This window comes from Poecilia mexicana, unplaced genomic scaffold, assembly GCF_051168715.1.
Source record: "Poecilia mexicana isolate PSO_F unplaced genomic scaffold, ASM5116871v1 scaffold_7, whole genome shotgun sequence".
Taxonomy (NCBI): Eukaryota; Metazoa; Chordata; class Actinopteri; order Cyprinodontiformes; family Poeciliidae; genus Poecilia; species Poecilia mexicana.
This window is the reverse complement of record NW_028263376.1, coordinates 18,686,158-18,974,515: the sequence shown is the minus strand read 5'-3', so window position 1 is coordinate 18,974,515 and position 288,358 is coordinate 18,686,158. Positions and strand designations below refer to the sequence as shown.

General features: G+C 40.2%; 1 protein-coding gene across 1 annotated transcript; it reads left to right on the top strand.

The window, feature by feature from the left end:
- Positions 1–131,830: 131,830 nt before the first annotated feature.
- Positions 131,831–287,752, top strand: camta1a (calmodulin binding transcription activator 1a). The gene is made up of 12 exons (XM_088007524.1): positions 131,831–131,856; positions 132,288–132,423; positions 226,348–226,419; positions 233,986–234,100; positions 234,552–234,633; positions 235,285–235,369; positions 258,758–258,911; positions 266,053–266,193; positions 269,317–271,613; positions 272,667–272,793; positions 273,234–273,368; positions 287,643–287,752. Exons 1-12 carry the CDS (start codon positions 131,831–131,833, stop codon positions 287,750–287,752), a joined length of 3,480 nt encoding a protein of 1,159 aa, XP_087863650.1.
- Positions 287,753–288,358: the final 606 nt, after the last annotated feature.

Genomic DNA, 288,358 nt, shown 5'->3' with positions numbered 1-288,358 from the left:
AGCTCATTTAACCCAAACTGTTGTACTCTACTCTACTGTGATTACATATTCTTTAAAATAGTTTGATTTTTAAAAAATATTTTCTAAAAATGAAATGGGGATTGCTACATTTGTCTAATCTTTATTCAAGATCCAATATTGTGGATCTTCTGTCTAGAGCTTTATTACCCTAGAAGTTAGACGACTTTATATTTTTTAAAGTCAAGGTCAACATGAAAAAAGTCAAGTCAACTGTGACTAGTCATTGAAACGTCACAGAAACGCAGCAGAGAAGACTTCACAGAAGCTTCCAAGCTTTATTAGGTATTTTCACAGCGACAAAAGACGGCTTGGACAGCAGTATGTTATGCAGAATAAAAAGAACGTTATTCCTGACTTCTTCAGCACCAGCTCTGGTGAACTTCTGTTCCTGTGGCCTGAAAAGTTGCACAAAGTCGAGTTTTAGTATTTTTTCCCAAACACCAGCTGGTACTAGTGATTTGGCATATGCATATCTTAGACAGCTGTATACATTGGAACATTATATGTTAAACTTATCATAAGCTATCACGGTTGATTTAGGGCACAGATAAACTCAATGCGCCTACCTGCTGCTCCAGGTGGCTCTCCCTCCATGCGCAGCAGGCTGCTCCAGAGACTCCAGGCAGCGGCTCTCTGACTTTGCGAGATGAACCGACATGCCAACGACAACAGGGGTAGAGATTTTTCTGCTGTCATACAGTGTTTTTATAAACACTAATACTGCCATGATAGGACCTTCAACACACAGGATGACACTGATCATGTTGAAAATCAGTTAAACGGATGAGAAAGAGCCAAACATGTAACAAGTTGCACGATATTCCGGTTGTCTTCGCCAGAGCTTTCGGTACCCCTTTGATAATTTACAATTTACATTGTTTATACAGTTGAAACTATCTGATATTTAATTTCCCACTCAGTTCCTGTCATGTGATTGCAACTAATAGATGTGAAACAAAAAGTCATCGGCTAGTCTAAAAGTCGACCAGTGGGTACGACTTCTCCATTACACACTTAAGGAATGTGAGGTCTGTGTTGGATGAAATCTGTGGGGGATTTAAAATTCAATTGCACAAAATAGTGCAATGTTAATCATTAACTTTACACCAGAATTAAATATGCAACTGAAAATCTTTCTTTTAAGTCATTTCCATGTTGCTACACTCTAAATAGTGTATTTGGGCTGCAGTTCATCTTGTGGACTTATTTACATTAATTTTACTAAAAATTCTTTTGCTTTTGCTTTGACAACATTTTTTGTGTGTTCAATTAACTCAAAGCTAACAAATCTTTAACCTAACGGAACTTTTCACTTTGACTTTACTTAAAACAATTGAGTTCAATGCCAGTTTCGCATCCTACGTCTGACCAACTCAATTTATTATGATCATCCAACTCTATTCACTAAGTCCTTCCATCTCAATTAAGTTTTTATAACTTAATTCATAAGGGGGTTTAACATGACAAATTTAAGTCACTCTTACTCAAATCATTTATTTAGTTCTAATAAACATTTAAAATCTCTTTGACTTAATTCTACAAAAAGTCAACTTTTAAGTCGTTCTAAACTAAATATTTTATAACCTCTTAGTTTGCAGCCTAATACTCTTTTTACAGTGTCCTCTAAATTCACTCTAACTTAAAAGTTACAAATCTTTTCCTTAAAGGATTTTTTACTTTGACTTGAAAGAATTAAGTTCAATACCATATTTGTATCCCATGTCTGACACCATGACTCAAGCTTACCAGGGACAGATTCTGTACCAACCAGGGTGCTGTGGTGACGCAGGGGTAGAGCACAATCCAATCCTTCGCAGGTTTGATGCCCAACCTGATGACCTGAGCTGCAGGTCTTCCTCTCTGTCATTAACCACTTTCCTGAATAACTACACTCAAATAAAGGCTGCCTCAGCCAAAAACCCTGTGAAAAAAGAGATCCTTTATTAATTTACTTCTTTATTTGAAGTAAACTAAATGATTTGAGTAAGACTGACTTAGATTTGTCATCTTAAACATACTTAATAAATTTGTTAAAAAAGAAAATTAACAAATTGAGTTGGATGGTTATAATATATTGAATTGGTTAAACTTAATAAATTAAGTTGTATAAACTTAATTGAATTGCTTGTTACCAACTGAAGCAATTCAATTAAGTTGGTTCAACTAATTTCTTTTTAGAGTGTAACAGAGCATTCAAAATGTGAAAATGTATTTAAAAGGTCTGTATTTTAAGTCATTCTTTTCATGTATTTTCTTATTTCAGCTTCTTTCCAGTGTTCTATCTAAATCCCTTTGGTTTGGCACAAAGACTTTTTGTGAAAATTAACTTACTTTCATCACTGTAAACACAGATGCTCTTTTCTATGCGCCTCCCCCCTGACTGTACCCTGGGCTCTTTAATCTACTCAAACAAAACATTATAGCCTTTGTTAATCACGCAGATAGGGCTAAAAGGATCTGACTAGCCCAGACTGGCACAGTCTGAAATACGCAGATCTTATTTACCCTGATTTGTTGTTGTTGTTGTTGATTTTCTTTGCATTTCAGAGTTGTGTAATGCATCCAAATCAGGGTTCAACAAGCCAAAGTCACAGCAAGTTGCTGAGGGAATGAGTCAAGCATTGTAGCAGTGTTTTTATTCCTGTCTCCGTGCCTCTTCACTGCTCACTCCGCCATCAATAGGTCTCATTCAGCTGAGGCTTTTCTTTCAGTCTGTGTTGGATTGTGGCAACAATTGCCTCTTGACGGAGCAGAGAGGATGGCTTGTCAAGGTCAGAACTGTGCGCTAATTAGCGTTCACCACCGAACTGCCGGGTTGACTCCTGTGCCCTTCACCCCCGAGGCCTCCTGGCATTACGTGTGGGTGTGTGTTGTGTTCTCTATCAAGTTTTTCCCTGCCCTTTCTCTTCCACTGCAAAGGCCAGACATCTGAGACTGTCTGTACAATAACGTGCAAACTCTGTCACGCATCTCTCTGCCTCATATGGGACGGTCATTCACTTTCTGGCAAGGAGACAGAGGGAGAAGGAAGAGGGAAATCAGGAGTTTGGAGTGGAAGTCGGTACCTAACATGAGTATCCCATTAGGGTTTATGTGTTTGCTATAGCATGTGAGCAGAGTGACAGGAAAGGGCTTAAGGGAGAATGCAAAAGAGAAAACAATTCCACAACGGCCATAGCAAACAAGGTACATCCAGCTGATGCCCATGCAGAGAAAAAAGTAAGTAAATAATAACCAAAAAAAGTTTACAGAATAATGACGACAACCACAAATACAATGGCAAAAGTTCACCCATATCTTCGGGGGTAATTTTAAGCCCTTCACATGGGAACAGCAATTTCCTGCAGCTCCGTGTCCGAGCAATATTACTGTGAAATCATTAGACTAATTCATCATCCTTGACTTCCCTGTGTTTTCTACCGGACTATTGGGAGAAAATGGCGGTTTAATTGCATGCCATAGAATTCAGATGTAAGCTCAGAGTCATTCTCTTTGCCTCTCCAGCACTCCAGCCACTTACTGAATTAGCTTTAAGCTGCTGAACAATACACGTGTCTTTACAGACACCGGATTGTCAAACGACTGGAATGCCTCGGCTGCGTTTCCTTCTTCATCACTGTTCTAATGTGAGACGCTGTATTCTGTATCTAGCCTGTAGCCTGTACATTACAGTAATTGCTTTGCACTACATAGTAACAGTGGTTCAGAGATATTGATCCAATTTGGCTTAAACATCATGTCTGACAGAAACATTTTTCCTTGTATCATTTCTTGTTATTTATTAATTCCTCCTACATAAACTTTAATTGTTTTTTTTATTATTAAATGTGGGTGAAATGTATTCCGTCCGTGTACGTCTTTGCGAGGCAGAGATATGTTAACGAGTCTGTACTCTAAGCAGCATCCACATGGATGCTTCTGCTCCAGTCACTGTTGTGGCAACTTACAGGCTGATGAAACACATGCACGGAGCTTGCCTCTATTAATTTTTGTTTATTATGTATTTATGCTCTGAGCCTGAGATTTGCTGTGATCAAATGCATCTGTTTCGGGATGGATCAGCGCTTAACTTTGGCACAACGCTGTCTCCATCACTTCCTGCTTTCCGTCTACACCTCTCTGTTGTTTCCCTGCAAGCTACGTCTTTTTCTCTCTCTAGCCTTTTATACATTTAAGCCTACAATCTCTGTGAGCCTCCAGTCTTAAAAGAAAAAAAATTAGTTCATTTAATGGTCAGACAGCATTCTACAGACTTATCAAAAGAGATTTAAATAACCAGGTCAAGTTAAGGACAGGATATGCTATTCTTTGACTATTTCAATCTTGAATTATGAATGCTTTAAGATCTTCTATTTCTGTTTTAAAAATCTGAACTCATATCTGCTCATTAAGCAAACACAATAAAGTGATTATAATCATACGTTAACAAAAAAAACAACAAAAATATGCTGAAATTTAGCAAACTCCTCTTGACTTGAAAGCAAATTAGATTCAGAAAAGAAACTGAGTGGACAGTCACGCACTGTGCTTTCTGTAATTTGTTTATCATTCTTTAAACAAATACTTGAATATGTTTTTCCCCCTCAAGATAATGTATCCTTCTGCTAGAAAAAAAAAAAGAATCTTGTCAAAATTCATTACATTTTCTCTATTTTAAAGCACGGTAGCATCTATTAGCTATCCGCTACATTAGTAACAAACAAATATGTTCTGAGCAGTTGTTGCCTGCAGAATGCATCAGAGGTTCAGTCTAGCATAAAAATCCCATCAGCTCCTTGTCCCAATATAAGAGAGACATTTTTTTTATTCATCATGTCCTAATGCCATCTCTTTAATACTCTCGGTGCTTTCTAGTAAAAGAAAGGTTTGCTCTCTCAGCATTTCCTCTGTGACATACCAGCCCAGTGTGGAAAATTGCAGGTGCTTTTAGTTAGACTCAGTAATGAGTAAGCTGTAGACATGGAATCCAAGCTGAATAACCAATGAGTACTAAAAAGACATGTAGTGTCATAGCAGTGGAGACATGTGGAAACACTATTTCTAAGAGCAGAGGCTTTACAAGAGCGAGGAATTACTACTGTCAAGAACTAGGCCATAGAGTAGGTTGGGTCCGTATGCTTACATTAGTGGGTCAGTAATGCATGCAGTATTCAAAAACTAAAATAATAAAATAATGATCTTGCAAAAGTTTTTCAACTGTGAAAAAAAGCTATTTTTTGGTTTCAACTCTGTTTATTCATAATGTACCAATTCACAGCAAACACGCCCAAAAGACATTTTTACGAGACACATTTACTTTATATCAAGTTCATTTAATCACTAATCATACACAAGGCAATCCTTTACAAGGTAAGGGAAGGTCATTTTATTTATGTAGCACATTTTCAGCAGCAATACAAAGTGCAAAGACATCTAAGTATTAGCGATGAGATTAAAACAGAGCTCGGTATGTCAAACACCTAAAAGGATTGTTTAAGAAGAAACGCGTTAAAATGAACATTTTGGTGTAGATCCAATTCTAATCTTTTTTTTCACGCTTCAGCGATCAAACAAACAGTTCATTAGACTCTTTGGCCAAAAGGTGCAACAAATTAAAATATTTTCAGTACAGATTTAAAGGAGCCAACAGCCTCAACGTATCTCAGGTTTTCAGGGAGTTTGTTGCCGGGTTGAGGAGGATAAAAGTTAAATGTTATCTCTCCTTGTTTATTTCTGATCACGAGAACAAAGTAAGAAAGTCTCTAATTATATGAGTCTATTTGATTCATAGTTGATAAAAAACTCAGAATGTATTTTAGCCTAAGAAGATTTAGTGTTGCTTAGATGAATAACAGGTTATTTAAAAGTATTATTTAACAAACAGGAAGCCAGTGGATCCATTTAAGAACTGGTGTGATATAATCCATGTTCCTGGTGTTGGTCAGGACTCTGGCAGCAGCTTTTTGAATGAGCTGCAGCTGCAATTAACAACGCAATGATCTAGCCTGGATGAGAACTTGCTCGATTCTCATCTGACTTCAGTGCTCCGTTTGGACTTTCTCCAAAAACCAGCACCACACAGATCACCACTGTTTTTGTTTAGTTATATCCTCCTGCCTACCAGGAAAAAAAATATTGTCCAATCACCATTTTTTTTAAATCCCACATTCTTTGTAAGGTAATAAAAGGTTTTATGCACTTACTTTGTCTTTTCCCATAAAATGTGTTATTATTGATGAACGCCATTTTTATGAATTAGAAAAAGGTACGTATAAAAGTCCCACCTCTTCATATGTGGTATCATTGAAAAGCCCTAAATGTCCTCTCCAGATACCAAAAGGAATTAATTCAGTAGAATGCAGGGGGTGGGAGATATTCAAGTTTAGAAATGTCCTCTACAGAGGACAAAAATGAACTACTGGTAGTCAGGAGGATAAGGGTAAAACATTTTTGAACAGTTGTTATTTTCTGAATGAGCCTGAAGGACGTGTGTGCTGGTGTGTTCACCCACTGGGTTCAGTCAAAGTCAGCTGTAGAAGATTTATCCAAGGAATGCCAAATGCATCGAGTTGACTTTCCGGCACTCCTTCCTCTTGAGGAAGCATGTGGTGTTGGTGAAAGGAAATATGCAAAAATACCCTTTCCCATTGTTGCTGTATTACTTTGAATTTGATCTTAATTGCGGCGTATGCTGCATGCAAAATGAACCTTTTCCTCTATTGTTTCTTGAGGAGAAGAATGACAGATTCAAGACACCAGTCAAAAAAACGCTGGCCATAAAAGCGCTTACAGTTTCTGATTAATCTGACTCATCAATAAACACATGCCAGTTAACAGGTAGTGTGGAAATCAAGATTTAGAAGGTGAAGCTTCAGATAAAACATTATTCTGCTGTGTTGCTTCTACACAAAGGCACCACATGGGAGAATCAACACCTCATCACAAATGTGTCAAGTATGCAAAGCAACATCTGGATAAGCCAGAGTCATTTTGGAAACAACTGCTGCGGTTACATAAAGTCACTGCCAACTGAGCTCTTGGCTCATAAAAAACACAGAGAATCAACCTCGGGGCAGGAGTTATGGGAGTTACTACACTCGGAGTGCAATCATTCAGCTTCTTTACTTGTGGAAAAAAAAAATTACAAATCTTACATATGCAGCAAAATGACTATTTTACAATTTAGTAGTCTGGAATCGGACCTGAAGAAGTTGGACAAAGTTGTTGAGATTTATGTTGAAGGTTTGCAAAAATTAGAAGAAAGAACAGACAATTTTCTGTACTTAAAGCTTGCCGACACTAACAAGCTTTTGCACCAACCTGATTGACAAAAAACAAGCGTCGACAAGAAAGCTGTCAGTTAAAACACTGGAAAGGATTATTAGATTCCTTTGAGAACTTACTTAACAAGAAGTGTGGCGGTTCCCAGTCAGCTGAGTGTTAAATTTAGAGAGAGTACAAACAAAACGGGAACTTGTTAAAAGAAAACATACAGGTAGACCAAGGAAGATGTCAAATTGACAGGACAGAAAACTAAAAGCGGTATGCCTAGAAAGGAAACACACAACAAAGGAAATATACAACAAAAGGGCAGAAAGAGGAGCCAATGTTTGTGTAAGAAATATTAGAAATCTGTCAAAGGAAATGTGCTTTGAACCTAAAACAGCCAAACATAAGCCATATTTCCAACTCAACAGAAGAAAACAAGCTTACAATGGAGCGAAGAAGAGCAGCCATGGACTGTGGATAATTGGATGAGGCTGATATTCAATCATAAATACCAAATCTACATTTGAAAAGGAGAGGGTCCATTACTTTGTTTTGTACAGGTCCAGTACAAGACAGAAATGAATGCCTCAGAAAAACAAGCTTATTATATGACAGCAAATGTCTGGTAAAGTGCAAAGTTAATGGCCATGATTGCATCTGCAGCAAATGTAAAGATGGAAATTTACCTTTTCTTATTCAAGTATTTTACAAAGAGTTATGTGTCAGATAATATTATGTTTTTCTTTTTTATTTAAAGTTAAAACAATCCAACAGTTAGAGAGGTAATTCTACTTTTGGCTGCTTTTATGTGGGAAAGAAATAATGCAACAGAGTTTTGGTTGCTACTTATGTGTGAAAACTTTATTTTTGAGTATGAAAAGGTTACATAAAATAATTTAGTCTTTCAAGAAACCTAAAGTTTAAATAGTGATTAAATATTTCATGCATCTCCTTATTGCCACTAAGTTCATTGTCACAACATGAATTCACATTCATTCATCATATTTTATAGAGATTACTTGTTTTCAAACATACAGATGTTCAAATGCATGTATATGTGGACATTTGGACCTGAACATGTTTAGTTCTCCCCTGTTGTATTTTAAAATGGCTTAATTTTCAATAAAGCTTCTCTCATTAGCATAATTTCCAATTTTACATGACCGGTTTGTAATGTAAAAACATGTTCAAGTATTATATCTCCAGAAAATGAATGCCTGTCATGGATTTATTTGAAACAACTTTGCATTTGATTCAATTTGAAAGCTTTAAAATGGAAACATTGGTTAATATATCTTATGATTGCATTGTCCTGTTAACTAGAAGAAATCGGTGGCATTCCCTCAGACCCATAAAGCATCTTAATGGATTTGGTTTAGGAGGAAAACACAAAGTTTGCCGCTGCTTACGGAAGCAACAACTTAACTAAACTCTGGCTGCACAGTCAGCAGATGCGGGGCACTTGAGCTCCACATTTCTTTCTAATCTCTTTGTTAGGTGAGGATGAAGCTCAGATTACTTTAGGCCTGCTCATTATTTTAAACAGCTGCTTTGTGGTCTTTTTGGGTTCAGATCTGTTTCTGTAAAGCATACTGTGCTCTAAAGTAATCTCATCTCATTGTTAGCAAGGAATTAATTTGTCACAACGAGCTAAAACAGTCAAACTTCTTAGGAAACGGTGCGATAATTTTTGCCAAAACTTTTAAAAAGGAAATTTGTGTAAGTGGAATTTTTTTGTTTCAATCTAAAAGACTTCCAACTGTACATCAATTTTCCTAAGCTCTCTTCTGCTTTCCATAATTATCTGTCTCTCAAGGCTCCAGTACATGGCATGCATTTGTTTTATACCGCTAGCATATGACATCATTAATTGACTGTGGATAGTGAAAAGAATAGCTAAAAAATTGAACTCCGGGAGAAGACATTTGCTTAAAATGGATGATGACTGCCTGGCCGGCTGTTTAAACAGCCTTGCAGGCTTTGAGCAGGTGGAGGAAGAAAGCTCTTATCAGTCTTCATCGTAATATCAAGGTCATGGATGGGTAGCTGAGCTAATCTCCTTCTTCTCATATCTCTTACAGAGCGATAGAGCTGGCAGGCCTGCGATGTATTAAGCCTTCTCCAGCCAAAGACAGAATACAATGTCTGTTCCACACAAGGAAATATGGAAAACTACACTGAAACAAAATTCTCGAAGCATAGATCCTGGTCTACGTCAGGGATGTGCTGCACAGCTTCATACTGAGACAACAGCTGCTTAATCAAATAGGAGTTAATCTATGCATGTGCAGCTTCTGTGCCAAACTATAAAATGTTCTGCATCTGCTTTATTTTGCAGAAAAACCACGATTACGAACGATGAGATCGAAAAGAAAAAAAGAACACCCTGTTTTAGATTTTCACTATTCATGACATAAAAAGTGTAACAAACTTAAAAGGGATGTAATCTGGAAAACTACAAATAGATTCTAGTATTTAATAAACAACATGAATCAAACAGCTTTTTGTGAATACTAAGCTTACAATTTCTGCTTCTGTAGGATTTAACAGGAAAAGTAGCACCCATCAAATACTACAGTATACCTCAAATTCACTTGATTACTTCATCAGCAAGTCTTACCATCTTTGTAAAAGTAGCAGTTTGGCTGATTGCTGCTCTGGGGAATTCAGGGTTTTTCTTAACACATTTCCAAGGCGGAACAATATCAAAGATTTCTTCAGAGAGGGAACTGCTGCTGCCTGTAATCCTGAAAAGGATTGGAAGATAATTTCCAAAACAGTTTGAACAACAATGCAATGAAAAGACGTATTCACCATTTGCAATTATTCAAGAGCAAAGGATAGACTGTTCAATGTTCAGAGAAGTTACAAAAACCCAAGGACTCCATCTCAGAATCTACAGGCCTTATTTAGCCTTGTGGAAGTTAAAATCCATGTTGGTAAGATAAAAAATAAAAAATACTGGATAAGTGTGATTTGACTTAAAATGGATACATTCCCTTCTAAAAAAATAATACCCAGCACTCTGTAGGTTTAGGAAGTTGCATTCGAACAAGGTGGCTCAGTCAAAGTCCTGACGTCAACACATTTGGATCCCTGTGCAAAAATTAATATCTACAAGTCTTGTTATGCAAAAACAATGTTGAGTAAAGAAAGATTACAAAATTTAAGAGTGAGAGAGGTTAATTAAGTTACCCATCAACCAGCTTCTTCAGGTTATTGCTGCTAAATGTGGCTCTACAAGCTACTCAACAACCAGATGTACATAATTTCTCACACAGCTTCTTCATTTTGCTTCATCTTTATTTAGAGATGAAAGTGTTGTATACGTTTTCTTTCACCTCGGGTGAGATTTAAATATTTTTACAAACTGACAATGACCGGATTATTTTCATTATCTTCAAAAAGTTAAAAACCTCAGAGCTGAAGGAGGGGCTATTTAGTTTTTTTTAAATGGCTTGATCTTCATCTGAACTTCTTATCTGAGAGAACGTCCAACTAACGATCAAACCTGTCAGCTATGTTTCAGAGATCAAAGCAGGGAGCCTGTATGTACAAATCTAATAATGATGCTGATGCTGACAGAGGTAAAATCTCTGACTGCATCAGAAATCAAGCAGGCTCCTCCTCTTACACAAATAGATTTGCCCCACACACGGTTTTATCCCCATTGTTCATTAGACTTCTGAAAGAATAATTAACAAGGCTTTAAAACACAGATTTTATGGATCACCTGCTGTCCCCACAATATCATTTTTGTGATTGCGCAGCAGAATACAGCTAGAAGCATTGGCGCTAACGTCTGGCACCCAAATGCCTTGCAGGATCAGTAACTCTCCAATTAAAGCAATATCTCTTAGTCTTTTGCCTGGCGCAAGAGCCCTGAGCTCTCCACAGGACTTGCCGATGCGCTCAGACCCAACTTCTTCATTATAAGACCGCGGCCCCAAGATGAGAATAAACTGCCCAAATGCACCAGTGCAATGTGCACATGTATTGTATTTTATGGAGCCGAACTGCACTGCATGGTGGTAAGCCAGGAGCATGATAGAATAATAGCAGACCAGTACCCTGTTCATTTAAAAGTGCGTAAAGAGAAACAAGAACATTCTTAGTTGCAGATTAGGCAAAGAACATTACCTTCTATCAAAGACCGCAGCTGCAGAGAGCGCTGCCTCCGTTTCACCTGAGTCACATTGGCTCCTCAAAATGCACAAATATATTTGTCATGTCTGCAGCCGCCAAATCACGAGGTAAATATTATCATCAGACAAGCAAACAAACAGTCTTTTGTGTGGTAGATAAAGGTGAAGCGTGTGGTGAGGTTAATGGGACCTGGCTATTAGCATTGTCACTCAGTCTGCCAGGTCTGACAGTGCTGCTCAGTCTGAGGGCCTCCCCCCCCCTTCTTGTCCACCTGCTTATCACCCAGATAAATTAACTTCGGCAGACTGGAGAGGCAGGTGGAGCGAAGTGGTGGGGGTACAGATCCTTGCCCAACGCAAGACAGGAACACCAGCAACAGATCATTGCTCTGTTGACTCTTGTTAATAGCATGCGTTCCCACTGTGTCAGGTTGTTGGGGGTCTGTGCGATTGACGTGTGGGGCAGCAAAGTAAACACTTGATAATTAAACACAACTGCATGTTTGTCAGAGGTGATGACATTGCCCACACACCCCTCCCCTCTGCTTCTCCTCACTAACTTCTCCCGAGTTTTTTTTTTTTTTTTTGATGCATCAAGTCACTTATCAAAAGTTCACACAACCTTAATGAAAAGCAATGCATTAATGTTGAGACTTATCAGCTCTAAGAAATCAAATGCGTAATGTATCTAGAATTATGACACTTGATAAAATGACTTGAACGGCATTAATCAGCCAATGAGACAAATAAACTGATTAACACCAACACCAACATATCGTATCTGCTTTGCGTGTCTATTGGGAATGAAGACACGTAGTTTTGAGTTAATACTGCGTCATTATTGCATACTTATTTAATATAATATATAATAGCTAACCAAGGGTGTCATGGATTCTTTGGATCAGACACCTACTGTGACTGGAGATTGGTCAGCTGATCTAAAAAAATTCAAAAATGATACTGCAGCAAAAACTACACAGAAATGGTCATTTTTAAACTCTTCATCCCAAAACAAACACGATATCTGTGACCATTAGAAACAATAAAAACGCTTCATGTACTGGGACCAACCATATAAGCCGTGAAGTATTTTAGTCCAATATGTAGCCCCACATTTGCCATTTTATCCCAAGACCAACCAGTAGTATTTCTTTATAGTTTAGTATTTCATGATTAATGAAGAAAAATTGTCATGAAAATGTTAAGCTAACCGATATATGTCAGTTCACACATGTGTTGTTTTCCTGAAACCTTGTCCTTTTCCTTTCACTTTCTAGCTAATCTCTATTCGGGTCAGACTAACAAAATATGACAGATTATGTCTCCTGATTAGAGCCAAAATAACCCTAAAGAGTCTTTCTAATGAGTCTTTCTGCTGTTGGAAATCATTTATTTGAGTCGTATAGCAACATTCTCTTACAGCGTGGAATACAGATAACCACTTTAAGTCTCAAGTTGTCAAAGTATGAGACGTCAAATGAGGTACAATTACATGTTTGGTACAAAATGTCCTGTGGCTGACTGCTCCCTTTTGCACAACAAAACCACAAAAGGTAGGGATGTCAAATGAAATGACCAGCACCCGCAGTGTTTTAGTTGCACTAGAATAACAACTGCAGTTTTATTTTTGGCTGTTACTACAGGTTTGAGATTTCTTAAGGATGGTTTTATTTCCCCCCATGATGTCGTCTCATTCCAGACATGAATTGTCAGTTAATTACTTTTTGCTGGCCTTCATGAAGAGACTGTAAATTTAAAATATTGCAGCTTACCTTTTTTGGGCCCTCTATGCCTCGTGGTGTTCTCTGTTTAATTGAACAGTCATTAGAGAGTACACTGTTATACCTCCACAGTTTATGGAGGCATTCCCCCTAATGTAATGTAATTAGGTTTAGGCAAATGGCAGGCTGAATGGATCCAGATCTGTTCTATAACTGGCAACGTTTTTTCTCTCAGTGGCTGGTAATAAAAGAAATCCTTTTGGGAAAAGTGTGTGACACTGGCTGGCACCCAAAGCATATGACCGGAACAGGAAGATTACAGGCACGGCTAAAAAGGATCAATAATTGAATTCCAGGGATCTTGACGCACATTACACAAGACCATGAGACAAGAGAAAGCTTTTTTGCTCGATGAGCGAAACTGGAGGGTAGAGAGAGGTGAGTCCTCGCTCTACGCGGCCCCTCCCTGCGTTTGTGCCACTCAGCAATGCCGAAGCCATTGCTGTGTTAACAGTTTCTGCTCTCATGGGAAGGGAGAGCCCTATCTGTCGCCCACCTCCAGTTGGCTGAGAATGGTGAAACCACTCCACTGTGTCCACTTTATAGTGGTTGTTAGACGACAGACTGCTGCCAAGGATTGTCTTTTCTGCTGCTGAACATTTAATAGAACCAAACTATCCATGAAAGGCAAGCCAAAAGCCTTCATCGAACTACTAGCAAATCTGTTAGAAGGAAAATCCATCACAATGTCCAAGGGTAGCAATTTTACACAAACTATAACGGCAGCAAAATACAATAACATTGGCATTCACAAAACAAACTATTTTGCCATAAAAAAAAAAAATAAAAAAAAATCCTGTAAACATGCCACTGAGCTCTAAAGTAATCACATGAAATAGTGACAAAAGAGACAATGAATCTGTTCGTACTGGAACAAATGCAAAATATGAGACATTTAGCTGTAAATAAAAAGAGCATCCCTGCTTAGTCCCCGCAAAAAAAAAACATTCATATAACAAGCATTTCCCAAAAAGTCTCAAAGCTTTTTGTTAGTTTGTTCTTTCTGACTGTTTCCCTTTTTATTGAAATGACTCCCACACTTCTTAAAAAATGTATCTCACAGCCACAGGAAGGGAGTTTGAAGTGAAGAGTGACTAAATAATTATATCCAAATAAACAGAAGAGTTGAAACATGTCATGTGTGCAAAATCTGCATTCTTACTCCTCAGAACGTTTTCTGAACTTTCTGGCAGCAGAATATAATCAACTCCTCTGAAACTAAACTTTTTATACTACACATTTTCAAAATCAATTATATTATTTAAGCTGTTCCAAACAAACATCAGCACTGCTACAATTAACCACCTTAGCATAAACATCCATCCACTCTTCAGTTTGCTCCTTCTATTCAACATAGATTGGGTTGCAGCTCAACTGCAAGCTCAAAAACAAACAGATGTTTATATACTGTATACTGTTTTTTCTCACTTCACTGCCTGACTTTAAATGCTTTACCAAAAGTATTAATGTTCACTAATATAAGTGAGCATCTCTGGGTATGATGGCTGGGCATCCCATAGTGTTTGGAACGATGAGCCAAATGGCTCGCACTTCTCTTTTTGATTTTTTAAAAATTATTTCTCCATCATGTCATGCAAGGAATTAATATATCTGAAATGTGGTAAATAAATTTAAAGAGGCTAAGATGTCATCAATTCCTTCCCAAATTATTTCAATAGTAGAAATGTTGGTGTATGCATTGAAGAAAGAAAAACATCAGACTTAACAAGGCTTAAGTCTGATTTTATATCAGTGTCTGTACATACACTTATGTAAACATCTGGTTTTTCTGCACATTTTAAAGCTTAATGAACATATTGTCCATCAGGACAAAGTGAGATGGGTAGGGAAAACAAAAATCCAACTTCATTCTTCTTAACATTTGTAACCCTGAAAACTGTAGTGGTAACACACAAATTGGGCATCTCTGTCAGTTTGTAAGGATCTTTGGGTTATCCAGTCTGCATGGAAGCTTTTTTTGTGTCAGTTTTAGCCAGTAAAAACGTAGCTTACATGTGGATGGGGAAGAGAGAGCAAACACAGCAGAAGATTAGTGCAGACAGGGTGGATGATATAAAAATATCTCTTTAGGAGTAAAAATCTTATTAAACCAGCTCTGAGTGACTATCATAATAAATGTGCTGGGAAACTTAAAAACACCCCAAAAGCTGAGTGAAGGCACATACAAGTCTGTATGCTTAGGTTCTTGTTTATCAAGCAAACTTAAATGAAAAAAAGAAAAAGTAAAGATTAAGAATATGACAGGGAATAATTTGTTTCGAAGCCTAAGAGAAACTGGATTTGTTAGTAGGGATATCTACTGGGTCACATTGGTGTCTTGAGTCTCTGCTGCTGTACCTCTGTTACTTGGCCAAAGCCAAAGGAGGTACGCTAAACGCCAGCCATGCCTCCTCTTCACCCTACAAACCAGGACAGAAACTTAAAATCAATACAAAGGAATGAAAGTCGGTAAAGGGTAGAAAAGCGGTAATTTAGTCAGTAAACGGTACCATAAAGTCACCAACATACTTATTTGCTAACTCACATTATTCCAGCCATCTTACAGCCCAATACCTTGTTTAAAATGGCTGCTACCCAGGAAAAGTTGTTCTGCCCTTTTTCCAAAGTTTACCTAGAGAAGCAGACATTGCAGAAACTAAGCTGGGTGAAAATGGTGGAGGTTGTGGGGTGCTTGAACTCTCAGTGGTGCAGGCAGTAACAATCTCTACATTGAAGAGGGAGAGGATCAAAGAGTGCAAGTTTAAAGGGAGGAGAGGCGGTTTTAAAGTCTCTCCTCTGTTTGGGAGGCATCCAGGTACCTGTGGTGTGTATTGATGTGGAGCACCTTAGCAAGACACGCTTTCCCATCCTTATTTCCTCTTGTCCTGTTGAAGTTAAACGGGCTGTGCTTCAAAAACACTGCTTTATCAAAGACACCACTTAAATTGTCTCTCCCTTTTTTCTGTGCAGCCCCTCTGTTCTTCTGATAAATATTATTGTCTTTCTGGCTGAAGCACTGCAGAGGAACCTACAGGGAGTGACTGGTTAGAAGTAATCCCAGAGAGAGGTCGACGAAGGAAAGATGCTGGTTAGCAATTTCTTCGGAGATGCAGCTCAGATCCAAGAGTCAGATGCTATATCAAGAGTCAGATGCTATATCAAGAGTCAGATGCTATATCAAGAGTCAGATGCTATATCAAGAGTCAGATGCTATATCAGCTTTTCCCACAGTATTTCTTTGTCTGACCCACAAAGTTCATTATGAGATGAAGTTCCTTCTATGTGCTTTACAAACAGCTTTTCTATGTAGTTCCTCTTGTGTTGTTATTATCCCCTTCCCCCCAGAATCTAAAAAAAATCAGATCAATGAATGGGTAGTCAGTCAGACTTACTGAATAGGATAATGGGAAAAATAAGTAAAAAACGCCTGAAATTCAAAGTGCCTTGCAAAAGTATTTATATTTCTTGAAGTTCTTCACATTTTGTTGCAATACAATTACAAATGTCAATGTTTTTAATGGGATTTTGTGTGGTGTATTTGGCCCCGACAGTCAATACTTTGTAGAACCAACATTTTACTGCAATTTTAGCTACAGATCTTTTGGCTTATGTAACTACCAGATTTGCACACTTAGAGAAGGAAATATTTGTCCATTATTTTTTGCAATATTGCCCAAACTTAGTCAGAATAAATGGATATTTGTACATCCATTTATAAGTCTTGCCACAAAATCTAATTGGATATATGGCGCAGACTTAATTCATTTAAAAATTTGAGTATACTTTGACCTAAACCAGTTCGTTGTGGCTCTGGTTGTATGATTAGGAACATTTTCCTGGTTTTCTTCTGTGATTGCACCATGTTTAGTTCCACTGACAAGTATAACAGCCCTAACTAAAACATAATCATCCCCATAGCATAATACTGCCACCACCATGTTACAAAAACATGTTACAAAAAAACGAATTATTCTATACTTGCTGTGTCTCCTACTTGTTAAACTACTGACATGACTTCTCTTTGCTTTTTTTTGTTTTTGTTTTTTTTAATCAATAACAGATCTCTAATTGTAATAATTTTGGACATCTACAGCTCCTCCAGAATCATCATCGTCCCTACAATCCAATCCAACTCATCTGTATTGTTCTTTAAAGTAACACAGTTGAACTAAGCGCTACAATTTGTCTGACACTGATGGGCATGGGTATATGCCAAAAGGCATGACACTGTTTGCGTCTTTGTTAAAAACCTACAAGGATTAGTGTCTCTGTGCTATGCAGACTGGCACAGTGTCAAAAGAAAAGAGACCAAACTAGAGCAGGGATAAATAGGGTCTGGAAGAGATTATAATAGAGGATATAATAATACTGGGTTCCACTCTAATTGTGGCACCAAGAAAAAGCTTTGCAATTACGGTGCAACGAGCAGCACTCTGAAGTCTACGCACCAGTGGGGGTATCACAAATCCTCAACAACTTTAAGCTATAGTATCAGATTATGTCACGATTAATTAGACACTGTAGGAGAACAACCCTGTACTGTGTCCTCCTCTCCCCACATGTAGCCAAGCAGGCAAGTAAACTTAGATCAATAATTACACAAGGACTGTCCCATCTCCTCCACAGTTCTGTCACTAAATTTCACACTAATTGGCCACACCAGCTGAGAAACCAAGAAACAGATTTTTATTGAGTCAGGTTATGAGTGTGCATAGTCTGGAGGGATGCTTGCATTACCTAAAGTAGCAACACCTTTAAGAACCAAAGGCAAGCATGTAGCTATGCAGATACAACAGTGTGCAAACTGCAGTACATTGTCCATTTAAAAGAAAAAGGCTTGACTATGGAAGCATAGAGTGCATCGATCTGCTTATGCATGTGCACTGGCTAGCATAATTATTTGATATACTTCTGAACTAACCATATATATTTGCAGCCAACCGTAGCTACTTGGAGGTACCTTTGCAATAACGCTTGCAACTTTTGTTTATTGCTTCGTTCCCATTTGCCTCTTGATGTTGGCTGGTCTTATCCTGCATATTGATCAAATGGAGTAAGAGGCCTAAGAGGCCCAAGAGTCTTTCGTTTTCGTCAGTGTAACAGCCTTTGCCTAATTCCCATCTGTGAGTGTGATTCTGAACACACCGGCCTCTTTTGACAAAAGCCTGATCGAGTGAGATGTTGGGCTATCGAAAGGTAAGAGATGAGGAACAACACCACCTGTAAACAAAGGAGCGCTGAGACAGGGAATGAAAGGCTCTTGGCTTCCAGCTGTCATGGATTGACTGGAGATTGCCATCCCAGCACTTACTGATCCTTGTATTAAACGACATGATGAGACAGAGCTACAAGGGCGTTGTGTTTGTAATTGCTTATGTTTGTGGACATGTATTCCATATGCCCTTGTGCTGCGTTTGTGACCATAAAAACTGTAGGAGTCTTACCAGAACAACCTGTCTTTGTACCACCAAGAGGCAGAAAGGGTCCTGTTTAGACAGTTCAGGGATTCAGGACCCACAACCCCCCAGATTTTAGCTTTTTTTTGCAGTTGAAAGGTTCGTGCTTTTTACTCCGGTAAACGAAGAGATTGGAATCAGAGTCTGGAGGTTGCAGTACTTCCATCTGTGATTTAAGACCTCCCCTTTTTAGATCCAGGGCATTTTTTTTCTCTCTCTTTCTCATCGTATTTGACATATCTCTGAAACTGAATTGTTATCTTGCACCCCAAAGATCTCCCACCAACACACATACACGCTTTCGTCTTACCATAAATTCCTGGGTGTATCCCCTCTCCCTTGAAAAGTTTCCCATTTGGAGAACTATCTCTTGTGACATATTCTGTGAGGCGCTGCATTTCTGTTTTCAGGCCTGTTTTTGATTAGTGGCAAGCAGCACTGACACCTTTAATAGTGGGAAAAAGTTGACTCCGGATCTATGGTGCTAAGTGTTTTTTTAAGGTTGGGTGAAGCGCCGTTAAAACCACCATCTTCTCCCCGAGGGGACACACCCAATCAGTGAGGGTGTGAGAAAGAGTCGGAGTGTGATGGTCAGAGAGGCAGACAGCTCCGGTGCTGAAATTGAATGTGTTCCCAAGTTTGTAGTGGAAAGGCCAAAATGACAGAAAAGTAGATAATAGGTTTGCTGTAACGTCATGCCTCAGTGTGTGTCCACACTTGGGCATTATTGGAATAGTCCAGCTTTTTGATATCCTTATGACAGCCACCGTTTCTTCTCCGGCTACACATTTACTCCTACGCTTCCAGCTGGCTCCGTGGATTGCTCCACTGCCTATTACTTTGAATGCTGAGCTATCAAAAAATGTCTTATTTGTTATTGATAAAGTAATGTTAAAGTAATCATAAAAGTGAAACATGGCCCATTTATTTATTTGCACTGGCTAGTCCCCACCAGTTTTATTCTTGCTGTGTTGTTTTATAGCTATAGAGTCCATGTTATCCTCGGCACTTAAAAAGATAACTGAACTGTGAAAATATTAGGGAATTATTTAGACTTCTGCAGCCCTTGTCAGGCCAAATCATTACAGAATCTTTCAAATGTATACATACTCGTAGAATATTAAATTTTCTCTGTTACAGCCACAAATGTTGAAAAATATTGCACGTAAAATGTTACTTGTTTTTTTTTTTTTTAAATCTAAAGCGCACTCGTGCATGTACACACTCAAAACCAGAAGTTTATACAGTGAATAAAAAGATACATAGTTTTTTTTCTCTCTCTCTCTGTCAGACCAAACTGCTCATATTTGTTGGTCACCATATAAATTCTTGATAACAAACATTCAGTTTTGTTGCAATAGGAAAAAGTGTCAAAAAGTTTTGGTAGAAAAAGACTTTTTGCAAAGTACTGTATGTACAGCAAAAAAGTTTCCTTATTTTTTCTCTTTGGCTGCAATTTTCTTGTCTCATCGTCACTTCACTCATCTCGTCTCTCAACATCTAACTCACCCCTCCTCTTTTTTTTCTTTGGAAATGACCTTGAAGGTATCCCTACTGTGCTTGTTCAGACAGAGCTCTCCATCTCTTTTCCTCTCCCTTCCTTTCCTCTGTTTTCATTAGCGGGCTCAGTCAGCCTGCCTAGGGACAGCCCGGTGCTGTGCTCACGTTACAGGCCTATTGACTACGGAAGGGAGAGAAAATACTGTGGACATGATTCATCATCCATGAACCTCATGATACCGGTTTTATCTGTAACTTCTTTTCAACAGAGAGCACGGCAGATAAACCGCACACCATTTTTATCACCCTCACTTTAGGCGGGTCGGTAATCAGATACACAGACTAGACTAATTAATATTTTGAGATACAGCATGTTATCACACACCGAGCCCTGTTTAAAAAAAAAAAAACAACTTGCAGTTGCCACCAATTGAGGACATTTAAGATATGACGGGCTTCGATGCTGGGTTTTGTTTTTGTAACTGATGTTCTACAAGCTTTAACACTGCGGAAATAAAAACATTTTTCAAGGTGATATTCATTATTCCTCCTCAAAGCTGAAAAATTGCCATAACTGATGAGGCGGCTCAGTAATGAAACATATTTTGGCTGCAAATTAATTTCAGTTTGATTCATAATGCATTCTGACTTGTCATAATAATGACAAAGCTTTTTGACTAAAACAACTGAGGATGGACTAATCTCCCACTGTACTGTGGATTAGCCTACAGCAACCCTGAAATATGAACGGTAAACTCAAATTGTTGCTTCCGGGAGTAATGCATGTTCATATTATTTGGCGACTTGAAAACAAAGGTGGAAGTATTGGTAGAAAGTAATAGTCCTCAGATGTGGATGAGTGTTTTATCACACTTTTACCCCAGTAATTAACAAGGACTGCCCTGGAATTCGCTGTCTGTTCTCCTCTCTCTCTCTCTCTTACTCCCTTTATTCCTCTCCTATAATAGAAGGGTGGGAGTTGTCTCTGTTCATATCTGCAGCTGTACAATCCATGCTTTGAACTCTGCCATTGTGGCATTATGATAATCAAAACTGGAATACATTTGGAGAAACTGTTTAATGCAGCAGCACACTGTGCTCCGTACACACTCAGCTTTTTGACCCCCGTGTTTCTGGAAGGAGCCGGGGATAAATTTTGTGGCGTGCTTTCGCAGGCCCGCATCTCAGTGATGATGCACCTGATAGGTTGGCAGTCATGCAGCAATCAGTTAAATGACAGACAGACAGGCTTGGAGCACAGCTGCACAGTGCAGTCTAAGCCAATTGTGTGACAATCAGAGGGTGCTATTTTAGGTTTCCCTCTCCCCACAGAGAGCAGATTTCAGTGAATCGGTTGGCCCTCAGGCATCATCATTATGCAAAAGGCTCAGCAGCGAAAAGTTGTTTGTTCCACTATTGTTTTGAATTCCATTCTTATCACTTAATCATCTGAGGAAAGTGGTTGTGGAAATATAAAGGAAGAGGTGGGGGCTTTTTGTCAACTATAAACATCAGTCATGAATGCAAACTAAAAGTTAATTTAGAAATGCATTTTTTTTATTTAGTAAATACAGAGGCATGCAAATACAATCCAGTTCTATTCTTCTGGGTCTCTACTTCGAGGCTTATAGTAAGTATTTTAACACAATCAAATATTGTCCTATGCACATATACCGTAGATGTAGCATTTCAGATGCACTTCAAGGTAAGAGCTGACTGCTGACTGTAGCAACAGCAATGTCAAGAAATATTTCATGAGGTATTGCATAAAGCTGGCGCAATTTTTCCTCACATATTGCTCCTACTCGAGCATGAGTTTGAAGGGCAGTTTAGCTTAAGGTTTGCCCACTTGTAAGAGACCTCTGAGAGGAAAGGGTACAAGCTGCCAGTCCTTTTACCAGCTCTCCCCTGTGGTGGAAATTGTGAAACAATTACAGGCCGCTGCAGGGTCTTTCACGTAGCTATGTCTGAAAATGTTAGAGTCGCATAAATACCCAGGCTTATGCAGCGAAACCTAAGTTATTAAAACTAATTAACTTGAATTACCATCTCAAAAACTTCCGTGTGCCCTTTGGAGATTTAGGCTGACTGCTGTTAGTAACATAAATCCATCTCGACCTCCAGGATGTGTGAGTTAAGCCTCTGGTCAGTCTATCAATGCAAAGTGAGAAAAGCTGTTTCACTCCCTGGGCTGCTCTCCGCCTCCAGCTGCATGGAGCACTACAAGTGCTCTTCGCACCCATGAAGGTGGAAGACTTATGTGTTAATCCTGAAGCCCCCACCTAAGCCTCTGTAATAAAGCACGCTCTCAATCAGGACTTGTCCCCGCCCTCAAGGCAAGGCAGCTTAGGCCTCTGCAATCACTAGCTGGTGAGCCACAGGAAAGCTAATGAGGGCCTCGTCTGGACGGCCAGCACCTGCATTCATATGGCTTCTGTGTTGGGAGCTCTCTGGGGTGTAGGTAGACTGCAGGTGGATATGATGGGGGTCTGCAAAAGGCCAGCAGTGAGCCTGTCCACGGGGATCACGTGGTGACCAGCAGTTTGCCGGTCTGAATACATAGTAGCTAAACATACTGTTTTCACATCCCCAGTGGACAGCTTGAACCTTTGGCTTACTTCAAGCTGAGCACTCACTCAAAGCTTCTGGTCTTCAGTATAAATTAGTGATGTCTTATTCCATGTGAAAGTCCAGTTGCCCAGCTTGTGCTCTCCATACAAAGTGTGCAGACGTTATGCCGAGTGTTTCATCAACCCAGTGGCCAGTTACAGAAAAAACAAATATGATTTATTTAAAGTTTAAAGTACAAAGTGCGGATATTTTCCTTAGGGTTTGTACTTTTTCATGCATCAGTGAAGAGTGAAGTTTAAAAAAAATCTACTCTCATTTATCTGGACGGTCTCAGAGATGCACTGATCTTTTACTCTATGATGCAAACTGCTAATTGTCCTTTGTTCCTAAGTATAACACTCCAGTGTGTGGACTTAGTTTTTTTCTTCAACGATTATTGTAACTAAAGTAAAAGCATGCTTCAGGTGCCTTGAAAGAAGAATACAATAATTTCATCATATTCTTCTGTTTTGGTCGATCAGGTTTTTCTTGACTTGTACTGATTTCTTTTTCTTTGAGGTGTGACTTTCTGATTTTGAAAAGTTTTTTTTTTTTACAAAGGCTTTTACACATTAGAGAACATTTTAAAAGATTGAAGCTGGTTTTTGGTAGGTAGTGTTTTCAAACCAAAACATAAGATTATCCCCATTTATAAGTCAAAGCAAATGTCCCTAACTTCTTTCTAACTTTACTAAACTCATCACAAAGTTCAAAGGTCATTTGTAGAAATAATGTACAGCTCCATGGAGGAGCTTTGTGGAAACAGGCGGTGTGTTGTGTTAGCAAGCGTTTAGACATGACTGCCATCTCAAACATGCACGAAAGAATCCAAGCAACACTCCGGGTATGTGTTTGACATTATTACATGATAAAAAAAAATAACTCATAAAAGTCAATTTTGCATAATAGCCCCCCTTGAAAAGAAAATATTGAATCTGAAATGATTCAGTTCAACATCTTCTCTGAAAGATTAGCAGCGATCCAAATTTTATCCATGGACTTATTTTTTAAGCTCCACAAACTGCCATTCTGAATCACTGACCAACTAAAGTACCTCTGAGTTGGTGTCCTGAATGTTTTCTGGATCTTGTTCAGGAGAGCAGAACACTTGTCTAAGTGTTTTGTTATTCAGGTTTAATTATGTCCACGGGGCCTGGGAGTATAGGCCAATCTACACAGCGCCTCTTTAGCCCAAGCCACTGTGGACTAGCTTGATGTCTTCCTCTTCTCTCTGCTGCACTGGATGAGCAATTAAAGGTCATATCAATTAGGGCATGTTGTGGTCTCCAAACTCATTTTTGAAACAGCTTGCTTCTGTAATGCTGTCAAAAAAGCATAAGTATACAAATGTGCACCTCAGTCTTCTACATTTAAATGCTGTTTTTTTTTATGTATATTCAGTGTTAATAAATTCCTTGGCTTTGGATAAGTAAACCGCAGTGCAATTTGTTTCTTCTAAAATTAACCTTAATTAATTTAAACAAAACAGTGTTGTGAAACAGCTAAACCTGCAGCTATTTCGTGATCAGATGAATTCAGTCATTTCTACAAAAGAAGAAAAATCTAGATTATTTAGCTTAGAGGAAAAAAAAGGATTTATATTTTTATCTTGTGTTGGTGTAAAAAACAATTATTCATATGGTGCCAAATGAGAGACAAAGAATTGTTTTCTTTGCCGATCTATGAATCCTAATGAAGAAGCATGCACAAAGAGACAGATTGGAGGAAGGTGTTACGTGCTGTTACCATAGTGAACCCAGCTCCATTTGTTCAGCAAGATTAAATTTGTTTGTGGAACTACGTACTGACGGAGCTTCCTCTGAAGTCTAACAGTGTGGGGGTGTTTGCTAAGGGGATTCCTGAGGTATGATTCCTGAGGTATGATTAGATGAATTTCAATTCATTCATTTATTCATGAAATTCAATGGGTCTCCTGTCTTCCAAGAGGCAAAAAAAACCCCCCACAAATGCTCATCCCAGTTTCATCATCATTCATTTTATTATGTGTAAAGAGAGGTAAATTGGTTCTATTTGTTAGAAACAAGGGAAGGAGGAACTAACAGAAGCATTACAGTACAAACGTGGTTGAGGCAAGACGAGCACTTTTGCATAAGTAGCCTATGTTAATGGTGAGACACAGTTTTTAGTTTGTGTTTGTTGATGGCATGCTGTTTGTGTTGACAGGTGGTGTTCGGTCTGCAGACCCATTTCACACTGCATATAAACATCTTGGCTGCTGGAACGTAGTGATAGGTCGTAAGCAAGTACTAAACGTCTCAGGGATAAGAGGCAGATTGGCAGGAGCATCAATATGATCTAGAAAAATTGCATTTCCTGTGAAAACACAGTGTGAGATAAACGTAAATCAACTGGAATATCTGTGAAGCAGAAATCCCCACATAGGTAAATTGTAAAAACAAACATTACAAAAAACAATGAATTGCTTAAAGTTCTATGTTTAACCTGTTTAAATCTAAACAGAAGGAACATTTCCAGCTGCTGTGTTACATGGTCAGCAGGCAAAGTTAAGAGTGATGATGGAAGACTTCTCAGCTAAATGCATCTATGGAGAGGTGTCTTCAGACACTTGGTTGTCACAAATTTTGAGGAGAGCTTTTCATACAGTTTGATCTTATTATTAAGAGATTTTGCAGCATGAAAAATTTGCTTTCAAATGTAGGTAATTCATTGAGCACAGCACAGACAGAAATTTTAAGTGCTTTTATGAAGATGTTAAAACATTTAGCAATATTGTTTATGTTTTTGGATAGTTTATCTCAGAGAAAATTGGAAGGAAGTAGATCATCTTTAGAAAACAGAGAGACTGAATGGTTTGAAAGTGGGGTAATTAATTATCTATGGGAAAAACATTTTTATAAGACAGTGCTTGTTTTAGAAGGTATAAAGGTTATAAACATCAACTGAATAAGAAGAATATTGTAAAAATGTAATATTTGAAAGTAGAAATGCACCATAGCTTTTTCTTGAAACTGATAACTGATAAATGTTTCATTCTAAAGGCCGATAACAGATAATAACTGGTAGCTGATAACATAACTGGAAGTACGTTTGATAGTGAGCAAAAATATAAGGTCGACAGCAATACTCTAAACAAGACCAAACAGAGTTGACTCTTTAAAAGATTAGCTATTTTGAAATAAAAAACTAGTATTAAGACAACATTTGCCAAAATATATCAACATAAATCATATACCAAATGAACATCCATTTAAATAAGGTTTATTATTTATTCATGTAAAACATAAATACAAACTTAGGCCAATAAAATTTATCGGGGATTTAAAATAAATGCTAAGTGGGGAAAAAAATGGAAAATAGAAAATGCTCTTGCACAAGTTAGATTCAAAGTATATTAATTTATATTATGGAATTTTATAACCCCGGTTCCATGGTGAAGCTTATGTAAATGCTACCAGTGGGGGGCAGCATTACGCTAAGTCAGCCTACAGCCCACCGGAAATTATTAGTAGAAGAAGACATGAGTAAAGTATCGACGGCTAGGCTTGATAAAACGCGGCTCCAACTAGTTAATGAGCCAAAAACAGCCTCCGTCTTACAAGTACACCTGTTATTCCCACTATGAGATATTTAATCGTTTCAGCCCTTGTTTAGTCAAAAGCTACGCCAGTGGATTTGAACCCTGATTGCTTCTTGAAGGCTTGGTGTTATCGTCGTTAGCTTCGCAGGCGTCGTCTTTAATGCTCCTTCAAAGCCATGGCTATGTTAGGTGACTGATAAAATTTGACTTGTTAAATCTTGTGCTGATTTTCTCCTGGCGGGGCTTTCCTTTAACATTTGGTACAAAAAGCAAAGACAGTGTATAGTCTTCCTCCGTAACTCCCAACCTACAGTAGTTCGTATATGTTGCATTCACATGGTGTTGGAAGTTCCCATTTTGGGAAAAATTCTGGCCTGCAATGTTTATATTTTTGTTATTTGTGTGTAACCACCGCGGTAAATAATTTATTGCTTTTTGACTATTATTAAAATTATGACCAAAATGTTTTCTGACATGAGTAAATTCTAAATTAATTTATTTCCAGTCAGAAAGTTGTTTTCTTCAATTATGCTGATGGCACTTGAACTCTTTGCAGGTGTCATGCAGGAGTGAAAGCGCTTGATTAAAAAAAAAAAAAACACTCACCGAAGGTGCAATTTTTATATCTGGTAGATATAGAAAATAACGTCATAATTTCTTGTTACAGCACAAAATATGCAGAATGAGTTACAGCAACAGAATCAAAATAGCGTGAATACTTTATATAATTCACACATTTTAAAAAATGCCATAACTGCAAATACCGAATGAACCGTTTTTTTCCTTTTGCCCATAGGGAAAGTCATTTGGGACACCCAGCTCATCAGTGACTCTTGCTATGATTATCGTAATCAGACTTGACCTGCAGGAGTGGAGTTAGTCAGAGACAACAACCTTCCACTTACAATCACACACAGGCCATTTAACTCAGGCCATTTTCTGCTTATACACATTGATAGATAATAATAAAGCACCCAGAAGTTTTGAGATTAACATCATAGTTTATTTTTTAATCCATATAGTTAAAGTTTGCATGTGCTTTTTTTACTTCTCACCTTAAGCTTGAGAAAGGAGCTGCTCTGACCTTCTGATTTATAGAGTGACTAAAGGTGCAGCTATGGGAAGTGCATGCATATATCATTACATGTCAGCAGTCTCATACAGTAAATTGGATGCCTTTCTTACTGTGCTTTGCATTGTCAGTGGCCAGTTCAAACCAAGGTCACTGTTATGTTTTTTACTCTAAAATACATAACTGTATTAAATACTGTTTTTTAAAGGTGAAAATATCTAGTCCAGACATGTACAACTTCAGTCCAACTCAAAATACTAGACTTTATACCAATCTTGTTTTGTTCACATTTAGTTTTATTCAGAAAAAGTGACACATTTCAACAGTCTGAAGTGCAAGGAAACTGCTTCTCGCTCATCTCCACATCAAACACCTTGGTACGCAGGGACTTAAAAAGAAAACAAAAACTCACAGAGCTGCTTCAAAGAATGAAGCTTCACAGCTTTTCTTTCATCAAAATGTCTCTTAATCCAACAGAAAATATTCACTTTAAGTCTTTTGTGTTATTACAGTCAAGCGTTGCATGTATTTCTTCAAAAATACACAAAGCAAACAAAGTAATGGTCTCCTTTCTTCTTTTTTTTTTTTTTTTTTTTTTTCTTCCTATGTCTGGATCCTCCGGGCCTCTTCTGGTCATCAACAGGTAAAGCATTTTTATTCCCCTCTCAGTTATGTGGTGTGTTGTACACAAGGGATATAATTCTCTAGGGGCCTGGATCAGTCAGATTAGTTTCCCGTCAAGCTCTCTTTCGCCTCTCTTGACCAATCATAGTTGATGTTTGCCACTGTGTGCCGCCGGGGTCCCCTGCTGTCTAAACAAGCCCCAACCCTCTGACAGTGCAGCCCTTTCCCGCACGCTGTAGTGGAGAGAAAAGGGCAAGAGAGCAGCACTCAGGCGAAACAATAGCACCGTGAGGAGGTGTCAGGCCCTCAGAGTTCTGAGGCGGATGATGATATGAGCCCACTGGTGTTGTTTTCTTCCCTCTGTTGAATGCTAACACATGGACCCCTGTGGCTGGGCGTCGACCCACTGTGCGGTCAGGACCCTAGTGGTAGTATTTGGAAGGGTGGGTCGGATGTAATGAGCCCAGTCTGGACTGCTGGGCTGGGTTCTTTTGGGGCAGCTTTTATCTCTGAGGGAGCGTAAACTAGCATACATGCTCATGCCACTTTCAAAGCAGAGCACTGCTTTTCTGTCTTCTGTGTTCAAGGAGCTAAAAGTTTGACAAAGCTTAATTTCTGATTATGAAACCGATTATGCCGCCAAAATTTTTACTCATCAATTCTACAATGATTTAGTATATTTTAGTAGGACAACGTAGAAAAGGAATTACTTTCTTCATTACGGTACATATTTTGGTTGACTGTCTGGTTAAATGTTGTGAAAATGTTAAGAATGTCACAGTTATAAATAATCTGTCCTGGCAAAATTAATTGATCTGCTGTTTGAGATTGTATCTGGGTGTTTTCTTCACATTTCCAGTGCTTTCCAAAAGTGTTAATGCCCCATTAAATTTTTCACATTTTGTCAAGTTTCAACAAAGAACTTATAATTCACTGAGAATTATTCATGCATACAACAGATCTATCCTTATGGTCAGAGGTGCACCAATTGCAGTTTTCTGACCTATTGCCGATTACCAATCTTTAAAAAGCCTGACCTGCTGATTCCGGTTTTAGCCCATCCCAATTTTTTTGTCTGAAATATTGATAAATATAGCAAGATAGTTGCTGAGTTGGCAACAGTGTGGTGACTGTTGTTAACTGCAAATGTGTAGACATGACCCAGTGGGCCAAGTCTATCAGTCCAACCTGTTTCATGGGAGAACAGAAGAGGACAGTCGTTGATTTTTAGACCTTTGGCGAGGTAGATAACATCAGTGGATAAGATTGTTTTCAAATGTATTGGCCGATCACCGATCTCCCAAAATGAAGGAAATCGGAACCGATAAATCGGCCGGCGGATAAATTGGTGCACCCCTACTTACTGAAGATTGGCAAGGAGAAAGCTATTGAATATAGAAAGTGTTAATTGTTCTTGTTTGCAGTTTGTCACTAGATATGCAGAGGATGCAGTAAAGATGGAAGAAAATGAGCCGGTTAAATAAAACCAAAATCAAGCTTTTCTACATACATTGCATTCTGTGTATGTTTTATAAAGTCTATTTTGTTAGACTAGGCTGCAGTTTGGGAGAGTACGTGCATACAAGTACTGGACAGATATTTTACATTTTGTAATCCATTTGGTATAAGTTTCAAAAAGGTTTCACAATGCCACTGAAAGTTTGTTTTACAGAGATGAATATCAGCTGTGACATTGACATGAGTGGATCTTCATGCTGTCTTTACATTGTACTTTGAGCACGCTTTTCCACTTTTTTTTTTTAGCCTTTTTCATTCTTTTTAAACTGAGTCTGGAGGACAGGCTGCAGGCAGGATAGGGTTGCAGAGAGGTTTTGTCTAGCAGTACATGAGTGAGGGAGACAGATGGAGCAAGCTAGACAGTGGTTTGTGGATTTATCCAGATTTATGATGAGAGGAAGTAAGGCTGGATGTGAAACGGCAGGGTTGGATGCAGGCAGGACAGCTTTCAGGGTGGAGTTCTGAAAGGCCGGACGGTCCTGCATGGATTGGGGTTGAAGGGTTGGGGGGGCTCCCAGTGCCGCGCTGATGTTGTTCGAATTGATTTTGTTTTATTTGAGCACGCTGATCTGTGTATTACAGTTCTGACGTCTACTGAGGAAAGCGTCCTTGTCTTCACATTGAACTCCATTACACCCCTCCCAGGACTCAGAGCTGCCTCTCAGAGTGTTTGATTGACACCTGCTCAGGCTTCTTCCATCACAAAGGCATCTTGTTTTATTCCCGGCCAATTTAGCTTCCCTCATCTCCCCGCTTACATTACCAGTGGAATATTTTTAATGCCTGCTGCTGTTGTCATGTGATTTAAAGGGTTGAAAATTGTGAGTAACCTCATGTAATCTGCAAAAGCAATGATACTCTTTTCGAAGCTAGCAGCACAATGACTGTTGTCACAAAGTAAAAAAATATATAAATAAAACCCTCTGTATCAATTTATCGAGAGATGTGAATGTGACAAGCTAAACATAAAAAAATGTTTTTGTCATAGAAAATATCCCTTTGATAAAATACTTTTTCTTTAGTGTTGAACTGATGTTTACAAAGCTTCAAGGTCGATAAAACAGAGAGAAACATAACAGCCACCCTGGGAAACAAGATGAAAGAAAACAGAGCTGTTCATATCGTTTTCCTTTGAGGTTGAACATTTTCCTTTCTAACATCTTAACTCTTAGGGATACAACGCTGCGTATTTATCGTGATTCACGGCACACCCCGATATTTTGAGTTTGATACAGGTGAGGAACAGCAAAAAAGAAACAAACGCTAGGCTTCATTTCACTCACTTTGAATGGGAAATACGACACAAAAATATTGAGCTGATTGTGCTTTCTAGTAATATAAGAAAAATGAGATCGTTTTAATATTTTTGGTCATATTCCCATGCAAAAAAGACGATACAGACCTGAATAACTTGTGTCTTCTGTGACCTTGACCACTCCCATCAATTCAATTGGATATTTATTCACTCATTTATAGCAAACATTTACAAAAAACGACACAATTATTTTACTTGGAGTTTCTTTGAATGAGTAGTGTGTATGATTTACTCAATGCAGAACAGACAGGCAGAATCAGGGGATTTGAGGAATAAAATAGAATTCAAAACGGTAGATTTTGTAGAGTTCTTGAATTTGATCTGTGTTTTTCCTAGGAATATATGTGTTTTTGCCCCTTATGCTTAAATTAAAATACAAGTCTTGATGTGCAGGTTTTTGTCTGTTTCATGTAACCCTTTCTGCCAGAGCTCATCTCTCGCTCAAGCTCACAGCCACGCGGTAGAGGCCTGAGTTCTTACACAAGACATTAATATTTATGGTATTTGCTCAAAGCAAGGAGCTTAGTTTATGAAGCACGGGAGCTTCTGTTTGTCTAAGTTGCATCTGCACATGATTAACTGAAACTGTAAAGAGAATATGCTACAAGCCAAATTATCAACAAGTCATATCAAAACATTAGACGGCAGTTAGCAGTAGCATACGATTTGCACTGTTCCTCTCAGCAAAGCGTCTTACTAAATGCAAGATGTCCATTTATTTTGTGTGATGTGTTGGATCAAATAGTACTTTACAAATAAATGGTAATAAATAACTGATAAAGCTCTCTGGTTTTTAGGTCAAGTGATGTCAGAAGATTATATAATCGTTTTCAAGCATTTGTTGAAACATTTTTGGGCTCTTTAGCAAAAACTCATGTGGGAATAAGCTGTCAGATATTTTACTCTCATGAAATGTGTAACTTTTTCTTTTTCCAAAATATGATTAAAAAAATTAAACAGGTGAAGTTTAAAGAAGTGGATAAACTCATATGTTTTTTACATACTATTATAATACTATTTCTGTATATTTGAGTGTTTACTTTGTAAAACATTAAGAAAGATAAAAAAAACGATCAAAATCTGAACCTTACAAATAAACAAAAATAGAATTTCAAAATGTAAGAAATAATAAAACAAAGTTTCTTTGGTCCCTAGATGGTCCCTTTGTGCGAACATCTGCAAAATTGGTGTTAATTTACCCTTGATGCATAATGTTTACATCTGCATGCTTAGAGCCTACAAACATTTTCTTTTTGTTGGTTGCTTTATTATGCTTTTCTAGCTTAGAGATCCTGGTTATGCTTAATGCACGACTCAGGATGGAAAAAAGTTATTGTTGATCTCATAAAGAGGGATTGTGTTCACAGGAAAGCTGATTTAATCAAAAAAAGCTTCTGTCTGAGGTTCATAAAAAGTAGTTACATTAATTAGATTTTTTTCAGAACTTCATAATACTTCTCTAAACAAGCCAACCAGCGATATTCTTCCCCTGAATTGTTCAAAAACATAAACTCTTGAGTGTTGAGAACTTCATTAATTTTTATTACTTGAGGTTTTATGACTCGAAGTATATTTTAAATGTCTAAAATGAGATTTTGGGAATTTACAGAATTGTAACAGATCTACAGGAGCAGCTTGAAGTGTTTTCAAAATCCCTTTGGCATAGCATCCTTCAAATAGACAACTCTGTGTTTAAGGAGAAAACCTCTGAAACACATTAAATGCATAATTAAAATGTACTGTAAATGTTATTGTTTTGAGGAAATTTAATAAATCTTAGTTCAGCAACAACTGTGTGCCTCAGTTTAATGCAAAAATAAGACAAAAAATTATTTCAATATAAAATCCATGAAACTTTAACAAAAACTGCAGGTCTAGTGAAAATGTGCATGTTGTTCTTCGTATATTCTTTATTCAGTGAAGTTACTTGCATATCGAGTAGCGATACTTCATAATAATCTTACTCAAATAAAAGGTATAACTATTTCTAAAAGTTTTTTTTTTTTTTCAAAAAATTACTCAAATAAATGTAACTAATTTCTATTTAATAAAAAGCAGACACCAGAATGGTCACTGCTTTTGACTAATATATTTGACTTCTGTTTGTGTAAATCAGATGTTGGTGTCCATACAGTCACTAATCTGAATGTCAGCATAGAATAAAAATATTGTTTGCTGAAATGGGGACATTTCTGAACATACAACATAAGTTTGCTTTTCTTGCAGTATTATCCAGTCTACATCAGCTTGTTATTCTATAAACAAAATGTTAAAACTGTAATATTCTGTTCAAAGGGATTTTTTAGGTCCAGAATTTTAGTATCCTCTTTACTTTTAATTATAGTAATATGTTATATTATTTAAAATGTCTAAATACTGTCATACAATGAGGTACATACGTATTTATACCTTGAGAATCTCCTACTGGCCCATGCCTAGTACAGTTTGATTTAAAGAGTATTGAAGGGAACATAGAAGCACAATCATACATCTTGCCCTCAAAAAACTTTACCCAATTTGTCAATGTAAGAGTTGGAGAGTTGAAGTAAAAAAGCAACTGAGATGACACATAACTGTGCGCGTATACACAGGATTTTTATCCATGTTCACAAACAATTCCTGCTCTCCTGAGTGGACCAGTGGGTTTCTGACAAATGATACCTTTCATCCTTCATCCATTGCTTGAGAATACATGGGGTCTGTTGGATCGGTAAGAATAAATCAATTTTCAAAGGGCTAAAAAACATTGGGTAAGGCTCTCTCTCTAAGCCCACCATTATTCCACTTCCTTGAATCTTCTTCTATCTTTGGTAACAGTTTTCATTGCGGTATCCGGGCTTTTAGCCAATCACGGGAAGCTTCTTTTTGAGTAAACCAAGGTATAATGGAGCGTCTCTCTGTAGAGGAGTCACGTACCAATGGTTTTCATTCATTTCATTTGTAAATGTCAGGGGGGAATGGTCCTCACAAAAAGCCTTGAACAAGAGAGTGGTTGGGAGAGAGTAAGAAAAAGAAAAATTCAGCATAGCAAACAACAAAAAAGGGTCACAGTCAGAGAGAGGAAGTGGGAAGGAGAAAGAGGGAGAGCAGGAAGAAATGATAAAGGAAGACAGTTTCAGCGGAACTTGTCAGCTACAGAGAAAAAATGGAGAACAAAGAGTTTAGAGAACAGTTAAGAAGGAATAGTTTGATTCATTTTTGCTTAGTATTTACACCTGAGTTTTGCTTGACTTGTGAAACATACTCTCTAGCTGTCTGCAGACCAGAATGAGTTCAGCTGAAGTCCAAAACTGCCCATAAGGCATGTTTAAGAACTGTGTTTCCAAATCATTCTATGTGCAGCACATTTAAGTTACACCCAGAGCTTTAACTGCACTTGCAAATGTTGTTGCTGGGTGAGAGTCAAAGTCAAGGACATGATTTGGGAAGTGAGTGTTTGTGACAGTGGTGTCCTTTGGAAGCAGCGCAAGTCGTCATGTATGATACGGCTAAAAAAGGAACCAGTGCTTTACATTTGCGTAGAAAAGGGTGACCTCGGTGGCGTTGTGAATTTTGGGATGAGAAGTGATGCAGACCATTGGGATTTGGCAGTATGTTGGTTGCTTTATTTTGTCAACATCTTGATTAATATACTGACTTCCATCTTACAGGCTCTGTATGGCCCAAACCTTTGGGGACCGCAGAGGCAGCACACCAATGAAAGAGAGAAGGAAACAAATCACCTCATTCGTTATTACAACACAGACACCCCAGAGAGTGCCAGCTAAAGAAATTAGCCTGCAAGTAAAGAAGTGGCACCCATCATAGCCTGAATTAGGGAGAAATTTCCAAATGTGCATGTATATATATCAGTCGCCATGTAATTAAGTGCACCTACTTAACTGGTGGTTAACACAAGTAATAAATCAATCAGTCACACGACAGGAACACAATGCATTTAGACATCTAGATGTGATGAAGACAACTTGTTTAAGTTCAAGGAGAGCCTTATTATTGGTGAAAGGAAATTAAAGCATTTTTTTTTTAGATGAGAGAGGGCAGCAGTATCTCAAATAGCCACTCAACAACAACCAAGGCATGTAGAATCCAATGCACAGAAGTAGATGGGCTACAGCAGCAGAATACCACACCATCTACCATTGCGGTCAGCTAAGAACATGAATCACCCCAGAGTTTTTTCCTATGCTAGATAATGAGAAATTGGAAAAAAAAATATTGTGGTGTGATAAATCACAAATTGAGCATCAACTTTCAAATGGAAGGGTGAGGGGGAAAAAAGCATGAATTCATCCCACATTGTGGCAATGAGTCAGACAATTGATGGTGGTCTGAACCATTGGCGTAATGGCAGATGATGTTTCTTTGACACACGTTGGGCCCCCAACCAACTGAACATTGCTTAAATGTCATATCCTGCCAGAGTATTGTTGCTGATCACGTATAGCCAGCTTACAAATGTTCTGATGGTTACCTTACCACCATGTCAGAAAAGCGCAAATCATCTCAAACTGGTCTCTTAAAAATACAATGAGATTAAAGCACTTCAGTGGCCTCAACAGTTACCTATTAATCCAGTAGGGTATCTATCTCAGTGATATAATGAAACTGGAGATTTGCATCATGGATGTACAGATCCAGATTTACAGTTAGTGTGTGACAGTATCTTATCAATATGAATTGCAATCTCTGCTATGAATAATTTGGCTGTCCTGAAGAAAAGAGACACTAACTGGCACTAGCAAGCTGTACCTTATATAGCAGTCAGTATGAGTAGTTTCCTATTTAGCGTACCTCAAAATATGTGCGCATACTATTGACTGTTTTCTTCTAATTTCTTTCGTGGAGCACAATTAGAACAATTACAGCCCAGAAGATTGGCAAACAAGAGCGTATTGTGAAACCGTAAATGAAAAAACAAAGCAGCTTGATGAGAGACAGGACATCTTAATTACAAATCTGCTTCTGGATGGTTAGATCCTTGCTGCCTTTAGGTAAGAAATATCAAAAAGCTGCGATAAAGCAAGGACTGTTTGAAAATCTCGACTGCTATCCATTCTTGTTAGGTGAGCAAAAAGTTTTTATAGGACCTGCATGCATAGTTACAGTTCTATCGCAGTGGAAAAACAGCCTGTCCTCTAGAGCGGCACACTGCTTGATGAGCAGAACTGCTGGTGAGAGGGGCTTCCTTGTCAAAGCATCCTCTGCTACAGCACCTCCTTGTGGCCCTCGTGCGCACTGCACAAGCCTTTGGTCTTAAACTGACAGAGATGGTACCCTGGATAAGGATTTTTGTAACAAATTTGAAACTATATCTTGTCACTTACTCTTAATTCCCTTCCCTTAAAAACAAACGGGCTCCAAAAGACTTTCCCTCTCCCTCTAAAATTACTTTTATCCCTCGTCTTCCTAACTTGTTCTCCCACTTCTTTGCCCTCATAGGCAGATTGGCTTTCTTCATCTCGCCTCCCTCATAACACTGGCCATTTTCAATTCTCCTCGACCTTCTTCAAAGGAGCCCCCCCTCCGTCTCCTGCCTACGCGCCCGCCTCCCCAAGTCCCCCCACTTCACGCTTGTCTCTCTGGGGAGTTTGGATTGGGAGAAGGGGGCAGTCATAAAAGATAAAGATGAAAGCGAACAGGGAGAAACAAACAGGCAAACAAATAAGACCTCTAAGTGAAGTAGCTTTTTCCATCTCGGTCGCGGTGGGAAAGACGCTGACAAGGAAACTCTGCTGGCATGGGAGGGAATCAAAGCTTGTTATGGGAGGGGGATAGTGCTGGAGTGTGTTTCTGTGTGCTTAGTATACCCATTAGGGGACTAATCACCTGGATGCAGTATGCATGAATCACTACTATAACACCTGCCGGTGAGAAGTAATTTTATGACTAATACGCCTTGGATGAGATGTGTATTTGTAAGATGTTTCCTTATGTCTGGCTGAGCCTTCCTGCTTATGTATTAGTTTTCAATGGTGCTGAGTGATGTTTGCATGTTGCCTCAGTTAGAGGGGCTTTAATGAGACTAGGAGCACCGTGGCCTTACTTACTAGAGTGTGCTGGATGGACACTGGGCCAGGGCAGGGAGGTAATTAAGCAGGAAGTGGTGCTCAATGATAGGCTGCTGTGCACCCTAAGCATCCAACCTCCAGCTGCTCTGTGCGTTGTGTGGCCCTCACAAAAGGGCTGATGAGGAGGCAGGCTGACCTTCAGACTCTTCCAAATGTGTGTAAAAAGAAAAGGGGAAAAAAAACTGCTGAGGCATTGGAGGTGTTGCCTCGCTTGACTCTTCCCATGGATTCATTTGCAGCTATATGTAATGTGCAACTTTGCTTCATAAAGTTTCAAAATTTGCCAACCACAAAGCTGCTCCGAGGGATTTTTTGGACTGAGGGTTGAATATAAATCAGGCATCACCTTTTTTTTTTTTTTTTTTTTTTTCAGCTACTTCTTCTGCTACTTTTTCTCTTGCCGATTTAAACCCAATATGTATCCCAAGCAATCTCTCCAGAGCAAGCTGTGTTAGTAAATGGTTGTGTCATCTTTTTGTCCCCGTGTCTTACCTCCAGGACTGTGCAAACCGAGAGTAATCTAATAGCAGAGGGGCAACGGATTTATTACGCTGCTATTTCTATTGTTGTTACTTAAAAGTAAATTTTCATGCACAATTGCAGAATGAATCATTTGATCTTTAGCATCAAATACGTCGTTATTGGCTCTGGCTGTGACATTGGAAAAATTTATTCTCTCAAAGGCCATAAAGCTTACCATGGGTGGACAAGCATCTCTCTTAGATGGGCCACATAAAGGCACAAGACCCTATAAAAGGAATGTCACAGGAAGTGCACTGAATGTCATTAATAATAAATCACAATTGTCTGAAACTGACCTGGCAGTTTAGTATGGATGTAGAGGAAAACCTCGACATGGAGGGAAAGAACCTCTATCTGTGTCAATCACAGCCAGGAATCTGGCCTTTTATTACTACAAGAAGCAATTAACCTTTCAGAAAACAGTGTCACTCAAGCTGAGACAAAAGAGCATTCTGGAGATGTTCAACAAATCCTGAGACAAATGACTTAGATAAGATTGATTTTAATGGTCAACCTTGAAAAGATAAAACTAAAGTTTTTTTTTTCCTGTTCCTAAAAATATGATCTGCAGAATTTACTTACAACTACCAAAGTTTACCTTAAAACGGAACAAATTTAACCTTTAAAATTGAATTTCTATTCATATCAAAGTACTCTTTTACAATCCATTTATTTTGGCTTTATTTTAACTCTGTTTATGTAGTTCTGTTAAAGTTTGCATTGAGTTTGATCTTGTATATAACAATATATTTAGCAATAGACATGTGATATACATGAATGGCTAATACATCTGATAAAATACTCAATATATAGAATATTCATTGAACTCTGATCCAGAATCGCACAGCATTCTGGGAGATGCTGCTCAATCTCTCATGGCGAGCTAAACAAGGTTGGTGGCATCAACTAACTCAGTCTCTTTAGTTACCTAGCAACAACCTGTTGAGTAACTTATGCAACAGGAGTATACAGTTTTGTCACCGTGCCTCACGACTGCGGCAAAAAATTATGTCACCAGTCTGGAAGGATTTCAGATATTTAAAACAAACATCAGTGAGTCTTTCTGCCATATTGTTCAGCCCCGTTTTTGCTATTTGCAGTAGTAAATAACTCATTAATCTCTTCTGGCTTGATATCAATCATGCAGTGAACAGTATCTCAGCTTAGCAAGCACTTAACTTTCCCCCTTTCAGTCATAAGCATGAAGCGAGATGATGGCAGCCGGTACAATCTCGGAGAGTGATTGTAACAATTGCATTTGATGAACATGTGCAAATGCAAATCCCACACACAGAGACAGCAAAAGTAGCACGATGTAAACATTACAATCATACTGGAACTTTTAATCAGAAACAATATACAGCGTGCGTTGCGCCTCCAAAACAGCTGGATGCATATTAAATTGGGTTTATTATACAAGTCGGGTAAATAGATCTGCTAGGTGGAGCAGTAGGAGGGATGGCTCAGAGAGACAGGTGGTCAGTGTGTGTCTGAAGTGAATGAAATTCATGTTTGCAGGCGAGGTCAGTGTGGAAGAGTGTTTTTTGCCTCTATGTGTCTTAATTGGAAGGCATCCGGACCCCCGGGTTAGCACACCTGCTCATCTATCTGTGGCTGCTGTGGTAGTCTCCTTCATAAAAATCCAAAACGAGCCTATAGGGTACAAACGCTTTTTAAGTGTGTGTTTGTGCAAGTACACCGAATTATTCAAAATAACACATGCAATTTGGAGATGACTGTTGGGTTTTGCTGATTGCACATTTTCTGTTGGCAAACTAAATGAAATATAATAATTATGAGCAAAAGCAAAACACTGGCTAACCAAATTATCCCCTTGCAATCAGGAGCAGATAAAACTTAAAATAAATTATTGGAAACCATTATTACATATATGCAATTGGAGGGAGAAAAAAAACCAAATTAACAAAAAATTGCTTTGGTGATTTGATAAAGCATTAGGAATTACTTTAGGGACTATAAAAATTAACAAAACAAACAGTTTAGCATATACCTATTTGGTTTGTAGCTGTGTATAATATGCACTTAATGTTCTGATTTTATAGATATATTAGTAACAAATGTATTTGATTAAAAAAAAAAAAAAATCTTTTATTTCCGAGAGTTTGCAAATGAGCTTCGGTATTTTTTTTTTAAATGAAATGCGTCGTCTCCTGTCAATGATTTGTTCTGTTGTTTTACAGATATTTCTCATGTAACTTCGAATGGTTATACTTTATATTGGCCCATTCAAGCTATTTTTTTCCATCACAGATCAAACCATTTCATTACACTTGTGTACATTTTATATGACAATATTTGTGACATGCAAGTTTACACTGCTTTAAATAATTGGCAGCCCTGACAGCCTTATTTTTATGTTTCATAACCCGCTGTGTGTTTGTGGGCCACACAGGCTTATATTGCAGGAGCCTAAGCAAACCAAATGAGCCTTGTCATCATTTTTTTTTTTTTTTTTTTTTTTTTTTTTTAGCTTTACCACATCACTTTTTTTTCCCCCTGGTATTTGGAGAATGTGTTGACATTCAATTGACGGGTTTATATTAATGTTCGTTTGATGGCTCGTCTTTGCCATGTTTGTAAATATGAAACGACACAACCTATCAAAGGCCCATCTGTAATAGTGGCAGCAAACAGCTAAAGTTTATGACATTGATCCTCTACTCGGGTTCTTGGGAGTAACTCCAGGTGTCGACTTACCATCTCAGCTGCCATTTTATAGCACATTCAAGTAACTATGTTACCTTAATTTGCTATAATAATTCTGTATATATAAAACATAGCTGAAAAGAGATTTGACGCCTTGAAATTGGTCTCCGTCTCTCATATCATCTAAAAAATGTATTAATTTAAATTTATTAACAATTTATTTCCATTGTGTTGTTTACAGCTGTTCTTAGGAGTGTTAGACTGATGAGCTCAATAGATGTGCATTTTTGCTGCCACTAGTCTGGAGGAACTGAGTGAACACATTGGGAATACATTTTCATTAAGCTGGGTTTGTCTAAAACCCGAGATTGTAATATTTTACTAAACTTTCAGCATGTTATCCAGCAGTGTTGACAGTGTTGCTAAAGCAGGCAATAACGTGGCATTCATTTGACATTAAAGTTGCATTCTCCAACTATAACCAAGTAGAAATACTGCTGAAAATAGCTTTGAATTACACCCATATGTTGTATATAATGGTATGAACCATCAAGCCACAGGGATCTGAAAACTGCATGAGCTGCTGCACCAATTATACTTTTCCAGTCATTATTTCTGACTGGCAAAAGCAGCTGCAGTAATAAAAAAGTAAAAAAAAAAGTTGCGTTGAAAAGCTTTGGTGCTTTCATCTGCCCTTACTTAATTGTGTGCATCTCTTAACGTGATGGTACAAGCCATAAATGGGTAATTTTGTTTTGTCCATAACTTTTTGAACATCCATATATTTTCTTGTTGTCTTCTGGCTATCAGGTTAAACCACAGATTGTTTCAGGATGACTGTTTCCTGTCCTCACTAGGTTCTTGGACTTTACCACATTAGATAAAGAATGCATGTTGCAAAACATCAAAACAAAAATCGTTTTTATAAACAATTTTAAAAGTTCACTGTTTTCTCGCTGATTCCTGTACACTGCTAACTTTACAGTTCTGGTTTTATCGTAACCTGCCTCTGCTTTTTGGTACTCCTCTCATGCTCCATCCTCCAGAAATTTGTTTTTGGGTCGCATTAATTTCATCTTGGAAACCTTTTGAATAAATTCGGCAACTCTTACTATGCCTAATTAAATAAGATCGAGTTATTTTGTTCCTTTAGGGAATCCAAGTTAGATAAACTGTCAGAGTTAATCATTTGTATGACAGTCATTAAACAATGGCTGAGTGATAATTCTCATCAAATAATCTCTAATTAGACACAGCATCTGATCATTCCCCCTGTCATCACGTTTCCTCAAATTTTACAACATATTATGAAATTAACAACAATTCATATTCTAACGGTTTAAGTAACTATGTATTGAAATTACGGTTTAAATGTGTTCCATCCGATTTTTAAACTCGATAATTTATTTCAACCAGCTGCACTTCCACCGTGGAATGTCATAGACAATGATTCCTTTAAAAAGTGTCTGAATAAATCCTTCATCAAGCTTAGAACTTATGTTTTGTTTGTTTAATTGTAAGTAGTTCAGCTGTGATGTCTTAATCTGTAAAATTATCTGCATTAAACTTTCTTACTTGCTTTTTGATCCACTCCTAATAGAGGCATGTCTGGAAAGGGCCTCAAAGTAAAATATATTTCTCACATTTTTGGAAATACTTTATGAGTATTTTTAGGAGCTGGGTGCCATGTTAAGTCTTGGACCAAAATGGTCTGATGTGCTGGTAGTTCCCTGAAGGTTTATGGGTGTTTTTCGCCTTACAGCCACTACTCTCTTAAAGAGGCTCTACTCTGAGAGATTAAGACTGCCAAACCTTCACCTCTCCCTCTCCTTTTAGTGTAATTACGCAATTCTGCCTTCGTGAGCGACGAGAGGAAAGAGGCACTCAGATTCATTGAATGCTAATTCAAGCAGGAAATTCAAAAGGGATCTTCATATTTTCACATTATGTGTACAAGGACAGGATGAAGTGAAATATTAGCTAAACATTGTCAAGCAAGGAAGTGTTTGGCACTCAGAGAGACTCGTCCGCTGTAGAACAGGCAGTGCAAACACAGCGGGTCTTTGAGGTTAGCGGGGGGACATCATGTCACAATGCCTGCTTTTATTCTGCCGTATTTATAATGAATGAGATGGAGAGGAGGGGAAAAAAAAGTGTTCCACTGTCTGTCGGCGTCCCAGCAAATATCTTTGCATCTGGATGCTTAATATTTTAGAAGAAAAGATGATGAAAGCCAGACAGGTGCAGCGTGTCAGTGTCGAATATTTAAGGCGCCATAAATATATATAATCCATTTCCTCACTTTCTTGATTTTAAATCAGACTAAAACATGATTTGTATCAGTTTGGATTAACAAAACCATTTTATCTATAATATCAGAATGAAGAGAATGTTTTTAGTTCATTATTATGAACTTTGCAAGCCAAAAAAAAGTTTTTTTCTTGCTATCATCTTTTGGGAAAACCCAGAGATGCGGTCATGGATTTATAACCTTCCACATTAATTCAAAACATTCGAGTTTAATGTAGGCACACCTGGAGAGATCCATTATAAGGCAACAAACCGCTTAAACTGCTTCGTTCTGTGACATCACTGAGATATAATGAAGTCAGGATTAGTTATGGGCCGGTAAAATCTCAGGTACAAATTTCCAGACTTTCATCTGTTCAAAGAATTATTTGCAAGTATAAACACGACAAGAACATCCAAGAATCAAACTGTTCAGGAAGAAAACTGGTTTTGCATCCCAGGGATGAACACATTTTGGTGCTAAATCTGTGTACTAACACCAGAACAAAGCGAAAGGCCTTGGGAAGATGCTGGCTGAAGCTGATAGAAGACTCTCATTTTCCACAGTGAAAGAAACTATGGGCAAAAGGCCAATAAGCAAGGAAGAAGCCATTACTCAAAAAAAAAAAGCAGCATAAAAAGCCATATTACAGTTCGACAATGCAGTCAAGGATAAAATCCTATTTTTTTGGCATGATGAAACTAACATTGAAGTGTTTGGCCATGATAACAATCTTTACATCTGGAGGAAAATGCAAGCCTTGGAAGAACAAACGGACTGTGAAGTAAAGGGGCGACAGCATCGTGTTGCTTGGGTATTGGGTGCTGCACAAGGGAAGGATGTACTTCATAAAAACGATGCTATCATGGAGAAAGAATATTATATGAATGTAAGTGAAAGCTTGGGCATAAATGGGCCTTACAGATGCACAAATGACATTCAGCATCCCACTAAATTAGTTACAAAGTCTTTTAAGGAAAACAAAGAGAGCTCATCATGAAGACCACAATTATTTGTGGTCAAAACTAAAATGTTGTGCACTTAGTCTCTTCTGGCCAGTCTGGAGGAATGAGACAAAATATCAGCAAATTATCGTAAAAAGCTTAAGGAGGAATATTGAGAACATCTAGGCAAACTTCTGAATATGAAGAATGTCTTCTCTTGTTCTCATATTTAGCAAATATTATGTTTTTCTAATCTTAACTGGCCTAAAACAGGAACTGTTTTATCTGATTCAATTTGAGAAAAAGTTGTGTCTCTTGACCTGGTTTCAAGGAAACATGCTAACATGCTGCTGGTTCTGTAGCAGGAGCTTGTCATGAGACGGTCCCCTTCTCCTTTTTGAGATGCACAGAGAGGAAGAGAAAGCTAGTGGGCTGACTGAGGCAATTAGGTCTATTATTAGTACGACAGGAGAAGGATTGATGCGCACAATAGTCAGTGTGTAAGCAGAAAGCCTGGCTACGTGAAGGAAATTCTAATAGTGAGAATTTCCTAGATTATATGGGCCTTCATTAACATTTTCACACATGGCTGCCTAACAAATGAGAAAAGAGCCCTGGCATACCAGCAGATTTATCACGTGCACACAACAGTCAAGCTACTTCCTTCTCCCTCTCTACAGTGCAGAATGAGCTCTTCCTGCTCTCACACTAAGTTTAGCTTTGTGCACTTTTGCTTCCTTTGGCTTTTGAATAATTGGGACTATAAAGCTACACAGTGTATACATGGCTATTAGTTCTGTATTGGAGCCCCAGATAAACAAGGTCTGTTCATCTTACTGCTTGGTGCTCTGACTTAGGTTTACATTAGATGTTTCCCAAATGAAGCAAACAGACCCTTCAACACTTGTTCCTAAATATTCTGCTTCCCTCCCTAATTTGGCATGAGTTGTCCCCTTTTAAGAACGGATACAGCAGCAGCGGCCTCTTCCCCGCAGGGCAGGCCCACTTGAATTAACTGTGTTGCACACTTTACATTCTCTACTCCCTGACATCTTGAGGAATGTTCCCTGGGAACTTTTTTTCCCACAGAGAGGTTCATTAGAATGACAAATAGCATCCTGCCATAAAGTAGAAAACATCAACACGCACAACAGAAACTGCGATCTTGCGATCTGAGAGAAGTGACATGCAGGGAGGGAAATGAATTAGACTCCATTAGATTGTATGTGATACCAGTAGCCACGGCTTTACCATCACATCATTTTAAAGATTCTGCTGACTCACTTCTCTCTCTCTCTTTTTTTTTTTTATTGTATTTTTAGTCACTGAGCTTTTCATGGATTGGAATCGAGGTGCTTTGTGTTCTTTCAAGTTGGAAAGCCAAGGGGGCTTTTTCTTTTAGCTTAGAACTAACGTGTTTGATTTAAGTTGATCTTCTGGATGATAGCGAGAGGTTCTGTTTGAAGGGTTGAGCCCAGCTCACTCAGAGTGGTCTAATCTTCTCAATCTTGCAGTAGGTGCTGTCTCAGCAGAAGCTCGGGATGGTCGTTGAGTGGAAAGGTCAAAGCTTTTGTCTTCACGAAACTTGTTTTGAGGATATTCCTCCATGAATGACCTGTTGCTGCAGAAAAAAAAAAAAGTCAGCAGTTCGCATAACTCCTTAAGGATCCATTCTCTCCGCGGTCGCCCTGGCAGTCTGCCACCCCAGCCTCCGTATCAATAATGAACGTTTTAAAGAACAGCTTAGGCAAGTGCAAACCAACCTAATGTCCTTAAGACAAAAAAGATATTGCCGTGGACAGGGAGGGGGGCTAGAAATCAATTTCCCATTTGCCGCTTTAATTTCAGCAAGATGGGCGGTTAGATTAGGGCTGAAGGCACCTGTAAGCCCCCTCACTGATGAGCTTTACCTGGGCCTGCTGCAGTGGCTGCCCTGACCCGTTGGCTAATTAAAGTTCTCAATTGATCCACAAACACAGTGATACAGATCTGTCCTCTGCCACCCTCCGCATCGCATCTTGCTGTGGAAATTGCCCTTTGATGGTCTCATAAAACAACAGCTGTCCTTGTTTCCTGATATGTTGTATGCTGCCATCAATTAGATTGACATTTTATTTTCTCTCACAGTGCCTGTCACTCATTTGACTTGTTTGTTTGTAATATCTTTTTTTAAAGAGAGAAAACCATAGAATTTGTTTGGGTTTTTTTTGTATGAGTTTCAGTTTTAATTGGTTTATCCGAGACAAGACATGATATGAAAAACCCAAGAATGAGCCAAGAAGAGGTTGTAATATTTTTTAAGAACGCTAAACAAATAAAGGTTCCACAAATCACAAAGTGTATTATGTGCATCAAAACCATTGTGCACCATTATTATTTTCTGTTTAACAAGCTCACAGCAGCAGCTTTTAGTTAGTAGGGGATGACACACAACCTAAAGATCCCTTCTGATCAAAAGCATCAACACTTCTGATAATACAATACAAGGCTGAAGCTGCTATGTGTCAACGTTCTGCAGTGAGATAAGTCTAATGTGTGTTAAATTGACATGCACTGCAGGTGCTACTGATCTGCATTCCCCTTCCAGTTCCTATCTGCATGTTTGCTGTTGCTTTGAGCCCTTGACATGAAGGTTATTTTTAAGCTTGATTTCCTGTTGTATCTACTGTACGTTTAGGACTTTTTCTTGTTGAAGTAATAAAGGAAATACACGGTGTGCCTTGTTGTGTTTACTGAAACAACTGATCCACCTAATTGTAAACAGAAAACATGATGACTGGCTAACCATCAAGCGCTAAAAGCACAACTGGTGCTAATATCAAGTTCTGGACTGATTAGCCTTGTTATTCTGGACTGGAGTAATCTACACTGCAGATGTCAAGCTCAAGGCTCGAGGTGCAAATCTGGCCCACCATACATTTTTTTATGTAGCTCTCTAGATTTTATAACAGATAGCAGTTGTGTGCTAATATTATTTTATCAGTCAAATCAGTTTCATCTGTTTGCTGCCAAATTTGATCAGTATGAAAAGATATTCAACATAATTTGATTTCAAGAAGTAGTCAACGAATGCAGAGGCGACGTTTTATTAATAGTCTAACCGTTTATCAGGTTTTATCAATACATTCTGGCACAACCAAAACTTTGATGACACAAAATAGGACGGGGCTTCTTGCCAATTGCAATAATATGTGTTTTCTTCTTTTGATTCAACTAAATGTTTCTCAAAAGGTAAAAGAAAAATAGATTGTATACAAACCACAAATGAGGTCTTATTAGATTCAACATCTTCCCTTTCCCTATATATGTGTTTTTTGCAAGCAGCCTCTGCTCTTAGTCCTCTCCACAGGATGTTAGCCTTGTCCTGACGTTACACTACGCTTCATGTCACCCTGGCTTAGCATGCTCCAGTCTGCATCTACTTTTTATTCTAAAGAAATTCTCTTGGATGTAGAGGAGCCTTGTAACTCTTTTTGCCTTACATGCAGTCAAACACAAGGAATATTTTATGTTGTTTTGATACTAGTGGCCTATAAATGGAGGTAATGTTCATGTTGACACAAATTTAACATGGCCCTGAAATTACATAATGGCCTATCTCTCCAGTCATGCGCTGGGCTTTGAGGAGTTATTTTTAGCAAGCTGCATGTTGCCCCTTTCCTCTCGTACAATGGTTGTCAGCTCCATTGTGGTGAATTTTTAACAAGGGCCTTTTTCTGAGCCCCTCGGAGGAGTTAATTAAAGTGATAGAGGCTAGAACTGATGAGCCACACCACCCTGACCTTGAGACTCCACTTTCCCCACCTCCACGCAATTATACCTGCATAATCAGGACACACACGCACACATACTTACATATGTACGCATACATGTATGCAATCAAGAGCAACCCCGAGGCCCGTCCTACACGGTCCTGCGAGTCCTGGAGACGCTGAATCAAGGGGCGGTTACGTTGTCTGGATAGATTCTGTCGTCCAGCATGATCACAACCATAATCGTAGCGGTTTGTTTGGAAAAGAGGGACTTTTTTCTGAGTTTCGACTCTGATTGTCCTCCCTCTGTTTTCTTTTTCCCTAATCGCATTTTTCCCCCCTTATCCACCCTTCTTATGTGTCTCTGGGTCTCGCTGTCTCCACTCTGATGGCATGGCCTCTGTGGAAAACACGAGACAGTTTGGTATTTGGTGATGGGGTGCATGCAAATGATCTCTCTGTCAAGGCTGCTTATTTTAATATGACAGCGTAGTGAGTTATCTGGTCTGCTCTATATTGGCAAACAGATCTGCAGCTGCCAGCTAGAGGGTAGAGGAGATGTTTCAGTGTGTGTGTGTGTGTGCGTCTGTGTGTGCGCATGTGGCGTCAAGCTAGACAGTCTGAGACAGAGAATAGATGAAGACATGCAAGAGAGAGAAGCCAGCCAAGACAGGCATCATATAAGCAAAAGATGAGAAGATGAGCGAGAGACAGAGTGTCTCTGCAGCCCTGTCCTCCTCCCACCCATCCTACCCCTCAGTGTTTGAGCTGTTTAGTAGAGCTGTCTCTTTCAGGAGCGCCATCGAGACATGAATAAAGAGAAAATGAGGGGAAAAAATGTTTTGGCGAGAATGGGATGTCACAGCAGATGAGCATCATGAGCTGCTCCATATTTATTATGTGCAACAATTTGACTAACCAGAGAATTTAGATTAATAACACTGGGCCCCGGGAAGTAATTTCCTTTTTGTGAAAGTGATTTACATGGCGCATCGCTAAGAGAACAGCTCTTGCAGGCCTTTTTGTTGTGTCAGCTCAAAATAATGACATTTAAAGTACCAACCAAGGTTAATAGGCTTCCTCTATGGTTATGAACTTTTTTGTGCAAGCCCCTCCCTTTATTCTCCCTGTGAATCGACCCACTGCTTTTATAGTTTTAACATTCACTTTTACACCGAGGTACCTTTATTCTCTTCCCCAAAGCTATACCTGGACACACTCCTACCCAACGAGGCTATCCCCGTCTAGTATTGATGTTTCTATTGACTTTTAAGGAGCAGCTAATACTTTGCAGTTATTCTCAGTCTTTGCCATGGAAATCTGAAGGATTCGTCAACTATTACCTGATTTATCACTATGACCGCAATGTTACGCTACAGTAAGGCAAATAATTCTGCATCACTTTAAGTAAAACCTTCAAATCAAATGGAGGCAGTTACAGTCTCTTGCAAACTTATTATTACCAATTCTACTTTTTTTCACTTTTTTGTTATATTACTACCACAATTTCTTTTTTGTTTGCAACAGCAGCAAAGTGACAGGCAATAACAGAAAATAGACTTCCACAAAGATAGAATATAAAAAAGAATGTATAAAAGCAGAAGGATAAAAATACTGTACAGTAAAGGCAACATTTCAACATAATTACTGTGGAGTTATAAACAAAAATACTCCAGTCCAGAGGACTGGTTAAAAAATGTGCAAAATGTGCAAAATGTAAAGTTATGGGGACGTTTAAAGCAAGAAAAAGTTATTAACAATATTCCAAGATGTTTATATCTAGAAAACTAACAATCCTGTGAATCCTGGTGGTGACGGCTTCATGCTGTGGCGACGGTGTACTTCAGTAGGGTCAGAGCAGCTGCTCATATTTGATGGGAAGCTGGGAAATTTTGCAAAAGACGAGGGAAGAACTTCTCCCTCCAGCAGAACAATAACAACACTAAACCAGAGCTAATATAAAGTATGATTTAGGTCATATCATTCATATGTTAAAAAGGCCTTTATGTCGTATTTATGTCCAGACATAATTACGAATATGAAACAGTGGGAAAACTAGAATCGGTTTACTGACACTCTTCTTCCAAACCTGACTGAGTTTGAGCTACTTTGCAAAAACAACAATAATTTCAGTCTATGCTGGCAGAGTCGTACACCGATGTACAGGCAGTAAAATAACAATGAAGGGTGTAGTGAGTTGGCCCAACAAAACCAAAACATGTTAAATAAATACAACCGACGTCTGATTGTAAAACCCAGTTTTACGGAGTTGTGCAGATATTCGTTGTTGGGATGTAAAAACTGTTCTTTACCTCACCAAGGCTCACCAGCTCAGTTCTGACTCAAATCCCCAAAGAAGTGCATGGAGTGTACTTTACAGGTGAAAATACGCAACGTGCTCAGTGGCTGCAACTCCTACATCACTGTGGGCTATGTTTTGCAGTTGGAATGGGGTAGTGGGTGGTTAGGGGCAGAGGGGGCTGCTAAACCTCTCTATCTCCGCCTGTAAAGCTTCTGCTCGGGCCGGACCTGCCCACTCGCGGCCGCTCTTATATTTAGTATAGATCTATTTTTGATGTGGAGTCCCTCCCCATTTCGGGCAGGTGTTTTTAATGAGGTGCACCCAAAAAAAAAAAAAAAAATCGCAGGCAAGTCTGCGGGAGGGTAGAGTTATTGATAAATCATTAACGCTGGTGGAGGAAGTGTGGAGGAGTTGTAGCTCAGGCTCCTCTCGAGAGCTGTCTTACTCCTGAATATTTCATCGGCACACAGATGTGCTGCTGTCTGTGTAACTGCTCATGAGTCCATAGCTCTCTTCCATTACATTGCAGCGTATAGCAGATCTCTCTCATTCCTCGCACAATGGACGAATCAGATGAAAGTTTGATAAAGGAAATGCTGCAACCGCCTCATCCTGAGACCAACCTCTGCCAGGCTGAGGACCCCTCCCACGCTGATCTGTAAGGAAGGGCAGCAGCCTCCAACACAGGCCCCTTGGTAGGCAGAAAGGCAAACAAATCTGTGTCATAACAGAAAGAGGCGTATTGTGAGTTTTACCAAACCTGGCTATGCAGCACTTCTAATGCTGCGATTCCATTAGACTTATCTCCTGTGGGGGAGACAGAGAAATGACTGCTGAGTCAGACCAGAAATGGCTGGGGATTACTTATTCCTCATGTCATCTGTACAAGAAATGTGTTGTTCATGTGCTGTCCCAATTCCCGTGCCTCTCTCTCTCCGATGTACACTCTCCACCCCTCCGTACGCCCATTTGTCTCGACTATGTTACACTGCCACCTCCTGTCTGGGAGCTCCGGGGTGCCAGTGGGCATAGCCAAAGAAACGGTGGATGGGGGGGAGAAAGGAGAGCAAGACAAGGGAAAAAGGAAGGCACAATGAGGAATGAGAAAAGAGAGAGTAAAATTATATATATATATATAAAAAAAGAAGAAGAAAAAAACGTCTCAGAGCTCACCCAGCTCTGATCAAAGAGTCGTCTCCCTAATCCTCCAGATTCAGCAGTCAGCCTGTTTTTGAGCATTTGCAGTTGCAGACTAGAAGTAGAGGGAAAACACTTGCGGCTAAATTGCCCTGAAGTGGTGCTATTTTTAAGTTTCTCCAAAAGTAAAAGTGAGACCCCCTGCTGAGAGTGCACACAGCACCACTAGAGCAGATGAGAACGATATTCTTATAGGCACAAAACAGCTTCTGTGAGCAGCTGCATGTTTAGGCTGCAACACTATGTTGATAAGCAATATCAGTTCCCAATGAAGCTGTGGTGATGCTTATAGATTCGACTGTGGTGTGAAGTTTTTCACCGTAATAAAGTGACACTCTGCAATAAATCCCCACCTCACAAAGGTTATATTGTTTAAACAGTTTTAGAAAAGTGTTGATTCAATTGTAGGATATTCTTTTGCAGTTTCTGGTTGGGCACTGCATTGAATTAAATGAGGAGGAGAAAATATTACAATCTATTTTGTGGAAGAATTGGTTGTATTTCAACCACAACAAAAACAGCAGTTTCTCCTCACAAAGAAAAAAAAACTCCACCTGACTAACAAAATCCATGCATTGATATCAACTCATCTCTGAAGTAAAATCAAAACACAAGGTTATAAGCGTTTGAGATAGTACAATTTATTGACTAATCCTACAATATTACCGTCCATTTACCTGATGGAGCTTTAAAAGCCAGATTTCAGTTTCAGCAACTTACATTTTCATATTGCAACATCTCATGCCAACGAGATCTAGTTGCATCCTGATCTTCAAACGTCCCGTAATAGCGCTTGAACAGCTGGTGGCCCAGTATGCAATACTTAGATTGTAATGACATTAATGGAAGGAAGACGACATGCGTTCTCGTATGGGTAAGAAGAAAGCAAGAACTCGGTGAGAGAGGGGGAAATGAATGAACTGACGAAGAGATGCAAGGAAAAGTGAGCAATGAGGTGAACAGGAGGCTGTAAATCAAAACTGGGACTGAGAGGGAGAGAGGTGAGGTCAGTCAGATGGAGACGGAGAGGGAGCAAAGCTGGCCAGCAGCACCGGAGGAGGAAGGGATAAAAATGTGTGGTGAGGTAATAGCGGTGATGAATAGCCTGTGGCTGATCAGTGGAAGCCGGGTTGGTGTTTGAAGATTAGATTTTAATACAACGCTTTGACTCCGCATGCAAAACAATCACAGGGAAGAAGCAAATTAGAAATTAGTTCACGCAACAAAAACAGATGATTTCACACCAACCTGTGCGCCAGTTTGCCCTTGATAAGCCTTCGCAGCCTAGCATGTTCAGCTTCCTGAGTTCTGTTGTGTAGCAGGAGATAAGTCAATATTTCAAAGTAATTTGAACTCCTGTAGGTTTATTCCTGGAATCATGGCAGTATTTGTGCATGATTTGCATCAAATATGAGTCAAAGTAATACAATGTAATGTCTGACATCAAACACTTCTCACTCCCAGCGTGAGGTCGTGGTTTACTGAGCACCTGCATTGCGATTCACGCGATTCCTTTGGCGTTAGAAGTCGGAAAGTTGCTGTTGTTCAAAAAGACAAGTTTGAAGTGCATGACTGACATCTGTTCAGCGAATTTCAACAACAGATTTGTGGAGTTCATTTTGGTTGATTCTTGTCTTTTAGTGTGATTGCTGACAACTCTTTGACTCATTGCATAAGAAAACAGTGAGCTGCCGATTTCAACTTGTGTCTTAAAGGTTTCTCATGGGGCATTCAAAAGATACAATTCTAGCAAGAAACTTGTGCACCCTCATTACTTGTAATAATCTCATTCTAATGTTTCTCATTGCAATTTAGTTTTAATGATTTTTTTTTTTTTAATTGTGTGCAGAAATCTTTTTCCCCTGCCTGAATCCACTCAACGTCAAACATTTGGGTTCAAATATTAGAATACCTACTCAGTGTCAATTTGGGTAAATGTTCCTTAGCAAGTTGCAGAGAAAACACTGTTTTAGTAATTATTCCACCCGCACTGTGCACTGTACCAGTACCAGAAAACTAGTGTTGTGATACTCGAGGCTTGTCTTGAGGCCACATTTTGAAAAATGTGGTCTTGTCTTGCAAAAAAAAATCCTCTTTTATTTTAGAACTTTGTGTGTCGAAACGCAACCGACAGTCCTTGAGCTTTTTCAGGGTTGCTGCTTGTGCCCCTATGTGCTGTAAGTGAGAAGATGAGAGGGATTAGAAAGGAAGAGGGAAACATTTTTCAGCTAAAATATGAGGGTGTTTTTTTTTTTTTTGTCTGAACAACACAGAGACGAAACGCTAAGTGAGTCAAGTCCTCCACCTCCACTTGTTGCCTCCACTCACTCTGCCTGCAGCTAATGCTAAATAGGTTAACGTTTGACTGGATGTGTGTGATCTTAGGAGTCGTCTGGTTTTCTTTTTAACTTGTTACCAGCTTGTTGCATCAGTGACACAAGTTAGTCTAGAGCGCTGTTATATGTTAACTTCCTGTCGAGCTGCTGCAGGGAGATTTTCTCTGTTTGTAGCAACAACTACATAATGATGATTACAATAATGGTCTTTAAAATGTTCTCTCATTGATTTTCTCTTGATCTGGTCTTGGGGTTGAAATGAACTTGCTAAGTATATATTGGTGAACATGTAATTTTCCAGATTTTATGTTGTTTTTGGATTTGAGAGAATCCACATTGAATTCAAACTCTTACAACTAAATTGCCTTTTTTAAATTCGTTTTTGTGTTTTATTTCTGATCATTCCAACCTAGGAAAAATTCAAGTAATATTTAATATTTAGAACAACAGTGATCTCGGAGGAAACAAAATTGGTTTCCGTTTATAATTCTCAGTACCTTCCACGCTGGGCAGCACTTTATTTCCTCATCAAAATATCCCATTACTTTCTGTGAGCTTTACCATTTTGGGCACTAAAACTAACTAAATCCATTATTGGCCTCCAGGGAGTGAATACATGGGACATGAAATATGTCAATCCACCATTTTTGCAGTCATAATTTTGTACACAATCATATTGCAATGACAAATACGAGTCAGTATATTGTGCAGTTCTATTTCTAATCAGGTAAGGGGTCTTTTCATTTTACTGCTCCATTTAAATGAATGTAAAAGAGTGGTACCTCTAGTGAAAATATCATCAATAGTCTTCCTTACAATGTGCCTATGAGCAATCCTGACAATACCCACAGATGATTCGGTATCTCCTGCCCAACCATCCTGGTGGCCAGTGATGGTGACGAAAATAGTACTCCCTCCCGTCTGTTGCCAAGGTTACAACATTGACAACATGATGTGGCCATTCATTCTTAATACTGTATCTCCCTGGCCTTCTGTGAGAAAGTGGCTGCTAATCTTAGCCCTCAATCTCACCGCCTGTCAGTGTGAAGAGAGAAGCAGCAGAGGTTTGGGATGAAGGGAATTGGGTCCGAGCCGTCCCCTCACACAGCGTCCAACTCGTCTGCTGTCCTCCCTTCCCTATCTGCCGCCACCCCACAGCGTCTCTCCCGGTGGTGCCTTTTCCCTCGGCTTGCAGATAAAACAGCCACTGGTACCCCTTCTCCTTCTAGTGTGTGTGCGATGGGTGAAAATGAGAGCCGTTTCTATGCAGACCCATCGCTTTTCCCCTTTAGCGGCTACACTGATGCTTGAGGTCGGTAGCAAGAGTTGAATGACAACCAGGTGGTAGTCACAATAAAACTGTAATTGAAAGATATGTTATCATAACTATTTCAAAGCTCTGAAAAAAAAATGGTATCAAAGCAACATTCCTGTAAGAAAGAGAAGGTGTGGAGAAAGTGAGAATGGGGGTTCCTTTAATTAAAAAACAGTGCTCAAAGGGGCAACCAAAAGTGGAACTGGAGGCATGTTTGGCATGAATAAGTTTCCCCTTTCCTTTGTGTGGTGACACTGACAAATAGAGCTCCGTGTGTGAAAAGGAGACTTATCTTTGATGGGTAATGAATTCAAAGTCATGAAGATGAACGTGCTCTTTGAGGTTCAGAAGGCTTTAGCTGAAGTCATATTATCTCACTCCAACAAATGGAAGCGGCTCTGTCACATGGTGCCATGCCCACGGCTTGATTCGTCAAAAGGAGAGAGTGCGATGTCTCTCTGGGCGCAGCTGTTCTGCGGGTGGTTCTGAGGTATTGTTGTTGTGATAGCAGTACATTTGTACATGCTGGTCAGCCTAGCTTGCTGTCTGAATGGGCAGACTGTGGTAATAGAATGTGTAGCACAAATAGCAGTCCCAGACAGACAAGGAATTGATTTTTTTTGCAGTATACACATTGCTAAAGCAAAGCTACAGTACAATGGGTGGGCTGCTCTGATGTCGTTCCAAGTCAACAGTTTCCCTAGCTGGGGACACCGGAGGGGGTACCAGCGGCCAGACACGTGGATATTTAACCACTTCTTTGTGCCGAACCTTTGTATTTTTATGACAGACGTTGTTTTCAAAATGTGCACAAACCCATTTCTGGTCAATTGCTCCCAGCGGCAGCTCCAAATAGATTTAGCAATGATACTGCGAGAGGGGAGGCGGTGAGATGGAGCGGGAGTGGGGAGAGACGTGTGGAGAGCCGTTGGAAAGCAGGAGGGGAGAGGTGGGTCAAAAAAATGAGAGAATGGGATTTCTGCAGTTCACTTAAGAAAGGCTTTGAATGTATTTGAATCACAGACTTGATCTGCCACCAGCCTATTTTTATTAGCTGCTTGACAGTGCAGCACAGCGTAGTGTTGGGATTACAACCAGCCCCTGTGTTATTCAGAGTTGCTCACAGATAAATTTGTATCTGAGCATTCCTAGCACGTCTCCGCCTCCTCCTGGAGCACACTTTAATGCTTTTTCAGCTGTTTCTTTTTGTTTGTTTGCTTTTGAACCTAATTTTACTGTCATGGGTCACATAAAGGGAAACAAACATGCCAGCAATTAAAAGAGCCTTGCTTCTTACTGTGCTCCTTCTCCGTTTTTTAACGGGTTATTCCTCATCCTAATATCTGGAGAGAATGGAGCAAATATTCAAATGAGTTCTTTTATTACAGCCTATTTTAAAGCCAAGCTTTGACATTGTTCAAACTCTTAATTGAAAAGACATGTATCATATCCTCTTGAGTGGTGTACATCATATCCCTTCTCCATCCCCTGTGCGCTAGTTTATGTTATCTATGGCTAATTTATGCCACACTTAATTTGGCCTTGATTGTAAATGTCCTGGGTGAGATGAGTCCTGTCGCCATTGTGCCTTTGTCTTAGTCGTACGCAGTCTCCCAGGATTACACTATTTGGATTTTTCAGCAGTGCTTCTAAAATGAGCATGTCTCTCATCTCATATGAAGACCTCTTTATTGTTGCGACAGTCTGTTCCCATCAGTCTCTTCTCCGTCTGAGTAATATCTGACGCTAGACATTTACAGGTTATACCCAAGTATAACTTAGAGTATTACTCTGGAGGAAATGGACGGGTCCGTAACTAAATTGTAATTCTGTCTACGTGGTTTGAAGCAAACTTTAAAACGGACTTGGTTTGACTTTCTATTTGCCTGCGGAAGAAGGTGCTTGTCATTTCAGGCCACATAGCCATGTGGTGTTGTGGGAAAACTAATGCTACACATCATCCTGAACACATCACTCCTATGGTGAAGCATGGTGGTAGCTGTATGATGCTGTGGAGGTACTTTTTCTGCAGGGACAATAAAATTAATTGCATCTGGCTGGACTTTTTTTTTTTTTTGTTATTTTTTGTTTGGAGGTATCATACCTTCTTTTGTCAGATTTAGGTATCAATTTATTTTAATGTTACTAACATTTCTCATGGTTTCCCCCAGAAAACTTGCTAAGCCAGGTGCTCTGGGAGCTAGGGCAGTCATTCATCCAGCCGGCCGCCATGTTTTTGAGTTAAAAAATGTTTAAAGTTGAGAGCTAATTTGAAAATATCACCTGATAGTTATGCATTATTAGAAAACTGGAAGATTAATACCTAAACACCAACTATGAAGCCTTAAAAAAAGGCAATCATAAAGAAAAATAAACATAAGAAACAATGAACAATACTTAGCCTGGTGGGGGCACAAGTAAAGCATGGTGGCCCGCCAGGCTTATAATACACTGGGGTAAACCTTGTTCGTTATTACTAGCAGTAATTTAAATGTTTTTGAGTGACCCAGCCAGAGGAACAACTTGAATCTGATAGAGAATATGTGGAATGTGCGAAAGATTAGGGTGATGGCAAGGAAGCCTTCCAACTTCAAAGATTTGGATAAATTGTAAGGATGCATAACTGACAATAATGCATTGTGTGGTTAGCAATTATAAAAGGTTTGATTCCTGCAAAAAAAACGTAGGCAGAGGAATAATTCTTGCTTAAGTGTGTGCACTACTTTGTGCATGCTAATTAAATCCCAGTAGAATACATTGCAGTTTGTGGTTGTACCTTCTTGCGAGGTGCAGTAAGAAATTCTGCCACAGTTGATTTCATTCCTTTGAGCGGTAGTTTTGCAAGCATTCCTTGTCGCCGGTGAACACACGGCGCGTATATGTCGTAATTAAACAGCGCCCCATCTTGGACTCGCTGAAAGATGCATCACAGACGTCCACTTGTGTAAGATAAACTCCTTAGCTCATAAGAACTTCACAGAAGGAACCTCCACACTTTAAATCCAGTTGCACGAACATGCGAGGGGATAAAGTGGCTCTATTAAATTTGTTGACTCCTCAGATCGCCTCTGAAGCTGCAGCGTATTGCATTTGTTGGCTCTCTCATCCCTGCTAGCCTTCTCCACGGCTTCTGGGATTGAATCAGACAGACCCCAGATCCTCACCATTGCATGAGATGAACACTATTGAATTGCTTGGCTTGTAGATCCACAATTCTAACTTCTTTAGACTATATTGAATTTACCATCCGGGGCAATCAATAATACTAAGTTTTGCAGGCAGTATTGAACTTTATCCTCACACATCTACTTGGTGGTTGGTTTCTCTCCAGTAGCTTTTGGAATTTGCAGGCTGCCGCGACAAAAGCGCTGTTTCTTGGCTGGCTCTTCTTTTTTTTTTTTAAAAAAAAAAACAAGGTTCACAAAAGGATGAACTGTTTGCAATAATTCAAAGTAAAAAGAAGGGGATATGCCAGACAGTGACTAGTGTTTTTGTTTTGCTTTGTTTTGTTTTTTTAACATAATATAATACTCTGAAGGTTTGTTTTATTACAGATGAGTAAAAATCTGCATAATTGAACTTTTGTGGCAATGTTTTAGGCTCCGAATTACTCATATAAGTGAGTATTATGAGTAATTTCCGGTGTCTAATGAGTCACAGTGCTGAAGATTAGTCCGTCCTCTGAAAGCCTGTCCGCGGTAGCTGAAGGCCTAGAGGGCAGCTGCATAGCTGTGCAAAGCTGCGGCATTTAGTGCATTGCGATTCACCATTGGCCCTCTGGGTAATGAAAGGCCTAATAAATGAATCCATCAGAGTGTCTGTGTTTTGCTCTCTGTGTGTATCTGGGAACCAGTCAGGCCCAGACGTGCCCACTGTCCGGGCACAGAGAGGAAAGGGATGCCATTGCTGGCAGGCCTGATGAATGGGTGGCATGCTGCACTGTGACAAAGACGAATGTGACAGCCCCCATCTCCCAAAAGGGGGGTGGTGCTCAACTACCAAGGGGGGATCATGTGACGCTGACCACCTCCCCTTCCTAGCTTCAGCCTCGACCGAGAGCGCGCCTGATAGCAGAAGAACCGAGAGGGGAAAATATTAGGAAAAGAAAACATGAGTGCCTGCTTCTCCATCTTTCCTCACATTTTTACTTGGGCGACGACGATATGGTCTGCTCATCAGAGCGAGGCAAGATTTTAGAAATGTTTTCTGAAGGCAGAATCTCTTGTTTTTCCACAAAAATATGGTTTTGCAGAGGCACTAATAATTCAGTTCAGGTTTAGTCAATACATGGCCTTTAACGTCTGTTTTTCCGATTATTTGGATAGTCCCAGTACCAAATACGCATTGAAAATGCACCTTTTTGTGTTTTTACAAAGAAATTGATGATTTCCTTAGCCGCAAAATGTTTTTCACCCTGAGAAGAGATTCTGAAAACCTATTGCACTAAAATCATTGTTGAATTTTGAACTAGATTGGCACAGATACTGTTCAGATATCTTAAAAAATGTGAAATTACTCTTTAGTTTATCATCAATAGGAAGCTTAATGCAGGTACTCACTTCAGCATTGTTGGTCGCTGATGGTAAGCAAGTGGCAGTATTCTCACAGTGCTTACAAATTGTTAATATTCTGCCACTCACTGTGCAAACTTCTGTTTTTTGCATCGAGGAGGTACCAAAGGTTTGAAATGTTGCAGTACATCCTGTACATCTTCACCGCTGCCAGAAGAACTTTACTTGCAAAACTGCCAGCAACCAGGTCAGATTCTGTACACCATTGTCAGCTGTGTAACTATATTCTCCTTCCTTACTCTATTACCCCAAAATAAAACCTCACAGAGATCAAGCCATCATCCAAAGAGGAGAAGAGTGTACCATAACTGCAAATGTAACATAATATGGCCGTCTACCCAAAATGACAGCTTTGGCGAGGCAAATATTAGTCAAAGAAACCATGGTAACCCTGGAGGAACTGCAGAGATCCTGATAGGAGAACATCAAGATCCCATTAGACGCCCATTCCTTACCAAAAAAAAACAGCACATACAGACTTAAATATGATTCGCAATTTGGAGGCTGCCACGGGAATTTGACACCATATTTATTTTAGGTCAAGTCAATGAGTAAAAATAATTGATTTCAAATTTAAGTATATCTTTTGATGAACGCTCTAAAAAAAAAACAAAAAAACACACAAGTCATAAGCAAACAGAGAATTGAATCGATAAAAAACTTCAATTTGATGCTGTAATCTCTTCAAGAAGGTAAACAACGCTCTGTTTGTTGTTTTCTACATTATCAGAGGTGGGAGGAAATTAAACGTGGTGGATCAATATCAATATTTGTTTTATATTGCTCAGGTGTCCTTTGATTGCCTGCACGACTGAGCGACTGGAGTGCTATTTTGGTGTCTCTGTCACATAACTTCAACGGTCTATTAGGCGGATCACTTATACTTAGAGTGAAGATGTACTTGCACTTGTCCAAGTACCCATGAGCTGCCTGTTATAGCTTATTATCATTATAACTGAATGAGGGTGGTGGTCAGTGTGTAATAAATGTGTTTTATTCCTTGTTTTTTGTAATCATTGCGATTCCGTATGATACTGATGCAGGAGCCCTTGCGTTTTTTTGGTTTTTTTTTCTTTAGCAATTACACAAATGTATCAGTCTAAAATGGAATTATGTGACAGTGGAACTTAGGAAAACCTCATTGACCTCTCCTCCAAGCTTCTCAATAGGCAGAGTCATCTTCTTTGTGGCGAGGAGGGGATAAGGGAGGGTCGGTTAAGTATCCCTCTAAGACGGGCCTTCAACGAGAGGGAGAGAAGCGGTAAGTCAATGGGAAACTGAGATGATTAAGAGGCTTTCGCTGCTAACAGAGGAGCGAGGATTGGTTTCTATTGCACCGTCTTCTTTTCACGGCCCGCTCTAGTGGACAGGCTGGTCTGAACAGAGCCAGGACTTGCCTATTAATAGACTATTGAGTGCTATTGATCCTTGGCTCGTGTGACACATAAGATACAATGAGCCATAGATCCCAGTAAAGAGGCATGTCTGTTTTTTTTTTTTTTTTTTTGCTTTACCACAATTGCATATGATTATAGGAGTTGGAAGAAGTCGGAGAGGTTTATCTCTCTACGATGGCCAGAAGTACAGAAGTGAAAACCCTCACTAAAAGCCCACTGCAATTTGGAAACTTTTGTGAACACATTACAAAAGCTTCAGACTGAGATCTGGATTTTTCTGCGACAGTTCTTCTATAAAATGATTTTTATTTTTTCCCCCACCCCAAAGTTTCAGAAAGTGATGATACGTTCTCTTTGCATCCAAGGTGAGAATAACTCCAAAAAGCTGCTATACAATTACGGATAAATTAGAGGGATAATGACGAGAGGGAATGGTGGTTATATCAATAACCCCACTAATGGTCAATTCCAGAATGCTGTCTGCTCTGCGCTAGATTTAGTGTAATGGATAAGGTGCCTGTTTAGCAGAGGCTTACTTGTCGCCAAACGAGGGAACAAACCTCAAATAGCCAAATTAAAAACTGAATAATAGATGAGCGATGCCAGGATGAGAGAAAGGAGAGGAGACAGAGGTAATTTCTACTCTTGGAAGAAAAAAAAAAAACCTTGGCATGTAATTGTTGAGAATTTATAAGAGCTCAGGGGAGAAGTAGAGATAAGAGAAGATACACAACCCACTGTAAAAATCACCTTTACTGAAGGGCACTTAATGATGCTTATAACAGGTGAAAGTCTACAAAATCTCACAAACATTGTAAATGCTGTTGTGATTAGCATTGATTGCCAGAGTGAGCGAGTGCCTCTCTATTTCATGGGTTTTATCCCCGTTTTTGCAGAGAACAGAGGCAGTAATCCTCAAATGATACAAAGTTTTGATGGAATTACAAGCAGGCAGATTATTCTGGGAGGAAATTGTGCCAAAATGTTATTGAACTATTATAAAAATGCATCCACTGTGTGCAGTTCATGAGGCATCATTTTCAGTCTGCATAAGAACGGGATCTCTGAGGAGCCTCTGAGTGCTTTCCAGACAGCCATGCCTGAATGATATTCTGACCTCTGTTCAACAGCACTCCCATTACCTATTGAGGGGGCTGAAATCTATATGAAATTATTTGAAGCATGTAAGAGGGATAAATTCGCCTCAAACAGCATTAACTTCCAGTAATAAAAGCATTATTTTCATAAACACAGAATTGCCTATACCTTTTTTTTTTTTTTTTTACTGCAGAATTGTGAGTTAAAGAGGTGCAAATTGGTTTCTTTCATAGTAAAAAGAAAAGGATGACCTTTGAGAATTGAAGTCAAGTTTTGGTATTTACTAGCTTCTAAATGACAGTGCTTTAAATCTTATCTCAAGTGTAAAATATATTTTTTTTTATAAAAAAAAAAAAAAACATATATCCTAAAAAGATTATAGTCATAAAACAAATACCGGTACCTAAATCCTTTGTCAAAAAATGTGAACTATATCATCAGTAGACTCTCCCCTTTACTTTATTATTAACTGTTTTGGGTTGTAAAATTTAATTAAAAATATCTGCTTGTGCTTCATTGTTTACAGCTCAGACAAGTTTATATATAGTAAAACTGTATTTCAACCCTTTACTGTGATTTTTAGTTAAATATCACTTTGTCAAAGCACTTTAGTACTTAGCTAGTAGGTAAGTACTAAGTAGTAATATGCTTTCAGAGCTATAAGTTTGTTATTTTGGTACTAAGCTGTAAAAATGTAACAAAGTTTTTCAAGAGTTGCAACGTAATCTGAGGTATAACCAGTGACTTTGTGCTTTAAAAAGATCTCAGAAAGTACAACCTTCTCAGTTCTTAATTATGCTTGTGCTACAGTATCGTCCACATGGCATTGTAAGGATGTACAGAAAGTCTTAAAATATATTTCAATTATTTATGTGCTGCTTTGTTGTCGTAACACAATCTCTCATAGGAAACTACATAAGAAAAACTACATTTAATGAGACATTATTTGAGCCTTAATTGGAACCATTAGTTTTGACTTGATGGGGTTGAAATTAAACTGAAGGTTTTCAAACAGACAAAGGATGAGCTTCTGAAACAGACATAATATGCTCAGTGTTAAGTATGGTGGAGGATCCATGCTGATGTGGGCCTTTTTCCCTGACAAAGGCCAAAGAACTTTTTTTTTAACCAAGGATTGTGATATGGAGTCTGGTCTCCAGTAAAAGTTAACTTAATGTCAGCTTTTCTTTTTTTGAGCAGGATTATCTTAAACATCTTGCTAATGTAGCATAAAAATTGTTCAACATACTGTAAATCATCCTTATACATTGACCTAAATGCTGCAGAAAACATTTGAGAAGACATTATATTTGATTTATTTACCTATATTTAGTTCTACTTTCTCTCAGAAGAGAAAGTAGAACGGCTATTTTATTCTCTCTATATTTTCCATTTTGGCTTGAGATGGCAGAAAATAGAAAATAAATTGCATTTTTGAAGGTAAGAATTGTAAGTAGCTTGCGTTTGTACAGCACTTCATCAAGTCGAAGGACTCCAAAGTTTTTTTTTAGCCCAAGTTTTTGACGCGTTCTTGTTGAGAATCATAATTTTCTTCAGGGTCATCTGCTTTCCCACCTTTAAAAATGAACTATCCTGTTCTACACAACTCTTCTCCACCACAACCTTTGCCTCAGTGTATACTGCAAACCACAGTGGGGCAGCGAAATGTGGAAATATGAGCTTCGTTCTTGACCATGTTTACATCAGTCCCAAGAAAATTAATATTATTGGGTTAGTATAGCCCAAACATCTCGGCTTTACCCTGCGTAGCATCATGTGATTCTAAATACGGCACATCTTATCAAAGTTTTAGTTCTATTCTGAGGGGCTGAGAGGAAAGGTTTTGTAATGGAGAGGCACTGAGATGGCATCTCAGCAGAATGCTGGTGAAGAAGGCATGCTGGCTTGCCATCTCATATTCACAGATGGACGGTGTGTCAAGGGAATCTCACACACACTGATCAGAGGCTCCCCTCCCTTCTCACAGTGGGAGGAAATGGGACTGAACGAGAGGAGGAAGAGCAAGGAAAGGAGTTAATCACCGCACTAATGCTGCACTTCATCATCGTTTCCTGAGCCCGCCTGCTCACCCTCACTTCCAGTACTTGGCCATCTACACAGCGCCCCCTGCTTTTAGTTTTATCTCTCGCCACACTTAACCCGCAAATTTGCTTATGTCTTTCTTTCTTATCGCCAGTTGCGTATCTATAGAAGCGACGTGTCACCAAATAGTAGCCGGTAATCTGTGAAGGTGACTTTATTGGCTGTTGGTGGAGGAAGATTTGAGGACACTTTGGCTCTCCTGCATCAGATATGTATGCAGGGGCAAAGTGCTTTTTTCTGCTTTTCCATGCATGCCTATTTGACACAGGTCCTTTGAGGAAAACTGTTCATTTCTGCAAAGGCCTCCATGTGATGTGCTGACCCTGTGCTGTGTTTGCACACCGCCTGTGTGACAAGTCTGTGTATGCTAGAATATATATATATTTTTTCTAAAACATGCACGCTTGTCTTGTGTGCTTGAGTGCGTGTAGGAAGCCTGCTGTGCACAGAGATGCATCTGATGCCAGCGGTGAAGGTGAGTGAGTTTAAGCAGGCTCCTCCCTCGGGCTCTTGTTCCAGAGACAGTTACAAACAGGATCTTAGGAAGTGCTGGGCTGTGCGGCCATGCATGGCCAGCCATCAAGTTGGCCTCAAAAATATGTGAGTAAGTCATGTCTGTACTGTTACACCAGTCTTGGAAGGTACTCCTTCAGGCTATATCTGTCACTACAAGCTCATCAAGCCCATTTTAGAGTGTTGGAATGAAAACAGTAAACAAAGTAGTAATTCATTAGAGCTTGTCAACTAAACATGCCTGGATAGACAGTCATTTATTTCCACTCTGGTAAATCTTTTCATGCAGCATCATAATCTCACTCTGGAAATTAAAAAGAAATCAGACCTTTAGGCTTAGGCCTTCTGATGACACCTTATACATTTCGCCTTGGCCAACAGGACAGTCAATTAGCAATCATTGAGCATAGAGGGTCTTTGAGCAGCCTGTTGTCTAGATTGTCCAGAATCCTGGTTCCTCTCTTCTGCTGTTCTTTTCAGCTCATCCCACATGCTTTCTCTTTGACTTTGAGACTCCAGAGAATGAGATGGTCATGGGGAAAAAGTGGGAAAAGTTTCTGTTTCTCTGCTTATATGGCTCAGTATGGTTTGGGTAATTATTCCACAGCGACCAGGTGTGCTCAACTCTAGTCCTCAAGGGCCGATGTCCTGCAACTTTTAGATGTGTCCCTGGTTCAACGGACCTGAATCAAAGGGCTGAATCACCTCCTCGGTTGGGAGCCAAGTTCTCCAGAGCCCCGCTAATGAGCTGATTATTTGACTCTGCTGTGCTGAAGCAAAGGCACATCTAAAAGTTGTAGCCCTTGAGACCTGGAGTTGAAAACCCCTGACAAAGACACTCAGTGATGATCTGTTTTTGTCTTACTAACAGAATTTATCTAATTTTCACAGAAAATATTTGATATTTTAAAAAAGGTTTTGATGTTGTGCACTCTGATGAGGTTCTGTGGCACATTTGGAAGACAAACCACCCCTCAGCATCACAGATCCTCCACCATGCATGACCCTTTATTGTCAGTATTCATTTACAGATAAAGTCTACTTGTGTCCTATCAAGCTAACTCTAAATTGAGCAGAAATTGTTACTTTGCTACTTAAAATGTAAATTAGCTAAATGAAGCATAATTTGGCTAAACTCTGACCACAAACTACAAAGAGCCTTGATATGTTTTTTAAATGTCTTAACTGATGTTCGTGGTATACATGCACCACCCTCTACATGCTCCGTGGTGGATTAAGCAAACATGTAATAGTATACAAGGGGTTAACTGGGCACAAGATGCAGCTTCTCATCGTCATTTTTTCCTTCCCTCTCCAGACCCTCTTGGAGTAATTATTACCAAAATGCTCAGTCTCATCTGATCAAATCCCCTGTTTACAGTTACATGTTGCAATCACATTTAGCAAACTCCACATACTTGGATTTGTGATTACAGAAAATCTTTTCTGCTGCATCCCTCCCAAGCCACCAGTTGAATACAGATGGTGCATAATGGTTATTTTGGAGACTTGGTGAATCCAGGGATCCACTCCTTGCTTTGAATGTCAAACTGGGAGTTTGTGCAGGGTGTTATAAATCTCCTTACCATCCTACCGCCTGTGCTTAGTGGGTTGTCATTCAGCCCTGTGACCAGTGACTTAAAGATTTGGACTTTTGTACCACGTGAAATTTATACCACACTAAATTAGAAAGTTATTGAAATTGTTTGACAACTGAAAGAAGTAAAGAATTAATTAAAAAAATATTCAGTTGGATTTATTCTAAAGGAATTGCTTAAATTAAAAGACATATATATATATATATATATATATATATATATATATATATATATATATATATATATATATATATATATTAGTTTTATTTTCCCTTGTGCAATAATGGTATATTAATAAAATAATTTAAGGGTTTTTACATATTGCTACCAGGAACTCCTACAAGTTGTCCTCATATGTATAATATGTATGAATACCATGGCACTTTTTTAAGTAATCTTATTGAGGTATGAAATTTAATTGTAAAATGTTTTGCTGATGCAACTTTTATTAATTTCAGTTGCTTGTCTGATGCACTACTCTTAAAATTATTTTCCTCTTGTTTTGTGCGAACATCAGACAACTGGGTTTATGACTCCTGGGATAAACTAGGGAAGTCAACATGTAAGGAAGGGCACAGTTACCGCTTGTTTTTCAAGTTCCCATCCCAAATGCACCGCAAGCGACTGTTCTATAAAGAACAAAGGGGGCCTTTCAAGACAGGGCCATGGTAGGTGTTTGCACGGCTGCAGAGTGGTGAGGTGTGATTGTATGGTGTTTGTATGACTGTGAATGATGGAGTGACAGCCACATGACAGGACTGAGCTGCGATCACAGCTCTGTTGAGGAGACAGCGATGGCAGAGTTTGGCCTGATGCCTGTCACTTTGTCTACACGTCTGCCTTTCTGGTCATAGAGTAGGTACACATACACACAGACACACTCAAACTTACCTGGATCACTTCTTAATGGGATCCTGTCTTTCAAGAGCACACACATACACACACACACACGCATGCACACACACAAACGCGCGCACATGCGGACAACAAATTGGTGGTGGAGATACCACGGTGCAGTGATTTCAGCTTTGGTTCCACATCACCTCCTACTAATGGTGGTAATTAATTGATGAATGAGGTCAAATCGGAGATATCCAGGCACGTCTCAATTCGGTTACAACCCCATCTCATCCCAGCGCTCACCTCCCTGCCACCCCCCGAGTTGTTTTCTTAATGCGCAGTGCACCACATTCCCTCTGTGCTCATCTGCATAAGACCTTGGGATGAATGTTAACGATGTTTAATTAGACAAGACGTGGGATGGATGAGTGCATGGAGCCACTGAGGCCAGGGCAGTGCTGCCCCCAACTGGAGGAGACAACTCATAAAACACACGTAGGGACCTGCGGGCTCTCACCCACACGCACACTTGATGAACAATAAATGACCATTAAAAGGCCAAAAGGTACAGCTGAGCGTGCCCTTACACGTGATTGGTACGATCTGAGCTCCCCTCTCCATATTTCACCAACATCAAGGACATGGAGCCCTCATTGTTAATGCAGTATAAATGAAGCGTTTGTTAAAGCAATACATTTGTTGGATATTATGTAGTGTTGGTGTGACTGCCCTTGATAGGAAATCTAATTAGCCAAACTTTTATTTCTCTCAGGCTTTCTGTCCGGAGTCAACTACATCGTGTAAAATTAATTGGCCCAAACTGTGACCATTCAACATTTATTGAAATTAAATTCATCTTCCTTACTTAGACCCCTGACTGTATTTAAAGAGCATTGTGCTTCCACCTTAAAACTGGCTCAATGCTTTAATTGTAGCGATACCGTTCGGCATTATATGTCTCAAAATTACTCTCTTGGACTAATTAAACCTTAGCTTGTTAAAATTTCTCAAGCACGACTGGCTCACTGAAAATTGTAGCTGGAATCAATGCTAGGTAAGTGCAGTTGAAGCCATGCCTCGGGCCACCATGCCAGTCCCTCGTTCTTATCTAAGACGAGACAACTTTTTTTTTTTTTTTTGCCCCAGTTCGCTTGGTGTAAACATTTCCACCAGACTAATCTGTGAGTGAACATTAGACAGCAGCTTACTGCGGAGTAATCCAGTAAATGATCAGCTTGCCGCTTTGACTGTGAAGCCATTGTGGAGATAAGGGGATGCAGATGTTTCTCGCTGGGTGCTCCCAGATGAGGTGTCATTATTCGGGCCCGGTCTCAGACCTGCTGTTTTCAGCCCGTCTCCTCTGCTGGCCGACTGGCTGTGGATTGGTGCGAAGGCACAATCGCCTGTGCGCTTCGTGTCTATTGGCCTTCGCTGTCTCCTTCAGGCTTGTGCTTATCTTGTGTTCGCGGCCAGACAGAGACACCTGCGAATGCAGCGGATTAGCAGGCTGCCTGGGGTAAGACATTCAATGCATTGCCCCAAGGATTCTGGGCTGAAAGCAGGTGGACTTATGCAGCTGAAGCAGACTCGACAGAGGTGTCTCAGAGCCTAGACAGAGATCAATGACTTCTCAAAGCTGCCACATAAAACATTCAATGAAGCAGTCATTTAGGAGACATGGGTAAACATGCTGTGATTACCACAGTGAAAAGAGGAGCGTTGTTCTTTTAGAAGTCCTGCTTTAACAATAACACGGCTGCTTGTTCTCCTTTGTGAGAGAGATGCTACGTTAAATCTCCGGTCTTAATTAATTTGGGGAGCGCATGGAGGGAGCGTTTGTCACCCCTGCTCCTGCCTGTTAGTGCTATTTGTCTCTGGGTGACCTTTGATTTCACACCGCATTGGTTTTTGCCTCTTATGGACAAGAAGTGTTTCTTTTTTCTTTTTTTTCTTTTTTTTTTTTTTTTTTGCTGACAACAGAGGAAACCTTATCTTTTAAATAAGTAATTCCTCAAATGCTCTGTGAATTTCACCAGCAGCAAAAATATTGGGATTGCTGAAGAGGCAAGCACAGAAGCCCACTAGGGAAAACATCTCCTCTCTCCGTATGCTACAGCACCTTCGTCAAACTCTCATTAAAAATTCTACAACATGGTGTTTGAACAAGGCCTGCCACACAATGGAATGTAGGTCTCAGTGTGAGTTTATATGAGCTTTTTGATTTGGGTTTTGCTCTGCGTGTGACTCAGAGGGCTCAGAACGGGTTGGTTTCTGCCTTTATGTGACACGGTAACCCAAGCCAGACCTTTTTGGCACCAGCCTGGGCCCTGTAGCTTTTGGACTTTGGAAAGGGAGCACTGATTGGGGTGATGGCTGGGGTGACTGAGAGGTGGGACAGCTGATGGAATTGCAAAGGGAATGGATATTTTGGCTCCGTGGGCTCTGGCTCAATGCTGGAGCAGCCTCCAGTTACGTTGATGCATGGCTATAAATTGTATTGTTCATTGGCTTCTGCTTGCTCCTTTCAGCAACCCAAGGGTTATTTATTTGTATGATTCCAAATAGATTTGGGCTGGTATGAGATTCTCTTGCTATGATAACCTTGAGTAAAAATATCACAGTATTGACACATACATTGAAAACTAAAGGGTATGAAAGGATTTATCTGTTTCCGTTCGAACTGAGCAGAGACAATTAACCATACTGCTGCTAAAACAACACAACATAGTAATAATAATAATAATATTGGCATCCCACGTAATGGCTATTTTGATTTTAAAAAAATTATTCTGTCAAAACAAAACCCCATCAATCTAATGAAGTTTACCAGAATAAAACTTGTTCAGTTTGGAAGTAGTTTCAAATGCTTGTTGAGCCAGAAATTGTGCCCTTTTGCCATTGTCCTATTAAGAGGAACACAATAATTGGAGGCTGATAATTGTTGACTGGGTTTAGCTTCATGGTAGAAATGCTCCTGGTGCCTGCAGACTTTTTTTAAACTGTTTTACTGGTGCCCTTTAGGTTTCTACACAATAACCCTCTATTCTGATTCTGAAACAACCAAAGTTGTCTTTGTGCAAAAAAAAAAAAAACTAGAAGTATGGTAAGCTGCTTTTTAACAAAGCTGGCCAGCAGTGCGCAGCAACACAGCATAGTGATACAAGGAGTACATACATTCTGTGATTTAATCAGCACATCAGATATTCTGGTCACTTCAGCATTTTCTCTGGAAACTAATTTTAAGGATATTAAACGTGGAATCTTTAGTTCTAAAATACGTTTTGAAATCAGGATATACATCTTCACAAAAATGTTGTTCCCTTCTATCCTTCATAGCTGCCTCAGGTTTTATGGATTCGTCAAAGTGTAGCAACCATTCCTCTGAGATTTTGCTCCACATTAACATCACATCACAAAGTTTTGTTCCCTGTATGTCCATGACACAGATGTCTCGTTCTAGTACATCAGGAGCTCTATTGTATTGAGATCTACTGACTGTGGACCCCTTTGGAGTACTGTGAATTCATTACCATGTTATTGAAGACAGCTTGAAATGATTTGACCTTTAATAAAATGCTGCTGGAAATAACCACCTGAAGAGGGCTACGGTGTGGTCATTAAGGGATGGACATGACCAGCAGCAACAGTAAGGTAGGCTGAGTTGGTGCTAAAGGCAAAGCAAGTTTATTTGTACAGCAGCAAAATCGTTCAAATTGCTATACATGATGAGTACATAAAATTGAGAACACCACAGTGTGCAATAAAGGAAAGTTTAGCCATTTTAGTTTTCTTTTATATAGCACTTTGTGATCAATGCTTTTTATAAAGCACCTTTTATCAGAAAAAGTTAGCTTACTAAAAGGTTCAATGTGTGCCACGAAAATACCCTTATACAAGTACATCACCATCACCTGAATCCCTGCAGTTTGAGTTTTATGTTCCATACTTAACAGGAGCGGTATCTGGTTCGGGCCTGTGCTTTTGCAGACCATCTGCTTCAAGGTTGAGCTTTCAAGAATGGTTCCATATTCCTTGGCTGTAATGACTGGTTACTTTCTGTCATCTTGAATTCAGTCTGCCCACTCTCTCCTCACCTCTTGACACCTACAAGGCAGGTTTGTCCACTCAATGGCCAGTCACTGGATATATTCTCTTTTTTTTGGGACCATTCTCTATAAACGGTTGTATGTGAACATCCCAGTGGATCAGCAGTTCTTGGAAAACTCAGACCAGCAAGTCTGACACCAACAATCACGGCATGTTCAATGATCACTTAAAAAAAGTCCTTTCTTTCCTAGTCTGATGCTCCGTTTGTGCTTCAGCAAAACGTTTTCACTAAATCCAGTTGTCATTGTGTTGTTGCCATGTGATCGGCTGACTCGCCATTTGTGTTAACAAGCAATTCAACCTGTGTAAAATAGAAAGTAAGTGACTATTCTTTTGTACCTTTACACTGGTAACCAGCCCATGCCAACTTCTAAGATATCTCTGAAGGGTTTGCAAAAGAAAGAAAATATATCTATAAGAGAATTAAGCTCATTTGAAAAAGTATATCGGCTAAACTGTGATAAAATTCCTCCATTTTTGTCTAAATGTCACTGAGCACCTTTTCTTGGGAACCTGCGTGGATAACACCTCGCTCAATGGCTGCCTGCTGCTTGGTAGCAGCTCCGCTTGTTTGAGATAGAAGTGATGCCGTGGGCCTTTTGTCCAACTCTGACACGGTTGTTCGGACACCTTTGTTCTGGGAGGAGAGGCCCATTCATGGCGTGCCCGGGGAACAAATTGAATCTGGTTGACAATTAATAGCCATGCGGCATGTTTAATTAAGAGCATGCAGCCAGCGAGAGACGTGTGGGAGATAAACAGAGGAGAGGTGCTGAGAGCCAGATTGGGCTCACAAAAGGAGCAGGACATCGGAGTGTCTGGTTGATCGATCTCTGACCGTCTGCGAGTGCAGCCTTCACAAAGAGCAGCCCCTCTCAACGGGCCGAACTTTCAGAGGGGAGAGATGTGAGAGAGACTGAAAGTGTGTAAGAGGCAGATGGCAGTATGCAGATAGAAGGAGAAAAGTTAAGGGAAGTTTGCTTTGTCGGGGGGGGGGGAAGAGCAATGGGGAAATCTATGGAGCTGCGCTCTGGAGATCCACTTCAGCTTTTTCTAATGTCAGTTTAGTAAAAATGTCATTGAATGTGATTATTGCTCGTGTTGAGTGCCCATTGACTGCATCTTAGGTGGATTGTTAGCGTAATGTATGTGTCTGGCGTGAGGAAATGTGAACGCTGGCTTTTGCCGGTCGGTTCGGCTTCAGGCATCCGTGACCTTCACAGTCCCATATTTCCGTTATTGTAATGTCAACACAAAGCGGCAGAGAGTCGAGAGGGAGGGAGGGAGGCAGAGTACTTGACAGCTTGTCTGATAGGCCAAACAATACAGCCATGGTCAGGCGATGCTTTGGACAGATCGCTACACACACGCAACACGCTCATCTGCTCACGCTCACTTCAATTAAAGAAAAGTCCTCTCTCTGAACTAACAATCACATAAGTCGGAGCGATGGCAGCAGCTGAGGGGAGATAAAATGAAAGCTGTTCATGCGAGGATTTGACTGGTATTCTATCGTGTGAGCGTCTGCGCTTGCGGTTACTGGTCATACGTGAATATGTTTGCTCTGCTGAGGTGCGTGCGCTGCCAGGCAAACCGAGAGATGACAGGAACAGAGCAGGGAGCCGCAGGAATGTAAGTTGTTCATTGGCTGAATTAAAGGGTTACACGCCTGTGCGCGTGTTTTCCTGCTGGACTAACTGTGTGCAGGACGTAGGAGAAGAGGATAAAAGCACGAGTCTGACAGACAAAGGGTGATCCTTTCATGCTGACAAGTTGTTCGGGAAATGAAAGAGTTTCTGCTGGCTAATTGGCCTGAGCGGGGATGTGGTCATCTCTCTGGTGAAAATTTCAGACTTCTCCTGTATTCATGTCTTTTTTTCCCCTTCCTGCAAGAGCTCAGCGTGTCACTCTTTGTGGATGGACAGGACAGAGTTATAATTATGCTGTGCCTGGTGGAAGTACATTTATGTAACATACTAGCTCAAACGGCAATGTGTATTTAGGTGTTCACACAAAGTAGTACATTGTTGGGAAGTGAAAGAAAAATTAAACAAGGTTTCATTTGATCTTTTCCTGCAAATTTGAAAAGTGTGTTGCACTCTTGTATTTAACCTTCCTGATGCAGTATTTTGTTGAACCTCATTTTGCCGCAATTGTCTCACAGGTAAAAGCTAAAAGTCTCAGTTTCTGATTTTTTCCCCCCCTGGATTTGGCTTCATTCATCTTCCTAAAACATCTGATCAGTTTCTCTGTCCCTGTTGAAGGGAAGCATCAGCATGATTCGCCTTGTCTTACGGTTCGAGTGGTTTGCTCAGTACAATGTAACGTTGGTTTTCCACTAGGCATCATAGGCATGGGCAATAATAATACCGTTTTTTTATTTTATTTTATTTATTTTTTATTGTTTTTATCGTCATAACAGCCTTGCTTTATTTTGATGATGATAAATTTAACATAATTATGTTTAGAAACTCCAAAACTTGAAATACTGTCAGTATCATAACTTTTACTGTATTTATACTCCACAACTTTCCCACTGTGGGACAATAAAGGATATTTATATTTCCCATTGTTGCTGAAGTCAGCAATAAATATCAATAAAATTAAAAAATATGGTTGAATGCAGTTATTGTTTGGCATTTAGCAATAAAATATACCTACTTAATTGTACTGGTGTTCTGGTGTAGATTATTCAGTAAGTTGTTCTGTGTTGATTTTTTTTTTGTTTATGTTTACAAGAAATTTATTTTTGATTGTGTGGTTGTGACTGCATTGGGATGCCGTCACAGCCACACAATCTGTTGCCAGAACATAACTTACTACTTTCATTATTTTTGCCATAACTACTTATAGATGTTGTGATAAACTTTCTGGTTCATACATAAAAAAGGTAACTTTTTCCCCAGGTTTTCTGTTTTACCCCTCAAGACTTGTGACAAACGAGTCTCGGCAAGGCCCAATTTGTCAAACATATGACTCATAGTCGTCCTGCCAAAATACATCTACTTTAGAGTTTAGAGTTATCAAAGTCCTCTTAGCGTTTTCTCTGTCTACTGCTTATCTTGCTTGACCTGCCAGGTAGACGTCCAGATTTTACAAGGCTTGCAGTTTCATCATATTCTCTTTATTTTTGAATGATAGATTGATTGATTTTCTGTGAGATACTCAGCGTTGGATCGAATGTTTTGGCTTTGCCTTTCTTTAAGCTGCTCCACAACTCTATCCTTGGCCTGTGTGTTAGCATGGTAACTTGTGACTGTGTTTTATGTAAGGATATTAGAGCAAAAATGGAGGCGAATGAAGTTTGAGGACAGAGGTGGAGGGTTCATGCATCAGAACAAAGCAATTATGCAACACTTTCCATATTTGTTCAGCTAAAATGAAAAGAGAGAAAAACAAAACATGTATTATTTTCTCTTGTTTTCTCAAATAACCTGCCGATTAAAATACATTGAAGTTTGTAGTTTTAATGTAACAAAATGACAAGCAGTTCAACAGGTATGAATACTTTTGCAAATCAGTGTTTCGTCTCCCATAGCTAAGATATTAATGCTGATTAGGCAAATCTTATTTAGCACTTTTATGCATAAAATACCTCAGTGGGATTTTATTTCTTGGATTTCCTCTTATCTACCTCTTTTGTCTTCCCCAGCTCTCTATTCTCCCTACCTATCACCATTTTTCCAAGACCTACTTCATCATTTTTGCATTTATCTGTGATTTCTTCATGTGATGCCAGCGAGAGACTGGAGAGAATTGAGGATTTTTGTCTGCACATCGTCCAAACGCCACGCAGCGCGCTTCAAACTCATAAGCGCATTCTTGTCACAGAAGCCAAGAGCTTGCACATGTACTCGTGCTCTTGTGCATAGTAACAGATATCTGCAGTTCTGGAGATTGACCTGTAGGTGGTTCCGGTTGGGGAGGGTTCTTGGATTAAAAGTCAAAATTGCTTTCATGCAAGGGTGCCCTGCTCATTTGGCTGCAGTGAATAGTACAATTCAAAGGATAATGCCAGCATTAATTGATTTTAGAGCCTGAAATAAATAGGCTTTCAGAACCACACAAGGCTGAATCCTGTGTGTTGAATGTGGGAAAATCTGAGCTCCACTCTTCTGCCTTTGCATCAGTCTAGAATGAGCATTAAAATGAAAGCTGACATCAGGTGATTGATAAGCGATGTGTTGACCTTCTGAAACCCACTATCACTTGATTCATGCATAAATGTGCCTCTCCATGACTTTTGGGAACATTTTGGCTATATTTGACTTTAGATTCCCACAATGTCTCTTTCTCTGAAAAGAATAATACATTAATCATATTTTGTGACATTTAATGCTTCTCTTTGGATTTTAGCTGCAAGACCGTTTTCAAAGGGAGAATAAGAAAGGCAAAAATGTACCGTTTATAGCCGCGCTCCTTCAAACACTGAAATTGTAATAGGAATCAAACAGACCATCTAGCTGTTGGCTGTTCAATCAGACATGGCACTTCCAATATCGGCTGTCTACCAAAATAAAAGCACACGTCAGATAAAAAGACATATAGGAAAGAATTGGAAATCGAGGAGACGCATGTTGTAATTTTGACTCCTCCCGCGGCGCTTCTGTCCTCTGGCGAACAGTTTAGACCGGAAGAAAAGTTGGGAAACGGAGGCGGCGAAACAGCCCGGAGTCTTGGTAGCGAGGTTGTAGGGAGTTCATGATCACACAGACTTGGCCACCCTCTGTTCTCCTTGGTTTGGCTGTCAACAGAGCGAAACACCCATCCAGCTGCATAGCTGATGAAAAGGACGTGCAGCGCAGGCACAAGAGGTCAGGCAGCCCTGGGCCATCAGGAGCAAGGCTGGACACCGTGTGCTAACGCAATATAGTAAAGCCCTTTATGGGATTTTTCTCCTTTTTGAGGAACGCCGTACTTTATATTCCTGTCGATACTACAGCACGTCTCAGAGACGTGTTAGAGGTTAGAGACCTTCGAAAATAGAGGGAGAGAAAGAAGAGTAAAAAAAATGATAGTGCAATCATCACTGTACATACGGCTGTCACGGATACAATGGGTGGTCCCATATGGGTCCTGTGCATAGTAACAAACACTGAGTTACAACACGCCTTAATCATGGCTGACAAGAAGATGGATGTATTTCATCTTAGTCAACTTTATGATGACTCCTCACTCAGTGTACATGGCTGCTGCTGATTTATTCTTATTCACACTTATGAGTTTTCAAAGTTGATGTTGTACTCAAAGTTTTTGAAAAAAAAAAAAAACATCATAGACAGAAGCCATGGCATTAAAGTCGGCTCTTTTGGCTGATCTGTGTCTTATTCTCTAATCTTTCCCAACAGCATGACGTGGCAACTTTCTCATTTAGTGAAATAAAAGAAACGTACATTAAATCCAAGTATCAGGAGCACTAAAATGCATTGATTCGTTATTTTTTTATTTGTTTGTGTTTCTAAGACACTTAATCATAGTGATGTTCACCCTAGAATATTTTTTATGTATAAAAACAGTTAGTGAATCCTGAATCATCTCATCCTAGTACATGTCCCTGCACCTCAACTAATAGGTTGGGGAATATTTAAAAAGACATAATTTTTAAGAGCATTATTCAAAAAAACAGTGAACAAGTCCATGGTAACTCTGTAGGAGCTGCAGAGGTCCACAGCTCAGGTATTACTGTTGTAATACTGACAGATTCTCAGTATTAATTAAAATAGATTATAAATGAACTGAACTTATATAGAGCTCTTCTAGTCATTTTTGTACACTCTAATTCACCCGGCCACACTCACAATGCTCTTGTACACCAATATGTGAATCAGTTGGGACTTTCGGTTAAGTGACCAACATATTCTCATACTATGGTAGGAAAATCTGGGATCAAACCCACATTTTAATACTCCGCCCACTCCGTCCCAGCAGCCTCACATTAGCAAGAAGAAGACCGATGTTGACAGAAAGCCATGATAAATCCCAAACACGTGAAAGAAAGTGCTCTGGTCAGATAAAACCATGATTGAAATTTGTGGCCTAATGCAGAACTTCAGCTACGGTTGAGTGGGTCATCTTGCGATTCAAATGAATTGCTATTTTTTCTCAACGATGTTCTTTCTTTTTGACTTCTCTCACAAATGACAGAAAATGCCTGCAGTCAATATAACAGGCTGATGTTGATCTACCTCCCGCAAACAAAACACATTTATTTCCAACAACAACCTTCCCAAATTAAACCGCTCCCTGCTATTGCTGTCACTGCTGCAAATACTTGTTCTAGCATATATAGCATAAAGAAGCAGTACAGTAAACACAGCAGAGCAGCTGCTGTAGCTAACATTGATTGTGGGAGCAGGGAGGTGTTGAGAAGTGAGATGAGTCCTCCACCCATGAGAATGCCTTGTTTTTTTTTTTTGTTTGTTTTTTTTATCAGACCAGTCTTATGACCAGCATGCCAAGCAGAAAGGTGAAGATAAGCATTGACCAGCTACTGGAAGGCATCACTATCCAGAATCGATGCCAGATTGATCCCAAAACTATGTATAATGTAGGCCAGAGGATGGTTTGTTTTGCGCCTTCCATGTTTTGTAATGCTAGAGAAAGCAGGACTGCAGGCGATCAAAGGGCACACAGCAAGTCGGACAAACAGAGCCATGTTGCTTCATACTGCTCCCACCATATGGCCAAGACTTCAGGATAAAGATGTGGATGTACAGTGGAGAGCTGCAGCGCTGGCCATGTTTATTGGCACACCATTAAGGATATGTAAAACGTCTTACAAGTAATTCATCTTTTATTGCAGTGGCATAATCGCACACACATTTTGTTTTCTTTTAGTCCAGCCTTTATAGTCAATAAATTTATTCCAATACAGTGTTATAAATTAATAAATCAATATTGTCTGATGAAAAAAAATAAGATTGTCCGACATCTTGACCTCTAACCCTGCAAATGTGTGAAAACCGCAGGGATGTATGGTGTGACAAATGCTGCATTAGAGATGAACAGGGGTTTGAACTCGCAACCCTCTGAGCCGCTGCCACCCGAGGGTTTGACCAGATTTATATCGAACGTTTTTTCAATAAGAGCAGCCCACGTCCACTGTTCAGTACAGCAAAGGAACTGTGTTACTGTGGGACATCAGTTGTGAATCATACTATGAACACGTTAGAAAATACCACGAGGTGTTTAAAAAAAAAATCTGGTGTGCTCTGCCAGAAAACTGAAAAAGAGTCATCACTGGGTATCAGCAGGATATTAATTCAAAACATATGGCCAGTCGACACAGATTATTCCCCAGGCAGAAAATAAACCTTCATCCATGGACACCTTACTCCTAAAACCTAAGTCCTATTAGGATGATCTAGGGGCAGGCATTTGTCATATTGTTTATTAATTAATGATAAGAATTTAATTTATAATTGTCATGATAAATTCCGATTTAGTGATGTTTAAAAAAAACATCAAACCTATCCGAAATGTCAGTTTTACCATTTCCTCCACTGTTCACTGACAGCATCATTACATAGCAATATATTTGAAAGTATGACTAAATGCATTTTCTGTGAGCAATTTATTGATACAAATCATGTTTCTTTATGTGAAAGTTTTAAAACTGGCCATTCATTGAAGGTGTGCCTCATAGTGCAGAAAATACGGTAACTTAAACCACCCACCATTTGGAGGGTCTAGGAAAATTGTGCAAAGAAAGGTCAAAGCTCTTTCTGTCTCAATGCTCCAATATTATGTTATTATTGGAGAAAACTAAATGCTGTCTTTCTATGTTGCACAAACTATTTGAAACAGGGGTACAAATAATTGTAAAAGTGGTGATTTTTGTTAAAAAAAAAATTTTTTTTTACTATTTTTCCCCACTAAAATGTTCTTATACTATCACATAATTTACTGAGAAATTATATCAAAACCTTTTCACACATCCATACTTAAGGTCCAGATAAATGTGAACGGTGTTGTCCAATGAATGCAAATATAATTTTTATCTTGATATCAATGCCCTTATAGATTTATCCAATCATCATTATCCCCCCCCCAACTCATCAGCTGTCACAATGCAGGATGGCCTACCGGTTATATGGAAGACGGTGCACAACAACTCTTTCTCTCTTCACAGTGGAGTAACAGAGTGGACACAGTGTGACTTCCACTCCTCCCTGTCAGGAGGGAGGCCCCATGCAGATCCTTATGAGCAGCATGGTGTAGAGGGCATATTTTTAACCCAGCACAGGGACTCGTAGAATAGCCTCATTCCTCTCCACCAGATGCCAAGTGCATCTGTCAACAGGAAACTCTATTGTAGCTTACTTTCACTTTCCAAACTTTCTCACTTTGACTCTCCCTCTCTCCTGCCTCATCTCCATTAAGTTGCCTCTTTTCGCCTACCCTGACCATTTGTCCTCATAGTGAATCCTCTGCATCCCCTATAACACGTATTCAGACTGTCTTTAAGGCTAGCTGCAGGTTACAGGTGGCTGGAATTTCCGCCCGTCTATCTGGATGCTTTCTCGGTCGTAAAAAAAAAAAAAAAAAAAAAAGGGAATATGACCATAGGAGATTGCGAAGATATGGTGTGTGATACATCATTGCTTGTGCATTAAGAATTCATGAAGTATAAACAAAAAAAAAACGAGTGATAATATTCAACCTAGGTGCTTTTGCTTGCAGAATCGAACCAAAGCACACTTTCTCTAATCACCGTGCCGTCACACTTCTACTGTTTTAAATCCATTTTTATTGTCATGGGGAAAAAAAAAATTTTTCAAACTTTCTTCCTCTTCTCTCCTTTTTGATTATCTTCTCCATTTTCAGTAACTCCCCAACCCTCCTCCTTCATCCTCTTCTCCTCTGCTCATCTCCATCTGTGTCTAATTGCATTAGTTTTTTTGTGTGTGTGTGTGTGTGTGTGTGTGTGTGTGGGACTGTAATCTCGTGATTGCCTGGTGCTTCAGCAAACCCCTCTGCCCTCCCCAAACACATCACAAGTCCATTTGTGCCTGGCCCTGGTAAGGTTGGTTTCCTGGGCTGCCCTGGAGGAAATATCAGATGACCTGGCACTCGACAGTAAAAACCCAGGTCATAAGGGAGGGCTCCTCTCACTGTATCCCTCCTTTGCTCGCCTCCCCCCGTCCTCCCTACAACCCCTCCCTTTCTCCTCCACTTCCTGCTTTCAAGTGCAGGGCAAGGTCAAAGCTTTGAGGATGCATTCCCCAGACTTCACCACAAGGCAGGCTGGAGGCGCTGTGCTCTGCTCCGACTTCCCCTCCATCTATTCCTTCACATTACTCTGCTCTCTCATATTCATTTCATTAGCTCGAGCTTTTACTGCAATCAATACTGTTTCTAAACTTAGTTCTTCTAATATGGCTATTTATTAAGTGCGTTTTCATTAGTGTCACTGGAGGACCAATATAACTGGAACAATACTGTAATGGGCAAACATATGTTTTTAGAGTTAAATTATTTTCTTCCTCTGGTTTGTGGTGGAGTGATGAAGACTGACTGCAGCCGACTTTGTAAGGAATGATTCATTGTGCTTTGTTAGTTTTTTTTTATTGTTCCCTTAAATTGTAAAGTTAGGAAACGGGTACATCTCAATTAATCGGAATACAAAAGTGAAAATAACTTACACTGTTGTGTAAATACTTTAAATCCAGAGTATTACATTTAAATTATGTTTTTTTTTATATATTCTAACTTTTTTTCTTCTTGTAAAATTAGAATATAACAAGGACCAATACATTTTTAATACATGCCAACCTACTGAAAACTGTGTTCTGTACTTTACAGTATGTGTTCAATAAAGGGTTGGGGTTCCTTTAGCCTAAATCACAGCGTCCTGCATGGAGGCCATCAGCCTGCTGAGGCCTTATGTAACCTGGGTTCCTTTAATAGCTGCTTTTACCTCGTCTCCATTGTCCCTTCTGGTGTCTCTCGTCTTCCTCGTGACAATACTGCTTTGATTCTCTGTGGGGTTTAGGTCAGGAAAGTTCACTGGCCAATCAAGCAGAATGATACCACGGTCATTAAAACCAGTATTGGTACTTTTGCCAGTGTGGACAGAGGCAGAGTCCTGCTGGAAACTCTGCTGTCAGCAGAGAGAAGCAAGTGGTACCCTACAATTTCCAGATAGACCACTGTGTTGACTTTGGTCTTGATGAAACAAAGTGGAATAGATGACTCGACTCCCCAAGTCGTCACTGACCGGAAACTTCAGACTGGACATCAACCAAACTCTGGGACCTTGGTTTGCAAATGCAAAACTTAAAAGAAGGCTTTGAAGCACTGAGGAAAATCCATTGCTTTTTTCTTCTTAGTCCAGGTGAGACCCTTCTGATGTCTTTGCCAAAATCTTGAATGGATATTGCCTCACTACCTTCTCCCATGTTTTCCTCTCAGTTAATTTTCCATTAGAGCACTTTATGAACAGCCAGCTTCTTTAGCAATGACCTTTTGTGACTTGCCTTCCTTAGATGGATGACGTCAGCAACTTCCTGCTGGACAATGGCCAAGTCATAATAGTTTTTGGCTAATTATGCTGGTTTTATTTATATTCAAATTATTATTATTACCTTTAAGATCAAATAATCAAAATTAACAGAAGAAAACTTGAAATATTTATCACTATGTTTTTAAATGGAATTACTATTCAGTGTTATTCTAAATTACTGACAGACAGCTGTAAGTGCGTCACGTTTAAAACAAGGTTGAAAATGTCCTTTCAAATTCCGAGTTGCTTTCACTTTGTTGTTTTGCTCGACTCCAAGGCCCAACTTGCAGAAGGAAAGCAGAAACATTATGGATGGTGTTTAGAGACAGGTGTCTGATCTGTCCAGATAATGCCAAAAGACTCATCTCTCGCCATCTAATGGCATAGTGACGGTTGTTTCTTGGGATCAGGCTTGTCATCCAATTGCTGAGGCGTTGCTCCTCTCAGCACCTCTCTTTGTTGTTACATAAATCAAAGTTGGTGCTGATAGAACTAGAGAACACTCTGGTCATCCAGGGACTGTAAATCTGCATCGGAATGTATCCATCAAACCAGAACCGCATTTTTTCCCCTCACTGACGTTTTTTGAGGTCTGAAGTGCACAGACTTTGGAAAATTCATCGGATCAGACTCAGGAGCAGTTTCTGCTGAAGTCATCGTGAAACCTAATAATATTAGGATATGGAATGAACTGAAACATGCATGTTTTCCTGAAAGTTTATTGGCCTCCGCTCCTAGCATCCTGACTTGATGCAAAGACATAAAATGGGGATGAATATTTCAGTGTCATTTCTGATTTCAAATAGGTAGACGCTTCAAAGATGATTTTCTCTGGAGGAAATGTTGTACCTTCAGAGTGGAAATATCATTTGAAAAGCAAGACAGTAAAAGCCAGTCATCTCGGAACGGAAATTTTCTCACGGTGGCTTTCCTTTTCACCTCTGCGTTTATGGGAAAGAGACACTTCCTCGAGTGGAGTTGTGTGTGTGTGTGCGTGTAGCATATGAGAACAGAGAACATGTTGATGAGCGCAGGAGTGACAGCTCCTGAAAGCATGTTAATGAAGTGCCATGCACAGACAGGTAACCAGTAATCAGACCTTGTGGTTCTGGCATGGCAGACAGAAGAACAAACACGCGCACCTCCACGTCTCCATCAGCTCTGAAACTGCTCCGTCATGTTCAGACGCGGCCGCCGCTGCTAACAGAGTGTCGCAGCTTTTGCCGAGACAAAAGAAACAAATGAGACGGCTCACTTACAACAAACAGTTTCGGGTTGTCGTCTCCCCGGGAAAATGAAAGGCCCCCGTTTCTTGCAAACCCCCTTGTCAATTGGACCAGCTAGTGTTTCTGCTTTGCATGGGAGTTTGCCTTAATTTGCGTTGTGGAGAACAACACCTGGAGATAAAGCTTTAGTGAGGATCATGTCAGAGGGGAGGACTGAGGCGTAACGAGACGAAGTTCAAACAATCTTACATGAGGTGGATTCTAACTTTAAGGGCCAAGTGAGGTAGGAGGTGTGTGTTCAGAGAGCCTTCGCTGAATATCTCCCCAGCGACGGAGAGCAGACTAGAGGCAGCGAGGTCAGCAGATAGAGTTCAGAGCCCACTGACGGCAGTTGCTTTGACTTTGATGCACCATCAGTGTTCGGCGTGCTGCTTACGCATTTCCCCCCGCCTCCCCACCTTCTGCGCTAACCCTCAAGCGTGTTTGCTCAACCTGAACGCGCGCTAGCCTCTCATAACGCCGCCCCATGCAAACTTTGTCTCCTTGCAGCTGTTTAATGGCTGCACGTCTGTTTTTGTTTGTTTCCTCGCCATAAGATTATTGCACCTTTATGGCTGGTCGGGGGCTTGGAATAATCCCTGGCATCTGTTCAGATAGGGAGGGGGGGAGCAGAAAGCCGGAGGTAGAGGTGTACTTTTTTTGTAGTTTGTAGTTGTTTTGTTTGGACTCTTCCTAATACGAGGCCATGTGGCCCTGTATATTATCGTTGTCCACTGAGACAGAAGCTCTGGCTCAATTTTAAAGACGAGAGTGATGAAAAGGCTGGGTGCTCAGAGGCGCAGAGGTCACTGAACGAGTTTCTTGTTGCCATTTATCCCTCCCAAAATGAGCGCAGGGGAAGAAAAGGAATTCATTTGATCGCCGATGTAATTTAGTTAAAAACACAAGGAGGAAAGTGGTGTTACTATTAGTTAATTAGCAGTACTCGCTTATCCTTACCAAATTCACACATTCCCCATGCATTTTTATACTTTCTCTGTCAGTAAAGTAGTCGTGCTTTTCTTTTTTTTTGTTTTTTAATTTCCAGTGTCTCATTGCTTTTTTCACTGTTAAATTACAGAAGTTACAAAGCGGAAGAGCAGCCCCTTCCCCTTCCTATCTTTTCTCTTAAGTCTCTTTATTCTTGTCATGGCCTGGGTGCCTCTGGTCGTTAGGCCAGGAGAACAGGAAGTTAATCAGCGCTGCATTATCTCACAGCCTGCTCCTGGAGGCAACAGTACCAGTCATGCTACCACCCCCTCTTCATCTGGGACGTCTGCCAGCCTGGGAACCCCTCACACCGCAACATCCTGCAGGATCCCCACGGGCTATCGCGAGCCGGCTGAGTCTGTGCCAGGTCACACTTGTGGCACGCCATCGATGAGCCAATAACAACCCTTTGCAGTGGTGCATACCTAAGTATTTTGGAAAATGGAGGTCTTAGAGAGTCTCAGGGATTCCATAAAGCAATTTGGATTTTGTGTGTTTCACTGAAGTTGATTTTTCTGCTTTTTTCCAAATAGTACTTAATTTTTTTTTATTATTATTTGCTAATAAATATGGACATATGTTTTGTGACATAAGTCAATTATCTTGAAGATTTAGATTAATCATCTGCTATCATTATACATATACAGTAGATAAATACAATTAATTTAATTTTGTGGCACACTCCCTACAAAGAATATTTTCTTACACTCCCTGTAAGAAAATATTCCCTTACACTCAAAGTGACTTATGACGCTGAAGTTGGTGAATATTATTTGGTCCAAAAAATTATTTTTTTAAGGGATGTGGATTGCATTTCTTCATCTTTTGTCAAAATCTAGAATATTTAACCAACTGCATTTTCTACACTGCAAAACACAGTTCAACATTTATGAAGCATTTTTTCTGTTCATCAAAGCAGAAAAATATTTATTTCAATAATGTTTTTTTGTTTTTTGTTTTTTTTATGAGGAACCACTTAAATTGATTGCTCTAAATCTGCTCTAAATTATTTTCATGTTTGATTTTTGAAAGTAAAACATATATATAATCATCACAGCACTTATCTATGACTCAGTTCTAAATATGATGTCCTATTCATCTTAGGTTGCATAACCAAGCGTTTTCCTGTTTTGAAGTTGGAGAAAACGTGACCACATGGCAAACAATTTAAAGCCTAATATGGCCAAAAAGGGAAATATACTTTTGTTTCTGTCAGTCAACCATAAATCCAAGCATTTATGAAGCTTCTTACTTCTGCTCCGGCCTTAAACCAGCAATTTCTGATACATCAATTTAAAAAAAATAATAAAATCTTTCAATCATGCATTCATAAATTCACATTCCAATTACTGCTCTATTCAGAGAACAGGGTTAGATGCAAAGTTGACACATTAAGGCCCAAACTTAAATTTGAAAGAGTTACCGTCTACTTGTGAGGTTTGACTAATCCAGCCTCATTAGTAAACACTTAGGATCCTATTACTCAGTGAAGTGTAAATGTTCTTTATTGTTTGTGTGGACAACTTTGCCTCAGATGTGGAGCTCATTCAAGCAAAAATATACATTCTTAATAAATTAGAAAACAATGTTTTTGTGCAAGAGGGCATCGAGTCTGCTGTTGTATCTTACTTTCTGTAAGAGTCAGTCAAACGTTCCAGTGCAGATTGAATTGCTGGCTGTCACTAGTAACCATTAGGTTGTCAACCATTATTTAAAGTTCCCTTATTTCTGCCTATTAGTTTTGGTGGGAAAATGGCTGGGTATGGCCTTGCGTGTTCTTTCCTTGCACTCAGATGGATGCAGTGGGCAGGATGAGGTTGGAATCATGAAAGTGTTTATATATATATATATATATATATATATATATATATATATATATATATATATATATATATATATATATATATATATATTAATTTCAGTGTCTATAGCATCTCTTTGTACACAAAAAACTCCAAAGGATCTACAGCCTTTTCTGAAGTAGCAGTACGCACGCATGTCAATATTGTGAGACTTGCTTGTAATTATTATTCAAAGGTTAAAGAGTGGATTGATCCATAGAGGAGTGTCAAGGGCAGATCAAAGGGATTTGGGGGAGGATCGGACCTAAAATGTTAAAAGCTCTTCGCTCTTAAACACAGAGATGTCAATCTCTCTGAGAGCACCTTGATGTCCTCAGAGGAGAACTTGATCAAAGCTTTCATAACAAAGATGGTCTCAAAAGATGATCTGACCTCAGCTGCATCCTACTTCTGTCTTTCATTTTACTTCTATCCGGGTGCGCTTACCTGCCTGAACTCCCCGACGCTGCCCCTGTTTCCATCTTTTCCCGTGTTTGTTCTGCTGGTTAGTCTGTCTGAATATCAATGAAGCAGTCTCACAAATGTATTGCAAACACAAGAGAACAGTGATTAAAGATGACATATTCAAGCCTCACTCCTTTTCTCTCCTCTCTGTTTCACAGGAGATTGCAGCTTACTTGATAACATTTGAAAAGCATGAAGAGTGGCTAACGACATCCCCTAAAACAAGGTAAGACAATTACACTGCTGCCCTCTTACATACATTTCTTTTTTTTTTTTTTTTTAATTCACAGCCTCAAAACTATTACATTCAAGGAACAAAAATTACCATAATTCATTTTACCTATCTTTTTAAGACAGTTGCACGAGCCCTCAAGTTCAGGATGGGGATGTTTAATTTTACATGCTGCTGATTGCTGTTTTGAAAAGTTCACAGTTTCCAAATACATCATAGAATATTAATACTGACTAATAACTGCCTTTTTGCATGCCAATTAACATAACAGGCATTAGCACAACATCTACTTTTGAGTGGTATGTTAATACATTTCGATCTGTCGGCACGTTCAGCACTCAGGAGTCGAGGTCACAAGTTACACCCACATGTGGAATAAAATGCCAAGAGTAACTATGATATTTGGAAATGTGTAGGGGTTTCTGAAATTGCACTTCACGCGGCTCGTTAATGTATTCACATAGATGAAAAAATAAATAAATAAATAACCCCCTTGGCTTTTTAGTTAACTTCAACCCATAAAACTTAATGTTAGGCAGTGTGTTTGTGGCAGGAAAGCGTGTAATGTATTTATTTATCATATTCAGGATGAATATTAATAATGCATATGACTTTGACACTTGACAGCACTAGGTTGCTCTTTGTTTGAGTTGCTTTGACTAATCTACTAAGATCAGATGGCGGGAGGGTTCACATCCTTGGCCCTGTCATGACTACTGTCAAGCTGTCAGACAAACCAATCATTTCATTGCCATAGCCAACGCGTCCTGTTTCACACAGCTCTCTGAAAACTTGCACCTTCATGCATTTGGAATAAGAATCTTTGCTTGCATTTACTTAGAGAGCCAGGATTGCTATTTTGGCATTACAGACAATTCTCACCAATGTTTAAATGTTCATGTGCCCATTGGCATAAGACCCATTGCTCACTCTGTCCTTCCTCCTTCTGCGTTTGAGAGCCATTGATTAGAGTTCTGCATAAAGACACTGGCAATTAGAAAATGTTCGCTTGTGTAATTACCCACTGAAAGAGCTGTGCACCTCTTACTTTTTTTTTTTGTTTTGTTTTGGGGGGGGTTTCTAATCAAGGAGAACTGCCTGCTTTCTGAATCAATTAATTGGAGTTCAGCGCAAATCTTCAGATGTGGGCCTGCATACAGTGCTTTGCAAAAGTAATCATATTTCTTGAGCTTTTTTTCACATTATGTGGCATTACATAATGCCACATATGGCATTATGTAATGCCATATGTGGCATTACAGTGTATTTTATTGGATTTTATGTGATAGACCAAAACAAAGTCAGCCATAATTGTGAGGAGGAAGGAAAAGCATATTATGGTTTTTGACGTTCAATAATTGGTAAATGGCTTGTACTTGTATAACACTTTATCAAGTCTGGAGGAACCCGAAACGCTTTACACTACATTCAGTCATTCACCCATTCACACACACATTCACACCGAGCGCACCAGACCACAACCAGCCTCTGGTGGTGGTCATTATGAATACCAAATATTCATAAAAAAAACAATTACAAATACAGCATTTTAAAGCAGGGTTAGGCCATAAAACTACATCTCAAACTTTAAGCATCCTATAGAAAATTATTCAATCCTTTAAATCCACCACAACATGGCCTCTATACCTAAACTGACAGGTAACACAAGAACTGATCAACTATAAGATCCAAAGCTACGGTGGGGAAATCTCTCCATACAATTTATAGAGCACTTCACAACTCCTGCATTACACAACAGGGACAGGAAGAACACAAAACACCAGCTTTTTTCAACTTTTCGACCCACAAGAAAGGTGTACAGTGGAAAACAGCAAATGCACTGTCCTCACAGTGAAACATTGCAGTGGCAGTATTATGCTTTGGTATGTTTTTTTCTGTGAAAGAGTCAGACAAACTGGTCTTTTTAAAAATCCTGCAAAATTAGAAAAAAGAAAAAAGATTCACCTTTCACTGGCCAATAGCTACATATACCCTGAGCTGCAATAAAATAATTTAGATCAAATTATTTTTGTCTTGTAAAATTGCCTAGTTTGTTTTTTGTTTTTTTGATCTATCAATTTAATTCTTATTAAAATAGGATGAAGTTTGTTGTTGTGACGTACCAAAATGATGAAAAACGCTCCTTGAGTGTGGATATTGAAAGGCTTCGCGGTGGGTAACATTTCATCTTTGGTATTCTCTTTGCATTGCAAAAAGCTGAAAAGCAGCTCATATTGTCAGAGCATCGAAAACGTCAGAGATCCTGGCACTTGGAAGCTCAGGACGAGGCAGGCTGAAAATGGGCGAGGTTTGATGCTGTGACTTTTTAGACAAACTCTTCACAAGTTGCTCCTGGCTACAGTCTGTCACCACTGAGGGTCTCCTGGTCAATTCCCAGGTGGCTCATGCTGGCCGTGTCTTGGTCCAGGTGTTGTGGTAGCTCGGATGTGTCACCAGGGAGTATGTCCAAGAGTGCACTTACAGAGATAACAAAAGACCTGACAACACATCCCGTGCCTTATCACAGCCATCAATCCATGATGTGGTGTGTACGTTTATGTGTGTGTGCGTTTCCCAGTGTGAAAGACGGGAACAAATGTTTTCGGATGTTTTTTATTTTTGTTGCTGTAGTGACGGATGGTAGAGCGTGACAGAACGTTATCTTCCGTGTGATTGATTGGATCTGATTGATTGCCAGCCTTTTACATGAAAAGCTTTATGTTCAAGGTCACGTGTGAGAGGTCACACCCAGGACACCCCGCGGTGAGGTGCGGCTGCATTATTTCTCATTGCAAATAATGCAATGACAAATAATGCATGCGTGCATGCGTCTCGCTGCGGCTGTGAAGACTGCAAGAAGACTGCGTGTCTGTTTGTGGGTTGACCCCTGTGGGGAATAGGCTAAGAAGGCTAATTCTTCCCCAGCTTGCATCTCTAGACTGGGTCAGCGGGGTATGATGGAAAGCAGAGATAAGCAGCGGGGTCATACACAGAGCGGCACAGCGCTGCACCGCTTGCGCTGCACGCATGCTACTGCTCTGACACATGCAGGTCATAAACAGAGGAGTGAGCCGCAGCCTGAGCTCAAGGAGCTGACGCCAGCTGTTTGACCAAGGTGACACACAATGCAGGACATGCCCTGAATAGAGATGGCATCCTGTCAACACGAGGAAGATTAAATGAAGTGGACCGGCGGCATGCACGCACAGATGTCTGTTGTGAGATTTATTCTGATGCGTGCGAGCATCATCCATACAGGACCGATGCGGCCAGCTCCACTCTTTTGTTTTGGTCTGTTTCTGTTTGTTTATCATTTCAAATCCGAAGCATGCCAGGGGACAGTGGTCGAATACTGAGTGATTGATGTCCTTAGCTCTAGTAATACACATTCCCTTTTAGATAGGAAGTGCAACAGTGCTTAAAATCAATACCAGTGTTCTCCCACTGACTGCTCGAACAGCACTACAGCTAATTCAGGCTGCACCTGTCAGAGCCGGGGAAATCTTTCCCTACTCGGGCCTTACACTTTAATTTACACCAACAGCCTCTCTGCCTTCCATTTCCATTAAAGGGAGAGCCTGGCATTATGGCTTTAATGAAGGCCACAGCCAGGCTGTGATTTAAGATGGCCGTTACCTTGCACCTTCACTCCACAGGAGGGAACACACTTATAGGCGCAATTAGGATTTTCCTCTACTGCTGGTTTCTGGATAGCCTTACTCATTCTTTCCTCTTGCCTCTTTAAAGATGTGACCATGTTGCTTCTGCTGATGGCGTCTGAAGGTGCCTGTGGGAGCAGAGGCAAAACGGGAGGATTGCAAAGAATTGTGGTTCCAAATCCAGACATTAACATTTGATTTGACCTCATCATGGGCGAAACATTGCGCTCCTGTTGAGAGCAGGCTGTTATTGTCCATCATGAATGACACAAATGTCCCCTTGAGGGTCTTGTTCCAAGGTGTTTGAATGCTGACAGATGGAGTAACTGTTGACTGAATGGTGTCACAGACTGGTCAGCCCAAAGACCTAATGGACACCTGTGTGTCGTAGAGAGATAACTCATTATACTGAGCGCAGTTTCATGGTAGAACAGTGGAGCATTAATAGTTCTTGTTGGTTTTATGGGTATGGTTAAATGCAACTCTCTTCAAACCAAAAGAGTTTGCTTTGTATCACTTCTTTGTGTGTGTGTGTGTGTGTGTGTGTGTGTGTGTGTGCGTGTGTGTGTGTGTGTGTGTGTGTGTGTGTGTGTGTGTGCGCGTGTGTGTGTGTGTGTGTGTGTGGGTGTGTGTGTGTGTGTGTGTGTGTGGATACACATACACAACGCACAGTGTGTGTTTTATCAATATGACTTCTTGTTGCGACATAACAAATGCAGTGAATCTATTAGAAAGCTGATGCAGTGGTTTGTGTCAGCTGTGTGCTTTGAGTTTTATACAAGTTTGGATCGGCCAAATTTATACGTTGTATGAATGGAGGAAGTACGCACACTTTCTCCCTTTCACTCTCTCTCTCTCTCGCACACACACCAACAGATTGTATATTGAAACTATCAAACAATAAGATTCGGTCCTTCGAGGGTCCCACAATGACACTGAACCTCATAGCCCCCGCGTCCCAGCGCAATAGCCCTCTCTCCTCTTGCATCTACGGCAAGTGCAGCAGCGGCAGCAGCCCTCCAAAATGAAACCAAGTCCCTTCAGACAACTTCCAAAGACAATGCTTTTATTAAAACCTACAGCTGCGGCGCCACCCCAGAGGCGCGGGTACACCAACAGCGGCGAGAAGCCGACCTAAAAGGGAGCCTGAAATCTACTAATGACTGTTTTGTTTGCTACTGTGTATAGAGGCCATGACTTTATTCAGAATCTGATGTGTGTGTAAGAGAAGAAAGGGGATTGTATTTTTTTCTTGCGTACGTATACAAAGCCTTGCAGAAGTATTTATGTCCCTTAAATTTTTTCACAGTTTAAGTTACAATGACAAACCTCAATCAGTGGGATTTTCTGTGAGAAACCAACACAAAGTCATACAAAAGTGTTTGAATGATGAATAGTTCTTTACATTTTTGATACATAAAACATCTCACCATATTTATACCTGACCTGGTGTGTTTACTGATAATTATAATGTTTGTTCACTGATGTTCTCTGTGAGGCCTTTACTAAACATCTGGATTTACGATGAGATCAAAGTGCATACTGATAGTAGGGATCTTCTCGAGGCAGTCGGTTCCCCTAGATTTAATTAGATGCATCAGAATAAATAGGGGCTGAATACAAAAAGAAAAATACAACTTTGACTCTTCTCCTTTCATGCATTGTTTTGTGTTGGTCTATCACATAAAATCCCTAAAATTACATTGACATCTTGTGGCAAAATATAAAAAGTTTAGGTGGTATGACCACTTTTGTATCTCCCTTTTTTATTGTCATATCTTTAGGGAAAACATGAATTTCACGAGAAGTGAAGATTTGTGCATCCTGACAAGAAAAAAGTTCTTTGTTTGAAGTCATGTAACTTTGTTTTGATAAGAGAGGTAGTGCCGGGGTGAGTCTGCCACTGTGAATAAGACCTCCCTCAAGCCTTCTGTGTAAACTGCATCTTTGTCACCCGGCCTGGCAGATGGTGTGAAGAAGTGCTGGAGTTTCTGACGGTGTATGCAAGTGTATGCATAGGAGGGTGGAGAGACTGATGTGTAAGATGTGCCTGAGAAGCACGTCGGATAGTGTTTGGTCCTAATGCATTGTGGCACTGGCTGGCTCACTGGCAGAGTTTCAGAGGAGAGAGGAGAAAGGACAGGAGCAGCAGGGCTGAGATGCAGTGATGGAATGGCACAAAGGAGGAGCAATGCAAAGAGGAACAAAGGCACGATAGATGAAGAGGTATTTCATAAAATTACAGTGGATTCAGGACAGGAGGGCTAGTGGCACTGACCCAAGCCGCAGTTATGAAATAAATCCATCATGTCAAGTTAACGTGAAGAGACAGTTCAGTAACGTGACCTGGTGTCAATGCCTTCATCTCTCCCCTCTGCTTGTCCTTCACATGTTCTCTTGTTTCCACTCTAAACTCTTTCAGCAAAACTTTAGCTAGCGGAGTGCTGACACTTTGCTGCTCCAACGTGCCGAGCCCTGAAGGACGCTGTACCCCGCTGCTTCCGTCCAGTCAACAGCCGTGACAAGGACAGCAAAGCCCACCTGGTGTCTTTGCGGGCTGTGTGGAATAAAGCCCACCGGGGAGAGCGGACTGGACAGGAGTGAGGCAAACCCGGGCAGCGTGAAGCTAAGAGTGAATGAAAGAGAAAATGAAAAATGGTCTACGGAGGAAGAGTGAATTTGATTGAGCGAGAGCAGTTTAGAAAATGGAAACATGTCGATAAGAGAAGCGAATAGGCGAGATGAAGATGGGAGGGATGGTGATGGATGGGGCGGAGGGGTAAAGGAGTGAGGGAACAACGGTTTTTACGCAAATAGGCGAAAGAACAGGGAAGAGATGGAATGGAGAAGGATTGAGGTGACATATAGGGGGGGGAGAAAAAGGAGCAAACCAGAGTGAGTAAACAGCAGATAGAGGTGGTTGGAGGTGAGCAATGGATTTAGGTGACAGATAGAGAAAAGCCCTGTGGTTTGGGGGCACTGGAGAAGAGAATGCAAGCGGTCAATAGATTACAGCTAGTGTTGTGCCAAGTTCATGAGCCTCAGACTGCTAGCCAACGTGATAGAGCCTCATGTTTGTCTGTCCTCTAAAGTAATGCCCAATCTGAGCCCTGGGAAGCAGCCTAAGCCTGAGGCTAGTGGAAATGGACAGGAGACTAGATATATGTTAGTTCACATCCCAGCTGCTGTTTTCGACACTGGCTAGCTTGCCGACTGGAGGCCATTCAACAGAACAAAGAAAATCATCCAGTTTTATCGCTTTTGTTCCCTTCGTGCTCAAAACGGCTTCCAATAAATCCCAGGATCAGGAATTACTGCTTTTAAGTGTGGGCCGTTTTTGGGTAGGAACTAATACAGAACTGTGGAGCTGTGACAAAGTTATCTAAGGCAGGTCCTCTAAGTTGAGAAGCCTTGCGAAGTACAGATAACAAATGTAGCATAAAAAATAACGATAGCCCTGTTTTTGTTTAGCATGCCAACTCGGAGAAAGGCGTGGATGGGAGTGAGGAATGTAGCCAGTAACTGGCCACAGGAGAGAGGGGATAAATAAATAGAAGAGGAAGTTGATGTCAAGCAGGTGTTCAAGGAGAAAGTGTCAGCCAAGCGGGCAGAGATGGGGAGAAGTGCTGCCTCTGCAGCCTGATAATAAAGACTTAATTCAATTAGCGCTTCTGCACCGGTGAGCAGCGTGCAGGCTGGCTGTCGTGGAGCCGGCCATAGGCACAGCTGATCTGCCTCCTAGAGACATACATACCAACCACCCGTGCTCTATATACCATCCAAATCCTCTTCTCCTGGCTCCCTTTTACTCATACAAGGTAGACCCAGCGTATTATTCACACCTGAGTCACTGAGCTGTCCAGACTTTAAACTCTGCCTACACCTCTCCTACACACACCCTGACACAACACTCCGATACCTTTCCCGGATTCTTCTTCATCGAGTTGATATGTTTCACTAAAGTTTTCTGCTGTCCCTCTTTCTTGTCCCCTTGATTTTCTATTTCCACCACCCTCTGTTCTCCACCCTGTTATGTACCGTTCTATACCACGTCATCACGGTGCTCTCTTGGGGCCGAATGGCAGTATGTTGGCCAGCTCAGTAAGGATTTTGCCTTTGAATCCCTATTTTCAGCCCATCATGCCCTGGTGCCCAGCTGGTTACTGTCCTGTAGGCATATGGTGTAACGGATAGTGCGTTCTAGGCCTTTAGGAAGTCCCCAGGGGGCATTTCGGTTAAACAAACAGGTTCGCATCCTACGCACTTTTCTGTGCCATTCCATCGAGTCTGCTGTACCGTACCACTCTCTTTGGGTGTGGTCAGATAGCACCTGTTCCTCACCCGTCACATCACGATCCCATGGGTGTTACTGTGGTGTTGCTGCAGAGAGCAAAAATATAGTGAGGTCTCATAAGGTCCCACACAGACAGGAAGGTGGGGTAAGGAAGACCGGGAAGCATCAGGGGAACAAAAACAGAAGGAGGAGGTGGAGGAGGGAGAGAAAGGAAAGGACACACAGTTTCAATGATATTGTTTGCTGTTATGTAAAGACGAGAAAATAGGTCCTGGCTTCCTGCCAGAGAGCTGGGTGAATCACCAGTGAAGAACAGGCACGACATGAGTGTACAAACACAAAGCGCATGCACGCTCTGGCACACATTCTGTCCCATTTCTTCGCCCTAACTGAGCTTCTCAGAACAGGAAGTACATTGGATGATAAGTTGCCATGTGGCATCCCATTAATAGTGCAAAAATGTGAAATGGCAGGAAAGAACCTTTGCACTCATCATCAGTAAGCGGCAGCAGAGGCAAGTGCAGAAACCTGGCTCGGGTTCATCTTCTTCATCAAGGCCTCATGTAGTGAGAAGCTTTACGGTTCACAGATCTTTCCTGCAGCTGCACTTTACTGTTCATCAATCTAGCTCACTTTTATCATTTGTTGTCATTTAACGCTAAGCCTGGCCTTTATTTAGTGATGCACTGGAAATAGAGCAAATTGTCTATTCATTGGTTGAGTTCTTGTTTAGAAAACTAGGATTACTTAGTTTTTACTTGGTAATAAATCTGAGGATTACATGTGGGGTTCCCCAAGGCTCATTTCTCGATCTGTTTTTATTCAATATCTCTTGCTCTTATGACTTTTCATAAAATATTTGCTTTTACAGTTGCATTTATCGTTTCTTTCATTTATTGTGATTACATTTGACCATTATTCTTGCAGCATAGTCTTTCTTTTAAACTATTTAGTTATTATGTTCATTTTTTTCACTGTAAAGAAATGTAAATTTCTTGATATATGAATGGTGGTGTATAAATAAAATAAGCTTGCCCTAGTTACTTTACTTTTTCTTTTCTTTTTTAAAATTTCTTTGTGATTAAGTTCCCAGAAACAGCTTAGAGCTGTTTCAGTTGAACTTCTTACCTTAATCTCTTAAGATAGACAGTTGTTTCTGATGAAACATCATCATTATAAATGTATCAGATTGATACTTGGGGCTAGCACACCTCCGCCCTCTTCCTCACCGAGTTCTTTACTCAAGGCAAGGCCCATACTACTTTAACTGCTTCATTAAAGATGGGAGAGGATGGTGCTGGTGAGATATGCAAGATAGCCATGTATTAATTTTGCATAAGTGAATTAATCAATTCAAATATAAGACAATTGATGAATTATTCACATCTTTTTTGTCATGCACATTTGAGAGGAGTGCACAGTTGGAAAGGTGAGAACCATTGCTGATTGGATTAATTAATATTTATGTCTTTTTCAGAATGAGGTAGGCATAAGAAAAACATATATCTCAGTTCAATATCTTTTTAAAAGAAATAGCATAATTAAGATTGACAGAATTCTCTTCATTAAAGGTTTTTTTTTAATGACTTCTACAAATGGAAAATTGTTGCTTTATTCTCAGGTGAGGGTAACAAAGGGTGATGGAGTTTTTGTTTTATGTTTTATAACTTTAAACTATGAAAGACATACTGTGTTCAATATTCTATTTCATTCTGAATACCTTCTTCACTGTGTGGTCATAGTTGTTTTTCTGCTAAATACGTTTATTCCTGACGCTAAGTAGGAAGTGAAATGTAAAATAATTTAATATCTTATTGGATAAATGAAAATAATTTAAGCCTAACAGTACCTTAACAGTACCTCCATATAAATCTGTCTAATTATTTCTATACCTAACTCTGTAGCCAGACTTTAAAGTGGTCAGGAATATTCCTTTAAATTAGCCCTCTCAAAGTGGAATGAGCTTTCTCTGTGGGGTTCCTGTTTTATGTACTTTCAGAGTAGAAGTGTCTTCAAATAGGAGGCCAGTGACACAGTCCTGTTGACATTCGTTAATGGGCAAAATAAAAGTGTTCCAGTGAGCAGAATCTATTGGTCTGGGCTTTACTGTTTTTAATGTCATCAGAGTATAAAGCTTTGACACCTGAGGATTTCAAATAAACTGAATAATCGCCTATAATATGCACCTTATTTTTTCATTCCTGAAAAAGACAACGCAGGAATGAGAAACACCAAGGGAAAAAGAGACGGAAAGGAAAACAGAAGGATGTCGTGATGGTTTGCATCCCTCTATTTCCCACAGAGTCTCTCGACAGAGGCTGCGATGTTCAGACAAAACACAGACTCCAGTCAAAGACGGCTTTCTAGGAATTCCTTCTGATGTCTTAAATGAGCTCAGGCACACAAAAAAAACAGCAGTAATGAAACTCTTCTTTCTTTGAATAGATGAGTTTAAGGTGATTGCGAATCTGGGGATTTCAGAAAGTTAAAAATGAGCAGTAATAGTAAAATGATCCCAGCAGCAAGCCAGCTGACCACATCCTCTTTTTTCATTACATCACCACATCGGTCGCAGCGTAGTTTTGTTGTACCGCCGAGTTAATGCTGAACGTGTAACACAGGTTCTCAGTACTCGGTAGTATAATGTTAAACCTATTTTAAAGAAACAAAGAATGGGGTTCGCCTTTTCCACCCACCGCCATCACAATCCATAATCACCGTAGGCGATTTACAGTTGGAGAAGAAGAGGGAAAAAAAAAACAGTGCTTGAAATGACAAGAAGATGGAGAGGCAAAGGGGAAGTGAGATAAAAGTGAAATGAAATGGAGAGAGAGTACCACCTACTGTTCTGGTGTCCTCTGGCGAGGAATCATATTGAAAGAGAGACAGGGAGGTCTGTTTTCGGCTGGAGCTTTGACTCTTTTTCTTTTTCCCTCCCCAAAGAAGTGAATCAGGGGTGACTGCACCCACAATTAGGGCATGAGAGGATTAGTGGCGAGTGGGAAGGTGGTTGGGGGCTGTTTTTTGTTTGTGCACTTCATATTGTGGCAGCAGATCTGCATTTTTTTTTCTTCCAGATTCCATGTTTTGAAAAAATAAGAAAACATCATAAACAACATAAGCGGCAAATGTGCAAGGCGATGGGAGGGCAGAAAAATAAGCCCAGTGTGTGCTGTACTCCACTATGTGACTGCAGCCTTACACTTCCCCCCCTTTATTTTTATTTTGCTTTTTTTTTGCTTTTCCATGTCATCATGTAACACATCCTTGGAGCCTCTTTGCTCTCGGTTGCCTCGTTAATGCCTTTATAGATGTCAAATCCCCAGCAACCAAAATGTCGGAAAGTCCCCCATCTTTGCTTTTATTTCTGTGGATTTCATTTTTTTTATGACAAACACGGGGCTCACAGGAGGGAGACCAAGCATTTGGGTTATCAGGGGTTTAAAGCACTTAAAAGCTTTTGGCCATCCTGACATTAGGCAATGCGTGGGTCCAGGGGAGCAGGGAGGCATTATGTTCCAGTTTTTAGAAACAACAAAGTCTCAGATGTATTTGCCTTAATGTACGAAAAAAAAAGGAAAATAGCTCTCTGCAGTGATTTTGTTCATTGTGTCTTAATTTTTTTGATTTTTGTCATGCCTTTTTTTATATGCATCAATTGTTTTGAGTGGATGATGAGGGGAACTCTATCAAGCAGGCGGTTGTTTATCAGCTTAAGCTGGCTAAGTTTAGGTTTATGCTGTTTGATGTCAGAGATGCACACGGCTTCTCTCTCCCTCCTCGACCTGGAAAAGACAGCAAGACTGCAAAGTCATTCTTCCACCTCATCTTACACTCCTGGCCTTCAAAAGGCAACCCGGGCCCAAAAGAACCCTGAGGGGGGAGGTCACAGTAAGCTGAGAAAACTGAAGGTGCGCTTTGAAGGAATGGAGGGGGTTGCACTCTGTGTGCCACACAGAGTTTGCATCAGTGCTGCGCCTGCGTGTGTGACAGACAAGGATGTCTTCTGAGTGGGGAACAGCATCTTCTCCAGGACAGTGTGCTGCTTTCCTCAGAAGCAAGTCCTACTTCATAAAAAAGACGGTCCTCTGAGAAGGAGACAGGATCTTACTGGAGAGACTTTAAAGTGAAGCAAGAAGGAACACAAACAGAGAAAACCCCAGAAAGTAAGCTTCAGCAGAGAAAGCTGTGGTGTTCAGTGCCTTGCAAAAGTATTTATACCCCTTAAAGTTTTGCATATTTTATCAGTTTACAAGTACAAACTTGAATGTCTTTTGTTATTTCATGAAATAGGACAATACAATCGATTGCATTATTCTGAAAAATGGAAGGAAACTAATTTACATTCTTTGGTAAAAATCTAAAAGGTATGGATTTGTATTCAGTTTCTCTGTGTCAATACTTTGTTGGAACACCTTTTCCAGAAATTACAGTGGAAATGGTTTTTCTTTAGCTGCTTTGTACATCTAGAGACTTTGATTTGTGCACATTCCTCCTTGCAGCAACATTGAGGTAACATCTGGATCGACTCTTTCTACAATTCTCATTTCCACTGAGGTCTGAACTTTGACTGGGTCATTCTAACACATCACTCCACTGGAGTGATTTAATTCACTCCATTGCTGTATGTTTAGGTCTCAAATCTTTCCCAGCCTTTTTTATTTCCATCATTAACATCATCTTACCATCAACTCCGAGTCATTTTCCTGTCCATTCTGAGGAACAGCATCTCCACAGCATGATGCTGCTACCACCATGTTTCACTGTGGATATATTCAGGGAGTCAATTTTCTGACACATAAAGCATTTTATATGTAGACTAAAAAGTTGAATTTCAGCCTCATCTAACCATAGCGCACTCTTGTCATGTTCCCTGCATGGCTGGTCCCAAACCGTAGACATGACTTTGCTTTTTGAAGTGCAAAATTAATATCTTCTGATCAACTTTTACCTGATCAACATTGTGTTGTCATGGGAATCTTGTCACCTTTCTCTTCCTGAAGCAGCCCCTAGAACTGATTTAGCAGAAATCAGAGAAACGTTATTTCTACTAACCTCACATCATCATCACAGATGCTCCTTCAAGACTCAGCGCAGTTACGTGTGTTTTATGTATTAATATGTGTTTTGCATGCACACAAGATTTAAGCATGCACTGGGTTTTTCCTTCACCCCTGGATATTTGTGCCACACCTTTAGCAGTACTTTTAGTTAGGCTTATGGAGACTGTATTAGCTCACAGCAACAGTCAGATTCTGTATCACAGCGTCTTAGGCTGTCTCTTTAGAGCTCTCTCCCCCAGGTCACACATAGAATTTAAGAGCTTTTCTGAGGCAAAGAGGTGTGACTCGCTCTGAGACTCCCCTCTCGCTCTTTCTCTGCATTTGCGTCTCTCCCCTTTCTCTCTCTTTCTCTCTTACTTATTTTTTCTCACTTTATTTCCCCCTGCTTTGCAGCCCCACTCAAGAGTCATGGGGTGCAGGCTCAGCGGTAAACCAATTTCATTTAGTATGTTTTCACATTTTTATCCAATCACGGCATGCTCAGAGGTTTCAAAAGCCACATGACACTTTTATTGGGGCCTAATTAAGGATCTCTGATTCAATCCGTGTAATTTAATAGAGATCAGTCATAATTGTGAAGCTCCGGCTTTGTGTGTAGGGTAGGTAATTCATTGCCACCCCTGCTTTCTACTGCAGCGAGGTTAAAGGATATTCCATTAGCTTTGATATTAATCTGTAGCATCCACCCTTCTATCTTTGGGGAACGGGGTTAATGTACAGAACATGTCTGCGACTTTCAACCTTAGCCATAGAACCTGTGTATTAAGTAGGAATCTGTTTGATAATCTGCTAATTTAAAATATTCTGGTATACAGTAATTTATGCTAAAATAAATGCTTTCTTAGATTTCCACTTGCCTTTATTTGTTAGAAAGTGCATGCCACACACTTTTAGCCAAGGCTTGAGACTGCGTGCTAGTTTTTCCTAAGACTTGCGTTGAGATAATCGAGTCGCTGTTGGAGAAGGACCGAAACAAATGCTGAGCAGCCTTTTCTAAATCTTCCAGTGAAAGCCTGGAATGAAAGAGAGGGACACAACTCCCTGGCATTGTTCTGTACTTTTCCGATGGCTTTTGTGACGCTGTGTTGAGTAGAAAGAGGCCAGAAAAGCTGAGAGAGAGACCCCAGTTGGCTGCGTTAGAGCAGTGCATGCTGGGAGGTGTCTAGACATTGTGGGATAATGGAGCAGATAGAGAAGGGGGAATGAAGCTGGCAGTGGAATCTGGGCCAGAGGGAGTCCATGTCGGGGGCATGGCTCAATGGGCGCCTTATCTAAAATCACGTCTAGTCGCTGTAGACCTCAGCTTCTAGAGGCTAACAGCTCTGACACTTGACAGGAAGAACAGCCACTTTCTAACCAAACAAACTGTCTCTCATTCCTCTGTGGACCGCAATTTCTCCATGACTGTTTTTAACCTGACTGTCTATCACTTGACTTCATTCTGGAGTTGCGGTGATTGGATTGGCCAACAGCCATTTGTTTCATGTAATTAACTGTGTCCAAAAAAAGTACCTGGGAGCGTTGTATGACAGTCTGCCAAATGAAGTGAATACCATCTACTTTAAATTACTTTATCATCTATAAACGCCTCCATCTCATGGGTTATCAAAAACTAAATCAGTTTCATAACTTATCAACACTTTGTTATTTTTATCTGAGGCACTTCTTACACCTTTCCATTGCCTTAACAAGATGAAAAAGATAGTTCTAAATATTTTATGTTTTTGCAAATGGCCTTTTTTTGTTCCAGTAGGGGTTCTGTGTGCCACAGGCTACTTTGAGCCGACACGCTGTTCTGGTCCCTTTTGGACATTTAGATGTCCTGGAGGTTCATCACTTTGGATTTTGAATCAAGCTGTCAGTGCAAAGAGGGCATGCTTGAAAAGTGATTAAAGGCTTAAACACGTGTTTGAAATGTGTCAAGTCAAATGGAATCATAAGAGCTTCAAAAATAGTCAAAACTAATATAAATATAGTTAACAAGGGCTGTTCAGTTAATCAGAAGAGGACTTTGAGCAACACAAGAGCTGCTTCTTACTAGCCAGCTATTGAGGTAAAAGGACTAAAAAGCTTTTTAACTTTTTAACTCTGTATTTTCTGCAAGTTTAGGTTAAATGCATTTATTCCGCTGAAAATCAAGCAGGTTATTGTTGATATTGTTGCCCTGGCAAGTTGTGTCAACATCATAGTGTGATGTTCACTCAAGTTATTCTACAAAACACAAGACATGTTACTTATACAGCAGACAAGAGAAAGTACACTTGTAATCTATTTAACCTTTTTTTTTTTTTTTTTGCATGACTTACATCAAATTTGCATCAGTTGTGAATAACGCAGTACCTCTGCTATACTGGGATACTACAGTAAATCCTGTTACCACCCAATGCATATCAGCAAGCTCACCAACTAAATTGGTCAGACATTAGATTTTAGTCTTAAATTTAAAATGTATCTGAAAACCTCATTTTGTCCAATCAAGTCTTTGTAAATTGAAAGTTCACTTTCTTTGAGACTTGTTGTTTTTGTGTGTATGAAGTCACAAACTTATGCCATCTCTCCGCTCTTACACGAGGTAAGGGTTATTTTCTTTTTTTCTCACTGATTTGTGGCATGTGTGGAAAAATGCGATGACTAATGTCGTCCATGCGTAGGACCTGGTCCCATCTTTCTAGCGCTCATTATGCTTGAGCCCTACGACAGTTTGGAGGACGTAGGGGGGCATCGTCACGTTGGCCATATGCTTTCCACGGCTCCTATCTGTCAGAATGTCAGGGCATGGCGGGGGTGTGCTTTTCTGCACCAACAGAGGAGCGGAGCGCAACACTACAGGAGGGCCTCATTACTGACACACCCCGCTAAAACTGACTCAAAGATGGGTGTGAAGACACACTGAGCACTTTGTTTAGAAGCAGAGGGTGAGCCATTTAAAAAGCACTCAACCCAAGCAAGCCCCCCTCCCTGCCTGCACGGCTCCATTATCACAGCTGAAACTATGACGCAGGAATTTTTGAAGTTGATGCTTCAACAAATTAACAAAGTAATTAAGGCAAACAAATTGATTCCCATTACGGTTTAATTGAAGTTTTGCCTTTGTGCCTTCGTCTCCCTTCTCACCTAAAAGCCAACATCTCACGTTTGTCTGGGCAGGCTTTGAGAGTTTGTGTTGTGATTCAAACTTCACAGTGGGACATTTATATGAAGCCATTTATTTTTTTCTTGATGCGTTTGATCGTACTACATTATTCCAAGAAGCACAGAAGGTTTAAAGCACTAAAATGTTGATCTGAGTCCAGTATAGATCTTTCTTCTCTTGTATGACTGCACACGGCTCTCTAATCCCAGTTGTTCATGGTAATTCACTATTGAAAGTCTTACGGTCCCCCAGAATCCTTCATTGCCATTGATCCATTAAATTTATATTGGGAATTAGCTCTTAGGTGGTCAGGGTAAAAATCAAACTTTTCCCCCCAGACAATTTGTAATCCATACTGTTCTGAATTAGGGTGCGATAATGATTTCTTTTCTCTCTCTCTCAGGTAGTTGTAATGCTCAGTGGAGGGAGACTCCATTAGACATCAGGCAAACCTTAAAAGAGATGGTGTTTTTCCTGACTTTTTAAGAGAAAGCCCGTTGTTCAACGTCCACTCTGCAGACTAATCACATTTCACTCAAAAGTCAAACTGTACTTTTGATCTCCACAGACATTTCTTAAAAATTGCACCTTGTCATTAAGGTTCAGTTTAATTTTAATGTTCAGTGCAGGCTGGACAGCCGGATCTAAGATTTTGTAGTATTTTGCATGTAGTGCTAAAGTACATATTCATGTCTTTGGAAATCATGGCTGTTTAGAATTTACTTAAATTATGCATATTGTTCAGGGACATTTGAACAGCATCAGCAAAATAATTCTCATCCTTCATTGCATTTTGTAGGCCAACACATTACTAATCATAATTATTTAGTGGAAGACAATTTGAAAAGGGTGTTGTGTATATGTATTTAGCCCTTTAAGTCCAATAACTCATCACTGCCCAATCCATCATCTAAAAAGAGTACGGCTCAACTGGCAGACCATTCAATAATTAATAAAATAAACAGCCAAGAGGCTCTACTCTGGAGGAATTGCTGAGATCCACAGCTTAAGTAGGAGATTCTGTCACAATGACAGTTACCAGTTATGCAGTCCTTCACAAATATCGCTTTTATGGAGGAGTGGCAAGAACAAAGTCATTCTTGACGGGCTTAATGAAGAATGCCATAAAGTTACGAGGCAACTTCTCTAAAAATGCTGACAAAACCACAGTGGAATAGTTTAAAACAGACCCATCCTTGTGACCATGACCAAGTCCAGACCTATATTCAGTTCAGAATTTGTCCCGAGACTTGAAAATTGTTCACTTTCCATCCAATCTGCCTGAACCTGAACTACTGTAATTTAAGAGAAATGGATAGAACATTCAGTCACTAGATGTGCAGAACAGGTAAAGACATATCTCAGTAGATTTGCAGTTGTAAATTGCAGCAAAATGGTTCTAAAAAAAAGGTGCTCAGCACATTCTACACTTTTTTTATATTTAAAAAGTGCAGAATGTAAATATTCACTGAAAGGGAGTAGAAATAATTTTGCAAAGCACTTTGCATCTACGCAAGAACTGTGTGTCGTGGTTATGATCTGCAAAAGTTTAAATTATACATATTTTACAAACATTACCACTGTTTTCACTGGATAAAATAATTCAGTGTTCACTGCAGAAAAGATCTCAAGTTCCTGAGAGTTTGGGTCCAAATAGAGAGGGTGGGCCTTCGCCTAATCCCACTTAATGCTATCCCATGTCCCCTAATTAAATTGCCCAGTCCCATGTAGTGTGAAAGCTAGCGGTTCGGCAGATGTAGCGCCATGTTAAACTTTATGTTGCTTGAAAATGGCTTCCGCTCCAAGTGCATTGGAGACCGAGATGGTTTGACTGTAAAATTATGTGTTTTATGGCACCGTTACCTGGGCGATATTTCTTAAAGATGCAGCACTGCATGCTGCATTCTCTGTCTTCAGGAGGGAGCAAATTGATATGAACAGATCAACAGAGCTTTGTCCTTCTGCACGACCTTGGTACCATACTTGGCCCTGAAATTGATTTCACTCCCTATCTCTTATGCCAAAAAAACTCTTATTTGCTGAATTTTTAGTCCTGCTGCTGACGCATTTCATATAGGTGTGGAGAGCATGTGCTTTTGGAATGTCATTCATTTCCACCACACTTTAAGCTTCGCCATGTTTGCCACTTATCTGTATAGATATGTATGCACGTATCTATTTCTATATTTGGCTGTTTTTTTTCTTTCTCCAGCCTACACTGTAGCAGCCCAACATAGCAGCATTAAATAGCACATACATGCACTTACACACAAGTTAAAAAAAAAGAAAAGAAAACAGATGCCGTGCCTTGGCTGTGCTCCATTAAGTGCCTTGTGTCTTAAACAGGAGTCTGACGTAAATGCAGGGCTCAGAAATTTAGGACAGGTTGGGTATATGTGTTGCGTGTGCCGACTGCTTGTGTGTTTCTGGTCTCAGCTTTATTCTGTGTCCTTATTGTCCATCCCAGGAGATGCCCTCCAAACACACCATCTTCTCTATTTTGGAGACCAGCTGAATATTATTGATCATGTGGTAAAAAGCTTTAATTTTTGTAGAAGAGAACAGAAAGAAAGAAGCAAAGTGGTATTTTCGTTGTTCAGTCTGTGTTTCTGATTGTGATTGTGAACGTAAATGGGAGTCAAATAAAGCACAGATGGAGATTCATTAAGCAGCTTTTGATGCTTCTTGCATATTCCTATGATCAGCTTAAGTAATATTTATCAATAAGCATTCATAATGGTTTCATTGCATGCTGAAACCTGTATACCAAACTTTCCAGTTAACTAATGCTGTCTCAAAACGTAAGATTAGATGAGCACAATAAACAGGGATATTAAAAATGTCACCTCAGTCAGTACCGACGCAGGTGGAAACCCATTTCCTTAAGGTTTCAGTAGATACGTGGGTTTTTTAAGGTTGAAACGCTGGTGAAAATGTAAATTTGAGATTTTATGTTTTGAATGGAGGGATGTCGTGTCAGTGAAGGTTGCCTCCCACAGAGACGGGCTGCCGGCGTTCAGGCCCCCCCACAGGGGCCACACCACCGTCATTTCCAAAACTAAACAAACACAATGCAACTGCAGGAATTATCAAAATAGTTGGAGTGGTTTGTCGGTGCTGTGAGAATTTGAAATTCATGGATTCAAATTTTACTTTGACTTTACCCCGATCCTTGGGGGATGTTTCTTGTTTTGGAAAAAATATGTAAAAAAATAAATAAATAAAAAATAGAAATTGATTCCAACAATAAACACTACCCACTGAATTCTTTCAGTGGGTAGTGGTGATTTGTTTTAATAATTCATTTTGGAGAGAGCTCTTATGTGAAACGTGTTGATATCATCCAGATATTTCCCAGAGACATAAAAACATTTTTTAAAAATACTTGAAGAGCTTAAAAGTTAAAACTGACCTCATGTTAAAAAGTCAATAATATTCCACTTAACATTTAAAAATTGAATTCGCTTCTAAACATCCACCTGCACACTTCCTTACAATGTGCAAGACTTACCTACAGCCATTTTAAGAACAACCATTTCTCGTGCCTTTTGTACTTTTCCTCATTTTGTCACATTACAACCACAGACCTGATTGTGCTTTATCTGGATTTAACAAAGCCTGTCCAACAAACAGAAAATGAAAGGAAAGATTTCAATGCTTTTTATGAATAAAATGTGAAAAGGGTTGTGTCTGTTTGTAAATAGTCCTGTCTAAGTACAACCTCGTAGCAACCGATTCTTTTTGGACATCAGATAATCAACACAGTCCATTGTATTTATTCTAATCATTGCAGCTGTTTGTCGGAGGCCTTCGAGGGTTATCAGAAAATATTGTTAATCAAAGAGCATCGTGAGGACCAAGGAGCATGTTGTGGAAAAGTCTGAAGCAAACTAATGTCTAATTCATCATCTGAAAAGACTAGAAAGACTACAATCAGAAATCTGCATAACATAAACTGCCAGGTCTCATTCAGAGAAGCTGGAAAAAGTTCTAGTGTGAGATTGTATCAACAATTGTGCACTTACACTTGGAATTAAACTTGAAATGAAACTTTTTAGTTTCTACGCTGTAACAATTTTTTTTTCCTGCATTAAAAGCAGGAAAACATCCATCTGCCTCCATCTCTGGTGAACAATGTTTTGGATTTGGTTGACAGTTCCTGATAGTCTTTTGACAAATCCCATATGTTCCTGAAATTGTGGACGCATCTTACTGTTACCCCTGATATTCTCAAGCTGCTGGATGCTACACAAATCTAAGTGCACACTACATTCTGTACTGGGGATTTATTGTCATTATTTAAAACTATCCACCTCCTAGAGGGCAAGGTCAGTGCTAATCAGTGCTTACATAATGAATTTGCATGATCATATGGGCATTCTATGTTAATGACACCAATGGAAAATGCCATCTCAAAGTAGCTACAGAATATCCCATCAATGCACAAATGGCATCCATTATAGTGATTAAGAAATGCTTGACACATGGCTAATGTTGTTATCACACTGTTCAAACCACTAGGTGACCATTTGAGTTTTGATGATGGGGACATTACCATCCTGGAAGCCATTTTTCCCAGCAAGGAAGGGATAGGGCACTTACAGGAAATGCATCTGTTATCAGCACAGAAAATGCCCGGCTAAAAAAAGAAACCTGGAACCTTAAATGTGTCTATTAAGTTGTTTTGAACATGCTTAAATTTAGTCATGTTTTTCACAGATGACACTCCAAGAAAGAAAAAAAAATCATTCCCGTTTTCTTTAAGGCTTTACAGTTTGATAATGAGGCACCAAACAAAACCATCTTTGAGGCATAAAGTAAGCCTGAAACCAGTATCATCCGCTTGCGACAGTCCAGTTGCCTAGGTTGCATCCTTTCAAGACAGGGGACAAAAAAAACATCCCTAACAACAAAATGATATAAATTACCACTGTTATGGTCTATACGGTTCAATTTAATGTGCTTGTAATGATAAATTATTTTGGTTATGAATCTAAAGTGGACCTGAGTGCAGTCGGAGCAGTAGGACTGTTAGAACAATTGCAGCTGTCTCCCAGGGCTGTGGCCATTAGTCAATAAATTAGAAAGTAATTAGTTTCTGCTTCTGTGGCTCTATTTGAAGCGCTTCACACAGGTGTAATGAAAATTTATTGGAGCTGTTGATCCAGAGGAAAAAAGAAAAGTTGAGGGTTTTCTTTCTTTTTCACTGTGAACGACTGTAGCGGAAGATTTTCATCTGACTGCCGTTTTTAAGGTTCCATCTGACAACAAGGAACTTCAGGTAGTTTTGAGTTAAGATTTAAAAGCTAGTCAGAAACAACAATAAGCAGAGTAGGTCTTGTACTAAAATCTACTTCCTAAAGATTTTAGCATTAGGCTAAAATGCAAACATCTGGGCAGGTAACATGCATAAAACTTAAAAATTAACCAATAAAATAAGTGTAACACACATATTTTACATTTACATTTATAAACTAGTCTGCTTGATTTGGAATTAAATAATTTTACTGGGTTACATCTATTCCCTCCAAAAATCATTTTTATATTGTAGTAGCAACAGTTTTTAATCTAAAAGTATGTTCTCTACTCGCAGAGAAAACCTAAAACAAGACGTTTAGATCCCAGGTCTCGATTCTTTGTACCTATTTGCCAACAGGCATCTCATCTCCTCGTACTTTGTTGCTCATGGTACTCTCTCATTTATTTTCCACCGTCATCTGTCGTGTCTGTTCGCTCCCTCATAAAAGGAAAGTAGGACTTCCGCCCTCAGCTTTACCTAATTGAACAGCTTCACTTTTCTTTCATGCCATTGTGTGCGGATCAAGGCAGTCACACTAAGCTTTTTGTTGGCAGACAACATCAAGGCTATTTGTTTTGTCTGGCGGAATGTAAGGTCAACGGCAGAGGAAGAGAGAAAGAGAGAGAGAGAGAGAGAGAGAAAGAAAGAAATAATAGAAATTGGAAAACTGCTGCACAACTGCGATGTCAGTAAGCGACATTAAAGACAGATGGGGGGGTGTAGCGGCAGCATATGGCTAAGAAGAAAAATTAGAGGTGAAATGAAAGAAGAGGCAGAGAGAGGAAGGCAGGGAGGAGATGGAGAAACAAGCACAGGTGTGAAGATGTGATGGCAGCAGGAGAGAAGAGGACAGACAGGAAGAACAGAGAAGACAATCGGAGGAACATGATGTATGGATGGACGAGTGGATGGATGGGGACAGTCAGCAGAGTAGACCTGTTCCCGGCTACGCAGCCAATTAGAATAAAATTAGCTGGACCTTGGCAAAGGCTAGGGCGCAGAGTAGGACATGGAGGGAAGAAGGGGAGAAAGGGGTAGGGACAAAGGGGGACAATATCCTGGTGATTAAAACCTAATGATTAGTGGTGTGAAAAGGCAGAGGGGTAAAGAACTGAGGTCACCTAGGCCTGGAGGGAGAGAAAAGGTCTTCTAGTAATGAGACCAACCTTCCCACTTTCCTCTTCATCCCCCTCTTTCTCTCTCTTCCTCATCCTCTCTCGGCATCATATCTTCCTTCTATTTAGTCTCCATTTTCCTCCCTGTGTTCTCCGTCTTCTTCTGCTCTTTATTTACACATTATTTTATTTTCATTTAGTCAGTGTCCCTTTTCCCGCCCATGCTCCCCTGCCTTCCTATTGCAAACCCTGTTACTATCTATTGCCGTCTCTTGCCTTTGGCCAAAACACGCACTAATGCAATTTCTGCGGGAGACAATTTAGCTTTTGTGATAAGCAAAGATTAATGAGAAGTGTATTTTTAAATCACCAGTGAAGATCAGCAGATGATTATAGGAGAATTGAGCTGCAGCATAAACTCATCACGGGAGTGGCAACTGTTTCAGATTCCCCATGAGGTCCTGCATAAGTTTGCAGCAACATTTTGATCAAAGTGCACAGCAGTAATCATTTGTTGCACTATAAAGAAGTCTTTTGGGTCTCTAACAGCGCTTGGATTTGAAATACAATTCTCCATGTGTTATCCTAGGAATCCCCAGAAATGTGTCCCTGTTCACTTGGATTTGTGATAGCTCACAGGAATGGGCCTGCAGTGAGACACAGATCTATTCTAATAGCCATCGTCTATACAGGGTTATATGCATTTTGATGTTTTGTTCTAGTAAGTGCTTGTGCATCTGCAAGAATGTAAATGTGTGTACTTGTATATCAGTATAGAAGTCTATCTCTTGGCAGGTTTAATGGCAGAGACATGCTAATTACCTGAAGCATAATGCAGAAAGATGATGGGTTTTTGCGTGATTATCTGTTTTTCTGCTCTCTGTTGATGCCTCATGCACCCATTCAAGCAACTTAATTGTCACCACAAGCAATGGAAACGTTGGAGAGCCATATATATTGTTCTGCTTCTTCTGTCAGTTTCAGGCTACTAATATTGGCTGTAATGACAACACATAAACCCACAGAGACGACTTGGTCATTGGTGTACTGCAAAAAGAAAAAAGCATTTTCATATCCTTTCCTCCTGTCTCATTTAAATTAACAATAACTTTGACCTATTGTTAAGTAGGACTAGATCCTTGATCCTTTTGCACCCCAATATGTTTGTGGATCAGATCTACATCACATGTGAATCAAATAAAAATCATGTTGTGGCTCTAAAAAAACAAAATCACTACATCAGGTTTATACATAATCCTGAATTTTGTGGTTGATTTTCCATCTAAGTTATGACATGCAGACACAAATTTTGGCTAATTCAGTATAAGACAAAATTATATGACAACAGCAGGTAATATGATTTTTCTATTTTTTTTCTGTGTGGCTTTTAATTATATCAAATTAAGGGAATAGAAAAAGAGGACCAGTCACATAAAAAAGGGTTTTACTTTAAGTCAAAACATAACGTTAAATATGCAGGTGTTTACTAACAAATGTTCACACTTTTCTGTTACTTTAAGCTTGTATTACCAAAAGTAATTATCCTGGTTGGCGAATGAACACATTTTCAAATCTTACTGGTTTTCCAAATTACAAGTAGAACAAAGTTGAGGTGGATTTGATGTTATTTTCTAAGTTCTGGCTTCAGAGGTAAACAGAATGCTGATTTCATTGGTATTTCTCTGTTAATTATTGTCTATCTCAGTTTGTACCTTGAAATATTCTTGAATACACTTTTGAGTAGCGACTGTGTGAAGCCGAGATCCTGCTGCTTCCACTACACATCTGCTGTTTTGGCTTATTTGTTTTACATTACAGCCTTTTTGTTTGCTATTCATTTTGGATATAGTGAATTTATTTTGCGTAATGCAGAAGGTATTCCAAGTACCAGCTGAGGTCCCTGCATCAAGTGAGTTTAAAACTCATTGCTTTATAAAGAATTCAGATTTCTAAATTATAAACTACTTTTTGTTGCTCTGCAACAAAGGTTCATACCAGGTTTCCCACCCAGTCACCACTGGTCACAGCTAATTAAGCTGAAAATCAACAGATTGTTTTCAACAACTGATTTGTTGGCGTATCTATAAACAGACTGATGATCTATATCTATTGAGTGAAAAAGGAGATTCTGCAACACAACACCTTGCTGCCAAAAGAGTTTCTGTTCCAACTTCTGACGTCCACCAAGAATATGTGTTATAATGCATTGTTTTCTGACGAAGCGGCCAAGACGATCTAAGATTGTGTAACACATAAATCATTACCCGCCCAAGCAGAACATGCAAAAAGATCTAACGGCCTGAGATGAGAGAGAAAGAGATATCAGAATTATAAACCTTTGCAACCTTCTCAAAATTACATCTTCCTTGCAATGGCTGTCTTATTTTGCACCATAGCATTCATTGTGTATTTAATATTTTTCTTGGCTGACATGAATTTTCCCGACTGCATTTAATATATGCTCTAAATTCTTTTTCTCTTCATCTGTCAAGTCCCTCCTTTTCTCCATTTCTGTGCATTCTGTCATTCAGAGTTCGTTTTCATGAACAGATTTTTCTCAGCCAAGAGAAGAAAAAGTATAGCAGGATTTTTTTTTAGCCCTTAGGGACTGGGGGAGATCATAAGACATGTCAGAAGTCTGCTGGGTCTTTTCCACATAGACCCTACTCGGTTATGTGGTTGAAACCTATTGAGAAAGTGCAAACACAGCCCCCGGTCCAGACCATGAGTCAGAAGCCCTGGGAGTCGCACAATGGCCCCTGACTTCAGTCAGACAGTCATCCTCGAAGAAAGCGATTCATCCGCAGGGTGGATTAGCCCCTGAAGGAATCTGATTGTGTGTGTTTTTCCACACTCCAATGCAAGAAACATAGGCACCTGCATGCACAGAGGGAGCGAGAGCAGAAAGAAAAGAGAAAAATAGACAGTGGTCTATATGTGGCCGTTGTTTGACTTGCCAAATTGCTCTGCTGTTAGCCAACTATTATCTGTGCTACAGAACACAATGATGAGTTTTCAGTTTGGAAGGAAAAAGAGAACAAATAAAAGCCTTCCCTGTTGGCCATGTGTGATGACTTAGTCAAGCCAGACGACTTATTGCCCATTCTTACAAGTAAGGTCTGCGGGCTATGTCACTTTGAAAGAAGAAGAGGAGAAGCAGAATAAAAATACCCAAAGCCACAGTTGTGCAATGCTGTGTTACAGCAAACCGGGATGGCTTCTGATCAGGTGAGCGGTTGCCGTTTTCTTCAAGTTCAGGGGCAGTGAACAGGAGGCCGAATGAGTGGAAACACAGCGAGGGTCATGAGTACCCCTTGGGAGGAGGTATCCCATAGGGGCGTGGGCAGATGGGGTCTGAAATGAGAGTATTCTTAGACAGGTGGATGGCTGTCACCCTCATTTTGCTATCGCTAGCAAGCAGGTGGCCTCTCCTTCTTCCTTTTTCACTCGACGGTCACCTTGACGTGGCACCGCTTCCCCCCTGGGTCCCATCCCATCATATACACAATGTCTATACACACACACTTGTTCTCACTCACAGGCCCACTGACGGTTTTTCCACAACTCTCAGTCACTTCCAGCACCTGGGGACTGGGAGTGTAAACAGTCGCTCTCAAGGTTGAACCCAGGTGTTTCATTTCCATTCAGGCCCTCATCACACACGCCGCCTTCTCCCTCCGTCTCTGCTTATAACACAGATGGAATAGTCATTAATTTTTAGATTACCTTTTCTTTGTCTTTGTCGATGTTGAGATGCATAAAGTCTACTTTATATGTCCATGAAATAATTATCTCTCAACTCTGTGCACCCGACGTCTTCAAAACAGGATGTTCCATTGATGATTTTTGCCCTACATCATAGCTTTGCTCTTGCCACGACTCTAAAACCCAATATAGCCTAATTAAACTAACAAAGTGACATCAATAAAGACAGAAGTGCTCTGTAATTATAGTCTGTGCTAGGACATCATAAGCAGGCAGTGTCATCAACCTAACGAAGGAAATAAATCAATGCCAGACAGACAAAGCCCCGCTTTACGATCCCCTTCTCCTCTGACACACAAAGCCGACCATAAACACGAGTAAGGCAAGAGTTTAATGACAATCTTAAAGTTGCAGAGGCCACTAGCTTGTCTTTACTGCTCCTGGCCTGTGATACAATGGGTGTCTTGACACTTTCACCACTCCCTTCCTCTCCTTCATTAGCTGTGCTGCTCTGTGCTTCTCCCGTTAGTCTGCCTTTTCCCTTATCCTTTATATATGGTGTCTGGTCTCCTCACACTCTGGAGACACATGAGTGGCAGGCCTCCCCCTTAATAACTGTGTATTCCAATTCTGACACAGATGCACAAACACACACGCACACACACACATAAAAAATGTGATATGTTGCAGGATTCAAGATTGTCATTCCCCGGTTGCCTCTTCCTGCCGAGAGCCATGTGGACGGAAAGGGTAAATGTCAGGAATAGATATTTAATTACGCATACTCTGACTCTCACACACTCTCTTACGCAGGCATGCTAAAAAAAAAACGGCATCGAAAGAGCACCCCGCGCTGATGGTGTGTGGAGTGTGTAGCTAAATGTCAGAAGATGATGCAAATTCTCATGATTTCTTCCAGATGTAGTTCATCACAACATCAGCGTTAGCCAGATTGCTATCTATTTGCCCCCCCATAAACTTGACAGAGAAGGAGGAACATCTGGGCTTATGTGTAGGCAATTGAATCCTACAACTTTATATATCCTATTATTCTCTTTTAAAGAACATGAGTGGCTGATTGGTTATAAGTGACTGTCACACTTCAGATAGGTGTTTTATTCACACCACAAACTCAGCCCTAATTCAAGATTGTATCCTATCGTTGCTAGACACTGAAAGGTGGAAAAAGTCAGAAGCTAACTTTTGCCTTGCTGTTTCCCTGACTCCCAGCAGCAGCTCCTAGGATCCCCTTGCTAAGGTGACAGATAAGTAGTCTCACCGGTATCTCAAATATGTGGGAAATAGTTAATCAGCCAGGTTGGTGCAACAAGCCTGGATACTGGTGTGGGTTGAAAATGCCTCTGCAGAAAGGGTGTCAAAGTCATTCACTGTGCCACTCTATAGATAAACTTTTTTACGGTTTTAGAAATGGATGATTACAAATCTACTTTTCCCTAAAGGAGAAACAAATGTTTATTAGTTGTGTGTTTAGTCCACTCCAAACTGTGTGGAGTTGTTTGAGTCCAACCAGAATAAGATTTAAAGGTCAATATGAATTATTTGTATACACTCATGTAAAACATTTAGGACACCTTATGAAAGTCTGTCTGCAACCATATTTGTACATATGGCAATTAAATATAAACATTACCATTGTGGGCTGCACAGTGGCACAGTAGGTAGCACTGTTGCCTTGCAGCAAGAAGGTCGTGGGTTTGATTCCCGGCCTGGGTTCTTTCTGTTCTCCCTGTGCATGCATGGGTTCTCTCTGGGTACTCTGGCTTCCTCCCACAGTCCAAAAACATGACTGTCAGGTCAATTGGGTTCTCTAAATTCTCCTTAGATATGGAAGTGTGCATTCATGGTTGTTTGTCTTGTCTGTCTCTGTTACCCTGCGACGGACTGGCGACTTGTCAACCCCGCCTCTACCTGAAATGTCTTGCTGGAGACTAGTGACAAGGATGTAAAGAAAATGGATGGATGGATGCTAACATTGTAGAAATATTCAAGTAATATAAACCCTTAAAATGAAAGAAAACACATTTTAAAGCTTTGCATAACAATATAATTTTGCACACAGTTTATATCATAGTAGGTCCATATAACTACACAACTGCTACTCAGCCTTCTGAAGGAGGTTTTCTCTATTTAAACCTCAAACATCTAATCTGGATTGCTTTTACTGTTGAGGGCAAAGCGAGAACCATGAAGGGATCCAATGCGCTATCTGAGGACTTCAGGAAGAAAAATGTAGCAGCTTTAAAGTCTGGCAAGGAATTTAAAAAGAATTTTCAGGTCAGCTTTGAAAAACCGATATGCCCAATCCAAGTCAGTTCACCCACAGAGCAGAATTCAACGAAATCTCCAAAACCCCTAAAATACAATCAAATGACCTACTGGAGCCTCTTGCTACAGCTGATATGAAAAAGCATGTTTAATGAGAGAGCAAGTACAAGTTTAACTGTCATGGGATATTTTTAGGAAACACCATGAAGGCCAGATACGTTTTTTGGACAGATGAGCCCAACACTAATATTCCGACAACAAAACAGAAGACATGCGTTACATAAACCAAATACAGTGGTACATATGTCTTTTCCGTCTTTTTAGTGTAGCTAAAATCTTAGTCTTAGCCTTTGTGTGTAATTGAAGGAGAAGGCAGATCCTTAGCTTGCCTCCAAGATTTCCTCACTGTGGCCAGTATTTCAGTTTCTATGTTTTCCATGATGGAGTGCGGTTAAAGCTCTAACTAAAACTGATGTACCTGGAAGTATGTTGACCCTGCCTGGTTTCTATTGAAGCTGTGCTTTCCCTCACTTTCTCGCAGCCTACACAAACTACAGCTATGTCTCAACATGTCCTAGAAAATAATTTTCTTTCAAACAGCTTCCTTCCTCTGTCGTTTATAAATCTGAAATCCCTTAGTTGCTTTTTAGCTTAGCTTTGCCACATTTACTGATCAGAAAAAAAATTGTCTGTGATACTCAACCTTTAATATAACATTTCTGTGCGGATCATTTCATATGGACAGACTGTTTATGTTTTTCACTTTGCACTTCATGGACCAGTGAATTTAGAAAATGAGAAGGCAGCGGCGTTCATGATTAGAGGTGAGGCCCGTTGACTACTTTATGAATGTATTCATACATTCAAACACAGAAGGATAGAAAAAGATAAATTCAGTGGATGCCCTGTTGTATCGTGTTTAGTGTCTGGGTACCAAGAACCTGAGAATAAAGAAAGTGAAACAGAGTTGGCTTCACCTGTGATTCACTTGTTCCTGCTTTGTGTGTTTGGGAGTGTGTGTAAGGTCCTGGCCCCCGGCTGTGGCATCAGAAACACAGCAGAGGGATCGCAGACATGTGTCAAGTCCGAGGTCAGGGGTCATCATATACAAACATACCCAGAGAAATAGAGTGTTAGACACCATTAAGACCTGTGGGACCACATGACTAACAGAGTTGCAAACACACACAAACCTATGTACATCCTGGCCTACCGTTTTTTTTTTCTTCCTATCTCTGTTTGCTTCCATTTTTCTGATGAATCAGTGTGAAGAGGCTACAGCATAGCAGAAGCAGCCAGACAGAAATAAAACGCAAGGGTTCAATATAACAAGTCACAAAACAATTTAATCAATTTCCTCAACTTATCGATTTTTATTGCGAATCCCAATATTTCACTCTGCAAGCCATGAGTTATGCTTTATATTTATGACTTTTCTACATGGTGCTACAGGTTTATGAAGCTCTGCTTGGACAGACATCAGTCTTCCCAGCTGGAACAAGTCATTTAATGGCAGCTTACTGTTTTTTTTTTTTGTTGTTTTTTTGTTTTAGCAAATGTTTTAGTTAATCTGTCTGTGGAATATGTACATCTAACGGCAAGGTATTTCTACTTTTAATCTTCAAAAAACACAAAGGATATTAAAAGTGTTTCACTTTTTTTAGAGTTGTTTTTTTTTGTCTTTATAGTGAATTATTTGCTCCACATTGACACTGTTGCACACATTCCCAACTGGAAACGTCCCAGTACAACCATACTCTGATCATTTTACCAGCCAGTGCTTTAATTAGTTTTTTTTAAAGCTGGATCATACTGTTTTGTCCCACACAATGCTCTTCTGCAGCCGTTTGATTTCACTCTTAGTTCAGTTTGCAACTCTGTGTGAGCGCTACCACTAATTACCAACAGCAAAGCTGGCTTGATCTATGTATTATTTTATGAAGATGAAAGAACTCATGCTGGCATGATATTGTTGTTGGCATACATTATGTCAGAGGTTCCCAAACTGTGGGGCGTGCCCACTAGGGGCGGCGCTGTGCCATTGCAGGGGGGGCGCTGGAAGCCGTCTGGATGAAAAAAAAAAAAACATGAACGCTGTATGCGCTGGGTTTTTACCTTAGAATGGCCAACTCTGTTATTCCTCTGTCAATTTGATACAGTAGGGGCTACACTTCCCATATCTGTGTCCTCTATCACTTTTATCAGCAGTTAAAACTGTTTAATCCGTTAACAAGTTGTAACCTGTTTTTCCGAGCCGCCTTTAAACGCAACATGAGCGCTACTACGCTCACGCTGGGTTTACACCTGTGCAGCAGTGAAGGAGACCTGCTGCTCCTGTGCAGAGCTACACAGGTGTGTTAGAATCATGGCAGCAAACCAGCAAAAACGCACAGAACTTTTCACAGTTTCCCCCCCAAACTAACCGACTGAGTTGAGTAAAGCTGTTGGATGCAGGTAATGTTAGCTAAAAGATGACTAGCTAGCTAATATCAATACAGCACCTTAAGCTTGTTAACAAGTAGCCTGTAGGCTACTGGTGTTGTTGTCTATCTTCAGCTACGATTCATTTTGCCCCCAAAAAAGTTGATTCCCCCCTTGTTCGTCTGGAGCCGGGGCTGAATATAACAGGGAGTCTCTAAGAATCCACCCCCTTCGCTCACACACATCGTTCAACCAGACAGCTATTTGTAAGCCACAAGGGGGGCAGAAATAGTTTGGAAACCACTGAGGGGTCCCAGGAGAAAACGTTTGGGAACCACTGCATTATGTTAACTGCTTGCGTTTAATGCCGAAGGTCAAAGATTTTACTCAGTGACATTTACTTTTTTTAAGATTATGTTTACATTTGTTTTTCTTTCTTCTAGACAAATGTCAGTTATCAATTGCCGTCCTGCTCACTCAAAGCGCTCAATAGTTTGGTTCTTAATTTATTCTAGCTGTATAAACAACTAATTTACATTTACCTACTGTGCCTTGCAAAAGTATGCACCTCAAACTTTTCCATATTTTATCATGTTATGACCAATTACCTTTATCTTTATATATTTTATTTACAAGTAAAAATCTGAAATATGTGGTATTAATTTGTCAACACCTGCCTTCACCATGAAATCCCCAAATAAAATCCAGTGCAGCCAAATTCCTTCATAAAACAAACGAGTAGTCTGCATGTGTACAATTTAATTTAGGTAAACTTCTGTTATGTGAAGGCCTCTGAGGATTGCTGGGAATAAATACACCAGAGAAGTGTGAAAATTGATGACAATAAAAAAGTTGTTGAAAGAAAAGCATAAAAAGACATATTTGCATTTTGGAAACCGAAAACTGCATTTAGCATTCCTCCTCAACAAAGTTATGGAAGAAGGTACCAGAAGTCCACTAAGGTTTTAAAAGACGTTTAATGCCGTCTATTCATGGATTAAACTACTTTGTTTTTGTCTAGCCCATAAAATCTCGATAAGACAACAGACGTTGTTGTTGTATCTTCTTGCACCTATCTGTTCCTGTTGCTCCAGACTCCTGAGGTGTTGGGATGCATCAGAAAAGAAGCTGCAGTGGGTGTGGTTAAGATGCCGCCGGGGAAAGTCTCTACTGCTTTTCTCTTTGTCCTGATTAACTTTTTTTGTTATCTTAGAACAGGGGTGTCAAACGTACGGCCCGCGGGCCGGAACCGGCCCGCCGAACGATTTAGTCCGGCCCGGGGTCTAAATGCATTATCATTATTCATGAAAAAACATACACTTCGTTTAATTGAAAATCTGCAGTTCCTAAACTGTCCACGAGGGGCGTTGTGTTTTATTCAGAACATACAATATGATGCAACACTGCAGCGGAACTAACAGCAGATGGCAGCACTGAGCTTCAGGTTCTGTAAACAAGTTCGATTCTATGCTTTACCAGCTTTTTATTTTGGCCCTGGCAACCTCATATTTCTCGTGCATGCTAACATACATACATGTTATGTATGCAACTTTTTCTATATGTATGCATTTTATGCATCAACAAATGTACTTAATCAAATGCCTGTTTAAAACAGCTGACACTTAAGATTTCAAATGTGTGAAGCCAGATAATTTGTTCAAATTGCTTTCCAGATGTTGAAAATTGATTTTAAATCTTTTCTTAATTTTTGTCTGTTGTATTTTGTGATGCAGGACAGTGTTTTTAAGTTCCAAAAACTGTGAATAAATGTTTTGCAACATTGTACAATCACTGAGATCAGTTCTTATGCATAATGCACTTAAATAAATGCTTAACTGAGTAAAAGTATTGTTGAAATTGCAGATACCTTTCTTAAAAACTGAGATTATTCATAATATATTTTGTAAAAGTGAAATTTGTTTAATATAAGAATCAACAACAACTCCACTTTTATTGGTTCTATTTAATCTTGCAATGAGTTTACTTGTGTGGCCCCCTGCAGATCAGATTAAGCTGTATGCAGCCCCTAAACCAAAATGAGTTTGACACCCCTGTCTTAGAATATGTATTTTTTCAGGGGGTAGTTTTTAAATTTGTCTGTCAAAATGTGAGAGAGTTCAAAAGCTATGAGTAGTGTTGAAAGGCACTATGCATCTTTTATGTTCTGATTTGACTCATATCATCACCACCTTTAATTATTCAGTAGTCTTGCTGGTCCGTATACCGTAACGTTTGGCACCTTTTGTGTTTACAAAGGTGAATCACAGTGTGATGGTGCTTATGCATACTCTGTGTGTGGTATCAGGATTTTACTGACAGAGAAAAAAAAAAGGCAGCTTCACTCCAAGGTGGAATCCAAAGCAAGCATTTCAGCAAGGCAACTCCAATACATTTAGTGCTACCTTAAGACCGTATCAGCTTTGCAATGCAAGCAAAGCCTGAAATTCGATTTGATCTGCATGGCCACCATCATTTAGCTACGGCTAATGTCTGTCCTTCTTCCTGCCTTCTATCTGCGCCTGAGCTGCCGCGAGCCCTTGGCTCCAATTAAAGCCATGATGCCTGGCTTTGGTTGGTATGGTGACCAGACAGGGCACAGACAGAGCTGTGATTCCCAGGTGAAAGGTGGGATAGACTTTCTGATTCGCTCCAGCACCCAGATAGAGTTACAGCTCAATTTTAGCGTTTCATCGTCATCGGTCTATCCTCCAGACTAATATGGGACCTAGGAGAAGAAGAGAGAGGAAAAATAGCTTCATCTTTTGCTCCTCTGTTTTCCTATCCATCTCTCTATTTTTATTCCCTCCATTTTTATTACTCTCTATTTTGAAATACTCAACACCAACCTTGGTAGAGTTATATTGGGGTTGTTTTGTTACAGAGGGGACTTTGAGATGAGCTTTATAACTTGGTAGGCTGAAAAGCATCACTTCTACCTCAGCGGCTCTGTCGCTTGGAGAAAGTTGAGTTTTTTGACCTTTATCCTGCTTTCTTTCAGCTTGTTCTTACAGTGTGTGTTTTGTTCCCTCACTTTTTTGTGGACAAGGCAGGATTTGTGAATTAATAATAAGTGGTTCAATAGCTGGCCTTCGCTGTGCTCCGTCACTGGAATCAATAGTGGAAGTTCAGTGGCACTGAGTGCTCTGGAGGAGCGATAAGGAGGGGCTTTATCCAGGTGATCCATATGCTCGGTTTGGCATGTGCCACGATGCGTGGGAAGGAGTGTGTCCTCGACCCATCCTGTTGCTGTGCTGATCTCTGGGGACACACAGTTTGCGTCTTCACATGTCGGTTCCATCAACTGCTGCGATCAAAATAATATTATTTAACAAATTAGCTATTTGTTTGAACAAATGATAAGAAATGTGTACATATCACTCAGAATGAGCCATTTCTGTTCAAAGTTTTATACTAATTTTGACTTTAGCTCCATAATTTAGTGTATTACTTTCTGCCTTTTCCACTTAATAACCTATAATTTCCATTTAGGCATCAGAGCTTATGCTTCTAAACGTCTTGACTGATGTTTATCTTAGGTATTAAACTATATAAAACCCATGACCTTATTTTGAACTTTGCGGTTAAATTCCCCTGCTTTGCATTTTAGTAGAAAGCAACACCATTTTTGCTAATAATGAACAGCTGACCTTTTGTTACTGCAGGCTAGTTCATCTTCCATTTAATTGCATTAGTATTTTTGTACTGTAGAGGAGCACAAGCTGCTAAAACAGCAACTCTGCGGCATGACACAAAATGAGGTTGAGCGTGATTCCCTGCTGGCCATGCATTATTGAAAATACAAAAACATCCTCTTTACATAGTGTCATAATAAGGCAGTTGTGCAGAGGTTTGGTTTGCAGTTGCACAGGAGAGGCCATGCTGTAGAAAAGGTACAATCTGATGGCACCTTTATTTACAATGTGCTGAGAGCCACCATGGATGATTTGTGGAGATTAGCAACGAGGATGTGAGGCATAAATCAACATCTCCACAGTCACTTTTTTCCCTTTTAATACATGAAAAGTAAAGAAAATGAAAAAGCATTCAGAACACACACGATAGAAAAACCTATTTAGGTACAAAGCTACAAATCCTCAACAATTCAATTCAGCGTTTTGTAATCAAAGTGTGCCATGCAATTGCCTTAAGAAGACACCTTATTAGATTATAGATTGAACATAATTTAATTTCAGTATAAATTCTGCTTTTCTCTGAAGGCTTCAAAGGTTTGTTGAAACATCAGAGAATAGATAATAAACAAAATGCTGTATCTCAAGGAAAACTCCAGACCGGTCAGGAAGAAAGTTGTGGAAAAGTGTAAAACAAAGTTAGCTTATAAAATACTGTCTCAAGCATTGAACATCTCCACTTTCAATCCGTCAATAATCAGAGCAGCGGCCAAACAGAACTATGCAAACTCCGGAGGAGCTGAAACTTTGGAAAGCTCGGAAGAAATAATCTGCAAACAGGATAAGTAAAAGTTGTGAGATCCGCAAATCTGACTTGAACAAAGTCACAAGAAGAAAGCAGAACAAAAAAAAAAAAGTCCTGGGTGTTTTTAAGGTACGCAGCTGTTACACATCAAACATGTGGGAGCAGGTGGACTAGTCAGGCGACAATAAGTCAAACAAACAGATAAATAATTTGGGGATGAGATCCTGCTGTGTGGACAATTCTTCAGCAGGAATTAGAAAAAGTGTTGGGGGGGAAAAAGCATGTCTGGGGTTTAATACAGGACAATTCTTAATAAAAGCCTGTCAGAGTATGCAAATGATTTGAGACTGCAGATAGAAGATCACTACCCTCAGACGGTTTAGTCCAAACATCATTCATGCGTTACACTGGCCCAGTCAGATTCTCAGAGGCAATCATTTTCCCTCCACTGACATTTCTGACTCATTGTATTGGTCATAAAATCCCATTAAAATACAGTAAAATCTGTAGTTGACAAAATGTGGAAAAAATAAAAAATTCAAGGGCTTTACTTTGCGTTTCTGAGGCACCGCATGATGAACCGTATCAACATTTCAACCCAGCACATTCTATGTCCTCATCCCACATAGTCCCACCTGCAAACAGACAATGACAGTGTGCATTTCAAGTGAATAACAAATGACCTGGAGGCCACAACTTTTACAAACTGTGAAATTCAAATTTGCTGTCACAGAAGTTGTACATCATGACTGCACATAGTCCTTACTGCTCCGTGTGTGATAGTATGCATTGACACAGAGAATGGAGAGCTGTAACCAGTGTATGACATGGGCTATTTATAAATAGCATCCCAGCCTCATCCACTGGCAGCAGCTGAGAGCTTCAAGTCTGAGTAGTGATGGCAGCCTCCCTGAAATGTGCATGAAACCAGCTTAGTGCTATCAGCGCGGCATCACCGCCAGTCACCAGCCGCCCTCTCGTTCTGCCTGGCTGCTGGGGACCAGATAAGAGCCCCCGCCGCCCTCCCCCCTGCCGCTTTCATTCGCTTTATGTTGCCCCCCCCCAACAATTCACCCACCCTACACACACCAATTCACCCTTATCCTCTTTACAAGGTCTTCTAGGGACAGAGACACTGATGTGTAGCTACAACCGTAATTTATATTCTTTGTAAATTGTCTGTGATTTTTTCATTGAGATAAGTGTGGAGGGAACATCTGTTTCCTGCTGGAAGGCAGGGGGCTGGAGCCGGAGTTCTGTGGCAATTGCAGGCAGTATAGATAGAGAGAAAAGGGAGGAGTGTGATCTGTCTTCCTACTCTGAATTACAACTCCAATGGCTCCGCTACCCTCTCATCATTACTATGGTATTTAGTTCAACACGCTGGGTAAACAAACATTGAGCTCCATCTGCACAGCCTTGGAAATCAGTATGTTTCAAAATGTTTGGCAAACTTAACTTGATGATTCACTGGACTAATTTGTGTCAGTTGGTGTTTTCTTTCCTAATTCTTTCAAATACCATGTACATAATTAGTAGTGTTTCTGTTAAACTAAACAGTTCACACCGGGCAATCTAACTTTTTTTAGGTGAAAGAGTCTATGTGATGAGAGTTTTAAAGATGGCGCAAAAACCTATTCCAGCTGAGCCCGACTTGCGTACCACATTTCCCCTTACAGCCTTAATTATCATATACCATTAGGCATTCACGACTGAGAGTTGAGGCCACTCTAGACCAAAGTACTAGGAACTGTGGGCATTGCAGTGACCAGGTGCTGAGGCCTCATTTGCAGTCAAAAAGGAAGCCGACCGGCAGCGTCTCGACGTACGAGCTCTGGCAGGGAGGGAGTTGGCGAGCTCCGGAGCAGTGCAGACGATGAATCTCAATCTCGAGGCCGTGGCAGATTTACATTTAAAGTAGTTTTAGCGAACGCCCCACTTCCTGATGCATGCTTTGGCAGGGCTGAAAGGAGCAGCTTATCTGCGAGTCATCAATTGCACGTGATACGTTCGGATAGGCGCTCCCAATGTGAAGCCGGCACCTCTCTACTCGCACGTCTACAACTCACAGATGATGTGCCGTCTAATAGAGCACCATTGCTTGCGATGTAATTACATTAGGTGTGAAATATCGCTGGTCGGTTTTGACAGCCGGAGATGCGCACATTTATTTTCACATGGGTGATCTATATTTCACCCGTGATTGACAGAAACAGAAATGATCAACATCACTGCTTTATTTATGTTTTCTCATTTTACTTGTTACTACGTTGAGCAGGGTGACTGGAAACTTTGTGCATTTCTCTAAAAGGCTCTGTCGGGAGTTTTCAAGAGCATATTTGTCACTCAGAATAACACTTAGTGGCACTGGGGTGGAGCTTCCTATATATATATATAAAAAAAATAAAAATTCCCTTCTCACCCTCCGCGGGTGGTCTCTTTCATCCTCTGAGCTCGGGTCCTCTACCAGAGGCCTGGGAGCTTGAGGGTTCTGCGCAGTATCTTGGCTGTGCCTAGAACTGCACATTTCTGGACTGAGATGTCTGATGTTGTTCCTGGGATCTGTTTGAGCCACTGCTCCAGTTTGGGGGTGACTGCCCCGAGGGCCCCTATGACCACAGGCACCACTGTGGTCTTCACCTTCCAGGCCTTCTCCAGTTCCTCTCTGAGGCCCTGGTATTTCTCCAGTTTCTCATGCTCCTTTTTCCTGATGTTGTGGTCACTTGGTATTGCTACATCCACCACAACGGCTTTCCTCTGTTCTTTATCCACCACCACAATGTCCGGTTGGTTCGCCATTACCATCTTGTCTGTCTGGATCTGGAAGTCCCACAGGATCTTAGCTCGGTCATTCTCCACCACCTTTGCGGGTGTTCCCCACTTTGACCTCGGGGCTTCCAGTCCATATTCGGCACAGATGTTCCTGTACACTATGCCCGCCACTTGGTTATGTCGTTCCATGTATGCTTTCCCTGCCAGCATCTTGCACCCTGCTGTTATGTGCTGGACTGTCTCAGAGGCCTCCTTGCACAACCTACACCTTGGGTCTTGTCTGGTGTGGTAGATCTGAGCCTCTATTGCTCTGGTGTTTAGTGCCTGTTCCTGGGCGGCCAGGAACAGGCCGCCCAGGAACAGGGCGGCCTGTTCCTATATATATATATATATATATATATATATATATATATATATATATATATATATATATATATATATATATATATCAAACATAATTGAAGTAATAAAAAAAAAAATCTAAAGAAGATGTGGCGATCTGAACTTTGGCACTCTGCAAACAAAATTAGTGAGAAAACAGGCCTGAAAATTTCTGAAGAATTATCCCCGATGCAATATTATGCATGCATGTGGCACATCACTCACATACCAACTGATTTATTTTTTATTTTTTTACTTTGCAGGTTTTGGATCAAATTCTGAGATAAGACCATGTTCTTTTATAATAACTTCCTGATCACGATCAGTTTCTTGCGAGAGGCGAGAAACTAGAGGAGACGATTGATTGAATACTCCTTTTAAACTCAAACCGGTTGTTAATCATCACATAAAAAAGTTTAAGATCGATAGCCTCATACTTGAAAATCCTCTCAAAAATCTGCCTTTCATGCCATATTCTGCATGAAAGGAAGCTACCAACGGGTTGCTTCTGCTACCCGTTGGTAGCAGAAGCAAGGCTTATAATGTTTTAACATGACAGGATTGTTGAGATCCAGAAGGCGTCTTGCAAAGCACCTTCACTTCTAGGGTTGAATGCTGCCAGGCAGTCATTTTTAATTTCTTAAAAATTGAGTGGTGAACCCCAAACAACCTTTACCTGTGGTGTGCCTGAGGATCTGTCTGTGAAGACAGAGAAAAAATTTAAATCTGTCAAAATAAGCCCTTTATTGGTGCAGACTGAGCTCAAGAACCATGAGACAGCATCTGTAATCAAAGGACAGACAAAAAAAAAAAAAGAAAACATGATTAAAGGCTATTTTTCCTTTTATACCATAAACTTGCTCCTTTTGACTTAAAAAGTGAGTAACCAAGAAGGGACACTGAATTCTCTGCTTAGAAAAAAGTTTATTCTGGACTTTGCCGATGGCTTCCAACGCGACTGGCATGATGAGGAGATCCCTCTGGAGATCATTTCCTTGCATCATAGTCGAGGTGGCTCCAATATTATCTGTGAGCTTTTTGCATCAGTGGAACAATGCAGCTTCAAGTTGCATCACACCGCAGCTGGGTATGTGGAGATGACATTTCTCTGGACTGATGGTCCTCATCTGTGGCGGGATCCTACGGCGCGATGCTGCAGTTCTGACAAATTACTTCTTCCAGGAAAATAACACCTCTCTGATAATAAATCATTAGAGGTAGACATGTTATGTCTTATGTCATTCACATGCCTAAAGGGGTGTTAGAAGGACTCAACAAAAATAGTGGGTCAGCCTACTTCTTGAACGTTTTTGGACACTTAGTTTGGATTTTTCATGGTTATTCTTTAAAACCTTTGATCAGGTGATTAACAGCTTGTTACCAGATGTTACCACTGATTTTCAATAAATCACTTTGTGTGATGTCTCTTACAGTTCATCCTTTACCATTTTGATGCCCAGCTTATAATTTGGTTCAAATCCAGCATGTTAAAAGGGAAATTATAATCTTTTAATCAGGGGTTTATGCACTGATAAAATTATGACCATTTAGGTAAAGTAAAAATATTGCAATACATATGGTAGGGAGTAAATTTTCTTTCCGAAGAGGTTGATGTGCTAGAAACTGAAAAACTGTGCAAGTGTAGGTGGGATGATGTTACCTTTTACAAAGCAAAAATGGTTCATGAATGATTTGTAGAGCCCAACAGGTTTAATTGTTGACTTGGCCTTTAAATTTCACAGACCTCTATCCAATCTGAGCAACTGTGCAATGTGCCTCAATGGGTCAGGGCTGTCTTGGCAGCAAAATGCGACGCAGCATACTGCCGTGTGGTTGATCGTAATTTCATGTTATTTATTTGTTCCCACAATTTCCTCCCACTTTATAATGTGCTTAGTTGGTTTTTACAGGGGAAACGTGTACCATTAAAAAAAAGACTGACTTTTGGACTTGCTTCATTAAACCAATCTGGATAATTTTTTGTCTGTGCCATCCACCTCTTCCAGAGAGATAGATGTGACAACATAGCATGTTTTATACTGTGTGATTATCCATCACAAACATATATGTGTGCAGACTGCTTCTAAAGCATGATTGTACAGAAGAAGCTTTAGAGTTAAGTCTTAAAAGTCATTTGTGAATGTGGAGCTTAAAAACGTTTTTGAAAGTAATCCACCAGTTTTTATTTTATTTATTTATTTTTTATCTTACAGCAATTGTTCATACAATTTATGTGAGTTTAGAGCTTGCCCATTTTGCCCCATTTTTGTTTTTATCCTTCACAAATTAATCATTCTAGGTCTATTTCATATTGCCAATGATTTTACAACATGTCAAAAACATCTGCATTCCCACACACACTACATAATGTATGAACAAAAGTGTTGTGAAAAGCTTCTTGAGACTTTTTACATGCAGCCTAGTCTTGATACAAAGCTTCCTATATGGTGTTTACTCACCCTTTGCAGCCACAACAGCTTAATCCTTCTGAGAAGGCTGTCTTCAATGAGTGTCTTGTGAATACATTTTCACCATTCTTCCAATGGAGCACCTTTGAGGTCAGACACTGATGCTGGATGAGAAAGTCTGGCTAGCAGTCTCCACATTTATTTATCTCAAAGGTTTTTGCTGGAACTTAACCCAATTTCAGAAAACGACAACAAACAATAATGGCATCTGCACCAAACTTTACAATAATATTAATGTCATAAACCTAGCAACTGGAAAACCCAGACTCATCAATTGGGTTACCAGAAAATGAGCTGGGATTCATCACCATCTTCACTTCTCTGAATACTTGGCCATAAAAACCAAATCATTGAAGTTATCTATGTGCCGTTCTTGAGGTAATTTGAAGACTGTATCAAGATTGGAGTCCGTAGCTGTTCACTGCAGGAACTTGGTAAAGTATGTGCTTCGGCATCTCTGTGATTTTACATGATCTGCACCCACACTGGAATTCAGAGAGTTATTTTTCACAAATGTTTGTAGAGACAGTCTGTATGACTTAGAGCTTTATTTTATGCTCTTGTTTCTATGGAAGTTGTGGAATATCCATATTCAATTATTCAATTATTTGGAGAGTTAAACCAACACTTTTTGCTAGACAGTACATGCTGCTGCTATGGAACTGACTGAAGTGTTGCTCAGATGTCCCAATGACCTACAGATAATGTTACTTAAACTCATGCGACACCGTGCAGATGCTTTATCTACGCTGATGAAAATTCATCCACTTCCACATGTTGGATGCTTAGAAAAAGGACAAGCTGACCTACATGTTGATTAAATTCAGTTATTTGATTTTTCAGTCAATTAATTCAAATATGTAGATACTTTAGGGAATTCTTTAGCTCCACATAACGTTTTTGGGTTTTCTTTTTGTGATTGTTAAACATGGAGAAAAGCAGAGTGATGTCATTGCCACATACACACCACACAAAAGAGAGAAGCATCAAAAACAAGGCATACTTCATAGACATAACAGGATTTGATGTCTCACAAAATATACTTTATTTCTTCACACTTAGACCCACATAAAATGCATTTTTAGATACGCCAACCACATGGCAAAATAGGAACCAGCATGACAGCAGCTGTAAATGAATAAATCCACATTGAATTTTCTTTTTCTTTTTTCTTCCATAATTCTGGCATGAATCACCAGTGTTTTTCCACCAACCGTTTTCTTTAACAGATTTGTTTTCCTGTCTCTGTTTATGATTTTCTTCATCTTATATTCTCTCTTTGTGCCTCAAGACTGTAAAGCTGGGATTCTATATGGTTTTTTTGTGGGGGTTTTTGCAATCGCTCCCTTGGTTTTACTGTGCTACTCATTCTAAGCACGTCAACTGCCTCATAAAAAACCTGTACCCTCCTTTGACTTTTTTTTTTTTTTTTCAAATGAACAAATCTGATTGAGCGAATGTCATTACCTGAGTAAATGAATGTTTCCTAAAGGAGTGGACAAGGCCTAACACCGTCCTGAGGGTAAATCTTATTATCGCAGAAAAGTTCAAAGGAGGAAAAGGAAAGGCGGCTGTGGAGCACTTTGACAGAAGCCTGCATTTCCATATTAATCTGCTACATTTCAGTATCTGAAACAAAGGGGCCACCTGTCAAGCTTTTCATACGAGAACACAGTTTTTAGCTTTCCTCTCATGTATAAATATGTGTAATTCTGATAAAATTAATTGAAACGCCTAAGTAAACAGTAGTGGGAGAGAAAAAGAGCAAGACAGCAAGAGGGAGAAGAGATGCATTATGTTGACAAAGCAAGACTTTTTAACCGGTCTACCATCCTGTCCAGAATGGACGCCTAGGCTCTCTCTAAGTTCAAAGTGCCTTGAATTGTAAATAGGGTCTACCAAATGCTCCCTCCAAAATAGCTGAGCGAATAAGTTTTTGCACCGAGCCGATAAATGCGGCATTGAGCCTTTGACACCGAAGCCTCACCCCAATTTCCAGTGCTCTGGAGGAGATCAGATACCCCTCTGTCATTTGATTTTCTACCTTATCTCATCTGAGCCCATCTTTTTGTCTCCTGCTGGGCTACATTTTAAGAAGCTCGCACTTCTCATATCTTTTTGAAGGACAAAAACGCAGAATGACAATGTAATAAATAATACCATCAAACTTTTCAGACGGGTCACTTTCAGGTTCGATTGGTCCCAAGCAGAGATGTTGGGAGTCTGAACTGGGTAGCTTTTATGGTAACTCGAGCAATCTGGGATGCAAATCCTTAGGAGAACATGTGCTGATTGTAACAGTCTGCAAAAATCCCTGCTGCTATTTATGATCACTGCCCCACTACGGATGACATTAGGGATCCTGCAAAGTAGAACATGATTTATATTTTGTGTACATCCCAGCCTTTGAGTGGTGGAGTACAACTTCTCAAGCATGACCAATAAAAATGTCTTCCTAATAGCTGTTTTCTGCAAAGTATTCAAAGCTCAAAGCAAGAGGCGAGGGGAAGATGGCAGGGAAAGAGGGGAGGTGTGGGTGAGTTGAGGTGAGGGATCCTGAGACAGATGAAACAAAAGGGAGGGGTGAGAGAACAGAAAAGGAGTCGGCGCGAGGGAAAAGACGGAGACGTTCCCCGGTGCACCGCCTGAGCTGACTGACGAAAAGGAGAGAGAGGCATGGAGATCAGCACAGAGCGAGCGCATCAGTGTATGAGTGGCGTCTCTCATTAGAAGGTGCTGTCAGGGGCCACAGAGCGGGGGCCATGGGGATCCCACCTCCTCCTTCTCCTTCCCCCCCTCTTCCCACCGGACCCCAAGATCCAGCAAGAAAAAAAAATTTAAAAAAAGATTGATGAGTGATTCTAAGATAAACACACGCCACGGCCCCCAAAGGCAGCCCTGCAAAATGATGCATGCAGGGTTATAAATAAACGTTGTGAAAAAGGAAAATGTTACAGTAAACAACAAAACAATGCAAAACAACGGCTCTTCTTTTTTTTATTTATTTTTGTTTATTGCTACAGAAAGCACAAATCAACCCTTTTTTTGTTCTTTTTCTCTCTACTTTGATGTGTTTTTCTAGCTGTTTGAGTTTGTGGGGTTTGTGTATTTCTGAAGGAGAGGAGGGGTTGTTGTGTACACGCACATTGTCTATACGTGGGAGAAATAAGCGGGAGGCTAACAGGGCTTACCAGCTGCCTGAACGCTTAAGCCTCCCTCAGTTACCCAGCATTCTCAGCAGCTCGGGCAGGTGTCTTTCCCTCTCACTCACTTCGCAGGAGCAACAGTGACATAAATCTTTCTTTCTGAGTAAGATCCAAACTGTAAACAGTTGTGTGTGGTGAGTCTACGTTTGCCATAGTTGTTTTTGCACAAACTTTTGCAGTTGCTTTCGGAGACAAAATCAGGTCTTGCCACAATCAAGCTTTTTTTTTTCAGTAGACATGCTGATAGTTCACAGCCATTTTTTGGCATTCAGCCCTTCAGTAGATAAGTTAGTTTTTCTTTCTCTCTTCAAATCATATATAGCAACAAATTATTAATTAAATAAGTTTTTACAAAGGGACCTGTGTTGATTTTCCTGAAATTCAGGTCAACCCAATACCAAACATTGAAGAACATCATGTAACTTTTTGCATGCTTTATTTTAAAAAAAGTTTAAAATGTATCCATAAATAAACATCATTTTGTAAAATATCAAGCTCTATCACATCAGTAACGTCTCTATGATGTGCTCTTGTTTTGTATGGTGCATGTGCATGGCGCAGGTAAACATTAATGTGATGAAAGGGTCCATTTTTATGCACACTGTGAGGACCCTCAGTAGTCCGATAATTATTACCTGAATTATTCAGACAATAGATGGACTACCTTGCTGCTGGAGCTACAGGAGGCATTCAACAAGCTAATATGTGGGTCAGATAAAGGTTTCCTAGCATAGCGTGAGTTAAGATAATGATTTTTAGTCAGGTCATTGCCGTGACTTTTGATTGGCACTTGCAAAACGTTGGCATCAGGAGAGGTAAATGTTGGATATGCATAACAACATATAACACTTATGCCACAGAGCTTTTCAACATACCTAAAAAAATCCAGCAGTTTGGATTAGCTGTAAATCAAATCATTGTGGCAAGAATTATGAGTGCTGCAGAAAAAAACATCTGAAACTGATAGAAGGTAAAGTGTTATTTATTTAAAGCTGTAGTAGCTCCAAGAGTTATGCAACACAATAACCATTTGCAATCGGGGATCTTTTAGAAAATTCACTCAGCTTTTAAACTCCTTTTTAAAAATTCTCTGTTCTTGAAGTTTTGAATCCAGGAATTTTGTACTTTTCTGTGGCAGCAGCACTCTTCTGCCATGCTAACCAAATCATCCCAATGGCTAAACTGGTGACCATCTCCAGCGGTAATTGGGTAATAGGCATTCTGCATTTGCAATGATAGGTCACCAGTCCATCTCAAGGCTCAACCAAATGATCCTTTTGTTAACTTTATTTTCCATTTCCAGAGCCTGGATGTATTTCTCACCAGCAATACTTTTATCTGTGCTAATGAAATAAAAAAAGGTCTTCTTGCAGATTAGTCATAGCAAAAAGAGAACATTAAAGGTTTCTGTTCTGTATCACACACTGCTAAATTATTTGCAGAACATGTTTCTGTGTATTTGTCTTTCTGACAGTGTACGTCTCATGCACATCCAATTGTTGATGCTGAAAGGATGTTGTATAAGTCTGTCCCCGCAGAAAGATTATATTTCTTCTCTCAAGTCAATGCATGCATTTGTTTTGAATGATGGGGGAGCCTGAAAATATGCAATATGAATTGATTCGAAGTGATAACACAAAGCGTTTCTGCAAAACAGGCAAATACCAATACACACAACCGTATCCACCATGGCTGCGTGCTACTTGTTGAAAAAGGCCATACATATTTTATGTTACACTTTCTGTTAATGTTGAGCACAGAATGCCAAATGTTTCTATTACAAAACTAAGTGGAAAGGCAAATTATCAACAAACAGTTGCATTATATCATGGTGAAGCAACAGGCTGTGGTCTGGTGGAGGGAGGATGAATTATGAATGGACTGTGGGAGAGAGTCTTCTCTTTTCCCTGTGGATATCCAGCACCACAACTCATTCAGGTTGGATGAATGAGAGATAATGATGGAACCTTACTCCTCCACACTGTTCTGCCACTCGCCTTACACTAGCCTTTATATAATTTACCCTGCATGGAATTGCACTGTAACTTCTGGCAGGGCACACACTCTAAAAATGCAGAGGAACGCTTTGTTCGTTGTCAGACCGTGAATACCAATGCCGAGAATCTCCATGAAGAATTCTTGTCATCTCGGTTACTGGTTACATTTTCTGCAGGGTGGAAACTTGTGTCGGGTCTCGTTGCTCGTCTCTGAAGTGAGTTCCTTGTGTTGTGCTGTACTTTGCCTATCCTCTTATCCTATTTAATCTCGCTCCTTTGTGGTTCCAGGCCGCAGAATGGGTCGATGATACTGTACAACAGGAAGAAGGTGAAGTACAGAAAGGACGGCTACTGCTGGAAGAAGAGGAAAGATGGGAAGACCACGCGAGAAGATCACATGAAGCTGAAAGTGCAGGGAGTTGAGGTGAGTGGGGGTAGTTTGAGGAGGGGTGGGGGAAACAAAATGTGAAAGGAGAGGATGGGGGAAAGAGTTGGGGTGGAGAGCCGACGTTCATTCTGACACAGACAAACGAAGGCCCACGCTGACTTCTCCCCTGGCTGTAACGGAGACAGTCGCACGGTGCAGTAGACACATGTCTCCAAGGAACCACACCAAGAAACAATGCGGCACAACAATAGTTTTCCCTGGGAAGCCAGTGGAGTGGAACCGATTGTTTGTACCTTATTAAAGCTGTGGTTGTTGCCTTTGCTCCAGAGAGCCTACATTAATCTTGCTGGCTCAAAGCAGCGCTGTAGAGCAAGTGTTCCCTCACCTCAGACCAAGTCGCTGCCCATACCAGCTCCTGCCATAAAACGGCCATTTGTATCATTCTCCACTCACCTGTAGGACCTGCGGTGGCATTTATGCAGCGTTTAACCACGGGTTGATGTAGGAGCTGTTAATCAGGCACAAAGACTCATTGTTGTACCTTTAAAGCGTTCAGCAGAACAAAAGTCTGGAATCAGGTTTGTTGTTACTGACAGATTAAGTAACAAGCAATGAAACCACAAGAACAAGAGTTGAGGGATCGAGATAAGAGAGGTTTGGGATTTTTGATTCCCATTCAGAAAAAACCCAAACACAAAGTATACAGCCGTGGTGCACACATCGGGGAGTCATGTTGTGTGTCTTTGTCACACAGTGTGACAAAGACAAAGCTTGGGCTTTCTACCTTCAGGGGCTTTGCTCTCCGTTTTGTCTCTGTCTCCTCTGCATATTTGTCACTTCAAGAAAATGGCCTCTTTATTCGTGTAGCCAGTTCAGTGTCATCTGTGGTGTTCTGATAACCTGCTCAGGCTGCAGTCATCTATCCTGTTGGACTATGACGAATAATTTTAGCTAGTGAAGATTCTGGTTAGACGGGTCATTTTATAATACTATCATTAATATACAAAGGTTGATGGTTCGGATATTCCTTAGCCAGTCAGTTTCGATGGATTACAAAAGTGTTCTTATGTAGTGATTGTTTTTCTTGAGTGGATCTCCAGATCACTGACTGCATTGAGCCGCCCAACTCTCATGTTTGCTCTTGAGCAGCTAGATGCGTAGCTCATGATGTTCAGAGGCAATGCGTTCTGTCTCTTTTTTGTTAATATCCACAAGTTTTGATTTCAAACAAAAATACACTTATTGAGCAAATGTCATTTCCATTGTGTTACTCTAAATCTTAACTCCTGGTTAACTGATGCCTTGGAAAGTTTTTCAGATTTTTTATTTATTTATTTGCTTTACTCAACTTGCTCATTACTAATAGTACGGTGAGTTTCAGTGTCATGCAAGCACAAGGTTCTGCCCTGTACCATAGATAGTTTTTGTTTTTGGCAACTGTAATTACTGTTAAAATCTGTTTAACATTTTTCACCTTTAGTAAAAAGGTACTTCAGGCTGTCACTGTTTTACTTCTATCAATTACTGGTCATTTTTTCTGCCTCATCTTACAGTTATTTTAATATTTTTTGTGTTCTCAAAATGTGTCTCCCCAAGAAAAGCTTCGGACATGTGCTGTGTTGCATCCAAACAAGTTGAATTAGGCAGGTTAATTAACTTTTTTTAGGAACTTTGGCCATAAAGATGCCATGTTTTTACATGTCAAATTTAAACTTGAGCACAACTCTTCCTGGAGATACTAGATGCTGCTGCATAGAGGGTTGGGGGGAAAAAACAAACTTATAGGGCAAATTCTAAGATTTTCCTTCAATGGGAAGGTAAATGTGACTGCTGTGGGGCCCTTTTAGGATGTTAGATGCACTTTTACCTTTGCTTCTGGGAAACAGTTATTGATAGTGAATGCATCTCCCCTCACTTTAAACTTGACGGTAAAAACAGTTTTGTCACCCATCCCTTAGTACTTTTACCCCCCAATCCTGGTGCTGCAAGCAATTAGTTTATGTTAGCAGATAAGAGAAAGGACCTGCTACATTCTGCCAGTCCTAACTTAAACTGTTGTACAGCTAAGTATAGCTGAAATAGCAGCACAAATGTTCTCTTTAATTACTGTGAGTGACAATTTTGTCAGCTGATGTGCTTAAATAGGATCAGGATTTTATCAAAGAGGAACACCAGGCTTGTAGCGCTGTAATTAAAACTGCAGTCTTATCCGGGCTCTCTTCACTCCAAATTTCAGTCTCATTTTTCTTTTTGACAACTAAAGCAGGGTGTATTTTGATTGAGAGCAACTTCACTAGAAATCCAACCACATTAAAATGCAGTTTATGTGAAAACAGAACAAGAACAGATGTAAATAGGCTGACGAGAGCCAGCTTACGAAATAAACAATTGATATGTAGTTTACACACTACCTATGTAATTTATTAAATTAAATATGTTGGTGATGACAATTTCAAGAGGTCTTCTGTTAGGATAATTGAGCCATCCTTCTCTGCTCCAGCGTTCTGGAGTTGTGCTTTCTTTTCATAAAACACAACTCTACACATGGAAATCTGATAGTATTCAAGTAATTTCTTATTTGGAAAAATCCTAGCATTTCGATATGTAACATTAGGTAATGTCGTTTAAATTTTGAAATGATTGGTTTCTTCCTTCCAGTTCTTGCTAAGATGTTTTTCTGTCTAGTCATGGCTTTGCATTCTTCACACTTCTTATTTGTTCCAGCAAATAATCAGCTTAGCTGTAGGCTCACGAACTGTGCCATGTCTGGCAGTCGTATTTGCAGTGACCCAAATAATTCCTAACAGGCAACATGGTAAATTTGTCAAACAAATATACACTTGACGGTTTGCCAGCATTGTGTGAGTTTTGATGCACCCTTACCAAATGTGGGAAAGGCAGATGTTCAATATTTAATTTAAAAAAACAAAAAACAAACACAGTAGCTCATCACATTGTCCCTTTGATGAATCTTTTTCTAATGAGAGTGCTCCTATAAAACCCTATTGCTTTTCTACAAGAATGTTAGGTGGATCCAGATCTGTGTGTTTTTATTATTGCATAGTTGGGATTCATTTATTCGTTTGCTGACCAGTATTGAGGATATCTACGAGGCCGTCAGGACTTGTAAACCGTCCTGACGATTTCTGTTCCATGATGCAGTTCTGCACACTGGTGGCTGTCTGCTCTTAATGTAGAACGGATCTGAAAGAAAACAAACAAAAGGGTGGGAAAAAGTCAGAGATGAAAGTTGTTTTAAAAGCTGAATAATTTGTGTTCTTCCAATTATGCTGAAGTGAGAAATGCTGTGGCTCTATATGACAAAAACCACTTACTTAAAAATATTTTTGTTATATTAAATATTTAATAGCTTATGTTAAATGATGTTTCTTTTGACGTTTAGCTTTTTCAGAGGCTCATGTTTGTTAATGTAAAGTATGATATGATGTTTATATTATATACAAAATATAATAAAATATATTTCTATAATATTCTTCAAATACGTTATTCTTGCATAAAAAAGGCTTATAGTTTAATTCTGAAATTAAGATTAATATTGTTTTTGATGGAAACCACACCATTCTCAGGTTAATTAGACGTGCTCTCTTTTCAAATCAGCTGATAATTGAATTATTGGTATCATCATTATTATTATTATTATTATTATTGCTATTATTATAATTGGCTTTGTTGGACAAAAAACCTGAATAATAACCAGGGGCTCTGGCACTCATCAGAACCAATAAAACAAAACAAAACAAAACAAAAAGAGAAATTAATAATATCTTGGCCCTTTATGTTGCCAGTATGAACTCTCCAACCTCCAAATTATAGCAGCAAATTAAAAATTTGTTTTTGAGGTTTTGCCTGTAGCATAATCACCATATTGGAGCGAAAACAGGAGCCGCAGATTCACTTATTGATCCAGAATTCACTTATTATATGAGTTTTGTCTGTTGCCATGGAAACCCAGCATGCTCCTGACAGTGACTCTGATATAAGCAACTCTGAAGGTTCAATAACAGTGCAGTTAGTCATGTGGTCGGTTTGAAGAAGGCAACAGGCTCGTTGTCACGCTGTGTTTCCCAGTAACCACTTTTCCATACGGTTAGCAGATTGGAGTAGCTTCAGTGGTGAAATGATTAATCTGGCTGAATCAGTTTGTCAATTAATTTAGCAGTCAATTAATCATTAACTGGAGTAGACAAACTCAAAAGCAGGAAAGAACAACACAGTCAGAGCAGTAATTGAGCCAAAATATTACAAAGAATGTAAAATTTTGCATTAAGATAAAAAAAATAAAAAAATAAAATAAAATGTCTGTAAATATGTTCTACCCAGACACCCGGGCGTAGTTTTAGCTTCACCTGGAATAAATTTTGTAGGAAAAGAAAAATCTCCTAGTAAGCGACTTTTGCTATCTATTTATTAATCATTTAATCCTGAAATCGATCAACGGATTAGTCCTTCATTGTATTGATGTTAGGTCCAACAGAAAGGCCTGAGCTTTTTACGTGTTGATAGAAGTATTTATTTATTTTATTTATCATGTATATACTGAAGGAATGTTGTTGCATTTTGGGTAATAAAATGTTTTTTTTTCTGATTTTAGAAAAGGAATTTAACTGTTTGTTTATTTGCATATTTAAATTTATTTCTAATATTGCATTTAAGAAAAGCTTATGTGGTTAAATGAAAAATCTGCAGCATGTGGCACTTTTTCATCTGATTAACCCTTGATTACTAAAATAATCTTTATGAAACTAGGTAACTTCTCCCACATACTCCCTCTTGAAGACAAACGGTCTGTCTCATTTAAGAGCCACATCTGGAGAAACAAGCTTTAAAGAAGAAAACAAACACATCACTAATTAATTGGGTTTAGTTTTTTGGCCTCTATGTTTCTCTGTGTGTGTGTCTGCATGTGTGTGTGTGAACATTCACCTTTTGGAGCCTGTGAAGATCTGACTCATGTCCTTAAACATCTCGGGCCTCAGACTGACAGAGCACGGCGATAAGAGAGGTGATCCATCACTGCTGAAAACTGGCCTCTGATAGAATCTGTGACGCATCATGCTTAGTCATGTTCACTGTCAACAAATACAAATGACTGGACCTTTACCCTCTGCTTTGTGAATATGATGGCGGATGATTTAGAGCTATCAATTTCCACACTAGACTTCATTTTGAAAACCGGCCTTTTGTTTTTGTGTTTTTTTGCACAAGACGAATGTCACGTATTCTGAAAGCAGAGGAAAAAAAGAACTGTTCTACCTTCCCCTGCCTTCCTGTTCAGGGTGTTCATTCATGCTCTGCTGTTGCTGCTCTGATTCCCCAGCCACCCAGTGCTTAATAGAGGCTCTGTGGTTATTACATGGGCCAGATTTAGTGCACATTAGGGACAAGTGTTGTGGATGGGTCAGGCTAGTGATGTTCAGTAGCTCTGGCGGGGGAGAGGCTGTGAGTATAGGGGCATGGGCCTTCTGAGGACCGCCAGATGCATTCTTGCATAGCAGGAGTAGATGTCAGTGTGTGCTGCTGTCCTCTCTGCTATGCAGTGCTGGCTCAGCAGTCCATGTAAACTGCGAAGCCCCACTCTTTCTCCACACTCTCCAAGGTGTCCACCTTTTACTGTTCTGTGTGTTCTTCGTCCCCCTTTCTCTGTTTCGTTTAATTCATCTGCTGGACTTCTCGGTGCCTTTATTACCCCCATGTACATCTCCCTCTTTGATATCCCCTGCGCCCTGCGTCTGAGTTTGTCCGAGTCCACTGTCCACGCAGACAGAACCTTGAGTTGGGGCGGTAATGCTCCCTGTTCCCTAAAATTGGAGCGCGGGGCATGTTGCGGCATTAGCGCTTAACAGGCCGTGAAATAGCAGCCTGCCTTCCCGACGTCTCCCCCATCACTCCAGGTGAGTTGGCCAGACGGCTGGATAAATGAGCAAGCAGAACTCACATTAACCAGCATGCATTTGGGGAACCAGAGAAGAAATGTCCATCAGTGGTTATCTCGCCACCCTGCTTCTGATGTTCAAGTCGTTCACCAGTTCCTGGCAAAGGTCCAACTTGCAGACTTGTCGCTCCAGTGTAGGTCCAGTTATCACTTGGTGTTATTAATTGACTGTTGTCTCTTAGAGTGACATCACACCTACAGTGCCTTTCAAAAATATTTGTACTTTTTACATTTTTCCAGTTTTTTTCACAGCCAGTATATTTTATCTGGATTTTAAGTTAATTTTAAATCTTTTATGTGTAGAAATCTGCTTGTTAAATAGTATCAAGTGGTTTAGACTATGCCCTGTTGAATTAACTTTCACACCACATTCAAAGGCTAAAATCTTTGCTCATATTCTACCCCAAATATCTCCTGCTCAGTTAGACTGAACGGAATGTGAGCAGTATTTTTAAAACTTGTAAGGCATTCTCATTTTAATTGACAGCTTCATTCTAATACATAAATATATTTTAGTCTAAACCATTTCGTTGTAACTGAGTCGTTTTAAACTGCTGTGTTTGTGAACAGTAAACCTTCATCCCGGCCTTAAGACTCCTACAGGTTTGATTGTGTTGTAATTGGTTTAATTCATTATCTCATCAATTATTACCCAAAACCATAACACAGCATTATTCTGACACGTGCTGAGTGTTGGCTTTAAAACAAACTGCATTTTCTTCTGTTTGCTTTGTCTCAAACATGGTTTGTGGGAAACTTCAAACAGGACTTTTTGACATTAGTGTGTCATCCTTTTTTCCTTTTGGATGATTAATTGAACTTGTTCTCCATGAGATATTAAAAGCTTGAGATAATATTCTAGAAAATGTCCCCACTTTAAATCTATCTGCTGTCTTCATAGGTCTTGATTATTTCTCTTTGTTCGCTAATGTTTTGTAATGAACGTCTGGGTCCTTCACAGAATAACTCTATTTTTACTGACATTAGCAATACTCAGGACTCTAATTAGGCAACTTGGTTGACTGGAATTTTATTGAGGGGCATTTAGGGGCAGATAAAAAAAACACAAGTATATTTTTCACATTTTTATTTATGCAAATTTGGGAAAACCTAATTAAATTTTCTTCCACTTCACAATTATCTCTCACAAAATCCTAATTAAATACTTCATTTAGACATTTGTTCTTGAAATACGAAAAACACCAAAGTCCAGGAATTCATCTTCAAGGCACCGTAATTTCAAGTTGTGCAGAGTTTTAAATGACCCCCATTTCATTACAGCCAGTCGTTCCTCTAATCTTTTAAAGGGTTCATGACTGTGGGAGTTTCAAAACTTTCAGTTTTCATTTTGACTTCATTTTTTTTTTCCATTGCTTTTTAATTGAGCTCTTTTACTTGACCATGACCGCATATTTTGCAGTGGCACTTAAAAAGAGTGAATGAGTAAAGAATAAAACAAGAATGATTAGTTTGAAAGAAAAAGGTATCCACTGAATTTGAAGAGTAATCTGAAAATCACATCTTTGAAAAAATATATTCGAAGACATAGGAGATGCATCATCCTTTAGTTGATCATGTAGTGTAAGATTTCTGATAACTCAGTCTTTAGGAACCCCCTTGTTGGAGCTAACAGAATAGTTTTCATTTGTCTGTGTCAGACTATCTTTGGTATTTATTTACAAATTCCAAAAATAAAGAACTTTCGTCTTTTTTCCAGTAACAAAGCGCCTAACGGCCTAATCTGAAATTTCTTTTTTCTTATTTTATTGTCGACAAAGCACTTGTTCATCTCTTGAGCTGAGGAAACTTTTTATGCATTCTTTTCTTTTTAACTTTTCATGCCTGTAGGATTTAAGTCGTTATTAAATGTCTGAGAAAGCATTTAAGAGTTCCCCAGTATTCTAAAGTTCAGAAAGCCTACTTCTCAAAATCACTTTAAATGATTGCCAAAAGTTTGACTCAAAGGAGATAGATGTAAAAACAAAATGTAAGAAGACACATAATGACAGAATATTTCAGCATATTACCATAATCCTCCCTGTGTTTATACTGTAGTTCAAAATACCTAAGATTAGACAGACTATGCATTTACCCTCTCCTACAGATCTATACTCCGCCTCTTGTTAAGCTTCCACCCGTACTTAGCTGATTATCTGTTAATGTACACTCAACCACCATCTCCTCCAATCCTCCACCCCTTCTATCCTTTCTCCCCATTATTCCGAAGGTTTAATAAACTTCCTCAAACACGGATCGATTTTCTCTTAAGTGAAGGTGGCAGTGCCTCTGACTTATTTCATTACCACGGGCTAATTATACCGATAGAAATGAGCTTCTCTTCTTAAGGTGTGCTGTGTTGCTCTGTGCCTCCATGTTCCTCAGATCTTAATGCCAGTACAGAGATTTGCCAATTCCCTAACTCCCCTTCCTGCCTCTGCTTCACCCTGCTATCCTTTCGCCCAACTCCTCGCTCCCCCTCCGCCACGTAAATAATCAGCTGGTGCATCCTTAGGCCCAATAACTTGTCATTTTATGTTGGATCCACCCTAATGTGTGATTTCAACTGTGCAACTGTGCAATGAAGGAAGCTAATGGAGCATGCTGGTGGCTCAATCGGCTCTGTTCATTGATAATAATGAAGACAAATGTCAAAACATTAGTTGCTAATGTTATAATGGAGTGGATGCTATTGGATGCTCCACCGCATTGGCTTTCAATATCACATGACCTTCAACTCTGGGTTCCTTTGTGTTTATGCCGCCCGGCCTTTTGTTTTGCAGAAAATCAAACACTTACAGATCTTTCCTATTTAGGGAAACATGTTGGTCTAGATTCAAAGGATTGACTTGATAATTTCACACCATTTTTGTCTGCTAGCTTAAAGTTTTGATGGGGAAATATAACATTTTGCCATTTCAAACCCGCATGGGTGAGTGGTGTCTGTAACTTATAATTAAACTGGACGCGCATGTGTGAAATAGATTTGCCCCGGGTGTATGTATGTGCATTCAGTTAGTAGCTCTGTTATAGAGATGCAGTGGCTGATAAAACCAGATTGTGAGTGTATGTGAGAGTTATGCCACTACACACACCCGAGTTTCTGTAAGTGCGGTGACACCTTCTGCCCCTGATCCAAGTGAGCTGTGAAATTAAGATCAAATCACTAATACGGGCAATGATCAAAGCAACAAAACTTCAGATTCTACATTTTTATTCAGCCTTACATGCTGTCTGCTGGAGCGCAGGCGGCTGAATGCCTGCAAAGACGGCAAATTGATTCCTGTTCCATCATTTCATCTCCTCTCTAAGAGCCTTTTTTCATTCTCTTTTCTGGAAATGTGCAACTAGCTCATTTTGAATTACCTGATTCTGGGAGAAGTAAAGCCAACCTGGAGGTGGTATTATCAACACAGATACCATGGTTATAACCCTAACCTTAAGCTCTCAAGGCCAGGGGTTGCTAGTCAGTGATTTTTTATTTTTATTTTTTTCCAGTTAATATGAAGTAAACACAATCTTGCCTAAATAAACTCTACCATAAAAATGACCTGATGAAGTACTCAACTACAAGCCAAAAGGTCTTCTTTGAGTCCTATTCAAAGTTTTTGGAAGAAAATTCCACAGCAGCTAATAGAAATCTGCTACTACTTGCATCCGTTACAGTTTGGTTTTACATAACATAAACATTCAACAGAATCTATTACCTCTCTGATTTAAGAAAAACAGATAAATGTTTGCTTATTAAAGAGATATAAAAAGTGCTGTTTTGAGTCTGCTTAGCTTACAGAAACCTAAAAACAACATTATTCCCCACTTTTTTTTCAGATATACTTGTTCAATTCACACAGGAAGGCAACTCTAAAGTGGTGACAATAACTTGCTGAATTTCAAACGAATGGTCAGAATGAATTTGGTATGTTATTAGTGAGAGATGGTATATATATTACAGAAACTGTTTGACTACTGGGATTTTCTGCCTCTCAGGTTTGCAGAGATTGGTCAAAAAAAAAAAATCAAAAATGTCCAGTTAGGCTGAGTTATGCGGACAAATCTTTTCTGTTAATGAGAATGGACACAATTCAGCTTAAATAACATAAAAACGTCAATTAATCTATTCATGTTTTGACGGCCTTGGTTGCTGGTGGTGCAGTGTGTATGTGAGGGATATTTTTGCCCCCTTGGTACTACATAAGCTATGTTTAGATGCCACAAGCTAACAAATCCCTCTTGGGATGTAGCGGAGGGAGGGATTTACATCAGGGATGTTCAGCCGACAAATCTGCAGCAACTTTGTGAAGCTATCATGTCAATATAAAATCTGAGGAACATTTCAGACACCTTGTTGAATGCTACCAAGCAGATTTGAAGGTAAAAATGGGGTTCCACCTGGTACCTAATGAAGTGGCTGACTAATGTAAATGAGAAGATTAACAGGTGCATTTTGTGTTATTTTGAGATATTTATTAGGAGCATTTTTTAAAAATCTACGTTTCTGAGTGTGTGTGTGTGTGTGTGCGTGTGTGTGTGTGTGTGTGTGTGTTTGTTTTTCCTGGAAAGTTGATGAAAGCAGTGATCTTGCCCTGCCTGGCCTTAATGAGGGCTGTTATGTAGTTATTAGCAACTGAACTAAAGCCGTCCCACATGAACAGCTTACTTTCATCCTCAGGAGCGTCCACTTTACTTGTGCTTTTTCTTTAAGCCCATAGTAATTAGTTTTTGTCTCTTACATCTTACAATTGCCAAATCACTCAGCAGCAGTTAAACCCGTGGTTTGCCTTTTTTACTGACCTGGCTATCACCCTTTCAAGCCAGCAGCCAACTTTGAGAGGCTAATTTTAGAACGGTTGCTGTAGCGACAGAGTATAAAGCATATAGAGCCTGTCAAGAAACTGTGCATTAAAGGCAACTGAGGTAATTTAATTTACCACTTGTTGCCTCATGGAGTGTTGTCATGCTGAGGCATTTCTCCAGGGGTCCGTGTGTACTGTGAAGGGGAGGGAAAAGATGTCCTCTAGGAAACGGACAGGAAGATATTTTAATTTGTTCCAGAACTTGAGGACTTTGCCTCTCATTTATAAGCTGTGCTTAATTGAGGCTTTCCATAGCAGCGTCTATGCGTGCACCCCTTCTGGGTGTATAGAAATATTGAAGTTTAAAAGAATAATGGGTCACAGGATGGCATATAATGACTCGAAGAAACAGAGATTCTTCTCATCATCTTTAATGTTTTGCGCACCGAATCAACAAAGTTTAATATATGAAACCCCCTCTGGGGATATCAAAGCAGAGCTAAAGCCCGATGCGCAAAAAGTCAGGGCAAGGGGTTTGAAGGAAGAGTGAACAAAACAAAACTGTTGTGGGCTGCAAGCAGACTTTTCGTGAGTCGATGGTTTGCTCCCGAGTGCGAATTCGGCTTTTGTTTGGTCTCATTAGCTAAACACAAACCCCTGGGCAAAACGGGGCCTGAGTTTTATGGTAATGATCACCTTTCACCAAGTCTTTTGCCCTTTGCTATTTCACAGAGCGAGGCCAGAGCGCTCCTCAGATATTCATATTCCACTAGAAATAGCCGTGCCAAATCTGACAGCATTCAGTGTTATGCACCGAAAGCCCGCTCTGGTGTAGTCTTCAGCTCATTCCTGGGCGCTGTTGATCCACATGAATTTGGAGGTAGGAGTTCAAAGAAAGTCAGGTTGGTTCAGCATCGCTCAAGCTCTCACCCCTCTTACAGTTCTTTGTAAAATGTGTGTTTAATGATCTAAAGCCAGCTTTTGGCTGCTGCATACATTTCTGGGGTTTCCCGCCTAGAGGCCAGTACCATGGGGTCAGCTGATATCGGACTCCCGGCTGAAATCAAAGCAAGGCTTACAAAATTGCATAAAATGGCTCACGCTTACATCTTCTGGGCACATCTTCACTAAAACTCCATCTGTTTTTATCTGGCTTCTTTATCTTTTTTTTTCTTAATGCATATCTTACCTCTGTCTGATTTTTATTATTTTTTTCCTTATTTCCTTTGAAGCAGCGGTGCCTCCTGAAAGTTTTGTACGGGGTCACCAGATAGGAGACACTTATAATTTTCAACCAAAAGCCATAACAGAATTTCCAAAATGTTATCTAGGCAAGACGGTGTTATTTATGTATATCACCATTTATACACAAGCCAATCCAAAGTGCTGTACAGGACATCAAAGCACAGACAGAAAATAACCAAGAATTGAATGAAATAAGCAGACAATAAAGGCATAAAAGAAACACATGATTCAAACAGCTAATTGGTTAGATTCTTTGACCAAAAGCTGTTTTTACTCGAATGTTTTCAATCCTGATTTTAAGGAGTCGACAGTTTCTGCACATCTCAGGCATCCAGGGAGTTTGTTCCATAGCACAGGAGCATAAAAACTAAATGCTGCCTCACCTGGTTCAGTTCTTACCTTGGTAACCATGAGCAAGAGCTCTATACGGTTCACACTTGACAAGCTACATTTATTTCAGACCAAGGTCATTTAGTGTTTTATAGACTTGTAGCAGAATTTTTATATCAATTCTTTGGCAAACAGGAAGCTAGTTCAGTGATTTAGTAACTTCAGGATGTTGCTATGGCAAGAAGAACAGTTTAGATTGATAACAACAATTATGCTCAATATTTTTTTTATTAGTGTTTGAGTTCTGTATCCTGTATATTTATGAACAAGATTTGTTTTCCCTCTGAAAATGTATGGGACCTTTCTCCCACCTGACACCAGCAGGCTAAAATTATGTGAAAGCTCTAAATTTATAGGGTATCTTTAGCATAATTTGAGACCTTTTTCATTTCAAAAACCTAGCCTTAATTTCGAGAGTACTTTTATTCAGGGTGGAGAAAGTCTCAGAAAGCCAATAAAAAAAAAGTTGATTTTGTGCTTGTTGCCTAATTTCTCAGGTCCAAAACCTTAGGTCATGGTCTTGTTGAAAGATAAAGTGCTGACCGGATCTCAGTGTTCTGCCAGTTCCACCAGATTTGTATCCACAATATCCTGTTATTTCACAGAGTTCATTCTTTCACCCACTTCAACAAATTTCCCAAGGCTTTTGGGAGAGAAAAAAGTCTCCAGCATCACAGATCTCCCATCGTACCTAACAGTAGATATGTGTTGCTTTAAGTGTTAGGTTTTGACTTTCAACCTCCTTTATCATCCTCCTAACTGTGTGTGGCTCCAGGATAAAGATGAGGTTTCTATAGACTTTTCTATCACGGTTCTAATTGTCTTAAACTTTTTTTTATTAGTGCTATGACTGGAGTAAAGAATGTCAAAAACCCCTTTTTCTTGTTGCCATTTCAAAATGTACATCTGTTTATTTAGAAAGGACTTTTAAAGACAACAGGGGCTGCACCAAAGTGCTTTACAACAACAACAACAAAACAAGAAGTTATAATAATGTTTGAAGATGAATACATGAATTTCATGTTGCTGACTTTTCAGTTTTGAAGTGGCTAAGCAAATGGATCTCTGTGTGACCTCATAGTTTAATCCCAGGAAACCTTATAATACTAACCAGAAACTAAGAAAATACACTGTAAATTGAAAATGTTCTTTATAGCAAAACCTGTATTTTTACATGGCTTCTCTAATCTACTTAATAATGTTTGTCTAACCTCTTTTGTCTGATATTAGACTCATACATGGTAAAGACAAGGCTTTTTACACGGCTTTACCAGGAGTCCTAATAAATTAGAAGGGAGTTATATTTATTATGAGATGCATTTACTGCACAGCCTTGGAAAAACTTATTTCTCTTCTTTTCATAGTTGATTCCTTAGACATATTTCTGATTTGGAGTGGAAGATGGAAACTACAGGGGAGCAAAGGAGGCATGGATTTTTAAGTGTAGAGTCAAGAGATAATATTGCCCTTTTATTCTAAACGCCTGTGCAGTCTTGCTTTTCCAAAACAGCTTTTCTGCTTCATCGGCAAAAAGAAAAAAAATATATATATATTTATATATATTTCTCTGTTGACGTTCGCAGTGAGATCAATTTGCTACACAGAAGCATCTCTCACATCGGCCACATGTATATTTCTTTATTATAAGCTGTTTTTTTTCTCTTTTTTTTCTGCTGGCTACTGCATTTCAGCCCATGCAATATTAACCAGAAAAACAGTAGTTTAGATATAATTTGCTGCCGTGTTGCATTTAATAATGACAAAATCAAAATGTACCCAAAGCTCAAACATCCACTCTTCAAAGTAGGTATAATGAGTTGAACTGCAAAGTTCAAAGAGAATGGGGAAGTGTTTGTATAGACTTATGCAGGCTGAGCAACTCTGCTTTCCTCATAGTGATATTGCAAGGTTTGATATTTGCAGAAAAGGGTGGCGAAGACGAGTTTAACACAGGAAACAGGTTTATACTCCTTTGCTTCAGGCTATGGCGAAAATACTTAAACAGATAGTAAACAAAGACAGCACTTTATTAGTGTGCTCTAGTTGCATTGATCATGCTACAGGGTCCTTCCACTTCTTTAACGCTGTTTCTGCAGCGAAGACCAGGATATTTTTGTGCTTTTATCATAGATGTCCCCTTTTTGTCTTGCATTTAACTTGTTCTGTTGATCTTAATCAATGGATGTGTTTAACCTTTGTTGTTTTTGTTGTTGAAATGGAAGGCACCAGGAGACTTTCTGATGCACATTTAAATGTGAAGAGAAAACAAGTCATTTGTCTAAGCCCAAGGGGTTTGCTAAGATAGCTCAGCGCTACGTGTTGACACTGGTCCCCTGTCGCTACGTAACGATGTAGCCATGTAGAAATGTAACAAACGCATGTGCTTTCTCTTCCTCTCTGACACACTTTTATGACTAAAATGGTAAAAAAAAAAAAAAAAAAAGTGCCATTATATGAAATCATGCAACACCTGTGAATGAATTGTCACACTAAATATACATATAAGCAGATTTAGCCAAAAGCCCATTTTTGAAATACAAGCAGTTATTACTGGAAAATTACTTTTGAGGACACCAAAGTCATCTGCTATGTAATAGATGAAAATGAGAAGATAAAGTAAATAAATAAATAAAAAGACTGGAGAAGGTAGAAAATAGAGGACTGATGAAAAAAAAAGAAAGAGAGCAGGAGAGGCTTAGAAGGTGGATGGATGGAGAGGGAGGCGGGAGGGCGGAGAGGGAGAGGAGAGTGCTGAGCGGAGAGAAGAGAGAAAGCCGGAATGAACGATATATAGCCCCTGGCAAACAGAAAACAATTGTTACACTGCCTCCCATAACCCACTTCAACCTTAAACAGCAGATTTTTTTCACTCAATTAATTTCTACACATTGGAGCAGGGGCCTTGGCTGAAGCTAGGCTTTTATGTCCTTCTGCTGCTGCAAGGCCTAAACACATCTCTGTTTCTCTCTCACTTGCTCTCTTTTTCTCTGTTTTGTTTTTGCTTTTTTTTATACTTATTTTAAAAAGAAGGATCCATGTTCAACATTATAACAACTGGCACACTTTGAGAGATGAAAAAACAATGTATATTTTTAAAATACTACATCACATAAAAATTAAAATCTGTCATTATTCAAATCTTTTGTAACATGATTGTGATTTAACTTATTTGTAAAAGGAGCCGCATGGGAAATGCACTCATGTATTTAACTGAATGTGTGGCTTTGCACAATTTTTAAGATACGTTATAATGCAGGGTCTAGATATCTTATTGTTTACAACTTACAAAATAGTACGTTGTAAACAGTATTTAGCTTCATTTGCAGTTTTGAAATTAAGAAATATGTTAGAAAACATGTAAAAGATGTAAAACCAACACCTAAATCAATCAAATTTTATTTGAGCAGCAAAGCATTTCAAAGTGCTTTACATCATAAAAACATAAAAATACAAAGTTACATAATGCACAGTAAACAATTGAAGCATTACATTTTGTCAAGTGCCATCGTTACACATCAGATTGTTGAATAATTTTTCATGTATAATGTTTCCAAAGCAGCTCTACACCTGTGGGTTTAAAGGCACTCTGTTTCAGCTGTTTTACAGTTTTCTGGAGGTTTATTCCAGATTTATGCTGCATAGGAGCTGAATGCTGCTTCTCCACGTTTGGTTCTGGTCCGCCTGAGGAGTGACGCACCGAATTCAGCTATCAGTTCATAATATAATGTCCACCAAGACACCAGAAAGGATTGCAAAGCCTTCAGCTTGCATATTAGTTAATAAAGTTAAAGTTTAAATGTGGACTTATACATTGAGGAGAAAGAAAATGTCTGAGAGCAGCAGTTCGAGAGCAGCTAATTAACCAGAACCCCGAAAACGGATTTATAACATTTATCAAAATATTATAAATATTGTACTGTGTTTATTGTAACTAACTGTTTAACTGTATTATTGTCACGACACTCTTATAAAAGAGATATTTTATCTCAGGGAGTTTTTTTCCTGATTAATTAAAGGTTGAAAGGTTAAATGACAACTGCCTAGAATTGCCTACTTTATATCAGGAAGATATAAGGTAGTATGTAAGTCTCAATACAAAATCAGTCTGAATTTCACTGGAAAATTTTAACTGCACTACAGTGACAGCTATGAAAACATCGCTCTGAGGCCAGTCTGTCACGCCAATGTCAAACTCTACATGTCCTTCTGCAGCTAGTCTGCCCTTACCAATGTGCTGTTAGGCCATAAAAGTCACTACAAGTTAATGTTTAACATGGTGGATCGAAGGGAAGTGGAAATACGGATGTAAAATCTGAAGCTCTCATTCATTTCACTGAGAAATTAAGAAAAAAAAAAAAAAAAAACGAGTTTCAGCTTGAGATAATTAATGTTGCTAAACATGCAGGAGAGGCATTTAGAGAAAATTATTATTGATTCCATGAGATCTGTGGACATTGTCAGACCTGCTGTACTGACACAGAAAGAACATAAGCAGTAAGAAAGCAATTTCGTATCTGAGACACTTCTTGATCACAGAGAGCAGCTGTGGTAGCCTCTATGGTCTCACTGTTTAATCATCGCTCGAGCTATCAGCTGTAGCTCTGGGATGAACTGTCTTGTGTCCTCCTCTGTCAAGTTTGAGTTGTGCCTTCCCTTAAATCGAAGAGTCTAAATGTCTCGAAATCTTGGGGGGAAGAGTAAGAGAGAGACTGAGAAGACATATGTCTTCAGTTGTTTCCTACATAGACAATCTTTGCAGGAAACTCCTTTTTAAGTGGCGACACATGCATAAACATATTTGATAATCCATTATGGCGGTGTTCCACCATCCAAATATAGTGTTTATCCCTTCTGAGGTCTTAACAGACGGGGTCATTTGGACGCTACAAGCTTTTTAACCTGTGCGTGGTCCAGCAGGATCGCACTGATCCTGCATGTGCTTTTACTAGTTTTTTGTTTTGTTTTGTTTTGTTTTTTTTTTTTGGTCTGTGGTTCTGGGAACTGACGGTCTGACAGGACAACCCGACTGTAAAATTCGCGATGGTTCTCCTGAGCATTACGTCAAGACCATGAGAGGGCTAAAGAAGGGTAGTTAATCAATTTTTGCCACCAAAAAGTGTTTTCAAATTATTATATTAATGTGGTATGTAGTTTGAGAAAAAATAGAAAGCCAAATGAAGATTTATATATGCGTTTTACACTTTTGAACTTTACGGGTTCTTTGGTCATAAAACATAACATTTACCCTTTAAGATAAAAACAGACAATATAAGCATATTCAGAGAGTTAATAAAAACAAAATAAAAACAGAACAGAACTTTCAAGAGCAAACCAGGCCACGGTGGCCTTATATATGGACAGCAGGTTGACTTGCCTGAGGGCAGAGAGTGGGAGAGCAGGCAGAGACAGATGGACACATAGATACGAAAGAGCATGACTGAGCTGTGTCTGTGTGTGGTGAGTGAAGACCGGTCGGAACAACATGAATCATGGCTCCAGTTGAGAGAGGAGCAGATCCGATCGATAACTGCCCAGAGGAGAGAGAGGAGCGAGGGAGAGAGGAAGAGGATGAAGGTGGGGGGGACACTGAGGGTGTTCATCACTGGACCACCCTGACTCCCAGCATGCTCACCTTATTCTGGCTCTAGTTATAGGGAGGCTGTAGGTCATTTCTCTGAGTGAAAACGAAGGTAGACACAGATAAAGTCCTCCAACTGTTAGAAGTCTTTGCTGCTTGATACTTACTGTGTCTTAAGATACAGTAAGTGTCATCTTTTTAATTAAATATATCAATATACATAATAAAGAAAAAGCAAGAGGGTTTTTCTTTCAGAGAACGAGGTAAAGATAATCACCAGTGGTCATTACTTTTGAAATGGCCAGTGTGCCAAGGGAATATGAACAGGTGTGTCCTAGGTAGTGACCAGCATTAAGCGTCCCTGCCTGGATTTTAAATGTTTTGGCATTTTATTCACGAGCGCTATGCACCATTGTACTGTTGACCAGGCAAGCAATTTTTCCTCATCCCTCCTTTTTTATATAATTTGGTCGATAAAGGTGAAGGACATTTCATTGCTATTTCTCGCTCCCAGTCTCCCTCCCCCTTGCACTCTCCTTTGTCTCAGAGTGAAAATCCAGAGATAAAGCTTTGGCGGTGCTCCATGTTTAATGGAGCCTAATCCCACAGATTTAAGATACAGAGCTGTGAAGTTATTCCCTCATGCCCATCTTCACTAACACATGATGGTCATGTGACCACCTACTTCTGTCACATGAGACATAAACTATTCGTAGTCAGTTGAACCAAAAAAAAGGGAAGAAAAAGAGCCACATTTTGTTTTGCTTCCATCTTTGACGTATACTTTTGAATCATACAGTGCTCTCTACCTGCAGATGTCCCAGGGATTTAGAATTTAATCAGAAACATGAAGACAAATATTTCACAGAATTCTCAATTTGAAGAGTCATAACTAAAGGCAAGCAAAATTTCAGCCTCAGCAACACATTGAGATGCCTGGAGAGAGTTAAGATAGCTTTACTGGCTTGAGGCTATTTGGAGAAACCATGTGTGGGCAAGCCGTATACCCACCAACAATACTCCTTAAGGGATGAGCTGACACAGAGCAATTTAGTATTCACCCTGCCAGTGAAAAATATCTTCAGTCCAAGTGCACAAAATACTCGTGGCAGGAAATATGCTAGACCCTCTTCTCCCATCTGACTCATTTTGTTTCAGAGTAGCCACTGTATGCTTCAATTTACCCCAAGATATGCTTGCCAGGCCCACTTGACAAGACCTTCACTGTCAATGTGTAAAACAGTCCACACGGATGATTGCAGAGCAGCACTGGTTGTTAGCAGCAGTGAGTATTCTTAGAGAGAAAGAGCATGTGCATGCTACCAACTCTGACTGCTCTTTATGTGGGCTAACAAGGATCTTTAAAGCAAAACAACAGAGCAAGCCGCTCCGCTTATTTAATCGGATTCTGCTCTAAAGACGACACACGCTACGTGCAACTCTCTACTGATTTTCTTGCCAACTCTTATTTAACCTTTATTGTTTGTTCAGATTGTTTTCCTCCTCTGTCTTTTCAAATTTCTGTGTACTTCTACAGAAATTACTTGACACCTGGACCTGCTGTCTTGCCTCTTGGGTTAAAGGCGCCTGTGTTTCAGAAGACCAGACTACTGTTAACTTTGAAATGAGCTCATGAGAAATTTCTTGTTCTGGACCTTACATGGGTGTGTGCCAATGTAAAAGACTTCAATGTTGTTGAAAAATCAAATATTTATATCCATTAACCAGAAAAAGGTTTAACAAACAAAAAAGGTCGTCATTATGCTTCATTACTATTCACAAGCAGAAAACAGTTAAGACAGCTGCACATTTTCCCAGGACTGTAGATCCCAACAAGTTAACCCCAGTATCAGATCATGCACTAAACAATGAAATTACAAAAAAATCACAGGTGTTATATTTCAGATTTGACATATTAAAAAGCAACACCAAACAAGTATTGTTTGTGAACAGTATGAGATTTAATCTATATTTCTTTTTCTTCATCTTCTCAGATAGCCAGCCTGCAGCTGACTACATTCAAAAGTGCGCTCTTGCTAACAGTTGTTTTAAAATAGTGTTCATAAGAGAGATGGGTAGTGGTCCGTTAGTTTCCACACTCTGACTCTGTTTTCAAAACTGGAAATATTTTCAGACGTCTTGTAAGGTGGAGAAAGATGTAGTAGCCTTCCTTCAGCTGTTTGATCTGCAGTGTGCATCAACGGATAGCTGCTGAACACTTCATGACTGAAGGTTTTAGCAGTTTTGTAGCGGTAACCTTTAAAAATCTTGGTGTACATTAACACTGGTAACCAGCCCATGTATGATAGCTTGCTTGGAAAGGTTGCTAAAAGGTTCCTCTGCAGACGACCGTATGCCTGGGTGAAATGTGAAACGATTTGTCCAACGGCTAAAGCTTGGCAGGAATGGGTCGTATAAAAGGACAATGATCCTAAACATAGCAGCAAATCTACAAAGTTCAGACTTCAGTGTGACTGAAATGTTTAAGATGTCAAGAAAGCTGGGAATACATTATTACAAAGAAAACTCAGTGAACTGAAGCAATTTTTTACAGAGATAAATCTGAATTCCTTTATAAAAGGTGATTATGCAAATTAAACTACAAAATTAGAACAAAAAAAGATTACTTCCATTTTTTGCTTCTAAATGTGGTTCTACAAGCTGCAAAATGGTGGTGTGTGCTTTGTTTTTCAAACACTCTTATTCATAATAGTTGAAATCCTCTTATTTCCTATGGTCTGAGACACATGAAAAGCTGACTTACAAATGTACTTTGAAATTCTTCGTAGACACAAACATCAGAATGTCAGTGTACCGAGTCAGAAACTGACTCTTCAAACCCATGTTCTTGGATGTTAATTTGGCACAAATATATGTTGTCGGCATGGAAAACCATGCATCGTCCTTTATAGGTGCATTGCTTCTGGCACTGTCATTTCAAGGTCTCAATCTCTTTCCATTCTGGGCCCCGAACCACAGCCAGCCTAGCCAATACACCGCTGCCAAAGTTCTCTTCATCTCTTTGACGCCACTCTTCTCTCTCCTCCTTTGCATAATTACCCAGGTAATTGTGGAGTAATTGACTGCATCACCTGCTCCTAGAAGGCTCTGGCATTGTTTAATAAACAGCTGGAATATAAGCCACATGTTGTTGGAGAGCAGGAGGGGAAACATGTTGGGGCAGAAGAGCAAAACCAAATCAAGGTGGAACTTAGAAAGTCAGGAAGTTTTGTAATGAAACAGAGACGTGAAACGCATTCACATCCCCACTACCCAAACACAGAAAGACAGATGTATATTTTTCTAAGCAAGTTTCAAATTTATTATCCAGGGTAAACACATCTTGTATAATAGGAGGTAGGGGAAAAACTAATGTGACCAAGTGATGAATAGATGTAGCAACAAGAAGAGGAGGCAAGTCAGAGAAACTTTGATGCATGAATGAATAAGATTGAGGGTTGGGAGGGTGATGGTGGTAGGTGGGGATGTGGTGCGGTGGGGGAAAGCGAGCCTCTCAGGGCTAATGACATTAAGCAGGTTTGATGAATCGACACCCGCTGAGTGTTATTGACGTCCTCTGAGCCTGCCCAGGCAGAGCCAGCCTCTCAGGTCTGGTATTGGCTACCCCTGCTCTGCAATTAGACTGCCTGATTAGATTCCCTCAGTTGTGCCCTCTCGTGGGGTGACCAGGGTGGCATGATGGATGTGATGGGCAGGATTATCAGAGGGGGGATGTCACCCATGCCCCGCCTGGGGGGCACCAGACAATGGGTTTGACCACTTGTCACAGGGGCATGTAGGCGGAGGGCAGGGGGTGCGGTGCAAGTCTCTTATTGAGGCTGTCAATCATTGCTGCTTACAAGATAGAGGCTGTGTCTGTGTGCAGAGATGCACAGGAGTAATTACCATTCCATCTCACTTGGCATCTAGATATATGAGGCTGTTACCAACCACTGACCTCATGAGGCAGCCTCTTACCATCTTTGAAATTGTTTGAAAATACCCAATTTACATACCCTGCCCTTCATTTGCAACGCAATGGGATTGAAAATGTTTGGATTCTCTAAATTAATAATTTGTTAATTGAAGTAAATGTGGAAGGTAAACAGAATGTATGCAGCACCCTCCTTTGTTTATGTCTTTTCCAGAGTTTAGCTGCAATACATCCTTAACCCTATTCTCCCCAGTTCCTGCCAGTGACAGTTCCATGCATTCATTCATCAACATCTTAGCTCTTATGGTGCAAAAAATGGGGCAAGTCAGGTAAGTGTCCCAATTCAGCAGTTTTGAAAGGCAGTAACTAATGATGTCTCAGGAACGAGGGGCACTGCTGTTTCCCCAAGAACTTTCCTTCCTGTTCCATTGTGTGTTTGTGTGCCTGGATAGTTAGCTAATGGCCTGTCCCTGATGAATTAGGGGGTCTGACACATCGCAAACACATTCTCCCAAGGTCAGAGCAGCCCACGGATTATCATATCCAGGGGCTTCAGCTATCTACCACAGCTTCAAGTTAGCCAGATGACAATGAGTCAAGAATCAAGCAAAATAAGGGAGCTAACGTATGAGGACGAGTGAGAAAAACATGTAGTGAGCTGCATGTGTCCACAAACTTTGCTGTGAAGTTAAATACTCTACTCGTACTTTTATTTTGGCAAATTATAATTTTTTTCCCTGAAAGAGCTCAGAATTGATTTAAAAGCTGTTTTTGTGAAAGAGTAAAATGAAAATTATTGGCATTATCTCCAACTATGTTATTGTCATGTTTGTGTTGTGTTATGGAACAGAGGTTTCTGTTGGCTAAAAGAAAAATCGTTCTCTTTCCACACGATGGGGAAGTCTGCGGTAAGCTCATCCGTTATATGTGTGAGAGGCTTTGTTACGGCCTGGGTGTGTTTGGCTGCAAATGCATTGATACTGGAAAACCGGCAGTTATTGATGAGTTTTCTTCAAATGGAGAGTGAATATGGGACTGTTTAGGCTGTGTTTACATATCCAGCTAAATGCAATAAAATACATGGAATGCATTTCATCATTCAATAGGACAGCAATCCAAAATGGTAAGCTAAAGTAAAAAAAAAAGAAGAAGAAGAGAAGACGTTTTTAAAGGAAAAAGTTTCTTGACTGACCAAGTCTACTATTTCAATCACATTGAGCTGAAGTTCACTGTAGGCTGCAGTTCGTGAGCTGGAAATGATTGCCAGAGATCGATGTCTGCTTTAAGAATTTACAACAACATACAGAATTGTTACTTAATGATAAGAAAAGTGTGGCATTAATTTGTATTAAACCCCCTTTCTGCAGTACATTTGCACTGATACAAGTACAACTTTTTTGCCATTATATGTCACTTGTTAAGAGACGGAGCCCAGCTGTAAACCAGGTACATACCAAACAGTGAGGTTTTGAAGTTCAAACCAGGATTAGGTTGTGCATCTTACAGTTTCTGTTATGACAATGTATGGAAATTGAAAGTATAAATGTACTGTAAAATTATCATCATTGCTGATCACCTAAACTGACAGATTTGGCAAATAGACCACTAGTAATAAGATCAGTAAGCAGATGTTGCAGAGACGGCAACCAACTAAGGAAGGACATAAGAAGTCCTGTTTTAAAATTTGTGACAAGTGATCCTAACATATGGCCAGCTAGAATGATGTCTATTAGATAAGATGTGCCCAAGTCCAGTTCACAATAATACCGCCACCACCACCTGGGTCAAATAGCCCACTACCAGTCCTCTGCAGACCTGACACGACTGCTGATGAGGGAATCCAGCCATTTCGTTCAGGTTTGTTGGGGAAGGAAATGCTAAGTACAATTCACACCACACTGTTGAGATTCTGAAAACACTTGTGTCACTTTTTGTTAGTCTGCCACATACAATCCCAATCAATTATTTTGAAGTTTGTGGTTGCAACAAATTAACTGTAAACCAAGCTACAGTATTTCTTGCAATTTGTGGAAAAGCCTCAACTCATGATAATTTATTCTTAAATTTTGAAGCTATGTACATTTACCTCTCTCTTTCAATTTAAGGGGGGAAATTATACCTAATATGATTGTGGTATATATTTTCCTATTTATCTAAAGGACAACAAAATTGAACCTTCAGCATATGTTCATATTGAATGTGGAACAATCAAAGGCAGAAATACAGGAAAAATTGTGGGCAAACGTGGACTTGATATTCAAACTTGAAATACAGGCCTGCCCATATTCCCATGTGGATGCTCACAGAGCAAATTGTTATACATCTGGGAATATGCACATCCACCCACACAATAGCCTTATGTCTCTGCAGGGAGATGGCTAAAATGTCAAGCTATGTGCATGGCTGCCTCCTGTCGACACCTCTCTCCTTATTTCACAGCAACACCTGGTGGTGACAAAGAGCACAAAGGAGAGAGACACCCCAAGAACAGGGAGGAAACAAAAAGTCCACACACCCCCTCCACAACATGGCCCATCATGCTCGCCTGTCAATCCAGTTCTAAACTGCTTAATTTCACTTTGAATTGACGACGTCGGAGGCCCATGCCAGAGTTTGAGGGATTTTAGACGTAGTGCCAAAGCAAAGGTGCATAATGAATGAAAAGCCCCTTCCCAAACTGATTTCAAACTAAATCAAACCCCGGTATTCAATTATCTGCCAGACTTGCCACTGAGAAACTTTAGAACTTGTACAGAGAGAAAAGGAGAGAAAGAGAGAAAGTGAGGAGGGCGAAAGAAGGTGGTCAGAGCAGAATGCAAATGCCTCCAACCCTGCATGGTGTCAGAACAGGTGGCCCAGTGGTAACGCCGGGCCTGATGAATGAGCTGTTGAAGTGGAGCCCATTGCTACCTCTAGCTGGTGGCAGCTCCAATTCTGCCTAGTTAAGCATTTGGCCTCCTCTGCCAGGAAGGCTTAATTGAAGAAATCATCACAGGGACAGGGACGAATATGGTGTTACTGGGACCCAGTTGTCTGTCTGCCTAACTGGAGAGTAACATCATAATGGTGTGATCCACTAATCACACGGAAAGTATCTCATTACAGTTTAGCAAATTGGGACAAATTTCCTTTTAATTGTGTGACTCAGCAGTGAGAAAGTGATTTTGTACAGCAACTTTTTAAAGGTTGACACTTGCAGATATTTTACTTCCACATTCCAGTCAAACAAAATGGTCGGAACCACGTGAAGCTTTTCGTACAGTTGAATCCGCATATTGTAGAACTGTCTTTTGATTTTCTTTCATTACAAATTATTCACAGTCGTACTTGTGCATAAAAAATAATAATAAAAAAAAGTTTCAATATTTTTGTTGCTTTCTTCATTTCTAACATCAGCTTCAGTCCTAAGTTAACTGCTGGACATTATTCACGCTAGAAAACAGACCATGAGGCAAGGGACAAAAGGAGTGCAGCCTATTGGTTTATCTTAGCTGAGACCAGTGACTTTTTTATTGTATCAGGGAGTGAGGGTAATTATTGGTGAATTAAAAAAACCTGTACTGTCAGCGGTATCAAGCAGGAACCAATCAAGACATTGACACAGCAATTGCGTTCCAAAAAAACAAGCAGCCTTTGGCCCCCTGCCACAGTTGCGCACAGTGTATCAAATGTTTAGCCAAACTAATGAACGACCGAATGCAATTATAATGTACTTTCTCCGAAATCAGGCCTGCCATGGTGTTAATTACATAATTACTGGAGATGTCAGTGCTATATGGGAGGGTGGGCCATCAGTAGGAAGAGTGGAGCTCACAGGAAGGCAAGTTGCTTTGCTCTCAGGGATGAACTATAGACGCTTCTTTGATTCATGATGCCGCCTTTGTGGAAAATATCGCCTTTGCCAAGTTAATTTTGAAAAGGCCAGCATATTTGGGCAGAGACAATCAGCCTGACCTTTCTAGGAGCAACCTCTGTTTTCACTCTTTTACCTATTTTCTCTCCTTCCTTCCTTCCTTCCTTTCTTCCTTTCTTTCTTTCTTCCTTCTTTCCACTACCTCCAAATAGATACCACCACTGTTGATGAGGCAGCCTTTCTGTTCCAGCTGGAGTATTTGCACACATTTTCTCCAAGCCACCTCTATTAGACAGGGGCCTCTTGCAGGAAAATGAGTGTTTCTAGTTGACACAGACAATGGCGTTCTTCTGCCTGCGCTCTTCACTAATCAAGGCAATACAGATGACTGTTCCCTTTTCTTTGTGCTGTGATATCATGCAGATGATTAGAATATCAAGTCATTTTGCATTTGCAGCCTTTTGGCTAATTTGCAGCGGCTGCATATCAAGTGTGTCTGGAGACCAAAGGGACCGTATTTCCCTTTATGGGGACGAGACCAGAAGAAAACTTGTTTGCTATTCCGCATGCACCTCACTGCCATTTGGCATGTAAGCTGAAGCTGCATGTGAGAAGAAAGAAAAGTGAATGTAAGTGGTAATGTAATTGCAATAAGAGTGTTTCTATTTGTTGGGGCTTAGATTAAGAAATGCAGAGGGATGACGTACAATGGAGCTGCGGCACCCCAATAAATATGCAAATGAGCCCCCCTTATGGAAAAGTGATATTAAAAGAATCATATACCATTAACAGAACTCCTTAATCAAGAACCTGGATCAATTTTCCTGTTTTACCATTATTTATCCCCAGCAAATTTTCTCTAGCAAGTACAGACAATAGAAGTGACTAGATTTTTCTCCGAACTGAAAATAGTTTACCTCTTCACTGTTCTGTGTTACCTCCTCCTTCTGCCTCCTGCCTCGCTAGTCTGCTGTTTTCATTGGAAATTAGCCAGACATCCCCCGAGGTGAATCCCGTGCATAGCAAGATATCTGCCTGTCAAGGTGTTATACAGCTTCTGCATTCATTTGCAGCTCCTCGTCTCTCTCACTCTTTTCTCCCCGTCTTCTGCGTCTTCATCTGACCCCTACAGCTACACTCTTATCTAAGATATTATCCAGACGGTCATCTTATAGCGTCTGGCCTGTCCATCAGGGGGACATCTAAAAAAAAAAAAAAAAAAAAAAAACTGCAGCACCTTTATCAAGACTTAACCACTTCATCCGAAACTCAGAAGTGAGTTTAAAGTCCTGTCGGTCGCACAGTAGGTCAAGGTGGGGTTTTTTATATATGTTTTTCCAAGCAGGTATTTTTTATTGCATTGTAATCAACAGGTATGACAGTAAGCTACTTTATTCAATAAGGAACTAGTTGAGTCTGTTGTTCCAGATAGGTTGATGTTGTCCTCTGTGACTGTGTACAATTACACATCAATAGTTATGCTGCTGCCTTGAACTGCCATCCCACCTGTGTTATGAGCATCCGAAGTATTGCAACTCTGCCCATGTTGACCGTGAAATTACTCTGGAGAGAAATAACATATTCTGCTGAGAGATGCTCAGGCTCAGTTCCTGGTCACACCAGGAACATTGGAAGTTAAACCCTCTCTGGCCTGTGGCAATGTATTTTTCACACTTTGTTTTACAACCCCCCATAAAATAGTCCCTTGATGAATTTGATACGCTTATGAAAACATTTCCATCCAGACGGGCAGTAAAAGTTTCAGTGGGACAGACCTGTATTGTAACCTTCTCCATCACCATGTTCCGCCCAAGGCCAGCTTGTAAACCATTTGCAGTACCTCATTCTGTTCTTGTTCTGCAAATTTTTGTGCGCCCCCAGTTGAAGAACGCTCTGTCAAATAACTGGGAAACTGGGTATTGGCTGAGTGACTGATAGAAAATGCACGACAAGCCTCAGTGTGTTTGTGAGTTTGGAAAAGACTTACCATAGTTGGGGGAGATTCATGAGTTCAGTGTACAGGGCCGGCTGCTACAGGTCAATGTGTTGGCATAACTTCACTGGCCACTTTATTAGTTACACTTGCTAACAGTAAGAGCTGCTTTAATTCTTCATTGCATAGATCAAGATGCTGGAACAATTCCTCAGAGAGTTTGGTTCATTTTGATATGATACCATATACCTGTACCATATCAATCCATTAAGTGAATATAGAAAAAGTAGGGTCTGGTATCTGAACAATTAGTTCTTGTTTTATTTTGGTAAGTTGTCCTGAGTTGTTGTGCTGAATAAACAAAGGTATGTGTTCCTGAAAAGACAAGGAAATCAATTCACAATTCACCATTTGGCCTGCAGTCGCACAGTTATCTACTGACAGAATTGGCAGCTTTAGGTACCAGGAGGCAAGTATGGATCATAAGAATAGAGCAAACAATCTTAAAAAGACATGCTGGATAACTTTTTACTGTATGTTGAGGGGCTCAGTCAATTTAGAGAGAACCAAAGTTGCTTCTTTGCATTGTAAGATTTTGGGAATTGTTTGATGCTTTTCATACACCTGAAAGCTAATCTATTTTAGCCATGACTTGCTTGTTTGAGATCTCATGTCAGACACAGGAAACTTTGGGAAATTCTTAATTAGTGCTTTTCTTTTTATCAATATCATGGAATTATTATTATAACAAGACATTTTCCTATGTTGTAAATAAAATAATCTGCCTGTAGAACTTTTTCATCAATATAAAGGAATTATTGATTTAAAACAAGAACCTATGTCTCGCTGAAAAGTTGCTTGTAACACAGTTTTGTCTTATTTAAAGTAAACTAAGTTTACACTGCAAGATTTTGTGATTTTACAGAGCACACCTCTGTGTTGAAAATTTGAAAAAATCTGCCTCTATGCAACAAGTTGCATTGGATTAAAAGTCTAGATGTATATTCCTGATGAACATCCCTGACTACAAAGTTCCCCTTGTAAATGTTACTTTCAGTCTTTGAAGTTTATTTATCCTTTTGTAACAGATTTTCTTTCTATAGTTGATTAGAATATGCTGGTGAAAGATAATATGGCTGAGGAGAGTATAATGCTTTTCTTCATATGATATAAAGATGCTTGTAATGTCCCAGTTCATCTTACAAAAATGGTGTTTGCATAACGGTTCTACACAGAGCGTAGTGCTGTTTGTTACACAAGCAACAGAACAGTTCAAATTGTCATTTGGTAAATGGAGGAAATGGGAAGGTGAGAGAGACTTATTTTGCTTGATAAAGTAGAAAAACTTGCTCATTGAAAGTTATTTTTCTTCTTCATAGACAATTTAAATGCAGACTTAGCAATTCATAGAGCACATCTTATAGCCCACAGTCATGTTCTGGAATAAGCAGCTGGAGGCAAAATCATTGTGTAAGACAAGAAAGGACATATCAAATGCTTAAAAGTAGTGTAAAAATGTGATAGCATTAAAGTGAAAAAATCTCTACAACACAAAAAACATAAAGGACAAAACTATCCTTTTAAGTAGAGTCAGAGTGCAGAGATGTGCCGTCATTTCTCACAAAAGTCATTCTCTGTCCATGAGCGACTTACCTTCTGAGAGTCTTTCTCAAACCATCTAGTGTTGATAATAGTGTGCCTGCTTTCGTAGTGGTTATAGATGACCTCTCCTATCATCACTTTAGGCTTTTAAGGACAGTTGGGTTCACACAGTGGAGGGAGTCATTGAAATGGGTCAGATTGTGGCCCATTTTTACCCCTTTGGATGTGAACAGAAGGTGGACGTCATTCACAGTGGGGGTGCCCAGGGAGAATCAGCACCTCTGGGGATCTGTCCCCAGCAAAGAAGTGCTGACACGGGGAATTCAATGGCCCAAGACTTCTGCAACACAAAGGACTGTCGTCCTGCTCTGGCACACAGGGGACACAGTCAGCAAAGTGGCTCTTACAGCCAAGGCCAGAGCACAGAATTCATTGTGTATCTTTTGCACTACTTGAGGCACTGTTCAGCTTGTCCTTTTATTTTATTTTCTTACACTTCCACTAGCACTTGAAGTGTGCCAGGAAGGCATTGCAGAATTTGAAAATGCCATTTATTGTTGTCTGGCACGTCTTAAGTTGCCTGTTGAATCTTTAGTATTGTCTCAGGAAGTAAAAGTGCATCTAATTTGAGTCTTTTTAAAAAATAAAGACTAAATTAAATTTCAAGGCTTCTAAAAGATATAACAGCCATTTTTGCAACTTTGTTGGCTGTTGGTTTGATTCAGTCGTTGTGGGCTTGGGGAAGACACTTCACCCAACTTGTCTGCTGGTTGTGGTTGGAGGACCTCTGTCAGACTGAAGCAGAGTAGCTGTGGATACTTTCTGGTAGCTTGCCACCATTAGCATGTGAATGTGTTTGTGTGAAAGACTGAATGTAGTGTGACACTTTGGTGTCCTGTTGACTTGATACATCATTGTACATGCCATTTATCATTTGTAGTGCCAAACCAATGTAAAAGTAAACCACAATGGTTACACAGGACAAATGTAGGGATAGCAAAGGCTCTAATTTGAGTTCTTAAACTGAACAATTATGTGGTAATATGAACAGTAAAGATGAGGAAGTGTAAGAACTTTAATCTCAGTTTAAAAGCTTGTAGACTTAACAAAATGGTGACCTACGAATGAATTTAAAATCACTCTGTGGGAATAACGACAAAAGCTGTAAGCCAAGCTTCTGCTAGCATTCAGGTAGGCGTCGCAAATTCTTCTCTGGTTCTGACCGGTGTTGTTGCTCTGATGCTAATACAGATTACCGTTTCCTGTTTTATATTAGAACAACATACAGTCTCTGTGCGTGTCTCACTTTTCTCCACAGAATCACTCATAGTTTGTCTTTTAACTGTACAATTGCAATGTAGCTGCTGTATGGTTGGAGTAATGTGTTTCAAGGACAAATGGTGTCCTTGAAATACATTATTCCAAGGACGTGTGTGTGTTATACCACTCAAACTCCATAGCACTCTGTCTAATAGAGGCGACCAACAGAAATGCCATGTGGCCTCACCTTAAGTTACTTAATGCTAATAATATACATGAGACATGTTCAGTCTGTATGCTTCCATAAAACATGGCATCATCCATATATGGTGATAGGAAGATAAAAAAAGACTCTCTTTGTTTTGGAAAAATGCATTTTAAAATCACTTAAACTCTTTGAAATCCAGTACCAGAACAGTCCGATACTTAAGTGTGTACTTTCAATATTTTTTAGGATGCTGTTTTGAAAATGTGACACAGCGTAATATTCTTTTAAGATACATTGTGCTCTGGGTTTTAATAATGCATTTCTATTTGCTGTATATCTCAGTTTTTCTCGGTGCTGTCTACTCAAGACAATGAAATGCTGTAAACAAGGCAGTTATGTTTTTTTAAGTTTTGAACAAGAATCCCTTTGAATGGGTGCACTGACATAGTCAGACCTAGCTTCATATTGCTTTATACTGTGTATTGTGAGGGAAAAAAAGGTTTGGAAATGACAGCGACAGCACATATGCTAATGTATGAAGAGCACAAACTCACAATATTTCCAATAAGATTCCTATAAAGCCTGAATGCCAAAGTAGGGGGAAGTGACAGGGACTTAGAGGGTTCATTTTAAACTTGCATTTATTTTTCTGTGGGTTGCACAATTAAATATTAAGAGTGGTTGCACCTGTGTTGAATAAGCCGGTTGAGCAAAAGGGTCAGTTTTACCTTACAGTGTTTTATGGATGCCCCATAAGACAACAGTTTGGTCAGAAACTGATTTTCTTCATAATAAATTTCTTATATTTCAGTTTCTTTGTTGTGATTTGCTGTAGTTTTTATGTTTAAAGATTTACTCTGTTGTGTCATTAGTTTTGCCCAAGCTGCCTGTTATTGCTCACTTGTTCAGGTAAAATGTTGTGAGCTTAATTGCATCAAATGCTCCGTCTATTGAGTATTAAGCAATGGTGTGTTGCTTCTCCTCCTCCCATTGTCTTTTCTCCATACTGAATGAAAATGCTTGCTATACAGCAATCTGTTTCAGAAGCCATGCAAGCTTTATCATCTGTTGCTCTTCAAATGCCAACTTTTCAAAGGTGACTGTAGCAAAAACAGCAAAGAGCTTCAATAAATTGAACAAATGCTTTAATATCCTGTTTCACACATGGAGCTTCAAGCTGATTTTTTTTATTTTTTTCCTCCTATTGGATGGAGGGGTAACCGGTGCTGCGGTAGATGAGTACTGTCAGTGATTTATTGCAGTGAACTGACAGTGACAATAGTACAGCCAAAGTGTTTCCATTCATTCCTCGTGACATTGCACAGGAGTTATTTACTAATCCTCAGCCATCTGGCTTTAGTTGACTGAGAGTTTTTCCAGAGCATCTTGCAATACTTGGCACTACAAAGGTAAATAAATATTGAAATTGATTAAATTTAATTAAACTCAAAGAATGTCATAAGGGATTTTAACGATGATTCATGTCTGCATAACAAGAAAGAAATATGAGGTATTAGAGCATCATGGTCCTACTGGGATGTGACATCATTCTTTTGGTTGAGCTGCAGAACTTTGTTGTAACGAACAGCAGCACCTATTACTCATATCATTGGCTGCTGGGTTAGAGATTCGGACAGATCGGGAATCCATTTTACGCCTCCACTGGATTCTCTCCACTTTGTAAGCCATAGAACTTCAGGCCATCCACTCAGTCCCCCAAAGCCAATGCCAAGAAATTCTTTTTAGTTTTTTTCCTGTTGACTTATTTTCCTACTTTCCTCACCCAGTGTTAAAACAAATGACAACCACAGGAAGCAGAGAAGGAGGGAAAAAGGGCTGAAAAGTTGACATTTAGCTTAAATGGAGGTGGAATGGGCTACAGGGATGTGCCTGCAACTACACAGGGGAGAAGAGCGCTTCTTTTCTCTTCCCATCCCACTAAAACAAGATTTACGACCTTACGAATACCATCATATTTTAGCAGCTGATGTACACCGTGGGTGGTTTATCAGGGATTGAGGGCTTTGCTGTTGAGCCCATCACTCTGGGGCTTCTGTGACTTACAATGGCAACATGAAAGAGGGGGAAACAAAAAGGACATTGTGTCATTGCTCTGCGTGATTTGTCATTCCCTGTATGTCCGTTGTATGATACCTTTCCTGCATAAAGTAGAAGCACACCTATATTAATTATGTTTTAATGAAAAAGGTTCCATTTTTGCTTGATGAGGGTTGATGTGTTGTGTGTGCAGCATTTCTCAATTTAAATAAAGCTTTTGGGATGGTTAAATTATGAACTGTCATCTAAAATGTGTCTCCATTGTTGGACCAAGCTTGTTATTACTTAAAGTTAATGATTTACCAGTTATCTGCACAAACATTAATATCTAAATGTATGCAGGCGTCACCATAATTTATACCTATGGAAAAAAATTGCCTCTCTAGTTCTCATATCTGCTGTGAATTAAGCACTCAATTGATTTTATTTTTTCTAATATGTTTTAATAAACATGCATTTGCAATGCTTTTAACCTAACATAACTGTTTTGCATCCCAGTGGCTTTCTTATGGGTGATCAGTACAGTAGTTGAATATCAATATTTTTTTTTATTCAAATCATAATCAAATCATATTAAAAAGTTGTCAAAATAGTTTTATTTCCTAACATTTAAACAGATAGGACCATATGCAACAGTAGGATGTATTTTTACTACCATTTTTTCTAGCATGAGTTATACGTTTTATTAATTTTAAATCTAATTTTTTAATATGTAAAATTTTGTATGGACTTGTTTCACCTCTTTTTCTCTTTTTCTTTTTAAAGACTGATAGTTTTATTGCCAGAAAGGACAAGGGCCACATTGAAGCACAACAATTAGACAAACTACTATTGATAAAAGGTCGTTAAGTTGGTGGTGTTATGTGTTTTTTAGGCACATGGTGCCTTCAATTGTTCTAAAAATACTATAGATGTCAAAAATGACTTAAGAGAAATTTGAGTTAATTTAACGCCTTGAAATTATAACACATCCATATTTGTGGAGGTGCTTGGAAAGTCAGAGAGTACACGCTGAAAGGTCTCATGACAGCGCCACCCCCTTTTTGCTCTTCCATCACTGCTTTCCTCTGGCAGTGTAATTGACAGGCTTCGGCAGTCAAGACCTCCAACAGCTCTTTCTTCATTTGGAGACACTTTGTCGGTTTTAATCAGGCTTTTAATTGGCAGCTTGGCCGTGGGTGAGCATGGAGGGGACACCGACTTTCCTGAGATAGTTATTTGTTCTTTCTCTTTCTGTCATTTTTTTCCCTTTAAGTTATTTTTCCTTTCATTATGACTTTACTGCCAGGTCCATCAAAATAAAGTACTAAATCTATGTTTACTTTTTACTCTGTGTTTTCTTTTTATGCTGCTGTGCTATCAGCCATCCCACACGAACACACTGGTTCACATAGATAAAATAGTGTGCTGATGGCATTACTGATATAACAAACATGGAATAATCCTAAAAAAAACATGTTTCCCTTTTATCATCATCTGCTTGTGCATGTGAGCAGAGAGTAAACGTCCTGTGTTCTCTTTTACCGTGTTCTTAATTTGCACTGGTATCTATGGATTTCTTTTCAGTCCTGTACGGCAGGACAGGCCAGTGTGAGCCGTGCTCCTGCCAGTGTTGTGAATCTAGGACACCAGGACTCTTGTCTGTGATTCTCCCTCCTGCCGAGGTGTTACTACTGCCATGGGACAAACGAGAGCGGATTGAAAAAGAGTAAAAAATAGACCGTGAGAGGCGGAGGGGGAAGTCGAGAGCAATATAGATAGGCTGAAGAAAGGGAATGTGTCCCAGAATCTTTTCTCAGAATCCTTTATTAGATGTCATAGTCTTGCTTTTGAGCCTGACGAAGCAAAGTCACGCGTTGTCTGTCATTCTGATAAAATGAAGGTCAGCACTGCCTGTGCTAAAAGCAGCTCTATGTGCTTCTTTAGGTGCACATTTCTGTTTATATACTGTGCTTGGCCACTGGAGAAAAGACGCCTCCTATATGTGATGAAGACCTTCAGAGATCAGAAGACGCTCGCCTTGATTGAAGAATTATTTAATCGAGCGATCAGGTTGAACAGGGGACAGCGTGTGTTGTCATAAAATTTCAACAACTTCAAGCTCACAAAAAGAATTGCTGTAACAAGTCCTCGCAGCATGAGGTCTTACAAAACCAAAATATCACAAAACTTCTGGGGAATTTCTCGATAAATTTGTTCAGGCGCCCAGGATGTCCGTAAGGACGACCTGGACTGATCGGTGCCCTGAGGAAACAACGGTACTTCCCCATCGTTGTCAACCAACCATGACACACCCTTTAAATTTCCAATGAAATTTAAAGTGGAAATTAAATATTGGTTAATGATGGTTATTGCTAATATTGGTGTATTTATTTAGATAGGCTATAAAATCGTTGTACAGACGCATCCTAATCCAATCCAGTGTTTAGAGCGGACTAACATAACTTTCACTAATAATGTGACATAATCAAGGGACTGTCTTACTGACACAGCAAACAGCTAACAGCTAAGATAAAAATAAAAAACAAATGGGCCTACATCAATTTGTGAAATATTCAGAATGGGAGACCCAGTGACACTTCTTCCAGTCAGTTTAATCTGGTCCAAGCTCCATCCCAAAATCATTGCCATTAATAATTATAGTATTACTTTCCCATGTTGTAGCTTAGTTTTAGAATAATTTAAATCTTCAGACAGTTATGGTTTCTGCTGCAAACCAAATCTGTAATCCAAAGCAGCTAAACGCCTTATATTGCTTATTAATAGCAAGCATTTATTGTTGGCATTTTTTTGGACAGAGTGAAAGGAGCAGACGTACTGACTGGCCTTCTGTGGTTGCTTAAGATTTAGACTCTTCAGCCACATTAATCTGGGTTCCTTATTTATTGATTATGGATGGAAACGGTATTATTGATCGTAGGAAATGTCCTGTTTCACTTTGAGGAGTAGCTGTGAACAGGGATGCTCAGATGTTAAGGCGAGTTCTTGACATTCTTTGTTGTATGTATTTTTGGGTCTTGGTATCAAAGTTGTATGCTCACATTTTTTTTTCAAGAATATTTATTGCATTTAGTCTAAAATACATCAACTGGTCAAAATCAAAACACATTTTGACATTTATGGAAAATTCTTTGTACGTTATCAAAGACATAAAACGATTATTATCAATTCTGATACATTGTTTTGATTATCTTAGATTTATACAGTTATGAAACCATATGTGAGCATGTCACATATTAACTGAACACTGATCACATATTATCTAAAACACAGCTTCTGATTTTCGAAACCTTTTACACTATCTAAAAAGAGGTATTCTGAGTTTCCCAAAAACAAAATATTGTTAAATTTTTGACACCTTGTGCATCCCCTCATTTTATGGGCTGGATGCATCGCTGCACCACGACTAGCTCCCTCGACATCCTGTAGTTTCAGTCGTTAGGCAGCCACAAAGCCGACACCCAAAGCAAATACGACCTGCTCCAGTCAAACAAATAAAAAAAGGAAATATGTAAAACCATAATTTATAGTCTAACAATTTGTGTCAAAGTGCCTTAAAAAGAATAGAGAAATCTCTATAATCAACAACAAGCATCCTGTGTATTTGCAGGCCAATTAAGAGTCATTCATTTGCTAATGAAGGCCCTGTCGAGGTCTAAACTGCTCCTGAGGGCATGAAGACATGCAGTCAGCACACACGCAGCCCTCAGCAAAGCTCAGCGCCACCAACACAGTCATCAGCCTGTGCCCGCTGCCTCATGTTGCCCACTCAGCACATCTCACCAGCAGCCGCTAAACACTAAAAAGTATAATTGAATTCATTATTTCCTGTTTTATGACTTGTTCCGCTGTGGTTTTAATTTGTCCTGTAAAAGATGAGGCAGGCAGCTCCTCTACCTCGAATTCCCTCCAGTTCCCCTCTCCCAGGCTCTCTTGTTCTGCTGCCGAGCCCAGGATTTTATGAGGTGGGGCTCTCCTGTGTCGTGGGAGCTGTCTCTATCGCTAATCAACTCCTCAAGGTTGTTACCTCCATGCCATGCAGGAGGAGGTGGAGATTTGCTGCCAAATTGTGCACCTAGCTGCCTCTTTAATGGGCTAACTGTTTGACCTTCACAATGACTCCTTTGCTAACTCAAGTCTGAGGAGACGGTTCATATGTGTATTGATTTAGTCATGAGAATATAATCTGAAAACATTTCTGTCAATATTGCCTCGCTGCCTTCAGCCTTCTGCAGAGAGATAAGGTTCAGCAAGGTTATCAACAGGATCTCCGTGTTCAGTGGAAATTAACTATAGTGCTAGCAATAAGAAGTCTGTTTTAGACTCTTTGTGGCGCACACCTAGTGGACCAGTGGAAGACTCAATGCCTCCAGGCTCTTCCCTTCTTCACCCCGATGACTGGGGATGACTGCTCTGCTGCCAGCAGCGCCTGACCCAGCTGTACCTTATTCCAGATATATGTTTTCCCACCTCTTTCTTCTTCCTGATGTTCTTTTCTAGCCTCTTTTCACCTGTCTGTAGATCAGTCCATTTCTCTGCAGGCTATCTGGCCTAATAAACTCTGACCCAGATGAATTCAGAGTGTAACGCTACCAGAAACGCTTTGTGCTGAAAACTTGACAGTCGTTGTCAGCCAACAAAATTGATTTCATAGGAAGAGCGAATAAAACATAATTATAATTTATTGCAGATAAAGAGAGGATCAGTATAGGCAGAAGGAAAACCTTTTGATTCTTTGTTAAAATGAATGACAATGTGTTGTACATTGTTTTGTAAACACAATAATATTACATTTAACAGATTATCCATTTTGCTTGTGAGGTGTCTGTACTATACACCTGTTGTTAATATGTGCTAAAATTGTTTAAAAGTTTCTATGATTTTGTCTTCACTAAAATGCATATCTCATCTTCGAATCCTAAAAGTGGTAATGAACAAATGAACAAGAAGACATTAAAGATCATAACATATATGCACTGACAAGACCAGAAAAAGACTAATTGATGCAGATTTTTGATTTCTGACTTACCAATTACGACAGGGGTGACAAACTCCAATATTTGAGGGCCTGTCTCCTGCAATTTTTGCATGTTATATAGCATATTTCACAAGTTCACCTGATAATATCAAGTCAGAGTTTTAATCACTAGGTGGTGATTTTATTTATTTAAAATTACACCCAAACCAGAGCTAGACTGCATCAAAAGTACACCCTGTTCATATAATTGGAGTAAAAAGGATAAGTGGCAGCCAGATCTCTTAGATAATCAAATGTGGTTGATTAGCTTATCATCTGTAAGTGCGAGCACCTCAGCGTTTGATAGTTTGCTAATCTGAAGTGTCCACATGTGTATTGGATTGTAATACACATGTCAACACCATCCTGGTGATGAAGGACAATGATCTTCAAATTGTTCTGCCCATTATTCTGGGACAAGTTACAAGGACTGTCAAAACCATTTCAAGTCCATCGATCATTTACAAGCAGTTGAGGGCAGTTACCAGTCTTCCAGGGAAACGGTGTCCCAGAAAAGTTCAATTTGGAGTAATGCAGCTCTCCAAGAAACTGCCAAACACACAGGAGCTATATTTTGACTTTTTCTGACAATACCACTTTAAAAAGAGAAAATGATTTGCTTAGAACAGTTTCCAAAAAACAGGTCGTCTGAGGCCGCCTATATAGCAGTTGGCACTTGGCCCATTTAAGGATCATGCAGTGGGACAACAATATTAAAGACAGCAGTAAATTTACAAAGGCATTTCTGAAAAAGACAAAAGCTAAGATGTTGTTAAGACACAACACAGGTTTAAGATTTAAAATGATAGTTATGCTAAATTGAATGCTATGACAACACGTTGCTAAGTTTCTGACCCTGTAATAAATATATGGATTGCTATGGTTTGTTTCACATTTATGGTTGTATATAAGAGCAGATTGTCTTTTTACGGTGGCTTGTGATGTGAACCAACGAGGTTGTAATTACTTTTAACCATGCATTTTCTGTCCTCGCAGTTGTAGGCACACCGAAGCAGTGTAAACAAACCGTTCATGTTTTGCCCATGGTGGGATGTAAGAGTTTAATTTTATTACCTCAGAATGAAATAAGATCACAAAGCTTTCTGGCACAAATACAAAGAGGAAGCGCAGTAAATCTGCAAAGTGCTGCTCTGACTCAGATTGAGTCAGATCTATGGTGAATTTTTAGTGCTTATACACACACAGCGTCAGTGATGACGGTAATGATAAAAACAGATCATGTACCACATATGTATACAGGATCTTTTTTGCTTTTTGCTATCCTTGTGTAGCTCGGTGTGATCTGATATGATTTATAATGCAGTAGAAAGAATGTGATATAACAACAACCAGGCAGAGGTCTTCTGCACACCAAATGTGGGCCAGCGCTTGGTGTATCTCTGACAGTTTTGAAGATGTTACATGCTGTTGTTCTTGCAGACAGGATCCACTGTGGGCAGCGAGGCTTGACGCAGAGGTAATGCAAGGAGAGAAGAAATATTTTTTTTACCAAGATTCACCAAAAAAAACTAAGTTTAAATGTCTTAGGATGTAAAAGTGTCACAGTCCCTTGCAAAAGCATGCTTACCCTTTTAATTTTTTTTACATTTTGTTACCATCACAGACTTCAAAATAATGTAAAGTTACGCCCAAAATAATCATAATTATTGCCTTAAAATCTTTTGGTTCCAAATAAAAATCTGAAAAGAATGTCGTGCATTTGTATTTACCCCTATTTGCTCTGATACCCCCAAATAAAACCCAGAGTACTAACTTTGTGCTCCAATGAGTACAATTGCATTTTATTTGGGGTCATCAGAGTGTAGTTAGCTGAGTGCATAATGACAGTTAAAGCTCTGAAAACCATGCATAACTCCATTTTTATGCCCTACTTTGACTTGATCTATTTATACAAAAAAGAAAAGCCCAACTAAACACACATTGATGTTTGTAGTTGTAATATGACAGAATATGGAAAGAGTCCAAAAGGTGTGAATACTTAAATAGCACAATAATAAAACAGCTTTTGCTTTTGCCAGGAAAAAAAAAATCCCCTCAATATATCACAAGTTATTTTAGGTTGGTCTGAGCTTCCTCACTGTACCTTAGCTTTCCGAGTGTAGGGTTAATATTTTGTGTGATGCGTAAGCACCGTCAGCACCTGCACACACTTAGTGGTTTGGTACTTTTGTGCAACACGTACATAACGTGATAGTGAAAATAAAAAAAGGAGTATTACGCAAGAAGCATTTCAGTAGCTCAGGGACAAGGCAGTGGTTTTAAACGCATGCCTGGCACGTACAACTCAGACGAGCAAAGTAGCTTTGTATCTCCTCACCAGGGGAAATAAAGCAAAGGTGAGACAAAAAAAAAACTTTTCCATTGCTGTAGGCTACTGTTACATGGCAGCCGCCAAGGAATTTCACATATCATTCTGTGCTTGCGTATATGCCGAAAGTATTTAAGAGACAAACACTCTTCTATATAGAAGTTCTTCCTGTCGTACATGTATATACAGCACGGCTAATCTTCAAGAAAATACTACCAGTGGAAAAGAGGGAGACTCTTGGGTCTCAAGCAGCAAGAGGTTGTGGCTCTTTTTGTTTTGCATGTTGTTTCTGTGGATGTCAAAAAAAATGATGATGTTAGTTTCTCACTGTCACCTATGCTGCTTGTTTGACTCCCGGCCATTTGCATAGGCAGCATTATTCCTCCAGGAAATATGGGGCAGTTTCAAGAAAACTCCACTTTGGGAAGGCGGGCGGAGTAAAGGCTTGTGGAGGGGAGTAAAGTGATAGTGATGGACGGTGTGATATAAATAGAAGTGGTGATGGCAGGATAATGCATGGCTCTTTCTGCTGGGCCCGGGGTTCAGGCCTGTCACTGAGACGAAGAAGAAAGGAAGAAGGGAGGGAGGAAGGGAGGAAGGAGGGGACCATGGGAAAGGAGGTCTGGGTGTCTTTTTCAGGTCACTGTTGGCTCCTAGAGGTGTAGGAAGAACCCTTGATTAATTATGACCATTATTATCATCATCCTGGCTTGGGGGCATTAATCACAGCCATGTAAGAGCGAGAGCTGGACAGGGGGCAGAGGTAGATGGGAGGGGCAAGAGTGCACAGAGGCTGTTTGGCATGTTAGACACACCTCTCTCCTGGCAAACACCGCATGTGTCAGGCCTCAGCATCCTTATGTCCGCTGTCAGTCCTGCATCCATCATGGAAGGCCTTCCGTCAATCCGGCGCGCTCCCACGGCTCCGCGGAAAACTGACTTAACTCACAGTGATCAATGACGGCACTTTGCTCAAACTACATGCCCCAAAGGCAGCCAAGTATGAACTGACTGCTAACAGGAAAGCCAGTTGGCTATCCAGCTGGAAAGATTGTTTGTCAGGATATCAATCGTTAAACCGTAATGAGCGGTTATGACAAGATGCGTTAGAGTCAGCATATTGGGTTTTGCAATAAATTGGTTCGTCTTGAATGAGTGGAAGGCTGAGGTATTGTCTTTTTTTTCCAAGTTTTTTTTTTTTTTATAAATATTTATGCACTTTCGCAGACCATCATTCTTATCGACACATTTTTGACATAAATTTTGCCTTGCAAAAGTACTCACACTCCTTGATGGTTTCTACTTGCTGGCTTACAACCACAGACTTTTGTATTTAATCAGGATTTCAAAATAGATCAAAACTGAGTCGTGCTTTATTGTCATATAGAAGGAAAGGCATCTGTTTTTTTTAAGAAAGGTGAGCATTTGCAATTAGTTCAGTTTACTTTGAACGAAATGTGGCTAATGCTTTCACATATTATTTGATTGATAAATAAACTCCATGTTTTTGCCCTTTAATTTCAGCAAAAATACTGTAATTTTATGCAAGCTCAGTGGTTTGTAGGAGACTGTTCAGCTTAATGAAGACCAGGGAAAATGTCAGACAAGTCATAAGACCTTGACTCAAGTTTGAAACATTAGAGTGCTGTTCAGTCCATCATGTGAAAATAAAGAGGAACAAGACATTTTCTTTCACCCAAAATGACAAACCTGGGTTTTCATTGGAGGAGCTACAGAGATCTACAGCTCAGAGGTGAGACTCTGTTTCAAACACGAATATTAGTTGTGCTGATAGTAGCTTGTTGAAAGGAATGCATAGGAAGTTCTTCTTGCACTTTGACACCAGTCTGATGGGGTATGCAGCAAACTCATAACATTGAAAAACATCAACCTGAAAACACCCAAACCCAGGGTAACTTGGTAGTGGCAGGGATGTTTTGTTTGTTTGTTTGTTTGTTTTTTAAACAAACAAACAGAGACTGAGAGGCTGGGCACAATTAATGGGGAGCTACATGGAGCTATGTACAGCACAGTTCTAGAGGGAAACCTGTTGGATGATCCAAACAACTGCTTTCAAACGTTTTCTTGCACAAAAATGGCCCAGTCAAAGTCCATCCATGTTTAGCCAAAAATATTAACTATTTTTGTTTTGGACAGGCAAAGCCGGTCAGCAGAAAGCCAAGGCAACTGGGATTATAGTAAATGACGTGTCTACAGGTTTGGAACACTTTAGATTAGTAAAAATTTGGAAAACTGTTTATCATTTCCATTCCACCTCACAACAATCCTCTGCTTTATGTTGGACAATCACATAAATCATAGTTAATATAAAAAGCTCTGTTGGTATGAATATCTAATATAGTGGGAGACAGAATTGAACTATAAAAAAACCCCAAAACAAAACTGTTTACATGTCAAGTCATGTTCTTACTGAGATGTCTTTTCACCTCTGATGCCACCACAGTGAGTTAGACAGCTTAATGCAGCCGTAACAGCTTGAGCTTGGTGTTTGTCACCAAAAGCAGAGCAGAGTATTGGGCACTCTGCTCTGTCGAGACGTCTCCCTGACTTTTATGAATACGTGTACACAGCTCAGAGCGGCGGTGGATTTGTCTTTATAAGTCTGGGTGACACGTCCGCAGCGGACCCACTTCATTTATTCCACTTGCGTAGATTAAGGCTGGCATTACAAGTAAGGTCACACCATGCATCAATGTTACCTCAACACCACATTGCCGCTGAGCGTGCTGAGGCGTTGCTGTTTCTCTATCCCAGTTTAACTTAAAATTTCCATCAGTTCCTTGCTTTGTTTTGTTTTTCCTTTTCCCTTTGCATCTTGCGTCGACTGTTATCTTCCTGATGCCTGGCTGTCTCGCTCCGGCCCATGGCAGCGTGTTTCCCTGAGGCTGGGACAGGTGTAAACATAGCTCCAGGAATGGCTCTAAGCCCTATCCTGTGTCTGAACAGGTGCGCTTTTGGACAGGAGGTGTGAGGCAGGTGTTAGATTTAGTCTCGGCTCACAAGTGTAACTGTCAAAATGTTTGTGTTGCTCCTTCTGTGATGACATGTTAATCTTTAACACTTGGTCTCCACAGGGAGCTTCTGAAGCACTTAGCTTGATAGAGGAACATACTTTTATGACAGTGGAAAATGAATTAGTTTGGATTAATTCCTAAAGTAATAATTTCCCCCTCTAAAATCCGATTCTTCATTTGGTGTGTAGCGTGTTGACTTGGATTGTTAACCCTTCGAGACCGAACATATTGGCGATGATCCAGCCAAATTTGCAGTACCGTATTTTCGCCACACGTTGCGCTACCTGAAAAATTCCAATGGTTTCTGACAGGGGAGATGTTGCCCTTTCCAGACAATATCAGGTTATTGCGGTAATTTCACCCCCGCCAAAGTAGGGAGTCAAATTAATCTGAGGCACTCTCTTTTTATAGACGGTAAATTGTGAAAATAAGTTGCTAGATATTGAAAGTTCCCGTTGTTATGGATAAATGGGCAAATATATTCACTCCCCGGACATTTAAAGAACTGTGCACAATTAAAATAAGCAAAAGTATCCAGGCGAAGATTTGAAACTTTGGTCTTATAGGGTTAATGTTTGTAAGACTGGTATGATCCTGTGGTTTCCAAAGTAGGTTATCTCAGGCTAAAAACAATATCCCTGGTCGGAGTTCCTTGGAGATGAGACTTTGTAAATCAGCTCATTGGTGGTTGGTCGTTTTGAGGTCCTCTTAACCTTAACCTGGCCTCTTTCAGCACAGGGACTCAGGGACAGCATTAGGGACACTTATTTGTCCTTGCAGGTCTGGGTCCTTGAGAGGCAAAGAAGAGGTCTTTGCAGTGTTGGTATTTATATCAGTTTGCTCCTTGTCTATCCGGGACTTCACGCTGGCTCCCTCCGCCTCGTCAGTGGAGAAAATCTCCTTGAAACATTTACTTGACAGAGGACAGCGTGACAACCTGCAGAGCTGCTCTGATGTGTTTTCAGTGATATCCTGGCTCTGAGTAAAATGTAAAATTTACTCAGCGGAAGTTGAAATGGCATGGCAGTTTAATGCGCAACAGTACCTGGTGCCAATTTCTCCTTAGATTTTCCCTCAGACTGTATGTGTGTCAGCCCTCAGCGCCTCAGTCTGTTGTCTTGTATGAGTCTCCATCACAAGCATAAGGTTGTATTTTTTTTCACAAGCTGTTGGGAGGATTTATTCGTCTTTTACTACATCACTGAAACAGACTCGTAACTCATGAATGAACTCCATTCCACTCCAACGCCAGCCTCGCTGCGCTCTGAGCTCCATCCTTAGCATCTTATAGCCGTCAATCAGGATAATCTGCTCCCTCGCACAGAGACCATAAGACTTTGACATCAGGAATGGCAGGCCTGCCTTCTAACCGTACTCCTCAGCATCTGCTCAGTAACACTACACAGCTTAAGGTCCAAAACAACCTTTTACAAAAAAAACAAAAAAAAAAACGGATGTATTTGTGCATGAATTCTTCAAATAAATTCACCTTTTATTCGAGGAGCAAAGTTTCACTTTGAAAAATATTGGAAAAACTCAACATCTAATCTGTTGGGAAAAGAAATCGATGCACCCATTGTCTACACCTGCATCTCTTTGCAGGGTCACAGGGTGCCTGTCTCCATCGGCCGCTGGGCGAGAGGCAGTTTACACCCTAGACCAGGGATGTCAAACTCATTTTCATTTCGGGCCACATCAAGATCCAGAATACCTTTAAAGGGCAGAATGTATTGATAAAATTACCCAATAGCAAACTGTTAAACTATTAACAAATATTAAATATGCCTCTGCATTCGCTAAAAACTTCGTGAAATTGGATATTATTAAGCATCTTTTCAGTGTCATATAATTCGGCAGGATACAGATCAAACTGCTGTGGCTTGACTGATGAAATCATATCACAGAGCAACACTGAAACACAGGACTAACAGCTAGACGTGATCGCAGCTCAGAGCGATCGAGAGATCCCAGTTTTTGACTCTGGGAGGAAACAAGAGTGTCCAGGGAGCCCCCACATACATGTATGTGAGGATTTGAGTTTTTCTGTGTGTTTGTTTAGGTTTCTGTGCTCAGTCGAGTGTCTGTGTTGTCCCGTCTACCCCTTGATTAGTTACACCTGTTCCTTGTTTCCCCTGATTGTCTCCCCGTGTATTTAAACCCACCTGTGTTCTTTGTCGGGTCCTTGTCTTGATATCTTGTCTGCTGTGTCTAGTCAGTCGTCGTTTGTTCATTTACTACCAGTCGCTACCGGAGATTTGCTCCTTTTTGATTATTGTGCTTATTTGTCATTAAATCATCATTTAATGACCCAGGTTGATGTGGACCCACATCAACCTGGGTCCACTGCATATTCCTCGTCACTCTACAACTGCTGCTCTTGACACACACAACCTCAGACCGGGATTTGAACCCAGGACCTTCTTGCTGCAAGGTACTGGTGCTACTGACTGCATCGAGGAAATTATTCTTTCAGCCCACATTTTAGCTTGTCTTAAGACAAACAAAAGGGAATTTTGACTCTCAATATTGTCCCTATATATAGATTCTGTTAGAGGCTACTACAAGATTTTGGTTTTGGAGCAGATATTGAAGACTGTTTTTATGTCAGGTGAACTATTTCTGTATTAATTTAGTCATATGTTTGGATTAATATCATGTTCAAATACTTAATGATGAACCATTTTCAGTTTTCTGATGGAGCTCACCACATTTTTATTTAAAGTGATGATTTTAAGAGTGCCCTGCGACAAACTGGTGACCTGTCCAGGGTGACCCCGCCTCTCGCCCGAAACGTTCGCTGGAGAGGGACCAGCATCCCTCTCAACCCCGCTAGGGACAAGGGTGTACAGAAAATGGATGGATTTTAATAGTGTCCACACTAACATGTCAGTAAACACCATCAGGCATTTTGTTTATGCTACAGTTTAAACACAGAGTTCTCCTTCTGACTCTGTTGCTGTTTGGTGAATTGGAGACCCATTGTTAAAGTGCTTGGTGCAGCATCAAAACTTTGGATTGCTGATGACATGTACATTATAGGCTGTAGCAGACTGGGTGCTATGAATTGACGCTAACAGCATTCACAGGCCCACAGCTTTACAAACTGCCCACCATCCTTTAAAACGTGCATGGAACACGTTTTCATTTATTCATCCCTTTTTTTTTCAACCTACTTGGATTGTTTTTTGCTGAAAACTGTTATCTTACACCAAAGTTCTCAGTTAATAGCCTTGTAGTCTAATAAACTCTATATATTTATGTTTGAGAGAGAGCAGAAAAAACGTTTTTCTGGCTTCTGTCCCAAACAACTGTTTGGCACGAATTTGGTGTGTATAATAGTTCCAGTTGAGACCAGGCTGCCTTTACGTGACATTCTTTAATGCAGTTCAGCAAGCTGTAGAAATTTGGGCCAGTGACCAAGAGAAATTAGACTCTCTTTCTAATTATTACTAATAAGTGGTCCCTAAACATAAAAAAGTAAAGTTTACATTCTACAAAGTGCTTCAGTTACATTCTTTTTAAAGTAATTGAAAGTATTGGAATAGTAATATTATTGCCACTGGAGATTTTGTTAGAAACAATTATTTTCTGAGATGAAATTTGATTTGTTTTCACTGTGTGAATGTCCTATTTTAGATTTACACACCTTTTCCAGACAGTAAATGTGGTCCACATTGGTTCAGATGCATTTGGCTGTTAGCATGCTTTAAAAGCCTTTCTTTTCATTACCGTGCTTGTATTGGCTTTAAATATTTGCAAAGAATGTTTGCTTTATGTTTTATAGCATTTATTGATTGGGTTGTCACAATGCATTTTCTTGTGATAGTCACTCAGGTGATGAGATTTCTCCATCACCAGCCCTTTGTGTCTCAACAATCTAGGTTTATAGGAAGTAAAGGCCATCACTGTCACGCCAGTGTATCTAAAAATGACACATTGATGGCTGCATCATGCAGGAGAGGCGTCTGAAGTGACACAGACATGTTACATTACCAAGCAATGTTTACCATATGGGGATGACCTCTGCTTCTCTCATCACAGCTCTTATCCCGCCTGCTTCACCTTTGCCAAACACTAGAGCTGTTTCTCATGGATGATTTGGTAATAAAATGAGAAAGGTGTTGAGTCAGCGACAGAAGTCTCCGTTCCACCTGGCCCTGTGTCATCGTTTTCCCCTTTCTCCCACACAAGCACAAATGCACATGCACAAGATCTTCAGAAACCTTTCCAGATGTCCAATAATACAGGAAACGCAAAGGCATGTAGACTGATGGTATAAATGCCACTGTTCTATCAAGTATCGCTGTCCAGAGAAGCAGTAACTCTGGAGGAGCTACATAGATTCAGAACTCCAGTGGGAAACTTTGTTGACAGGACATATGTTCGCTGTGAACTTTGCGAATCTGACATCTATTGACTTGTGGTGAAAACAAAGCTGTTGTTTAAAGAAAGCCATAAGAAGGGGGTGACAAAGAAAGCATAAGGGACAAGGTGCTTTGGTCAAATGAGACAAAAACTGAACTTTTTGCTTTGCTTAAATAATAGAATTTAAAATTCAAAATGGCGCTGGTGAGAGTGGCAGCATGTTGGAGTAGCTCTGTACTTTCATCGATATTTTTCTCTTTTTCAAACATTCACTCCTTCCTTTTTGGAGGTAAATATATTCTTTTGATAACTGCTCCTTCTTTTCTTGAGTGTTGTGTTGCTGGACTGATTTTTTTGCAATATTTTTCATAATTTTGCCCTTTTGTTATGACACATAACCATAGCAACAGGGTGGTTTACCACAGGGAGCAGAAGATCTTTCCTGCCAACAGCCATCACCATCTTCAATAACCCAAATTAATGAGCTAAACAATATTTAATTTCCCCTTTGGAATTAATAAATTATTTTTGAATTTGAATTTTGAATGAAACAGTAGCATCATCACCCTGAATAAACTATCCCTAAGGTGAAGCACGGTGGCGGTAGCATCATGCAGTGGTGTTTCTTCCTTTACTTGTATGTAAAATGTAGTAACAAATTTTCCTCTGGGTATGAATACTTTTGCAATGCAAATACTGGAGGCACAACTATCTACGGTTCCTCTTTCCTCTCTCTTGTTCCATTCCCTAATCTAGCTGATACCAGATGTTTCCTTTCCTCCTCCCTGGTGTAAAATTGGCCCCAAAGACATTTTATGCTGCTGATTACAGCATACCTAAATTTGCTGTTTAACAATTTTATATTGGGGATGTTATGATGTTCAACATGGTCTGGAAAGTACCAGCTTTTATACGTAATGCTGGAATATGCGCTGATGCTAAACATTTCACAGGGCTATAAGACCCTCTTTGCATTTATCATAACTCACATGGCTGGGCTGGATCAAATGACTCAGCAAGCCAAATAATTGGTCTAATGAAGTGCAAAAAGGGAGTCTTTCAGTCTCCTGTTCTTTTTTTTTTTTTTGGAGCCTGATGCACTTTACTTTGCCCTGTTCCCATCTGCCATTACGTTCTCACAGAGAGGATAGCATAAGCATGGAGAATGCAAGCCTGATGGGCTCTTGGGATCTTCAGCAGACACGAAAGAGCTTCTCAGCAGGGTTCTGCAAAGTAAAATATTTATAATAGTGAAATTTTATTGAGCATGAATGGCTAGAGTAAGACTGTTTCTAAGCGTGACCTTTGTTTAGAGTGCAGACTTTATGTGGCTGGATAACCAGCTTTTGTTGATTTAATACTCAATGAAAAGAGCCTCGGAGTAGGATGAAGTTAATTTTCATCTTGTGGTAGTCAAAGCCATGTCTTTGGTACACGGCTTACAAAAAGTGGTGACCTAATGGTATTTTGGCTTCAGCTGTGCTGCAGAATATTGAGTGCCGTATTGTAATCTGCACCAATCGAGGATCATACATTATGCAGGTTCTGTCGTAAAAAGCAGGACACATTGTGTAACCCCCTCCTGTTGAGTGGACTCGCATGCATACAAAATCATACTTATTGATATAACTCATATCGCACTTACTCTACCAGGCAGCTGTCCCAGCCAAGCCGCGCTGACTTTTTTTTTTCCAGCCTCACTAAGCATGTGAACTGGAGTTACCAAGCAGCACATCCTTCTCCTGAATATTGTATACACCTAGTCTAGCTAAGTGTTGTTGTTTATGTCGGGGATGGTGTTTATGGTGCTTGGTTGGCCTCTTAGTGCAGTTAAGTTTCCACAACATCCCACTCTGGCCATCAATTCCAGTACAAGATGATCCAGATTAGCTTTTTTTTTTTCCTTGCCTACTCTCTTCTTCCGTACTCGGCTGGTGTTGCCTGCTTCCCCCCCCCTCGTCTTCGCTTGCCCATCTCACCTTCCTTCCTTCCAGATGGTGCATTTCACAACCTGCTAGGCACGATCAATCAAGCCCAGATGCAGACTGGGCTATTAAGGTCAGTAATGATCGGCCTTTGAGCGTTATGGGCCCAGCTCCTGTTGTAAAGCTATGCATCAAACTCTGTTCCAGCGCTCAGCTCGCCTGCCCTTAACAAGCCAGCTTAAAATATCGGCCGGAGGATACAAAATGAAAAGGGTACAACCTTATCTCTCCAAAGACAGGCCGCTGTAGCCCCAAGGTGTAATAAAACTACAGAACTTGGCCGTCGCCTAGAGTCATCTCTTTTATAAGCAATATCTTTCAAAGATCAGCTAAGCGGTGGGCTATGGGTGCCGGGTAGTGAAATGTAATGCATCACACAATGTTCTCCCACACAGGAAAACCCTCTGCTCGCTATTCAAGCCTCTTCAGGAGAGCTAAAGTCTTCCATCCTTGTCTCATAGGCAACATGAGATTTATATTTAATAGTGTGTGAATCACTTGGTTTGAGGAGGATTTGACAAGGTCCTAAACCCTGCCCCCCTCCGACCACTTTTAACAGGTGCAAATGCATGACAAGGAGGTAAAAGAAGTCATACTTCTCAAAGGGAGACACCTCGAGAGCTTGTAGCAGCGCTTTACTTTTTTTATTTATTTTTTTCCTTTTCAGTTGGAGGCTTGGACTTTAGACCATCACATACCCTTAAAGGCTTTATTTCTTTCTCACTGAATTACCTCCATCAGACTCCTATTTACACCTGACAAAAAACTGTGTCCAAAGTGTTTCAGTGCATCCAGTGATTTGATTTGGATCCCTGGACTGCCAGAAGGCAACAACTAAGATTCAAGCCAGAAGACACGAGTGCTTTTAATGACTGATACTAACATCAGGTACTATGTTTTATTTGGTCTTCCTACTTGAAAATGAAAGTTCTGGTCGATAGTTTACATACATTACATGATTTTCATTCTAATTTTGGACTTTCCTAACCATTTCTCCTTCAGAGCAGTTTAAAAATACAACAAACAACTTAAGTAAATTAACAAAGCTGGGCGTGGAAGCACAAGTTTCAATGCATTGTGTTTTTTCTCCAATCCAATCAATAATAAAAATGTGCAGACAGAACTACTGTTGCCTAAACACCCCGCAGTCTTAAGAAATGTGGTTTTTTTGGACTCCATGTGTTTTTTACTCTGTGCACAGTCCAGTTGGGTCGCATTGATCCCTCGTGTGCTTTTACAAGTTTTATTTTATTTTTTTGCGTATGTTGTTTCAGGAATTGGTGGTTGGACCAGGATATTTGCCTTGCTCCACCTGAGCATCACGCTAAGACTCCATGAGGGCTAATGTACAGTGCATACATTATACTAAAGTAGAAACTTACTGTTAGCTTGCTCTTCCAATTCAAAAGCAGGTTTTAAAGTGCAGTTTGGATTCTTGTCCTATTTATTCACCACTTTTGTCAACAAATTAACTATCAGTTAATCTGAGGTCAAGATGAAAAATCTTTCTCCATTATTCTGTCCACTTGGGTGCACCAGTTCATAACGACATTAAAACAGACCCTCAGCATTATAAAGCCACTGCTGTTATTGACCGTAAAACTTTTCTTCATTGGACATTTAGCTTGTTCATGTGGAAAGTTGCGGATTTCTACCATGGCTTAAGATGATTATTTTGAAGTTTGTTGTTTTTTTTTTATCTGCAAAGCCTCAGTCCACATAAAAAAATTTTCACAGTGTACAGCATCTTCCAAATAAAACTAATTTGAGTCTTTGTTGTTCCGACGTTGTTCTGGAACATCCCGGTCAATTTCTTTCGACAATTTAAGCTTCAAACAACTTTAAGCTTGATATTGGTTGTACGAGGCTATGGGTCTGGATTTAGTACCGGTACGTTCAGGACAGAATAATAATTCTTACCCCCAATTAAAAGCTAAACAAGATGTTCCGACCATACAAGGCCCTTAAATGCACATTAAAACTGTTTTTCCTATTGATCCTATTTTAACATTGTGTTTCTTAAAAAGCTTTGAACACAACCTTATTGAGAATGTGTAGACTGTGATTAAAAACCAACCAGTTTCTCAAACTCCACCAACTTTTCCAAAGGTTTGCAGACAGCTATAAAATGTTTGTATTTTCTCTGAGTTGCTAAGAGTCCTTTATCCAAATATTTGTCAGTTTATTTTTGAGCCTGAATGTAAATGTTGCACACTGTTTGGATTAGAGAAAATCCAAAACATATTTATATGTGTGCACCCAGTTCTTGTTTGTCAAAGTAGTTGAAGTTGTTTGTTGTAATACCACTCGTTCAGGAAAAAAAAAGAAAAATGCATCATTAAAATTCTCTTTTTATTATACCAGATGATGATAATTGTATTGCCAAATTTCTCATCATCACATTTTTATTGTTTGAATGCAGAGATCTCGTAAAACTGTTTCTGTTTTAATATTTTTGTGATGATTTCCTGTGTATTCGTTTAGCAGGTTTTTATTAAATGATTTGCACAAAAAAATTCACGTACCTCTATTCAATAAGTTGCTGATGCGACAAATAGCCAGCTTGGTGCACAAATTGAAGCAGACAGAAGATGCATTTTATCTTATCTTTGTCAGTGGTTGTTTAAAATAAAATTAGACACGGGTTCTTGTCTTTGTTTACATCCTCTGACTATATGGAAGGTTTACTCATGCATCCATCTGCTTAGGCAACCGTGGGATTTCTATTTTATTTCTGTCAGTTTCACATAACCCATTTTTTACAGGAACTGGAACAAAAACAAATATCTGCTTAGACCAGAGGTTCCCAAACTGTGGGGCACGCCCCCTAGGGGGGCGCCGTGCCATTGCAGGGGGGGGGCGCGGGAAGCCATCTGGATGGAAAAAAAACCCCAAAAAAAACAAAAAACATGAACGCTGTATGCGCTCAGTTTTTACCTTAGAATGGCCAACTCTGTTATTCCTATGTCAATTTGATACAATAGGGGCTTGCACACTTCCCATATTTGTGTCCTTTGTCACTTTTATCAGCAGTTAAAACTGTTTAATCCGTTGTTAACATGTGGTAACCTGTTTTTCCGAGCCGCCTTTAAACGCAACATGAGCGCTACGATGCTCGCGCTGGGTTTACACCTGTGAAGGAGACCTGCTGCTGCTGTGCAGAGCTATGCAGGTGTGTTAGAATCACGGCAGCAAACCAGCAAAACGCAAAGAACTTTTCACAGTTTTTCCCACAAACTAACCGACTGAGTTTATTAAAGCTGTTGGATGCAGGTAAAGTTAGCTAAAAGATGACTAGCTAATATCAATACATCACCTTAAGCTTGTTAACAAGTAGCATGTAGGCTACTGGTGTTGTTGTCTATGGTCTATGTCCAGCTATGTACATCCATTTTGCCCCCCCAGAAAGTTAGACAGGGAGTCTCTAAGAATCCTCTCTCCTCCCCCCTGAGCTCCCTACACACACACACACACACAAACACGTCGTTCAACCAGACAGCTATTTGTAATCATAGGGGGGGCCCAGAAAATGTTTGGAAACCGCTGGGGGGGCCCAGGAGAAAAAGTTTGGGAACCACTGGCTTAGACTATTTTGCTGCACCAGTGAAAATCTAGGGTGTTTTTTTTTTTTTGTTCAGAGCAAAGAATGAGCCTTATGAAAAGCCATAATATTTTGGACAAAAGCAACTGTCACCTCGGCCCGCTGCTGTGCGTTACGGATACTCTTTGTGTGTGAGAGGAGAAGTGAGAAAAGAGAGCAGCACTGCCAGCATGTGTGGAGCCTGATGCCTTCATATTTATCCACGGATGGGGTGTCTGGGCGTTCTGTGGTTGGCTGATGATGCCTCGGGGCCCTTTGCTGGTTGGCCGGTGGCCTTGATGTCACCCTAGCCAGTGCGCACGCATCGACATGCAGGGAGTCCAGGTCAGCCCAGGCAGCCAGTCTGGAACCTTTGCACAGGCTCATAAAACACAGAAGCACAGAGCAGAAAATTGAAAGCATCATGGAGGTGCCATGCCTGTGCTGGGGAGGAAGATAAAAGTCTCAGGCCAGAGTTGGAAGCATCGTAGCTGGAGATGCATGCTGGGGGCTATAGGATTTAATAACCTAAGACCGGGGGTTGTGGGGCTGCAAGCACACACAGGCAATGCACAGTAATAGTTTACAGTTGTATGACAGTAAACAGCAGACCCTTATGATTAATAATATAGCTGTAAGGCACGACAGGGTGCTGTCCTCTGTTTCTGCTACATTTCTCTTATATTCAACATAAACACACTTGGCAAACTGTGCCTTGTCATTCACTGTCTCAGACATAAGAGTAACTGTTTTGTTCCACCTTGTCATAAGCCTGTCTCCCAGGATCAAATAACGTTTGCCCAGAGAGATGCCAGGTATTTGTAGTGCCGTGCGTGTCAGATCTGGATGAAGTCATCAATGCTCCCGTTTGATCACCTCAGCTGCTGCGCGAACATCTCTGTGATAAAGCTGCCACGGGATCAGAGGCAGCGTGATTTATCCCCAGAGCCACTCCTTCCTGCCACCGTTGGCATTTTGTTAAAACATCACAAGGTAATAAGCTGATAGATTTTCGCCAATTTGAACCAAACATAGGTCTTCCTCAGGCGCGCCGCACTCGTCCAGCACTCTCACTCCGCCGCACATGCCAATGCCTCTTATTCTCTGTTTTTTAACTGCTTGTAGTCGTAAAGCCAATGTGGATTTTATCAGCGGAATAAAAGCTGAATGTTAGCCTTAGTGCACCGAGCCGTTCCTTCAACTCACAGCCTGACAAATGAGATGTGACCTTGAGTAATATTTGCCCATTATTCAGAAAGCAGTCGAGCAGATATTAAAAATAGCTCTCATTTCACAAGCCGAGATGAAAGAAATGTGTGTGTTTGGGGGTTCTCGGATAATAGATGTCTTTGTAGATACATATGAAGCATCCGCTAAGTATATACTTAAAGGACTGTATGAGCATCCAACTAACAAAGACGACCTCTCCGTTTTGCCACCAAAATTGTTTTGAGTAGTCTGAGTGTTGATACTTTCCCAGTATTAAACACTGGGAAAGTCCCCGAGCGTTTAATACCACACCAGCAGCTGCTGCAGCTTCTTTTTACCCCTTTGAGTCGTGGGGCTCCTTTAGACTGACCTTTTTCTTATAGACGCTACCAGGCTTCAACATATTGCAGTCTTAAGAGTTTTAAGGCCCTTTTGCTACTCTTTCTTTGAGCCTTAGGGGACTTTTGCCATTTTGGGTGCGCAGATGGTCTGAAGTAATCTTCAGCTTAGTCTCTGATGTCAGTGCCACATCTGAAAAACAGGATGTTACTACTTTTTTTTCTGTTTTCTTTTAGCAAATCATTACAGCGTTCTGTAATAAAATAACTTGTGCATATTTTTTGGAATGATTTACTTGTAGATGCACAGCAATTCATTTTAAAGCCGCATGTAATTCCAGAGCTCTTACAGTTAAGCCCAAAGAATAGTCATACCTGGAGCAGATTTAATTTTACCAACATGTTTTAAGCTAACTATAAGTCACATCAGCATTTTGAAAAGCCTTCCCAGAGTCTCAACATAAATCTGATGGAGAGGGAGGGAGCTAAAGATTACAGTAAAAGTGTTGACATGGAGCTGATCGCTCATAAATACCATTGGAAAAATGCAGAAAGCTTGTTATAAGTAGGTAGAAGTTTTGATTGCAGTAATGCCAAAAAGAGTTCTCCATTGAATAGTGAAGGATATAAATAATCTTTGACATTTTTCCTTTCTGAGATTACAAACATAAGAAAATCTAATTATTTTGCATGGTTTTATAATCTTTTAAGAGGTGCATGTCATTTTCTTTCAGAAACAAACTTCCTGCTGCAGGAAAATCATATCAAATCTGAATCTGCCCGGAGTGTAAATAATTTTGGGCTTAACTTTTAAGCGTTGAATCGTCTCACTTTACTCCTATTTCACCTCTCTTAAATCCTTTTTCCAAGGGGTTCCAGACTAACATGGAAACCTGCCCAGAACTGCAGCCAAACATCATCAGAATTCCTCCCCTTTCTTCTCCAGCACCCTTTTTACTACAAGGTGTGATCTGCACAAGCAAACAAGCACATAAATAACTAATTTAAGCTGAATTAGTTTAACATTGGCTATTGCAAGATCATTTTTGTCTAATTGAGTAATTAAAAGCCTGATTCATGACTATTCAGTTTTATTTTGATGTAGACATTAGACACATGTAATATTTGTCAATTTACATTCCATTATTCAAATGAAAGTACAAAACATCAATAAAATCAATCCACAGCTTACAACCAGAGGCATCTACTTAAAATTTCTTTATCCAGAATCTTCCTCCTTAATATGCATTTGAAACCTACAAGCATAGGTCGATCAATAACATATAAAATTAATGATACAGTTTCACAGCTGCAGTCATTAGTGAACGCAAACAAGTTTTATAGATGCAGAGAATCCCTTCTGTCACAGCAGATACCTCTACTGGGTCCTCCTTGGCAGTGGAAACATGACTAACAAGCACCTTCCTAGTTTTTCGGTTTATCTTCCGTATTAAAAAAAACTTAACAGTAATAATAATTAACTGTGATGAAGTCATAAAAAAAATCTGTAAGACTTGGATAAAACTTGTTTTAATCTATTCTAATAAGCTGGCATGTAAACCGTTTCCCTGACAACACCAGGTATGGAGTGCCATTCGTTGGCAACGACTGCCTCAGGGTTAAGTCTGTCTCCAAGCTAGTTAGAGCTGGAAACAAACTTAGATTCTTGTTCCAACACGGAAAGATTTTCAACCACAAGAACTCTAACTTTTAGTATTTAACTTTTACAGTGTTTGTGTTTAAATAGAATAGAATAGGATAGAATAGAAATAGTCTTTATTGTACCACAGTGTGAAAATTCAAGTGTAACTTCTGCATCAAGATATATGGGTTCACTCAAAAAGTGTTATATGTGCAGCTCTGGAAACAATAAAGAGCCCACTGCACTGAACCCCATTGAAAAAATTCCTGGTTATTCCACCAAATACTGATTTCTGAAGTTAAAATATTCATATTTTGTTTCTAAATGAATATGAACTTGTTTCTTTGCATTATTTGAGGTCTGCCAGTGCTGCATCTTTTTTGTTAGTTTGACCTTTTCTCATTTTACGCATAAAAATGCTAAATTTTTGCTTGGAGGTGAGGCATGTTGTCAGTAGTTTATAGAACACAAGAACTCAAACATATACCTATATATCTAGCTTGTTTGAAAGTTACCAATTCCAAAAACAAAACTTATCTATTTTAATTTGGCTACATGTCCAGAGCTCACACAGAATATTTAGCATTTTGGTTGTGCTTCTAAGGAAGTACGTCCTTTTCCCCCCACACTCTAAATTCAGTTTGCTCAATCAGAGAAATCAGCGATTGATCTGGAAAGCTTGTTCACCATCATACATATAGATACCCCTTTACTAACTAGACAAAGTTTATTTTTATGGCCAGCATGAAAGTTTTCTAAGATAAAGTTATCCCTAAATTAAGTAAGGCTTTTACTAAAGTCAAACATCAAACACTTTTGGCATTTTAAATAACATTCAAATCAGAATGAATCTTGTTTTAAGTAGAGATTCATACAGAATACACACATTAGAGTTTTATTGTTAATTTGGCCATGACACAAACAGATGGCTAAGAACAGATTACAGATGCTACACAAGGACATATTTGATACATCACCCACTATTATCATACAACTTTTTGTTGGAGGCTTTATCTCATTAAAGTTGAGAAATGAACCTGAAGTGGCCAGGAATTTTTAAGTGGTAAAGTATTACCTTAATTAACAAGGATTTAATAATCGCAAGCCAAACTCTGAACTGGCTCTTGTGAAGGATTAACTTCTGGACTTGCTGTACGTTTTCTGTATGAAAGCCTCAGAACCAGCAGGCCTGAATAATCTGCCATGTCAATGTAACTACCAGCCTTCAAAATGAGCAAACAGCTTCTCTCTGTGTGTGGAATCATGTTCTTCTGTAACGACAGCACAGCTCTGCCATTTAACAAAATGAGAAATTCATTTAGAAACCTCTTATTGCATAATTTCATTTAGTTTAATTTGCAATCAAAGCAATATACGTTTCAGCCATTAGATTTTGCAAGTTTTAATAGATTGATTTATTTGATTAAAAACTACTGTGTAGTTATAGGCATCCACATAATTTATAGCATTCAGACACAATTTTAATCTATCATTTGATTTCTTTTTTTTTCTCAGAGTTAATAAAGCTCTCCCCAGATCCACAGAATAGATTTTACTACTGTTCTCCGAGGCAGAGAAGGTTTCCTTGTAAACTAAACAAACTAATATCCATGTGTGCAATCATTGCAATACTAGTTTAATTAATTTATGTCAATTTGTTTTAGGATGCAGTGTCTCTTGTCACTGTTTAATAACCTTCAGTTTATCACAGATGAAGGAAATCATCCCAGTATTTTTGTTATTGTTTACAGCTGTTACAGAAATCATTTGAAGGCACATATTCAGGTTCAAAAGAGTAAAGCCACAGATTGATAGCTATTTTTTTTAAATTTATATATTTATTCTCAAGTTTGTTTATTTTTGTTATTATCAGTAGTGGATGGATTGCTCTTACTTGCATCATTGTTTACTTATTGGCATTATTCAGGAATTATTCAAACATCTTTATTATGTCATAACGTTGATTTTTGTTTTTGTCTTTTTGCTTATCAAAAAATGCACTGTAATGCAGTATAGAATGGATTATCGGGAACACACTGGAAAATGTGAGAAGATTCAGACAAATCGTTTATTTATTCAATATCTTTAGACAAAAGTTGTTGAGTTTGGTGGCATCATTATTAATTTGTTGGTTATTAATGTGTTTAAGGTGTCAATATTTCCTTTTTTATTTTTAACAAACAGCAGTTTTGCGGGAAAAAAAACTTGTTGGAAATGTTGGAAAACGTAAAAGGATGAAAATAAATAGTGTTTTGAGTTTGTTTTTTATCAAATTTTCCAACTGTAAATTGTTTTTTCTTCTTTGAGTAGCAATTACTGCAGTTTGGTGTAAAAGTATTTCGTTTTAGTTTAGGTTTTCTTACAACTTTTATTGCGTACAACTTTAGCATTTTTTGACTGCATGTAACACACAATAAAATTCTCAATCTCCAGCTTCTCCTACCCGCTTATAATCACATCATGTCCCCTCCACCCTACAGCCCCACAGAGGACTGTTACGTTTTCGGAGGGCCAGAGCATGACCGCATGGCCGCTCTCCTGAAAGGCATGATGGGTAATAAGTGCAAATGGCAGCGATTCGGCTCACGGCTCTCGCTATTCCTGCTCACCAGCTCATGCCAACGGATGAAGATGGATGTATCCCATGTTTTGACCCCAGTCAGGGCTCTGCTAACACACCCTGTCTGTCTCCACCCTTTATTACCCTCCCTCCCCCCCCACACACACACACACACACACACACACACACAAAAAGACCTCATTCCCACTCACACTTTTGCCCTGTAACTTTACTTATCTCCCTTTTATCACGTGTCCCCGCTTGTCCGCTTCTTTCACTTCACCTGTACAATTCCATCTACGACTGTCAGTCTTCTCAGTCAGTGTAATTTCCATCTCTATTGAATTTTTTTGGCCATTCCTTCACTTATTCGCCCCAGCTGATTACCTTCCATGTCCTTTTGTGGTTTTTCTGCCTCCATCTCTTGTGTTTTTTTAACCAATGCAAGAAGTTTTCTCTTCCTCACCCTTCCCGAAGCTTTTCCTTTTCTCTTTCCTGTTACTTTTCTATTACTTTTATTCTATACCCAGTCTCACCCTTCCCGCTCTATGACCCTCCCTCAAATCCGTCTCCCCCGCCCCACCCTCCGCTCTCTGAGCTGGGTGTGCAGGCAGCTTCTGAGTGGCAAGGTGACATTGTGTGTCATATCAGCATTCCATGGCAGTCCCCTTTCTCTCCAGAGAGTAATTATTTCTTTCAGAGTGAAAGGTTCAATTTGCTATAAAAGAACAAGAGCCTCAGGTACAGAGGGAGAGAGGGTGGGAGAGAAGAAGGAGGCAGGACGGAAGTGATAGGGTGGCAGGCGGCGAGGGAGAGAAGTGTGTGTGCAGGGGGGCGTTGGATGGAGCGGTGAGTGGAACAGAATTAAAGGGTGGGGCAGAAAAACGGTAAAAGAAGAGAAGAATGAAAATACCAAGTAAAGGGGACAAGCCAAAATCTTTGTGTAACGGACGCTGTTCTCAGAAGGGAGCTGGATGGAGGGTGTGTTGCGTGTTTGTGTGTGTGTAAACATGAAAACGAGGTCTGGCTGAGGTGATGGGTGACGTCATCGCCTCCTCACCTCCCGCCTGGCCCAGGATTATGTCATCCAGCTGGAACGGAGCATGAGCTGGCACAAACTCAAGGAAAGCACAAGCAGAATCTAAAGAGTGGAGACGGTGAACTTTGAACCCTGATGCTTCCTTTTTGGCTTCCTTTTACACTGCCTGTGTTTTTCTATTTGATAATCCTCGAAAAAGTATTGATAACATCTTAAGCTTTTTCACATTTTCTCAGGTTTAAACAGCAAACTTCTATGTATTTTATGATGGTCGCATGTGGTTGGAAGGTTTTGAATTTTGTTTCCAAATTAAATCTTTTGTCTGTAAACCTATCTACTCTGACACCCATCTATAAAATCCAGTCCAACAAACAGCTTTAAGAAATGACCCTAATAAAATAGTTTCCAGCTCTTATTTACTATGCATATCCCTCCAGTTGTTCTGTGAATGTAGAAACATTTTAGACATTTTAGAAATGAAAAGAGCTGAAAAACTGCATTGCTAACAAAGATATTTCCATCTACCTGAACAGAGAGTTTGTGCAAGCAAAGCATTACGCAGTTTTAACTCTGGATGAGCTCCAAAGATGTACAGCTCAGGTGGAAGAGACTGTTGAAAGATACCTGTTAGCTGAGCACTCCACATCTGCATTTTTATTGAAAAGTGGCAAAATGAAAAGCTTTGTTTAAGGGATTCTGGTCAAAGTTTTCCACAAGCCATGTAGGGGACACTGCAAGGATGTTGAAGAAAGTGCTATGAAAAGCAGAGACTAAAATTTCATATGTGTGACTTAAAATCACACACATCACCCTCAACACGGCATCCCGATATTCACAGATGCTCCCCATCCAACCTGACGAAGCTTCATCTATTTTCCAATCAAGAATAGGCAAGAATTTAAGTCTTTACGTGTTCAAACATTGCAGAGATACTAAAATAACTGCAGCTGTAACTGTGGAAGGATGTGGTATCAGTTTCCTTTGGCTTCATAATTATGCACCACTTTGTATTAGTCTTTCACGTGAAATCCCAATAAAATGAATTGAAGGTCGAGGCTGACAAAATATAAAAAAAGTTCAAGACGTACAAATATTTTTTCAAGGCTCGGTGTTTCCCCTTGACAGTATTTGTATTCAATTATTTTGACCAGCTTCAATTTACATTTTTAAATTCATGCTCCGGCGTCCCAGAGAGGCGTATTTTAGCAGAGTGCAGGTTTGAGGGTATTTGTAGGTAAGCCATCTCATTTCCATACATTCCCTTCCAAACCCTCACATGCTCTGTGACGCAGCCTCTATCTCGCCCTGCCGGTGAATCCTGCATCCCACAGTTACCTGCTGTAAACTGTTCCAGTCTCTCTTGTGCGGGAGTGTTTTTTCACCCCAGTGTCTTCCTGTTGGAGTGTCTCTCACCACTGGGATTAAGGATGCTCTCCAGACAGGCTCAGTCGCTTATTTAAAGCAGCAGGCTTGCCACCACAACTATTTTAAGAGCGAAGCTTGAAAGCAATTGCTTCCACATTCCATCACGATGTTGGCTGAGTTATTATGCACTGCTTCGGCGGCGTAGAGCAGCGTAACCAAAAAGGCTTACCCTGTTGCTCTAACTGGGGCCCGCAGAGGAGCAGAGGAATGATTGAATCGAGGAGGGGTGAAGAGGACTTTAACACAAATGTTGCCATTTGTCATTACTTGTAATATGGCCTTTAGCAGATTTTTGTTATAATTTAATCACTGTTCCCCTAAGTCACTATCTTTTAAGTCAGATGCCTTGGGGATGGCAAAAGTCATTTTAAATTGGTTCACTGATCATTTAATTTTATAAATTCTTAAAAGGAAATGAAAATGATTGGTCATAAGTACCAGGCCTGGAGTCAGTAACCACTACATCACACCCAAAAAGCGTAATATTCTGGTAATTCTCTCCTTGAAACACCAGAGCCTCTTTGAGGTGAGCACCCGTCTTTGTCCACTAAATATTTAGAGCCATTCCTATCAGCTGAAGCAGCAGAGAATCTTTCTCTGCAAAAGAGCTGCTGGATGCAGCCGGCTCTTGCTCTGTTGACTGAAGCGATTTTAATGTTTTATTGATTTTTTGATTTATTTTTTTTCTGCTCCAGCCTCTATACACACACTCTTACTCTATCTTTGTCAGGAGGAACAGCAAAACAAGCAAAAAGCCCCATCAGACTTTCGTCTCGGTCCCCACGCAACACGCATCCGGAATTGCCTGAACAAGTCGGCGACAATTGTCGGACATGTTTGAGTTTGAGTCGCCTCCTGCTCTGTTGAATGATCAGTAGTTTTAATATGTTACAAACTTGTTTGAAAGGGACCCAACCTGACCACCTATGGAGGATCTCACAGTAGTCTTTCTATCCTTTAAATGGTTCCACATTTTGTCTCCACAAATTTCATTGTACGTCTTTACGATTCCATTTGATAGATCAACGCAAAGTAGTGAAGTGGAAGAATTATTGTTGTTGTTAAACAAAATATGAGAAATTCAAAAACTGTGGAATATATTTGAATTCGGCTCAGTTTACTTTAACTAAAAGAAATGCAGTACAACCACTTTCCTTCAGAAAGCCTCTCATTTATTTTCAGTGTAAATCCAGATGTTCTCTGAAGGCCTCTGAGGTCTCAGCCTATGTTCACACTGGAGGTTTTGATGGTAAATTACAACTTTTGATCTGAAATTTTAGTTTTTTTGTGTGTTTTCACATTATTTTGAGTTTGGTTGGAGGAAGGATGGAGCTAAGTACAGGCCAACCCTGCAAAGAAATGGAGACTGGCATGAAGGGATACCTTGTAAGGGGAGAACAATATGCAGCCAGTGTTACAGTGTAAAGGTTAGAACGAACCACTGAGAATCTCTGGTGAGATGAAAACAAAATGTTTCTCTTCATAAATGCTCCGCATCTAAACTGACTGAGGTTGAGTTACTTTTGCAAAGAATAAGCAGAAACTTAAATGTATGCATGCGTAACTTTGTACAGACATACTCTCAAAAGATTTGCGGCTGCAATTGTGGCATAATTTTCCCTCCACTCCACATATTTGCACTGCTTTGAACCACAATGTGCTGCACTTTGAAGTTTGTCTTTGAAACACAGCAAAATGTTTTTTAAAACAAAAAGGGGGGGAAAAAAGTTCTAGGGGTTGGAATACTTTTGTGAGGCTGTCGACTCTTCTACATATATTCAAAATGTGGGAAATGAAACAATAAACAACAGAGAGACAATGACAGAGAGGGGACATAAAACAAATTTGCATATCCCCTCCCAGAGATGTCTATTAAACTAGGAGTGGGGGTTGAGGAAGGAGTAGAAGGGAAGGCAGAAGAGGGCAAGAACAGAAAGTGTTTATGAGGGAACTAAAGCAGCATCTGAAGCCATTGAAAGCAGGCTCTTCTTCTCTCAGAGGCATTAGAGCGAACCACACCACTTCGTCTCATACATGCACGCAACAACATCTCCAAGGTTGCATAAATCACAGTGCTCTTGCTACTGAACCAGCATATCCTACCCACCGCAAACAATTACCACCCCACCCCTAGCTCAGATAACAAAGCATCCTATCTTAATAAGCATCCACCATGGGGAGCTAATGGTCTCCCTGCTCCTTTTAATTTTATTCATACCTAACTAAGAGATATTAATAATGAATGCAGAGTAAACAACAGTTTAAGATGCCGGCCACGCCATTGTGGACTAATTGGCTCATTAAATGTAACATTAGGTGGGAGAGGGGCCCTTGATTGGGAGTTGTAGGCCCAAGTCAATGTTAACACTCAAAGATCATTGATCTTTACCCAGCCTGCAGTCCTCTGATTAAAGAGCAATAAAGATGGTGCCGGTTCCCCTCGGCTCCATAACACAGCCACAATTCCCTAAAAGTGTATCAGACGCAGCCCAAATGCAGACTGATATTTTGTCTTTCATGATCCTCCTGTTATTCACAGCGGGGTGAGGCCACACAGACACAGCTGTGGCCATGGAGCCCAGAGTAGCAGAGGTGCTAAATGGTCTGAGGAAAAGATCGATGAGGAAGGGACCGGCTGCGTCCATCAGGTCCTAAGCACCGAGCATTTCACCACTCTCCCCAGGTCTTTGACGTGATGTGTGTGCATGATTTTGAGCATTTCAGTGAGGCTTCTCACTCATGCCGCCACAGGGGTCTCTGAAGTGCTTCTGGTCAGTGATCGGTTTTCCCTTTAAAGAACAAAGGACTCTAAAATAAATCCAGGAAGGGGCCAGCAGAGTTCAGCGTGCACTACCTGCTCTGCCACGCATGGCAGCTGTCTAAATGGGGGTGCTGCTGATTTTTGTTGTGTAGGAAATAAAAAACAAAAAGCAGAAATACTTGGGGAGACTGCACAGATGTTTATGTAGTAAACTGGAAGTATTTAGAATTTTCATTGCATACCGGTTGCGGGTGCATTTCACAATAAACAAAGCAGACAACCCATGTGTGTGCGTGACTCCTAGACCTTTCCAGGACAACTTGGCGGTAATGGGCATTAGGGGGCAGGAGTGCTCCTAGCAGCTCAGTGGCATCTGGCCTGAGCAGACTCGCGACCCAGTTGACAGCCTCCACCGGCCAGCGATGGCGGGCAGTTTTATAGCTGCACTCCTGCCTGGGCATTGACTCGAGGTCTAATAAACATCCAGTATGTTATCCCACCCCCACACTAAAAGTAGAGATGATGCTCTGTAAAAACACAACAAGCTCTGAGATTGGCCGGCAGTAAAAACCTTTTTACAAACTTTGTGCCACTATATAAAGGCCCCACACAGCAGCAACAATCACAACCGAGGACCGAAGGTGTTGCTGGAAAAACAGGCTACAGTTAATGTAGCAATTAATAATGGCTGTGTTCAATTAGATTTATGTAAAAATCGTATCCGTCTCATTATTAAAATTGATTAACATCGTATTTATCGTAAATTAACTTGAAGAGTAAATACTGCTTAATCTGGGAGCCTCCCTGTTGCACATGAATAAATGAAATTTGTGCATAATAGGACTTGTTTTTATTGTTTTGTTTTGTTTTTAATCACAAGTCTGACAACTGAGACAGAATGACTATATTCCTGCTTGTGAACAGTATGGGGAAAAAATTTAATAAACGCACTAATCTATTTCAATAAGTAAACAAAGGAATATTAATTTGTATTAAAAGCTAATAAAAGACATAAATTCATCAAAAATTCTGTCAGTATTTCTATCTGAAATAAAAAAAGGAAGGTATTGTTTCTTTTATCTGACTGAGTAGTCAGGGAAAATTTTCGGAGACGGAAGGATGAGGAACAAACCCGACGTAAGGGTTTGCTTAATTTGGTCCAAAATCTTTTGTCAACTCTCCGATAATCAGATTGGTTTTCATTTCCAACACTTCGGTGCTGCTATTATGGAATATGTCAACTCATCGCTGTCGTTTTGGCGGAAAGGTCACATTTGACCAGCAAGCAAACAAAAAACAAAAAAAACAGTGAAAATACAACATAACCAATTACAAAACAAGTTGTTCAGGCCTTTTGGTTTTTTCTAGGTTCTGTTTCTTAGTCCCCCTTCATGGTGTCACCATGTCATCATGATCCATTGTTTTTTTTTTTCAAATAATAGAAGAGGTAACAACATCTTCTGACTGGAGATGCTTACACCTGGTAGATGTACCCTTTAATATTCTAAGCAGAAAATGTAAGAGTTCATTTAAAGTCCCTAACACCTACTTGAAGGAATAGCTACTCCTGCATGTATTAGGGATTATTTTAACAGCATTCTGAACTAATAGATTGAGATCAGTCATTAAGAAATTCTTTGACATTCACTTCATAAGCGTAGCATGTTTTCCACATCTCCGGATATTTCCTTACGTCTTTGTCAGAGTACAAAACGACTCCAAAAAGTCAGATTTCTGAGGATTAATATAGCTACACTTTAGCACATCTCAGATAATGTGGTGACTGTGTTACATTTCAGCAACTTTGAGTAAGCATTGCTGCGGTTGTGCTAAATTATGTCATTACCCTGTATATAATATAGGGCAACAGGGCAACATAATCTTTTGTGCAGAGTAAAATAAAGAGAAAACAGCCTTCTCATATTGCTCTCTGGAATGAAGTGTATTTTATCTCCTACAACACAAGGTCAATATGCTATTATGTAAACATAATGATTCATATGGGTCTTTCATCTTCTAGTGGTGATGAAAAATGGTCTCGTTTCTGTAAGTGCTGAAAGCCGACCATATGCTAAGAAAAAAAGAATGTTGTAGTTTTCGGTTGTTAGGCGTCTTCAAAATGTGATTTACTGATCATAGCTTTTCCCATTGGGGAGGTTGTGACTTTACCTGTACTTTAACAATGTTTATTCCCATTTGTTTACACAGTGGGTACCTTTTTTTTTTATTTTAAATATAGAAAGCAGATTTTTCCCGTAGGGAATATAATTTCCCTGTTGCCTTGGAAGCTTATTTTTGATAAATGTGCTAAAAGCCTGCTTCTCTGAAAATAAACATCTTTTCCTCTTTAAGTGGCTAATCCTTTTGACTTGCAGCTGCCACGTCCATGTTCACACCCAAGAGCCATTACAATGAGCCGAGCATGTGGAGCAGCGTAGCAAGAAATCAAGCCACGATAACGGGCGCCTCGAGCCTGGTTTAAGGGTTGGGCTGATATCTTCCATGCACAGCCCTCTTCCTTCCCATCTCCTCTCTGCACCCTCATCTGCCTCTCTTCCTGCTTCGAGCGTGCCTGTGCTGCACCCTTCTTTTGCCCTCCACTGCCCCACCTTCCTGATCTCATCTGGAGAGGGAGCAGGTGCTGAGGGGAGATAGAGGAAGGCTGAGAAAAGGCATCTCCACCCGTGCTAATGACGCCCGCTTCTTTCTTTGCTCACCATGCTTTAACAATTTCTCGGCTGCAGCCATGTTGAAGCCAGAAGAAAGCTGGAAACATCATGAAAGTTGAGGTAGATTTAAGAACTGAAGAATAAGTATGAGTGTAATAAGAAGGGGAAACAATGCAATCGATTGTTTTGGGTGTTTAGGGAGATGATGCTTGTCCTCAGACAGCCAGAAGCATGACATACCATATAAACTTTGGCTCTTAATTATAAATGTATGACATTCTTTTTGGGTTGGACTGATTATGTGAGACAAATTCAGCCTTATATTTTTATGAAGTTCTCATTTAAGTGACAAACTCCCACCTGAAGGTGGCAGAATTTCTTTTCTTTTTTCTTATTTAAGGTTTTGTTGGCTCTAGAGTCCTTTATTTAACAGAGAGAGGGAGTACATGCTACAAAGGTCATCGGGCCGGGACTTGAACTCGTGACACGTTGAGGACTAAGGCCTCAACGTGTCATGGGTCACACTTTGCCCCTGCGCCACCGCCGGGCCGGCCCCCCGGTGGCAAAAACACAACTGTGAAATACTGGAGGAACTGATCAATGTGAAAAGATGATCAATATTATTTTAAGAAGTGCTCATTAATATTTGAACAGTTTGTTAATGGACTTTATCGATACATTAATCCGTTGGGAATATTCATGATCTTGATATGGCCTAAAACGAAAATGAGTTTGACATCCCTAATGTACGATATGACATCAGAAGTTTTAATTTACTGGGAATTTTCTCAAATCTGTACAGAGTTTAAACAAGTTCTGTAGGGTCATATGCTTATATATATCGAATCAGAATCAGCTTTATTTGCTACGTTTGTGAACACATTCAAATAATTTGACTTTTACTTCACTTTGTCACACATGGTTGAAGTTTGGAGCACTCCAGAAGTAGGATAAAAGGAGATATAACTGAATCTGCCTGATTCACATGTTAGAAAATAGACCCTCAGCATGAAGGTACCACTACCATGCCTGCTGGTTGGTACAGGGATCTCTAATGGTTAAAAACCTGAACAGATAGTATTTTGTTTAATTATAAACAGATACCTTACTCGTTCCCATTTCCCTTAATTTCAGAATAATGGTTAAGAAACTGGACATGAGTAGGTGGTCCCACACACACACCTCAAAATCAGTCTTGCAATGGAAAAATTTCAGTGGCATTAATAATCTAGAACAGTGGTTCTTAACCCTTTTTGAGGTACTGAACCCCCCAGTTTCATATGTGCATTCACCGAACCCTTCTGTAGTGGGTTATGATCTCCCCCCCAATTACTAATATAATTAGAGTATTATATTAGTAATACACTAATATAATGGTGTGTTACCACCATTATATTAGTGGTGATACAACTAATATAATGTAATTATATTAGTTGTATTAGTGGTAATACAACTAATATAATGTAATTATATTAGTTGTATTAGTGGTAATACAACTAATATAATGTAATTATATTAGTTGTATTACCACCGCCACGCCACTAGAGGCAGTACCAACCCCGAAAAGATGCGACTAAGGAGCAGATTTAGAAGTATAGAATTTGGTAAAAACGGTGAGCTTTACAGAAGTAATTAAAGACACAAGTTCAAATCCATGTTGAGAGTGGATCTCCTTCAATCAGTGCTCCTCCGCAGCTCTGATTGGCTCAGCAATGTAACGTGATCCTCTGCAGCAAGTGATGGCAAAGCGACGCGTCATCACGACTTTACACAAGTGTGTCTTTACCTCCGCGGCAGAGGCTCCACCGAACCTTGAGACCGACTCATCGAACCCCTGGGGTTCGATCGAACCCAGGTTAAGAACCACTGATCTAGAACATCCCCAAACTTTAACCACATTGAATATTTCTATACTGTTCTCTGAAGCCAAGTTCTCACCAGAAACCAACCAGTTTAGGTGACATCTGCTAAATATGCTGAGAAAAGTGGTCACATAATGCAGTTGTTTCTGGTATAATCAAATGCGTAATTAAAAAGTATTAGTGTTGAACACATTACTGTGGAATCCATGCCCTGAATGACTGTAATCTAATCTATGAAAGGGTGCTTTATTAGTAACATAAAACCTAAGCAGACGAATTTCCTGAAAACAATTTTCAGTTTTTGTCAATTTTGCACAAACATGTTTACACAACAGCCCATCATGTCCAAGTGTGAACCATCTTTTCAACCATCAGGCTGGTTGTCTGTGCTGGCAGGCTGAGACTCTCCGCTAAGGTCAGTGGGCATCAGCAGGGGGCCTGGAGATGGAGAGACGGTTGAAAAGTTCAGCCATTGTGCATGTGAACAAACACAAATCACAGCGTTTGAACCGGCACGCGCGCACAATGAGACAAACCATGAGAAACCACTGACTTGTAGTCGAACGCTGCGTTATCAGGGACACTCAGGTCACAGTGAGCGACTCTCAAAGAGCACACCATGAGACATGCACCCTAACACTCACCAATAATAAAGTAAAATCCAATATAAAATCTAATGCAATTTGCGGATACACTGTCGAATTTCAGGGCTCTCTATGCTCTGCAGCTATGAATGTTAAACACTTTAAACTCATGTGCTTGCTGTGCGAAATTTAACTCTGCATACTTCTTCATCTTGTACAGACAGACACATATAGATAGACATATTTTCACCGAATTACAGACAAAAGGACGGTGGGATTAACGGATCAGTTCCCAATTTCTCTCTGCCGCCCTGCGGTAATCATATCATCTTGCACCTGACGTGAGACCTGAATTCCATTAAGCTTTATTAGTAGTAATTATTCTGCTTCCTTGCCATACTGTTTTCTCACTACTTTTCCCTCACGCGCTGACGTGTTTCCTCCCTCTACCGGTCCCATTGACTCCGAGCGCTTTGAGTCGCTCCTATCATTGGTGTTGTGTGCACTTTCGTGCTCCTTTTTGACCGGAACATACAGACTGAATGTAAAACCACATATTCCAGCTGAAGGTCAGAGCCATTCACACTTGGATTCATGGACGCCCAGCTACATTCTGCTTTTACTCTAAGTGGAGTTAACAATAAAATAGCCATTTCACTTGCTCTCAAATAGAGCCGAGGGATGCATCAGCCCACCAGCCCCGCTCCCTCCCCGCCTCACACTTGTTTCTTCTTTCAGCGAGTCTGGAGATGAGACGGACAATTGCAGGCCCTTTCAGATAGTGTTTCTCACTCAAGCAGGAAGGAGCATGAGGACTACAGAAAAGGCAAAATCCTCCTGAGAGCAGCTTTTTACTCCCAGTTTGTGTTCATTTGTCCCCCCGCTCCCCTCGGCTGCCTTTGGGAGCGAGTCAGCACTTGTTTTATTGGCCGTTACTGTGTGTCACGGAGCAAATCGGTTTTTACTCACAGGTGTGAGTGGAGGACAAGTGTGAGTGTTCCATTACTTTTTGTATCAGGTTGGAATTATCTGGGTGTGAATGGGTTTGTCCGTCCCTCTCTGTTGGTGCAGAAATGTGCATGAGTTTGCGTGTGTAGTTGAAATTAGATATTTACATTCACTATATAAAAAGGCAAACCACCTTCCTCTCACTTTCTGGCATTAAATCAGAATAAATATTTTTCATTTTTGGGTAGCTAAGACTGTAAGGTGCATATTATATATACAGCTCTGGGAAAAATGAAGAGCTTCTCTGTTTTTGCTTTTTATAAGTGTATGTTTGAAAAAATTAACATTATTCTTTTATTCTATGAACTACTGACAACATGTCGCCAAAATTCCAAGCAAATTAGTATTTATTTGCAGAAAATGAGAAATGGTAAGAATAATGAAAAAGATGCAGCACTTTCAGACCGCAAATAATGCAAAGAAAACAAGTTGATATTCATTTAGAAACAACAACACTAATGTTTCAACTCAGGAAGAGTTCAGAAATCAATATTTCGTGGAAAAACCAGGAGGTTTTCAGTGGGGTTCAGTGCAGTGGGCTCTTATTTAAGTTATATTTCGTCAATATAGGAAATATATTATTATTCTGAAGTATTACATTTTCTTCCTATTTGGTGGTATTTCCTCTAAACTGTTTTTTTTTTTTTTGCAACAGTGTGCAAGATCAAGTTCTTAAATTTTCTATGATGTCACCATTTCACTACATGTATTTATTTCATAAGAACAACCAACTAATCAAGTAGGAACAGAATACCAAGGCTCTGTGATCTGTTGCCTTGACATGTATCCACAGATATACCCAAGACTAATTCAGATTTAATCACAAGAAGCTCTCAAAGCCATGACGTTATCATCTGGGCTTTCCCACCTTATTCAGAGACGAAATAATGGTTATGAATGTGAATCTCAAAATTTGAAGAGAGCAACAAGAAAACATTTTTAAAAATATCTTCTTTGTCGTTCTGGAGAATTGTAACTTGACAGGAAAAGTTTTGTGTGATTTACTGTTAAACAATGATGAAAAAAGCTACAGTGTGTGGCTGTCTTTTTTTTGTTGTTGTTGTAGAAATTAGTGGTTTAGTTTATGTATTTGTTTGCACATAAGAAACTGAGTCTTTGAATACATACATATGAGATGTAGCAAAGTAGATGGAGCCGATTCCCTCTGTGCTGTTTATTATCACATTTTGTGTAATTATATAATTACTTCTAATCACCCACCTCAGGTGGCAGTGCTCTGCGGCAACGCACTATTACAGAACAAACACAGCGACCTCAGCACATCTCACACTCATTAACACACTCCTCCCTCCCTCTCTCTCCCGTTCCCTTTCTCTCTGCTCATTATCTCCTGTCTTTATTTACATGCATGAAAACACACATGCACACACATGCTGGTGCGTGCACCCTCTAATGTAATGAGGATCCCAATCAACCGTAATGAGATGAATAGCGTTTCAGCTGCAGATAGGAGAAATTTATAGTGGGAAAATCTTCCCAGCAGGTACGTTTCTGATGTGAAACAGAAGCAAGAAGAAAGCATCCCCAAATCACATCTGATGTTCCACTCCTTCGACAGGCGATTGAGAGAATGGGGTAATAGTGTAGCGTTGCCGTATCCCCTGCATTAGTTAACTGAATGTGCCAGTCTCCAAATGAGAGCGAATAAGGCGTATGTGAAGAGGGAGGGGGGAGGGAGAGGCGAGCGGCGGTTTGGTGGAAACTATTCAGAGGTAAAAGACAAATCTCACATTTCAGACTCCATTTCAAAGAACATGAAATTCAATATACCACTCCAATCTAGTGCGCGCTGTCATTGCTTATGCCAGTAATGGCAATCACAGATATTGTATTCACTCCTCCCAGCCTCCCAGTGTCAATTTATGTTTATGTTTGCCAGTAAATATATTAAATGTAATTTAAGCCTTTTCAAGAAGCTGATTGTTTCGCTGTTGTTTTGTGCTGTTAGTTCTCGCTGTTTGTCATCCTTTGGATCTTTGCACAAGCTTTTATTAATCTGCAGGCTGGAAGGCAACTCTCACCAGCACTCCCCAATGCCCCATTGTCATCTGGTTGTGTAAATATCCCTACTAAATTAAATTTTACCCACAGCATTGGGAACAAATTGAAAACACACATGGACAAATCCAGGTATTGTATTTACATCCGTCAGTTGTAAATTGAGTGACATTTGAGTCGTGCATTAGTGTGGACACCCTCTAGACTTTAATAGCCACTCTTTGTGCCTTCTCTCTCTCTCTTTTTTTTTTTTTGGAGCAATGTGACAAGAATCCAGTGGTGGAGGAAATGAATTTTTTGGATTAAAAGACCATTCTGACAGGCTCGCTGACAGACACACAAACAGAACCGAGCTGTGTGTGGGGCGGTGGGCTGGGGTGGCGGAGGGAGCTGGGCGCCAACTGGGAAGCATTATGCTAGCTGACAGAGCGACAGAATGACACAGAGAGACCCACAAACATCTCGCCCACATAATGAGACAGGGCAGGAGCTCTGGGGCTTCTCAAGAAAAGGCCTAAAGGGGAGGGAGGCCTGACAGTGGGAGGAGCTTTCGCGGGATGTCAGGCTGCCGATGACATCCCGCGATGTACGTGGAAAGGATGGCAGCTGCAGACAGAGGCTGACATGCATTCTGGAGCTCAAGTGGCTCTTATCTGGCAGGACGAATGAAATCATCACAAGGCAGAGTCAGATGAAGCATGTACATCTGATGGAAATGGAAATTTAATTAAGTCGGCGTGTGTCAAAGACACGTTTCTGTGTCTGGAGATGCAAGTGCGTGTGAGCTCTCCCTTTCAGAAGACAAGCTGTTATACACTTGAGGCTCAGATTTCTTCCCCTTCTCTACACAGTGCCCCTTTTTACGATTTCAGTAACAGAGTAATTCCACCCACTTTAAAAGTGCAGTCGCAGCTCTTTGTTGGCCTCACCGAAGCCTATTAGTGTATAGGACAACTAGTGCTGGAGGCCTGTTTGTAGGCACGCTATACACAGATGTGGCCATCTTCATTCTCATCAAGTATCTCTCAGGGATATAGCGTGTTTTCGTGGAGCTAATGGGCTGTAGCTTCTCTGTCCTCTTTAGAGAAACTTCCAGGACTGAGAGTAGACGGTTTCCGTCTCCGTCGTCCTCCACCAGAGGAGGAACTCTGATTTCAGTGTTAACTCTAGTTGATTAATTTAGCGGGTGGGCAGATTACCTTTCCAAAGTATTCATACCCCTTAAACTCATTCACATTTTGTCCTATTACAACTCTAAACTTTTTTTCATCTTTTGTTTTTTTAGATTTGTGACCACCACAAAGTAGAAGATATTGTGATTTAAAAAAGAATAAAAGCCTGAATAGTGTGGCATGCATTTGTATCTTCCCACAGATTCTCAGTTGGACTTTGACTAGGTCCTTCTAACATGAATATATTTTATCCTGAACCTTTCCATTGTATCCCTGACTTTTTGCTAATTGTCATATTCTTGCTTTTGTTTGAAATCATATTTACACATAGAATTGATGTGTAAAATCAATTGTTTCATTAACTACTACTGCCTTCCTTGTCCTTGTTAGAAAATAAAAAAATATTCTCACAGCATGATCCTGATACCGCCATGTCTCACTTATGGGTGGTGGTTGATTTCTGTCACACATTACACGTGTTTTTGGTACCATCTGTCTAGCCCAGTGGATTCCTGTTAGAGGTATAGGTGTAAAAAAATCACTCATTTCAGATTTTTATTTGTAAGTCTTTAAAAACCGTTCATCATTTACACCTATTCCAGATAAATAGCATAGGCATATGTGGTGCAATTGTGCTAAATACAAGTCCCAGGGTTATGAATGCTTTTCAAAAGTACTTTTAATATTCCACATTTCTTGACCATCTATTACCTTCTCCCTTTTTTGGTTCATTTTTCATTACCCGTTTTTCTGACCTCCATCTTTACTCCCTTCGGGGAAAAGCCAAGAGTTGCTTGCACACAGACGACCGGGATTCAAACCAATCGCGTCTAGCCAGGAGAGCGCAGAGAGCCGCCTGTAACCTCAACTCGGTTACACCTGACGGGCCTCTGCGATGGGAGTGGGATATGCAGCTTAGCATGCAAATAGCTGCCAGAGGCCATCCAGCTGCCACCTTACACAGGGTCACAGAAACACTGACGCCTGATTAACATCACCAGCACCACTTCTGCTCTGCAGACATGTGTTAAAGACTGCGATTTTCTCTCTGACCCTTGTATCCATCACGTGTGCTCTGGCGTTTGCAAACACATAGATGACATTCCATGACATTTCATGTGATCCATGTGTCATAAAGCTGCCACAAAGGTTGACATACAGCTTACTTGGGGATGGATTGGCTGTCATAAACATTGATAGCTCAACATAACAAATGATCCTAAATTTTCATGGCACTGTTGTGACATTGAACAATGTCGTCTCTGCAATCGAATCCGGAGCTCATTTTCTGAGCACTGACCTAAATCTTACTAATGTCACTTCGACCAACATGTTATGATTGAATGAGTCCATGATTGTGCGCCATTTGTCATAAGAAGTCATAATATAGTGTAAATATCATAATCAGAATGTTATTTTTGAAGCCTTTATCTGTGCTTCAAGCTCTGGGGAAATCAACATTTTCAGCAGATTTAGGAACAGTTACCCTGCATAACTCCACATCACATTTCAAGACAAGGGCAGAATGTTTTTCTGTCCTCTGCTGTCTGAATTGCGGTACAAAAGATCATATTTATTCTCCTTTAATAACTGTTTGACATAAGAATGTCCGTGTACATATATTAATGGCAGGTTTTACTTCAATAGCTTTCCCAAGCAAGCCCCCATGATGCCTTTTTCTAACTGCGAAGGCTATTTGTAGAGATCATAAAACTAATTAAAAATCTTAGATCCCCCCTTCTGTTTTTTTAAGGTTTATATAGCACCCTTCTCACTTTTTGGAACCCCTTGTGAAGATACATAAAAAGCTTTAAATTCTTTTGAGTACACTTTTTTTTAGCAGAAATATGGAGGCTACATTTATTGGCAACCTGCTGTTATACTATATAATCCCCTTTGGCCAATACGACGGAACTTCTTCTAGAACATTTCACCAGTTTCATGCATAAAAAGGAAGTAATCACTGTTTGTTCCACTTTGGAAACTCTTTAAATCGCCCAGAGTTTTTGGTCCTCTCTTAGGTTCTCTTTTGTCAGGTGACCTCACAGGTTAGCTGTCTGTTCTCGGTCTGACACTGACTGGAAAAGGTTTATTTGAGGCTGGTTTCTGTGTCAATTTGGACAAATGTTTTGCAGCATTGTCCTGTTGATCCAAAATATGTGTATCGACTTTTGAGAGATCGGCTTCCTACGTATAAAAAAAACAGCTAATTTTTATTTCAAATTTCCTGGCTTTTCAAAGAGTTAATTCCTGGTTTTTCCGTATTTGCGGGGGGAACAGACCTATTGTAGGACATTCGCCATAACGGTTTGCAACAGCTCAGTCTTTGAATCGTCTGAACAAATCTTCACTGGAAAAATACAAAATCTTACAAGGTATTTTCTGTCCAGCACAAACGGCTTAGTACACTTGAATTAAGAAAAAAAACAACAACTTAAAAGTAACTTATCAGCAAGATATAGGAGCTTGTTTTAAGTAATGAATTCCTTAATATTGAAGAAAAAGTTCTAGTTCCATTGGCAGATTATTTAATTTACAACATGGGCAAATTGTCTTATCAAGGAATTATTTACTTAAAACAAGCTCCTATATCTTGCTGAAAAGATATTTTGTTTTATTTCAAGTGTAATAACATATATGCACTAGAAATGAGACTAAAAATACTTTGTGAGATTTGGTGTTTTTGCAGTGTTATCGTTCTGGTTAGGACCAGAACGTCCTCATTCTTACATTTGAGAGAGTGAAACTGAAAAGATTTTCTTTTTAAGTAACAGGTTGGTGTGTAAATAATATGTAAATTGTTTTTTTTCAGATTCAGTGACCTCAGGAGGCCAATCGCTTCTTTGGAGACCTTTTATTCTCAATTACAAACCAACTACTATGTGTGGTTTCAACATGAACGTCATCATCCAGGCTTGTTTGTAGCAGTTTTATGAATTGTAAAGTATTTTACAATTACTTTTAAAGACATACACACATCTGTTTGACTTGACTAGGATGTTCTCTTGTCTTCCCCTTTTTGAAGAGTGCCTAGGAGAAAGAGCTCTCTGTTTCATGACATATTTATACCGCAGCCACACAGAAAGTCACGCGTTTCTTATTAGAAGATCCTAAATATTCTCATCAAGTCAAAGAGAATAAAAGTGTTTTAGCTGTATTTATTTAATGAGGATTGTTAACTATTGGACTGGTGTTTTTTAAAAAAAAAAAAAAAAACATTTATTTCTTAGTGTGATTTATTACCCTCGCTGAATTAATGAACTAATAAACTCATTGTGAGACGATGCTGCAACACAAAATCTATTCATTTTAAGGTTATATATAACTCTTTTCCCATTGAGTCTTGTAAGTGTTGTATAACTTGTACCATATCTGTGTGCACCTCCACTGAAACTCAGGGCAGACCAAGGAGATTGGTAGATTGGTCTAACGCTCATCCTCATGCATGGCTAGGCGTCCTCAAGAACTCTTTTCTTTTTAATGATAACTCGCCGCATGCGTTGTTTACTAAGATGACAGGTCTATTTCCCCCTGATTTATAGCACTGTGGCATCCAAGGAGATACTGTACTTATTACTTTAAATGCAGTATGCAAAAACAAGTCAAAGAGATAGGCAGAAGGAGGAAGGGAGGGTGGGCATAAATTAAGGGTTATTGTCCCCCTTCTGCTCCAGGCAGCTGTTTGTTGAGGTCTAAACACAGAACTCGGAGCTGACCATCTCAAGAGGTCACTGCTGCTTGGATCCCTGACGGTGCTGGCACTTTAAAACTACCCTGTCAACTGCATCATCTTAATATCGTGTGTGTTTTTGCAGTCGGTCTGGCCTCCTTTCAGAATCTAAACTCGAAACTCCCTCTGGTGGCAGAACCGTTCTCATACTCACCCATAATGACACACCACCTCTCCGGCGAACTCTAACCCCTTTTCCTCCACGGCGCCGCTGACCACGAAAGATGTGAAAACACTAACTAGATTTTCTTGTTGGAGCAGCTTGAGTTTTACACTGGAACTCTGTGGTTTCCGGAGAACCAAAGAGGAAGTAAAGGCATCGAGGAGGGAGGTGGGATGTCACTCTTTTGACGGATTTAGTTACAGTAGCATAGAGATCAATTATTCAACAGAGGCATGCATGGTCGCTGGATTAATGGCGCATGCAGCAGATAAATCAAGCATTGGACTCGAGCTTCTGAGGGAGATCTGAGGGAGAGCGGAGACATTACAAGACAAACATAGAAACGTGTCTGACATGGGCATTCATATCTATTCTTTACCACTGGTAACCTTGAGATCTCAAAAGGGAATGGGGACGGAGCTCTCATCCAGTTACAAATAACCATCCAGATTTGGGATATAATGTCAAAAAATGTGCACGTTATATCATCCTGAATGCCGATTTGGCTCCGAAGGACAGACGTATCTCTCCGTCCTCAGTCTGTTGAAGGATATGAAAAAGGAGGACTGGAGTTGCTGTTGAGAGATTGAAACGCTGCTATATATTACAACCTCCGGAGACCTGTCGGCACTCCAGCTGACTACCACCCCCCTCCACCACCTTCTCCGTCTGTCTCAGTCTCTTCCTCTCTCTCTAGTTCACAGTGACTTTGCTCTAGGTTCTTTTTCCATTCCTGCTCTTCTGTTGCATTTCTCATCACGCTCATTCCCCATATTCCTAAATGGATCTATCCCTGTTCTAGTGTTTCTTGCTCTACATGTATTTGTATTGAACGTGTAAGGAGGGTGTGTGCATCCTTCTGGCTGATTAAATTTGCTTCATTAAGAGCTGCTTTTTTTCCCCCACTCCCCCATCTTCGTCTGTTTGGGCTGCCAGGTTGTACCTGTCTGCCACATCTTGGCTGTGTGCAGCTCCAGCTCTTCCTCTATTTGTCTGTCTCCTTTATCTGCCTGTCTCCTTTATCTGTCTGCTTTGTAGCTGCCTCCCGAACTGAGGAAAAGCCCTTATGGGTCTTTTTTTTTTCTTTCTCCCTCTTGTCGTTGAAATCTCGTACTCTGGTCAGGTTCTTACGTTCAGACACCTAAATTTTCCCAGCTGGAAAGCCAAGTAATTTCGGCCCCAAAACCATTTTTCTCTCTGTGTGTCTATGTCTGTCTCACCCTGTCATCCTGTTACTCTTCCTTTATTTATCTGTGCATTTGCTCTCATGCTCGCAGATTCGCTCTTTTTGATGTAGTTCGCTTCTCTCTCTTCTCGGTCGTTATCTTCATGTGAAGCGTTGGTACTGTGCTGCGTTCAGAAGTGTGTCTGTGAAGCCAAAGCTAACCTTTGCCTCCCAGATTAGAGAAATGGCAATTAATTAAGAGTGAAGTGAGACTCTGACCATATCAAAAGGAGCATTGGTACAGAGACATTTTACATATGGGTGAGGGTGGAGGAGGGAGGCAGAGGGAGAAGCCATGGTGAAAGTGGGAGGATCAAAGCTGGGGATGGTGGCAGAGTGCTGTCCCCTGCTGTGCAGCTCAGATAAACACAGGTTAGCGCCACAGGTCTCCTCAGTGAGCGTGAGTCAGGCACAAGGCCAGGAGATGCATGAACAAGTCAGCTTACAAACATCTCATAATAACTCAGCCAGAAGAAGCCCCCTGAATTAAAGTGTCACTTTTCATTTGCTTTCCTTTCCCTCATTTTGGCTCACTGGCTGATTTTTTTCCTTCTCCCTCATTCTGTCTTTCTCCTTCTCTCTTGTCTGCTCGCCTCACCCCCTTAACCAGCCTCCTCCCCCGTTCACAATCTGCACATAATACGGTCTCCTTCAGTCGCGTTCCCCACAGTCTTCAACACAGGCCTGCCTGGGGGCTCACAGGCTCTCCCATCTGCCTGCTGCGTGTTCTCCCTGTCTTTCTTTGCTCATTTCTGTCTGTTTGTGGCAATCCCTGTCTCTCCAAATCTGTCTCTTGGCTGCGTCTCTGTCTGCAGGGCTCTCGACACACACACGCACACGCGCGCGCACACACACACAGCCACAAGTAGGAGCACTGGGGAAGTTAGAGATTTTTGCCTGCATTACTCATCTACAGTGGGATGCAGACGGATAAATATTACACAAAAGAGGAAAGTTGTCTTGGATCCACACTTGTTGAAAGTGCTGCCACAGCAAACAAGCAACCAAGTTAACAAGTTTGCCTCAATATTGTGTACGCTTGATCATGACGGTTCAGTTCGCTGACAGCTTGGCGTAAAGCCTCATTTCAATCCCTACAAGCTCAAACATAAAGATAGACGCGTGACTTACAAGAAAAATAGCTTCATGAACCCGCTATTATTTTTGGTTTTTAGTTGAAGAGAGGTAGATGATACACTAATTCATCTCTATAAAATGAAATATTGTGTAAAAGTACAATGAAACGGTTATTTTACAGAGATTCATTACACATGAAGTAAAAGTATCTCAAGCTCTTATTTTTGCGGTTTTGGTGATTGTGGCTTACAGGTAAATTCATTTAAATATCACATTAGACCATTTAAAAATATATATGTTTTAAGAACAAATGACAGGACGCTTCAAAGTGTGTACACTTCTTTGCATTCATTACTTGGTTGCGGCTCATCTTGTGTAAATTACTGCATCAGTGCACCGTGGCACGGAGACGGTCAGCTTTGATAGCAGCATTCGGGCCGTCTGCCTTGTTGCGTTCGGTGTTTCTCACCTTCCTCTTGACAACAGGCCACAGCTGGATTTACAGAATACTGAGATAAAATTGCTCAGTGACTTCTGAAAGAAATTGGTTGAAATTTATTTGTCAAGTATGTATTTTTAAAGTTGACTGCTTAGAATGGATTTTTCGCACATGCACGTTTTTTTTTTTTTTTTTCTGTCACATGAAATTCCAATGAAGTACATAAAGTTTGTGGACACAATGTAACGGGATGGGAAGCCTTCAAAAGACCACGAGTAGCTTTGCAAAGCATTGTGCGGATTCCGTTTGAATAAGACTTCCGCTGTCTATCCGGTGCCTCCATGATTGACATCATGATGGTAACTAATCTCACTTGTGCTAATCCAGATGCCTCGGCGTGCAACTGCAGCTGGGTCTGTAGAGTGTGAATAGGAAAAGAATTGCACAGAAGCTGATGAGGGTTGTTGCCACGCTCCGAAGTGTAGCACCATCTCGCCCACGATGCGGTATTGGAAGTGAATGGAGTGGCTATCAGTCTTTAATTGGGCGCTGTGGGCCATAATGAAGAGATCTGAAAATAGGGTGGAGCAGAATGAGGGGGAATGAGAGAGTACGCAGCGTGATTCGAGAGGCCGAAGAGCGGTGCGAACCTAGCGGGCTTGAATGCAATGCGTATTGGCAGGTGTCGCTCTGCCTAATTTCACGCCTCTGTGAGCGAATGTGCACCCAGACGATCACCACTTCCAAGTCGCCTCTCTTTCTCCCTCTCCCAATCTGTGCGTGGGTCTCTCTCTCTCTCTCTCCCTCCCTCTGTCTCTGCTCGGGTGTATAGTCAGTCAGTTGCAGTGATGTGATTGTCCTTCCACATGACTCTGTTATTTAGCCTGTATAGAATGTGCACTTTGGTTCCCCTGAAAGCTTGGAAGTCCAGGCCTGGAACACTAGATGTCAGGGTGAATGTGCAGCCTAAGCACTTAATTTAAGCATGGTGACAGAGAAGCACAAGCGCCCACCTCTTCCATCTGTCACATCCAGGCCATACTCTGAAGATGGGTTTTATGGGTTTTCTTCTTCTGGCTCTCTCAGTGATCCAACCTGCTGAACTTCAGTCCAGTGGGTAGAATAATGAGTGAGTGCGAGTTTGGGTCCTTCACAGTTGACACGAGGACATCATAAGGCACCACAGACAGTAACAAGTCTTATTCCCGTTTTCTCTCATGACCTCTCACTTGCCTCCCAAACGTCCCCTTACCTTCGTTCCTCACCCCTTTTACCCCTTTCACCCTTTCACTTTCTCTCTCTCTCTTTCCCCCCCTCATCCTCAAACCCTATCCCCCCTCTCATCGCCGCTCTTCCCCGCTCACCCCTCCGCGCCCCTCCTTCCTGTAGTCTGTGTTTGTGTTGGGAAGATTAAGCTGCTCTGACAAAGCTGTGTTTACAAATATGCAGGCAGAGAAACAGGCCAAGCGACGCTGAATAGGAATAGAATACAAATTGCTTTTTTATCTCTCTTAGGGCCAGGGCGAGAGAAAATGTGTTTGCGATTGTTGCTCCTCCGCCTGTGAAGGATAAAGCCTCAGCATTGGGTTTGGGCTCCCTGTTAGCATTCATTCTATCCTCTCCTTTCTCCGTCTCCCTCTGTCTCTGTGTCTCTCAGTCCTCCTACTCTCTTTCTTCCTCCTATGCTCTTTCTCCTCTTTGTCTACTCCACACACTCCGTCTCTTCCTCCCTGACTGGATTTTTTTTTTCTTGCTGTTTCCTTGGTAATCATATCTCCTCTCCTTTTCTTTCTTCTCTCCTCCCTAACTCTTTCATGTCTCCTTGATGTGTGCTCCTCTCCACCTATATGTGCTCTGCCGCCTCTCCCCCTCGCCCCGTTCCTCTCCCTCCTTCATGTTTCCATACAGGCTGAATATTTTTCTCAATAACTCACTCTCAGTCTTTCTCTCCATCCGTCTCCTTCTTTTTTTCACTCCTGCACTCAGTGGGACCTGTCATGATTTACGGTCCCTCTCAGCTCCTCCTTGCTTACACTGGAGATATTAGAAATTTTGAGTGCCTATAGATCACCGCGGGGGGAGAGGGCATGAGCGTCTGCTAATCAGCCCTAACAGAGCGGTGCAGCATTACAAATCTGGGCTCTCTCCCACAATTAAGCTGCACGTCCGCCCGGTATAACACGCGGCAGGGAAGCCGGGTCCCTGACGTCATCTTCAGCAGGTCTCCTCTGTGCGCACGCGTGTGTATGTGTGTGTGTTTAGGGGGAGAAACTATAAGTTTGATGTTTGCTCTCATTAATGCAAAGGACGCACTCCCCTTCTCTGCACACTTCCATCCTTACCTTACCAAACACAAGTGAAGGTTAATCAGCGGTCTGACAGACTCACACTCTGCCATTGGGATTTAATAAGCAGGATCCGTTTCACAAAGCTACGCTGCGACTAATTTGTTATTACGATAAGAAACGTGTTTGCCTTTTGTTAGGTTTTTGTTCTACCATGAACACGTCTGTACCTGCAGTCGTCTCTCCTGTTGTTCTTAGCGGTACAAGCGTACAGATTCTGCGTCAACTCCTCTTTGACCATCCTCCAGCACATGCATTTGTGTTTCACCAAGAGATCAGGCCCAGGATTTTCTCCCCATACTCAGCTGTTTTCCGCGCCCACTGAAAAATGACAGCTAAAGTGTAACCTCTGACCCCTTGTCTCTACAACCTCTGTGCTGTGTCCATTACTCAACTTTTTAATGGAATGAAGAGCCTGTCATATTTGACCTAGCTTGTAATGCTAAGAGATGCACATTACTCTTTGCTGCAAGACATTTTTCGCGTGTCTCTTCCAGACAGGTGATCTGTAGGTCAGCTCAAAGGTGAGGCGATAAGGAAGTGTTGTCTTAAGATAGCGATCTGGAGTCCTTTGCAGTTTCATCTTTTGCATACAGTGCCAGTGAAATGTCTGTGTATGCTTACTGAGGGCAGGAATGCTCTTATTCTGGTTGTGTTGGAACTGTTCTGCTTTTCGAGTGGAATTTCACACATTTTCATTGATCGTCAAAGAACAAGAAGGGAGTTCACAAGTTTGAATGGGGTGTGAATTTCCTGTAATCCACACGTGGCCAAATTTGTACATAAAGACAGATTTGAATGGTCAGATCTGACACTCTGGTGCTGCTCACCTCCCTTAAATGTGTCTAGAGTTGAGCACCATTCACCAACTTGCTCTGCAGGACTCAGCTCACAAAACCGCCTGGTAGTGATTCTAGCACATTTCACAAAGTGGAAGAAAGAACAAAAAAACTCAAAAATCTTAGTTTTCATCTCAAATCAACATGTGGTTGAAACTCTAAGTCATGTAGAACAGCTGAAACAAGCAACAAAACTGGTTTAAATCAGGACAGTAATCAAACAACAAGACTGAAATTCCTATTTAAGGTGCTAAATATTTAGTCAGAAGTTTGCTGAGCGGTCCAAACAGCGTGTGGCTTCTCTGCAAATGGCAGGTGAACTTTTCACCAAATATTAGTAAAGTCTTATTTATAATTTTGTAAAACCATGTAGATAAAAACAAATCCATAATGACTTCAAACTTGTGCATCCAGTAGATTTTCTAAATTCATCAGCATCGTTGTTATGCAGTCTGACTGCATCTCTGAAGATCCACAATTAATATTCATGCTCATGGTCAGTGGATGCAAATTTGTTTTTACTTGCACTGTATAAACTTAGCATCAGATTATAAAGACTCATCTGTCACATTCACAGTTTTTCAGACCTATTTTGCACATTGTTCTTCGTGTTCTTGGAAACAACGCTGATGCCGACCGTGGTAGCATGGCTGCAGATTTAGTTTGTAATTCGTCTCCACAGTAAGTCCATGTTCTTCCATGTGAAGGAAAGTCAATAAGGAGAGAAGAAAGATAAGAAAAAGGAAGAAAGTGGAAAAGAAATGTTTCTTACCATTGCATGTGTAGGACTCTGTGCACAGTGTGGGTACTATAGAAGAACACAGATTGACTTTTGAGAAGCTGACAGAAGAGCTGCAAGGTTTCCCGAGCTTTCTTTTGTTGACAGGCATCAATGCCTTGACTGCTGTTGTATGCCGAGGTCAAGGCAGACCTTACTGGACTCTTTGTGAAGTGTAAAAAAGAAATCAGCCTGACATATTTGCTCGTCTGCAAAAGCTGTTTAAACTCTCTTTTTGTGTTACTTTCTCAACATTTTTTCTTCCCTTACTTAAAGGCCCTGACCTCACTTCTCAAGAGATATTTGTTAAACACGTCAGTTTTTTTTCCATTGAAAAGAATTCCCCCCCCCCCAAAAAAAATCAAATGCTGAAACATCCATCCGTTTACATTTGCAGTAACATATGAAAATACAAAATGTGTCAGATTCCTGTCCTGTGTTGATCCTTGCATTGTCTGTGCATGCCTGTGTGGTTCTGGTGGCTACCTCCAGCGGCCATTGGGCGAGAAGCGGGGTTACACCTTGGACAGGTCGCCAGTACATCTAGGGTTAACGCAGGTACACAAAGGTCAAACCATGCACACACACTTGAGGGCAATCTAGGGACACAAAGACTATTTCACCCTTAGTTATTTCAAACTTTTGCAATTTTCTTGACCCACCTGCCAATGCACATTTCTTCCCACCTACAGATCTGTCTATGCTTACTTTCAGGACGATTTTTTTCCACAACCACTGGTGATTCAAAGTAGTTTTCTTTAATACAGTCACAGTCTATAGAAAAAGAAGCGATTATGTGACTCAAATAAAGGTCATCCAACACCAGGAGATCACTGCCAATTATTATGTATTTATAATCTCCTTTTCATAAGAGTATCCTGAAAATTCAGAACCACGAATTGAAACAAGGTTTAAGATAAAGAATATACAGTTAGATTAAATTATGCTTTAGATTTTAAATGTTTCTCAGTTTGCTCCAATAGGAAAAAATTAAATTAATCCCAACTTTAAAAACATGGTTTTGAATGGTTTGTGAACACACACATTCACATTCTACATAACTAAAGACAGTATTCTTTTATTTGTCACGTTGACAGCAGCATAGTTGCATAAAATGTGTGATTTCTGAAGGAGCCAGCTGTTTTCTCCGTTTTATTTTTCTGTTCCTGTTAACTTATTTGTTTTCTGACATTGCTGTCAGCACACCTTTTTGTATGTATGTCCTCGCATGTTGGCGAATGGTGGCACACGACATAGAGCCATTAGCTGAGCCCGCCCAGCCCCCGTCTGTGTCTGCTTTAACCTTGGCCAGCAGGCTGGTGGAGAGGGAAAGTAATTCTAACCTTAAAACCTGCTGATTAAAGCTAGTTTGGTGGAATTCGATTCCACTTAATGCCTTTGGCGGAGAGCCCAGCTGGCTAGCATTAGCATTAACAGACACTGTGTCTTCAGTCAGGGAGACAGACGTTCATGGGCTTGTGCGCAAGCCTCCTCTTGCATGTACAGAAGCATGACCGTAAGCTCCTTACCCCCTTGTCCATCATTTGTATCTCTCTGTTTCCCTTCTCTGTCTCTCATACTCCTCATGTTTTTTTTTTCCTGCAGCAAAATAAAAATCTCCCAGTAACTTTATTGTTTCAGCTTCCCTTCGCCTGAAATGCCTTCCCTTTTTTTTTGTTCTTAATTAGTTGAGGGTTTTTTCTGCTCTTCAGAAATGAAGTGAAACAGAATTATGTTTTTTAGAGCTACAAGTGGTCAGGGGTTTCTCTCAATCCGCCTCGGTCCTGTTATTGTTTTCCTTTTGAACTTGATGTATGGCTGTGTTTACATGTCCAGCGTGGCTAATTAATTCTCCTCCTCTGAGCCTGTTTATCAAACGTTTCTGTTTATTTTACAATGAGCTTTCTATTTTTAGGGCCAATCATTTCCATAACACATGCCTTTTCTTCCTGAGTGCCATTTCTTTGGCTTTGTTGAAGAATTTAGGTTTGTTCTCCATTTTCTGCCCCCCTTTCAGCTTGGGAGCAGTCTGCCAATTCATTTTGTAGCTTGCTCAGTTTTGACTGATTTAGAGGCTGCAGCTGGTCTGATGCAGGAGACTGGGGAGATAAATCTAAGTTTCCTTTGATTTATTATGTATAATGTCTCATCAACCGTTTCTTAAGTCTGAAGATGCATTGAAAAATTTTACTGTTACAATTCCACAAGTTGTAGACTATTTAAAGGTGTGTAAAAGAAGAATTTCTTTAAAAAAAGGGAGGCAGTAGCTGGTTTAAGATCCAGTGAGCCATTCCAGAACTACCCATTTCTCTCTAAATCAAAATGTAAGCGATATCCTGCATATTATAGGCATTCTGGGCATAGTGCCACCCTACCAGACACTATGGATAATTTGATTCCCGCCAAACGATCGGAGAGAGTACAGCAGAGTGTATTGACTGTAAAGACAGCAGGTGAGATACAGAGCATTATGGTATCAGTCGAAAATGAGCTCATCCTCCAAACTGGAAGTGGCACTTTTCTGCGGTAAGTCATCCAATCACATCTGTTTAGAGCCAGAAATCGTGAGCTGATCAATAGTCATCATGGATGCTGTCGATGGCCGAGCTGGTTTGAATTTTGCATGGTTCATGAATCTCTATTGTGTATGGATTTTGCGTTGCCTTCACGGATAGAGTTAGATAGTGCCGTCTGATTGGCTCCAGTGTGAGCTCTATTTATGCTGCTGCGCCCCAGGCTGTATCACCTGCCCCAGGCATCCATGTGAACAGACATATGCAAACACACACACACACACGCATACACACACACAAAAAAAAACACATGCACAAAATGATATATTACCTCTAATGAAGCAGGGAGCTAGAAGTGACTTTACCAGGTGGATGTCCACCTCAACAAATGTAGAATGCTTTAAATAAAGTCATTCGATCCAGTGAATTCTGACAAATTTACAGAATATCCAGCAGAGAATATTTATATCCTGAGTGGTAATGTGTTGGAACAAATGCTGACTAAGGACACAAGTCAAATATGTGTCAAAGTAGAGAACTATCCTTGGAAGGACTGCATTGGTAAAGAGTGTGTCTTTTTGTTTTTTTGGATGGTAAAAAGTCAAACTAGCTATTCTTTTTTATTTGTGCACTAATAATAACAAAGCATGTCTGCTTTTCCTGCTGGGACTGACAATCAACCCAAAAGACCGATGTGCTGCAGCCTCTGACAGTGGAATTTTTTGCATCACGGCAGGAAAACAGCAAATTGCCAACATAAATAAGGGGCCACGCTCTGATTAGGACAGTTTTCACACATCATTATGGTCTAATGAGAGACTTTCCCTTCCCTCAGTCTCACTCTAACTGACTTGCCAGCTTCGCCTTTGCCGACGTTTCATTTTACAAACCCGTCTCTGGCTGTGTCTGACACCTGCCAGCTGTGATAGATAAATGTAAGCGTAACATCGTCGGGGCGCTGGGCTTTCCAGGCTCGATGTGGCGGTCGCCTCCACAGACCTTTACTGGTAGCAAGCAGCTCTGGCTCTACGTCTGAAGACTTTATTTTAAACAAACTGTTTGCCCTGGGTGAACCGCAGTCCAGCTCTACTCAAGATGACTCCCCAAGAGGAGGGAAGAGTGGACACGTCCTTTCACCGGGCCTCATCACCGTTTCATCGCCTTGACCACTTGCTTAAGTGACAATACATAATGAATTCGCTCCATGAGGACACGCGGTGCTGTACCTCCTTTTTCATGCTGTCTGGACTGACAGCAAATAAATGCATTATGGTCATACTTCTCGTGAATTATTCTGTTAACTGTTCCAAATCATTTTTCTGCGTCTCATTTGCACACGACAGCACACTAACAAAACATTCAGATTAGTGACACCGTGTGTGTGTGTGTGTGTGTGTGTGTGTGTGTGTGCGTGTGTGCGTGTTCGTGCGTTTGCGGATGAATGTGTCTGAGACCACGTGTGTGTGTTTTTTTTCAATGTGTTCATGCCACTGTACTGAAGATTTTCTAAATTGCATGCTGGGAAAGTGCAGTTTTTATGAGAGAATATGTGTGTGTATAATTATTGTTTAATTGCTTGCCCTGCAATGTGCTGTCATCTGTCACAGCCCATAGACAGCAAATAATGGTTCTTCTGCCGTCACTTTGTCACCCAGACGCTCAGCATGCAGAAAGCAGCAGAAACACCAGCAACTGATATGCGCTTTGAATTACTGATAAGTGCTTGGGGTTGATGAGCGGTGCACATATGGGGGTGTGGGTCTCTATACGACGCCGTGCTAAAAGATTCGTAGCTCTTAAACTTCTCCCCGTTTTGTCACATTACATACTTGATTGTGGTCTATGTGAATTTTTCGTGACACACCAACATGAACTGGAGTGAAGGGAAAATGATTCAGGCCTATCACTGTTTTCTGAACCATCCTGAGGCAACGCTTTAGGAAGCCGCCTTTCGTTGCAGCTGTAGCAGTTACATTGCTACCAGCACATCTGGAGACAGTTTTTTTTTTTTTTTCCAGTTCTTATTTGCAAAAACCATCAACAAAACATCAGCCAGATTGGATGGTGAATGTTTCTGAACAGTTTGCAAGTTTTCCCAGATATTCTCAATGTGATTCAGGTCTGGACCTTCGCATTGTTGACTCTCACCAATCAACATGATGCCACTGGTGTAACACAAATACTTAAGTATTTACGTTGATGTGTTTTTGTCCTGGTCCTGTCAGATAGTCATGTTTGGTGTGTTCCCTTTGAAATCTTGTAACAAACTACAAGCAGGCAGGTTTCTTAACTGTTTTCCATAAAGCTGCAAAACTAATCTATTGTGTCGCTAGATTATCAATGCTGCTCCTCCAGAGTTACCATGAGCCTCTTGGCTTCTACTCGTTACTCTTCATGTCATTTTAGCCATTCAGTCATGTCTTGGCAGATTTACAGATGTATTTTTCAAGTTTGTGGGGACAGACAAGGAATTTGACTTTGGTTTTCGTTATTCACGTCATAATCAAAGTACAGTCACAAAACCGTAAGTTACAATATAAGCAAAAAACGTACACACGGGTGGAATCTAGTCAGACATCTGAAGGTTATAGCATTGCATTTTAGTTAGGGGTAGTAGAGTAAAGGGGATGGAATTTAAATACTGAATTCAACAAAACATATAAAATAATTTTCCTTCCACGCTTGCGATCATACTCTGCTTTGTGTTGCTTCAATCATATCTTATAAATATGCATGATGCTGTGACCAACAACAATGTGGGTTTATGATTTAATAACTACAACTGTATTGGTTCCTCTTCTGATTATTTTTGCACTCAAGACCGTAGAAATAGTGAACTGGTAAAAGAGTGAAGGTTCCCAGGCTGGCGTTGTGTTTAATGTCTACTGTATATTGGCACTGACAGCTTCAACTGTTGTGTTACGCTTTAAGCTGCTTGTTTGTCTGCCATGCCGCTTTGTGTCATTGAGTAATGGGGGCAAATAGAGGGGAAGAAGAGCAGCCCCGGGGCTAATTTATTCACTCCCCCATTCACCCCAGTCACTTAGGCTTGTTGCGCCAGGAAACCTGTCAGTCGTGTCGAGCATGTCAAAGCGGCGTCATACTGTCCTTCTGCAGGTCACTCTCAGGGGGCCAAGCGCTCAAGGCTAGAACAATATTAACCCTGATCTGTGAGTAACTGCTCAGGAGCCGGAATTAGGGATACAAAACATTTTAAGTGCCTTTTTCCTTTACTTAGGGTTTTTTTCTTTCTTTTTTAAGGAGTCAGCTTTCTTTATCGTTTTGCCTTTTATTCATGCAAAAACTCTGCATGAATAAAATGCAGTCACTTCAGACTATTACAGTCTGAAGTGACTGTAATAGTCCTAAATTTTAGCTCAAACATTTTTTCCTAGTTTACTTGATGACACCATGCATCCATCTTAGTCGATAATGTACAGACTTCCCTATAAAAATATAAAGGAACCCAGATTTTGTGCTTTTGATCAATAATCAAAGCACATAAAATAAGTTAAGCAGGCCACCAAAATTAAATTCACTTGCTTTAAATGTGCAGTTGATCACAATCTGCTCCGTAAAGGTTTGCTATTCCATATTTGCCGTCAAAATAAATGCAAATTTGGCGTTATATCAGCATTTGTGTTGGCACATAATGCTAAGTGTCGAGAAAACGTTGGCATTTCTGCTTGTAAGCACCTTTCCCAAAACTGTTGCAGAACATGCCAGTAGTGAAACTGTTTAAGGCCTCATAGATCAGTGCACAGCCTTGCATCGGTAATCCCTTGAAAGCTCACAAAGCCCAGTTTATGACATAAATAGTCACAGAGCTGCAAAGTACAAATGTGTGTAGCTGTGGTGGTTGTAACGTGATGTTCACTCCGCTGTGGTTGTGGGAGGAAGCCTCTGTCCAACGCCAGCGCAGAGTAATGGATGGCAGAGTTACAGGAGTGGGAGGAGGCATACATCCTATACCAGACAGCTGTAATAGATGAGGGTTCAGCAAAAAACATAAGAAAATGAGGCAGTCTGCAGGAGCGCGGCTGCTCAAACTCTCCCAAACACACTTTGGGTGGTATTGAAATCAGCAAACAAATAGGTGTGAACAGAACAATGGAACACCTGGAGAACCAGAAAGGGCTGATGGCGTCTGCGAATTGTTTTCTTTCTTGTGAATGAGCTGGACGCACACATAAACCCGCCTGTTTGTACTTGCGTATCTCTGAGATCTGTAAGCACTTTCTTAGCGCCGTTATGCGTCCTTCCATCTGTTTGCCTTCCCTTTGTAGCCGTACATTCATCAGAGGGTTTGATGTTGGCAAATCAATGTTTATCCACCTCGGCGAGCCCTCCTCGTTTTAACTAGGTTTTAATTAAACAAGACAAGCACAAAGAACACTTCAAGGCATCTATTTATCATTCGGTCCTCCGAGCAATGCAGCCCACCATCCCAATATTAAAACACTCTCCCTCATCCCTCCCACGGTGCCTGTCCCCTTGCCTCTGCTGCCTGCTCATTCCCAGCGCCCCAGGAAACCCACCTCAACTTATTGAACACGTACAGTACAGCTGCTGAATATTGAAGCTCAGGTTAGTGTCTCCATGTGCATGTCTGTGTGTGGAAGACAAGACTGCACCTTTGTGCATATGTGTACATGCTCTGACACGGAGCAGGCAGTGATTTCTTATCAATAATTTAAAACAGAGAGGATTTAAGTGGAACTCAATCCTCTCAACCTGCCTGCTTGATCTATTGCTCAAAAATATTGGACAAACTTTGCTTTTAAATCAGCCAAAATTCGTCTAGCATACAATTAAAAACAAATCATTTGCAAAGATTGCATGCTGTTACCCATATTATTCATGTTTCTGTTGTAGCTGAGGCTGGTTTGTGCCCCCACAAATTTACAAGGGACTGAAATCAGAAATTTGGGATGGCAAATCATTGTCTTTGTTGTCCTTTGTAACTTCCTGGCTGCTTTTTAACTAATTTCCCTGTATAATAATCTCATTGCCTATAACTAACCAGGTGATAGCTGAGCAGTGGTGAAGTATTATAGATTGCCATAAATTAGAAAAAGTATAGCCTTCCCATTAGGTCATCCAGGGTCAGGACTGTGAATCCAACAAAGGACTGAGAAGGAGAGAGAGGACGGAAGAATGCAGCTCTGCTCCGTCTCTCGGTGTTTGATGCTTTACTGCACTCTCCTTCTGACTGCTGAAGAATGTCTCCTGGCCTCTTCGCCAGATACCAGGGGGCGTTATCAGCCCTGCCTTGCTCTTTCCACAGTAATGAGCCCCGAGACGAAGTATTATCTGTTTACGATAAGGATATTAATAACACTGTGCTTTAGTTATGCTCTGGGTTTCTCGGCAGGGTGAATTTGTTAAGAGTTCTTTCCAAGCTGAATGAAACTTGAGCAGCATTGGGCCAATGTAAACAAATGTAAACAGTTTTTTTTTTAATTATTATAACTAATCACTGTTTAAAAAAAACAAGGAACCTTGAGGTCTTCTTTTATGCTGTTTTAATCAGAAGTATACAGACACTCATAATCTTTGTCTTTTAATTCTAATTTTATTTCTTTCTCCAAGTTCTTATCTTGAAATAAGAACTTGGTACACAAGTAGAAATTATTTCTACTCAACTCATGGTCAGAAAGTTTACATGCAGGCTTCAATATTTACATGCATGTTTTCGGTATAAACCTGGCTAGAAAACTTATTTGCAGGTTAAATTAATTTGGTGCATTCATTTAACCTCAGATCTCTAATCTCAAACACAATTCAAATCCGGGTTTAGAGGAGAATTTTTAATCCCTTATTAAATCTAAAACCACATTTTATGTGTGATTTTTCTTTTCTTGTCTTTTTGGAAATCTTGTCAAAATCATTTCTAGTAAAGGAAGTTAGTTAACATTTCCAGAAACAACCAAATGTCGTCATCATGAACTGAGAAGATCTAGAGCAGGAAAGAATCACCAAATTGACTCCATAAAGCTCAACAGAAATGTGTATCCACCCAGGTGAACAAAAGGAATGACTAATACGAAAAAGAGACAAGAAACATGGTGGTGGTAGCATCATGTCAAGACTCTGTTTCTGTGCCACTGGTACATATACATTGCACAAAAGTGGATGGAAATGATGGAGTACCACATAAAAAATTCTTAAGCTTCATCTAAAATCAAGACCCAGATAAGTAAAAGGACTACCGTCTAAAACAGACACAACAGCTGGTTTTGGATTGATGAAAACTGACTAATATTAGGCTTTTATGGTCCCAACCTCATCTATACTCAACATGTAGAAACAGTTTTTAAAAGACCAATTTATGCTAAGAAAGAAACCAGTGTACATGGTCAAATGTCCAGATAGAAATATGTCAGAAACCTGTTGACGTGTGTGGTCAAGGAGCAGAAATCACCAGCGTGTATGTATATATCTGAGCTTGCATGCATACATTTGACCCTGTGTGGATGAGAGAAAGTCCATAATGAATTCAAACTTGTGACAACTTTGAAATGTTGTGCGCCGCCTATCCATTCCTCTCTTGAAAGAAAGAATGGTTCAAGCACATCATTAAAAGGCAAAAGCTCACATAGTATGCATGCTGATGAGCACAATCATCTAACAAGTCCAGCTTTAACTTGACTTTACTTTATTTGAACAGTAATTAACTTTACTGGGGCATCCACAACAAGTCATGCTGCATCGCTGCAAATGTTGCACATCCTCAAACCCGACGAGGCACAGGCAGGGACAAGCTTCTTCAGATCTTGTATGTTTAATGCCTCGCCATGACATTGCCGCTGTGCTGCCGTGTTAGACGCTTCCATAAATTAGATGTTGTATTTTTTCGTGGTTGAAAGCATTCTGCTGCTGGTGCAAAGTTTACAAAGGACAATAATGATTTTTGTAGCTTTGACAGAGACAACCGAAAAATAATGACACGATCCAGCTTTTGGGTGGAAGCTGACAGTACCTGCCAACACCTTCGGCTCGTAAACATCATCGTATCCTTGTGCAGATAGAACTGGAAAAAAAAAAGAAACGCCTTTTGTAAGGGTTTCATGCATCTCTACCTACAAGATATCTGATCTTGTAATTACTATTTTGGAAACAAAGTTCTCTATAACAAGTCACCGCAACACAAAGCTCATTAAAGGGGAAGAGATGGTTATAAGTGGATGAAGAAAAAGAAAATATTGGAGTCAGGAGCAGGTAGTGAGGAGTTCACCGGTGAATATCACCCCCTGTCTGCCTCGAGGTCATTGCCTTTGTTTTCAAGAACAATGGTTCTAGTGGGAGTTATGAAGTAGAGGGAAAAGGGTTCAAAAATCACAGGTGTCACGGTCGGCTGAGAGGTCAAACCTTTGCCTTCTTCTACCTGTAATGTAATGCACTTTTTTTTCTGTCCCCCTTTCTCCTTTTCTCTGCCCTCCTTTCAGTGTCTGTATGGCTGCTATGTCCACTCCTCTATCATCCCCACCTTCCACCGCAGGTGCTACTGGCTGCTCCAGGTAAGGACTCCTCCTCTTCTCCTGCTTTATTTAACTCCTAGACTCTACCCTCCCTCCCTCATCCACAAAATCCTGAATGAGTCGCCGGATATCAGTTTCTATTAAGCCGAAGCGTTTACCTTTGACAGCCAGCAGGCAGGCATCAACTTATTCCTTCTCCACCTCCCTCTCTCTTCTTTCCCTTTTCCCTCCTCGGCCTCCATTTCCCTTATCTTTCCCAGTCATTCTCTTTTCTGATGGCATTACCCATACAAGCCGTCCAGCAGGACGGTATCTCAGTCCGCTAAAAGCTTTGCCATCTCCCCTGCCTAACAGCTGCGGTGATGGGCAGTAAAAGCCTGATGGAAGAGCTTCCCTGTACAGTACAGTGTGCTTACCGTTGGTCGTCAAGTCTGCAGCCTGAGAGTGGTTGTAAATAGCAGCCCTTTGATCACCTTCCCCAATACATCTCATCGTTCTCCCCTTTGCATGGCAGCCATTACAGTTGGCGGGTGCATGATACAGCCATTGACACACACAGCCTTAAGAGTGTGTGAGCGCATTCACCAAGAATAGGAGTTTATGGAGCCAATGGGTCTGCCAGACTTTCGATGTCTATCTAGTGCCTTGCGAAAGTGTTCAGACCCCTTCGAGTTTTTCTTGTTCTGTCACATTGCAACCAGCAAATTCAGTATATTTTATTGCGACTTTATGTGATCGACCAGAGCGGGACAATGCAGCAATATGTACAAAATCACAACTGAAAACGATTGCTTTGATAAAATATGTTGAAGACTATTATATTTTTAAAAGGCTATTAATTCACTTAATATATATGGCAAGCTGCTCCTGATGTAAAGTGTTAATGACTGTGTTGCTAAAGCTTTGTGGTTATGGGGGGGGGGGGAGTGATTATAACAAAAAAGAAGAGCAAGTGAAATGTTTCAATCACAATATTTAACAATGGCATAAAAATGTTGTGCAGCTTTAACCCTTTCATGCGTAGTGCTCACTACAGTGGACAGCAATCTAAAAGCCATTTTCTTGTGCTTCTTATGGACTTTTATGTTATAGATGCACACAGACCACTGAAGTGGACACTAATGCATCATAAAATACACTATCAACTACTGGCCATCAGTTGCAAATGCAAGAAATTATTTTTGTTTAATCCAATATGGCCGACAGACAAAAAAGTGCATGCCAACCAACCCGATCCCTCCTTCTACTGTAAACGACTCTGGCAGGTAAAATAAAATATTGTGACATCAGATAACCCCGAAAGAACAATACTACTGATGTATTTTTCAAATACGTTGTACTTGGGGAAAATTACAATTTGATCACCTAAAAGAATGAAATAAAAAAAATAAAAAAATCTTTTTACAAAATGTTTTTTTCCTACCTTTTTCTAATGCCTTAAGAACATTTTAAAAAATGTGGAGAAATAATAATTCATGCATGAAAGGGTTAACACATGAGGTTTTTTTCTGTTTTTTTCTTTTCTTTTACAAAAAAAATATGAGTTTGTATTTGGCAGAGCACTGTTCAATCCATTATCTAAAAATGGAAAGCGTTTTTTTTTTTTGTTTGTTTGTTGTTTTTTTTGCAACAGCAAACCCGTCGAGCCACAGCCGTCCACATAATCTGACAGGTCAGGCAAGGAGAGCACTAAACAGAGAAGCTGCCTGGAGAGCCGTGGTAACTCTGGATTAACTCACATTTCTGGTGTTTAAATCTGTTGACAGTGTGGCAAAATGAAGGTCATTGTTGAAAGAAACACACAAAAAGTTCTGCTTGCGTAGGGGACACAGCAGAGCTCTGGTCTAAGATAAAAATGTAGCTTTAAAGGTCAGATGCCAGATGTATGTGGTGGAAACTTAACACTCAAAGTCCAGATCTAAATCTATGTAAGAGTGAAGTTTTAGTCCTTGATGTTCTTCATTCAGTCTGATTGAGTTTGAGTTATTTTCAGGTGAAACATGGGGGAAATAGAAATGCATTTCCATCACGTAAACTAATGTTTTTATTTGCAATATGATAAAATGTGATACAGATCAAACATATATCTATGGATCCTAGATGGAGAAACAACATGCATGTGGCTGAACAAATGAGGACGTCCACAAAATTTAAGATAAATGTTCCCAATGTGAAATAGCAAGAAAATAAGGAATTTCAATATCTATGTCTCAGCAATTCATAAAAAATTCAGAGTACCCAGGGAAATCTCAATGCAGAAGGGAAAAGATAAAAAAAATAAATAAAAAAAAGCCACACAACAATGCTGCATGGTTGTGATTTTCTCGCCTTCAGGCAGCACTGCATTAAAAAGGGACCTGATTTTGTAGTGGAAATTACAGCGCTGGCTCAGGAACACAGGTTTTCACAGAAAAACGATTTGTCATTGCTTTTACAAATGCAGGGCAAAACTACCATTCAGACTAAACTGAGGACATATAATCAAAATCTTATAATAGTGTTTGTGTGAATTGGAAACAAAACACATATTTCTTATGCCTCTCAATAGGTTTCTTGATGAGGGGGGGGGGAAATAGGTGTTGTTTTGAATGGTGGGTGTTTTCTTGTGATGCGCAAATTTTATTCAAAAGTAAATTAAATTTGTGTTTAAACTATTTTTATTTTGTTGTTTATTCAAAATCGGATTATACATAGCACTACTTTAAAGGGAAAATGATCAAAGAAGAAAATCCACATTATCATAAAAACAATAATCAGAGTAACAACAGCAGACCAAACTTCACAATCCCCTCTTTCGTGCTGTGTGGTCTCCTACCAAGCTTTTCTTATTTCACTGTGCAAAACTAATTATGCATTTTTTCCCTTTATTATACACGTACCCTCTTGATTATACTTTCAGCATATTATTAAAAAGTAATCTAGCTTTATTTATTGAAAAGGTTGTTAAGTGATCTTCTAAAGAAAACATTCAGTTCTTTTAACTCTCTTACATTTCTACCTGCATAAATTAGCTGTGGTGCCCTGATGACGATTGTGTATTAAAATTTAGACTTTTAGTTTTGCTTCACACATTTAAATACCCGGTTCTGTGGCGTAACATTTACAGCCGTTGAAGTGTTTCATATTTTGTCTCATTACAACCTTCAACTTTAAACCTTTTGTATGAGATTTTATATAACAGATTCACCTTCTTTGCTGCAGTTTCAGCAGTTTTTATGTCTTTTTCAACTAACTTTTGCTCATTCTGTGTAAAACAGGTAAAAAGACCAGATATGTGGATTGCGTCCAACACCTGTTCTATCAACAGATTCTCCCATTTGGGCTTTATGCACCAACTCCTCCAGAGTTACCATGGGGCTCTCGGCTGCTCCTCACCTGCCTGTTTTAGGTGGACAGTCATGTCCTCAAAGGTTTGGAGCAGTGGCGTAGCATTTCTTTTCTTTTCTGTTCAGTTAATGGAAAGTACAGTGCTCCGTTTGATATGAATTTATTGCCCTATAACCTTCTCCACATCCCTCATACGTCGTCTTCTGTTCCTTAATCTTCATTTGTTGATTAAAGCTCTTTAACAACCTAATGGGCCATTCATAGAACAGCTGTGTTTATTATGGAATTAAATTGCATACTAATGATTTAGGCAATTAGTTGCCTAAATCTCAAATTTTATTTTGGAGTTTCAGAGTAAATAGGGCAGGAGAAAATAAACACAGATTTTTGCCTGTAAACTGAAAATGTTCTCTCTGCTTCACATGTATTTGCTTTGATGTGTCTCATTAAATTCCACTGAAATACATGGAAGTTAGAGGTTACAATTTGATCAAATGTGAGAAAAGTTCAAGGTGTGTCACTGTGCTGACAAAACACTACAAACATCAAATCGTGTTCATATTTCTCGCACTTCATTTTCCCATTAAAAACACGTAACAGTAATGTGAAAAAATATATATATATTTTCAGGGTAACAGTGGAAAATGTAGTTGTCAGCTCAAATCTGAGAACGAAAATATTATTTTACAATTTGAAAACATGTGAACCTGCTGTTTAGTTCATTCTGGAGAGGCGTGACAGGAGCCGTTTTACAGGGAGCCGAGCCAAAGTTTTGTTTTACACAAACTGCACAGGGACATTCAGACACTCAAAAACAAAAAAAACACACTTTCACACCCTGTGCAACAAACGTTGGGGTCACTCAGGGTCACTCACTACATCCTTCATTTTCAACCTTTCACTGTTAGACAAAAACCCGCGCACGCAGTCATTAAAGTTTGAAGAGTTCGCTTAGATTGTTTTCCTCCCACTCCCATGCAGGATCAGATAGAAACTGCTTCATGAATCCTTGGCTCTCGCCTCCCTCACTGCTTAGTGAATCTTCCTATGTATCTGCCAAATCCCGGAGTTGCTGCATATGTGCACAGCTATTTATTTAAAGACAAAAGCAACCTCTGATGCCAAATAAAATCTCCCAAACAAGCATTTTCTTCGGTGTGTTGCTTTCTAGGAAAGCCTGACTTACATCTCCGTTCAGGCGATGTGTGCCAGGAACAAGAAGCCCAGTAGTTTTCATACTGGAGGTGCAGATTCCTGCAGCTGGACACCTCCACCGCTCTCCTCAGCTACAGTCTCTTTTTTTCCCCTCGCTTTCTCTCTTTTTCCATATTCCTCAGAGCTCTGAACCCTCACTGTTCCTAAGTCCCTGTGTACCATTTGCTGTGTCCATATGAGATTTGCAGGCAGTAGTCTGTCAACATCAGAGCGGCAAGGAGACTGGAGCTCCCAGAGCGGCAACAGGGAAAGGTCAGCAGTGAGTGAAAAATGTAAATATTCAGCCATCCGGCAGTCACAGAGCGAAAGGGATGAAAATAACTCCTATTACACAGCACCGACAGGGAGGGAACGCAGAGGACAGAGAGGGTAGAGGCAGGCTGTGAATGGGAGTCACATGGACTTAACTTTCAAAAAGTTAGCCTGGGAAAAAAAAACACAAAGGAAGGAGAGTTAGGGAGGTAGATTTTAAAGATTGAAGGAAAAAAGTATGTAAAGAAGGGAGAAACAGGACGGACAGAGGGAAGTTAGGAAAAGTATTCTATGGATCAAGGGAGGGGCGGTTAACCAGGGGTGTGTGTGCCTCTTTATCCACTCCTTATCCACTCTTTATTGAGTCAAAGCCTGGGTAATGAGACAGGGGACAGGAATAAAGACCTGCGAGGGGGGTCTCCTCTCAGCCCGTTCATTTTCTTATGTTCTTTTCACCTCTCACTCTCAATCTGCTCATCCCTCCATCCCCCCGCACCACTTCCACCTCCCGATGGCATTAGATCCCTTCAGAATCTCTGGCCCATTCCAGCAAATGACTAAGACTGGGGGGGAAAAGAGCCACTGCAGTTACCCGAGGTTACCAAGAATGAATCCAAATGGCTGCTAAGAAGTGGGTTTCTGCAGATCGCTCTTAAATACAGTCAACATCGTAAAAAATCATATATTTTATCTTTAAATATACAAATTTAAAGCTGTAATGTGCATAAAAAGCTACTTTTAAACAGGAATGTATTAAATATACAGGCGCAGAACATCCGAAAAGAGTTAATTTACTTCAGAAATTCAATTCTAATTTTTATTTATAAAAAAAAAAGTTTCTTTAAAAATATTATATTGCATAAAACCACAGAAGGTAATTTTTAATACAGACATGTAATATTATGTCCAAATTGTGACAGACAGTGAGTGACACTGTCTACAAGGAGCATAAACTATGAGGTTGATTTCCAAACGAGCCGGCTGTTCAGAGTGCTGGACTATATAAAAAGTTGTGTGGAAGGAAAAAACCTTGTAGAAAAAGGTGCTGAAGCATCGGAGCTTCCACTCACCGTTAAAGAAATCTGAAGCAAGGCTGGAATTTGACATTAAAACTCATTTGTTTTTGGTTTTTTTACTGCTTTTATGTAACGTTCACATTTTTTGAGAAACAGATATTTGAGTTTCCTTAAATTCTTGAAATGTATCAGTCTGTGTGTAATCAATCTGTTAGAGTTTACATTCTTAATTGATATTAATGACAGATGAACTTTTTGATGATGTCGTGATTTATCGGGATCGCAGGTAAAGGAAAAAAAAAAACACCGTCCAGGTGCCTCTGATTGATTCGATTGTCCCTTTCTCTTGTTTAGTGCTAATCGAATGTAATTTCCCGCTTGTGGCTCTCCATCAAATCAGACAGTGGAGTTTTGTGCTGGCCCGCGGGGCCACGGAGGTGGGGGATAATTATGATATGATTACGGAGGGGGTCTGAGAGAAAACTTCATTTGTCCCGCAGCCTGACTCAAACACAGAGAGGGGTCAATAGCCTCTCCCCACTTCCCCCACTTTTAAAGAGGAGGAGAGAGGAGCGAGATAATGAAATGACTCGTAAGGCAGGAGGGAATGCTGACGACCTTGTTTCTTCAGAGCTATCACTTTCTCCCTCTTACCCCTCGCAGCTTAGGCCACTTTGCTCTAGTCTCTGTCTCACATGAATACATTATTAATACCATCATTCACCGCAGTTACATTTTTCCTATTACATTAGTCCTTTGGACTATAATGACTTTGGAACTACTTGAATTAGTGTTATGTTGGAAAATGACTTGTCACTGTTGTCCCCCTGATCATTTCGGCACTATTACACAATATTTCAGCAATTTTAATTTATAGACTAATTCAAAGGTTACCTAATTGGACAGGCAGAATGATAACTTTGCGATTAAGGAGAGCCCTTAGCACTTTAAGCTGAGCTGTCCGTGGTGCTGAAGCACTGTTCACTTTTTCCTCTCCTCTCCTTTTTTTTTTTTTTTTTACTTTGAGGCTGTATTACTTTATCAAACTACCTGAAGCCAGTGCAGCCGGCAGATCATGTACAGGGACCAACACGTGTACTCATCATGCTTCACGCCTCGGCTCTAGTAAAGACGGAGGCCTCTCTCGTCTGCCTAATTGAATGAGAAATGTTGAGAAGCTGCTCTGCTGTGCGGGTCCATCGTTAAGGTGCGCGGGCAGGATATCCACAGCGGCCCGTGCCTGCAGGCTAAAGGCAGACAGATGGATATTTTATAACTATCAGAGTCCTCTATTCTTTCAGCTCAGTTGAGTTGCTTCTGCGCCGAGCGCTGGAAGACAGGTGCCTGACTCAGAACGGTTCAGGTGATGTGTGATGACGGAGCAGAGCTGTCAGGTCCAGATGCACATCAGATGCGTCCAGACTATGCAAGGCAACATAATGAATATTTCACCGAGATAAATCATGGATGAGCCTGGGCACCATTCTGTTGATTTCACTGAGCGGGTGGAGAGCCGGTAAAGCCTGGTGAGGTTCTGACTGGCTGTCTGCAACCTCGGGGCAAACGGAGGCTGTAGAAATATAATTGCCTTTAGCTATGCAGGCTGTTGTTTGTATCAAATGGAAATGCGCCTCGACGGAGTCGGAGTTCAGATTCATAGTGTATGAATTTGACTTTAGCCAACGTTACTGCTAAATTCAGTCCTCGATGCCGGACTGAGCACTCACCTGCACTGGGAGAGTGCGTGTGTTTGCCTACCTGTCAGCGTGTGCACCTCCTTGTCTTTGTGTATCAGACTTTGGAGCTCACTACGGCGGGAGACCATGGAGGCTCTCAGCACCACGCTGCTCTTGGCATCCCCTTCTCTCTCCACCATGAGGAGAACAGCTGTTTCAGGAGCACGTTGGGGTGTGAGCCACGTCCCCGTGGCTCCACTGTCTCCCTCTTCCTCTCTTTTTGTGCCATCATGCAAACGTTACCCTATTTCCACCCGCTGTAGCTACATGTAGTTTTCTTTTTCTTTTTTAATTCCTCTCTGAGCACTTTTAAATAGATTATACAAGTTTTAAGTTGGTTTCTACTCAGAAACGGTGACTTTGAGGCTTCTGTCTTCCAAACAAACAGAAGGTCACTCTCCTGCTTAATTGCGAGCCCCCCAGCTGATGCACCCTCTTTCGATACAATGAACGAGAGAGAAGTTGAGCAAACCTCTGGAGGCACGCTGAGCCTTCTCTCTTTGTGGCAGCCTGATCTGTTCCTTAGTGCCCGCGACCTTTTCTGTAGGCTTGTTGCCTGGCCCACCAGCACGGCCAATTATCACAAATCCCCCGCCGCATTTGTCTTGCCATTTTCCCTCTGCAGCCAAGGAGGCTTGCGTGGCCAAAGGCTCGTGCAGCCTCCTAACCGGCCTCGGTCCAGATGGAGAAACAGAGTCCCACAACAGGTATGTGGTGCTTAAATAATTCAGCTCTCCTGAAAGGTTAAGGCTCTGCCAGCAAGGCGAATTGACATTCATCCTGCTCCAGAGTCCTGCTCCCGCTCTCAGAAAGAGGAGACATCGACATGTTTACATTTTGTGACTTCAATATTGTTATTGACCCCAATACTTTACATGGTGTTCGTCTCTGCTTTGGGTTTACGGGCAGGATCAAATGGATGCAGAGCTGAAATCACATGTCTGAGATCAGATCGACTGTAAAAGTACAAATAAATAAATAAATAAAAATTATAATATTTTGTTCATATATATATATAAAGATTAATTCTCCAGAAATTTTCCACATTTTGTGAGTTTATTTTATTGAAATAACTGGGGATATATTATATATTTGTGAAGTAGAAAGAAACTGAAATATGGTTTTCAAAATTTCTCACTCTGAAAATAATGTATGCCTGACTCCAGTCACCCTAAAGCCAGTACTTTTTACAATCAACTTTTGCTGTCAGTTACAACTTCAACTATATTTTGGAGCATTTTGCTGTAGGTTTAGCAGTAAAATGGATTCTTACATTTTTGTACATTCTTTGCAACCAAAGCTTAAGAACAGTCAGATTGTATGGAAAGTGTCAGTGAAGACCAATCCTCTGTGCTAAGAATCCAGAACAGTTTCCCTGTTCTTACTAAGGACAAGCACGCCCACAGCATCATCCTACCATCCCTGTGTTTCACTGTGGGAATGGTGTGATCATGGTAACATGACTGGCACACATACTGGTCACATTTGACTGGAAAGCCAAACAGTCAATGGGACTTAACGCTTGATTTGTCTTGGGAGTTGAAGAAAAGACATATGATGTTAGTTGCACATCAGAAAATCAGTGAGATTTTTTTTTTATCTATCACCAATAAATTTAAATATCAACGTATTTTTCTCTATTTAATGACTTCAAACGCTAAAGGAACATGGTCTTTAATGGGTTTTCACTACACTACTGATGTGTGCCACTGTTTTAGTCAGATTCAGACAATCAAAAGTGTGAGTAAATAGTTTATATTGGCTGTATTTGGCTGTGTTTTATGTGCTTAGATGAGATGTAAAATGCTGAACTGGGGACTGGATGGCGAATTTGATTTCCTTGTTGGTTTCCCAACCAGCAATTCAGAAAATATGATTTCTGAATGCACTTTTACTCTGAGAAAATCTACACAGAGTTAAAATCTATTAAATCATTAGCTGACTTTGGATAACAATTGGTTTCATTTACTCTATATTTATATACTCAAAGTAAAGTGGCAACCCACACTTCTTGTTTTTCCTAATATAAAACAATTTAAAAGTCTTTCTTGCCACAATCATGCTCTGATTAACGTTGATTCAGCACTTAAAACCTTATGTGTTGAATATTTTGTGAGAAAATATAACTTTTTTTTCCCTCTCACTCTCTACCGGGCCTTTACTTTTGCTTTATTTATTTGTGTCAAAAAGCAACGAAAAATCAGTGTCACAAACCTGCGCCGCTTCCTACTCACGTCCAGCCTTTAGGCTGCCTGTGTCATTTCTGCAGGCTCAGGCGTGATGGCAGAGCCGCGCACGTGTCTCCCAGCTTCCCAGAGAATACTGGTCACAGCTAATGACCAGAACTGTCTGATTTGTCCTGCCCTGATTACTCCTCTGAGCCCCAATTAGTCGTGGATGAGGCCCGACATACCGACACAATCACTTGGATGTGAGGGACGGATGAGGCAGGGAAAGGCGGGATGGAGGTGAGGGTGGGAGACGGGGAAGTGTTGGGCAACAATTAAGACGAGCAGAGAGGAGTTGGTATGAAAGCTCCCTTTGATGCGAGACGGGAGTCGTTGAAGCCACTCTGCATTCAGTCAGTTATCGATCTCAATTCCCCTTTAACCAGCCACCACTTTAACACAGCTCTGATTGAAATTTCTATAATTGGCAATTTTCATTGTGAAAATCTGTGTCTCTGGGGGAGGTTTGCTTCGTTTTGCTTTGAAAGAGGCTGATTTCTCTCTGGATTACAGATAAAGAGATATATGAATGATATAAGAAAAAAAACTAAAATTCAGCCAATGTGGTTCAATCAATTTAGCAGCTGAAGTGAGAGTGAAGTCCAGCAGGGCTCCGCAGTTTTTCATTATGATTCCAAAACACTGTCTTCGATTTAAAACTGCAATATTTGCTGCTTTTGCTGCTGGTTGACGCTTTCTCTTTACCCTTTCTCCTGGTCAACCCACCCACCATCCCACCTCTCCATCTGTCTCTATTTTGCAAAACCAGACTTATCTCCTCTACATTACCGAGCTATCTCCTCTCTGCAAGTTTCAAAAAGGAAAAATAAAGAAAAAAACACCCTCTCCTTTTTGACCCCCACTCCTTCTCTCTCAGCAGGGGGTGGTGGAAAAAGTAACTGTGAGCACACGTTCAGCCTTCAGAGTCAAACCACACTTCTTTTAGTCTTTTTTTTTTTTTTTTTTTTGAAGGGAGTACATGCCATACCGAACGCAAACGCGCACGCACACTTCAGTGGAACGGCTCTGCTCCCATCTCCGTCTGCTCTCCCCCGTCTCAAAATACGCCCACGCAAGCCAGCGAGGAGGAGGAGGAGAGAGAGAGAGAGAGAGAGAGAGAGAGAGAGAGAGAGGAAGGTAGAGGCTGGGAGAAGTGATATGGCGGGAGGGGAGGAAAACAAGAGGTGGCAGGGGTGCTCGAAGAACGGCGATTAGAATTAGAAGATTAGAAGTAGAAGATGATATCATTTGGTCGAGATGAGCAGGAGCAAATGAGCAGCGCAAATCACCCGGTGTTAACGAGCTGCCTCGTAAATTACTGCGGCCGGGCGGCCACTTGAAGCCAGATCAGGGAACGTCTCTGAACCGCAGCGCTTTAACAATATTCAGGACTCTCCTCGCACTTTATAAATTTATATAGTTTTTGTTTTCTTTTCATTGCCCCAGAGCTGAATATTGGCCTGGTGCAGCAGAATCATGGTGCATTTCTTTATAAATTGTGGGCTGTTTTAGACAGCCTCAGCGCCCCTCGTGTGGGAATCCTAACCCTCGTGCGTTGTGGAGATGATAAATCCGCCTCCCGCCGCACTTCAACGGGGCGCAGCAGAGCAACAGTGAAAATCATTTTGGGTCCTCAACAGACTTTGTCTAAAATTCAGCTAATGCTGTTTTATTTTTCTGTTTGCCAAATATGCAGCCTAATACAGAGATTCTAGCAGAGAGGACATTTTTAAAACATGCACAGGAAAAGGTTTCCAAATTTCTCTACAGCTAGAAAACCAGGATCAGTCAGGATTCCCATTTGCAAGTTGCTACAAGTTATGTTGAGGAGGACACAACAAATATAAAGAAGGTAGCTTGTAGCCTCCATGCAATATGTCTTGTGTAATGGTAATACTCTGAGTACACCATGCCCACTGTGAAACATGGTGGTGGGAGCGTCATGCTGTGGTTTTAAATAAGAGTTAAATCCAGCATTATTCTGTTAGCAAAAAACCTGAGACTGAGAAGGAGATTCACCTTCCCACAAGACGATGTCCCAGAGCTGCAACGAAATGATCAAACTGCATTTAAGGCCCAGACTTTTACATAACTGAGAATCTGTGACATAGTCGATGTTTACAAATGCTCTAAATCCAGTCTGGCTCAGATTGAGCTGTTCTGCAAAGAATTTGTTCAATTGTGAAATGTGGAAAGCTGAAAAAGACAGACAAAGCTCTACAAAGTGCTGAAATTCAAAATTTTATATAAAAAAATTTGCCAAACTATGTGTATTTTGTGATTTCTGTCTGTCTTACACATAAAATCTCCCTAAAATATGCTCAAGTTTGTGGTTGTCCCATGGCAAGATATGAAAAGTTCAAGGGGCATTAACACTTTTGCAAGGCACTGCAAAACTGTTGATTTTCTTCAAAATGTAACTTCTTATTTTTTTTCCCAGCTTTTAGTTTATTTTTCTTTTCCCTAAAAATATTCAACTGAGATTTTAGCAGCTCAGTAAGAAAAAGTTCATGTTTTTTTTTTTTTTGTTTTTTTTGTTCAGGAGGCCAAAAAAGTTGGATGTAGACACAGTATAATTTACAGTTATGTGGGAGAACTTTCTCTGTGTTTGTGTTGTTAACATTCGAGAGTAGTCAGGAAAATATATATTTCTGTTTTAGCCAGGAGCCGAGCAGCAGGAGAGTGACTTTTACTGGCTGCGTTTTAAATATTGCATGACTTCCTGATGGCAGTGTGCTGTCTGAGGTTCTGACTGGCCTGTATTGACCTGCCCAAATAAATCAGCCTTTCACCCCCACGCTGTCCTCCTCTTATGAAACTCGTCTCCTCCATCCTTGCTTCATCCCCTCTTCTCCTCCTGCCTGTTTTCGTTGAACTCTCGAGCTTTACCTGTTTCACAAGACGTCCTTTTATCCCTCTACCTCACGTTATGGTGCAACTCACTTTAGCGTGCGTGTGTGTGTGTGTGTGTGTGTGTGTGTGTGTGTGTGTGTTTCCTCTACATGGCATTGCTCCTCTGCCAAGGCTCCTAACGTCATATGCAGCCTGGCAGGTGACAAATAGTTTTTTAATTGCTTGCACCAGGAAAATCATTAGTCTCTTCCCCTTCCTTGGTGGGACCAGGCAGGACGTGTGTGCAATAATAATAGCCCCACTTCTGTTTCCCATCTGCTATTTTTAGAACAGGTATTTTCGGGGGCCATCTCTGTGTTTGTATGTATACATGTGAGTTGTCGGCAAAAATGTGTGTGTGTGTGCGTGCACATGTGGCCGTACACGGGCGCAGTCAGGGTGGGCTAAATGGTCCAGAAGTATTTTTCCTTGGATGTGACGGAAGGAGAGTGTATTTGTCAACTCTGCTCCTGCCTCTCGAGAGTTTTTCTCATTGCTGTTGCAATTCCCAAGCCCCTGGGAGTATGCTGTTTGTCTCTGTGTATGTGCGAGTACTTTTTTTTTTTTTTTATGTGTGTGTGTGTACCTCTGTGTCTGGCAGGTTCTGGCCCAGGCCATTGTGCTGTAGTGCATTACTGTAGCAATCCAGCGACACAGTGGCCAGGCAGATGAAGCCGTCCAGTTTATGGAGCAACCTGCAAACTCCAGCTGCTTTTGGTTGGGATTGTGCTTAGTGGTGAGATATAGTATTGATTTTCTCTCCTTGGTGCCCTTGCCATCCCTGTGTAGATATGCACCAGTGCTCAGCATCCATTCACAGAGGGAAGGGGGAGGAGAGAGGGAAGCGAGAGCAACGGATGATGTTTATGTGACGATACTGACCCCATTCGTTCACATGGAAAAGCCGTGGAGCACACGGTGCCCAGGCAGCCGAGCGGAATTGAGTTGGCGAGGCTCAGATTGCAAGATGAACCCTGAATTTGATTTTTGTGTTATACAAGCATTTGTTATCGTATATCTCGGCGTCTCCGGGTGTTTGTGTGCGTCTGCATTCTTGTGCGAGTTTACAACGCGAGTGGGCTCGCAAGGAGTCTGAACACAAATCGGTGTTTGTGCGTGCCAGTTGTGTTACGTCTGCGTGTGTCAGCAGGCAAATTGAATGTGATTTGGTTTGCGTTCTCACTTTATCCCCTTGATTTAAATCCCAGTATGGAGCTGTGTCGAGCTTTGTTTGGAGGCCGTTCAGAGGGAAGATTTCATCGGATCCCTCGCAGCCACAAAGCAGCAGTTCATTACAGTTATTATTTTACAAATATATTACGCAACCTCAAAGTCAGATTAATTTGAGTTAAATGCCACTGTGCAAAACTTTAGTCAGTTAATTATAAAATATATGACAAATTATTAACATCCCGTGATTTTACGAGTTTTAAGGGGTTGTGCAAAAGTATTTACACCAATTTAACTTCTCACTTTGTCGCAGTGATCTGCCACGCAGCATTTTTCATATATTTTATAGGTAAAGTTTAGCTTCATATGACCAGAGCAGTCTTTCACATTGTTCTCAAGTGATTGCTGAGATTAACACCGTCTGAGCTTTGGATCTCTGCTACTCCTCCAACTTTTTAACTTTTTCTGCAGCTGTTAAAACGACACTGAAGGTTGTTTTTTGCAGCCTTCACAAAATAGATCCATGTACTTTTTATAGAGATTAAATTATGACGGTCTATCACGTAAAATCCTGATGAAGTAACAGTGTCTGATTTTTACGTAAAATGTGGAGAATTTCCAGGCCCACTGTGCATACACTCATCGTCATTCCTGCCTAAATGTATACATATATTCATAATATCATTTTTTCATCACAAACAGTGGCTGAAGTGAGAATCTAAACTTCTTCGTTTAGTATCTCGTTCCCGATACACCAGAAAGTAATGATTTCACTGTATTTCAAGTTCATAGTAGGCAAAAAAAAAAAAAAGCACACAAAATGTATTTTTCATTTCCCACTGTAATGCTCTGTTCTAAAGTCTGGCATGAACAAATTAATATTTCGCAGCCTGCACCAATAATTCATCAAAGTGAAAGAAGCCAGCATATTAGGAGCCTATAAAAGTTTCTCAGTTCATATCACAGTTTATCCAACAGTGTTGTGTGTGTTGACCAACATCAGAGTCGTCACAAATTTCTGGGATTGTTAGCCACCGCTCGCGCTCTCTTTCTGTTCATTCATGTGTGTGTGTGTGTGTGTGTGTGTGTGTGTATGCGTGATCAGACTGTGTTCTGCCACCCTGTCCTGGCAGTGCTGAGACTGGGGAGACCCTGTCTCTTTCCAGAGTCATCTCTCCAGCTTTGTTTGACTAAGTAGTGCCATGGTGTATGTGTTGGAGAGGGCCTGAGTGCTAACAGCAGCAGCAGTGCAGCGTATGTGTGGGTTGCCTGAGCCAGCGAGGCTTGGCACCGAGAGGCAGCATATGTTCGTGGCCAGCTTCCTTCCTTCCTCCTCTCCAATCTCTTGTCTCTCTGGTCTTTTTCTCTCTTGCTCACTTGGTTCTGCTATGACCTGCTCCTCACCCTTCCAACCCGGCCCAACGACAGCCGAGAGATCAAAGGGGTCCACCACCAGGGGATCCAAACGTCCCCTGAAGACAACCCACCGTGTCTAACTAATGTCCCCACCGGTTTCTTCTAAGAGAGACACGGACCTGCGCTCGTCTTTGTCGTTGGTCGTTTTGGCGTTTGATCAGAGAGCATTTGGTGCAGCAGGTAATGCGTTGTGACTGCAGTGGGACTCCGGTTCATTTCTAATGTCGTTCCAAGTGCTGGCCGCTCACACCTGGCCCCGTCCCTGCCCTACATAAACTGTGGCTGTTCCCGCTGAGTGTCAGAAGCAAACACATTTAAATATAACCAAACAGCTAAATATGGACCACCATTCTGTAGCCCCATAAAGAGTTAACTGCGTCCCAGATAGCCCCAACCAGCTGCTTCAGCTGTTCACACCTACTCTCCTGCTGCCTACCCTCCTCCTTGCCTCTTGAACCAGTAAACGAACGCTCATTTGCAAGTTAGATAAATCCTTTGAATGTATTATTGATGCAAACAAATTAGCCTGCAGGCCCCAGACAATACCTAATGGAGCCTTGGCTTATGGGTGAGGTAGTTTCCAGCGAGGGCACCGTCGGTGTTCCAGGATTGATGCCTGCTCTTCTGCCCCGTAATTATTTCTTCTACAAATTATTCAGCTGTTCTGATGCAGTGTGGGGGATTTAAAGCAGCCTATATGATTCCAGACCTCCACACGACAACATTCATTAGTTTATTAAAGGGGGGGAAAAAACACATAGGCAATTAGATAACTAGGATAAAGCCACCAAAATGAGAGGACGTGTTATTATTCAAGTTTATGCATGCTGCACATTATTCACTGGGGTTTATGTTTGTGTTGCTTTTCTAAGGGAAATTCTCTTATCTTGTTGCACACAGACACATGCAAACACTTTAGCAGCCTTGTATAAGCCTGCTCGTGCATTTACAGAGACTTTAACTGATTCCCTTTCACAAATATGCAGAAAAACACCGGCAGAGAAGCGCCTGGCTGAAAAGGGGGACACGTATAGGCACGTACGCAGGGAGAGGGAAAGAAAGCCAGTGCGTCTAATTTATGCTAGCTGGCAATAGTGTGGTGGAGACAGAGGTTGTAAAAGTGAGAAGAAAAACTGAGAGAGGAGATGAGAGAACGAGGGGACTACCATGCTGTCCTCAGTGATTAGAAACTAGTATTGATCAGAGGAGGTAAAGGGAAGGCTGACTGAGAGAGGGAGGGAGAAAACAAGCCCTACAGCTTGGACCCTAACTCTCTGGTGGCCTCTTCTCTGTTCCGCTCCTGCAAGCTGGCCAGGGCCACTGGGAGATTCATCAAAGGGTCTTATCCCTCTATCTGGCCCAGCTGCAGACACACAAATACACAAATGAATGCATGCATACACATACTTCTGGCCTTTGAAAAACGCTCCATTTGATGACATCCCTTCTCATTCTGCTAGGGTGTTAGAGGCCTTAAATTAAAGCCGATGTGCCGGCACCGGGGTTCTGAAGACAGTCAAGTCCTCCTTTTTCTCAATTGAAGTCCAATTATCTCCGTCAGACAAGTGGCTATGGAAATGTGCCTCTTCTATCTGACATGTTTGCTTTTGTAAAAGTCTTACTTCATTGTTCTTCTCAAACAGAAGCAGAGCTGTGCAGAAGTGTCCGTACCCCTTAAACGCTGTTCCATTAAAATTCCTAAATTCTGTGTGTTTTATTAGATTTTACAGGCCGGAGAAAAGTGCCTCCTCGGCATAATGCTGCCACCACTATCCTTCAATGTGGAGACAGTGTGTTCAGTCTTTCTGTTCAAATAACAGAAAGACTGAAGCACTTCATGGAGTTTTCTTCATGCATGTTGGTTTTAACACCATATCCTACCAAGTATTTATCTAGTTTGTAGTGCATATATCTTAATACATTAGAGATAAGTTGAAACTAACTTACAAGTAACATTTCAGTAAGATATACCAGCTTGGTTTAAGTCCATTAATTCCTAAATATTGATAAAAACATATTAGATCGACTGGCAGATTATTTCACTTCAAACTGGGGAAAAATGTGAAATTATCTGCCAGTGGCTCTAGTACATTTAATTAATATTAAAGAATTATTGATTTAAAACAAGCTTCTATATATTAATGAAACATTTTGAAAGTTTTGTATTATTTCAAGTGTTCTAAAATATTTGCAATAGAAACTAGATGAAAATACTTGGTAATATTTGGTGGGTTGTTTTTTTTAAGTGCTCTGCCAGTCTAAAAATCATGCATGTTGGTCTCTCTAAATCACTTCACTCGCTACTGGGGGCCATTTAGAGAGACCAACATGCATGCTTTGAACTGTGAGAGGAAGCCAGAGCACCATGATAGAACCTGCATGCCCACGGGGAGAACACGAAACTCCACAAAGAAAGATTGCAGCAAAATCCTAAGCTTCCTTGGGCAGAGAATTTCACCTGCTGTTTGTGAAAACGGCGTTGTCGACCTGCTGCTTTCCAAACGCGTCACAGAAGAATAAAACTTCCAGTCGTCACAAACTGCATGTGTCAAGTATGACAGCAATCAAACAAAGGAAAAGCTCAAACATGCTCTCTGACAAACGGCACCAAGCAGCTCATCGAGATGATCTGTCAACGTTTGTTCTGTAAGTCCAGTACAGAGCGAGTTGAGAGGAAGTATTTATTACTTTGCACTCTCTCAGGGATAGACCCCTGAGTTAATGCATTTTTTCCTCTTAGTCTCCTCTCTTCCTCCTCTGCTCCATTCTTCCTGCCTGCTTTTCAGCTGACTCCGAGTTTTGGCAGTCTTATTTGCCTTTCGATCCAGATCAATCTCCATCTTATCTACAGTTCCTGAATCATAAACATTTCATAAGCTCAGCCTTGACACTGACAGACTTGGAGAGGTGCTTTGCTGCGGGATGCCTTGGGAGGCCGGCTGATGCCGGACTTTACTCCGCCTGAAGAAAGCGTTGAACTCTGCCACTCTGCGATTCGCCGTCCTGCTCAGCTGTCAATCTGTGTCAATGAGACGGATGCGAGGTTTCGTGTGTTCTTCCGTTCACACGTGCTCGCACACACAACATAGGTGTGCCCGGTTTTATCTGTGAATATGTGTGTGATGTATTATTCATGAGAAGAAACATTCGTCTCAGTAAGGCACCTTCAACAATTTGGAGACGTGGTGTGCTTAACAGCTTAATGTAGTTGCTGCAATTTGGCTCTCCTCTGACTGATTAACGCCGGCACTCCAGTCCTCCATGTGTTTTGCCTCACGAAGGATTAGATGTTGTTAGAAACATGGCTTGCAGGGAAGTTTACCTGACATTTTCTGATACGAGTGTCTTTAAGAGTAGCCCCGTAGTTTTACATTTCTGAGTGAGTGTTTAAGGAAGTTGAAATCTGGTGAAGAATTTGTGTTTCTCTGTGTAAGCCCTGACCTGAGGGCCTTTGAAAACACCATCCACTGGTGTATTCTTTTATTTATTAATTTTTTTCATTAATAAATGTACACTGCCGGAATAACAACAGCTGGGCAATAAAAGGATAGATTTCACAAAATCCAAAGTTTTTCAAAAGCGCCCCAAAGAAAATATCTGGTAATTCTGCTTTGTTTGTGTTGTGGTCAACGGTATCACAGGAGGCTGGTCTCAAAAACCTTTTCCACTAATAGGAAAACTCAGACTTCTTCAGCTTACCCAGATAACATTCCTGTTTTTGAATACATGTCTAACTTTATCCCTAAGTGGAATAGTGTCTGCTTATAACACACACAGATAAAACTGGGCACATTTATGTCGTGTATGCAATCGCATATGAGTGGAAGAAGACAAACCTCTGACATGAATCTACTGGAGAATCACTTGAGGAGACTAACGATTTTTTTTTTTTACCATTATGGCTGTTTGAATTGGAAATATTTCTGAACCCATATATAGGTCATTCTGCAGGTGCCAACATGGTGAGGTTAGAAGAACAATTCACATGTTTATTAGTTCACAAAGATTTCCATAAGTGTAAAATAGTGTATAAAAAAACAAGATTAACAAAAACATGAATAATAGTAATTTACTGTACATAACATGCTGATGTACAACTGAGTGGGATAACTTTAAATTCTGTATATACATCGTGTTCATGTGTATTGAACTTTTAAAAAAAAACACCACAGGATATTTGCAGCACATCGGTGCAGAGAAACAAACAGTTTAGCGGTAAGTTGTGAGACGGTCTGAAGGACGATCATTTTTGGTGGGAGTACAAACGGAGCGGCAGTTCTGCAAGAAAAATCATTGGGACTTGAAGTTCATCTTAATGGGATGTATTAACTGCAGTAAATGGGTTTTAGAACAACTTGGCTCAAAACGATTGCTGAAAATCTTTGCTAATAAAATCTGACCGTTCCAACCAAGCCTGGTTCTGCTTCTATGCATTGTTCCTGAACTCCTCCCCGTGTTCTCACACCGTGCTGCAGCTGTACAGAATATGAGTGGAATTATAATGAAGGAAAAACAAATGCATGTAGCCAAAAGGTGCGCTGATCAGTCACCTCACAATAATGTCATCAGAGCCGTGTGCGCGTGGAAGCGTTTTTTGGGGATCCTAACTGTATTAAATAATGACAAAATAGCAAAGTAACCAATCATGACATGTTCTATAGGTGACAGAACAGTCTGGCTCTTAGCTTAAAGTGAGAGATCACACCTTTTGTCTCTACTTTTCTCAATTTGCCCCCTACTGCATTTTCTTTGCGAAACAGCAGGTTAAACTTTCACTCTTTGTGTATATAAGTGCTGCCAACAGTAGAGCAATCAGCAAAGTGCCACCTCAGCACCTGTGCTTTAATGATTAATACCATATTGATGGTCTCAATTAATTTCCTATTACACCACCAGAAGGCTGCGGTTGCTCTGTCTCTGTCACGGCCCGGTGCTTGTTTTGGGAAGCCTTTCCGTGGCAGCTGCTGACTTGAGATAGCACTCTTCTTACTAGCTCTCACACAACATACTTTTTTTTTTCCTTTTGACAGATGTACAAAAACATGCACACATGTGATCACAATTTTGTATCTCGGGGAAACACACACACACACACACACACACACACACAGAGACGTTATTACACGCTGTTTGGCTTCTCACATTTCACACGCTCGCGCACAGATAAACAAACAAAATGCAACTCTTTCTGTTTGTTGAATCATGTTTAAAGCAGGCTTGTTTTTGTTTTAGCTACAGAACACAGAAATGTTCAGAAAACTTCTTCGCCTCTTTGCACGCCACTCTTTTAACATATTTACTAATCTCAGTTTCTACCTGTCTCTGTGTTAAAGGGTAGACCCTTGTGTATTGCATTTGAACCTGTGGTGATGAGCAGGATTGCGTTTTAGGCTGTTTCCTGCAGCCTCTGCCTTTATTCTTGCATAATCTCTTCCCCTGCAGTGTTACACATTTGCAACAGGGTGTAAGCTACTTATTTATTCCCGTGATGATCTCTGTCTGAGCTGTGATTTGATCACGCGTTCCCATGTCCCCTAACTATCTGTGGATTTCGACTCAACCCGCAGTCAACACTGCCCCTGTGGAGGAGCTGGGGAGCTGCAGTTTGTCGATCAGATTGGCAGAGCCTTTTTTTTCTCCTTCTCTTTTCATATCCAAATAAAACAGCCTCTTATCTTTGACCACTCTGTACTTCATCCCATAAATGCTTCTATCTCTCTCTAATATGCACTGTTTATCTCAACCTCATTCTTTTATTCTGTCACGCTCACAACCACACATGCTGGCTTTATTTTTCATTTTTCATCTGGAACCAATATACACTATCGGTTGCTTAGAAACTATTTGAGCTTTTTTTTTCCCCCCACAAGGGCAGACGTTTGATTACCCATTTATATGGTGTGCATGTGTGCGTGCGTGCGCGCGCGTGTGTGTGTGTGTGTGTATCTCCAGAGAGGTCTTGCCAAAGCTGAGCTCAGGGTTTGCTCCAATATTCAGTCCAGTAATGATAATGAGCCCTTCAACACATTTGACAGCGTACACAGCCTCAGCAGAGGAGTTTTGACCAAATAGATTTGGTGGTGCCCTCGCTGAAGATGTGTGAAATCAGTAAAATTAATATTTTATTGGAGTAGCATGATTTCACACAGCATTTCTTAAAACTGTCTGAAAAAGACCAATGGCCACACAGACCAAGACCAGACACTGTTAGCTGACAACAGCTAGAAAAGGCAGCTGAAGGTCACCATGTTTCTGAGTTTGCTAAACTCTACCGGGACATTAACTCAGACGAGGTTAAGACTTAATCTAATTTCATTTCATCTCTTTAATTTTTAACCCTCCACCCAAACAGGGTGGTTGGGTGGTGGGTTGGGTAAGTTGAGCCCATTGTTTTGGTAAAGTGGGAGGACGGTTAAGATAAATAGGCGTATAGCCACAACTGGTAGAAAAAAATCACTAAGAAGTCTTGCAAACTCAATTCAGTCAACATATTTCTATTGGCACAATAACCACTCTAACCTCTAATGTGAAGTTTTCAGGACACCATTAACTTATAGTTTCAAAATAGATAAAAAAAAAAATGCATCTTGTTTTACACATCTTGTGACCTCGAGTAGTAATCTGAAGATGCCTTTGGATCTTTCAAGAATATAAACATATGGCAAAATCAACTCAGAACTGGTTCATCAGATGCCACATCCATCCAAATGCTCTAGAAAGCTTTAGCTGACGAGAACAAATCAGATCACACAGGAGGACCCAGGAGTCTCGGTTATCTAGAGAGATTGTGCAGAGAGGATTTGGCAGAGACCCTGTTTTCTGTATGCCCCAAGCATGTGAATTGTTATTGGAGAAGATTGAGTGTGTCCCACGGGCAGAAGAAATGTACAAAGTGTTGTCAGCAGGGGTACCAGCAACAGCGCTGGTGATTTTGTTAAAAATTATTATTTCTAAACGTTGATTTGTTTCCCACAAAATAAATGTTCTCCAATTAAAGGTTGTATTCTTGGTATTTTCTGTGAGATTATGCTGCTGCATCACAACATGAATTTATTCTAATCCTTTTTGCACATCTTTGAAAATGTGTCCATAATTCTATCGCTACACAACCATTGTGTTCCAGTTCCCTCAAGCGTTTCCTGTGAGTACAGATATCTGCATATCTCCGTATTTATGTTCTTGGTGACCAGGTGAGCTTTCAGTTACAGTCTCCGTCTTCGCCGTTGATGCCAACAAGCTCCCTTATCTATTATTGTTCAGTGAGGTAATGCAGAAGCAGATAGTGGCCAAGTTGGCCTATCTCATAACTGGACACACTTCAGTCCTCCCTGCGACTCCCTGTTTAGAAATGCACCAGCACATCTCACTCCCTGGGCTGTTCCTGTGAAGTCCTGATTCGCTCACAGACATGGGCAGAGGCACATAAATAGCATGCCTTGTCGACTGGCACAGGGGAAACCGACAACGCACACAAACAAATCAGACTCAGCGCTGATATGAAAGGGAGTGAGAGCAGAAGAGGGAGAGCTGATGGAGGGAGAGAGAGAGAGAAATGGCATTTGCTGTGTTTCCTCCACTAAATGAAATGCACTTTGCCCTAAGAGGAAGAGATGAAAATGAGGGGGCAAGCAACTGAAAGAGGGTGAGAGGTTATTTTGAGACAAAACAAAATGGATATGAAGGGAGGCTGTGCAGTTGATTTAATGACTTGCTTTACCTCCTTTCACTCCTGCGCGAGTCAGTATCACCTGTTCAGTCACTGAGTGTTAGGATCAGTGCCATGGGCTGTGTTAAGGCCATTATGGCAGCTGGATGGGCTTGTGATGGCCCTTTCTTAGTTTGCCCCTGGACTGCCTGGCCTCTCACTTGGGACCACCACAACTAATAGAGAAGCCAGTGAGGTCTGTAAGGGCCTTAGGATGAATAAGTAGGTTGTAAACTGTGAGTTGAGTTGTGGCAGCTAAAGGGCCTCCAATGCCTCACTGCCCACCTTACCGCCTGACTTACTGCCTGGCCGTTTGGTGTCCGAAAAGCTCCTCCATATTCAGGTCTGCGAGCGCTGGCCCTTTGCACTTTTATTGTAATGCGCTGAGACGCTTGGCACAGCAACAAACGCACACCTTTTACTGCGGTGTGTTACCCGAATAACATATTTCAACTCTAAGAAGGACCACTCACAAAAATAGTGGAGCCCTCTCACTTGTGCTCTCACCAACACGCAAGAATTGCAAAAGGCTCTCGCATAAAAACACAATTACACATTTGCAATTGCACGCACACACACACGCATACATGCACACGTTGCCTTGCATTACCCCACACAGAGTGAAACAGTTCTGCCCCTCTAAGCTGAGTTATTTAAAGCCCCACTCTCAGCTCCATCGGAGTGATTATGTGCTGCTGAATTAAACATCACAGGCCTCAGCCCCTGGCTTCCAATGAAACACATTCAAACATGTTGGCCTCTTCCTGTTCCTCAAAAGTTCCAAGCAATGCCTTTCGTGTCTCCCACCCCGTACACGAGGTGGTGAAAGAAAAGAGGTGGAGTATAAATACTCTATGAATCACAGCCTCTGCTTTGTTTCCTGTCCTGCCACATCATTCACAGACATTGAGGTATTATACCTTATAAAACTTCTGTAAGTGCAATCACTTACCACTGGACTGATGGAAAGACCACTCATTGTTATGCTTTCACCACGCACTTTATTAGGTACAGCTGTCTAATTGCTTGTAAACGAAAAAAGTAAATCACCCAATAGCATGGCAGCAACTCGGTGTGCTTAGCCATCTCATTATGAAGACCAATTTTAAAATGGGTAACACAATGAAGAAAAGAGGTTTAAATCACTTTGAATGAGGCACGGTTGCTGACATCAGACGGATTAGTCTGAGAAACTTTTTATTTTGGTCAAAACCATCCCTGGATTTTCAGATATGGGTCCAAAAGTGAGAATATTTACAGTCACAGGCAGCTGTGTGGACATGTATATCTATCACTTGACAGAAAGGCAACAGTAAGTCAAATAACCACTTGTTACAACCAAGGTATGCAAAGTACCTTCTCAACAACATGTGAAATCCTTGGCCCATAAGTACAAGCTGAGAATTGTTTAAACACGACAGCCTACCTGAGGAATGTTTCTGACAAATTGATGAGGATATTCCACAAAAACCTAGTTCAGAATTAGTTCTGAAGGCATAAGACGAATCCAACCTGGCACTAGCAAGATATACCTAATAAACTGGCTACCCTAAAATATGTCGGAGACTAATCTCTTACCACTGGCCTGATAGTAACCCCAGGCATTGTAGTAGCTTAGCTGAGTTGTTGTTGTTGGCGCAGAGCTGAGTGGAGCAGAGGGAAACCGTTGCAATAAGCTTTAACGTATAGGCTCCACACTCCAATTAGGGCGTCTTATATTTTAAACTGGGAACATTTAAACAAAGAGATTGTCACAGGCGACCCTGAAAGAAATGGGTTCAAACAGGGGTTTGCTCTGCCTCCCTCCTCCTCAACTGGAGCTTCAGGCTGTTTGTTGCTTTTTTTGGAAGGTTTGACATGCAGTTTTGTTTACCACAGTTCTCGTGCGAGCCTCTGTGCATGTGTGCTGATGCTCCGCATGTGGATGACTCTGTTACTGTGTGTTGGCACGAGGCACTGCACCAGCCAGCCACCCCCACACTCCAAAACACTCCCCTGGGCACTGAGCAATAAACGCTCCCTACAAAAATGAAGAAGTCTTGTGACTTGTGGCGGTGAACCTACAGCACCACGGATGCAGTTGACCTTGAAATGAGCAGGGGGTGTTTGGGGACAGGTGGGGGAGGGCAGTGTTTAAGAGTGCAACCTCGGTGCCAGAGGCCAGGAGGCAGCCTAATGACTGGCACACCACGCTATCCATCACTGTGCCACTGCCAGGGCAACTGCCCCCGCACAGCAAAGTGCACAAGAATTTAATCGCATCTCGAATCTGCAGAATTCGGCGGAGCAAGAATGAAACGCGCAGATCTGACTCCCAGGTGTTTCATGCACTCTTAAAACCACGCAGACATATGTGAGGATACGCTCAACAAATTCCAATATGCATTACGCACATAATAAACAGCATGAATATGCAGCCGATGCCCTCAGACTCACAGCTCATTTCACTCATTCTGCATGCATACTGATGAACTTACACCAGCTAACATACAGATATCTCTCTCTTGACACTCATTCATCTGCTATTTATATTTTTTACGTAGGCAGGCAGAAATACAAAAGCGCATATACCTTTATAAACACACAAGCCAAGATGTATTCCTCCTCTTCAGTTGCTGTAGAATGTTTGCAATGAAACAATAGACTTCTCTTGCTTTCATATTGTTTTCTTTTTTTATTGAAATGAATGTCATCCCATCTCTTGTTTCTTATTTTTCTTTCTTGCTTTTGATTTCCCTTCCTCTGGATTAAGATGGAAAAATCCAGGCTTTCCCCAACCCAGGCTGATGGGCCTTTTGAAGCCCCCACTCTTTGGTGTGGGTTGTTTTATCGCAGTGGAACAAGGTTTCTCCCTGCACTCCCCGGCTCATCCGCGTTCCATGAAGCATCCCCTCTCAATTAAGATCCTTTCATGTTAATGGTGTTCTTATCTCTCCTGTGCACGAGTTGTGAAAGCGAGGCCTTCTCCGGTAGAGTACAATCATGGAGCAGAGACGCCTGAATGACAATATTAGAGCTGTTACCCTCATTCTTCTTTCTGTCTCTGCCTCTGTGTCTTTCTACAGATCTCTATCTCAAATTCTGTCTTTCTTCTTTGCCTTTTTTCTTGTTAATGAGCTATTGTGAGCTTTTGAGGTAGCAGCTACATGCAGTAGTTTTAAGAGAGTGGCAGGGTCACGGAGTCTTAATGAGGCAGTGGAGACAAGACTTGACCACTCGTTGCCATTTCTACCAATATATGTACAGCACTTTAAACAGTTCTTAGTTTGGTACATTTTCCCTCAGCCCTATGACACAGAGCACATAAAGGAGAAGGTCACAGTATATGTCAACATTGACATCGAACCTGTCCTTGTCTTTTGCTCCATTAATTGTTATGTTCCTCTTCTCACTTTGCGGTTTTGGGGAGTGGAACAGGGTGTTTGACTCCAGGACGAGGTAGGCAGTCACTGAGAGATCATTGGAGCTCTGGCTGCCTTTAAGTGCGTGGGTGCCAGAGAAACCTGTTGCCAGGCTACAACAGCACCTTTATCCTTCGGTTGCGATGGCGATGTCTTGCATATCTTCATGCATGCGTGTGTTTTTGAATGTGTGTTCAAGTGTTGACACATCAACCTTTTTTTTTTTCATATGTGTATGGTGCATTTTGTCTTTTACGCCAAAATAATCTCAGCATACTCAGAATGTGGGTTTTCTTAAATGTGCGTCCTTGTCTGTTTGCTGGTGTTTGTGAGTAAGATTTGGTGAAAAGGAGGGGCAAGAAGGCATACCACCACCCACTCAGCAGGCCTTCCGCCCCCGTGGCTGACTCCCCAAGACTCTGCTAGTAATTAGCTCAACATCTTTCCATCTGTTCGAGGGAGGTGCAGTAAACATAAACACAACACAAGCCACATTGAAATTTTGGCCACGCACAAGCATACATGATATATTCAGGCTTTAATTTGTATGAATGGTTGGCGAGTAAGTTATCGTGCCGTGTAATGCTAATTGCTTTGAGAAAATACTGGGATCCTTTAAAGCAAGTGTGTGAGTGTAAAAATTTCCATCTTGACATGAATGAATGATTTTCAACCAAATTTGTTCATGTTGATATTTAGGCAAAATGCTGCTCTGTGCTGCTAGGTATGATCTTGTAAATTTATATGCCCATTCTGGAACATGGTTGTCAAAAGTATAAAGGCAAATACGTCATCTTTCTTATTTATTTACTTTGCTTTTCAGTTGCAAAAGACTGATGTCGTTACACCAAACTCAGACATCAATGCGTTCCTCAGTCTCTAGCTCGAATGGGAGTTCATTTCATGATTTATATGGCAATTTATCTAGTGAGGGTAAATTGCCATATAATAGGAGAAATGTCTGAGAGACAGCAGCTTAGAGACCTAGGAGACAGGCACCCTATCCATGAATTTCAAAGCATAAATAACCACTTGTGACAAAAACTGTAAAATAAAAATAAAAAAATAAACACGATTCTGTAGACATTTAAACAGATGTAAGTTCTGTTCCGAATCTCTTGTGAATTGCCCAACATCTGCATTGCTAGAATAGCAGACACTGAGAAAAAAAACTATTTGCTACTGAATTTAATGACATTGAGAGTTTTTGGGAGTGTTGTTCTTCATATTAATAACTTAATATTAACCGTTTCATGCATGAATTATGATCCTTTGTGTCAAGATTTTTTCCCCCATTTTTGTTATTTTCTTAAGGCATTAAAAAAAGGTAGGAAAAAATTTTGTAAACATTTTTTTTATTATTTTATTTTTTTAGGTGATCAATTGTAATTTTCTCCAAATACACAGTTGTTATTCAAAAAATACATCAGTAGTATTGTTCTTTAGGGGTTATCTGATGTCACAATATTTCTTTTACCTGCTAGAGTCGTCTACAGTAGAAGGAGGGATCAGGTTGGTTGGCATGCTTTTGGTCTGTCGGCCATATTGGATTTAACAAAAATAATTTCTTGCATTTGCAGCTAATGGCCAGTAGTTTAATTGGTAACACTTTATTTGAAGGGGGGTGAATAAGACTGTCATGACACCATCATAAACATGACATAACACCTGTCATGAACATGAATAAGTCTTCATGAATATGTATGACTGTTGTCATAAAGCGTCATTCGGTAAATTATGACACTTTTAATACAAAGTTGACATTATTCAAAATGTCTTTGTTATGACAACTTGACATTAACCAAGAAATCATTACTGATATAAATTTGTTATAAAAGTATTACTGATTGCACTTTAAAAATTAGGTAACTTTGTTATTAAAGGTAAAGTTTAAACAGTAATGATTTATTGGTTAATGTCAAGTTGTCATAACAAAGACATTTTGAATAATGTCAACTTTGTATTAAAAGTGTCATAATTTACCGAATGACACTTTATGACAACAGTCATAAATATTCATGAAGGCTTATTCATGTTCATGACAGGTGTTATGTCATGTTTATGATGGTGTCATGACAGTCTTATTCACCCCCCTTCAAATAAAGTGTTACCGTTTATTTTATGATGCATTTGTGTCCACTTCAGTGGTCTGAAGATAAAAATCCACAAGAAGCACAAGAAAATGGCTTTTAGACAGCTGTCCACTGTAGTGACCACTATGCATGAAGGGGTTAATAACATGATCTATAGACATTTACAGATCCAGGGAAAACACTAAGCATTCTCTGGGTTTATAATATAAAGCAGGAGACTCAGAAGGACCCAGGACACTCTGGATGGACAAAGTTTCTCAACTGACCTGGAAACACTTTAGGTTTCCCTCAGAGGAGCCGGCCCAGGTGGGAAGAGGGAGGTCTGGGCCTTCCTCCTAGACTGCTGCCCCCAGGACACCACCCTGGTTAAACAGATGATGGTGGATGAAATTTAGAGTTAAGTTCCACAAAAAAAAAATCAATGAATAGGCGAATCTGCCTAAACTTAACTTCAAATAGATGGGGTTCCTCTCTGTCTGACATTGCTGTGGCATAAAACATTTTCATTATCATTTCAGCGAGATATGGCTAAAAGGGCTAATTTACGTGTTAATTTTTACATCTTCTCGCTCTGGAATGGGAGGACATTTTGTCTTTAAGGTCATTGGCAGTGAGTGAACTATTGTCTCTGATTTCCACATGTTAGTTGAGAATCAAAAGATTTTAGGTGCATAAACAGATGCTGAAAAATGTTCTTATAATCTTTGCACATTGCAAATTCCTGCAACTGTTGCCCGCTTCTCCACAGCAATCCAGAAGCAAGGCTGGAAAGCTGCCCTGAAATCCACATGGGAAATGAGAGGAAAAAAAACAACCAAAAGACTACATTACACAATTAATCAATAAGTTAATGAGATCTCCTTTTCTCTGAAAAAAGACTATCCAGGCAAAAAGTTCCCCCTCAGCCTTTTCCCTCTGCTCTTGGAGAACCAACTCCTGGTATTACACTGTGGAAAAAGAAAGCAGCCAGCAGGAAATTAAATTAAATTACCATCCTGATAGATTTATGTGGTGCTTTACATTTTCATTGTGTTGTTTTCGTCTCCGCGTGGAAGTGCACCTGAGTTGAGAAAGAACTGTTAAATATGCTGTAAAGTAAGTGAAGAGAAGTAACTGTGAGAGAGAGTGAAAAGTTGCAGACGTCATGCACCTCTTGCTCCCTCATTGGCTTCCAAACAAGAGAAGACTCTTAAAGTAAAACACAGAAATGCAAAATGGGAATGTTTCTTTGTGTTGAGTTCTGCAAGTGTGGATGCATGCCTGTGTTGTTCCTGGTGAAAAGGTAGAAAAAGTTGGGAGAGTGGCTGTTGAATGGAGGAAATTGTGTGTAACCATGTGAATGATTGTTTCCAACTAGCCTGTGTGTGTGTGTAGGTGTGTGTGCGTGTGTGTGGGTGTGCGCGCGTGTGTGTGTGTGTGCGTATTCTGTAAGTGTCTCTTCTACGCTATGCTAATGAGTTTTATCCTTTTCCGTCTGTTTTGTGCTTTCCTGCTTCTTTTTTACACATGCTGAAACATGAGCCGTGTGTCCATGCGTGCATCCTAACCCCCACCTGCATCTACACGTTTCGCGACCGCTCATAATTAAACATAACTGTCTACATTCTCAGTCCAAGTAAAGATTGAGGGCATCTCTTGGCTATTGACACAGCTGGCGCTGCCATCTGGGGACACCGCACACCGTCTGTGATATCACCAGCCAATCAGGCCATCAGTCATCACCTAGTGTCCGAACTGATGACAGGGGACACGGAAAGCAGGGAAATAAAGCATTGATATGCCCGGCTCCGGCTCGTGGTGGGAAATTGTGGGAAAGGTCATATGTCTACCTCAGCCTGCTTTCCAAGCCACTGAGCTACAGAAGCCCAGACACATCACAGAGAGGCGGGAGCTGTTTGTGTTTTTTAAGATGTTTTTATTGAAGTATTTCTGCGCGTCACAGCCACACCCCTGTCTGATATAACAGAGAAGCGGAAGGTGGGGGTTGTTTCTCAGATTAATGGTTCACACAGAGAGGGAGCACAGCCCTACAGTAGCAACACTGTGATTTATTTGCCACTTAGTACTGATGAAGCCTCAAACTGCACACACACACACACACACAGGCATCTAAGCGCGCACAAACACACATTGTCACAACATTTTTCTCGATCAAAGTCTGAGTTGGTTCATCTATTCCTGCATCTTGTTTAGATCTAAGTGTGTGCACACGTTGAGTGTTTCTTTTCTCTCTTTTTGCTGACTTGCGTAAACAGGAGAATCTGCTTTAGTTTGTTCCCCCAAAATAATATCAACCATGTGTTTACAATACCTTTTAAAACTTTCTGACCAAAACAACATAGTTTGTAATAGAGCAGTACAAGAAAAAGGAAGAGTATTTTTCTTTTTCAACTGATAACACGACCGGACACCGTGAACACCGCAGACCATTCCTGCAGTAAAGGTGAGGCTTAAAGCAATGTTAGGTTAAAAGATAATATTTCAAGCTTTGTAAATCTCATTAAGCACAGTTCAGTCCATCATCTGAAAACTGAAAAGTATGACACAACAGCAAATCTGCCAAGATATGACAGCCAAGGACGCCATTAATCGAAGAACCAGCAACAAGGTCCATTGTAACTCTAACAGGACTGCAAGGATCCTAATATCCTATAGGAAAATCTGCTGACTAAACAAAGTAATAAGGTACAAAGGGGAGAAGGCACTATTTAAAATGTTTTGGTTTGTAAGCAGAATGCTTTATGTGGCCAAAAACTAACACTTTTCACATTGATGTAATTTGGCTGTACACAGATTGCTTTGACTTTATTTGTAAAATAAAATTTAAGTGCACACATTTTAATCTTAAAGGTTCTACTTTTGTGTCCCTAGAATCCAGAGGGCCCCGTAAAACTTATGACTGGCCGGATTTGGCCCCCAAGCCTTGAGTTTGACACAAGTGCTTTAGGTGTACATAATTCGACTTCGAGGGGATGAATGCAAATGCATCTCACAGTTTTCAGATTTTTGTTTTTCATAATGACAGCATCCATTACCTTCCTCTCACTTCCCAGTAGTGCATAATTTATAACATGAAATCCTCAAAAATATCCAGACAAGATCACAAAATATAAAAAAGTTTAAAAGCAGGAATATTTTTTCAAGGCAGTGTGTGTATTGTGGCTAATATGTCTTGAATTAGATGGTTCAGTGGGAGTCAAATGTGAAAAACTGAAAGAGGAACATTGTGTAAGTGTTTTGCAATCAAAGGGAATTTCATGGTATTTATACCAGCATAACATTATGCTATTATTCATATGCTGTCAATTTAGAAAAATTTGCCGACGTAACCCAGTGATCATTTGCATGCAGTAAATTGTTGAGTTTTGACTTGGTAAATACCGGCAGAGTTAATTGAGGGCATCATCACACTATGTGGGAGGATTTGTCAAAATGCCATAAGTGTGTTACGCTGACACACATTGTAATTAACACACATGCAAATGTGTGTACACACCCGCATTAGCTCACCCGCTGGTATGCACTGTTGTGTTTTGAGATGCAGGAATACAGGCAGACACATAATGAGTGAGATTACAGTCGATTTCTGATCCCTGATTTGTTCTGCCGCTTGGCTTTAGGGGTTGAGCATTTCCTCCTCTTGTTCTCTCACACTTGTCGGTGTGAGGTTTACCGCAGAAGTGTTTTAAGCTCAGCCACATTTACCTCACATAACCCAGTTTGCTTTCCCCACATAAAGGCACTCACATCTGTACTGAATTAACTATGCACTACTGCTACTACGGGGTTAGGGTTACCCTTAACCCCCTGCATGGGGGAGTTCTACACTGTCTTTAATCTTTAATTTGTTAAGAAACAATACCACAGACTGCCGGTTTAATCACACTGTCTAACTTGCTCTCTGCTTTTTTGTGTTTTCCCTGCAGAACCCAGATATTGTGCTTGTCCACTATTTGAATGTTCCAGCTATTGAGGATTGTGGGAAACCATGCGGACCAATCCTGTGCTCCATCAATACAGACAAGAAGGAATGGGCCAAATGGACCAAAGAGGAGCTGATTGGACAGCTAAAGCCCATGTGTTAGTATTTCAAAAATTGGATTGAAAACTTTTTTTTTTCCTTTTTCTCATTTTAACTTTCAACTTCCACTATTAAACTTTAGTAAAATAGACTACAACAGCCTTCATGGATGCATGTTATTCAGCTTTACAGTTTTTTTCTTGAGCAGCTCATAATTTGAACTTTACAGTACGTTTCCTTAGCACCTAACTCTAGCAATCATCTTTTGCCAGTATTCCTAGACTGCTATAATACAGTATCCGCTTCCCGGAGCTGTCTGCTGCTTCTGGGTCAGAGTTCAGCTTTTTCCCTTGACCTCTGGCAAGCGTCTGGCCAGGCTGAGACAGCAGCTCCCCTCTGTCTGGACCATAGAGGCAGTCAAGGCAGAGTAGGGGCAACAAGCTGGTTATTGATTCATGTTAGTGCATGTGAGCAAGAATATTAGACTCACCAGAAATCCCCTGCCACCCCTTCCCAGCCTCTTTCTGTCTCCTTCCTTCCTGAATGGATTGTTTCCTTTTGTTATTAGCCGTACCAAAGATCAGGAAGTTGCAATGTGTGTTTTTACGACCATACATCAGGGCACAGACTAAGGTAATGTTTTGGAAAAAGCACGGGTTTTGTCTGACGATGGTAATATCCAAAAGGGGAATTTGTGAAGGCAGTAAAAAACTTTCCGAGTTCCCATAAGATACCTTTTAACAACCAGACTGTGATTCTAGGGTGTCTGTCAGGGGCCAGCGGAGCTGTGACTGATATTCCGATGGCCAATTATTGGTGATGTGGCCAGGTGAAGAGGAAGGTGTCAGCAGCTTTATAAGCGCACTCACATGCCAGCTGCATACCGAGTAGGCAGTCCCAGCCATCATCAGTGAGATCTGGGCTATATTGTCCCCCTCAACACTGCATTAGTTTTAAGACGTTTCAACATAAAGTCTTACCTCAGGACAGCGTCAGAGCAACAAAGATCCACTATATTCATTACATCTGTGGCTTAATGTACAAATCAAGCTCCATTTGCAATAATGCGTGAAGTCATTAACTTTAGCAGTTGTTGGGACAAAGTGTCTGAGAGTAAGATGCCTTCTAGCTGCCAGGCAACATAAGGGGGGCAACATAAAGAGCAAGAATTCCCTCTCCTGCTTTCTTTCTGTTTTTGCTGCCTGTCTTTCTTCTTCTACTCTCTTTCTTTTCCCCCTTCCTTCTGAAGCACAGAGCGCGCCGACACGACCTCATTCACGGAGAAACATTGCCATCTAGTGGTCATGTGAGGTAGCAACCCTCACCCCAAACGAGGATAAAGTTTGAATAAGGATACTGTGAATAAACCATGTGTTACATTGTCTCGAATTGAAGCTTAGCTCTAACTTTACCTCAAAGTACCTTTTATCTGAGTGACCATTAGTTGTCTAGACATGAAAGTTTTGTCTTGAATTATTTAGATTTGGAATAGTTTTCTACAACACAAAAGGCAGTATTCTTCATGAAACTTCCAGTAAAAATAACCTCGTTTTTATTGTACTGATTCATATTTTACTGTAGAAGAACTTCTTAAATGTGAAGTGAAAGGAAAATCATATAGATTATGTTTCTCAAATTGAAACCTTAAAAATTAGTGCTGTGAATTTATACAATCCTTCCTACCCCTTTAGTCAAGCCCCTAAGTTAAATATTGATTAAGAAAAAGTACTAGTTCCACTGGTAGATTATTTATTTATTTATTTATTTATTTATTTATTTATTTATTTATTTGAATGGCCCAGTCAAAGTCCAGCTATAAATCTGAGAATCTATTTCAGGACTTAAAAACTGATTCTCATAAATGCTCCCCTCCTAATGTCACTAAGCTTGTGCTTTTTTGCAAAAACAAATAACCAAATATTTCAGTTTCTAAATGCACTAAGCTGGTAGGGACAGACCCCAAGATATTTACAGCTGTAATTGCAAAAGGTGTTGACATTTTGAAAGACACGTATCATCTTTTTTTCCATTTAACTCTTCTAGCCTACTTTGTGTTGGTTTATGGAATGCATTGATTGGTGGTTTTGGATGTGATGTAATGTCACAAAATATAGAAAATGTTTAGGAAGTATTGATAGATTTACTTGTTTAATTTTTTGTGAGCACAGTGTTGCAGTTATGGCACTTGTTCTTGTCTTATTTCAGGCATGAATGATATCTCCACAAAATAATTGACAGAAAAGATGAAAACCAGTTGATTACATCCATCTCTTTGTGACCTAAATAAAAAACATTGGATAGTTTTAAAAAATGCTCAAGCTCTGTTAAAAAAAAAAGGCATCGTCATCCATAACATGCTGTAGGTGTTTGGTAAGAAGTACGGAGAGAGAAAATGGGTGGAGTGTAAGAGCGTGACGTTACTACTCAATCAGGCCACAGTTCCAACACAGCCAGCTGGATTTACTCTTTGCCTCTAATGAAACAAACACCGTACACTGCACATCCACGCCCCCCAGCCTCACTGACAGCAGCTCTAACAAACTCTGACAGGCAGAGGGCTGATCCTCAGGGTAGACGATTTGGACCAAATAGGCAAAATGGACAAATACGCCTTCCTGTGGGGAACTCTTCTATGTTGCTCCCAAACTTCCTCACGATGAGGTGCTGCCATTTTTATGACGGCATGCAATCGTCAGAGTGATCATCTGACTCAGTTGTTGCTTTGTTTCTCCGCCGGATCTGCCCAGGATTAAACCTAGTGCCGCTGCTCCTGTCATGTCCGCTTTGGAATTAAACAGTCAGTGAGAAGAGCAGACAGGCAGACACCGGGGTAACTGTACGTCAGCCGCCCAGAGCCTTCAGGGGTGACACTCGTCTAGATGAGGAGGACTGTGGCAATCTGGCATGAGCGATTAGGAAGGAGAGGAGACGAGATTGTTAAGACAAAGGCATGGCCCCGCTTGGTGGATGGAGTTTTGTTGTGTTGTACTCTCGCTTTTGCTGTCACACTGTCAGTCAGATTAGCAGAAAGGACGCTCTTCTGTCCTGCAGCGTTCTCACTAGCTTCCCAGTGAACGTGCAGAAGCATTCCGGTTGTGCTGCTATCCTCATTATGTCTTTATTAGAGATTTTAGCATCAACTCATTTGTACAATTTGCATTGCATCTGTCAGAAGGTTAATGGCGAGTGAAGCCTCGTCGTTTAGTCAAATCTCCAGACACAAACAATTATTTGTGCAGCAATTAAATTGATATTAGATGGATCTTTTCTTTTGTGTTCACTCTGTATCCTTTCTTCACAACAGTCTCTCTGGAATAAAGTATAAATGAATTTCATTTCATAATGTTTTTATAACACGCAACTGTGAGTTGTCAGGGGATTATGTAATCTTTGCTTGATCACAGCGGCTCTACGGACATCTGCTGGTGACAGCTTATAATCTAGCAGAAGATCTAAAAGCTTTCAAGTTCGATCCCCGGCTCAGTCTTCAGTCATGTTTTTCCCCAACGTTTTTCCACTTTAACAATTTTTATCTTTAATCCACAGTACCTCCATCCTCTTACCAGATTCTCTTGTCCTTTTTATCTCAAATGCAAACAGCAAATTCTCTGCGTTTTTCTTTCCTTATATATTTTTCTCTTTCATATTTAACTGTGAGAGCTGCTGAAGTGTAGAGGACTTAAATTAAAGCCGGCTTGATTTTGTCTGATAGGCTAAATATGCTTCTGCTCTGAAATATTACCTTTTTCTCCGGTTGAGAGCCTGAGCACTGTAGCACTCAGTGGTGTCTCCTGCCAGGCTTTTATGACCACTAAAAAGCACTATCTGTCCCATCAGAAATCATGTCTGCTTGACAAGTGGAGCAATAGAAAGTATTAGCAGGTACCACTGAGGTGTGACTGAGGGAGGGAGGAGAACTTTTCTGGAGAAAGGCTACCTTTCTCCCTCTGTGCAAGCGGCTGCTGCTTGGTGATTTTCCTCTTCACAGGTTTTGAGAAAAAAGTCACAGATCATGGTAAAGTTTGAGTTTAGGTCAAGTTTCTTTGTCAGTTTCATCAGCACTGACATGCAGGATCCTGTAGTAGAAAGTCCAACACCGAGACAAGGGAAAGTAAAGAGCAGAATTTTAATTAAGGAGTGCGACATTTATATATTCTCATCCTCATGATGGCCATGGATGCCACAAAAAGGTTTGCCTTTATGTGATTTAGATGAGCGGAGGTTTTATTGTTGTTTTTTTCTTTTCAAATTGAAATAATTCAGCAAACAAATTTGATGAATTAAATATGAGAATTTGGCTGCATAACCAGTTTATTGTAGATTATCTAAGTCTAATCCAAACACAGACAAAATTATTTGTAGAATCATGAATATATACATTCACTCCAACTAGCATTTGCTTAAATGGGACCTACTACGTTGTATACTTCCATTTGGGTCTCAGCTGCTTCTAGAAACAGCCCAAGCTCTTAAAAATCCACCCAGATGTTGTTTTGGCAATTAGTTAATGTTTTGTTGGTGTCTGGAAAATGAGCCCTTTGAAAAACCTCATTGTTGCATCACAATCAACAGACAGTGTGTTATTACCTAACCTAGCTAAGGACAGTATGTTTGGTCAGCTATTTTTACCACTGCATGTGCTGTATAATGGCTGCTGGAAAAGACAAGTGTATTGTTGTTAACTTACCATCCAGAAACTATTTACTGCATTCTTGCTTGTGCACAAGGCTTTACTAATGCTTTTCTAAGATTCACAGTTGTATAATTACACATCTGTTTTCTGCCATATTCACATGCCGGTGTAAACGTTGAGTTAGGGGGCGTGGCCAGCAGCAGTTCATTTGGTTTAAAGTGACAAGAGACTCTAATAACAAGGCTCGTTGTGAAACGAGTTCAAAATAGGCAGAACTGAGCAGACTAAAATCTCATTATCTAAGAGTCTTTTTGTGCAAAAACTATGATGAGCATGTTTTGTATTTCCCATACACCTATCCTAACCTGTTCAAGGAAGGACAATTTTTAAATCTTCCTTAGAATGTTACGCTTACACTGTTCATGTTTTGTAACCATCAGCAACCTTTATTGGCATAATTATAAGAGTTCAGTTTTTAAGCAAAGTCCATACATTTTTTGTACATGGTTGAGGCCAACACCTTGGGAAGGAGGTACAGACTGCTGAATGGCAGCCTTCTGTGTCCATTTTGAGACAAGTTTCTGATCTTTTTCCCAATGGAACACCCAGCTATGTCCATGTGTCAATTATCTAACATTTGATTTGACGGCATATAGACGAATTTGAATGTAGTTTTCCTCTCCTGATTTGGGTCATCTCCTGTGACCAGTCTAGGCCATCCCATCTCTGAACTCTACAGGACATAGCAGCAGATGGGCAGCAGCAGCAGAGGACTGCACCAGCCCCATGTGGCTCTAAGCACAGGAAATGCTGCCCAGGCTCACCAGTGTTTCATAATAACAGATAATGGTGTGGGGGATATTTTTACTGTGGCCCATTAATACTGATGAAGCATTATTTAAATGCCACATCCTACTACATTACTATTGCTGACTGTATCCACTTTTTACGAGCACAGTGTGCCCATCTTCTGATGACTGCTTCCAGCAGAATAATGTATCATATCACACATCATCTCAAATGGTTTCTTGAAAATGATAATGATAATTGACTGGACTCCGGTGACCTCCACAGTAACCAGATCTCCGTCCTCTAGGATGTGGTGAAATGGGAGATTCTCAGCGTGGCTGTGCAGCCAACGCCGCTGCATCAAGAGTATGATGCCATCATATCACCATGGAGCAAAATCTCAGAAATGTTTCTTCTGCCTTGCCGAATCAAAGAAGTTCAGAAGGGAATCCAACCTAGTAGTAGGAAAGTGTATCTAATATAATGGTTACCATGTACCTTCTGGTTAATTTATTACATTTGACCACTTTGGATTGCACAAAAATAAAATTTATACATTTAATGTACGTCATCCTGATGCAACACAACAATGCAACCAATATTGGTATTACATGTTAACTATAAAGCAGGGGTGTATCAATAGCACCACACATAATTCACAGATGTGAGCCAAATAATCAAGTTATTATTGATTTGAGGTGGAGTAGGAGGATCTGAAGATAATCTTTCACTTTTTTAATTCCACTTATTGTCTGACACTAATTCCTCTACCAGCAAAACAATCCCACTTAATGAAGATACCACACGCTTTATTAAAAGTTGTGAAAGTTTTCTAACATTTTACCTTGATTTCTCATTTTGACTATATCACTCAATCTTCATCTGAGATTGTACTAAAGATTTTCTTCTTCAGACCTCTTGTTTGTCTGTTTTTGAACCTGAAATTCAGTCGGGTTTATTGTCAGTTTTTAGCAGGAACTTCTTAATTTGAAAGTTTACTCTACATAAAGATGTAAAGCAGGCTGTTTAAGTAAGACAAAGATCCAAATTACCTATTAAAACTTATTTTTAATGCACAACACAGGCTGTTATTAACCTTCTAGAATATCCTAACTTGTACCCTCCTGAAATTTGTATAATGTGTTTACATGCAGGTCTGTACCAGAAAACCAGCTAATTTAAATGTATTCCACCAAGAATAGGAGTCAAATATCCAGTTATTTATGACAACATCACATACAGTAAGCATGTGGTTGAGGTGCAACTATAATGTACATTAACTGGAAATATTTGAACCTCTTTGGATTACAGAAAATTCCCAATGAATCTGTGGACCAAATTCTTGTTTCTGAAATTTTATGTTCATTTATCAATTTGTTGTGAGACTGCATACAACAATGAAAAAGAAAAACATTCAAATACAAAGGAGCATTGATCCCTGTGACTATATTTGAACTTCCCACCAGATCTGTGAAGCGTCTTATGATTATAAAGGAAAGTTGGCAAAACATTATCACAACATTTTAAGAGAAGAACACACAAGACATCTCTAATCTAAATATCGTACGTGGATAAGTGGATTTGACCCTTTGTGGAAAATTAGACATTTGAATTTTTCTGCTTTGCTATTGCAACTGCGTGCTTTTAAAGTGCTGTCCTCACTGGAGGATGGGGGCTACCGGCAGACAGACAGGGGCAGTGGGTGGGGGTGGAAGGCTGGCGTGGCTGGTGGTCTGTTGGGCTGGCTGACGTCTCTGTCTCCTCCTCTCTCCCGGCAGTTCATGGCATCAAGTGGACTTGCAGCAATGGGAACAGCAGCTCTGGTTTCTCAGTGGAGCAGCTAGTGCAACAGATTCTGGACAGCCACCAAACTAAGCCACCTCCCCGGACTCACAACTGCCTCTGCACGGGTACCCTGGGTAAGGGCTAGTGGGTGGGGCAGTAACTTTTTATGAAGAAAATAACTTGCAGAAACGTCTCAACACAATGGTTTGCGTGATAAATTTGACAACGTGTCCAAGGTCTTTCACAACTCGGTGCTGTGTCAGCTGAATATTTTTACATGCGGTTATCCATGTTAAGGTCATTTCCGTAATACCCCAGCTGGTTTAAATTTTACAGCTCTTATTTGGACATTTGATCTTTTATCTCCCTAAGCTCCCTGTGCCTCGAAGAGAGAACTTAAATTAACATATTTATTCATGGGCAATTTCAGGTCAGTTTACAAAATTTCTCTGAGCTTTCCTGACTCTATTTTTTTATTAGATCATAAAATTGGTGGTATGATAGTTAAATATCTCAGAAAGATATCAGTGTGTTATTTTAGAATCATTTATTAAGGTACTACAGCATTTACAGAGGAGAATTAGATGACATGTCAAATTCTTTAAAGTGTTTAAAGGCTTAAATAACCAGCCACATCATGTAGCCTATTGCATCACCAGGTCTGAAAGATACTGACCCATTTCCTTACAATTCAATTTGTTTAATTCTGTTTATTTTTATAGTCCAATTTACAACCAAAGTCTTCTCAAACCGCTTAACGAGCAAATAAAAGTCTAAATAATATCAATTTTTTGCCAGTCCAATTAGTTAAAAGTTGTTTTAAAAAGTTTGAAAACTAAATATGTGAAATAAGTTGAATTTTATCATTTCTTTTCCAGGTTTCAGATGTATTGTCTTATGCATTTACTTCATGGTACATGACAAAATGCTTTAAAATATATTTTGTCTTCTCTATCTGTCGTTGTGCTAAAATAAATTGATTGTTAACTTTTCAAAAGTATGTACAGGCATCGATAAAGGATGTGTATGTGCTCCTGCAGTTATGCCATGGGAAAACATTTTATTGCCCGTATTTCCGGTCTTCTCAATAGCACTGTAAGCTTATCTATTTAATATGCTCCCAGTCTCAGGTTCCCCATAAAGATCAACAAACATTTATGAGATTAAACTTCCTTCACCTTGTCCTCCATGTAGTTTCTGCTCCACATTCACAAAGCAGTCAGATCAGCGTTTCAGCTGTCAGTTGTGTTTTTTGAAGCTCAGACAGCTGCTCCGGCTTCTGCTGTTGTAACATATGTTAACTGTTGTTAAAAAAAATTCCCATCAGAAAAGTAGAGAGCACAGCATCTCACCCAAAATGATTTGACTAATCACATTGAAATTATTCTTCAAAGTTAAACTTAAAAAGAAAAACTTACAGAATAATCCAGACGTTTGCAGGTTATCTTCTGCTTTCATAATAATGTGCCGAGTTAGACTACAGAGAATGAAAAAGGAAACAATGAAATGTGTAATTCCATGTTTATTTTACCATCAGAGGACAAAAAGGGGTTTACTATTTTACTTTTTAATTTAGCTTTAACAGGTCTGTTGTGTTTAAATATGTTGCTTCCATAAAATAAAAAAAGTTCATCATGTACAATAAAGGATTTTATTTTTTATGTTTCACCCCAAGTTGCCATATTCTTTAAATGTGAGAACAGCTATATATATATATATATATATATATATATATATATATATATATATATATATATATATATATATATATAAAGCTTTTTGATACCTGTAAACATAAAAAAATCAACTCATCACTTTATTAATGATCACACGTCATGTAGTTACATTGTTGTTTTTACCTATTTACCATGAACACGAGCGTTTCATCAAATTAGAGCATCAAAAAGATAATTTATTCAACAGTTTAATTAAAGCATTAAAGCAGATATTGATACTTTTGGCAGCTCAGGATAGTGTCAGGTCCTGTCAGATAATGAAATCAGCATCTCCTTAAAGCTTTTCAGCACAGGGAAGCAGGAAGTGCTCAGAATGTTATAGGAAAATGGCTGCGCTAAACTTGGACTCAGGAAAACACGGTGGACCAACAGCAGCAGATGGCATGGCTCCCCAAATCATCATCATTTGACCTGAATCTCAAGCAACTTGGAGTCAGTGCCTCTCCACTCTTTGCCAGACCGATTTCCAAATGACATGCACACTTTGCTTTCCTCTGAAGAGATAACTATGAACCTCTGAGCAAATGTCCAGACATTTTTTTTTCTCCAGCCCAACACAGATTCTCCCGCCCTCTCTGGTTCAGAGTTGATTTAACACAAGTAATGCAACAGTTCCAGTCCATCGCGCATCTGCGTGTGGTGACGTTTGGAAACGCTGACTCCAGCTGCAACACATGTTTTAAGAATCTCCCTCAAACTCATTAATTCCCTACAATCCCTCCAAGGCTGCTGTCATCCTTGTTCCCTTTGCACCTTTTTCTTTTTGCGGCTATCTCTCCATCTGAAAACTGTTATTGGTTGATGTACACCAGTTTTTCATTAGCTGTAATTCATAATCAAAATTAAAAGAAAAAAACAACAAAGTATGTACAGTGTCACTTTTTTTAGTTGGTTTGTTGGAATAAACTTTTTGATTACTTTGAATTTAACACATCTATATAACATAACACATGTCAATTCAATATTATTTATGTCATTTTGATTAAGCCTAACATTTTCTATTTGTATTTGTTGTTTTTAAAGGCAAAGTATTGCGCCTGCCCTTAAAACGTACACATACTTGTCTCAATAGCTGTTCCCCTGCTTTCCACATGTTTTATTGTTTTGGTCATGTATTGTGGTTGCGAGGGACCCAAACACAGACAAACATGGAAGTTTCATTTTAACTTGAGTCCAGAGTTAAGTACCAAGAACACATGAGTGTACTTTTCAAAGTACTGAAGGTATTTGCTCTGTTATAAACTTTGTGATATAAACTGGCTTTGACTAAATAAAATTGACTTAAATGTTATTTTTTGCATTTTCAAGAAGGCAGATTATGCAAGGCTTCTTCTACTCTCCAATACTTATATACTTACTAAAAACCTAGCTGTGTCATGTTCACACTAATTACTAATTCATAAATACTAAAAACACTCCCATTTTTTGTTCATATGACTGTCTTATTGAATTGTGTTGTTTAATGTCATTTTAAATCGACATTTAAAAGAATATATTTGTTGTCATTCTTTATGCCTTTAGGTGCAGGGAGCAGTGTACACCACAAATGCAACAGCGGCAAACACCGCATCATCTCCCCTAAAGTGGATCCCCGTTCCGGGGGATACAGCAGTGCACACTCTGAGGTCCAAAACAATGATGTGTCTGAAGGGAAGACCGATCACAGTGCCCATGGTGGAGGAAAAAGCTCTGGGGGAGGAGGAGGAGGTAGCGGCAGTGCCAGGGAGAAACGCAACGGCAAAGTCCACAAGCCTGTCCTCCTGCACCAAAACAGCACAGAAGTGTCGTCCACCAACCAAGTGGAGGTCCCTGACACCACGCAGAACTCCCCAGTGTCCATCAGCAGCGGCCTCAACAGTGACCCAGACATGGCAGACAGCCCCGTGGTGACAGGGATGACCCATGTTCCGTCTGTCATGTCTGGCCTGTCCCAGAGTGTCTTCATGTCTGAGGTCACTGGAGAACCCGTCTATAGCATGTCTCCAACTGGGGGTCCCAATGCTCACCTGATGGGTGCAGATGCCACTTCACAGGGCTTGGTGCTGTCCATGACCGCTGATCGACACAAATTTGCCTTCCCCGGAGGAGGAGGAGTAGGGGAACCTGGGACCAACACGGCAGGAGACAGTCTGTCCATGTTGTCCACGGCGAGTGTGTCTGAAGAACTGGTGCTAACCAGCAGTCTCGATTCTGGAACCATCAAGATTCCAGAGACCAATATGAACTTTGATCCTGACTGCTTCTTGAACAACCCCAAACAGGGCCAGACCTACGGCGGCAGCGCGATGAAGACAGAGGGCAACTCCTCCTCAACATCTTCTTCCTCCAGTGGCAGCAGTAGCACCAACGGGAGTCTCCAGCGCTCTCCCAACATGTCAGACAATAGCTACCCCTTCAGCTCAGCTCTCGTAAAGAACATCAAGACGGAAGACACATCATTTGAGCAGCAGATGAAAGAAAGTGGTTACCAGGTCGGGGGAGTTGTGAACTGTGGTGGTGGGGTGTCATCCGGTGCTGGATCAGGTCAGGGTAGTCTTAGTCTGACCCCAACAGGCTCACTGCTTCCTTCAGGAGGGGGGCTTAGTCCCAGCACCACTTTGGAGCAGATGGATTTTAGTGCCATTGATGCCAAGCAAGAATATACTACTAGTGCTACCACAGTGAGCTATGGTCAGGCCATTCCTAGTCCACATATGCAACACCAGAACCGCTCGCCCAGCTTCTTCCTTCAGGATGCTTCTCAAACCAGCCAGACGCAGCAGGCCAGGTCAAGCATGGGCCAGAAATCACATCTTATGGAGCACAACTCCCATGACTCTGGAGCTTATATGGGATTGCAAGTGGTAAAAACTGACTCCCCTTCCAGCAATGGTCATCTTCATCATCACCACCAGAGCCAGACGCAACACAGGGCCAATTGTAATGGAGGTTCACCCACAGAGGGGTCCGGCCAAGCAGCTTCTCTCCAGCTGCTGCAGTACCAGGGGCCCTTTCCTGGGCTGGGAACGGAACATGAAGAGGTTGTTGGTCTAGAACAACCAGGTAATGTCAACTCAGCTCAGACTGGACCCACAGAAAATGGTGGTGAGAACCTCCTCAAGCCAGGGGATCACATTCAGGCCTGTGGAGCAGCGAACAGAGAGGGAGGGAGACCAGAGCACTACATGCAACAGGCTTCAGATGGTAGCAACGGAGGGGCAGGAGCTGCAGGTGAAGGAGTAACAATGCATAATGGAAACAGCGACGGTAGCAACCGCACCCAGCAGCTACAGCCTCTCCTCCAAGGTACAAGTATGGTGCAAGGACTGTACAATGCAGTGGGAGCCCATCAAGGTCTGACCGGAGCAGCTAGCAACGGAGGAGCTGGTGGAGCTGGCATGGAGATCAGTCTGGACCACTTTGACATATCCTTTGGAAACCAGTTCTCTGACCTCATCAATGACTTCATCTCAGTGGACGGCAGTGGAACCACCATGTCTGCTGGAGGTGCCCTGTATGCTCACCAGCTTGTCACATCTCACAATGCTGAAAATCAGAACCCAGCCGGTGGCCCCCCCCAGCAGGGCCAGGAGGACGGAGGAGCCAGAGGCTCGGGCTACAGCCCCTCAGAGCTCTGCCTTCAGCCTTGCTGCAGCCCTCAGTCTCTAAGCGGAGGTGCGGGAGCAGGAGGCAACACCGGAGAAGCTGGATCGCTGTCCTACATGAATGTTGCAGAGGTCGTCTCTGCAGCTGTTGCCCAAGGGGCTTTGGGGATGTTACAGGCCACAGGTCGCCTCTTCATGGTCACTGACTACTCCCCTGAGTGGTCCTATCCTGAGGTGAGTGATTCAACTCTTCTCTGCTTCTTTTCGCCTGTATGGAAAAACACAAAAAACTGAAATCAAAGACCTGAGAGAAACTATGATGTCAAATTTAAGGCCAAAGTGTTTGTCTACTTTAAAATGTCTCAAAGAAATCTCATAGCTGTCCAGCAGTAAGAAAAATCCAATGATAATGACCCTGTTCTATTAACTTTTGGTTGTTAAGCTGTATTTACAGCTCCAAGCTTCACAGGCTTCAACAATAACTTTACAAACATTTCACGTATAACTTTGCTTGTCAGGCTACAAACCAGAGGTGGGCAATGTACCAGAAATTAGTACTCAAGTAAAAGCTCAAGTGAAATATATTTTCACTCAAGTAAAAGTAAAAAGTAGCCATCCAAGAAATTACTCAAGAGTTAAAAAGTATTTTTTAATTTGTTAATTTGAGTTGATTTCATTGCACAAATGAAAAAATATGACGTTGTGTGCAAAAATAGTGAAAATAAATAACATAATAATAAAAACACTAGTTAATATTTAAAATTTAAAAGAAAATTTTATTGCTGCTATGACCCAGTGTAGTGATCACAAAATGTGGGATTCAAACAAATATGATATTTTACTGGATACCTACTGCATTTGTAAAATAGTAGAACTAATTAGCAATCACTGAAAGGTGAGTAAGTTCTAATATATGGAAAATATCATGATATTGTGTTCTTCGGTGAAGAGTGTTTTTGTTTAATACAAGACATGTTCTCCAGTAGCTTTAAAAGAGCCCCATTTATCCAAATCATTTTTGAAGTTTTGTGTTGCCGTTGTAATGCCACCATTTAGCCACTGGATGGCACCGAAGCACCTCGAGTCAGTGCTGGTGGTGTTATAGGAGAAAATATCATTGAACGTCCACATGGTGGCAGCAGAGATTAATTAAATTAAGTGGTTAGCCACCTACAGGAGTTTCAACATCTTTACGCTGCAGTTGGGAGATTAACTTTACGTGCGAGTATGTCTACTTAATTCTACTAATGTATTGTGAGCCCTCTTTAATCACCGTGTATGTTTCAGGGTGGAGTGAAGGTGCTGATCACTGGCCCATGGCAGGAGGCCAGCTCAAATTACAGCTGCTTGTTTGACCAGATCTCGGTTCCGGCCTCGCTCATCCAGCCAGGGGTGCTGCGCTGCTACTGCCCAGGTAGCAAAGAGGAAACATTTCTTAACGTTACAAATAAAGTTTCTGCTTTATTTTGTTTTTATGTTATTAATAAACAAACTTTAGAATCAGTATTAAATAAAAATTGGAACTTTTTTTTTGTATTTTGTGTTATAAGTGAAGGAGCCCTTTCTTGATGCAATATTGTAATTCTCTCCACTTCATTGAAGATTGTAAGCAATTCTTAGTTTGTTTTTTGGATGACAACTTTTTTAATATCACCTTATTTTAGTAAGTTTGTGGTTTAATGTTTTTTGTTATTTTATGACATCATCCTTTCTGATTCCATGATTAAATCTGCTAGTTGTGCAACATGTATCCGCGCCTGTTAATGTTTATTTGCACTTTCAGATAAAGGTTTTAAGAATTTGTGACACTTTGAATATGCTCTCCCAGGTTCTTACCATGTCTTCTCTGTTCAGCTCACGACACAGGTCTGGTGACGCTACAGGTGGCCATCAGTAATCAGATTATCTCCAGTTCTGTGGTGTTCGAGTACAAGGCTCGGGCTCTCCCATCACTGCCATCCTCTCAGCACGACTGGCTTTCACTGGACGGTAGGTCCTCTTATCAGTTTTCTATTTGCACCATTTCAGCAACAGGAGATTTTTGTTTTTTATATATTGTTTTGGATTTTTCTGTTTTACTTTTTTTTTAAACACCCTCAGTTCCAACCTTCCAATTTAAATTTTTCCATGTGGCTTTACCAGTTTTGAATAGTTATGGTGCACCTTCTTCATTTTGACTGTTAGCACAAATCACTGATCAGCCAATCACATCATTGGCTGACTGAAATCAAATTAATGTATTCAGGCCCCTCGATGTGGTGAAGAAATCATGCTCAAGTTCAAGCCAATCATCAGAATGTTTTGTTTTTGGAGTCACATTTTGATGCCAGACAGGCTTGTCTGAGTGTTTCTGAAACTGCCAGTCTTCTGGGATTTTATGGAAAACCATGTCTTAGGAGAGGAGATATCTAGTGAGCAACGTTTGTGTAGATGGAAATGCCTGATTGATGTTAGAGAAGAGAGAACAGACTGGTTTGAGATTAATGGAAACCAACTGTAGCTCGTGTAATCTCTCTCTACATACAATGGTGTGCTGAAAACCATCTCTAAGTGAAAAATATGTCAAACTTTGAAGCAGCTGAAGGCCAGACTGGTTGCTGCTCCTGTTGGCTAAGAACCACGTTGACATAAACAATATAAATGAATAGATTCGTCCTTCATGTGGCTGTAAGCTGGCAGCACTGTTGCCTTGAACCAAGAAGGTTCTAGTTTCAGAACAATCAAATGCAGTCTGAGGTGTTTCTGCAGTTTCACAGTTTGCATGTTCTCCCTGTGCTTGCATGACGTTTGTCTCCTACTCTGACTTCCTCCCACAGTCCAGAACCAGAACCAAGAGTGTTTGGTTAACTGACTTCCTATTGAGGGCTTTCTAATTGATTTTTACTTGATAGCTAAGTGGACTGTCACTGTGTGTAAAATATGTTTGGCATACAGCCTGTGTTTACAAATGCTTTATTGGTCATGCCATATTTAAAAGTAAATATCACTAGAATGAAATCATTGATTTGGCTCATTATTTGGTATGATGCATAAATAGAGATGTTTAAAGTTTTAGTTCACAGGATGTTTTATTCCCTTTTGGTTTTGAAAAATTCTGCTGTTTTCAAAAAGGTAATTATGTCATTGGAGTAAAAAGGACTGCTACTGTATGAGACAATAAAAAAACTTTGGCTTTTTGACTTTACACAACACTTTTTTTTTATTATTGAGCCATTTTCTGGCTGGTTTGACCTGAAGTTTTATCTGCTGTCTTATCTGCTGTCTGTGTTTATCATGTGAATTTGCAGCTATTTAGAATTCATTTTATTTTGTAACCATTATTTGCTCTTGCTTTGGTTTTAATCTGCCTTGCTTCTGAGTTTTAAACAATTTTCATCGTTTTATCATTTGTTGTTTTTTTTCATTTATCTATTTTTATCTGTTATTGCGGTTGATCTATCTAGATTTATCGTCGGATTAGTATATTAGTTATTGTAAGCATTTATTTACTTTTTAGCATTAGCTTCTACTCACTTTTTATTGTTAAATTTTTTTCTAATTTACTAAAAACATCATCCCCTCTTTGGCACCTTTGGCTTTGATATTTTGTATTTGGTTGTGATGCTTTTTGTGTGTTATTGTGTGTTGCTATGGAATATCCTGTGTGGGGTTATTGGGTTCGCTACCATATGTGAAGCTAGTGCATCTTTCTGCTGGTAATGTGTGGGATTCTTTTGTTGTTTTTGTTTAGTTGAAGGGAAATGTTTGGATGCTTCTTTTCTGTAATGCACCTCACGTTGCTGCACTGTATAAAAAAGAACTTTATAAATATAGATAAAATTTGACTGATTGATTGCTTTAAGATGGACATGAATCATAATTATGTGCTTAGTTTTGCAAAGAAATATTTTTCTTTCCTCTTTTGTGGATTAGTTATAGTTGTAGTTTCACATTCAAACAAGCCATGTCTGTGTATCAGTGAGTCTGCTGTAGGCATTTGTGATGCATATAAAAGCCATTAAGTGTTTGCATATGTGTGTGTCCGTGTGTGTGTGCGTGTGTGTGTGTGTGTGTGTGTGTGTGTGTGTGTGCGTGTGTGTGTGCGTGTGCGTGTGTGTGTGTGTGGTTGCTGGCAGAGGCACTGCTGCAGTGTTTGAGCATTGACAGAATAAAGTAGGGCACGATGAACTACAGGCTCACAGGACAGCTGCATTGCAGACAGCCCTTCAAGGAGCGCTAGTGAGTAATAGAGACCTGCATGGCGGCTCACATACATGGCAGCACGATTAGATCCCTCCGCCATTCATACCCTGCTGCCTTACTGGCCCATTCACAGAAGCAGCTGAGGAGGAGCCGACTGTCTCAGGGAAAACACAACCCACCCTATTACTTTAGCTACGTTAACTCCTTGCACACCATATGTGTAACGTCATGTTTGTGTCTATTTTAGAACAGTGGTGTTGTAATAAGCAGTGGTTATATATGTAATGTTTGTTGTTTTATTATTATGATTTAAGCCTGGATCATATGGGATGGATGGAAAATCATTTGCAACATTTTTAATCACTGGAAAAATTCCAAATCTATCAGTTGTGTTGTTTCTACAATTTAGCAAAATAAGTTCTGTGCTTTCTGTTCATAGTTACATTTATTTGTAGAAAACTGGTCAGATATCAACAAGATATGGTTATGTTCATAACTGTAATGTTTGTAATGTTTATAATGGTTATATTTATAACCATACCTGGCGTTTGTGTGAGAAGACGTTGTTAAAACTAAATCCTATTTTTGATATTATTCTTTATTACATTATTCTCATGGCACTCACATTAAGCAGTGGTTAAAACACGGTAGGGATGATGTAATGCTGAATGCATATGTCATCATTTTTCACAGATTCCATGCTACTTAAACATTCCTGCAAGTAATGACCATATCTTTTATCTAAACAATCTTGCAGTATATGTCAGCAAGCATTTTTTTCCCCTTTATTAAATAATAATTGAAATACCCACACTGAATTAAAACTAAATCTGCTTTAATATAATGTAAATTTATGTCAATCTTTGAGCATATATTCCAAATACATCTATAATGTTGACATTGATTTGGGGTTCAGAAGAGCAGACTTTGTGAGAATAATCATCTTTAAACCTTACACTTAGTAAACAGTGTACTAAGTGTACCTTAGTACACTGAGAATCATTCTAACAAGAACTTTTATTAAGTGTCTCAAAATTTAATATAGCATGTAGATTTTTACACTGCAGCAAAATACATCAACATAGACAACACGGTTTTTCTTTTTTCTTTTTTTTTTTTTGCTCTTGTCGAAAATATGACACTATTTTATACGTATTTTTCGCATTTCAAAAAGAAATTAACGTATATCCAAGGAAATACGTGAAACTTTGCATTCTTATGGCTGTTGTGGCAGCAAAGTATTTTGTATTAAGAAATATTTTACCTTTGGATGTTTTTCAGACTCTTTGGCAATAATTAAGAATTTTGTCTTGAAATGAAATACATTTCACATTAGAGATTACTGTGAATGTTTCACCATTAAAAATGTATAGCTGAAGAAATGTTTCAGATCAGTAATTATATTTAAAAATAAAGTTTAAACCCCTTTGTTACCAAGCATCTTATATATTTGCCTTCATGAGCTACAAAGCCACTGATCCACGATAACAGTCAGGATGCCTTTAACACCTATAATGATCATATCCCTCAGTAGCTTAATTGTTGGTTATACCCATTTGCCAGTGTGCTAAAGTGGCACAAGTATAAGGAGCTGCTATAAAAGGTGAATTAGCTCCAACTAATTGCCGTCTCCTGGGGTAGTCAGCCTGCAGTCGGCTGCTTTACAGACGCAAAGCTAAAAGCTTCCTTCTGTAGTTTATCTTGATAAGACCAATTGGCCACGCTTCTCTATTTTTGCGACAGAAAAGCACAGGAGCTTTCTATCAGCCAGCTGTCTGGAAGTATGCAGCAACAGGTTGGAAAGCAGCAGCACTACTGTGCTCTGTGCAACTCAAGTTACTCTGGTGCTCTCTCTGGTATCTCATTAATAAAAATTAGAACCATTCCAAAAGATATGATGGAAAATCTCAGCTTTTTTTAATTCCTTAAAACTGGAGAACTTGTTTAGTAGAATTTGATTGCTTTTTTTTCCATACCTCCATTGAAAAAGCATCACAAGTACAAGAATATAATACTGGAGGGTAATTTATTACTAGCTTCTTGGCTAGCCTGACTGCAGTCAGCTGCTTAAAAATTCTGCTTGTATCTTCCCAGCTGTATATCTGTGTTATCTTAATAAGAGTGATGGATGCCACTGCAGCTTCCTCCGAAGGGTTTTCCTAAATTAAATATTTCCAGAAAGCTGAGTTAGTCTTTCTTCTACCTGCTAGCAAAGTGCAGGAGTCTGCTTTAAGCCAACTGACTGGCAGTGTGCAGTAACAGTTTGGGCTGGAGCAGTGCAGGAGACACTACATTACACCATACTGTTTTAGAAGCCTGTGACACTTTCTGGCATCTTAAACCCCATGACTCAGGATTGTAGTAGTTGCAACCATAACTTTTTAAGCCCATATTTGTGTCTTGCTCGTGTCTAAGAGCTAAGAATCTAAGTGAATAGATGGAATCGGACTTAGCCTAAAATAAATCAGGAACTTCCAGCAGGCAGCGTGTGTGAGGCAGTGCTTCAGCACCACACTGAGTGGACAGCAACTGAGCGCGCTTTAAAAATCCACGTGGGTTGACAGTAAGTTTGTTAAAGCTTGAATCCTTGTGGATCTTGTCCGCTCGGGTAACCATTAAATCCAAGTTTGTCGGGGTGGGGTGTCGCTATTTGCACTCCTTACAACTATTATGCCCTGTTTGGAGGCGCAACAGACACCGTGACTTCCAGAGACACTAATGTGGCAGCCTCTGCTTCCTTTTTCAAGCTTCTATAGTCAGTTGACTGATTAACAGGCTGTGGGTCTGGCGAAGCGGCATTCGCGTCAATATTTAGTGCGGGTCCGCAGCGGTGAGCCGTTCGGCTCTGTGAGTTTCCTCTCCCATGGAAGACTAACTGTGCTATGATGTGCTAATGGCACAGCTGCCTGCCTGCCTTGATTTGTCATAATGCAGAGTGGGGGAAGGGGCGCCTTTTCTCCGCAGCACTGCAGGTACGGAGCCATAGGCAGGACAGAAAAGCTCTCGGAGCCGCAGAGCCGCTGCCACATAAAGTCCCCGATCCCAGATCCGGCGAGCCGAACGGCGGCAGAATTAGAGCCCCCCGCTCGGAGACGAGCTGACCGTCAGTGATTAAGGGAGCCTTATTGACTGTACCGAGGCATGACAAATGGCAAAGCGTGTACACACAATGCAGGCGCCGAGGAGGAGTGGCAGTGTTTGGGTAAACATGGCAAACTCCCGCGGATAGAAGTGGGTCTGGTTTTAAAACATCAAATCGCGCTGCGGGAAGAAACGCTTTTCACGCGTTTCCTCCAGTTTGGGAGAGACTTAATATGAGGGCGCACCAAAAATAATAATAATAATCTGGTTCGATTTTAGTTGAACAAATCTTCTGAATTGTAATTTCTTAAAAAAAAAAAAAAAAAAAAAAAAAAAATATATATATATATATATATATATATATATATATATATATATATATAAATTTAAAAGAGCGAGTTGTTGCGGAGCGCGACTCTTGACGAAAACGCCACAAAGCGGGAAATAGGGCGTCTGTTTACCGGCTGCACGTGCGCACAACGTTTTCCTCGCGGCGGTATTTGTCATTTTACTGCAGGCTGGGGGTCGCAGCGACTACTAGAAACACGAGGAGAGCGTGCATGTGCGCGAGGTGAAACAAAGTGAAGAGGAGAGCAGCAGGAGGAGGAGGAGTGGGCTATTAGAGGAGGAAGAGCATGAGCGGTCTTCCTCTCCTTCTTTCTGCACGCCGCTCTTTTCCTTCACTTTGTTCTATTGTTGACGAGTGATCTGTTGAGAGTCAGACTCAGTCTACACCAAGGACATATATGCTGTTTTTTTCTGTTGTTTTTCTTCTACGTGTGGCAGCATGCTTTAGAGTGGCAGGTTTGAAAGAAACGCAGCCCTGCTTGGACTTCTCTGGGTCAGGATGCCAGTGAATGACACCTGCATTTCCAAACAGACAAAGGGGCTGTGTTTTTGGCATTAAGGTGGACTCTTCCAATGGAAAATAAAATAGAAGGTTAGAAGTGTTGAGCTCAACCTTATAACTGTGGTGCTGTGCTGTCTTGTGATTGTGTTGTCTTTGGGTTGCCTATTGTGTGTGCCACAAGTTCCACGTTTTTTTTTCTTCTTCGTTGAGCGCCGCATGCAGAGTTATTCTGTTTTACTGTATTCCTGTAGTGGCAGTGCTGTAGCGGAGTTGTTTTGGCCACATGCTTACCAACTGTTTCATGCGTCAAAGCGCTCAGACTAAGCAACTCCTGACTCACGACTTGCGCTTCGTGCGTTTTAGGGCGACCTCCGAAACTTAAAAAAAAAAAAAAAAAAAAAAAAACACATTCTTGGTCTTCTTTTAAAGTTATGCTTCAGGGTGGATATTTTCCAAATACTTATTTCTCCGGGTGTTTTTATCTGGATGGTGTTAACCAAAGGGTCAGCGTGACCCAGGTGCAGTTTCACGTGTTGTTGTGCCTTATAGCGCAATGAAGGCTTGTCGCATCCATAAGCTGAGTTTATCTGGGCCATGTGTGTGGCTGCTGAGATTCTCCACAGCTCAGACCGTTTTTAGCACCACACAGCCGCGAGCAGAGACTTTTACAGCTTTAGCTCCGTAGTTTCTGCTTGCCAGACTTTTCCAAACTATTTAAATGAAGAATCTTCTTGTGCATTACCTACCTGTTGCTCATGTGTGATGTTTACCAGTAATGCTGCAGTAAACTACATGCATTTACTGCACTGTTGCCCGAAAGCCAGCAACAAAAAGGCTGCACAGTTTTGTTTATTTCTCTTGCATGATAATAGTATCAGGAGTCGACCATGCCTTGCCTCTGCTTGGAGGAAAATCAGTTTCTGGTTATGAAAGAAAACATTTGAGGACAGAAGACTTTGGAGGTGGCAGAAATGTTGTTGTTTAAAGCACAGCTCTGGAAAACGTGTAAAGACTACAACAAATTATTTAGCTTAATTTATATTTTTTTATTTTATTCAAGAAACTGACATCATTCCTACCAAATAGAAATCCAGTTTCTGGTATTTATTTACAAAAAACAAAAAAGTGTTTTCAGACCTCAAATATTGCTAAAAAAAAAACCTATTATATTCACTTTTAAAACACAACACTGATGTTTAAGCTAAGTAAGAGTTTAAAAATAAATTTTAGATGGAGTAACATGAGTCTTGGCAGACTTTTACAATGCTCGTGGGTTCAGATGATCAGTGTTGCAATTGAACAAAAACCTTAGAATATAAAGTCATTCGTGTGGAGATCCCAATGGCAAAAAATTGCATCGGTTTTATTTTTTCCAGAGCTGCCTGGTTCACCAGGTCTGTTAAGTTTTTTTTATGAAGGATTGCAACGTGGAGCTTTTATGACCGAACCTAACCGCTGTAGTAGTAGTTCATGTAACAGCTCCTCTGGTTTTACTTGTCCTGACAGAAGGAGTAATCACAGTTGTAGATCCGCTAACGGCAGCAATGTCATGGGAATTTTTCCATCTGTAGGTGATAGAGCAGAGGAGCAGGAGCACCATGATTCGTATTGAACTTTGCATTAAGGTGCTATAGAAATAAAGTGCTCTGTGCCACTTCATATGTGCCCAGTAACCCTGAATCATCCAAGTCTAGATAGTCTTTTTACTGTAACTGACTTCTCTCATGCATATAAGTTGCCTGCTGGGTTTTCTTTCTTAGAAATAGAGAAAAACAATTTTTTCGTAGATATTCTGTTATTTATTGTGGAAGTATAGTAGTGTAGCATCACTACAACAAATTGTAGTTGTTTACCTTTTCTATGTCGTGCCCTCAGATGACTTTTGCAGTAAGCTAGCGCTGCATAGATGAACAGAAGTGAGTTTAAATCATGCGTAAGGCTTGTGTGAAGATTATTACTCTGGATTTTGTTGCCATAATTCTGTGTGTGCTTTTGAGGATATGCGTGTGTAATCTAAAATGTGACTTACTCACTCCATATCCATGAGGTGCCAGTTGTCTCTCCTTTCTAGCTATAAGTTTTGTTTTGAAGTTTAGTTTGTCATTTGTACTTTTCTTTCAAGAAGAGGTTCTAAAGTCAGATTTCCCAAAGACAAATTGTATAGTTTCAAAATTACATTGACGCCTTCACGATTTCTTGTTTGTTTGCTGTTGTAACATAAGAATGAAAGTTAAACTTGAATTTACAATGATTTGTTGAAAAAAAATTAAGACGGAGGCTTATTAAACATATGGGGCTTCATTTAGCCAGCAGTGTGTCGCCCCTTGAGCTCTCTCTCTATTTATTGAGGCATTTCATTTTTAAAATAATTTCTGCTCTCACGTCTGTCTGCGGTTGCATAATTCAAGCTTATGCCATTTGTTTGCATAAACAGGAACCTAAATGAAATGCACTTGTTACTGAACATCTGGAAAATACAGCTTGTCCTGTTTCTAAGACAAAAAGCCAATACAATTACTCCATTAGTATAAAAGCAGATGACAGTAAATCCCCTGGGTCTCCTCTCTTGGCATTTTACTTTCAGTGTGACACACCGAATCTGTTGTGTCCAGGCTGCACTCATATTGACTTATATAATTGGATAAATGCCAGCAGAAGAGGATGAGATGTGTTGAACACCTTTGACCTTTGTTAGAGATTATAATAATATCTGGCTAAACTGGTGACAAATATAATGCAGCATATAAGCCGTGCAACAAATATAATAATTCACCAACTTCTTGTTTTTTTTTTCATATGTGGCTTCTTTATGTTTTTATGCACCAGAAGTGAGGCTAAATTGCTGTTTCTCTCTTAAAATGCTGTATTCATCACAAACTTAAGTGTTGTATTTAAAGGTTTTCTGTTAGGTAAACCTTATGGTTCATATGTGGCAACTCTACACAAATATTGTGAAGGAGAAAGAAAAGGGACTATTGTTTTCCCTTTTTTATATAAAAATCTTTAAATTATGGCTTACAAACTGTATTCCAACCCTCTGAATGAAAACTTTGCAGACTCAACTTTTGCTGTACTTGAAGATGTTTTGGGTTGTGTCTCTACCAGCTTCCTGCCTCTAGAAAGTGAAAACTTTGCCCATTTTTCTTTAGCCAAGCTCAATCTGATTGGATACACAGCATATGTGAACATCAGTTCTCAACTTTTGCTTCAGATTTTCAGTTTGATTTATATCTGGACTTTGACTGGGCCGTTCAAACAGATGAATGTGATTTAAATGAGTTTAGTGTTGTCAGTGCTTTGCATTGTGGTTTTAAGTGAAGCTCCTCGTCAGTTTTAAGTCAGTGGCATCTTCTGACAGGTTTTCGTCCAGGAGTGCTCTCTGGGTATTGCCATTTATCTTCCTGCTAATTCTGACCAGCTCCACAGCATAATACTGCCACCACTTTTCATGGTGAGTTCAGGGTGAAATTGTTATTTCTTGTGCCATATATGCAGACTCATTCAATAAACTATAATATTATTGAAAATAAATTTTTATTCTAGTAACTCAATTCACAACGTGAAACACATTCAAATAATCAACTCATATTTTAAAGCCTTTATTTGTGTTAATAAGGAAGATTTTCCACCTGAATATAATGAAAACACAACATTTAAATTACAATATCTCATCAAACTAATAATTTAAGTTTTAATACAGAAATTTGGGTTTATTGAAATTCATGTTTGCTGTTTTCATGAGGTACTTTTAATCTGACAAATGAGCCTCTTTACAACACATATTCTAATTATTTGAATATGACTGCTTTATGTGTGCCAGAAACTATTTTAAATGTTTGTTTTAGGGCTCAAATGACCAGAGCTCCTTCTTCCACACGTTTCCTGTGTTCGCAACATGGCTTGTGGAAAACAGGAAACAGGACTTCTTATGGGTTTCTTTCAATAAGGACTTTATTCCTGCAAGATTTTCATAAATACCACATTGTTCTGGCCTAACTGGAAAAAGTTGGGCCAGAAAATTTGGGAGCACTAAGTCTCCTCCAGATTTACTACAGATCTCTGCTGCCTCTCTAATTTATCAATGCAGAGCTCCTTTGGCTTGTAGTTTAGCCATATTCTTTCCATTTTTGAATTGTGGATTTAATAGCGCTCATTAAGATGTTTAAAGTTTATCTGTTTACCTCTGACCTGCCTGATGTGTTCCTTTGTCTTGTTGGTGCTAATTTATTCTGACATGACCCATCTTAACTTATTATGTCACATCTAAATGCAAGTCTCCACTGGCTTTTATTTAGGGGTATTAAACTATCGAGTACTAAACTCAAATCCATGCCAATCTTTTAAGATTTGTATTTGTTGAAAAAAAAATATTTAAAACCATTTTCCTTCCACTTCACAGGTATGTGCTGCTCTGTGTTGGTGTATCTTGGGGGGGGGGGTTGTCTCCTGCATATTTTAGATGTTTTCATCGTTGAAATCACTTGACCGAAATGAAAATTGAATGAGAATTGAACTACTTTTAATCAGGTTTTAAACTTGCTGGAACCAAGTTTCCGATTTTTGGGTAATAAGATTACAAATATGTAAAAGTTTCAGGGCTGCGACTCCATTTACAAGGGCAGAGAGATCTAAAACTACACCTTTAAGAATATTATTGCATTTGTCTGTCTCCAGACCTTGTAAAACATCAGATGAACGATCCGCTCAGGATGTGCCCTGCGTCCCGTCCCACCTCTGACCACGAGTTAAAGAAACCGAATAGCAGATGATTGGACAAATAGATTCTAAACAAATTATGGATATCTCAGTTACACGACATGCAGTCTTGATCTATGAGCAATTAAAATCTTACTCAATCACTGCTCTTAGAGGAACTTAAAGCGAGGATAGTATGTCTTTGATGCGCACACGGCCACGTCTTCCAGCTGCAAGGGCGGCTGACAGATGGGGTGGCCTCTTCCTCTCCATGGTCACAAATACTAGCCCCTGTCAATCAGCCCACACAAAGACCCAGAGGGAGGCCGGCCTCTGGTCCTTCCATAGGGTTTACATGTGAGGATGTACATAGCTGCAGGAGGATAATGAGGTTCAGTTCTGAACTTGATTGGCATGAACATGACCAGAGGTTGGGATGTGAGGATTAAAGATGTTCCGTCATAGTCAATCAGAAATGAGCTCTTTCAGGATGAAAGATGACAGCCTTTCTTCAATAACAAACCCAAAGTATGGCAAGCGGAAACGCAATTTATTCCAAAGTCAGATTGATGTGGTTGTTTGTCGAGGATTTTGTTCTGTGCTGTGTATTGACATAATGTGGTAAAGACTTGTTAATTTCAGTGATTTACTGCTGAAATGGTACAATAGTAAGGTCCATAAATCTGTGCTTAGACTCTCCAGCTCCACTCCAGCAGTTGTAGTTCACTCCGGTAATAGTTCTCCTGCTCTCATCCTTGACATTTCTAAGTAGGGCCAGCTAAATTCTCCATCCTGCTTCACTAGCAGACCCTGTCTTGTCATGCACTGTAATTCCTGCCCTTTTCTATTTTTCCCTATTCCTCTTCATGAACCTCTTCTTGTCTCTTGTCCTGTTCTCTTTTCCTTTCACCCTGGTGTTAGGTTTACTCTCGCTCTTCCCCTGCTGTCTTTTTTCTTCCTGTGGCCCCTTTTGCTCTGACATCAAGCTCTGCTGGGTCTTAATAAGCAGCGCTGTCCTTCATTCCCTTATCCCTGAGTATATCAACCTGTCTCATGAGAAGCTGCTGCCATGTCCTAGAGCTGTCATTGATCAGATACCGTAGACCACTGTGGATTATACCATAGGAAGTCCTCTGATCCTTGCTTCTCTCTCAGGGCTCCGGTGCCCTTTGACAGAACCTGGAGTTAAGAAAACAGCAGTCAAGTCTTGTCACAAATATAAAACCCCATAAAGAGCACCTTAAACTACAACACTTAGAAACTGATGAAAAAGATTTCCCTCAAATAAATTGTGACTTTCTCCAGTTTCTCCTCTTTTGCTATATTTGGTTGCAGGACAGGGTCACTCATACTGAGTTTCTGCTGAATGTTTCCTCCTGTTAAAATGGAGCCATTAGATATGAATTGGATCTGTTTGTCTTGTAAAGCGACTTCGGCTGAAATTTCCTGTCACTTGGTGCTGTGGAAACAAACAGAACTTAACCGAAAATTTTATAGAATGTAATTTAGAAACAGATCTACATTTGTTGCTCATTGATAGTTTTACTATTCTGATAAGGGCGGATTTAAAGTATCCTGATAACGTTACCAAATGACTCCATCTCAAATCTTACCTCAATTTTACACCCCTGTTAATTGTTTTTACCCCCTAGCAAGTCATTTTGGGTCAGTTTATTTCTATTTAGGTACTGTTAAAAATCATTAAGATGCTAATTTTATGTAATATTTTTTTCTAAATATTAAACCAGTTCCAGCAGCTCTCTGTTCAGGCCATGTGACTTATGATCCTGTGATCAAATCAGAATAAGCGAGTGAACTCCTGCTGGGAGATTTAGCAGTCACATCAGTTCATTTCCTTTTTCTAGACTTTGAGTAAACATAATTTTTTTATAGCTCACTTTTGATGTTTTGCTCAAGAATCATTTCCCATTGTTTACAGATTATGTAATTCTTGGGTAAAAGGCTGGTTTGAAATGTATTTATTTAAGGATATGTATCTCCCCTGGGTAAAAATAAGCAGGTAATTTACAGACACTTTGCATTCTTTTATCCCAGTGCAAATAATTTTTCCTTACTGGTCTGTAAAGCTAAGGGTAATTTGAGTTATATCATAATTTCTGTGGTTTCCCCATTTAACTTGCTTAGTTTTGTTTAGTGAAGCTGCTTCTGTACAGTTCGAACTGCAAAAACACAAAATCTTACCAAATATTTTTGATCGAGTTTCTAGAGCAAAGATCTGACCACATTTGAAATAAGACAAACCTAGCTAACTTTTCAGACAGATATAGAAGCTTGATTTAAATCAATAAGTCCTTAATATTGATTTAAAAAATGTACTACTTCCACTGGAAAATTATTTCACTTCAAATGAAATAATCTGGTACCAATGTTTAGTGATTTTTGAATCGATAATTTACTTACTTAAAACGAACTTCTGTATCTTCCTGAAAAGTTACTTAAAGTTAGTTTTGTCGTATTTCAAGTGCACTAAAATATTTGCAGTAGATACCAGACCAAACATCTAGGGAGATTTGCAATACTACAATTTAAATCTGACAATCAGAGCATGAACTCACTGCAGCTCAGACTCAGGAAGCTGAAATTGTTAAATTAGCAGTGTTTAAGTTATTAGATGTTATTAACATAAAAATCAAACAAAAGATCTTGTTAAACTGGTTTTAGCTTGTAGATTTCTGAATTGATGCTGTGTGATTTCCAGAGCCCTGGGGGCCCAAAGCCTTGCAGGCGCCCCCAAGCAGCCCCATTTTCCCTTTGCTGGATTTTTATGTTTTTGATCTTTGAGATCAATCCAGATTGCCTCAAGGAAATAAACCTATACATACACAGGAACGCATGCAAAGTATAATCGGGTCATCATTTACGATTTCATATTCACTTACGCAGAAAAATATTTCCAATCTTAGCTGTGGTTGTAGTTTTGATTACATTAATTTTCAGTAAATTATGTTTTTGCATAACTTGCAGTTGAATGAGACAGATTGTAATGTGTGGGATTTAATTCAGTGAAGTAGTGAGGTGATTTCTATTTTAATCCAATGTTAAAAAGAAATATGAGTAAATGTTGGTCTGGTTATGGTAGGAGATTATGGCATTCCTATCCAAAGCATGAGAATATATCTCCACATTCATCTACAGAAAGTTTATTTAAAAATACCCACTAACTTTACATTCAACTTGACTGAAAAAGCACACTTCAAATTTCTTACAGTGAGTTTTTAGCTAATGTTTTGCAGGCAGGGCTGTTTTAAAACACCTTGCCAAAATCTGGTCGTAATGTGTGACAATGACCACGTCTGCAACCGTGCACTGTCACAAGGGAGTAAACCGGAGAGGGGGAGGGCCCTCATGGCGTCACAGTGTTGTTACAGTACCGTTTGGCTGTTCACCTTCCCTGTCTCCTCCCACTCGTCTCTACCCCCATCCTCCCTCTGCAGTGGACGTGCATCGCATTTGGAGCAGCAGGCAGCAGGTGGAGATGACATCATCTGCACTGCAGCACACTGCAGCACTGGGTCTGAACAAAGACATGTCAGCCTACTGCTAACTATCCCCGACTCTTTCCCTCCATCTCTGCATTTGTATCTCTTCCCACCGATTAGGCGAAAGCAAAATGAGAGCACAACCTTGTATGAAGGCATGTGCCTCAACCTTTTGACTCCTCTCTCAACTCCTGCACTCAGACCAGAGTAGGCTGGCAGCTCCTCACCTCCCTACCGTCCACAAGCCAATATGTTGATGGGCAAAGATAAATACGGCCTAATGGGAAGCTGTACAAACACTCTGAGCAGTTTGCTGTTTATTATGAAAATGACGTGCTGATCTGACAGGATGCTCACCTAGGCAGTGTACAGCACACAGAGGAATTAAAGGCAGGGGCCTCATTGTTGTTCTTTCAGCCCATTTTTCACAGTGCAGCATACTGTCACAGAGAGCAGCAATTTATCAGCCAGTGGCATTATGTTTTTTTTTTTCCCCGATGATAGAAGCTACTTGACCTCCTTTACTGTGTCTCACTGTGACATTAGCTCTCTGTGGAGCCGTTAGCTGGGGGTGCCAAGATACCATAAAGCGCAAATGTCAGCAGGTCATGCTGTGAAGGCTCCCCACCTCGAGTCATCGGGTCCCTAATTCATCAGCGCTGGGGAAAAAG

Coding starts and splice junctions, on each gene's coding strand:
- camta1a (XM_088007524.1), top strand. CDS start 131,831: ATGGTGAAGCAACAGGCTGTGGTCTG. Junction 235,370..258,757: donor TGTGTTTCACTGTGGGAATG/GTGTGATCATGG, acceptor TTTTCCCTGCAG/AACCCAGATATTGTGCTTGT. Junction 273,369..287,642: donor CGACTGGCTTTCACTGGACG/GTAGGTCCTCTT, acceptor CTCCCTCTGCAG/TGGACGTGCATCGCATTTGG.